Source organism: Nyctibius grandis, chromosome 22 (genome assembly GCF_013368605.1).
Source record: "Nyctibius grandis isolate bNycGra1 chromosome 22, bNycGra1.pri, whole genome shotgun sequence".
In the NCBI taxonomy this organism is placed as follows: domain Eukaryota; kingdom Metazoa; phylum Chordata; class Aves; order Nyctibiiformes; family Nyctibiidae; genus Nyctibius; species Nyctibius grandis.
Window position 1 is genome coordinate 6,210,662 of NC_090679.1, and position 275,428 is coordinate 6,486,089.

Sequence of the window (275,428 nt, forward strand, 5' to 3'; positions counted from 1 at the left end):
GCAGCCTGGTCTGAAAACCTCGCCGGGAAGCAGGAGGCTGGAGGGGAGCTTTGAGAGGCCAAAAGCCCCAACTCGCCCATCTCTTTGTTATCCAAAAATTCCTCCTCCGAGCACTGTGTTTGGGTTTGGAGAGGAGAGACGCGTGGAGGTAACTCATTAATGGCTGTAACTTATTTAAGTGCTCTGTTGAGAAGTGCATGGGCAGCGGCTGGAGGGAGAGCAAAACCCTCCCAGAGCAGAGGGAGGATTTAGTGTTGTATTAAAGCCGAGTTTCGGTGCCTGTGCTGCGGCACGCGGAGCTGGGTACGTGGTTACCCCTGCTGCTCACCAGGACGGGCCTTGTCAGCACAGACTCACAGAATCCCAGCCTGGCTGGGGCTGGAAGGGGCCTCTGGAGATCATCCAGCCCAACCCCTGCCCAAGCAGGGTCACCCAGAGCACGTTGCACAGGGTCGTGTCCAGGTGGGTTTGAATATCTCCAGAGAAGGAGACTCCCCCCCTCCCTGGGCAGCCTGTGCCCCGGCTCTGGCACCCTCACAGCAAAGAAGTTTTCCCTCATATTCAGATGGAACTTCCCGTGTTTCAGTTTGTGCCCATTGCCCCTTGTCCTGTCACTGGGCACCAGTGAGGAGGGTCTGGCCCCATCCCCTTGACAACCCCCCTGAGGTATTTGTGAGCATTGATAAGATCCCCCCTCAGTCTGCTCTTCTGGCAGGCGGGTGCTGGCGCCCTGGGCTGGGCCAGGCCCTGCTCTCGAGCCCAGGGTGAGGCCCTGCGTCGCCTCTTTGTAACCGGGCTGGCCTGAGGGGGTGGCCTCTGCGCCACGGTTTGAACTGGGCACGTTGGTTGGTGCTTCTTACATTTGCGTGTGAGTTGTGTGCGCAGATGAAAGCCTGACCATGCGGGCCCAGAGGAGGGTGGGTGAGTGGCAATTCCAGAGCGAACCCAAAGCCCCGGTAGCCCCGAAGGAGCCCAGCACAGGGGCAGCACCAGCTCTCACTCGTGTCACCCTGAGTGAAGCATCAACGGGGCCACCGGCTCGTTGAGCGCCGCACCCCGAGGTGCTGCGAGCGGGGGGCTCGGGGGGGGGTCACACCAACTGTAACGCGCTGATCCCGACGGGTCAGGGAATTTCAGCCTTAACCAAAACCTCCCGTGTGAAACCGGCAGCGACGCTTCAGGGCCCCGGTGCTGCGCTGCACAGCGAGGGGGGTCCAGACGCCAGCGAAGCTGGAACTTTATTAAAGAGCCAATTGAAAAGAATTACAGTAATTACCGCTTGATGTAATTAAGCGCTGGGGAAGGGCTCATGCAGTTGGGATCCTCTGCGGCTGCTGGAGGGGAACGTTCTCGACCAGGAGGGAATGAGCGTGATGCTGCCAGGTTGTAAAAGTTCCCCTGCGCCCAGCCTGGCCATCCCTTCCCCTGCGCCCAGCCTCGCTCTGCAATGAACAGGAGAAGAAACCACGACAGTCTGGGGGCTGGGGACGGAGGGACCCGCAGCGGCTTTGGGCAGGGAAGGGCTGTGGGACATCCCTGCCCACAGAGCCCATGGCTGCTGAACAGGAGGAATTGGGGTTTTTCTTGCACTGCTGTGGGGTGGCAGCGCCCGGTGAGGCTGTGCCCGAGCCCAGCAGCCCTCCTGCCTGCCCAGGAGTGGGGACCTGGCTGCACAGGGATGCTCAGGACAATAAACCCGCATTATCTTCTAAAAAGTGTATTAATGAAACCACATTAAATCCCCAGGAGCCAGTCTCATTCCAAATTTCAAGTGCTCTTAATTCAGCTCAGCCGTGAATCAAGCCACACTGAATTTATGCCGCTTTAATTGCATGTGAAGGCTTCGCGCCGACGTTTAACGCCATTCAATGAATGTCTCTTCCACTCAGTGCTCCCCCTTCACCCCGACCAGCTTTGCTGCTGCTCGGCTCGGAGACCAGCCCCGGGCAGGGGCGGCTGCGGGCTGGGGGCTCTCCTGGCTGGCAGGGGGGGATTGGGGGAGGACAGGATGGGTGCAGGGAGGGGAGCAAAGCACCCTCAGCTGCATTTCCTAACAGCAGGACAGGCAGGAGCACAGGGTTCAAAACAAACCTCAAATACAGAGTGGGTGGGGAGCATTTCAAAATCCCCAACAACTGGGTGGGGAAGGAAGGAAAAAATCCATTAAGGGGCATCAGCTGCTCCAACGCTGAAGGCTCAGGACTGCCCTGTGCTGTGGATTGCGGAGGCTGGGGAGCATCCCAGGGAAGCACAGCCGGCGGCCTCTGCTCCGAGCCCCCTCCCTGCCTGCTGCTGGCTGGGATTTGGGGTTGGGGAGGCTCAGGCTCAGCCAGCATGATCCCCCTACCCTGATGCTTGCATGGGTGCAAGGGGAAATAACGCTGTTGCTTGTCCAGGTACGTGTGCAATGCTGGCCCAGACAGACTTAATGCCTTACCCTACCCTGGGAGGTGTGTGGGGGGTTGGTGGGACCCTGTTTTCTCCAAAATCAAGGAGGAAAGTCTGTATTCCACCTCCTCTCCCCCCCCGGATCATGGAGGTCCATGGGCCAGTGAACCCTGGCCAGGGTCTCCTCCAGCCCCAGGACCCCTCCAGTCCCTGCTTGCTCCATGCCAGGACCGTGGGCTGGGTGCCGACGAGCTGCGGCGGGGGGCATGGCGGCGGGCGGAGGTGCTGTGCCACCCCACGGGAGGCTGCAGGAATTGGGGTCAGCAGGACGTGAGGCAGCACGACGTGCCTGCGACGCCCCAGGCCTCTGCTCCCAGCACAACCCACAGGGGCCCCAGTGCCAGGGCTGGGCTGAGGCAGGACGGGCTTGTCCCCGTCCCTGTCATTGTGCTGCCCACAGCCGCCAAGGGAGAGGCGGGCAGCAGCGCCCCAACCCTGTCATTACCCAGGGCTGCGGGCCAGCCACGCCAGGTCAGGAACAAACCCGTCATTAGTGGGGACATCAGCCTGGGCCAACATTTACAGACAGAGAAATCAGCCCAGTGCTCACTGGCACTTCGCTGTCACCCTCCAGGAACACATGGGGACACGCGCACCAGGACAGGACAGGCTGCCCCCAGTTTGGGCTGCAGCCCCCAAGGCTGAACCTTGGCCGTGGCTGCCTTATGGCACAGCCCTTGGTGCCCTCCGAGACCCCATGGCTGCCACCACCTCCCCCTGCCACCGCTCCAACAGCACTCCCATCGCTCCCTGTGGGGACAGAGCCCAACAGCCTCACCTGGGGGGGCCCGAGACCCGCAGCAGCTCCAGCCGTGGGGGCAGTGGGGAGGGGGGGGGCCCCCCATGGCCACCCCTACATGGAGCGGGGCCACTCATACTGCCTGTTGCCTCCAGCTCCGCTGCTCCCGCCAGCATGGTGCCCATCCCCGTGGCATCCAGGCGCTGGAGGGAGGAAGGACTCTCTCTGCCTTGACTTTGCTAAAGGGGGAAATACTTTGGTAAAGGAGAGGAGAGCGTCTGGCTACCTGTGCTGCTACAGAGGGAGTGAGGGGGGGGGGGGGCCTGCCACAACTTCAAACCACCTGGGTCATGGCCTGGGCTTTATTTAACACACCCAGCGCTCGCTCTTGCCAGGTGATTTGTGTTACTCTGTTGTATTCACCCACGGAGGGGAGTTGCAGCGGGAGCCTCAGCTCCTGGCAGCTGGGGCTGGGGGCTGCAGCAGCACAGCACGGCCCTGGGCAGCACCCACAGCATTGGTGCTGCCAAAGGCCCTCAGAAAGCCTCTGCACCAGCAGGCTGCCAGGTGGCTTGTGCTAAGCAATGCCAGGAATTCGCAAATTTTACTTTTTTTTTTTTTTTTTTTTTTTTTTTTTTTTTTGCTTCCTTTTAATATTATTACGCGCTTCCCCGGCTGCATTACTCCACCAGAGTGAGGGACCCCACCGGTGGGTGTGATGGCTCCTCAGCCGCTCCGGCACAGCAGCACACCCCCCATCACCCTGCTCCGCTGCGGCCGGGCCCGCGCTGGAAAGCTGCGCACAGGGCGGGGGACAGGCCCAGCAAACACCAGGAGCCATCGCAGGTTATTTCCCTGCAGCAGCAGCCCTCGCTGCCAGCCCCTGTGGCGGGTGGTAACAAGCCGGGGTGCTGCATGTGGTGGCCCCAGGCCCTTGCCGAGGGCACTGGCCCCATCGGCCAGCGCAGGCAGCCCAGCACCCACCGAGCTGCTGCTCAAACCCTTGGCACTGTTTAGACTTTGGCGTGAACAGGGAGGGCTGGTCTGGCTGGGTCGCTGCTGCTGCTGCTGGTTTTCTCCCTGCTCAGCCCTTAAATAGGTGTTAAACCTTCCCTGGCTCGTTAAATCCTGCTGTGAATCAGCGACAAGGCTGGGCAGGGCTGAAGAAACCCCTGCTCCGATGCCCCCTGCACCAGCTCTGCTCCCCGGCTCGAGTCCTGCTTCCCCACAGCATCAACTGGGTGTTCAGGTTTGCACAGAAAAGCCCCTTCCCAAGCTTGCCCTGGCTGTTGACAACAGGTATAGATATATAGAGAGGTATATTTCTTTTTAACCTGGCAGGACTGGCTGAGCAATGCATTGCAGAGAGAGAAAAAAAAAAAAAAAAAAAGGAACGAAGAATCATTTTTAATCCCAGCAAAACAGCCTGAATCAAAACCCCAAAAGAGGACCCCAAAAAAAAAAAAATCAATATTTATAATTAGCCCCACTACTTAACAGTGACAACGATAATCAGAAATATTTTAGCATCAAGAAGGGCCAGCAGCACTGCAATGGCCCGATCGCTCCCTGCTGCCCACGGTAGCAGAGGGGACGCATCGCACAGCCCCGCTCAGAGCCCCGGAGGCATTCGCTGCGCGGGGCAACGTCCCGTGAGGCTGCGCCAGCCCCGGCTCCGGGCTGGGGGACGGTGCGGACCAGCCTGGCTTTGGGTTTTAAATGTATTTCTCTGCACTCGTGTTGGTGACGCCAGTGCTGCAGCCCCCGGTCGCACTAAGCCGGCAGTGAGCAGCGGTGATTGAAATCCCCGTTACTGCCAGACAGCAATTCCGACACCAACACAGCACTGCCGTAACGGCTCCTCGCTGGCTGTGGGGTGTGCTGGGCCTGACCCCAGGCAGCCCTCAAAGAGGGGTCAGCAGAGAACCGCTGGAAGCCACCCAAGGCAGTGGCCAGCACCCGGCTGCCACCGCCCTTCAGAGCTGTGTCGGTGTCCCAGTGTGGGAAAACAACGGCTGCGCGGAGGGGGAGCGGCAGGCTCGGCCCCACAGTGCCGTGCTGCTCGCTGGGGTTTTGCAGCCCCCGGTTCCATGGCTGTCCCTCACCAGGGCTCAGCGAGGTGTTGGAGCCCCACACCCCCGGGACGTGGCTGGCCTCCACGGGGCTGCAGGAGAGCTGCCACGGCGGAGCTACGGGACCTACACAGAGCGGGTGGTGGAGCTGGGCTTCGGAGGTGGTCATGACCACACTGACCTGACCGAGGGATAGTCCTGCTCCGAGCGAAGGCTGGGTTAGAGCCCTCCAAAGAGCCCCTCTGAGCAGCGTGTCAAGGAGGCAACACTCTGCCCCCCGTACAAGCACACACTGATCCAAAGGCAAACGGTGCGGGCTGAGCGCCAAGATGGATGATACAGAAGCAAACAAAAGATCCCAGACAGAGCAGGTCATCGCCAGGCACGGACACAGGCAGGTCAGAGCTGCGGGAACAACCGCTTCCCTTTGTGCAGCACAGCCCAACAAGGACAGTCCCACACCCCTCGGTCCTTCCCACACCCCAAATAATCCTGCAGACGGACCGAGAACACTCATAAGGTACCACAGTTGGAGGCAACATAAGATGAGACTCTACCTCATTCCCTCTAAGGTACCTACCTCTTTTTCCAGCAGTGCCCCACGCAGAAGAAGACACACCCCCAAACCCACACACGTTAACAATGAAGCTGGTGGCACACATCCCGTGGTGGGATCTCATTTAGTCCAGCAGTTTATTCAACAGTGCATTTACATTGGTGCCATCAAAACTCACTCTGTTGCCCTGAATTATCTCTAACAGAACTCGATCTACAGCCACTTTCATCTCAATTCCTGAATGATGGTATTTACAGAGCCAAGGAGCTCCTTGAAGTAGCCGTCTTTGTCGCCTTCCCTCTGCTCCTCCGCCGCCAGCTCCTCGTACTCGCTGCGCAGGAGGCTGAGGGTGGTGCTGAGGGCCTGGTCCCCCCGGTAGCGCTCCTTGCAGAAGGCCATCAGCACACTGACCGTCTTGAGGACCTTCTCCCGAGTGTCGTGCTCCGGCACGGCCAGCAGGTTGGAAACGACCACGCACCAGTCCTGCTCCACCACCGCCGGGACCAGCTTGACTTGCCGGTACTGCTGGATTTTCTCTTCCATGTGATCTCCGTGCTGTGAGTCCTCAAGCAGCATCTGTGGGAAGTGGTGGAACATGGATTAATATCCCTATCAGGGAGCAACCGCTCCCAGGAGGTGACACATCGGGGGAGAGTAGGATGCACGCCCCATAACACCTGCCTTGGAAGGTGACTTGCAATGGAAACCCAAGACGAGGTTGTGTCCTGGTTCCCTGTTGCCCATGCATGAAGGTGGCCACAGGGGCTGGTTGCCCACCCTGAAAAACTTGGTGACTGGAAGGTTCAGTATCACACAGCCCTGAAAGGGGACTCGAGGGGAAGGAAGTTCAGCAGAAGAGCTGTAAAGTCTCTGGGTCTGCTGCTTTGGGCTGCTGGACAGGTTCCTTCAGCACCTAACGAACATCACCGCTTGCCTTCGTGCTGCTCTCCAGAAGAGATGGAGATCTTGGTCTCCTTCAGCCACGGCCAGACCTTCCCCTCCCAGCCTGGTCCAGAAAATCCCAAATACTGAAATTCTGCTGAGAGCAGAAAGGTGCCCACGGGAAAGAGGGCAGGCAGGGCTGCCGGCTGAAGGGGAATCTCCTGCCACCACCCCGACACCTCCCAAAGCTGGGTGGTGGAGTGGCTCCGCTCCCCAACGGTGCACTCCTCCCGGCTTGGCTGGTGGCCCCCTGTGATAATTACCATGTCCGTGCTTCACTAATTAGTTCTGAGTAGGCTGCTCGCCTCGGACTGCTGAAGGCAGGCGAGGGCTTCTGCGAGGTTGGTGAGCAGAAATGCAGCCCTGGGGAAGGGAGAACGTGCCCAGAAGCTGCTATGAGAAGCGATGGGACAACCCCGTCCCCAGGGCCCGCTTGGGTCCCCAAGGGCACCCGTAACATTTTCGCTGACCTGTCCATCAGCTGGGCCAGGGACTCCCCTGGGCGCTGCTGCGGGGAGCTCGGTCGTGCCGTTTTATTCCACTGATTTATAGGACATGGCGGGGACCAGGAGGGACATCGCCGAGGAGACCTCCCCTCTCCTGGTCCCCCGAGAGGGCTGCCTGCTAAACCCCCGCTGGCCACGCAGGATCTGGGGTGAAAAGGGAAGAAAGTGGCAGAAAAAGCTGCTCAGAGCCCCGGTGATTTGTGCTGCAGCGCGGAGACCGGCCGATGGTCGCCTACAACTTTCAAACCAACGTCTTGGACTGTCCCCAGCCCACCCCACATCTGTCACCCCCGCGCCCCGCCGGGCACCGAGGGCTCTCCCATCTCCTCCACGGAGGGGCTGCGATCGATGCACGGCGTTCCCAGCCTGAAGGGCAGCGAAAAGAGGTGTGATGAGGAGCGGCTGAGGGACCTGGGGGGGTTTAGCCTGGAGAAAAGGAGGCTGAGGGGAGACCTTATTGCAGTCTACAACTGCCTGAAAGGAAGGTGTAGTGGGGTGGGGGTTGGCCTCTTCTTCCAAGTAACAAGTGACAGGATGAGAGGAAACGGCCTGAAGTTGTGCCAGGGGAGGTTTAGATTGGAGATCAGGGAAAATGTCTTCATGAAAGGGTTGTCAAGCAGAGGAACAGGCTGCCCAGGGCAGTGGTGGAGTCCCCATCTCTGGAGGGATTTAAAAGCCGTGTAGATGTGGTGCTGAGGGACATGGGTTAGTGGTGGCCTTGGCAGTGCTGGGGTAACGGTTGGAGTTGGTGATCTTAAAGGTCCTTTCCAACCAAAACAAATAAAAACAACCAACCAACCTACCAAAAAAAAAAAAACACCTCATAGTTTTAGCACAAACCCAAGAACCTGGTGGGCCTGCAGACTGGCCCCGGCCCCAGCAGAGCTGGGAACAGACGGGGCTGCCGGAGGGGCGGCCGTAAACCGCGCAGCAGGAGTGTGTGGGACCGCTGGGGTCCGGAGCCCCTGTCTGCTCCCCCTCGGCGCGCGCAGGCAGGGAGGGTCGCTGCGCGGCAGAGCCAGCGCCTCGTAAAATCCCAGCCTGGCTAAAATAATTTGCACCTTTACAAAAGTGTCTCGGAAAACAACTGTTTTAAAACGCAGACGTGGCTCTGCAGTGCCTGAAACCCAAGTGTTACAGCAGAACAACCTGCAGGGCAGACGGGCTACAAACGGAGCGAGAACGGAGTTAATTTCCATCCTCTGGAGGAAGAGGAACGCACAGACTGAGCAGCGAGTGGTGGTGAGGATGCCTGACAGCCCCTTCAGCTTGGAGAGGGGGTGAAGGTGGGGAGAGCCCGGCCAGGTCATCCTCTCCCTCCCGGCTCCTCACCTTCTCCACGATGAGGTCGTAGAGGAGCGTCACCACGCGGACGTGGAGGGTCTCCATCCCCTTCTGCCTGAAGAGGCTCCTGAGGACCTGGAGGCCGCCCAGCTTGAGGAACTGCTGCTGGGCATATGGGAAGTGTCTCAGCATGGAGGACAGCGCGAAGAGAGCCTGGTGGGGAGAGAGGTCCATCAGCATGGTGGCCACAGCTGCCACCTCTCTTTGTGGCATCCCGTGGGGTCAAGAGAAATGCTCCAAGACATCTGTGTGGAGCTCTGCAGCATAAGCACTCAAACCTCTCCTCCGAGAGCCCCCTTTTCTCCTGACCCCAACCCTCCCCGGCGCTGCTAGGCTGCCCAAACTTGGGTGACTTCCACCCAAACTCCAACCTGGACTGTCACCATGTTCACTAGAACAACAACCCAGAGGGACCTGTGGCCAGCACCTGAACGGACCCAACGCCATCACTTCTCCTCACAGCTCACACCCACCGCTCCCCGGTACAGAGCCCGGCTATGGGCTAAGGACGGGACAAAGCGGGGTCCAGCGCCACTCCGCAGAGCCCGACCCCCTCACGATGATTTGGAACACTTGCACCCAACGTGGCTGAGGACAAGACCAGGCTGTTTCCCAGGACATGGCCCCAAAACAGGGTCTGTCGTGGTGCAGCATCACACAGCGCCAGCGAGACACCAGCACGCCTGCACTCGCCTCCGAGGCCCCGAGTGGCATGGCGTGAGTCACCATCTCTGGATGTGTTTAAGAAAAGACAGGACATGGCACTTAGTGCCATGGTCTAGTTGACAGGGTGGTGTAGGGGCAGCGGTTGGACTCGATGATCCCTGAGGTCTCTTCCAACCTGGCTGATTCTGTGATTCTGTGTGATTCTGTGTTAGCCCCAAGGAGGCAATTAGGGGCCAACCGCTGAGTTTTACACCGGTCTGCTGCTGACGACCGCCGTTCGCAGAGGGGACGGGCTGGGGCCGCCTGGGGCAGGGCTGCTGCCGAGCGGGGAGCGGGGTGCTCAGCCGGGTGCCTGCCAGCGAGCCCAGACGGCTCCTCCGCACGCCCAGGTGGAGCACACGGCCCCCGCTCCCCACGGACACATCTGGGCTGACAGCTGTGGCTTCCCCAGTCCCAGTGGTGTCTATTTTCCAGTTGCCACCAGTGAATGGGAGGATGTTTCCTTCTCCTTTTTTAATCCTAGGCCAAAGGATGGGGGAGGGAAGAAATGCACTTGTGGCCTCGCTGCCGTGCATCGGGGCGGAAAACCCACCCGAGCGGGAGCCGTGGGCTGCTGCCCCACTCTGGGACACCGACCTGTCCTTGGGATCCCGGCCTGGAGAGAGACAGGAGACCATACACAGCATGGGAACTGGAATTAAAAGCCTCTGTCTTCCTAGAAAAGGGGGTTCAGCCCTTGGAGGCTCCCCTAAGGCTGTGTGTACATGCAGACAACACTGAGCTCACCCCCCTCGCTCTGCTCCAGGAGCTGCCAGCGGCAAGTGTTCAGGCTCGCTGGAAAGAAGCGTCCCACACCCACCACCCAGGGGTTCAAGCGATGCTGGTGAGGGCCTCTGCATGTCCAGCCGTCCCTTCCCACCCCAAACCAAGCTCCGGACCGAGCCACAGGCACTCCCAGGAGGAATTTCTGAGCACAGAGCATCCCATGGTGCAGCTCTCCAGCCGGGACCTCCTCCCACCCGTGGCCAAAACCAAAGGGGCTCCCCAGCCTCTCCCGTGTCCTTCCCCTGCTGGAGGACTCTTACCATGGGTTCCCCAGCCTCTCCCGTGTCCTTCCCCTGCTGGAGGACTCTTACCATGGGTTCCCCAGCCTCTCCCGTGTCCTTCCCCCGCTGGAGGACCCTTGCCATGGACTAAAGGGGAAGGTGTTTGTGGGAGCTCGTTCAAACACTGCAGCACGTCGCTGTTTGTGCAACAGCAAGTGCATTAAAGATGAGTGGAAGGGCTGGTGGTCCCCTCGCCCCGATGAACCCCCTCTCGCAGGAGGTCACCGTGTTAAATGGCGAGGCTGAGTTTTTGGGAGCAGACAGATAATTTTACAGGCCATATACAGAGGCGGCATCCCACGGTAAAGCGAGGGCAATGAGATCTCACGCTCCAGGGAGCGCGGCAAGGAGGGAGGGAGGGAGGGAGGGAGGGGGCGAGGAAGCCCCCACCCCGACCGACAGCGCTGCACATTTGGCTGGGGGCTCCCGGCGCTTGCTCTGAAGCCGCCGCCAAAGGCAGGACACGGGGCCGGCTCCGGCAATTAGCTCCTTCCAGACGTCAGCTCCCATGTTCGTTAGCCTCTGATCGCTGCGCCTGCCACGGGGACCCCCGCCGCTCCTCCCCGAGGAGCCGCAGCACCGGGCCCTGTGCCCCGCGGGGCTGGTGGAGCTGCCGTGCGAGCTGGTGCTGGCACTGGGGGGGAGACCTGGGGGCCAGGGCTGCGGGGGTGCGCCAGCACCCTGGGGTGCACCGGAGCCCTCCCAACACGGGGAGCAGCGCAGTGTCCTGCGCTCTCACGATGTCCCGAGGAGCACTTACATCGAGTTCAACACGAAAATGGTTTTACCCAGAGGTGCATCCCCGCTTGCTCACCTTCTTCTTGACAGGTAGGGGTTGTTCCGTAGCCAGAATAACCAGGAGCTTCTGCAGCGCGCCCCCCTCGATCGCTTCGATCTGCACTTTGGGGTTACTGCGGGGAGAAAGCAGAAGGCAGGTCAGCAACGGGGCGGGGTACGGCAGGGTGGGACAGAGCCCGGGTCCCTCTGGGGCAGCACCCCGCAGTGGACATGAACGAGGGTCAATCCAGCCTGATCCCAGAGCAAACCTCCCAGTGGGTCAGTTATGGAGAAGCTGTGAAGTTCCTCAGGCCACCCCAGACATAGCATGTGAGCAATGCAACCCGAAGCGATGGCAACAGGGCTGGGGAAGGGCACACCGGGCCATCCGCGCCACGTGCCCACTCCATCTTCCCCTGGCAAGGAGCCCTCCCCTGGGCTTCCCTCGCAGCTATTAATCCTCTCACTCTGCACCGCATCTATTCCTTAACAGCCTTTTATTTCGGCTCTCACCTTCCCCCTCTCTCCCGCTCCTCGCTCGCTGTGAACATGCTGATCTATTTAAACGCTCCCCTGCCGCAGCGCCGGCCTCCAGCTCACCCGGAGGAAGGTCCTGCTTGTCCCCAAAGCCTCTGAATCACACATTACACCTGCTCTCACCACCCACGCAGCTCTTGCTTCAAGTTCTCCAAGGACTATAAATGGCTAAACCCACCCTTCTGTTGGCAAGAACCAGGATAAAATTTCAGGTGTGGGTGTGCGCAGCCGCCCCAGGCACAGGCGGACGGGGACAAGCCGTGCCCACCATCCACGCTGCCCCCGGACACCACGCAGGTGCTTCACAAACCCACTTCTACTCCATCTCTGAAGGCGGCAGAGAGGTCAGGTGCTCCAGGCTCCCACTTTGGCAGGGCTTTCCCCGTCGGAGCACAACGTACCAGCTGTCTGTACCCCTGATCCCACGTACTGGCTGTCTGTATCCCTGATCCCAGGTCTCTCACGCTCCAAGGAAGAGCTCCAGCACTTCAGCCTTTGCTCAACTCTGAAGCAGCAATCGCGCTGCAGCCAGACAAAGGTCGTGAAGAACCAAACCAGAAGACAAATGGACTTGGGCAGGGAGCAGCTTTGAATTTGGAGCAGCTTTGAATTTGAAGCAGCCTCTTCTCCCAGGCAACTAGCGATAGGACAAGAGGAAACAGCCTCAAGCTTCACCAGGGGAGGGTCAGGTTGGACATTAGGAAGCATTTCTTCTCAGAAAGGGTCATTAGACATTGGAAGGGGCTGCCCAGGGAGGTGGTGGAGTCACCATCTCTGGAGGGGTTTAAGAAAAGACTGGACATGGCACTTAGTGCCGTGGTCTAGTTGCCATGGTGGTGTCAGGGCAATGGTTGGACTCGATGATCCCAGAGGGCTCTTCCAACCTGATTGATTCTGTGATTCTGTGAATTAAACCCATCGCTCCCAGAAACACAGCAGAACACTACGCTCATCTACATCAGCCAAGGTGCCGGGCAATCGCTCCAACCCTCCCTGCTCCACCCAGGCTTTGCTTCTCGCACCGTTAGGAGTTATCTGTGGCTCAGAGGCGGCAGATCTGGTGTGTGGGTTCCCGACTGCAATTACCTCAAGGCAGGGAAAGGGGGGTTGCTCAAAGCCACCTTTGATTTCTCCTTCCTCACCCGCTTGCTGCGGCAGGCACCCAGGCAGTGCCATGGGGCACGCAACCCTTCTGAGGAGGGGGACACCTGCAACCTGCCCGGACAGGGCAGGAAGGAGAAAGAACAGACCCAGGGGCTTCAGGATCCTCCTGCAGAAGAGATTTTAGCAGCGTGGTCCACACATGTGCCCACAGACCCCGTGTGCTGGCACTGCGGCAGCCCCAGCATCCCTGGGAGCAAACCAGCTCCTGGTGGTGCCTGGGTCCAGGTGGGACCTTACACACGTACCAAGATGTGTTCATCCCCCATCCTCACCATGTCAACAGGCACATCTCTGATAGCCTGGCCTGGCATGGGCTCTGATTTTGGAAAGTCAGGAGTCAACGTAGGCCAACAGCATCAGCCCCAAAACCTTCAGCTGCCCCCAAGCAACCCCTGGACGCAAGGCAATTTCCCCTCAGATGACAACCACTGCTCTCACCTCCAGCCATACCTGCAGTCACACAGACAGCCCCCCTCCAGCATGGGGACAGCACAGGGAAGGTGCTGCAGCCCCGCAGCATCACGGCACCCTGTCCAGCCTCAGCAGCTTCTCCCAGGGCAAAGACGGGAAGAGTATAATGGTGGGATGGAGCACAAACAGCTCCCAGAGCACCCAGGGGTTGAAGGACCATCTAACACTCCAGCAGGCAGAAAGGTGCTCAGTGTGACCCTCGCCTCAAAAGAGCCAGAGATAAGTACTGTCTGCCCGATAGAAGTGAATGAATCCTGCATCTCCTTTCAGTCCAGATGGATTTATAAGCCAGGCTTGTGATCAGACTCCTTTGGGAGTCCAGAGACACAACACCCAGAAGGCAGCAAGGAAAGGCAGCAGTGAGAAGCAATACAGGTACCAAAGTCGTTGAAGGTGCCCTCAGCAGCGAGCTGGGCACAGCCAGTGCTCGAGCTGGGACGGCTGAACACAGCCGTGCTCACCACAACAGCATGAAACCTTCTCTGCAGAGGCTGGGCAACACGAGCAGAGCCGCTGGGGCCGTGCCCAGAGCCCTGCACACCTCCAAAACCCCCCCAGCCGCTCCAGGAGATGCGCAGACAGCCCTCCTGCTGTGACAGCTCCGCTGCAAACCGGGCACGAGAGGGAAGAGGAGGGTTTTTCCAGCCCTGTCTTCCCAGTGATGACAGCTCTGGTCTTCACCTTTGTGTACGGTTGGGTTGTGCTTGTTTCTGCTTTGAGATTTTCTAGGAGAAGGCACGGCGCAGAGCTTCGGCTCTGCCTGGCACATCATCAGCCGTGCTGCCAGGCATGTTTTCAACGCCGGGGCTCCGTGATCAGTGTGAATGAGAGGCAAAGAAACCCCACCTGCATTTCCACACCCCAAGGAGAAGCTGGCAACTCTGACACTCAGAAAATACCACTTCTGATCTGAAAACCTGACCAAATTTCACATGGAAGTCAGTCTGGGCAAGGGAGACCAGAGTAAGAGCAGGACGAGTTTGCAGGCAGGCACTTTTCTCAGTATAACTGCACTGAAAGGAGACTCTTCTACGCTGGAGACCTCTTAGTACTGTTCAAGGAAAATGTTAAGTTCCAAGTTCTTTTGTCACATCTCTGTAAAATAAATAATAAAAACTCTTACAGCAAGAGATGCAACCGAAGAATTGGTATGCACTAAAGTGCTTGGTTGGTGACCTGGAGGATTTGATCTAATTAAAATCTCTGAACCATGGAGTTTTTTTCCAGGGAGCACCTCTAGAGGTTAGGAAGCCTTCCTGGGTGGTAGGCGTGCTGCTCACTTCTCTGTGGTTCTGTTGTTTAATGTCTCTACTATCAACAGTCCGGGCTTCACACTAACAAAAAAAAGCTCGTTTGAGGGTCTGGAAAACTCAGCACAGATCTGTACAAATTACACTGCCCAGCCCAGGGAAAAGCAGCCTGAACAAAATAAATACAATGAGAAAGACTGTGGAGTGCTCGCATGGGGAATTCAACCTGCGCTGATCTGCTAGTGGGTAAGAGGATGGTGGCACCAGCAAGGAAATCCGCTGAAATGAAACTCTGAGGTTGGGACAGAACGTACGACAACATCCCTTGATGCTACAGTGATGGCAGAGATCTGGGTGCGCTCAACTGACTAGATTAACCAGCCTCAAACCTGGGTGGGGAACAGTCACAAGGCTACGGGGAGTCGGCACAAGCGCCGTGCTCAGGTTCAAGCAGCTTCCCAAGAGGCTCCTGTGTGCTAAACGCAGCCCCAGTTCATCCTGGCAGGACCCACATTGCATCCCCTCACCACACTCTGAGGTTCTTGATGTGACCCTCACCACACGCCTGAGGTTCTTGTGCCTTCAAGCCATGTGCCCCATGTCCATCACATCCATCTCTCATTCTGTTCCTGGAGAGCAGAAAACAAGTCTGGGTACAGGCTCATCGTGATTGATCCATGCAAGAAACTGCCTGGGACAGGCTGGGGTTAACAGGCGTGCTGCTGGCGTTCACGCTGGCCAAGATGCGTTGAGCAGGGGTGAAGAGCTCAGGGAGACTGGCAGGAATCCCTACTGCCCGCAGGTGCTCACGCCATCATCTCTCAGAAGCTCCTGAGAAAGTTCTGTCCCTTGCAAGGTGGGCTTTGTTCTTTGGCAGAAGTTTCTGAACTTCTCGAGACATGGGCCATCCATCCCAGATCGTGAGAGGACCTCTGAACAGCTCTGGGCACGGGCCACCAGACCCTCTCGATACGGATCCTGGTGACAATACCCTCTTTCCCAGGCTTTAGTCTAAGGTCTACTCTCTGTCCTTTCAAATCCCAACCCAGGCTGATCCTCCACCCAACTCAAGATGTTCCTGCTGCCTGCAGACCGCCCTGCTTCTCCCCACCTCTCCCATGGACCTCCGCAGATGGCCTAACCCAGCAGTGACAGGGTTGCCACCCACACCATCACGAGCACACAGCAGCACTTAAGAGCCACCGTTCTGACCACAAGACAAAAAACATTCACGTTTCCCACTGCCGCCTCCTTCCGAAGCTCCCAGAGTTGTGACTCTGCCAAGCACAAATTTAATGTGCCAATTCATCAGCCCAGCACGTTTCTCTCTCGGTGGCTGGAGGAGGGTGACCGTGCCCTTCGGCGGAGAGGGGAACAAACAAAAGCAGGGGTGGGAAAGCCAACAGAAAACCTCCACCTGAGCCTGCCTGCTGCAGCTCGCAACGGCAGAAGGAAACACTCCATTTTCTGCCAGTTTATATTTCACTGCGTTGGAGTTACAACTTCCCACGAGGGGCCAGAAATTATTACAGTCAAGGCTTGTTTGCCAGAACCCTGCAAGGCTCAACAGCGCGCGGAGAGGGGAGCAGAAGTAATAAAAACAAGGGCTGAAGCACTGTGATCAGCGCTATCGGAATAAAATGGAAATGAAGTTGCCGCAGAGCCCCAGTGACCGGTGGCAGGTCCTGCCTTGGGCAGGTGGCGAAGACAGAGATGGGACCCAGCATCTTCCACAAGCTGCCAGGTCAGGACGTTTCACAGAATCATGGAATGGTTTGGGCTGGAAGGGACCTTAAAGACCATCTAGTTCCAACCCCCTGCCATGGGCAGGGACACCTTCCACCAGACCAGGTTGCTCCAAGCCCCATCCAGCCTGGCCTTGAACACTGCCAGGGAGGGGGCAGCCACAGCTTCTCTGGGCAACCTGGGCCAGGGTCTCACCACCCTCACAGCAAACAATTTCCTCCTAAGATCTCATCTCAGTCTCCCCTCTTTCAGTTTAAAACCGTTCCCCCTCGTCCCATCACTCCATGTCCTTGTAAAAAGTCCCTCTCCAGCTTTCCTGTAGCCCCTTCAGGCACTGGAAGGTGCTAGAAGGTCTTCCCAGAGCCTTCTCTTCTCCAGGCTGAACAGCCCCAACTCTCTCAGCCTGTCTCCAGAGCAGAGGTGCTCCAGCCCTCTGAGCATCTTCGTGGCCTCCTCTGGACTCGCTCCAACAGCTCTGTGTCCTTCTTCTGTTGGGGCCCCAGAGCTGGACGCAGCACTGCAGGGGAAGTCTCAGGAGAGCGGAGCAGAGGGGCAGAATCCCCTCCCTCACCCTGCTGGCCACGCTACTGGGGATGCAGCCCAGGACACGGTTGGCTTTGTGGGCTGCAAGCGCACGTTGCCGCCTTGTGTTGAGCTTCTCCCTTGTTGTTTGCTCCCTTCTTTTTTAATTCCATTAAAGCTCTTTGTTGAAGAGACCTTAATGACGGGGATGACCAGCCAGAGGACCCACCAGCATGATGGAGGCTTCCTGGAGAAGATGTGGTCTCACAAGCTACATGCTGTAGCCTGTAATCCCCCACAGGCTGCAATTCCCCCGCACCTTGCCGTTGGGCTGTAAGGGACCTGCCCGTGGGACGGCTGCCAGGTCCCCCTGGCCATCGTTTTGGTCATGCTAAGGAGCATCACTGGCACGGGGACGCAGCTCTTGCTCCTGAAAATCCAGTATGGGCTTCTCTGCCATTTTCACCAGCAAACTCATCGTATGGAAGCAGCTCCCGTTTTGCTGAGGAAGGGAATTTTTAAGAGTACTATCTGTTAATAGATGCCCTTACCCTGTTCCTCCTGGGATGACCCCAAGCACACATGCACAAATTTTGGAGAGGCTTTTCAAAGTTTTTCCAGACCGCACATGCGAGGGGTGTGGGAAGACTGAAAAGCAGCAACACAGCCCTGGGGCAACAGCGGCTCTTGAGTTAGACGAAACTTGCAATACGGCAGCAAAATTAGATTTAAATTAAAAAAAAAAAGGAACGCCAAGCGGTGTGGAGGGACCCGGGGACTCAGAAGCACAGAGCAGGGCAGGCAGCAAACGCCCTTGTCTCTACTGCTCCGGCAAGGACACACAGAATATTTATTTCTCAGCCTGCTTGTTGTACAAACCGCACGAGACCCTAGAAAAAAAAAGGGTCACCTCCTTACTCTGAGTATCCTGCTGAAGGCAGGCAGAGAAGGACCATAAGGAGGTGAGGATGGGGAGTGCAACGGAGGGGCTGCTCCTGCCTGGGTGCTGAGCACAGCGCTTCTCCTGCCCCCGCCGGAGCACATCCCGCTGCGGCGGTGGCCCCACACTTGCTCTTGTGGCCAGAGGCTGCTGAGCTACACCAGCAGCCTCCCCAGGGAGCGGGGAGGTAAGTCTGGAGAGCTCGTGCTTTGATGAAAGCCTGGCGTGACGGTGGAAAGGCATGATAATCACCGGGCTAGACAGGACTTAATGGGTCTCTTCTCTCATCAGAACCAGCGGTCTGCGATGCCGCGTGGGAAATCAAAGCCGGGGATCAAAGTCTGCAAGTCTGTGAAACAGCCTAAAAAATTTAGTATAGTCTATTTAGCTTGGGCTATAACCTGAGGATCAGAAACAGGCGGCAAGGCAGCACGGCTTACCTTGCCCTCCCCCTCCCTCCGTCCCCCTCCCCAGTTTTCACTCCAAAATCCGTTAACGAAGCAAGCGAGAGCGCACCAACACTTTGCTGACAGAAGAGTGAAGTGGCTCGGGCCCAAATTGTGCCTACGATGGCTTTACACCTCCAAGCCTGGCCTGACTCCTCGTGCCTCTCAAACCGTCACACCTGGGTAAGAATTTGAAAGGCAATGGAAAAGGTCATTTCTGTGAGCCCTGGAAAGCAAAAGCAATGCGAGCAGGGTCACACGTGAAAAGGCCAACAACTTCTTCAGAGGCCTCTGTATTTGGAGGGTTTCTGACAGCTCTTGTAAGTCTATTCACGTTAAAATTACCTGACAAATAATAGATAAGAGAGATCAAACTGATCATTACGATGTCAACGTTGAAAGGTTTGCCTGGAACTCAATAATTCCAGCCCGAGCTATAGCTGTAAATCTGAGACTCTGAATAAGGGCAGAAAAAAAGAGGCAGGATGATCAGCAGCTCGTTAATACTTTCATGATTGAATTTTAGATTGCAGGTTTAAGAAAAAAAAAAAGCATTAAAATAGTCCAAGGAAGAAGTGACACATGGGGGGAGCACCCTTTCCGATTGCATTCAAAGTGCTGGCCATGGCATGAACTGTCCCCATTGGAAATGATGATGGAGAGGCTCCATCTCCTTCCAAACTTGGTTCTTAAGAGGAGGGTAACTGAGACAACTCAACGTGAACAATTCTGCACCCCCCTCGTCCTCTGAAACAACCCCCCCTGGCTCTGCTGTTGGATGCCAGCGAACGATGCTTAAGTGCAGGGTTGGTGAAGCTCTTACACAGAGGCTTTCCATTATTGCAGAGTCCCGTGCTATCGAGAAGGCCGGCTGCACACACAATATGAGATGCTCAAGGTAATAATAAAATAATCCCAACCCCAACAAGGCTGCCTGGGACTATGCGGAGTTAGACGGAGGAGGGATGAAGCACAGACACCCCCAAAGCCCCCACCGAGGTCTGCGTGCAGCAGAACCGGCCTAGAAAGCCTCTTCTCTGAGCATCGGCTCAAACTGAGTTTATCACAAAGACCTTCAGAGCTACGACTTCAGGAGATTAAAAACCACCCAGAAAAACGGAGCCCTAAGTAGTTTTGCCGATCAAAATACAGCCAAGAAGAAAGCGAGGGTGAGGGGGGAAAACCTGACAAAAGGAAAACTAGGTTTCAATAGGCAACACAATACAACAATTTCATCTGAAAGACGTGAAGCATAAAAGATACGTTAGATGTTCAAAAGCACGGAATATAGGAGAGAGGGAAAAAAAACCCTGAGAAGATGAAAATCTCCACTTCAATGCAACGCTGCCTCCTCACTTTGTACCGAGTCAGGCGCTCACCGCAGCAGCGGGGGGAGCAGCAGTGTCCCCGCGAGAGCAACGCGCCTCAACGTGACATAACGGGTTACAGGGATGCGAGTGTGGTTTTTAACGAGCAATTAGGTTATTGAGTATTTGTTGCTAAGAGGAGAACAGAACTGCAGAGAAGACGTTGGAGCTGAGTACGTGAGTCTGTGATTTGGATGGGCTAATGTGAGACTTAAACGGAGGGAGCGTGAGTCACCCCAGAGACACAGAAACAGCGTGGAAGACGGTCTGGGAAAAGCTCAGGGGACCTCGCCTTGCCGTCGACCACGTATCTGCGTCCCAGGCACCAGCAAGAGATAGCTGAGCTTCTCATGAGCCCTGCAAGGTCCCTGCTGAAAGCCAGCAGGGCTATAACATCCCGTTACGGCCAAGCCCCGAGCTCCCTGGGGACACAGTGACATCAGGTTTAACCAGCAAAAACTCTGCTCTCAGATACACGATGTGAGTGGGAATTACCCAGCGTGAGCATCTGGCCCTTTGCAGTCATGATTTTGAGCTTGAAGCGCAGAGCGGAGCTACTTAGAATCATGGAATCAATTTGGTTGGGAAGGACCTTTAAGATCATCAAGTCCAACCGTTAACCCAGCACTGCCAAGGCCACCACTAACCCATGTCCCTCAGCACCACATCTACACGGCTTTTAAATCCCTCCAGGGATGGGGACTCCACCACTGCCCTGGGCAGCCTGTTCCAGTGCTTGACAGCCCTTTAGGTGAAGACATTGTCCCTGATCTCCAATCTAAACCTCCCCTGGTGCAACTTGAGGCCGTTTCCTCTCGTCCTGTCACTTCTCATGGTGTGGCCAAGGTCGAGAGCCATCAGGAGCCCCGCGGGGAGGAGACCTGGCTCACCTGAGCCCAGACAGGGCAAGGCTAAGGCAGCTAATATTTTGGAACAGGAAAAAAAAATCAGATGAGCTGCAGTGCTGTAATGTAACATAACAGATGGATAATTAGATTTACACAAAGAGCCATGAAAGTAAGGAATTAAATAAAAGTACAGAATAGCGAATGTGCCACAGGAAGACACCTTGCAGGGGTGCAGAAAGCCCCCGCAGCCAGGACCCAGCACCCCAGCCGCGGGGGACTGGGCGGCGGAGCTGGGGCTCTCGTTCAGGTCAACCAAAACAAGGAGCTGCCCAAAGCACAATGGCTCCGGAGAGGAGCGATGTGAGCGGAGGGGCTGAGTCAAGCTGCAGCAAAACCCCTCCCCTTCCTCACCTCTCCGCAGAGCAGAGTAGAAGAGTGATCACCAGCTCTGGACAATAATCTTGGGTGCCATAACAAAATCAACCACGCCAGACTGCTCTGCTGAACGCGCACAAACACCACACCAACGGGCAGTATTTATATCCGTAGGAAAAAAGGTACTGTGAAAACGGGCTGGAGATCGCACGCAGGGACAAAGCGAGCGCAGGCAGGAACCCCACTGACCCGAGGACACCCCCAGAGCTCCTCGGCTTTGCAGCTCTGAGCTTTATTTTGGTGCCAGCATGTACCCCCCAGCTACAAAAACGTCACTGCTGATGGCTGGGTGACTCGCTGCTCTGCTTTGGGGGGGTTGTGCACCTGAAGCTCCCACCAACGCCAGGGCAAGCGGAGGGGTGCAGCTCTCAAGAGCCCCAGATACCAGCTCAGCTTCCACCAGGTTAATCAAAGACCCACAAACCATTTTATGACTAAAAAGCAAAGGTGTTTGGATTCTCGGGGCTATTGCCATCACCTTGTCAGCACGGAGCTGGAGGAGCCAGCAGAGGAAAGGGTATGAAAGAGCCTCGTCAAGGCTGGCCCATCTTCTCCCTTCTCCTGATGGTGAGGGATGGGCCTGGGCAGTCCACGCTGGAGGGTCTGTCAACCCGCTGTGATTTAAGGGCTGGGACTGGGCGACTGCCCCAGCCGCAACGACCAAGGGAACTGCGTGAGCTCTCTTCCAGCGCACCGCGTTGAGTGACTGATCTTTCCAGGTAGGTATGAGCAAGTGCTCCATGGAGCATGGAGAAGGCCACCACAGGAACTCCCCGCAGCGCTCAATCACCCAAACCGATGCTTTACTTGAGGCATAAATCAACCTTAAGGCTACATGTGCCATGCTTACAAAACACTCCCTGTGCGCTTCTGAAAACCTGTTATTTTACCGTGGGTCAAACGCGTGTCGGTGCCTAAGGATGGGGTTCGTTTCATCAGAAGCTGCGTTAATAAAAAGCGAGCGATGCTGTACGAGCGCAAGCAGAACTCATTTATTTCCACGCCATCTTAGCCATTGCCCACAAAAATTGCCTTGATTTCTTTTCAAAAACCACACCACAGCAAGGAACAAGAACAATAATGCAGGATTAATACCATGACCTTGAGATCATCCAGTGGTTTTCACCACAGAGACTTCAAAGCCCCCCCTGGTTTACGGACGGATAAACCGAAGGGCTCCCAGAGCAGTGGCAGCCGCACCGGGGTGCAAGCGTGAGCGCTGGGCACCTGCCTCCCCGCTCCTCCCCTTCTCCACGCTCCTTTTCTCTGCACGCCTCCAGCCTCCTGGTTCCAACACTGAACTGGCCAAGGATGGTGGCAAACGCAGGAACACCCAAGGTCCTACCCAGCTCTTGGCTGCTGCTGCAGGACCCCCGAACGAGCCCCTTCTGCGACGGTAACTCGCAGCGGGGCAGCTTTGCACCCATGCATCCAGGTCTGCCATGTCACGCTGAGCACAATTCAAGGCATGCAAAGTTACTCAAATATTCCGACAAAACCTATTCACACGCCTTAGGTAACACAAAAACACTGCAAAAAGCTGTCTGAAAGCGCCGCGAGAAGAAAGCCCTAGTGCTAACCGCCGGGCTCCTGACACTTCAGCTTGTATTCTCCAGCGGCAGCGAGCGCCTAACGCAGCCCACTAATGATCTTGAGATGTTAAAAGGTGGCCTGAGGCTAAGACCTTCGATTGTTATTCGCTTTATTTGTTTGCTTGCTCACTTGAGCTGATTTTTCTTTAAGAAAAGTCATAATAATAATTAAAAAAAATATATGCAAGCCACTGCCTGGCGTGTCCCTGTTGGGAACGCCAGCTGAGCGCAGGCTCTCTCCAGTTCTTCCACGAGACACAAAGCGAAGTGTGAGAACAGGCGCTTCGCTCCTCTCCCTTCCAGCAGCATCTCCGCGATGCTCTGTCCTATTTTAACCCTGCCATCTGTTCCGCAGCTCTCTGCCTTCCTCCCGTCACCAAGGAAGGTAGCGTGTTACATCAAGCAAATCTTTCGAGCATCTCCCACCCGTTCTGCTTACGGACGCGCCCCAGAGCACCCCCGGGCACCACGATGGAAGATATTGCTCTGAAACACCCGCTCTGCTCATCGCTTACGAGCCTGATCTCAATCCACCGCGCTCTCCAGGGCAGGGAAGATGCTGGATCACAGGGAGCATCACACCCACTGCAGTGTCATGTTTTAAACTCCGTCTGCTCCCAGTCCCGCCGGGGTTAACAGTGCTATTAGAATCATTTTACACCAGAAAAGTAGGTTTGTTTCACTGAGTCATGATTCAAAAACGAGACTTTGCTCCATTTACAAAAGCAAATCACCGCCTCGCAAATGCCAAGCACAGATCTGAGCTCCAAAAGCCAAGCCTGGGGAACGCTTCCAGCCGGACACAGAATGGAAGAGCTGCACCTGCAAAAGCTGGGAAACCTTTTTTTTATTTATCTGATTTCATAAACAGAAAGCATGAACCTGTGGAACACCAGCTCCTGGAGAAACCCAACGACCTCATTCTACATCAAGCGACTTAATCAGGCATTAATAGCGGGGGGGAGCGACAGGAGGGGTGCCGCCACGGGACCAGGGCCGGCGATGCTGCCACGCAACCCACGGACAATTTGAGCCGGTTCCTGGGTGGGGAGCCCTCGAGGAAAACTTGGGAGCCACAGAAAACACCAGCACTTCTTTCTGCTTTCTGATTCATCGCTACCCAAACACCCACATGCCACAGCAGAGGAGTGGAACTGCCACATTTAGGATGACATTTAAAAATCAAGGTTGTGCTGCTGACGGTCATCAAAAATCCAACAGCATTTTTCAGAAGCAAGTGGGTACTCGCGTCGGTGTCCCTGCCAACTATCAGCACAGCAGTGATTTTTCTAGCAGCTTCAGTTAAACGATAAAGGAAAATCGCACCCACCTATAATTACTGCTATTACTGTTGTTGTTGTTGTTTAAACATTCACTCTATACCTTTATATTTTCTAAATACAAAATAAGATGGAAACATTTCCCCAAACCTTCCTAAGTGTCAGATTCATCTCGCTTAACTTCAGACACCTAAAATGAAGACATCTAGCTCAGACAAGCTGCCTGGGCTCCCTCGGTAACACGTTGCAACCTGTGCTCTGCACATCCCTGGAGACAGGCCCAAGCACTGTTTCTGTTGCCACGGGACTTGCCCAGGCTAATCCAGCAAGGCAAGCCTAGGTCCAAGGCTTTGGATTTGCTCTAAAGGTGGCTGCATCTACTTTGAAAAGCGTCTGAGGAATTCATGGTCATCAGCAGCAAGGAGAAATGATGATTTGCCCCAGGGCAGATGGAGCTGTCTTTGATTCTTGTCTTACGATGGGATGATTTGCCTTTTGGAGGCAGCTCTCTCCTCTGGTTGGAGATGGAGCCTGGATAGTTAGCTCAGGTGGACAGTCCTGAAGGAAGCCTGAAGGTAGGTGATGTGGATCCCATCTTCAGCGAGAGGTTGAAGGAAACACCTACGAATGCCTGAATCAAGCTCTCAAGGAGTTAAAACGACCAAGCTAGCTAAAAAACCATGTTACTAATGCAATGAATTCATGTGCGTATATAAGAAACAAAGCCGTGGCAGGTACCACAGCTAAACTGGATGCTCGGAAAGGGCTGGGGCGAGGAGAGCAAGCATGCTCAGAAGGGAAGGGTTTGCAAAAAAGATGCAGTGGAGTAAGATAATTATGCAAGGAGAGGGGAATTTCAGCAGCGTGTCCTACATCACTGACGGGTGGAGAGAACAGATACCTCGACAAAGAAAGCCGACATGCCAATTAAGTTTTAATGACCCTAAAGGCAAAGAGAAAAAGACCTTGTCTGCTACGGTGGAGGAGGGAGCCAACAGACACACTTAGCCTGGCAATGAAATCACAGAATCACAGACTGGTTTGGGTTGGAAAGGACCTTAAAGACCATCCAGTTCCAACCCCCTGCCACGGGCAGGGACACCTTCCACTAGAACAGGTTGCTCCAAGCCCCATCCAACCTGGCCTTGAACACTGCCAGGGAGGGGGCAGCCACAGCTTCTCTGGGCAACCTGGGCCAGGGTCTCACCACCCTCACAGCAAAGAATTTCTTCCTAACATCTCATCTCAATCTCCCCTCTTTCAGTTTAAACCCGTTCCCCCTCATCCTATCCCTCCATGCCCTTGTAAAAAGCTCCTCTCCTGCTTTCCTGTAGCCCCTTCAGGTACTGGAAGGTGCTAGAAGGTCTCCCCGGAGCCTTCTCTTCTCCAGGCTGAACAGCCCCAGCTCTCTCAGCCTGTCTCCAGAGCAGAGGGGCTCCAGCCCTCTGAGCATCTTCGTGGCCTCCTCTGGGCTCACTCCAACAGCTCCATGTCCCTCTTATGTTGGGGGCCCCAGAGCTGGACACAGCACTGCAGGGGGGGTCTCAGGAGAGCGGAGCACAGGGGCAGAATCCCCTCCCTCGCCCTGCTGGCCACGCTGCTGGGGATGTAGCCCAGGACACGGTTGGCTTTGTGGGCTGCGAGCGCACATTGCCAGCTCGTGGTGATCTTCTCGTCAACCATCACCCCCAATTCCTTCTCCTCAGGGCTGCTCTCCATCCATTCTTCGCCCAGCCTGTGTTTGTGCTTGGGATTGCCCCGACCCACGTGCAGGACCTTGCACTTGGCTTTGTTGAACTTCATGCAGTTCGCACAGGCTCTCAAGCCTGTCAAGGCCCCTCTGGATGCCATCCCTTCCCTCCAGCGTGGCGACCACACCACACGGCTTGGTGTTGTCGGCAAACTTGCTGAGGGCGTACTCAATCCCACTGTCCGTGTCACCATGGTTGGGAAAAGCCAGACAGATCTTGAGATGAACTGTCTCTGTAATGGAGAGCAGTGATACAGGCACCAGAGGTAGGTTCTGCAAGGCAGGACATAAGGGCTTAATCACCAAGGCAGAAGAAAACTCTGAGAGCTGAGAGTGGTTGCGGAAGATGAGATGCCTGGATTCAGAAACAGCTTGAATGTGAAGGGTGAAGGAGGAAGCGGGGTTCAATTTATTCAACGCTCTGGAACTGTGGAAAGACATACGCTACGCAAATGTTAGTTGTGATGATCACTTCCCACTGCTAGACTTCGTTAAGAGAGGACGGGAAGGTGACACAACCAGAAGTTCACACATGTGCTGCGAAGGCGCAGGAGGAGAGAAGACTTGCCAGTAACTGCCGGGATGCAAAACCCCAGTCAATTGCAGCCTAGTAAACAAATCTGGGTCCGCGTTCCCATCTGCCTTGTACCGAGGAGCGAGGGAAGTCACAGCCCAACGGGTCTGCTGAGGGCACGGTGCACGCCGCCGGGTGGTCTGCCTGTCCTGGGGCTGATGGGGTGCTCTGTCTGCCTTCGGAAGCTGTAGGAGCTTAAGGAAATCACTTCAGAAACCAATGGTCCTAAACTGATGCTTCCTGCCCAGGCGGACGTTCGTGAACCCACGTGGGAGCACCCTGCGCTGAGCTGGTGTAGAGCATCTCCTTGCCAACTTCCACCAGCTCTGCACACAGAAGTCAGCCTGATTTCGGGCCGTTTACACAAAGGAGGTTGCCATGGCCTCCAGCTGAGTACACAAACCATACGAGATGAGAAGCTGCCTGCTCTGTGCTAATGACTAACGACACGAGTGCATCGTCCTCCATCCCCTGGAGTGTCAAACGCTGGCCTCCTTCCCAAGCAGAGCTGCTACTACCTCCCACAGACAATATCCACTACTGATTTGTGACGATCACATCAGCATCCACAAACGTCCTGCCTTCTTCTGTCCTTACTACTCACGTCCTTCCCTTTCTGCTCCTCCCAGCAGTGAGGACACCAGCTTGCCACCAGTCCCAGGAGGATCAGTCCAGCTCTTCATCCTCCCCCACCGTATGGGCTGGCTCTTTGCCTTAGCCCAGAGCTGATGGTATCGAGTGGTACCAGCACAGCAAAGTGAGACATTCCCCAGCCTGGGCAACACAGAGTCCAGGTCAACAGGTATCGTGGCTGATGTGATCTGTCTGAGCAGCTGTCTGGAAATCATCACCCCGTAGAGAACCAGTCAACCCACTGACCTCCTCCTTCCCACTCTTCTTCTGCCTATTGTGCAAAAGCCAGAAAAAATTCTCAGTTTGATCTCAATTGATCAATTTGAAACTCAGTGATGGACATCATCTATTCTTCTCCCCCAGGAGGGCTCACTGGACAGTAAGAGTCAGAGAGAAACCAATTATCACGTTGGGAAATAGGACTTGGACAGGCTTTGTTTAAGTCCATCTTGCAGAACCATTATCTTTAGTTCAAATTCTCCACCTTTTGTGTGCGTTCTCTGTAAATTCCCCCAGTGCAGCACGAATCTTCTCGCATGCCTGCCATGGGATGAGTCTGGGCAAGCTCCCCATCCTCAAATGCTCATCCATGTTTATGTCCTTCACGCTGCGCTGTGACAGCACGTGTCACATAATGCCTCGGACAATCTGGGTCCACATATTTATGGCAATGAACCTTCATGTTTGACGGCACAAATCCGGGGACCTACAGCTGACTGTGGACTCATTACTTGCACTTGGAATGTAGGCCACAAAGCTACTTTAGCTCTGCTTTTGCTTGTAAATCAGAGGCTTACATATGTAATTGGCCTAAACCGTAAGAGCAAACAACAGCAGCGGCAGCACGGTGCCAGCAATTATTCATGCCTATAATAAATGCCTGTAAAACTGAAAGCCAGACTTTAAAAATCTGGCTCCTGACTGCACAGAAGGAAAAAACAAAAACTCATTTGCAGGGCTTGGCCATTGGAGTTTTTGATTTTGGGGGAGAGGTTGAGGAGGGTAAGGAATTTTTTTTTTTCTTTTTTTCATTCTGTAAAAACACCGCCCATGCCCACGTTTAGGTCAGGGATTATTTTGGCTACATTTCGGCATTTTGGAATAACCCCAGTGACAGGCACGGAGGACGAATCTGCGTATTGATAGAGTAGGTCTTTGGGAACAGGCAGAGCTGACCCTCATCCCGCGGCGTGCGGGAAACGGAGTAAATAATTTACAGGCAGCCCTTGTCCCCTGCCCCTGCTGAGCCAGCAGCAAGCCTGCAGCTGAGCTGTCCTCCCTGGAGATGACATACAACCACCGGCCCTACCAGCTCCGGGCAGACGAGAGCAGAGATGCTGACCCAGTGTCTTGGCCAGGTCCAACCAGTTAACGATGGCACCCTCACTGATAAATCACTACTCTGGGTCAAGCTGCAAAGAGTGATCTGCCTCTCTTTGCCCTCTTCAACCAACTGTGGCTACAGCCCGCTGCAACAGGGCAACACAGCCGCTCTAGGACCTGCAGGATGAAAGGTGGGATGAGATCATTCTTTTTGCTACACACATTTCTCACCCACACCACCAGAGCAACCCCTATAAAACTCTTCTAGCACATTGCTGAAAATCAACATGGCCTTCCTTGATGGTAAAGACCCCACTGGCAACAGAAGTCCACCCACTGGGTGGTCCTCACAAGCCCAACAGACAACACCCTGCTGAGATACTATCGATTTTAGTCTTTGAATTGCTTTAACGATTAGCAAGGTTGAAAGTTGTTAACGTAGTAAACGGAGTGAGGATGGAGTGGCTGTCAAGGAGCAGACCTGCAGTCTGATGTGCTGGAAGGCACCACACAGATGTGGGCGACTGCCAGCACCCCTTCACACAGCAAACAGGCATGTCACCACACCACTGCCACAGCACTCATCCCAGGGCCCTGAAAAGCAATGCATCAAGTCTTCTCCTTGGTCCCTGCTGAGTGAAACACACGGTCACCTATCACAAGACCCTACAGATGCCCTTCCACGCACACCTCCTCATGCACCCATTGGCCAAGGGCTTCAGGGTCCATGGTCCAGCAGCTTTGCTGGCCTCACACTCCTCCAGCATCACGTCAGCCCTTTGCTTCCTCAACGTTCACCAGGTAGCAGCAGATTTCTGCCGTTCCAGCAGCAACTTGGAGCACGACAGTAGCAAGGACCTTCGACATGCTTTGGACTGCCAAGGTTAGAAGGTGTGAGCTCCTGACTGACTTCCTTCACCACGCATCAACCGTTTTACATTCTCCTTTGGCATTTTTCATTGTTTTTCTCCTGCTTTAAGCAGTGGCTGAGCATGAATGGGAAGAGCTCTGTAAGGACTGCTGTCCCTCTCTTCACTACGTAAAGCTTCCCTCTTCAGAAATTTTCCATAACTACCCAGTTTTAGTATCTTCTGAAGGAAACCGCATTCATCACAGTTCAGAAAGGACCTTTTGGCCTAATCCCCACTAGAAAAACTGCCAAACTGATTCTTCCGCCTCACAATTAACAGTGACAGAGACTTCACCATACCGGGCAATGCGGTGCTGCTATGACAACAGGAACGGGAGACTCGTTAAGGGTCTCATCGAGAGGGATAACGAGCAATCACGGCTCACAGAGAAGGCAGAAATCAATGAGAGCCGTTGATATAACAACGGTTTGCCGGATCGGGCCGGGTATTGGGTGAGCTCTGAAAGGTTGACTCGCGTTGTTACAGCACGGCGGCCCGTGAGTACAACTTCTGAGGACAGGCAGATTCCTGGGGAGTAGAGATGAATATTCATGAAGGCACTCAGTTTGGGAGAGGAAATGAATCAAGTGTGACAAATGCCGCCTATTAGGAAAAGAGGGTGTCGTCTATTTTTAGTGGAGTTAAGCAAACATTAAAGCTCACTCTCTAAGAACTCCAAATAATACCGCTCGCTGGCTCTGCCTCTCCATCGCCACATAAGGATTTAGCAGCACGTTGCCACCAGCCAAAACCCGCTCGCCTGAACAGAAGTTTTCCGATTTAGCCCCCGTATGTGTTTTATAAAAATAAAAGTCTTAATCTCTAATCCGCATAGGAAGATGTGACAGTTTCCACCAGGATTTGGTTCCCTCCCCCCGCCCTCCAGAAACATTTGAAGGAACCTTTTTAAGACGGAAGAAAACGCTGCATTCGAATGTCCTAAAAGAGCACTCACGTGGAGCTGTAATCACTTCAGATGCACAGAATTATCAGGAGGAGAAACTGCATCTCACTTAGAATCAAGACCCAATTTGAAGCAGAAAGGAAGAGGCTTGGTTTGCCGCCGTGCCAAGTACTCAGACTTCTCACTGAAGGCAAAGAAGCTACAGCTGCTCCAAGCCATTGAAAATCATGCCCAGAATCTCTAGTGAAACTTGTTTGCCGAGATGGCAGCAGGCTGAGAAGGATGTTCACTATTCCAAATAGGCCCACGGTATTTTATATTTTTAGAGATACTTAACCGGCCTATTATTATTATTAAGCAGAGGTGGAGTATTTACTGCCTCCTTCTCAGAAATCTGTAAAAATGCTGCCTTTCAGCAGGCTCTTCTTTTGGTGAACATTAAAGAGTTTCCTTCTCTTACTTTTCAGGCTTATAAAACGTTCAATTAAATAAGACAACAGAGAGAGAATATTGCTTGATAAAAATAACACAATCTCCACAAAGCTATTTGAGAGGTCTTGATCTCATAACCTAAGGTGTTCCCAACCTGAGATTTAGACCAGAGCAGAGAGGTCTTTCCAGGGTTGTCCTAACAGTGAGCACTCAGAATAATCATACAATCATTTGGGTTGGAAAGGACCTTTAAGATCATTGAGTCCAACCCATAACCCAGCACTGCCAAGCCCACCACTAATCCATGTCCCTCAGCACCACATCTACTCATCTTTTAAATCCCTCCAGGGATGGGGACTCCACCACTGCCCTGGGCAGCCTGTTCCAGTGCTTGACTGCCCTTTTGGTGAAGAAATTTTTCTAATATCCAATCTAAACCTCCCCTGGCACAACTTGAGGCCGTTTCCTCTCGTCCTATCACTTGTTACCTGGGAGAAGAGACTAACACCCTCCTCGCTACACCCTCCTTTCAGGTACTTGTAGACAGCAAGACTCCCGCGCAAGGGGAGAGCATGAGCCAGGGATGAAGGACCCTCACAGCAACTCTCTCCAGGCTCAGTCCAGTGCCGCTGGCTCAGCTGATTCCTGCACTCTCCCCTGCCGTGCACCAAGGGCCAACTCTTCAAGTCAAAATGCCCCATTTCTTACCAACTCCTCCACATCCAACACCACGTGGCTTCTGTCACCTCTCCTGTAGAGCTTCAAACATGGTCTTAAAGATGGCTTACAAAGAAGTATCTCTGAAATTAGACATATCAAGCATTTATTATCAATACCTGTCTGTGGCACCAGCCGGGCTGGGTGAAGATCACCAGCGGAAAGACACAGTCTTTGCCAGAGCAAACAAACCCTGGGAGACCATCTGGGACTTTGGAATCAGAGGAGGTGTCTCCTCCTGAGGTTCCCACCTGGCCTTTCCCTCCCCATTGAGTGTCCCCATGATTCCCCCTCGGCTTTCAGGTTACAAGCTCCCCTGTCATCTAGAGGGGAAGATGCCCACCATTAATGAAGCGTGACTCATTACTGGGCGCACTGGGGCGTCCCCAGCACAGCACACGTGGCTGGGTCCCCACCAGGACAACAGCCAGCACATGGAGCTCACCATACATCACCTCCTTGGTGCTTTACAGTGTCATTTGTTAGTAAAGTTGGGCCCGTTGTCCTTTAGAGAGCACATCTCCATCCCTCATTGCGCTGGCCCTCAGCAACTGTTGCCATGGTTATCACATTTGAGTGCTTTTCATCAAGAAGATGCTGCAACTGCTGAATTGTCTCTTGTAAGAGTTATTTAGGAATAACTAGTTAGTAAGTAGGAATAACAGGTTCAGGCTGCCCACAGAAGGCAGTGATCCCAATTATTTTTGCTTTGATCCTGTCTTCTTTCTGGTCTCTGCCAGGTTCAGGTTTAAAGGGGGGGTTAGAGATAAGCAGAGGAGAAGGAACGCTTCTGAAGGGAAACGCACTCGGCTCTGCCAGGAGATTAAAGGTCTCTCTTCATACCAAGCCTCTGCTTTTCAATCAATCATAAATAGGCTATAACAAGGCACAGCAATCAGGCAGGAAACATATATCCTCACCTGTCAGGTTCAGAGGGAGAAATGTGATGTATTTTCCAGTTCCATCATGTTAATTGTTAATCAAGATATTACGGGCACAGCCCAAAATCCATTCATCAGTCAAGGGGAGCAACTGCTGTCCCCGCGCTCTCCTCCTGCGAGGCACGGGCTGTGCCTGTCCCGGCAGGCGAGAGCAGCGATCCCGGCAGGCACCAGCCCACGGCTCTGCCGGGGGTGCCGGTGCTTCGCGTCGGAAGGCGGCCGCGTTTCAGACCTACTTTCAGCATCACAAAGTGAATGAATAAAGCCTGCTCTGGAAAGCCAAGGCCGTTTTGTTTAGCTCTCATTTAAAGCTCTTCAGAGTGACTGGGTAATGATGGAGCCGGTTTCCCCCCGCAGATGGGGTCCCACAGCGCAGTCCGTTAGGCTTTTAACGACACAAATGCCTTTTTCTGCTCTGTGCTATCCCTGGCACAGGCTTGGGGCAGGGAGGCGCATACCGCAAGACCCGAAGAACACTGCGGCTAAAGCAGAGGCACGTGGAGCCCGCTGCGGCCTGAGCACCCACTGGCACCAGCACTCCCCAAATCCCAGCCCATTACGGAAGCGGGGGCTGCCCAGGGCACCAGTACCCCCCCCACAGAGGAAGACCTCAGCTTCAGTCACAGGAACGAGCCCAGGGGCAAGAAAAACGTGTTAGACAGAAGCCAAGAAGGTCTCACAGCCGGAGCCGAGCAAACGCACCGCGCTGTGCCATGGAGACACTCAGCAGAGCCCCAGCATCGGGTTTTAAAAGGGTGTCTGCCCAGTAGCAACTGGTAGGGACACCTGAGCTGGCTCAGGCTCCTAGATCAGAGCCACCAGCCTGGTACAACGCCTGCTCCCCTGGGCTCCAGCTCACCTCCTTGTACTGGTAAGGCAACACGTGGCCAGCAGAGAGCTGCAGCCCCCGGCACGGCACCCGACGGGCACGGCACCGCCCTGCTCCACAAACACCCCCGTGTCAGGAGCTCTTTCTCGCAAATAGACGGAACTTTCATACCAGCCACACGCTAGAGACAACAAACTGATTAAGGGGGTGGAACATCTCCCTTCTGAGGAGAGGCTGAGGGAGCTGGGTCTCTTTAGCTTGGAGAAGAGGAGACTGAGGGGTGACCTCATTAATGTTTATAAATATGTAAAGGGCAAGTGTCATGAGGATGGAGCCAGGCTCTTCTCAGTGACATCCACTGACAGGACAAGGGGCAATGGGTGCAAGCTGGAACACAGGAGGTTCCACATAAATATGAGAAAAAACTTCTTTACGGTGAGGGTGACCGAACACTGGAACAGGCTGCCCAGAGAGGTTGTGGAGTCTCCTTCTCTGGAGACATTCAAAACCCGCCTGGACGCGTTCCTGTGTGATATGGTCTAGGCAATCCTGCCCCGGCAGGGGATTGGACTGGACAACCTTTTGAGGTCCCTTCCAATCCCTGACATTCTGTGAATCTGGATGATGCGACGCCCAGAGAGATGGCGGTTCAGCCTTTCCCGAGTTACCAAAGGAGACAGAAGACGACCTCACTTATTCTAGCTGAAGTAGCTGGATTTAAAGAAATTAAATTTGTCAGTTCATTAGTGTGTAACATAAGAATGAAAAATGCATTTCTAACTCCTGATCCACTAATCCACAATCCGCTGATCTGCAATCCCCCGAGTCCCCAGGGAAAGAAAAGCAAATCCACAGCAGCCTTATAGTATTTCTCCAAGATTTCCTGGGCAGGTCCTGCAGAAAGAGCTCACACTGCGGAGCCTTCCTCCCTTCACAAAACACACCTCGGCACATTTGCTGCCGTGCTAGTGGGCATTAGAAATAATAAAAACCAAATTGCACTTGTCAGAACATGCGAACAATGGATGTTTTGCAAGGTGCCAGGTGTGACGCTTCACACGTTTGCTCAGCTGCCCATTGATCTGCACTATCAGCTCATTTGCAGCAGCCCTCCCACTCGTTAGGGCAATTAGCAAGGTCCGAGTCACATTCTTAACAGAAGCGCTGCTACTGCACTGTGGGAATCATAGAACCACAGACTGGTTTGGGTTGGAAGGGACCTTAAAGATCATCTAGTTCCAACCCCCCTGCCAAGGGCAGGGACACCTTCCACCAGACCAGGTTGCTCCAAGCCCCATCCAACCTGGCCTTGAACACTGCCAGGGAGGGGGCAGCCACAGCTTCTCTGGGCAACCTGGGACAGGGTCTCACCACCCTCACAGCAAAGAATTTCTTCCTAACATCTCATCTCAATCTCCCCTCTTTCAGTTTAAAAGCATTCCCCCTCGTCCTGTCACTCCAGGCCCTTGTAAAAAGCCCCTCTCCAGCTTTCCTGTAGCCCCTTCAGGTACTGGAAGGTGCTAGAAGGTCTCCCAAGAACCTTCTCTTCTCCAGGCTGAACAGCCCCAACTCTTTCAGCCTGTCTCCAGAGCAGAGGGGCTCCAGCCCTCTGAGCATCTTCGTGGCCTCCTCTGGGCTCGCTCCAACAGCTCCACGTCCCTCTTATGCTGGGGGCCCCAGAGCTGGATGCAGCACTGCAGGGGGGGGCTTGTGTCTGTGAAGAGACTGTCCTGGCTGGACCTAAGAGATGTGTCCCTCTGGACCTTCTTCCTAGCTGATGTGTACCAGTGAAAGCTGCTCCTCATCCATTTTGCCCCAGGAAGATCGGTTCAACGTACCCCTGCTCTCAGGGTACGGCACGGGTGCAGGGAGTGCAGACCTGCCAAGCACGCTCACAGTCATGGGCCCCTTGGCCAGTTTGCATACCTTAAACTGTGATCTCTGTGGGCAACATCAGCTTTCTACACCAAATCCTTCTTTAAATTATCCCAGACCTCTCTGCCTCCTTCAGCTAGCTAAGGTGGAGGCATCCACCATCCTCTCTTTGGTAAGTGAGCTCCATGCCAGCACACCCCTGTGCACAGAGGGAAGATCAGCTGTGAGCACTGAGCCATGAGGTAGGAAATTGGGTCGTCTCCTGGGGATGCCACCATGGCACTTAACCGCCCCCTTCGGACCCCCTGCAGACAGACGTGCTGACATAACCCCATAACTGATCTGGTTTTGCCTTTGCAAAGCACCTCTGCCTTCACTTGCTGCTTCTCCCCAACTCTGTAGCTGCTCAGAACTTGCTGCCTATGCAAGCATGGTCATGGTGTGACCTCTAAGGCCAGCTTGCACAGGGAGGACTTGCTCCCAAAATGTGACGGAGAGATCTCCTTTCTGCAACATCTTTTCTTTCTCCTTTCCAGCAGGTATGTTAGAAATGCTGTAAAGGTCTGTAGCTCCAGAAACATCCCCTAATGCCAAAGATAGTGGCAGCTAAGACCTCCTGGTATTTCTCCAGTACTCCCTTTCAAGGGGCAGATCCACCCTCCATGTTTCACAAGGATGTGAAACCACAGCCCCCGAGGGAACTGCTCAGGACACATGTGGAGCAGGAGCCTGGAGCAGAGCCTGAACTCGCTGTCCCCCCACACCACATTCCTGTTCCCAAGCTTTTCGGAGCATGACTCAAAATATTCCTCTCCTCCCAGCTCTGCTCTCCACCGCGGCAGTCACACAAGAGCCATCGCGCACAGCTGTGGGAAGCTCAAGGCCAGAAATAGCAGCTCATTACTAAAGCACGTCAGCAGAGGCCAAGGACCCCAATATGCCCTTCAATCCCCTCCCCGTCACCCCGACCCGCACACCGCTGTCACCGCTCCACCAGCTGGTCCTCCCCGTGCCCTCCTCCAGCAGCAGGTCCCACTCAGAAGAGGACAACCCAGGGCTGACTCTACCAAGTGACATCTGCATTTCTATCGCCTGCACTCGTGGAGATCCACAGCAGCTCAATTGATCTCCAGATGCTGACAGGGTAAGACCAAGCCCTGACTCCATTCCGCTCTTGAAGGTTTCAATTAATCATAGAGCCAATTCCATTTTGGGCTCCATCTGTCTTTATTCCTTCAGGGACTAATAACGCCTCACCGTGTGTTTTCACACACTAGCTGAACTGAAATTAAGACAGATTTCAATACAAAGTGCCCAAGAAGAAAATGCATTTTTTTAAAAGAAAATTTCAGAGTCGTCACCACTCTCTGCTTGGAAAAAGGTCTTGTTAAGTAAAAGCAGCAGGGTGTTAACTTGGAAAACAACTACGGTGAATTCCTGCTTGTTGCAAGACATGCAAACACACCAAAATCAGATTTATGGGCTTTTCTGACAGAGTATGCATGGAAATGTAACCCAATCTGCTTCCACAGGGAGGTGAGGAACCCGCAGAGGGGGATCAGAAACACGCGCGTGTGCAGCCGCCAACCGAAGGGATTCTGGCAGCAGACACCCTGCTGCACCAGGCGTGGACCAGAATCCAGAAACCCTTTTCAACCCTCCCATTGCACTGACAGAAGCAGCTAAGAAAACCAAGGACCCTCGCGGTTCCTCACGTGTGGCAGGTTTTAGCAACTTAAGGCTTAGGGAAACCTCATTTGCCTGTTACCGTCCCGTTACCACCCCGGGTTTTTTGTTCCTACCTCTGCAAAATCCAGCCCCAGGGGCTCTCCGACCAGCCGGGCCCGCACGTCTGCTTTAATAAGGCAATTCCTATGTTGATCTGGTGGTTTATACAAAGCAACAGCCCTAATTATTGAACTTGGCAGATGGAGCTAAGGATTAATGACCTGTCCCTCGACACAGCCACCGCAGGGCTGCGCCCGTCGTCTCCCGGCTGTTGGTCCAGCAGCACCGTGTTCACTCACTCCTCACCCACGCAAAGATGGGGTCCCGCTCGGGTGACAGCCGAGCCTGATGCAGGCAAGGATGCTCAGAGCACAGGCCAGCTCTGGAATCACTAACAGAAGGAACAGGTACAGCTGGGCAAGAGAGAATAACTGAGAAAGAGTCACGAACGCGAAGAGAAGCAGCGTGGCAGGACACTGACCACAGCCCACATATCGCCTGGGCTCCAGCTAACACCATCCGACTGCAGGAAGAGCCCTTTCTCTGTCCCATCCCCTATTTTCAGGGCATTTAGGAAAAAAAAAAAAGGAGAGACAGTCTGGAAAGGATGGTTGCAAGAAATTATACGATGCACTCCACATTAAATTCATAAGAGACAAAACCAGAGAGAATCTGTGAGAACTGAAGCGCGCTGGAGGGACAGCTAGACACTTCTGATGGAAGCGAAGACGCAATCCTTTGATGGTTGCTTTCTGGAAGTGGCTACAGTGCCTTGGAAACTCATTAATGCAGCAGAAAGGACAAGTGACGTACATCTGTTGATGCTCTGAGCAGCAAATTACTTTTCAAATCTATTCAGGTCTTACGCAGTGGCGTCACGGGGCCAAGACTTGGTGGGAAGGGGCTGCGATAGCATTTCTCCAGCTTGCGTGATGACTCCAAGCCGCCCCGCAGGGAAGGGGTTGCCCACCAGTCCAGCTCCCCAGACATGTCTCGTGGCCACAGACAGCTGCCCTGACTGGCAGGGCTCAGAGGTCTGTGCAGCTTCTCAGAAGCCAAGCCAGTGAGCCATCGCCTTCCAAAACACGCCAGGCAGCTCTGAAGGCCTCTGATGGACATCTCATTTTAAGCAGAAATAGGATAGTCTAAAACAAAGAGAGATCAAAATCCAGCTCACAAGAAGACACAGAATCATAGAATCATAGAATTGTTTTGGTTGGAAAGGACCTTTAAGATCATCTAGTCCAACCGTTACCCCAGCACTGCCAAGGCCACCACTAACCCATGTCCCTCAGCACCACATCTACACGGCTTTTAAATCCCCCCAGGGATGGGGACTCCACCACTGCCCTGGGCAGCCTGTTCCAATGCTTGTCATTGAATGTCAGCACCTGAGGGAAGAGCTAGTAGTGAACAGTGATGAGGAGTTTCTTCAGCAAGAGATCATTTCCAGTAAGCTGTTGTGTTCTCTCTCCGCAGAACATCACCCCGTTCAAACACCTGGAGAGCCTTAAAGCGGCTGAGGTTGGCAGCAATGTAGTGGAAGACCTGAGGAACTGTGTTCATGGATGAATGATCAACTGTTTCAACGAATCTTAAAGCACATGAATAGACAGATGAGGAACAACTAACCAAAGCACTGTATCAGGAGAACTGGTAGGCTGGAAGATGCCAACCTGGGAAGAAGGTCACTTGTTGAGACTTCATCTCTCTTCAATCAGGACAGGCAAGGGCCAGTCTTCGATGCCGTGAAAGCCTATGGCTGCTGGCTCGTGTTATTTTGCCTCCTACACAAGCTCTGGGCCCAGCAGCTCTGCCTTCCTCTCCATAGCACAAGGGGAAGAGCAGGGGAACAACAGAGAGTTGGTGAGCTAAATCCAGAAGACAGCTCACGAGAGCTAAGGGCAGCCCCCCAAGACCCCTCCGAAAGCCCGATTTTGCCACTACCACTCACACCCCAAACCTGGCTGGATCTGCCTTTGCACGCTCGCTGCGTGCAGCCTGCCAGCAATTAAATCCAACAAAAGCCGCAATCAGGGAAGGGGTAGGAGGGTGCACACAGCAGGACCTACAAAGGAAGAGACAGGATCTGGATCCTCCTATAGAAGCCCAGACAATAGCTGTAAATCGTAATCACTGGGTCAGTTCTGTCCACCCCAAACCCCGCTGGGAGCAGCACGTAATTGAGGCTGGATCCCGCATTTCCTGCTCTCATTGTTCCCTTTTCCTCCCATTCTTCGCCGCTTTGTTCTGTTCAAGGCACTTTTTCAACCTCCCTTCTGAAACACATTGACAACGGGCTGCTACAGCCTCCTGCACGCCGGGATTAAAGAGTAGAGGCAGATGCCTCTTCTCTGCGGAGCGTTTCGCACCTATTACTTGGAGGGAGCGCGGAGAGAACACGCGACATGGGGAAGTCACAGCAGGTCAGGAAAATAATGTAGGTGTTAGGCAGGAGAAATCTTTGAAGCTTGAGAAGCCATTAGCCGAGTGCACAGGCTGTGGTAAAAAGGATAAACAGAGAACATTGATGATGAATAAATAGCGGCTGAAGAGACAGAGGAATACATGTGCACAGCGATGAAACTGGGTCTACACGGAGAAACAGCGAGTTTGGGCTGGGATTTTTAGCAGAAAGTGATTAGGTCACCAGTCTGAATGCATATTTTAAATGGAAACCACCACAATAACTCAAATCATAGAATCACAGACTGGTTTGGGTTGGAAGGGACCTTAAAGATCATCTAGTTCCAACCCCCTGCCATGAGCAGGGACACCTTCCACTAGACCAGGTTGCTCCAAGCCCCATCCAACCTGGCCTTGAACACTGCCAGGGAGGGGGCAGCCACAGCTTCTCTGGGCAACCCGGGCCAGGGTCTCACCGCCCTCACAGCAAACAATTTCTTCCTCATATCTCATCTCAATCTCCCCTCTTTCAGTTTAAAACCATTCCCCCTTGTCCCATCACTCCATGCCCTTGTAAAAAGTCCCTCTCCAGCTTTCCTGTAGCCCCTTCAGGTACTGGAAGGTGCTAGAAGGTCTCCCCGGAGCCTTCTCTTCTCCAGGCTGAACAGCCCCAGCTCTCTCAGCCTGTCTCCAGAGCAGAGGGGCTCCAGCCCTCTGAGCATCTTCGTGGCCTCCTCTGGACTCGCTCCAACAGCTCCCTGTCCTTCTTCTGTTGGTGCCCCCAGAGCTGGACGCAGCACTGCAGGGGGGTCTCCCGAGAGCGGAGCAGAGGGGCAGAATCCCCTCCCTCGCCCTGCTGGCCATGCTGCTGGGGATGCAGCCCAGGACACGGTTGGCTTTGTGGGCTGCAAGCGCCCATTGCCGGCTCATGGTGAGCTTCTCGTCAACCATCACCCCAAGTCCTTCTCCTCAGGCCTGCTCTCCATCCATTCTCCAAATGTCCATCCCACCTTGTCAACTCTCCTGCAGCTGCAGGCACCTGGGGAAAATATACCCGGCACGGGACGAGCACCCGACCCTGCGCTGCCGCACCCTGCCCACCTACAGACACACAGCATCTCTCCAGCATTTAAATTACCAAAGCGTTTATGAAAACAAAACCAGGAGCAAACCTTGGATTCTAGATTTTTCTCGCAGGTTCTGCTCTCCCTGTCTTCCTTCTTGAGAGCATGAGGACGGCAGTTTACTATTTAATTGTTAATTACGCTTCCTTGTTAGATTTCAGATGCTGAAAAATGTTTAGGGATTTATTCTTCTGTGCAATTAACCATAACAATGAAGCAGAGTTTTACACCACGCTGCAGTTTTTGTTAAGGTTATTCATAATGGGGAAAGGCTAAATAGGTTGAGTTCATTATCGTTACAGAAAAAAATTGCGGCGACGCAATCAAATTAATGTGAAATTAAGTGCAGTGAGGCTGATAACTCCACGCAAGTCAGGAGTTCATATAAAAACAGAAGAGACAATCTACAAAGCAAGAAATTACAAGCGGGCAGGGAGGCGAGCTAGAATTGCTGCGTCTGGGAGGTGGCAAACACACGGCGTTGGCAACCAGGGCCACTGAAAAACCAGTGAAAACAGATAAAGAGATGGGCAAAGACTGTAGGATGTAACAGAAGAAGCTGGAGGAGGAAGGGATGAACATGAAGACGGATTTGAAACAAATGGGTAGAGACAGCGCTTGTTAAGCTAACTAGATTTATTTCTCTGCCCAGAAATTCTTATGCCCTTAAAAGACAGCATCGAAGCAAGGTCTTTAATTTTACTTTTCCTGGGTTTATTGCTTGGGCCTTAATGTTGTTTAACAGCAGTGAGCATCAACCAGCTTCACTGCGAAGATGGACTTAATTCAAAATGGTGAAATCTGGTGGAAGCTTCTTCCTCTTGACAAAAACATCCTGAAGAAGCTGGTGCTTCTCTGACAAAACAGGGAATTCATGAACCCGAGGAGAAGAGACACCACCGAAATACTGACGGATAGAGCGGGGACGAGGAGACAGCATTCCCCCACTCATTACGGTGACTGGGATGTTTGTGATGCACACCATCGTAGTTGAAGGGATTTAAGCTCATAGGAAATGGTTAAAACAAGCAATACCCTGATGTGAGCCATCTCCAGGAAACTCGAGTGCTTCCACAAGACGATGCTCGAGTTATTACCTGTGATGAGTTTACTCTCAAGTCTTTACCAAGTCCTGTAACGCCTGTTTTATCACTCAGGGCCAAAGCAGGGAACAGCGAGATCCCAGGAGCGCTTGTTGGAAGAGGCTGTGCTGGGGAGTGCCCTGGGTCCTGCTGGGATATACGGCAAACGCAAGCTCGGACCATCACTTTGAGATCCTGTCCCTGGCTACCCAGTTCAAACAGCACTTGGGTTTTTAAAGGACTGGCCAAAACGCCACAAATCTCTCAATGCAGCTGCACAAGTGACTTTTCTCCTGGGTCCCCACCTCATCCATGCCAAAATCTCACCTCGTGTACTTTCTGCCCTCTGCCCATAAAACGCAAACCGCTCCTCTTTGCCTCGAAGGTCCCATGGCTTAGCTTCTCTCCATCCTCACCTCTAATTCACCCCCAAGCGTACGGGGAGCATTTGGGATAAAGCTTCAAGAATGCATTTGACATAAATTATTATTCCCCTTCCGAACGGATTACAAAAATCCTTTTATTACAAAATATTAAAATATTCAAATTATTGGTGTGGAAAAACATTTCCTGGAGGTAAAGTTTTTAAAAGTTGAGGTTTTAAGCACAAGCATAATCCTTCTGGCTAACGTTTCCAGTCTTGTGAGACATCGAGATACCAATTGCGCAGAGGCCTGGCTGTGCTACCAACAAAGGAAGATGCTGCCTGTAAATAGCTTAGAGGACATCAGAAGACACTTCTCTCATCAGCAATCTTTTTTTAGCTTAATATAGCTCCTCTTTGCATAAAACATGGACATTTTTGCAATGTTTGGACCCAGCGGCGCGAATGCTGATTGTCATCCGAAGATACTAGAGTGTGCCTTCAAAAATATGCCAGAGCATTTTACAGACAGTCGTTTTCCTTGCCTCCAAAATGTTGTATCTTAATATTTCATACTTATATATATTTAAATGTTAGTACCATCGGATAAATGCTAACATGCTTTTATGCTAATGCAATCACTGAAAACCCAGATAATGTTGTGTATTGGCATATACTGTTAGTGAATTATGGATACCTAAATGTACAATCCCACATGCCTAGCAATTATTTTTGTTAGTGCATTTAACTTTTATTTGCAATCAGAGCACTTGAGGATTGTTCAAATGAAGTTTACTTTTTGCAAACTGCTGAACGGAAAACATTTTGTGAAAGGTTTAAAAACAGTAGGACGGTGATGAGGTTGCAGAGTTGCAATAAGGGCACTGCTCAGAAAACGCTACCAGATGGAACGATGTTTGATTTGGTCACAGACTCAGTGATTAAACCCCAAATGGCTAAAATGGAGGACATGTAAGAAAAACAAGAGATGAAATCTTGATTTCCTGCATACCAGATCACCCTCTTCCACGGCAGAGGCAGATGGATACCGGGAGGACAGCGTCCGTGCGGGCAGCACCCTGGCAGCTAGACCCTGGGACCCTTTGCCTTGAGGACCAAACTCTCCTGTGCTAAGGCTGCTTTTCCAGTCCAGTTTAAGCCAAATAAATAGGGAGAAAATCCCTAACTTCCCCTTGCTGTGCCTTCTCCTCCTCCTGCCTTTGCTGATCCCAACGTCTTGGCCAGCCCCCTGGCCGCTTGGCTCAAGGAGCTGATCCACTTGAAAACCCTTTTATCCCAAGTCGGTTTCAGCACCGCCAGACCTCTGAGCCAGGTCCCAGCCCGACTGCGGGCAGGCAAGACCTGGGCGATGCAGCTGGTTGCTCCATCCCTTACCTGCTTCACTACCTGGTCAGAGTTAAAGACAATGCAAACCTGGAGAAGACCTGGATATTTTTAAGAGTTGAAAAGTTCCGTGAGTGACCCAAGCACGTCTCAGACTGCTCAGCGTCCAGTGGTTTTCTCTGGCATGGAACAACCTGCCTACAGACACCGCCAAACTCCCTCTTCCAGATTCAGCTACGCCAGGAGTTAATGACCTCCTGGGCTGGGCTGAGGAGCTGCTATGATCATGCTCCGATTTTCCTCTCGGAAGGTTTGCCTGGCTTGAAACCACTGGCCTGAGCCAACCTGGCTGAAGAGACCTGGGAGGTGGCCACAGACCCATTTGGTGAGCAGCAGACCATCACCTCTTGCCCAGGCACGGCTCAGCATCCAGCGTAGGACCTGATACCAGCCCCAGGCACACGATCGTGCTCCTACAGCCCAGTGAGCTGTGGCACCTGTGGCCATTTACTGGAAAGTTCTACCACCTAACTGAGGCCCCTAGGAACAGCCAGGAGTGAAGGAAATAAACAACCCCTCAGAAAAACACAAGACATCAGAAAACGCTTAGCGTGAAGTACTTGAAATGCCTGTGGCAGTTTAAATGGAGCACAGAGTAAGCTGAGAAAATGTCTGAACAAACAAATTAAGCAGATAGCACAAAGCAGACGAGCTGGCATGTAGGTGTCTATTGAGAAAGCTTAAGCACAGCAAGGGGGAAAAAAGCAAACCCAAAAACCGAGCATAATATTCCTCACATTTTGGAACTGAGCTCTCAGACAATACATCATCCAAACCACTCAAAATTACCATCTGTCAGAATGTCCTTTAAAGAAAAAAAGGTCTAAAAGTTTCCAAAGCCGTATTTTAATATTGTCATATTAGAAAAGAGATTATTTCTGTCCAAAGAAAAGCATTTGCAATTAATTGAGGAATACTCTACAAAACCACTCGTTTCGTGGCCATTGCTACGTGCTCATATCATGAGACAATGAATTCGAGTCTTGATCACGTAACATTAGCTAAATCAAGGCAGAAGTGATTTAATAGCCCTTGTCATTTCACAAGTTACCTGCCAATGCTTCCAGAGCCTCTACATTATTTTCTCTTTATGAAACATATCATTAAGAGTCTACATGCTATTAAAGAACCTAAGGAAACAATTACAATATTGCTTCTAACATTAAGATACGCCAGAATATGAAGAGCAGGTCTGTGTTTCTGATGTGAAAGAGCACATCTTCTTGGGATCAATAAGTCAAACTCAGTTTCAAGATACAAGCTGGATCCTTTCCTGGTGTAAATCTGGGTACCTGCTGCTGCCCATGAGGCCCTGTTACTTCACACGTGCCGAGGGCCAACTGCATCGCATACAAGATTGCAAAAGGAATGCAGGTTTGTAGGCTATACATTAGACTAAGTGATAAATAATTCATAATGGTGGAGAAGGTGACCGTATTTTTAGGCATAGAAATATGCAGATATAATGGTCATGACTTTCAATCTTCACTCTGCACTCTGACCTCGAAGTTTAGGTCTATCCAATGCATTTCTAAGGTCTCTGCACACCTGAATGTGCAACACACACCCCCTAAAGCCCCAAAACCCGTAAAACAAAAAGGGCACCAACAAAACCCATCGAGCCCACACGGTACTTCCTGTAGAACTACACTTTACGCCCCAGCACGAGGCCAACTGGGCTCCTTTGGGCAACTGCCACCTTCTAGTGAACCACAAACATCCTTCAGACCAGTCTCTTTTCGATTCAGCCTGCTGACCCCATTCCTAACCCCATGCCTAATCGACACCCCTTTGGTTATGCTTGTGGGTCAGAGGCACATGTTCATGGGGCTAAAAACCCCCTCCAAAGACCACAAGAGCTGTTATATTTCCAAAATCAGCATCTCGCGTTCCTAAAGCAGCCTGGGAGCAAGGAGCAGAAGGGAGGAAGGTGCTCCCTGGGGCGCTCATAACCACACCACCCTCAAGATCTCCCCCTGAGAGGGCTGCCAAGGGGAGAGGAGGAGGAGGCAGAATTATTTCCCTCGGACCTTCTGACAACAAGGAGTCCAGGGCAATCAAGAAACAATCATAGCCTCCATGCTGAATTACTGCTGGCTAAGTCTAACGAGCAGGGTGAGGACACACTGACAAGAAGACCAGGGTAAGTGGTGCTGCAAGGAAAGGGCTAGGCAGGGGAGACCATTTGGTGTGTGCCGGATGAGAGAAGCTTTCAGCTCCTGCTATTAGAAATGAATCACGAGAGCTGAAGAGAAGCACAGAGCCTGTCCGTCTCCCGAGGTTTTCACCCTCCCGGGCTGGGTGGGATAGAGCTCACCTGGACAGTGCGGCTCCCAGGACGAAGGCAGCATGCTCCTTCAGCGCGGCCTCGGTGCTGTTCAGCCCGTCGATCACAAGCTGGAGCCCACCCATGGAGAGGAAGTCCTTAGCATTGTCCACCTGGGAGAGAGCAGGTCCCCATCAGTACGAACCCCCCAGCCAGATTCCACTCAACAATCCTTTGAGAACGCCTTGCTTCAGGAAGCACAGCATCTCTTCCCTCCCAGTCCAACCAGCGCCGAGTTTTAAAAGCAATTAAAAATTAAGAGGGGACGACTGTGGCTTGAATTTCATACAATGCTGCCTGCGAGCAGGGGATGTCATGGTTGCAGAAGCACCGTCTACTGACAGGTGGTTATTATCGCAGGCAGAAGGCTTCGCTGAAAACTCAAACACTTTGATTAGCCATCAAAACTATTCCTGACACCTACTGCGGTAATTCAGGTGACGTCAAAAATTCGGTAAATCTGATGATCACAGAATCACAGAATCAACCAGGTTGGAAGAGACCTCTGGGATCATCAAGTCCAACCATTGCCCTGACACCACCATGGCAACTAGACCATGGCACTAAGTGCCATGTCCAGGCTTTTCTTAAACACATCCAGAGATGATGTCAAAAAACCTCAGTTCTTTGCTCTCTCACCTGAGCAGGCCGTTACTGGGAACCCAGGGAATGGTGTGTTTTGCAAATGCAATTAATTAATTGATGCCCTAATTGTAGCACCAGGAGTTAGGGATGTTTAAGAGCCTGACAGCAGCAACGGCGCACGGGCAGCATCACCCCTGCTCGCAGCAAGGCACACGGGCAGTTCTGGGGGTTGTTCATGAGCACCGTCAACAGCCTCACGCAGACGTGAAAAGACAAAGCCGGTCCCTGCTCGAAGGGCTGAGCCAGGAGCTTCCCCTCGGGCCAGCCTGAGCAAGGGTTTTTCTAAAGCAGACGATATTGGACTAACTAAGGAAAAGTTTAAACGTTAGTAGGGATTCATCAGTCTTTGACTTGAACCCCACCACAGTGGGCATCTGTTCTCGGAGAGGAGATTAGAAAAGGGGTCCGAGTGGCTCGCAAACAAAATTTAGAGGAACAGCACAAAGTGCTTCAAGTACAAAATTCGGTCCAAAGTCAAATCGATGCGTTTTGGTTTTCAATTTTTTTTTTCTATTGCAGTTTAAAGGGGAGTCTGAGGAACGCTCAGAATCACATGAGCAAAAAATGCGGTTTTAGAATTTCCACGTTTCTCCTCCCTGAAAGACAAGGAGACAACAGCATATAGAATCATAGAATCCTTTTGGTTGGAAAGGACCTTTAAGATCATCAAGTCCAACCGTTAACCCAGCACTGCCAAGCCCACCACTAACCCATGGCCCTCAGCACCACATCTACACGGCTTTTAAATCCCTCCAGGGATGGGGACTCAGTTGGTAGATGGAAACAGAACCTAAAAATGAGTTACCAGCCGGGCAAACCGACCTCCTTGGCTTCAGCGAGCAGACCGCACCGACGGGGTGGGACAGGACAAACACCACAAGGCATGCAGGGTATGTCGGGCTCAGGCACCGCGCTCCAGCTTGAATGCTCTTTTAGGCGACAGTGACTTCATGCTCAGTGTTATTTTTATCCCAACCATCTGCCTTCACCAAAATTGGCCATTAGTCGGATATTTTAGGTACCCAAGAGAATGAAGAAGCTACTTAGCTTTATGTCCTATGGGTACGTCTTTAACCAAAGCAGGACCTGGGGAGCTACAGCTCGTCTCTTCTCCCTGATGGGACAATACCCACCTCTTGCTGTCCCTCTGCAAAGCCAGCGACAGAAAGCCGGTCTCTGCAGGTCTGCTGGGGCTCATTCAGGATTTGCAACAGCTTTTGTACCCTTTCAGATCCTGTTCTTTTAACTGTCCCTATAAACCAGACCTGCCAGACCTCTTACTTTTCTGCAGGCCCATCTTTGTCTACAAAGGAATCTATGCAGCAACCCAATTTCAGCTACCAGTGGGTGCTTTTATTGCTCAGCCTCTGTAAAATCACCGAGGCTGTTTTAACGCTGGAATTGGACGTTGACTTCTGCTCAAGAGGGAATGCACAGACAGGCAGAAGTTTGTATCCAGCATCAGGTGTGGTAAAACCAACCATCGCTGTATCCTCATCAGCACCAGAGTCCTTCAGGCCAGCCCCAGCGTCAGGAAGACACCTCAACCACAGAATACAGTGTGCTGTAAAGCTTATTTTGAAATGTTTGGTTTGTTTTTTTTTTTTTTTTAAAATGGAGTCTGTTGTGAGAGCTCCTTCCCTCACTCACCACCTTAAAACCAACAAAACCTCCCAAACTCAACAACTTGAAGGTATCAGCCTCTCTGGGGAGGGTGGATGCTGCGAGGCAGCAGCTCGTGCCTCGCTTCAGTCCACTGAAAACAGCGTGGAAGAAAGCCAGAGATCAAAAGAGCTCTTGAGTAAAGTACGCAGGGAAGGTGGGCGAGGAGAGGGATGGGAGAAGAGCAAATATGACAGCAGTTATTCAAGGAGCAGCTTTGAGTCGGAGGAGAAAGGAAACGGGGAGGGAAGGCGAGAGAGAAAATGTTAGGAAACGAGAGCGAGGAAAAGCAGCATGTCAGCCGCACTCAACGGAGAGGAAATTAGCAGTGAGAAATGGTGTAGCATGTCAGAGGAGGGGAGAGAGAAAGATAAGGAGAGTAAATAATTGAGAGAAAGAGCCTGCAACGCGTGAGAACGGGTCTTGGCTCCGCACACTGCTGTGCAAGCACCGTGAATTTTGTTTATAAATGAGTTATGCTCTGGCCTCTTCACATTTGCATTTGGTTTTTGTGCGTTACAGATAACCCAGCAAGCCAAACCCTCCTGCTCTTTCTCCAAGATGGGCTCCCGAACATGCCAAGTTGAATCCTGACTGATGAGAAGGAAAGCAGAGCTGGCAACCAAAAGCTGAGCAAACAGAGAGCCCTTGGGCTGACTCTTCAAGAGCAGGAGAGAGCATCTCTCCCCCGGCTCGGCACCGGTCACGGCTTCCCCTCCGCTCCCTCGCAGCGAGCTCGGAGGCACGTGCTGCTTCATGTCCCAGCGCTCCGGGATGCTCATGACCACGCCACGGAGCAGAGAGCATCCTTTGCTTGCAAACCCTGCAGGGCACGGCCTTTTCCACTCGACAGGGCACTTTGTGCCCCAGAGGCAGCAGCAGGACAGCCGGGAGCCGAAGGGTTATCAAAAGCCGTCGCAAGTGACCATTCAGATGGAGCAGCAGAGCTGTCGCCGGTCCCACACGTGGCTGCGTGCTGCTCTGGGCCACCCACACCTGCAAGGATCCCCATCCTCCAGCGGCACGGCCGTGGCTCGCCGCAGAGGACTCCTGACAAGTTGAGCCCTTCCAGGGTTATGCGGCACAAGCGTATTTGGCTGCTGTTCAGTAATTACATTAAGCCAGTGCTGCTAAAGTCAGTACCAAGCAGAGATAATGCTCTGGATGCATTCAAGGGGCTGGAAGAAGAAAGAGGAGGAAAAGCCATGCTGGCTTAGAGACAAGTCATATTTCTTATCAGCTTCCTGCCTGATGAGAAGGTGCTGCCCAGCCATCTGCCCCGACAGCGCGGGCACAGAGCGACGTTGTGATCGATGCACAAAGGAGTCCTCTGTGCTCCCTGCCAGCCTCCCTGCCATTTCCCCCTCCCGACCCCTTTGATGCTGGATGTGGTTCCCTTTGATGCCCCAGTCCCCGCACAGGGAGCAGGGATTGCTTCCCTGCTCCTCTCGCCTTTCTGAAACTGTTTGCCCCGTCCCGTGCTGCGAGCAGGCGAGGTTTTAAGCTGGAATAGTCCAAACTGTGATGCTGGAATCTAAAGCATCCCAGGGTGTTTGGGAGTTGCTTTTTAGCATGCTGGCCTGATGTTCTGGCACCCTTAACCAGACAGAATTAGCCCTGAGTATAAATACGAAGCTCTTTGGGCGCCCATTGTTCACACTTATTCTCTGAGTCAGACAGATGCCGTCAGTGAAACAAAAGCGTTGAGAACAAACAGCAAGGAAGCCTCTGCATGCGTATGGCAGAGATTTAGTGTGGCAATTCAAGACAAAGAGCCCTGAAAATAACACTCCTATTAGCTGGTGCCTGGACTCCCTCTCTCAGCAGCACATTCCTTCAGCTACCTTCCCCCAAAACACCATGTTTGGTTTTAAGAAGTGCCGTTCCAGTGAAAGGTCTTGCACTGGCCTCTCCCAAGACTTGTCCCATTCGCCCTCTGAAATGACAAAGTCACTGAGAGCGACACTGGAAACTCTCCCAGTCCGCTCCAGACTCTCTCGGTCACTGGGGAGGGAAAAGCCTGGTCCTTTCCCATGAGGCAGAACACACCCTTGATGCCCAGACACCCAGCCAAGCCGCTGCAGTGTGGGAAGGCACCAAGCACAAGGGAGGAGAGCGGCGTGCCCACAGCCTGCAACCAACTGGAGGCAAAAACGTGCGAGCTGAACACAGCAAGAGAGATCAGAGGAGGGGGAAAAAGCGTGAGCATGAACTCAAGGAAGCGAGATTTCAGAAAATACATTCACCCTCTCTCAGAGCTGATCAGCACAGCTCAGCTGATGCTCAGCAACTTGCCATTCGCCTCAGCCTTGTCAGTCATTTCTGCCACCGGCCCACCTGCGAGAGAGGCTCTACGTGCCGTTTCTTACTTGTGCCAAGACAAAATACAGGTTTTTGGGTGGCTGTTGTCTTCCCTGGTACGAAGACATTCGCTGTGAACTGGTGTAAGGGGACCTACCTGCAACCGCAGCTGCTTTCCACAGAAGCAGCGAGAAAATCTTTATTTTTTTAGCAGCCATCACTATACTTACCCCAAAATGGCAGATAAAACCCAATTTTTGTAGTATTTAGCACATAAAAGAAGAAAAACAGAGGGCAAGAAAAAACGCCTGAGAACAGACAACAAATCAGGCACCACTAACCCCTAGGAAACTGCTCGCTACTGGTACGAGCCATGATTTATTCAAAGTTGGATATAAAATAAGCCTGCAGTAGCCCTCTGCTCTCTGTTATTGTCCCAGGATTATGATAATTAAGCAATTTGTATTACCTGATACCGATAAGAAAAATAAACCCACATTTCTGACACTGTATCCCCTGGATTTTACACGGCAGTTACTAATGCATTTTTGTTACCTGGTGAACATAATATTCAAGATCATAAAGCGCCGCTACTTTTTCATCCAGCGTGGAGGCAGAGCTGTTGAATTTGCCGATTAATTTAACCATAATTTCATAATCCGTTTCCATCTTCACGTTCAGCTTTTCAAACTCTTCCTTCAGCTGCTCTATGGGCCGGAACTTCTTCCTCACCTCTTCCTCATGGGCCTTGAAAGCAGAAGGAGGAAATCAGATATGAAGGCAGGCGATAAAGAGAGCTAAGACAGACACAGAAGGAAACCCCAGCCCCAGATTTACAAGGGGAACCTGGCTGTCTGTGCAAAGGGATTTACAGCTGCGCATCAGAGATGCAGGGGCAGAGTTGGAGGGTCCTTCTGAGAAGCCCGGGAACCCCGTTATCTGTAAGATACCTTGGGTACCAGTAAGCACTCCCCGAGGAGCTGAGCCTGCACCTAGGGCTTTGTACACCATCTCTATGTGCCCTCCAAACCACCGTCAAGCCCAGAGGTGGGTGGCACTACTGTTCTCCTGCAAGTGGAGACTACTGGTAGTAGTGGAACACTACTATTGCCTGCAAGTGGATGTTCTCAAGATGTGACTGCAAAAAGCCCTGAGTAACCTCCTCAATCTCAGAGCTGACCCTGCTTGGAGTCGGAGATGGGGCTGGAGACCTCCGGAGGTGCTGTCCAGCCTCAACTGCCCAGTGACACCAAGGAGATCTCCTCGGATGTGTACGAAGACGCTTTCATCATCTCAACCACTTAATACGTTTCAGGATGGCTCTGTCAGGGAAATGGATGCACTCGCTGTAGGGGACAGAAGCTGTCAGAAAGTGAAGCAGGAGGACCAGCTGTGAGATGGGGGCAGCTGAAGCGCCGTGCCATGGGGCTTGGCCAGGACAGAGCTCGTCCTGCAGCGCGGCTCGCCTCCCTCCTAGAAACAGCACCCCAAGGGCTGCGATGAACCGAGAGCTGTGCAAAGACGTGTGGTGAGAAGGAAAAGGCTCTGTCAGAGATCCAAGAGAGCCCCAGCGCTGGCAGGGACCAATGCTCCAGCATCAGCACTGGTGGCACTGGGGCAGGCAGTGACAGTTGAGCAGCCCTGAGGAGAAGGACTTGGGGGTGATGGGTGACGAGGAGATCACCATGAGCCGGCAACGTGCGCTTGCAGCCCACAAAGCCAACTGTGTCCTGGGCTGCATCCCCAGCAGCGTGGCCAGCAGGGCGAGGGAGGGGATTCTGCCCCTCTGCTCCGCTCTCCTGAGACCCCCCCTGCAGTGCTGCGTCCAGCTCTGGGGGCACCAACAGAAGAAGGACACGGAGCTGTTGGAGCGAGTCCAGAGGAGGCCACGAAGATGCTCAGAGGGCTGGAGCACCTCTGCTATGGAGACAGGCTGAGAGAGCTGGGGCTGTTCAGCCTGGAGAAGAGAAGGCTCCAGGGAGACCTTCTAGCACCTTCCAGTACCTGAAGGGGCTACAGGAAAGCTGGAGAGGGGCTTTTTACAAGGGCCTGGAGTGACAGGATGAGGGGGAACGGTTTTAAACTGAAAGAGGGGAGATTGAGATGAGCTATTTGGAAGAAATTCTTTGCTGTGAGGGTGGTGGGACACTGGCCCAGGTTGCCCAGAGAAGCTGTGGCTGCCCCCTCCCTGGCAGTGTTCAAGGCCAGGTTGGATGGGGCTTGGAGCAACCTGGTCTAGTGGAAGGTGTCCCTGCCTGTGGCAGGGGGGTTGGACTAGATGGTCTTTAAGGTCCCTTCCAACCCAAACCAGTCTGTGATTCTATGACAGAGCCTGCTGCTGCAGGGGACGGAGGAAGCAGAGAGGCCAGACTGAAGATGGGCTGCCCCAAGAGCATGAGAAAGCAAGACAGCCCCTTTGGAGAGCGATTCTGCCACAAACAAAAATACCAAAATATGTTTTTATAGAGCAGTGACCCCCAAGCAGAGGGTCTGCACGTGCAGCACTCCCCCCTGCAAGCACTGCCCTGCTCCCCAGTGTGTGAGCAGAAGCCGAGTGCTGGAGCTGTCAGAGAAAACAAAATGGAGCGATGGAGGTGAAAGCACTGTCAATCTAATGGCAGCCCTACAACGGCGCTAATGACCACGGCCTAATTACTCCAGGTCCCACACAGCAATGCGGAACGCCGTCCCCACCCCAGCCGCACAGAATTGCTTTTGCAGGCGCATAGATGGGAACACGCTTGGTGTAACTCAATTTACTTTGACACAGTCACTTCAAGGATGAATTCGCTCCCTGCAGGAGTGATTTTAAATGGAGTATTTTAGGTCCATTAGATGTAGCTGGTTTTAGCCCAGTTGCTGGGACAATAGCTGTTCTAACAGGGTTTTTTTAAAAAATATGGCTTATTTTCACATAATAGGCTATCACTAATTTTTGCATTTAAATTACACTCATTTCAAAAAGTCCTGCTATTGGTAATGGTGGCTGCTACATAAATAATCTTGCAGAAAATGAAATAATGCCCTGGTGCCAGATAGGGAGAAAAAAGACTTTCTGCGACTCCAAGACTTTGTAGCCTTGACTCCTGCCCCAGTTTTCCTTCCACTGAGACAACGTCAAGGCAGCAGGAGGAGGTAGGGCCTAAGGAAATACTGCGGGTGGAAGGGGGAGAAAGGCTGTGATCCACCTGATGATGCGCATCATCCCACCAGTGTCACGCCCGCGGCTGGGGACCAGCTCCAAGCCTGGAGGGGGCTGAAAGCAGCACTTATATCCTGTTTTACTTTGAATTGTGGATTATTTGTAACTCAATGGGAAACTTACAGCTTATATAAGGAAACTTCATCCTACGCTTCACCACAGCCATTTGGTTTTCACTAGACAGGGCACCAGCTGGTGTCTCCGTTTAGCCCGCACCCAGGGCTAAACAATAACCCGTTGTTCTATCACCCAATTTCCCCTTTCCAACTGACAAAGGGAATTGGGAAAAGGAGGGAGACTCGTGGGTTGAAATTTAATAAAATAAGGAAACCAATATCAATACTAATACAAAGACACAAAATTATACTTAGCTCATAGAGTGGTGGCAACTCCCTCCATGGATCACAACCATTAAGAGAGAAGAGAGAAGAAGGAAAAGGGAAGAGAGAAGAGAGAAGAGAGAAGAGAAGAGAGAAGAGAGCAGAGAGAAGAGAGAAGAGAGAAGAAAAAAAAAGAGGAGAAGAGAGAAGAGAGAAGAAGAAGAGAGAAGAGAGAAGAGAGAAGAGAGAAGAGAGAAGAGAGAAGAGAGAAGAGAGAAGAGAGAAGAGAGAAGAGAGAAGAGAGAAGAGAGAAGAGAGAAGAGAGAAGAGAGAAGAGAGAAGAGAGAAGAGAGAAGAGAGAAGAGAGAAGAGAGAAGAGAAGAGACCCCCACCCCCAGCAGCTTTCCCTTTTATAGGGAACCTGACGTTAGTGTTACAGAACACACCTGTGGGCCAGCCTGGGGCAGCTGCCCTGGCTCTCACTGCTAATGGCCTTGATCACCATGGCTGGCCACACACTGAAACAAAATCTAACAGAAAAGTGATTCTATAATTTTACCCCCATGAAATCAGGAACAGCTGGAAACCTAAACCAAGGAGGACAGCGAATGGCAAAGTAACTTCCGTTACAAACATCTGGTCCACTTTGGGGGTCTACAGACATTCTTGTGAACCAAGCGGCAGTTGAATAAATAAATCAAACCAATGGATAAAAATATGCCCAAACAATGGAAAGGAAATCAGCCCGTGGGCTTTAAAAACAGGGACCTCCCCTTACCTTTCTTTCTGCCTTCTCATTTTCCTTCATTTTAGCCAACGCCTTTTTGAGCTCCTGGGATGTGAATGAATTTGAGTCAACATCCACCTTGCCCAGCCTTGCAGAGGAAACAAACCAAAACATGTTATGAGTGAACAGTTGTACCGATAATATCTTTGTTGTGACATACTAGCAATGGATAACGTCAGGAGGAAAGGAACTAAGAGTGCTAGATCTCCATGCACCTCACTTGAAACACACAAACCCCCTCCACATTCAATAAGAGATTAGTCTGAGTGCTGCGTTTTGTGTGTGGCTTGGAGACACCTCACCCTGACAATCAAAAAAGGCTCCGTAATCTGCACGCTGACTCAAAATCTTAAGTCCTAACGCAACAAAAATAGCTAATTGATGCCTCTCAATTTCATGTAGCACTACAGAAAAGCAGGAAACGTGTCAGAGGAAAAACACAAAAGCACCACTGTGCCACTGAATCATTGCCAAGGACTTGCAAGCTCTAGCAGGGAGATCTACAGCTGAAGTTCTGGTGATGGTCATACACAAAGTTAGGGCAAGGGTAAATCCAAGCAGCAATTACACAGAAATGCTAAAAACCCACGTTGTGTTGCTCTTTACACCCCTCTCCCTCGCTCTTTACACCAGAGCATTTATCTGGGCCACACAGACTCTTGCACAGAAAAAAAGAAAGCCAGCCTGTGAGACATCACAAAATTAAAGAGCTTCTCCATGCTCTGACCAGGAGCAACTGGGGAAGCAGTGGTAAATCCCACGCACGTTAGGAAAGAAAGTTTCCCTTAGTAACTAAACCTGTCTTTGTAAGGAAGGTGCCAAGGGGAAAGTCAGCACCAGTGAAACTTTTAAAACAAATTTTAAAATGTGGGTAGAGGGCAAGCTGTGTGACCTACGGAGAACGTCGGCAATAACGGATGTGTCAATGAATGCTGCAAGCCTGCTGACTGCACCGAGTTAAAAACAACGTTATCTGGCTCAGGTCAACACAAACAAAGCCCCTCACAACTGCTCTGATGGTTTAAGCTCTGAAAGTAGTTTCAGACCGATTGCTGCAGATGTTTCCAAGGACTAAATGTCATTCAAAGAAGCCACATTGCAAATTTAGATTCAGTGCCATGGCATGAGCAGCCTGAGTACGACTGGCCTATGCAGACACACTCAGGGCACTCCCACCGCCACCCCAAAGGGGTCGCCAAGGACGGGGCTCAGTTCTCACTGCTGAACCCTTAAACCAGCAATTAAGTCTCAGGAAGAGACAGCACTTGAGTGCACCAGGGAACCTGGCCCCTACTGAAAGACCACCCACCCCAATGCTTTGCATCACTGTACCTTTTCCTTCTTCTCTCTTCTCTCGGGTCACTTTTTCCATTGTCGCTCTCCGGGAGCTTGGCTTCTCTGTCTCCCGTCTGCAGGTTTAACCGTACATGTGACCCTGCGGGGACGGCTTGACCTACAAAACAAAGGTCAGACCATTTCAGAGCACGTGCATTATTTCAGCTTTGCGCAGGCAGGGCGAGCTGAAGGCGCACGCCCCTACCCGAGAGAAAGCTATGAAAGCCTCATCCCGCACAGCGAGCAGGAGCAAGCGAATTCCCCCTTGATCCACGTGCCATTTTAACCTGGCAGAGATGCCACCCCGACCCACTGAACGCGTCCCCACGCAGCCGGGCTGGCTCCGTGCCGCAGGGGAGGAGGGACCCCGAGCAGAGCACCAGCTCCCTCCTCCCTCCCGGGCCAACTCCTAAGAGAGCACTAAAAGTCCACATCAGGAGTGGATTTGGAGACTATTTTGAGCAAGGGGAATTGGTTGCTGATTGGGGTAGACACCATAAAACACAGCTGTCAAAGTGAAATCAAAGCATACTGCAGAGTACAGCCAGGTACGCTGAACATCAAGCGTACCGAGGCGAGGCTGTGTTGGCTTGGAAATATTGTATTAAAAGGAATATATGATCACTACTACCTGCCAACAAAAATACACAGAATACATCAAGCTTTGGTTTTAAAGGCAGAAAACACGTGAAATTCAGAGTGTTTTTTCTTGGTCACAATTCACCACAAGCACGTCACAATGGCCAGCTGTTGCAGAGGGATGGAGAGGTGGCAACACGTGGTTGCTTCTTCTTGCTGTCGCTTCCTCTTCTTTTAATGCTAGAAATCTGCCTGCTTAGGAGAGAGGGGTCACAGCTGAATGAATACAGAGATCCTGGCTGCACACGGATGGACAGACAGACACACAGCTGCTCATGCTCCTCTCTCTCGGTAAGGTTTCCCTATTCAGCCTTCCCTTTACCTGTTTCCTTTTACTTAAAAAGACTCCTAGCACAAAATATCACAGCACGCAGGAGACAGGTAGCATCTCCTACCAAACAGAAGCGAAGACAAGGATAATTATTTCATACAATACATCCATGTTCTCAAAGACAAAATCCTCTAGTCTAGGGAACAACTGGAGTGATCCTCTCTCTTCAAGACCAAAGAGACATTTCACTGATCAAAGGACCTGGTGCTTCCTATGAAAGACTGGGATGTTTGTCACAATTCAGACAAAAACATTTCAAAGCCTAAAGCCATCCAGCAGGTATAAATGCATTTAGAAAAAACAGGAAAATCCATTTTAGAGGATTTCCTATTAAAGCAGGGTGCATTTCTGATAGCTCCTCTTTCTGTCCACCACATCCTGCCCGTAGGAAGTTCCGTTGGTCGGATTTCATAGAATCACAGACTGGTTTGGGTTGGAAGGGACCCTAAAGACCATCTAGTTGCAACCCCTCTGCCACAGGCAGGGACACCTTCCACCAGACCAGGTTGCTCCAAGCCCCATCCAATCTGGCCTTGAACACTGCCAGGGAGGGGGCAGCCACAGCTTCTCTGGGCAACCTGGGCCAGGGTCTCACCACCCTCACAGCAAAGAATTTCTTCCTAACATCTCATCTCAATCTCCCCTCTTTCACTTAAGACCATTCCCCCTCGTCCTGTCACTCCATGCCCTTGTAAAAAGCCCCTCTCCAGCTTTCCTGCAACCCCTTCAGGCACTGGAAGGTGCTAGAAGGTCTCCCTGGAGTCTTCTCTTCTCCAGGTTGAACAGCCCAACTCTCTCAGCCTGTCTCCATAGCAGAGGGGCTCCAGCCCTCTGAGCATCTTTGTGGCCTCCTCTGGACTCGCTCCAACAGCTCTGTGTCCTTCTTCTGTTGGTGGCCCCAGAGCTGGACGCAGCACTGCAGAGGGGGTCTTATGAGAGCGGAACAGGGGGGCAGAATCCCCTCCCTGGCCCTGCTGGCCACGCTGCCGGGGATGCAGCCCAGGACACGGGTGGCTTTGTGGGCTGCAGGCGCACATTGCCGGCTCATGGTGAGCTTCTCATCAACCATCACCCCAAGACCTTCTCCTCAGGGCTGCTCTCCATCCATTCTCCGCCAGCCTGTATTTGTGCTGGGGATTGCCCCGACCCACGTGCAGGACCTTGCACTTGGCCTTGTTGAACTTCATGCTGTTCACACAGGCCCAGCTCTCCAGCCTCTGGATATGCGAGGGGATAGACCGGATTATTTTCCCATCTTAAACTATGCAAGGACAGGCTAGATGTGCCTCCTCCGCACTCGGCACGCTTTCCACTGACAGACCCGACCCTCTTCCTGCTCCTTTACTTGTGATACGCAGGAGTTTTAATCTGTATGTTTATCTAGAGAAGCATCTTCCCACTTCCAAAAGGCGAGCTTTGCAGGAATGCGCTGTGATAGCAGAGCTGTCCCCCTCGCAGGCGATGCAGCCGGGACATGCTGAGCGAAAAGGAGTTTGTAGGATCTCCATGAAAAGGACAACACTGCATCTCCTCTCCCTGTTTCAGGCGGCTGCCAGCAAGGAAAAAAAATAAATTCTAACATGGTGTTGTGTGCTGAACATACAGATGCATGAGGATGTCCTCCTCCTTCACGGGCACAAACACCACTTAGGGGAGAAGGCGTGGGGCGAGCTGGGTCCTCCCCCTCCCAAAGCCAGCGGCTTTCCTCGCCGGGTCACGAGCACTGGGACAGCCCAGGTTACCACCACAGCAGTTGCTGAAGCGAGTCCTGAATTATCAAGTGCAGCCAGAACTCAACGTCCTCGTTAGAAGAGTACAGGGTATTCTGGCCGTCGTGCTCCTGGTACATCTGGCCACATTAGTTCGCTGGGTTGCCAAGGGGAGAGGAATGAGGCTGATGGGCTCTGCTTAAAAGACACATCAAAAGGGAAAGGAAGGCAGCAGCCTCCAGAAGGGCTGAGTGACTCCCCTGGGACCGGTCCTCCCCGTTTCTATTTTCAGCGAGCGGTAAATAAAAGAAAACACGAACCCCGGCGTGCACGCGAATTACGGAGGCTGCCATCAGAGGAGACACAAACCTTCCCTGCTTCTGCTTCTTCACACTTTCCTAACCGAGATTTGACTGAGACCATCTGAACCCCAGAGCAGAAATCTCAGCCCTGATGTATTTAAGCAGCTTTCGCTGCTACAGGGATTTCTTCTCTCACAGGTTCATGCCACAGCAGGACAAACATGCTGCTTTATTAATAAAGCAAGAAAAACGTCTCTGTTTTCAGCAAAAAGACTGGCGCAGTCCCTTAAAATACTCCAGATGTTTGAGACAGGATGAGGTGTCCAGTCTTGTTTAGTTTGGGGTATTTTGAAATACTATTCACAAAGTGTGTTTGAAGGTGGATTGAATTGAATAATGTGATTAAAATTGCTGATTTAAATGAGCAAGCTGGAAATCCTGAATTTTATTCATGTTTCAATATGTAGCTTCTAGACATTTCCCTTTGAATCCTATAATTTGATACTATTCAACAACTGGGAGCACGCACCGGAGCGATATATATGTAAGCAATTACACAGCTTCACGTGCCGTTGATACAGAATCACACTCTTAAGAGCTTTTTTTTCCTAGAGGAATTCATTTTTTACTTATTGTTTGTATTAAGTTGCATTTGGGAAAGGAAACTCAATTAAAAAAACTGAAAAACAAGTTTATATTTAAGCCATTTTCTGACCTTTTTTCTCTCTTTAACACCTTAGAAAAATAAAAGCTGCCCATCCAAAGAGGTATGCACTGCACATCTGCGTTACTGAATGGGCTCACGTTCCAGAGATCTCCAAATCCTACCGCTGCTAGATCACCCTGTCCTACTCCCTCACTCCTCATAAAGGGAAAGAAGAGTTTCCACTCTAATTAATTTCCCAACTCCGAATCACTACCCAGTGAGCAGAAATAGCTGCGAAAACCCCTCCGCGAACCCGCAGACAAGGCTATAGCTGTCGGAGGAGAAAGCTGGCCAACTCCTTCCCCCACAACCCGTTTGTATTCTTTACCACTTCAAAAATATCCCACACTTGGAATTTTTTTAAACCACAACTGAAATTATTTGAATACACACGACTGCACGAACTTGGGTTGGTGTATCTAAGAGAAAGTCATGGGGTTTAAGCAGAGCACCCAGCGTCCCCGACGGGGACGTGCTGCCTGCCCGCCCCTCAATCCCTCAGCCCTTCGCCCCGCAGCCAAAGAGATAGTGTCCAACAGGTAAAATACTCCCAGAGGATAACAAATCCTCGCCACTGCACAAGTGACAAGGTATTTATTGGGAATAAATGTCAAAGCAAAGCGACAGCATTTATTTTCCAAGCTGATCCTGCGGCAACGCGCCGCTATGATGATGTTATTCCGATTTTTGATTTAATCCCTTTATCTATTGGCGCCCGCTGCGGCTGCAGAAGCGTCGGGACAGGCTTTGGTTTCCTGCACGAGCTGGAGCAGGACCACTGTCCGACTGAGACCGCTCTCCAGCCAAAGAGCCGCTGCGCCTGGGGGCTGCCATGCGCCCGAGCACCCGCAGCCCAGACGCAGGGTCTTTCGGAGCTCTTCCCGCTGCATTAGCATTCCTCTTATTTGTATGTGTTCAGTCCGTCCTGAAAAGTTGCTTAAAGTGACACCGAGGAAGAATTTAATTTATAGCCCTATTCTTTTAATCTTGGTCAGCCAGATTTTTTCAGACATCCGTTTATTTCTTCTTATAATATATTAGATGGAGTAACAGCACCCGAGTTGGCTTCAAGGCAGCAACTCACTCGCAGGGGTTCTGCTGACATTTATAAACCGATCCTATTTCTCTCTTGTGTTTTATGTTATCAGCAAAACCTGTCGAGTTAAATTATTGCCTTGTAACCAAATCACAGTTATCTGTTATTCTGTTATGTGTACGTTTCTGGAGCTCTATACCCATATCAGGCTTCGCAGAGGTTGAAAACAAGGCGATAAATAAATAAACAAATGGAAAACAGACCACGCTTCCACCACGCTCACAGCCAAGGCAAGGATCAGGCACGTTATATACAGGATAACTAAAAGCAGAGGGCTGCTGTGCTGAATATGCATCATGCAGTAAAATCCAGGTAACCCCATCTCACCTTTTCTAGACCAACCAACCAACCAACCGTGTTTCCTCACTAAATGAGAAAGGTCTCATCCTGCCCAGCTCCTTTCCAGCACATTATTCCACTTAGCGCTGACCACAAGTGGTTTTGCAACTCTGCACAGGGACAAGGCTGAGCCCCAACTCACTACACAGCAACTGGCAGATGTTAAAAATAACCGGGGACGTTTTACATCATACATAGACCTGCAGATGTCATACCGAGATCGTGCAATAACCCACTGTGCTCCGGCCAGCAGCCTCCCCATCCCCTACCCACTCCTTGGACCTCCGAGCTGCCACCCATCGACCTGCTCAGCAAGAGAAGCCCAAGAGGGACAGGAGACTCTCCCCCTCCAGAAGCACCTTCTGGCACCACTTTGTTCCCTAGGGCAGAGAAGTGTTCCCCTGGGAAGGCTTCTGCAAGCAGAAAAAAGGGTGATCCGCTCGCCGAGGCAGACCCCAAGTGAGCGTCCTCATCTGCCATTGCCAAGAAAATAAATAAATCTATTAACAGTGTGAACACAACCCCCAGTTACGAGTCAGTAAATGGCTTTGTAGTTCTCAGAAATCACCTTGGCATCTGGGCGAGCGTCAGATAGCATCTACCTTTCTTTACTCTTTGTTTTTCTCAGCACAGGGGAGCGAGCGGAAAGGGACCTTCTTTCTAAGACACCAACAAAAGAATCTGCAAATCAATGTGTGACAGTTCCCAGCAAACCAACCCGGCAGTGCTGCAATATTAAAAATAATAAGGCTGCACAAGACTGACAGAGCATCCACAAACAGTTATCTGATGGCACCATACCTACTCCTTTAATAAAATAATGATTAAAAAAAAAGCACAAGGAGACAAATCCCAGGGAGGAGCAGAGCTCCCCTCTGGCACCACTGGCTCCAGGAGCCACCAGTGCCAAGGGTGGGTAAACAGGAGAGGCTGGGGCATCACGTGCTGGTCATGCCGAGTGCTGGGCTCAGAGGAAAACACATGAACCAGCCCTAGTTCGATGGGGCTCGGTGCGTGCTCTGACTCCGGCCTCTCCAGTTAGCGCTGTCAAGCAAGGAAGCAGCAAAGCCTGGCTGCTTTTTTTCTTTCCTTTCCCTGTAAGAGTGAGTCACAGCACTCCTCAGATTGCTTCTTATTTCAAAATGGAACATTTTTACATACAAAAGGAAGGGAAGATGCGTAGAAGACGCAGGTCAAGAAGAGATGGATTACTGATGGGAAGAGGAAGCCCAGAGCCTGAATCTCATTTTGCTGCTTCCTGCCCCTTCTTCACTCACCCACAGCCTTTTGTATTAGTTCGCTTTCTGGCGCTCACAGCTCCTCCCAATTAAGTGCCACAGGAAAAGGTCATTAATAAGCTATATATTACCTCTTCCAGATAGCTGGCAGAGAGGTTTAGCAGCAGCAGCAGGCCTGGAAGCTCCCTCCAGAAGCCAGCCCAGTATCCCCCAGCAGTTCCCACCATACCTCGCCCGCAGCGCACGCGGTGAGAGCCCAGACACCTGCGTCCACGTTTCCAGTGGGAACTCCCAGGACGCGGGATGAAATGCTTTACAAAGCCACTTCGTGGGCGTCCTCTTGCTTCCATAACTTCTGTACTTCTGCTGGGAAGCCCCAGCTGCCTGTTGAGCACAGCACGTCCCCGGGGGAGCACCGTCCTGGTCACTGCCTGGCGCTCTCCGATCTCTCAGGTCCCCACCATCAATGACAGCAGAGGCTCTAATTACCTACTGTAATTAATCATAGAGAAAACTTTTATAATCGCTGCATTTTTACTGTGTTTATGAGCTGTTTCTTACGCACATGCTTGCAGTATCTGCAGGGGACGGGATGCTGGATGAAGCCTGCCATGACCCGCCGTGGCCATGCCCATCATGCCTGCCTCAGGGCTGAAGGCAGCCGCGCTGCTTCTGCCTCCAAATCAAACGTCCCCGTGGTGTCAGGCTGGTTTTATCACCATTACTTTGTCTTATCATCGCCCCTCGACACGGACAAAGATCCTGCTGCGCAGACGGACGACAAGGATAAAGAGATGTCCTTCCCTTCCTGGGACTACAGAGGAAACCACGAGGGAGGATTTTTGTCCTTGCAGCATGAGCAAACAACTCCAAGTGCCGTTTTCTTCTGCCTCCCAGAGCACGCAGAGAAATACTGAGCAGGCAGGGCTGGTCCCCAAGGCACAGACACTCAGCTCCCAGCAGCACCTCGCACCAGAAATGCCTGAACGTGATGAATTGTTGAAAGACTGAATGAACAGCTAAAAAAACTTCAGCAAAACCAAGGATGCTTCACGTAAGACACTTTGGGTGGTTGGTTTATCTGACAAATCTTTTATATAATGCTCCAAGCAATGCTAATAAACATCCTGCAATTCAAACTGTCAAAACGGTGATGTCTAAACACGACATCTTCTCCAACACCGATTTTGCTCCACACTGCAGCAGAGCAGGGACAGAAGCCACCTGAAATGCTTTCAAGATCACCAAGGGCGAATTTGTTCCCAGTTCAACACCCAATGCTGCTGCTGGCAGCAAAACCACCCCTGGGAAAGCGCCCACATCGCCGCAGTGATACATCCCACCCCAACGTGCCACCGTCTCTGCTCCTGCCCAGGCTCCTCATGTGTCCCAACGAAGCAGCACTGCTTTCTGCTGGACTTGAACCCTACTCGAACAGGGTGCAGAGAAAAGGCCATTTGTTGGAGCAAGTCCAGAGGAGGCCACAAAGATGCTCAGAGGGCTGGAGCCCCTCTGCTGTGGAGACAGGCTGAGAGAGTTGGGGCTGTTCAGCCTGGAGAAGAGAAGGCTCTGAGGAGACCTTCTAGCACCTTCCAGTACCTGAAGGGCCTACAGGAAAGCTGGAGAGGGGCTTTTGACAAGGGCATGGAGTGACAGGACAAGGGGGAACCGTTTTAAATTGAAAGAGGGAAGATTGAGATGAGATATTGGGAAGAAATTCTTTGCTGTGAGGGTGGTGAAACACCACCCAGGTTGCCCAGAGAAGCTGTGGCTGCCCCCTCCCTGGCAGTGTTCAAGGCCAGGCTGGATGGGGCTTGGAGCAACCTGGTCTGGTGGAAGGTGTCCCTGCCCGTGGCAGGGGGGGTGGAACTAGATGATCTTTAAGGTCCCTCCCAACCCAAACCAGTCTGTGATTCCGGTTTCTTATTTAGCAAGACACAAGCTACTTACTGGTGCTTGCTGGGCTACTGTTCTCCTACAGCCAACGCCACAGAGATCACTGCGTGGACTCGGGGTGCTGAGGGCTCCTCACAACCAGGATTACAGGGAGACACATGCCCACAGTAAACCTTGGGAGAACTTTCTTTCTTGCGTCCTACGATTTTTAATGCAGACCGCCTGCTTGCTGCAGTAATAACCGTGTCTTTGAACCCCATCCATCAGGCCTACAGCTCAAACATTTGTTTATCTGAAAAGGGTTTTAGAGCCACTCTTTTGTCCTAGTGCTGAGAGGTCTTCTCTGTAATTTGTTTCCCTCAGCAGATATAATGAAAACGTTGTTAAAATGATGCCAGAATCAAATCCCTCCCGCGATCCGACCCGCAGCTAGGGCAGAACACAGTGTCGCAAGGAAAGGGCTTTCCAGTCAGTAATGCTTGGTTAGGCACGCGAAAGCACCGGTTACATTTGGACACGCGGCTGGACAACCACTTACGGCCAACCTAACCCAGCCCAGCGCTCTCCCACGGCACTGGTATTTGTGCTCTCTCAGTCGATCAGCAAGCGCCGGGGGCCACCAGCCCGGTTATTCAAACCGGCAGCACCCTGCGAGCGCTGGGCTCCGGCTCCTGACGCCTCTTGCCAAATCCACCCACTGCCAGCGCTTGGCTTCGCCTCCGGGAGAGCGGAGGGGGAGGGAGAGGCAGGTGAACCCGGCGGCGACAGGCAACGGGCCCTGGCTGACGCTGTCAGAGCGGGTCCATCTAACTCCCACCTACCATCGCCAGTGGCCAAAAAAGATTATTCTGCACGTTGCCCAGCATCGTGCAGGGCACGCAGAGAGCCGGGCTGGCTGCCTGCATAAAAACCCACCAAACCTCGACCCTCTCGTGTCCCCTCTGCTCCGCCCTCCTGAGGCCCCCCCTGCAGTGCTGCGTCCAGCTCTGGGGCCCCCAACAGAAGCAGGACACGGAGCTGTTGGAGCGAGTCCAGAGGAGGCCACGCAGATGCTCAGAGGGCTGGAGCCCCTCTGCTCTGGAGACAGGCTGAGAGAGCTGGGGCTGTTCAGCCTGGAGAAGAGAAGGCTCCGGGGAGACCTTCTAGCACCTTCCAGCACCTGAAGGGGCTACAGGAAAGCTGGAGAGGGACTTTTTACAAGGGCATGGAGTGATGGGACGAGGGGGAACGGTTTTAAACTGAAAGAGGGGAGATTGAGATGAGATATTAGGAAGAAATTCTTTGCTGTGAGGGTGGTGAGACCCTGGCCCAGGTTGCCCAGAGCAGCTGTGGCTGCCCTCTCCCCGGCAGTGTTCAAGGCCAGGTTGGATGGGGCTTGGAGCAACCTGGTCTGGTGGAAGGTGTCCCTGCCTGTGGCAGGGGGGTTGGAACTAGATGGTCTTTAAGGTCCCTTCCAACCCAGAGCATTCTATGATAAGAAAGCCACCAAGGATGAGAGTGCCAGCTGTCACATGCAGGGCAGAGCATGTACCTCCCGTGAGGTGTCTGCCGCTCTCCGGGATGCTCCGAGACAGTAAGCAATGGAAGTGAAGGCGGATGCTAGCGAGGTGCCTGCGGAGGAAGACTCTTAGGGAAGGAGCGACGGGAGGGCTCAGGAGAGGACATATGGTACCTCTCTGACGGGAGTCGCTGCTGTAGCATCTGTTGATATATCTTCTGCTGCTGCCAATATAGAAAAGCTTCGTATGGCAAAGAGCTCCTCACAACAAGTGCTTCTGCCCTTCCACCCCCCTCCCTGCAGAGGCTTCTCTATCACTTGCACTGCAACAGCAGAAAATACACCAGGAAAAAAGTAATAGCAGAGAAGGAGGAGGAAGGGTCACCCTTTTGTAAAACTGGCAAAAACATGTTTTCACTTTATAAGCAAACCCTTATCTCCAGTTTCAAGCCAGTAATTTCTTCTGCATTACCACGCACCCTTGGTAACAAAATGATGCCTGTGCTTAGTGACTCAATACCAAGAACTTCATTTATTTTCTCTTTTGATATTGGGCTCAATTCTGTGAACTGTAGCAGTTTAGAGAGTTTAATCCCATAAAGGCCTGGGCAGCAGAAGAAAAGTAGAGCTCGAAGGTGTCCAGCCACGCTGATTATTTCAGCTATCAGACGGCATGCCGGGCTGCACGGACGCTGCAGTGACCTTTGTCTCACCATGTCGCCAAGTCAACATTCAACAGAAACATTATTTACAAGAGCCAGTTTTAATCCCTCTCCAACTCACTAAGATATTTATCCCCAAGCCTACACTACTTCATAATGTCACCGCAACCTATTCAATAATTGTCATCCCACAGGTGTATTTGTTACACTAGAAAGCCCATCTGGGATGCTGAAGGCTTATCTACGTTCAGAGAAGATCAATGCAGAACGTAGGCAGAGAAGGACGAAGGGGATGACCAGGACAACTGAGAACCTGACAAAAGAAACGAGGATGATATTTATCCTGCTGAATTTTAGGCATCTAATACCTTTTTGAGCCAGGCACCATTGGCTTTTTTTACTATAACAGAGATTAGCACCTCCAGAACATCATCAATCACAGCTGCCTTCCACGTGTGTCAGTCCCAGAGAGCCTCTCTTCCTCCCTCCAGTGACTGTTGAGATAGCCACCACAGATGAACACCAGGGCAGAGAAAACCACCCCCAAAGAACCTGGCAATGTGGAGGCACGGAAAGGACACAACAGCTCTCTAGGGACAGATAATCCGTCAGAACCAACACCAGTGTCAGACCAGGAAGTCTAAGCTGGCCATGGTTAATCTGTGGTTGGAAACGAGGAGCTGAAACCCAAGATTGTGAAACAGGAGGAAAAAGGGACAACAAACTATTTTCAAAGGGAAGGCTGGGAAGCTCAAGAATGGGTCTTCATGACCAGGTCTCAGTGATCTCTGCTCCTGTTCTCAGCTTCTGTTTATAACCCAACCAAGGCTGAAACTGAAAAGATAAGACATGTAAACCAGAGGAAACCCAAACTCCCTTCTCCCAGCTCCAGCCATCACCGGGAGCGTTTCAGGACACGCCGCACTGCCGGCAAGGTGTGCAGCTTATCGACTCGGATTGCGTCTCTGCTCGATGCGCGTCAGCTGGCTCATCTCACGCTTTCACGCCAGCGGCCACAGTAACATCGCGGCACCAACATTTCCCCAAGCCCAGAGCATCCCCCAGAGCCAAGAGAGCCCAGGTCCGCAGACGGTTGGACAACATTTCCCTGGTTCAAGGCTGAAACCTTGAACCGAAGCGCCTGGCTGCGAGACTAGCAGAAGGTATCGGAGAAACTCGTCTGCCAGCTACGCTGCCAAGCTGTAATGAGAACGAATTTGAATAATAAAAGCTGGAATCAGAAGATGCCTTGGAGAGAGTGCTGCTGTAGTGCTGTCCTAAGCTACAATTTAAAGCCTCGTTCCTACAACGAAGGCAGTCGTAGGGGACATTAGCCTAAGTTTTGTCAAGAGAATTTGTCAACACAGCAGTATTTAAGACAGACACTAAGGACTTGTTGTATCTCGCAGAGAGATCACTAAGAAAGAAAGGAGTTCTGCCACACTTGGTTCATCGGAAAATAAACTGACATTCTCGCCAGGCCTGACCAGGGGATGCTGTTTTATAACACCACGCACGCAAGCAGCCTCGCGCTCTATCAGTGCACACACTGCAGCTGAGGTTGGATCCAAATCCAACGTGGGGTTAGACACGGGAACCCACGGGAAGGTGCTTTAGACAGGCCATCCCTGGAGATGGGCACCCAGGGACACAGAGCCTGTCATTTCCCTTCCAGAGATACCTGCTAAAACATGTGGCCCAACTCCTGGAGGGCCAGGTCCTTCTACGCATGGTGCTCACCAGCTGAGCCACAGGCAGTGGACTGTGATTTCAGGGCTAAGGGGAGAAAACTGGTGGTAGAAATAGAGAATTGGCTTTGCCTCCTCAGGAGTACAAGCAGGAGACTGAAACTGAACTTGCCTGGCCTGATTTTTTAGACATGCTCCACAGGCGAGTCATAGAATCACAGAATCATTTTGGTTGGAAAGGACCTTTAAGATCACCAAGTCCAACCGTTAACCCAGCACTGCCAAGGCCACCACTAACCCATGTCCCTCAGCACCACATCTACACGGCTTTTAAATCCCTCCAGGGATGGGGACTCCACCACTGCCCTGGGCAGCCTGTTCCAATGCTTGACAACCCTTCCATGAAGACATTTTCCCCGATCTCCAACCTAAACCTCCCCCGGCACAACTTGAGGCCGTTTCCTCTTGTCCTATCACTTGTTACCTGGGAGAAGAGACCAACCCCTCCCTCGCTACACCCTCCTTTCACGCAGTTGTAGAGAGCGAGAAGGTCTCCCCTCAGCCTCCTTTTCTCCACACTAAACACCCCCAGGTCCCTCAGCCGCTCCTCATCACACTTGTGCTCCAGACCCTTCACCACCTTTGTTGCCCTCCTCTGGAGTCGCTCCAGCACCTCAAGGTCTTTCTTGGAGTGAGGGGCCCAAAACTGCACCCAGGATTTGAGGTGCGGCCTCACCAGTGCCGAGTCCAGGGGGACGATCTCTGCCCTAGTCCTGCTGGCCACTGATACAAGCCAGGATGCTGGTGGCCTTCTTGGCCACCTGGGCACACTGCTGGCTCATATTCAGCCGCCATCGACCAACACCCCCAGGTCCTTTCCCACCAGGCACTTTCCAGCCACTCTTCCCCCAGCCTGTAGCGGTGCCTGGGGTTGTTGTGCCCCACATGCAGGGCCCAGCACTGAGCCTTGTTGAACCTAAAGGTCAGTTGAGTCAGCAGAAAGTGAAGAAAAGAGAGGCTGTCCCCTGCATCTGCAGGACAAAAAAAAGTTTGCTCGACCCTGCTCCCATCATACCCGGCTTTATAGAATTAAAATGTCCCCAGGAGCCCAGGTGCATCAACGCTGACACGGCTTCACACTTCCCACGTGCAGCCTCTGAGCTGCGATTGCAACAAGCCCAGGATAACAACGCTGGTGCCACAGCATAAAGGCTAGTCCAAGGCTTGCAGCTTCCTCACTGCAAAGTTGAAAATGCCCTTTTATTTGCAGTTGTCACTCAGAAGTAACAGCAATGTAACCTTGGCTTTGGAATAGAAATCAGCTGCAGAGGAAGGCGGTGGGAGCACGACCCTGGGCTGCAGACTCGTGGGCAGGAGGGTGGCTCCGCTCTGCTACGGATTCTGCACTCGCAGAAGAACTAAATCATTACAACAGCCAGAAGTGTCCCCTGGGAAGGAAATCCTCTCAAAGATAAATCAATAACTCAGTGTAATTTTAGCATGCAGCCAGGAGAATTTACATTGCCAGGAAGGCTGAGTGCTCCGCCACGGAGACAGAGCCCCATCAAACTGCCCTGCAGCGGTCCCCCAGGCAAGAGCTCAGGCTCTGGGTATCTACTGCAACGCCAGGAGCTTGGGCTCCGCCGTGCCGGGCGCCCTGCAGACCCAGAGCAAACCCACAGCAGCAGGGATGCGGCCGGGCAAGGATCCCTCACGCTGTGGCCTTCACCCCCCGGCCAGGGCTACAGGGGCTCCCACCAGCCAAACTACCCGCAAAATAAGGTGAGACAGTGACACGCCGCAGCACGCTGTGATTAATGAGACTGCAATTGAGGTAATTATATTAATGCAAAGTACACTTGGACCAATAAGTTCAAGGAAACTAATGACACTTCACAGCGCAGTTCAATGCTGAGCAGTAACTCTGGCAAAGGGGGAAAAAAAAGGACCCTAATTATTCAGTAGTTGTTCTCCTCCCACATTCTCAGGGTCAGCGTGGAGGAGAAGGTGGCCTGAATTATATTTTCGTTTCCAGCACATCAACAGAATCGCTAACTAAGTTCCAGCAGCAAGGTCGAAGCCTACCCAGAGTTATTCATGCCACCCCCCTCCCGACTGCCGGCTCCAGCGAGCAGGGGCACCGCTGCGCCCAGGAGGATCTCAGGCTGCCCACATCCTCTGCGAGCGTGTTTAAAACACCCGTGCTCTGTGCTGCTCCTCCACAGACGTGGTACCAGCGCCTCTGCCAGCTTTTTGCTCTCGTCATGGATGGATAAACTACAACAGCTAATGCCTTAGAAGCTAAAACTGGCCTCCACGAAGCGCAGCGTGTTCTAAGTGTCTAGGAGTTGAACCTTACTGAAGACAAACCTGAAGATAACTGGCAGGAGTGGCCGATCCCCCAGCAGGCCGTGCTGCCCTTCAGTGAGACCTGGACAGGCTGGAGAGCTGGGCAGAGAGGAACCTCATGAAGTTCAACAAAGGCAAGTGCAGGGTCCTGCACCGCGGGAGGAATAACCCCACACACCAGGACAGGCTGGGGGTGACCTGCTGGAAAGCAGCTCTGCAGAGAAGGACCTGGGACTTCTGGTGCACAACAAGTTCCCTATGAGCCAGCAACGTGCCCTTGGGGCCAGGAAGGCCAATGGTACTTGGGGTGCATTAGGAAGAGTGTGGCCAGCAGGTCCAGGGAGGTTCTCCTCCTCCTCTACACTGCCCTGGTGAGGCCACACCTGGAGTAACTGTGTGCAGTTCTGGGCCCCCCAGTTCAAGAAAGACAAGGAACTACTGGAGAGAGTCCAGCAGAGGGGTACGGAGATGGTCAGAGGGCTGGAGCATCTCTGCTACGAGGAGAGGCTGAGGGAGCTGGGGCTGTTCAGCTGGAGAAGAGCAGACTGAGGGGGGATCTGATCAGTGCTTACAAATACCTTAGGGGTGGGTGTCAAGGGGATGGGGCCAGACTCTCCTCAGTGGTGCCCAGTGACAGGACAAGGGGCAACTGGCACAAACTGAAACATGGGAAGTTCCATCTCAATGAGGGAAAACTTCTTTGCTGTGAGGGTGCCAGAGCCCTGGCACAGGCTGCCCAGGGAGGGGGGGAGTCTCCTTCTCTGGAGATATTCAAACCCGCCTGGACGCGGCCCTGTGCAACGTGCTCTGGGTGACCCTGCTTTGGCAGGGGGTTGGACTGGATGATCTCCAGAGGTCCCTTCCAAACCTAACCTGTCTGTGATTCTGTGTGATTCTGTGATAAAAACCTGACAAGCAAACACCCCAATCCAGCCGGCAGCAATTTACTGTACACCCAGAGCACCCATATATTGCACATCCTCGCAACCAAAGCACCCGGCAGACGTGGAGCCCGTGCTGCCAAGGCATGGAGGGTTTGGAAGCAGCCTGCCTGCAGGCAGGTCAAGCATGAAACATGTCCATACCTGCCTGGAGAGCCCTGGAGCAGGACTGCTCACCATCCTGCTTCACAAGAGCTTGAGGCATGTGCAAACCCTCCCTACACAGAATACCTCTTGCTCTTTCTCCCTCGTGCTTTTAGGACTTGCAGTGTGCACACACGTGCAGTCCTCTGCCCTCCTCAGCACGCGCTCTTCCTCTGCTCCAACCCACCTGGAGTAACGGGTGCATTTTGGAGCTCCTGTGCTGGCCACGGTCGTGTCACTCCTCACACCCTCCTTTGGTCCCAACAAGCTCTCAATACACTCATGCTCCATCAACGCTGACATGCTCCAAGTGCCTAGATCTGCAAATCCAACCTCACAGCAGCCACAGACGTGTCCTGTGTTTCCACAGTATTTCATCAAGACTTGGACTTTGCACCTCTGAAATACCCAGATCTGTTAGCACAACTGATCCAAGGGGCAACGTCAGAGCTCATGCCAGCACTGATCCAAAGAGCCAATGATGCATTATGACCACCCCAAACAAAACCAGGACAACCTGTTAAGCTCCTACGATGCAGAACACGAAGGTGCCCGAGAAGTCAGGGCAGAACAACTCTGTAAAGACTACACAGAAGAGGAGACCTGACAAGCGTACCTCCGCGTCCGACATAAAACCAAAATCAAAACCACAATTAAATCAATGGTCCCAAGTTCAGTGTCTCAAGATTGCACTCGTGGGCTACAAGCCCATAAAGCTCTCCTGGTAGCCTCCAGGCTCAGCAGGAGCATCCTGCAAGAGGGAACATGCAAAAAGACAGCTCAGTGATGACTGGGAAGACACGTATAAAGTAATCCATCACGTTGCAATCTGCGTGCGCCCAAATGTCCTGCAACACAATTAGAAATCAATAGTAAGACACAGAAAAGCTCAACCACTCTGTAAAATATAAAGAACACTTCTAATATTGATTTTAAAAGTGCCTCAGAGAAGACAGTTGCGAAGGAGCCAGAGAAAGCAAAGCAAAATGCTGGAATTTAAGCTTTTTTTTTTTTCCCCTCAAAAAGAGATTAATAATGGATTTTCAATGCAAGAAGAAAAACTGAAACCCACACCAGATTCTCCTGGTAATAACAGCTTTCTGCAAAGCCCAACTATTAACGTAACAGGGACATCCATCAATCAAGCACACAGAAAGTACTTTGAGAGCTAAAAAAGGAGCAAGCAAACATCTGCTTTTGGCAACTTAAATTTTGCCCTTAAGTACAAGCAACATAATAAATTATCGGAAGATTGGGCTTGAACTCATTTTCTTCCATCCTGGAGTGCTAAATGCTGAGCTCAGGGGTAAAGGTACACAAACACGCCGCTGCTGTGATTTGTGCGTGACAAAAAATGGGAGAAATGGACACAATTTGCTTTGTAGACTGAGGAACTCTTGAAAAACGCCGGTGCCGTTCTCAGCACCAAAAGGCAACAAGCTCCCAACAGCAACCAGGCAGCAACACCCGCAGAAAAGGGACAGTGACCTATTCTTTGAGCCCGCGGCTTCAGCAACCACCTCTTTGTCACTAAGGCAGCTCTTGTGAACCCTTCTCCATCCTCAGCCTGTCCCAGACTATCCACACACTGGGGTGGTACCAGGGTGGGATGACAAGGCATGTAAACGTGCTCCGAGATGACAGTCGCATCCCTTCTCTTCCCATTGCCACATGCTCCCCCCAGGAGGCTGCGGTGATTAAGGCAGGTCTTTGGTGCCTGCGATTCTCAGTGCTCTCATCAAGCAACGCTTCACATTTCAGGTCCATCCAGCCAGACAAGCACTGACTGAGGTGTTAGCAGCAAACCTGAGAAAAGCTGGATTTACACCAAAAAATCCAGCTGCCAAAGCAAGCAACTGGGGGGCCCCTATGCCTCCAGTATTTCCTTTTTTATAAAACACAGTAGGTCAAAACAAGTGCTGGAGATAATGAACGGAATTTACTGATTCAAGCAGAAGAAGCTGCAGGCATCGCTGCAACTAAGTCTTAATAAATTCTGAAGAGTGACACTATAAAATGACACTATGGAAGTCTGTATTTATGGTCTCGCCATGCCTTCTGTATCCAAGGTGCCCTGTTACACTTAATAACAGTTTTTCTCCCTAGCTGCCAGCGTTGCAAATCCTGCCTGACACCTGACAAGCTGGCAGTTGGGGTTCACCCCTCCACATACACACACCTCCACCCAGTGTAAAGCTTTGGTGGCATGAACCAAAGGGATAAAGGATTAAACCAGTGCTGCCCAGGCGATGCACAGGACAGCACAGACTGTCTCCTCGTCTCTCAGGTGTGTGGCTCCACAGGGCTCACTGCGAGGCAGCAGGAGGGTATTTTTGCCCCTGATCCACTGATGGAAGCGATGCAGACCAGGAGCAGCCGTTGCAGGGAGGTACCTTCGTGCACAGCCACGTTTCAGAGCAGAAGCACGCCGAGAACAGCCAAGCATCAGTGCCGCGCCGTCCCCGGGAGTGCTGCCGGGCTGCACCACAGCCTGGGCTGGCAAAGCAGGCTCAGCAGCGAGCTCTGTGCAAGGCATGGGGAGGTCCTTATGGAGAACTGCGGAGATCCAGAGGTCCTCCGATTCCTCATGCCTGAACTGCAGGAAATATCCCCTCCCAGGGGTCCCAGCTCCACTACTGCTGTGACATGCACTTCAGTGACCCCATATCTGGCTTTTAGACCATGGATACAATCTTTCTCGAGCACGGTCTTCATCGAGTGTCTTGTTTTACCTGTTTCTGTACTATTCCTAAGTCTGCAAGAAAATCACCTTCGCACTCACGCTGTACATTGGGCAGTGCCTTGGGTTGTGGATAGATACCTGACAAGTATAGAGGTGTTACTGTCCCACCCCTGTCTGCATCATCTGCGCTGCAGAGGAGACAAAAGAAATCACATGAACCATCTCTAGTCCACTTCAGAAAAAAAACAACCCAAACAACCAAACCTACCAAACCGCCCTCCCAAATCAGTTTATCAAGTACAGCAGAGAGCAAACAGTAGAAATAGCCAGTGTAGGTGGTTTCACCTAACCCAGGGATCTTTGTTGGAGTGGATGAAGGAGAGTGTATACATTTACTCCTCATAAAGTGGTTGCATTAACACCTCTGACCGACACAGCTTGATTTGGAAGCTCTTCCTCCTCTCCTGCTTGCCAGCAAGGCCAGGCTTTCCCCGCAGGCAGCAGGGTGAGGTACAAGCTCTCCTCTGTTGGCAGCCTCGCTCTGCTCCTCCTTCAGGACATGTCCTTTCCACTTCAGGATGTCATCCAAAGGTTTGGAGAGCATCTGAAGAGATCAAAGTGAGTGGAAGGATGATAAAACAAGGCTCAAGTGAAAAGCCTCTTGGCTTATTTTCCAGCAAAGGCTCTGGTCCTGCAAGGCGCCTTCACTCCAGCCTCTGTCTCCTGGCTCCAGCCCTGCTGGACCCACAACTCCCCAGTAGCTGGTCTCAGTCATCACTTTCTGCTGCCTGTCTTCTCAGAAGTCTCCAGCTACTCTTCCCATGTTTGCTCCATTCAGATTTCAGCTGATGTTAGCAAGGGGGAACAGTCAGCATCACCACCAGGATTTGCAGCTCTCTGTGGAGCCCACCATGAGATCCTCTCTCTTAACAAAGGTACTGCCATACAGTGTCACAGATCAGCTGAGGTTGGAAGACACCTCTGGAGATCATCCCATCCAACCCCTGTTCAAGCAGGGTCACCTCGAGCAGGCTGCCCCAGACTGCGTCCCGCTGGGTTACGTCTCCTAGGATGGAGACTCCACAACCTCTCTGGTGGAGTTGACCTCCTCCAGTGTTCAATCACCCTATAGTAAGACAGTTTTTTCTATGTTTAAATAAAGTTCCTTCTATTTCAGTTTTCGCTGTCGCGGTCCCCCTGAGCAGCAGCCACTGCTCCCAGCTTCATACTGTACAGTCTGTAAATACCAAGCCTCCACGATCTGCCACCTCGTTACAGCCCTAGTTAATCAAGATACAGAGAGGTCTGGTCATTTCTGCATGTTATCAAGTGCACAACAGTGAGAGAGCTGTAATTAGTAGCAACCTGGACAGCAGGTTAAATGATAGTATAATTAACAAAGAACAGATGGGCTTTGTTTCCAACAAGAAAAGCAGCAGATTAGATCAAAATGTAAATGCATCTTAAAATACAGTCTCCGTGAGAACTTCAAGGTGCTTTTAGAAACACCACCAGACAGAAAGGGAAAGGTTTCACTTGGGCTGAATGACAATTCCTAAAAATAAAACCTGGTCTGGGGTTAAAATATAAATTGTTGATTAGATCTATTTATTCACATCCTGCAGCGATGGGAGAGACATGCAGCCTGATGCTTTTCCCTTTTCCTTTGCAGGCTCATAGGCACGTTCCTGTTACTGCCATGGCCGCTTGCAAGGTCTTTGCAACCCTGGGAGATCTCCAGCAGAAGAACAGAAGAAATGCCAAGTGACAGTCTGCATACATTAATTCAGTATTCACGAACATCCTGTTGCAAGTGAACAACCCAAGCAAAACTTCCTGCAGTCTTAAGGAGCAGGCAGAAAAGCAGGAGAGAGGAAAAAGAATCTCTGGACTGAAGAAAGATCTTCTGAATCAGAAATGTTACCCTTAATTAGAATTTCCGACATCACCACGCATATTCCTTCCAAAATGTAAACGCATAATAAAAAATTAAACTTGAATATAGTGTTGTAAAAGTTCTTGCAATAAATGGGAATTAGTTCTACAAAACAGTCCCGAGGAGACTACATTTCTTTCCCAAGCTTATGCTGGTAAAGCAGAGCTGGAAAAACAGAGATATATTTATTTTTTAACTCAGAAGCTTCCTTGAGATGCTAAAGGAAGCTGTTTCAGTAAAGCAGAAACATTTGTTTCATTGTGCGTTCGAGTAAGAACAAATGCAAAACAAGCTTCTAGACCTGAAGAAACATCAAACAGCTTTTTAAATTTACATCCCAAATTGATTACAGATTCTAAAACGAATGGAGGGCAGAGATCAGAGAAAATGTCTCAGTAAATCAAGGCAGTATGATGGATATTTAGTTTTCCGCAGAAGAGCAAGGTGCTTTTAAGCCAGAATGGAGGAGGCAGAGCACAGGGTTCTGAAAAGGGTTTGTGAAAAAAGAAGATCTGTTGCTAGTGTGGAAAAATTAAGGGGAAAAAAAAAAGCTGCAGCCCCATCTGAGTAAAAGCACTAATTTGCAGGCATGACCTGTGAAGGACCAGGATGAAATATTCCTCGCAGGAGCCGTTTCACTGTGTGCTGACTGCCTGAAAAAAAAAAATCTGACTTTGTGCTCGCCCACCTAGAATCAGTTTTGTAGAAATTTTAGCAAGTGGGGTCTTAGCTAAGATTGCAGGAAGGAATGGCCAGAGTAGGACCGTGGGGAAGAATACTTTCTTCCTAATTACGAAAAAGATAACGCTGTGAAACTGTTTTAGTGATGTACACGATCTAGCCTGGACTCCAAAGAAGGGTTTAGCTCCCAGAGCCAGGTGTTTTGTAACAGCTTCAAACCCACCCCAGGGACCAACCCCGCAAGCTCTCAGAGCGTGTGGCCACATACGTGTCTCAGGAAAAGGGTTCAGAAAGGGCCGTCCTGGCCACAGGCTGTTCGGTACCGCTGTGCTGCCTGGCCCAAACAGCACTTCTGCTCCGAGAAACGGTCAGTGAAGGCAGCGCTCCGGATGCAGAGCCAGTGACGCTGAAGGGACAGATGTGGAAGGAACCGGAGAGATGGGGCATCCCCTCGGGGACAAGGCAGACCACCTGCCTCCATCACGGCCAACCGCGGCCAGCAAACGAGATAAAATACAGGAGAGTGGTCTGCAAACACAACGGCGGCATTATATCGATAGGTCAGGGATTAATTAATGAAATTATATAATAAAATCACAAATGTAGAAAAGAATCACAGACTGGCTGGGGTTGGAAGAGATCGCTGGAGATCATTCAGTCCAACCCCTGCCAAAGCAGGGTCACCCAGAGCACGTTGCACAGGGTCGCGTCCAGGTGGGTTTTGAATATCTCCAGAGAAGGAGACTCCCCCCCTCCCTGGGCAGCCTGTGCCAGGGCTCTGGCACCCTCACAGCAAAGAAGTTTTCCCTCATATTCAGATGAAACTTCCCGTGTCTCAGTTTGTGCCCGTTGCCCCATGTCCTGTCACTGGGCACCACTGAGAAGAGTCTGGCCTCATCCCCTTGACACCCCCCTAAGGTATTTGTGAGCATTGATGAGATCCCCCCTCAGTCTGCTCTTCTCCAGACAGAACAACTCCGCAGGAAGGCCTGACCTCTAGAGCTGACTGCCAACCTCTCCATGAGCGTGTGGTCAAACATGTCCCACAGCCCCACGCCCCAGGAGCAGTGCTGCTCTGCCGTCACGCCGCAGCCTGGGAAAATAATTCCCAAACAGGGAAAATAATTGCTCTGGGAGCCTTCTGTTACCAAAGGAGAGAGGAGGACAACTTCAGGAGGTGATCAGGAGGTGCTGAGCTCTCTGGCACAAGGAGGCTTCCCCCGCAGCTCAGAGCTCACGGCGTGCAGCAGCAGCCTCTCCACTGAACGGCTGCAGCAGGTGCTGGATGATTTGTCTGATCCCCAGCATCCATGATGGTGTTTTGGGGGGAATTCAACGCTTTCCTGGCCATGGAAGCAACCTCCAGGCTTTCACGGGGATGGAGGCCTCACCCGCAGCTAAGTAAGCACGCACTGCAGTGCCTGGAAGGGTTGTCCCACAAAACAAGATCATGCGTTTGAAGTGTGAGGGAGTCACTCTGATTACATTTGGTCAAACCTTCAGGACTATTTAAGTGACTCTGGAACCCAAGTCACATTTTTTGAAAAATACTTTCCCGTAATACCTGATAAAAATGCTGGAGTCAAGGTCCTGGTACGGCTTGCTTGCTCTGGAAGGAAGAGGGAAGATGCTCAGACTGGAAATTCAAGATAACCAAGGCTGGATGCACTCCCAAAATGTTTTCCAGGAGGAAAAACATTTTTCTTCCAAAGCACTGTTACAAGCTTGAAATAAATGCGCAGACTGTTAGATAAAGACAGAGATAAAAACAGGCCCGTTATTAAATACCTCTTCTTTAATGAGGTTCATCCTTCTAAACAGTCACACGAAGGTTATTAACATTATTGTAGAAAATAGAGTATACTTGCACATAAAACCCATAGCAAGATATTCCTCATCACCCAGCACACGCTTAAGCATCTCTCAGCAGCTTGCATGCTCACAGCATCCTTGGCTTGGCAGAAAGAAGATAAAAGAGAGGAATGAGAGATGTCTTCTCTGGGAAACAGTCTCTCTTCTTTCAAAGCACTTTTTCCCTTCCAAACAATGTAAATTTAACCATGTGAATGATTCCCACTGCTTACGTCTACTGCCATAGAGCTGACATACTACTTCTCTTCGCTAATGCTACACGTACATTGTAACACCACCAGCCAGAGCATCATTAAAGCTAAGTTTGAAAAGATTTTGAAAAACGCGGCCTAACTTCCTCCTGATGCACAAAAAAAAGCCACTTGACTCTCAAACACCTCCATCACCTGGTTCATAACCAGTTTATAACCAACCTGTAGCACACCGTGGGGCATGGAGCCACGTGTGCAGCTAGCAGGAGTCGCAGCTTGTCTCACAGAATCAATGAGGTTGGAAGAGCCCTCAGGGATCATCGAGTCCAACCGTTGCCCTGACACCACCCTGTCAACTAGACCAAGGCACTAAGTGCCATGTCCAGTCTCTTCTTAAACCCCTCCAGAGACGGTGACTCCACCACCTCCCTGGGCAGCCCCTTCCAATGGCTAATGACCCTTGCTGAGAAGAAATTCTTCCTAATGTCCAACCTGTGAAGATACATCATTACACCCTTGGTTCGGTTATGCCCAACATCCAAGCCCATGGCTGTGTGTTAGACAAGCTGCAAACTTTTATCTCGGCTGCTCAGAAGCATAATGAGGTTTAGACGGTACGTGCATCACCACAAAAGACTTTTATACCCAGCTTGTTTAATGAAACCAGTAACATCACAGACAGTAAGGGACAGCGTTCGTCCCAACACGCTGAAAACCCACCTCAGCCCCACTCTGCTCCTAAACCCGAGCAAAGCAGTAAATGTAGAGTTTTTTTCTCACCAACACTGCTGCTGCCAGGGTACCGACAGTTGTTAAGTGACAGAAAACAATGCAAGTTTTATCTGGGTTTGGGGGGAAAAAGGAACCCCAGCTCCCAGTTCATTTCACAAATGCTCAACGCAACAGTGTCATGGACGTGCTGGAAAAACGACGACTGCAAAACTTCCCAGGTCACGGAGAAGCAGATGGGGAACACGAGGAACAACCCTGCGAGTCAGAGCGGTGCCCGGCCGAGCTGAACACGTCCCACCGAGCCGCTGCGCTGAGCGGTGCCGCGCTGGGGCTGGGCACAGCCACCAACCCCTGTGACCCCACTTAATTAAAACCTGCAAGTTAAGTGTACTAACACACAACAGTCCATTCCTGCCCCGCTCCAGGAATGGTTTAGTACCAGGAGCCATACAGTTCTGAGGTCTCACATTATTAAAATTTAAAAATATATATATATACACTGCATTTACAACATGCTATGAAATATATAATCAAAACTGCGTTACTACACTTGTCAAATTAGAGCAGGCGACTTTTTTTATAATGTAGGAGTCTTTTTTTTGTTTCTGTTTTTTTTAACATGCATGTTCAGTTACTGGCCTATAAATTCCTGTTATTTGCTACGGTTTCCCATTTCTGAGCGTGAATGACAAAGGCTCTGCGGCTCTGTCTTCTCCTGGAAAAGGTGAGCTTTGTGCCCAAGAGCCCAGCCCACTAACATCCATGACTCTTTCATGAGTGTTTCAACTATATGGGTCCAAGGCTACGATGCTCCCAGCATCACCTACACCGGCATCTCGTCGGGATGCTGGCAGCAGCTCCCAGCAGCTCCCCGCGCCGGGGCTGGCCAGCCCCCGTCCCCTCGCAGCCGTCCTGCTCACCGCGCAGCACTGCGTTGCCTTGTCTGCACAAGGAAGAGACGGCTTGGCAAGGACCAGGTGCACATCCCCGGCGGGCACCCTCTGACTTCCCAGCTCAGGGAACCTGCTGGTAAAGAAAATCCGAGCAGATAACGCAGAGCAAGGCTGGAGACAGCTAACAGCACTGCCCTCATCTGCAAGCTGAGCCAGAGGGAGAGATGCTCATACAGATAGTATCTCCACAGCCAAAAGCTGGCATCCTTCAAACACAGTCCTGCCCTCTTACCAACAACAGGCAGGGAAACACAGTTATCCTTCTTACACACATCAGGTGTAAGGCACAGGGAATTAACTTTATTTTACATCTGCCCTCCAGTGCCCCACATCAGAGCCAGAAGCAGCACGTGAAGCTTCGGCCCTGACCCTTTGGCCGGAGAAGACTTTCAGTGTAAGGAGGAATTAAGCACAAACCAGAGTTATGAAGACCGTGCATCCTGTGATGTGAAGGTGAGAAGCCAAGGAAAGCCCACACGCATGGGGGAGCCGAGATAGGAGGGCATAAAGGCACAAGGTAACAAACAAGAGGACAGGCACGAGATACATTGAAGACACCAAAAGCCTTGTATGCGAGAGGTCAGATGGAAAACAAGCAGAGAGAGAGATACCAGCGGCCATAACTCTACCCACAAGCACTGAACGTTTGCAATTGCTCTCCAGACTGCCTGGGCTTTCCTACCTCCTGTAATCACCAGCATAATAATTCCACAGTCGAGATTTTTCCCCTCTGCACATCAGTAACAAGTTATGCTATAAAAAAAAAAAAAACTGGAAAAGAAGCATTTCATCTGGTATAAATGAGGTTTTTAAAATCCCATTTCCCTTCCCTCTTCATGCAGATCTGTGCCGATCTGACGAGGCTCCTATTTTGTGGATTACACACCTCAAGCTTTGCAAAAACGAGCGTAGTCTGGTGGTTTAACGCTGTATTTCACAGCCCTCTCTTGCCCGTGCTGACATAAATATTTCAGAGACCTACACACAACTGTTTGAGTTAGGTCTAGGTCACCCAGAAGGCAACGGTTCGGACAGATTTATTGATTCAGCAAAGCAACCAGCAGCTGCCGGTGCAGCTCAGGACATCCCGGTGAGCGGCAGGAACAAGATACCCACCGACAAGGTTTAAGGGAATCCTCGCCAGCCGCCACGTCACCCACGTGGGCTGGGGGACAGGCCCTGGCACAGGACTCCTGAGCCAAATGGACCCCTCCTGCCATCACCTTCTCCTCCCAGCTTTAAAAACCCCTTCTCAGCTTAGAGCAGTGCTGGCTCATTCGGCCACAGGAATCTCTTAAAAGACCAAGACTGGCAACGAAACTGGACTGAGTTGTTCCCCATCCTGAATCGTGCTCCTCCCAGCGACACCACAGCGAGTCCTTCAAAGCAGCTTCTGAAATGACCTCCCTGAAATGAACGCTTTCTTTGAGAACTGTGTTTCCATATGTGCAAAACCTTGTTTGTGCAGCAAACGAGACAGGGGAAGACCCGAGACAAGTATGAACAGCAAAGACAGCTACCGACAGAGAAAGCTGCCCGAGGATCCTTGGAAGCTGCAGCCGGGGATATTTAAATGCTAAGCAATGTATCATCAGCTCCCCGCTGAACATAAGATGGTTTCGTCTTCGCAGAAGCAGCAACAACAGCATGCTCACATCAACTTCGCTCTGGCAGTTTGATCAACAGCAGCAGTCACGGCTTCTTATTTTTTAACTGCAATATAATTAGGCACTTCAGAGAATGACTCTGAACAGTACAAATGCTTTCGAGGAACTGCAGGTATCAGCACGGAGCTCTGCAAGCCACAAGTTTAACCACAGCTAAAGGTACAGGCCAGCCGAGCTCCTGTAACGCGTGTTCTGCCTGGCTAGATACTGAGACGTGCTATGCAAACCTGAGAGAGATCCAATGCTGCAACATTTCAATCACCAATGCAAGAGTTTGCTCCATTTCCCCAGCCTGCAAGGAGTTGCTCTGGCCCAAGGAAGCCTTTCTGTGCCCCAGCGTTGGCTCCTCTCAGATGGAAAGCATGCAGAGTAGATTGTAAATATTTTGGTATTTGGGGAGATGAGGCTCTCGCTTGGTCCATCTGGATTTGGAAACTGGACACGTTAATTCCCAACTTCAAACTGTCAGCTGAGAAACCTGCCAGCAAGTTTCTGCCACATCAGGGAGCAGGGAAGTGCTGCTGCCACGGAGGTGGATAGAGCCTGCCTGTAAAGGCACTGCCCAGCCCGGGCTCCCTGCAGTGCTGGTCGCTGCTGAAGAGATGATGATTAAGCCCCTTTTTCTTTCCCAGTTAAACCCTTGCCTCTTACAGCCTTTTTCTTGATCTTCACAGCAATGTCTTCCCAGAGGAGCCACTTCTGTCCCCAATGTCAGGCGGCAAATCCGCTGCTCAGTGATGTGATTAAATGGTCAAGCACCATCAGGAATGCTGACTGAACAGAGGGAAACATGGCACCCAAGTAACAAAAGTAGGTAATTCCCAGGAAATGAAGCATTCCTGTGCTCTAGGATGTTGCGGGGCAGATTTGAGGTCACCCGGTGTGCTGGTTTTGGCTGGGGTAGAGTTAATTTTCTTCACAGTAGCTAGTATGGGGCTGTGTTTTGGGTTTGTGCTGGAAGCAGTGCTGATAACACAGGGAAGTTTTTGCTACTGCTGAGCAGTGCTTACACAGCGCCAAGGGCTTTTTTGCTTCTCGCACCACCCCACCAGTGAGGGGGCTGGGGGTGCACAAGAGTTGGGAGGGGACACAGCTGGGACAGCTGAGCCCAGCTGACCCAAGGGATATTCCAAACCATATGGCGTCATGCCCAGCATATAAAGCTGGGGGAAGAAGGAGGAAGGTGGGGACGTTCGGAGTGATGGCGTTTGTCTTCCCAAGTCACCGTTACTCATGATGGAGCCCTGCTGTCCTGGGGATGGCTGAACACCTGCCTGCCCATGGGAAGTGATGAATTAATTCCTTTGCTTGTGTGTGCAGCTTTTGCTTTACCTATTACACTGTTTTTATCTCAACCCACGAGTTTTCTCAGTTTTACTCTTCCGATTCTCTCCCCCGTCCCACCAGAGAGGGGTGAGCGAGCAGCTGGGTGGGGCTGAGTTGCCAGCTGGGATTAAACCACAACACCTGGAAACATGGAAGAAATGTGTTTATATAATACAGAACCCCCAAGAAAACCGTCAAATTGATGGAGAAGACCATCAACACCATCCAATCCTTCCATTCATCCCTGACATCCCAAAGACTAAGGATCAGCCTTTGGTTGCCACAACCATCAGGCAAGATCACCTTGAAAAGCGGTAGGGTGTTTCTGCGTACTGACAGACTCACCTCCACACACTTGGAAGAGCTTAACACAAGCAGCAACAAAAGCAAGTCACCTCTGCTATGTTTCTCCAGAGAGCTTCCAACTCACAAGGGTATTAGCACCTGGTAAAAGTGCATTCAGAAAGGAAAAAGACATCATCGGAAGCACAACTTCAAAAAAAATCCTGCGTCTGTGGAGGAACAGATACCTGACCACGAAAAGGGATCTGACCATGGGCATGAGCATCCATTCAAAGGACGTTGCAATCGCACTCGTTAAAACCCAAGCAGCCTGCAAGTTCCTAAGGACTCCAACCGAGAACACAGTGAAAAGCCCTGAAGATGTCTTGTTTCCTCAGATAATACTAAAAAAAGGAAAATAATGGAGGCATTGTGAGACTTTCCAGGGCGCACGTATCCTTTCTCTCCAACCCAGCCGCGCCTGGTGCATTATTTAGTGCTAAGTGAGAAAGAAGCGATGCCTAACAAAGTGTTAAAGGACTTTGTGAAGTTTCACCAACCTCTCCGCAGCCTGTCAGCTTTCCAGCCGGCTGGCAGGAGACAACTGATCTCCTTGCTGCCAGATTACAGGCGGCAGAGCTCTTAGGGTAACTGTCTCTCTCTGTTTGCATCCAGCCACCTCCAGCAGCTTGAAGCACGCTCAAAGGGCGAGAAAGCACTTAATCAAAATCCAGCTCACACTGGAGGCAGCGAGGGAACAACCACACAAGGCAGCACTAGATATACAGTAACAATCGCATTTGTTGGCAGGATTTGACAGGTTACAGGTTGATGACACTGCTGCAGTCTCAGTGGAAATGCAGTTTGATGCAATTAGCAACAAGGAACTAGAAAAACAGCAGAGTAAAACTGGAAATACATGTACAAAAGATGAGCAACTGTGGGACCGGACAGAAGCATAACAATCCTGTGTTGAGCTCAGAACAGGAACGAGATGAAACAGGAGTGTGACGGGGGGAAACGCAACTCTGAGCTCCCTTCCACTATTCAGAATTGAAGATCCAGATTCTAAATCAAAACGTTTGCTTCCTGAGGAGAGACTGGCCCCGTTTGCTGCAGGGATACAATCGAAGATGGTGTGGGGGCCTCCCGGAGAGGCAGGCAGCAGAAACCCAACTTCTGAGCCTCGCGCTGCGGTTCGCTTTGGCCTGTGCTGAGCACACACCAGCCAGGACTCTGCTCGGCTACGAGCGAGTGAAGCCACGTCAGAAAACATGGGAAGACGCAGAATCACCAGGTTAGACATGCTGCCAACGCGTGCGCCTCTGCTAAAGGACTGAAAGGCACATCCCTCGCGCAGCCACGCTGGCTGCTTCCCTCGTCCTGCAGGTCAACTCCCTCCCCAGCAGAGACCTGTGCTAGCAAGGGCGAAACCCTCAAGGCCAGAGGGATGGGCTCGTGAAGGCAGCAGGTTCTCCAGCCTTGCCTCGAGTAATACACGTGCTAAAAGCGTGAGTCACAGCCCACGCACAGGACTTCGCTCCAGAGAAACCCGCAGGAGACAAAAACCCAGGCTGGCGGGGGCAGACCAAGGAAGACTCCTCTTTCTGACATGTTTCTACCCAAATGTGCAGGCACACCCGAAATGAGGGTCCGGAGCGACCAGCGACGAGACAGGCCACCGTTAAAGCCTTTTACAAGAGTAATTGAAATTCTTCTCCTCTGTGAATGCTGACAAGCTCCCCACTTCCACAAACCCTTCACTGCACATGGAATTGCTACAAAAATAAAGCAGAAGAAGACACTCGAGCAGTGGAGAAGGGGCTTCTGAACAAAACCAACAACGACTTTTATAATGACTGCAAGTATATACGTACTCTGCTTCAACAGGGGTGGTGGGGATCTGCCAGTCTGAACACTGAGCAGGGACACCACACGCCTTCCATACATAATGGTACAAAAATGGAATATAAGTATATACTCCAGCTTGGTGAAATTTAGGGGCTTTTGCCAGACATTTATGTTATACAAAGATTTACATTTGGAGAAGTCATTCTGCTCTATCGCGCAGAAATTTCAAGACAAATGGATCCCATATTTATTCATTCCAAGATACTACTGAGCACAGGATAAAGCTCTTCTAAATTCAGAGCACTTTATAAAAATTAATTACTGCTTAGTTCACCCTTCTGAGGTGGGAAGGTATTACACCTGCATATACATGAGGACACCAAAGCACAAGTGGATTAAATAACGTTGTCCAAGACCCCAGGAGGCAGGCTTACTGATCACCCTAATTGCTCAAATATGTGCACACACATGCATCTGTGTGTTTAAACGGGCTCATCCTCTCCAGAGCCTTTCCCAGCACACAGGTTTTTGCAGCGAAGCCAGCCTGCTCAGTTGGTGTTTTCTCACCACACGTGTCCCATACAAGTCTAATAAAACACACCAACCCAAAAAAAAAAAAGGGAAGAGATTTTTTTTTTTTGTGGGATAGGGATAAAAGCTGGATTTCAAACAGCCAAGGATCAGGAAATTCATTGTTAAAAAGCTGTGCACTGTTACGCTGACGATCCTTAATCAGATTGCCACCGAGCAGCATTTCACCAGCCCACACTGGAGCACAGCAGACCTGGGATACCGTGTGCCAATAAAAATCATAAAATCTGTCCCTTGATAAGCATACAAAGAGAGAAAGGACTTCTGAGCTAGTGACAGAGACACATCACCACCTGCAACGGGACCGGCAGCCCACTCGACCCGCCCCAGTGAACTCCAGCACTTTAGCAACCCCTCCCATTGCCAGCCAGTTTGGTGATGGTCTCCTGTCCCTGTACTGGGTCATCGGGTCCGTACCTCTTTGCCTGAACACCAGCAAAAGAACACATTGTCATGGGAACACACGGGTATTCTGAGTTTCTGCACGGCTTCTGTCGGTGCCGTCAGGCGGGGCTGCAGAGGGATGCTATAATTAGTCACCAGCACGTTACCTGGACGGATGGTTTGCCACTGATGTGTGGGGTAAAACACTTCCAGGTCTTCAGGATCAGCGTCATCTTCTGTTATCGGCTCTTTCCCGCTGTCATCTTTTGTGTCGCTCTCTTCTATTTTTGTAAGGGCAAACTCCTTTCGGATAGAAGAGATTCAGCTCATTAACAATTGCATCTGGGTAATTTAGTGCTGGCTGAGAATACAAAATTTTTTCCCTCGCCAGCAGATTTTTTTTTTTTTTGACATCCGAGATTCTTTCCACATGGTTAAATTTAGATTTAAAGTATATTAAAGGTTAAACACGCATAACTAGCATGGCATTTGTGCTGAACAAAGCAGTGCAGCTTATTTCCTATTCCAGTGCAGGCTGCAGGTTTAGAACAAGCTTCCACAGAGCCTCACCTGTATTACACTCGGAGCCAGGAGTCCTGGCTATTATTAGGGTTGTGTAACGTTGTAAGACCCTCTTTTCCCTTGCCTAAAAATACGTCAAACTTTTAACTTCTTCAGCTGAAATTTTCCACACGAGTGGAACGCCTCAAGCATTTTGGCGTTTTTTTCTTCCCTTAAATGCACTTATTTCAGGCTTGGAGAAGATTTCAGCTAAAATAGTTCAGCTATTTCCAAAATAGGACACAGGGAAAACACACCGAATTGCCCACACAAAAATGTGAGCATCCTTTTCTCCACCTGTTCCCGCTGTCCTCCAAGGCTCTTAAAACAATGAGGCAGCGATTTCACCACCACCTACGCTGCAGGCGCAGCACGCGAACGGCAGAGGTGTGGTAGATCAGCTAGCACGAGCGGTACGACACTATGCAAAGGAAAAAATGAGGATGAAAAGCAGGAAAAAAAAATCCTTGCTGTGAGGGAAACCTCGCTGTTCACCGGAAAGTCTCCCGAGGGAGCCGCTGGGAGTCATGTAAAACTGCAACGGATAAAATTATGGAGTGTACAGTAAGTAACGACCTCAAACTATCTCACACCAGGCTATTAACTGCTCGGGAAGCAGGTCTTTGCTATTCTGGTTTTCACAGGAATAGATAAGCTGGTCCAGGCTAATCGTGCAGACAGCTCAGTTTCTGTTGCAGGGAGTATTATCAGCTTCTGCTATCGCCAAGGACGACACCACTGAATAATTTCCAATAACCAGCCTACAGGGAAAGATTATTCCTAGTTGCTGGCAATTAGAATAGGAGTTACTGCTCAGTTCCTGAAGTGTTTTGATATCAATCCTTAGAACGTTTTCATAGGGGAAAAAAAGAAGTCAATTAAGAGGTTAACTGGAAATTTTAGGCCATGTTCTGCCTCCACTTCTTTCACTTCTTAGAAAAAAAGTGTGCATATTTTCCAGCAGAATCTGGGTGCTTTGCATATAAACATCCATTATCCAGCCTAGGAGAGCGTTTCTGAGCAGGAGAAATGTCAGCCTGAGCAAAACACACACAGTTAGAAACGACAGCGGTAACGCATGAGGATGGGTGACAAACCTATAGAACGTTTTTATCTGTCAAAAGGGATTGAAATTTCGGAAACAGGCTGGAAAACAGCTCAGCTCCTGCTTTCGCTTAGTGCATCAGAAGCTTGGAACTGTTAAAATGATGACAAATGGTTAAAGCTCAGTAACAATCATAAACACAAAAAGCCAGGTTCTGCTGATGAAAATCAATGTTAACATTTTCTGAGCCAAGACACAACAGGACTAAAATAAACGAGTCAGAGCAGTTATTACTGAGCTTATTTACGCTGCTACATTATTATCCAAGAGGGACTTAACGATACAGGCCATTGTAAATTTACCAACAGGCCGCCAAGTGTTGTATCTCTTGAAACACATAATGGAGATGGCTGATGTTTACCAGCTCTGCTCGTGCCGTGGTCAGAACACTCAGTAAGGATAAAGGACGTGACTTGGTTTGTTTAAATGTCACTGCCACTGCTTGACCCACCCCTGCTCTGCAACACCCCGTTTTCAGTAGTATTTCTGGCAAAAATGGGCAACAACACACAAGCAATCGTTTTATGCAGAAATTAAGTAGAATCTTTTTTAGCTTGCTTTCATAATTAAACTAGTAGAAAGGAAGATGTTTTCTAAAGAACAATGGAAATTTCCTTAAAGGCAAAAACCCTTCTTGCTCTGTCAGTCTGAAATCAACCGCAATAAGCTGAACAGTCTCAGCAGGGAGGGTTTGAGACAACCTGCAGTTTGTTTGCACTAAAGGAGGGACGTGGCCACCGTGGAGCCGCTGCAGAGGGAGTGCAAGAACAGGCAATGGGAGAGTCAACCACCCATGGCATTAATCCTGGCTGACCCTCGGCATCAGGCTGCCTGCCCATTCGGGGTGGCTGTCCCAGGGCTTGTTCTCCAGCTGGGATGACTGTGCTCTATCTCCAGCCTCCTCCCCTCCCACCCTGAAATAAAGATAAACCATCTCATCATTACATGACTCCAGGCGGGCCTGAGGCACTGGTCTGCAGCACTTATACTGTCATCTGTCCCTTGGATTCGCCCTGGGTAACAGCACAGCCCCCAAACTGCTGCATCACACCCCAACAGAGCAGCGAGCTGCAAGGCAAAGGCAGGAGTGAGCAGCCAGGGACACGGGGTCCAGTGATCCCCTATGTCAGCGTTGTTGGGGGACCCCCTGTTTTAAGCCACAGCATTAATTAAACTAAAAACCCCCCACTCTCTACTGCCCGAGCGTCCTCAAGGAAGCTTTCCAGATCTGCTAATCCAGCAGGGCCTGGTACCTGGGGCTCAGCAGCAGAATCCAAACCAGGGGAGTTCTGCACACCCCCACAAGTGCAAAGGGGCAGACAGCACCCACTCACCTCAGCTGTGGCTTCAAAATAACACTGCAAGGAGCAAAATCCATGCACATGGGGTACAAGGGCCTGAGAGGATGCTCTTCTAAGGCTGACTCACTTGCAGTGACTCAACACATGCACAGCTAGGAACCTAATGGAGGCCACCTCTTCCCCCCTTCTTACCACTAGACCACATAATTAGCTTTGCCTCTTGCCACAGGGGGAACATGGGACAACTCCAAACAGAAAAAGTGACATCTAGCAAACAAGAGAGCTGCCCAAATTGCACTGTTCCTGTTGCAAACCCCCTGGATTGAGCATATTCTGGATTTCCTGGGGTGAGGCAAGCAGTCTTAAGAAAGAAGCCCTTCTGAAATGTTGTTATTGAAGACCCACTGATGAGACGTGATTAACCAATGGCTGAAACACCCTACTTGGCCCTACAGAGGGATCATAGAATCACAGACTGGTTTGGGATGGAAGGGACCTTAAAGCCCATCTAGTTCCAACCCCCCTGTCACAGGCAGGGACACCTTCCACCAGAACAGGTTGCTCCAAGCCCCATCCAACCTGGCCTTGAACACTGCCAGGGAGGGGGCAGCCACAGCTGCTCTGGGCAACCTGGGCCAGGGTCTCACCACCCTCACAGCAAAGAATTTCTTCCTCAAATCTCATCTCAATCTCCCCTCTTTCAGTTTAAAACCATTCCCCCTCATCCTATCACTCCATGCCCTTGTAAAAAGCCCCTCTCCAGCTTTCCTGCAACCCCTTCAGTCACTGGAAGGTGCTAGAAGGTCTCCCCAGAGCCTTCTCTTCTCCAGGCTGAACAGCCCCAACTCTCTCAGCCTGTCTCCAGAGCAGAGGGGCTCCAGCCCTCTGATCATCTCCATGGCCTCCTCTGGACTCGCTCCAACAGCTCCGTGTCCTTTTTCTGTTGGGGGCCCCAGAGCTGGACGCAGCACTGCAGGGGGGGTCTCCCGAGAGCGGAGCAGAGGGGCAGAATCCCCTCCCTGGCCCTGCTGGCCACGCTGCTGGGGATGCAGCCCAGGACACGGTTGGCTTTGTGGGCTGCGAGCACACATTGCCAGCTCGTGGTGAGCTTCTTGTCACCCATCACCCCCAGGTTACCCATCAGGTAAGGCTGTTGCCCCATCAGACACTCAGGTGGCCAGACAGCCCTTTGGGAACACGGCTCTCAGCCAGAGCAGCCAACACTTACGGGAGCTCTGTCGCTTAGGCTTAACTGGGAAAACACCGCAGAAACCACCAGGACCAGCAGGTTGACTTTGGCAGCAGTGGAGAGACCAGTCCAGCGAGACATGGCCACCAGCCTGAAATGCAAAGGAAAACAAAACCAACAATATTTTAGTCCATGTTTTCACAGGTTTCAGCATTCTTTACGTGACGGTTTGCAACGCAGTGTGGGTTCAGGGGTGCGACACCGCAGGAAACAGAACACCTCGAGGTGTAAGTGCACGGGTCTCATCAGGGGCAGCCGACAGCAAGGGGTGCCGATTTTACTGCTAATGGAGTTTATGACAGGTAACAACAAAGCAGCTTATATTGACCCCGCAGGGGCTTACAGCTCTCCTGGAAAACATGAAGAGACCTGCAAGTCTTGTTTAAAATCACTGTGTTAGTGCCACGGATGACAACTGCAGGGAAAAATAAAAATCAGTGTGATCCTGCGAAGGCTTTTTATGCCTGTGCCTCATTTAAAGCACAGAAGTAGCTGTTTTAATTCAAATTAAACAAAACTACCAACCATCAAAGGATCAGCGGTTTATCTAAATCCATATCTAGGTTTTGCCTGAGGAAAACAACATTTTACAGAGACCAACAAGGTTTACTTGGTGGTTCCTCCAGCACAAGGCTTCCCCCGCTGCTCAGAGCACTGGCTCACCTGAACCACGAGCCCAGGAGCTGGCTCTGCCTGCGCTTGCAGGGGACCACGAAGCAGCTCTGTGGCACACAGCCACCCCGACCCACCACAGACCACCTAGGGAACAAGAGAGGGGGAAAAAAGAAGGGTCCTGCTCATGTGGCTGCCAGTCACCCTGGTACGGAGCTCGTATCCCCTCCACTACATGTAACCACGCTCACGCACACGCGTGCCTCCACTGCCTCACAGCACGAGGCTTTAAATCCACCTCCAGCGTTCAGCTCGCTGCTTCTCACGCTGGGGTAGGGAACGGAGCAGCCTGCCAGCACGCAGGCTGGAGAAGTATTTCCTTTGATTGGCTCTAAATTTACACGCTGCTAAATTAAACTAAATGAGGTCTTTTGAAAGAAGATGGGACTGATTAGTTCCGTTCAAACACTCCTTCATTACTCATCCCTCCATCAAGTCTGCTCCTACTCCTATCCAGGTTTTAAAGAATTTCCTCCCATACATGCAGTCCTAAATATCTTCCTTTCTGTCTCTGTTGTCCATCAGGACGGCACATCACATTGCAGATTTCTTCCTTCCTTGAAGTAACACCTTCTATTCCACAAAGCAGAAAATACGCTCACAGGCGCACCCAGCGCCAGCTCCTGCTTCGGGGACACGGAGGGAGGGGAGTCCTCTCCTTCCACTCCTTTACTGCTGTCTTGTCTCCCCATGCCGTTACCTTACTTCTTCCTCTTTCTGCCTGGTTTTTAATTTAGCCAAACAAAGAAAATAAAAGGCAAAACACCACATCACGTTGGGCAGTGGTGGACATCCAGGAAGAGCAGCAGAGCAGGGAGCACAGAGTGATACATCTGATGTGCTTCTGCATCTTCCAAACCCTCCTGACCCAGGCTCTTCCTGAGCAGCAGCCTCTATCTTTGAACACAAAGACAGATCAACCAGTTTTTTGTTTTTCCCATTAATCGCTTTTGGGGCGGATCTGGATTCCTGACACCCACAGCAACGAGTTCCACTGCTTAACGCACACTAGGCACGTAAGTAGCACCTTGCGTTTCTGACCTGGTACTTGACATCCTCCTCCCATGTCCGTCTCTTTTCTAAAGGGTCAAAGAACCACCTCAAGGACCCTCAAGCCCTTATTAAACTCCAACTGGAGTAGAAGAAAAGCTCTCCATTTTCATAAGACGGGCAAAGACAACCTGTGGCCAAAGCCCCCATCTCTCTCTCGAGGCACTGCGAAGTGCAACCAGGCTACAACTAACACCCGGGTTCCTGAGCTGGAAAACCCAGAGCAGAGTTCATGAGCTCAAACTCCATCTGCTCCCAGAAGATCGACATATCCTTCTGGCCAATGCCACAGGCAGGACCTCAGTCTCAGACTGACCAAGACATACAGTCCTCCCCTCAACTCACCTCAGAACAAAGTGCTGCTTTTTGCCCAGGTAACAGTTTTTTGGGTGGTTTTTTTTTTTTTTTAAGTTATAAAACAAGCGGCAAAACTGGGATAATGAAAAATAGATGTACCCCTAAAACTTTACCTGCAAGCCTGGAAATAAAAAGAGAAAAGAAGAAAAAGAAACTCAACAAAGCAGCGACTGAAAGAAAACACACACTCCCACAAAAATAGAGCTCACGTGTACCCAGAAGGCTGGTAGCAAATGACAGCACAGCCTTTTTAAAGCCTACAACCTCATGCCTGCCTGGAAGATGACATCTGCACAACAATTAGCAGTTTGCTTAGGTCCCAGGTAGGCAGGAGGAGCTAACATGTGAAACACAAGGGTTTGAAGCTCCTGGAGAGAAGCCTGCACAGGCTGACATCTCGTTATAAGACAGACGTACGCAGCGGGCGTGAGAGGATTTCCAAACCGAATGCTATGTGGGTACAACGCATTTATAGAACAGAACCTTGCAGCTCGCAAAGCAGAAAGGGGGGCAGCCATGACCCCACCTGCACGGGGAGCGTTTGCTCTGATTTAAGGACATTATTTTGGATCCAGCAGCACCCACGTACAGCTGCAGCTGGGCAGCACCAGAATCGCTACAGGAGGACCACAAATTCCCCTTGTGCGGTGTGGGGTGTGGGTGTTGGGTTTTTTCCCCAATAATGCTCTTCTGTCAAAGAAAATGAGGTACCAGGGAAAGAGGAAAGGGTCATGCTCAGAGAAGCCTCCATTCCTGGCAGCAGCCCTCCCGTCAGAGCAGGTGGTGTTGGCTTCGCAGCGCAGGGAGGTTCTGTCCCACGGCTCCAGAACACCCTCTGCACCGGCGGCCGCAGGAACAACAGCACTGCCATTATATCCTCTATTAGCAGGGACATTTTTCCTGATTTTACTCACTGCACACCAGTAAGTGCTGCACAGCCCCACGAATGTTGTTTTCATAGTCATAGGTGACAGTTCAAAGCAAGTCAGTAAGAGGAACACATTTCATTAATGCCTTCTGCTGCTGGGAACGCACCACTCTCTCGTGTCCTGACTCAAAGCCCACGCTGCGTACACTGTGCCACCCCAATAAATCCATCTGAAGCCTCATCTGAATTCTGATCCACTGCTCCGGGAGAGCACAGGGACATCCCGGAGACATCCCCCCTCGCTAGACTCTGGTTTTATGGCAACTGGAAGCAATAACAATAAACTAATCCTTGTTCTCATCTAGGGATTGAGGGAGCAACACAGGAACTACAAGCCTTGCAAAATTGTCTGTGAATTTCCTAGTTCAGGCAGGGTATGTGTCCAGCCACCCTTCGCCGAGACAGCCAGCGGTAACGGAAGCACCAACGGCACTTTGTGTGTCTACGAGCACAAATAATTCACAGAGCTCCCCTTGCCGAGCGCAGGGCAGCACTGGAGAACAATCAAACGATGAAAGACATCGAGGAACACAGCCCAAACACCCTTCAGCTGAACTGGTGACATGAAAACCTCCAAGCACTTCTTAGGCTGAAGCTAAAGTTTGATTGGCAATAACAGTTACGGAAACTGTTTTAAAGACAGATGTGTAAATTGGGATGTCTGATTGAAGAGGTGCAACTCAGGACACACACTACAATCAGCGTCGAGTCAAGATCCCCGTTCAAACACAACGTCATTTTAATGACACTGGCACCTATGGCTGAGACCAGCAGGACGTGCTAAGTGATGTGCAACTCAGTGGATAAAGAAAAGAAAATTTAGCTGACCCGAAATTTTCTTCCTCTGAGCAACAGGGTCCCCAGGTCTGTAATGAGTGCTTGTTTGTGCTGACTTGCTCCTGAAGAGCAGAGCAGTGTCAGTGAGACACCTTGGGAACGTCCCATGGCCGGCAGTCCCTCCTCCGATGACTGTGCAGCTACACTGACAGGAGGAAGAGGAGGTTTTAATCTGAAATTCAGCCTGTGCCTAAGAGAGGAAACAGCTGGTGGACAAACAGAGGATTACGACGAGGCCACAGGACACTCTACCCTTCCCCGGTCATTACAGTCGGGTCTGCACAACCCTCTGCTTTCAAACAGACAAGCAGGACCAACTTGCAACTGTGATCATCCTCTCTTCTTCCCAGAGGCACAGAGACCCAAAGGCTCCTGCTAAGTACAAACCAAGCTAAGAAAAGCCATCCTGGACATACTCACGTTTTGGTGGACACAGGCCCAGATGACCACGTGTCTGCTTAGCAGATCTCAATCCTGAAGACCTGCCTCAGCTCTCCCGGCCCTGACAGTACTTGGACATTGCACTGCAGCTTCTGGCACGAAGCACAGGATTTCTTGGATTTCCTCTGGAAATGGAAGCCACGAGATGATAACTTGCCCATATCAAAACCCAATGGCTCTCATAACACAGAGCACAGGTCCTGTCCTTCCAAACATGTCTACCTGGAGATGGTTACCTGCAGCACGTTAACGTGGAGGATCCAGCAGGAAGACGCAAGCCAAGGGGCAAGATGCTCCAAGAACCACAACAAGCTACCAAATCATGCACAGTGTGAGCATTCCCCACTGCCTTCACTAAGAATAGGACTTGTGAGTCTCTGATGCCGCTTTTCCCCCCTTAAAAGCCATCTTCATCTTTTTTTCATGCTTTTTCCTCCCCAGAACGAGGCCTAGAAATTAACTGCGCTTGCCCTAGGTGCAGTGCCCAGGTGAGCTGCTGGGGCTCTGTATGGCTGATCGACAGACACCGGGACGCACCAGGGACCTCCTGCTCGTGCCTCTGTCTGAGCTCCCTCCTGCCACAGACAGCTCCTGATCAGCAACGTTTCCAACAGGAGGCAAGACTGAAATTTCCTCTTCTTTAAAGCAAATATTAAAACTACAAAGATCCTGGAAGAGACCTGAATGCACTTGACTGATCAAAGAACTGGATCTGAATAAAAATTAATAAAAAAAACAGAATAAAGTAATAATAACAAACTTAGCACCTTATGCAAAGCAAGAGAAGAGCCCTGAGCAGCAAAACCAAATGTAACGAGGAGCTTCCTTCAGGGATCCGTGCAGTGCTCCCGATGGAGCCCCAGTTTGTTTGTCCTTGGTTCTCCTGGGACAAACCGGGCAGGAACAGGCTTCTCTGGGTACAGACCCACCACACCGGGCTGGCACAGGCTCTGCGCAGCTTCGTCCGAGGTCTGATGTCACATCCACCTCTGCCGTGCTCGGGATGCTCCCAGCAGTCTGCTCCTCCCGGCGTCCTGCTGCTGGGAAAGCAGCTCGTGCCTCCAGCAAACATCCCCAGCTCCATGCAGGAGCCCACCGCACTGAGACCCCCCCAATGCCTGCCGGAGGGTCCCACCTGGGCACGAAGCCCCCCACACATGGGTGAAAGACAGGATCGTGAGCACCACTTGCTTGCAAGGACCCTCACACTACCAAGATCTCGGCGGAGAGGGCGCAGCTGCAACACAGACCGTCCCGTTGACGCCTCTTATGAAATTGCTTAAAAAAACGTTTATTCTTGCTTGCACCTCATCTTTTACTCCTACCAAGACTCTGCTCTGGCATGCTAAAACACTCCTACACAAGGGAAAAGTTGTGGGAACACCTTCCCTTATCCAGCTGCCTACGGAGAGCCCACGCAGCGAGGAGGCCACGCTTTCAGGTTTACAGGAACAAATCGTGGCTCGAGCTGCGCTGGTTCGGCTCAGCCTGCGCCCAAGGAGCAGCTCCTGCTCTGATACGGAGCAGAAGCATCGCTCTGAACTGGGACCAGTGCACAGGGAGAAATTTTGACACGGGGTGGTGGGAATGGGGAGGGAGAAGGACAACCATGGTAGAAACATGTGCTTACAGAGCCTGGCATCTATCGTGCAACTTTTATAATCGCCACTAACAAATAATAACAATAAATATTAACAACCCCTCCCCACTGCCTGCTCAGCCTTCAGCCCTGCTAACAGCGGCTCAGCCACGATAGCACCTAACGTTGGTCTCTCCTACAAGCGCTGCCGGGTGCCGACACAAGCGAGAGCAGAGCTCGGATGTACCCAGCGACAGCAGCCAGCACAGCAGCGCCCGGGCACGGCGAGGGCAGCTCTCGGCACCGGGGCAGAGGAGCGGGCTGGTGCGGGTCAGTTACGGGTAAAGCCGCCATCACCCCTTCTCCCCGACCACAGCAACTCCGACCCTGGTGTTTACACAAACAACCTCACGCAGTTTAACACTAAACATCGTTTAGTCTATCAATTAAATTTACTTAATGAATTCCTTCAGAAACCAGCTTTCTCAGAAAACGCTGCTCTCCAGAGGGCATGAGCACAGCTTTATACTCCAGCGGTTTGAAGCCCAAGCAAGGCTGCCATGGTCGTCTCCACCCGCTCGCTAGCAGCGGTGGCAGAAGGGGCCACTCTCCGCCGAGGCTCAGCAAGATCCCCAATCCCAGGGGCTGCAGCCGGCGTGTCTCCGGCAGTCCTCACACCCTCCACACCGGAGGGCCCCGGGTCCAGCACGGGGGGACCTGCTGCTCCGCTCAGGATGGAGTGTGCAAAAGCAGAGCATGCCTCAAAGATCAGAGGACTGAATTTATCATTTATTATTTATTAAAAGATGCATCTATCTGAATTTCTGGCAGCAGCTCTCGCAGGGCTCTGCGGCCGACTGCACACGCACACGACACCCTCGCTCTGCAGAGCTTCGGGGCTGGCAAGCACGTTCCAAGTCCGCACCGGAGCACGCGGGCTGACCTGCACCAGTTTAGGACTTGCCTGGAGATAAGGCACGTGCAGGGACCTTCGGGACAAACATCTTTCTGACAGCTGCCACGCTGCCTGACCCCAACCACACAACACAGCTTTCCGCTTCCTCATTGCCTCCCCATCGCCCCAAGCCCCAGCTGAAACCGCCTCTCCTCCTGCTGTACTATTCCCTTCTGCTCCTTGCTGCGATTTCCCACACACAGCACATACAATTGAGTGATATTTTTCCCCCCACATGTATCTATCATTTCCATCAGCCCCTCTTTGCAAGGTGATGCCTTGGCTCGGACTAACCTGCGAGTCTGCCAGCGTTCAGCATATTTTTTTTTTTTTTACCCCCTCTGCTTTCCCAAGCTTGGAGAATCTAACAGGAAAGAAAGCACACACCGCACCAGCCAGGGCACCCTGACGTCCCGCTGCAGTCAGGCCCACAAAGAGCCACAGATTTCATTGGCGGGCTCCCAGCCTCCCTGGAAACAGCTTTTTGTATTTTCCAAGTTCCTGCTGTTCACTTGTGGCTCTCACATCGAGCAACAACCTCCTTCCCCTGCCAGGTGCCAGCTTCCCTATAAAGAGACTCAATTAAGAGGTTAAAAAACCATGCAAAATTCAGGCTCAGTACTACAGAGAGCTGATGCTGATGTATCAGGCACAGCAGCACCTGCACCACGCCGCTGCCCCACCACAAGCATCTATCCCTCAGCCTGTCCTCGCCCAGACCCTCGCTGCCGGCTCCGGCTCAGCCCGGAGGTTGCCCGTTGCAACTGCCACCTCTCCGGAGCTGAGGGCACCCGCTGTCCCCGCAGCCCTGCAGGGCACCCGGCGCGGCAGGGCCCCGACCGCAGACGAGCGAAGGGCCTCTCCGGCAGCTCTATCGATCCGTCAGAACGGCGAGCTGCGAGGGTTATGAAAAATGCATCTCCTCACCTCTCCCCCGCGCACCGGGCAGCGGTGACAGCTCTTACTTGGCTGACGACGCACAGGCACAGGGCGCAGCAGGGAGCAGCACGGCAGGCAGCGAACGTGGGGCTCGCTCGCCGCGTGCTCTGGCTACGCAGCCAGGATCAACACGGCATCGCAACCCACGGGATTAATTGTGCGGGACGCCCAGCTCAGGACCTCCCTTGCAAGCGAACTGGGCTACCCCACGCTTCCAGTTCCGGGGCAAGTTCCCAGTTGAAAAGCCACTGGGATCCACCACATGAGCCAAATCCACTGAGGAGGTGTCAGATCGGCCACTGGCAGCAAAACCCGGAATAAAGCCCTACCAAGACACCCTCAAACCCTCCCCTGAAGGGGAAGAAGGAGGTCTGCGGGGATGAACGTAACCTACTGCCAAGCAGGTTCCCTCGGGACTGCTCCTGGCTTTACCCCAACTCTCCGTGGGAACCCAGGCAAGTCGTTCCCACGCCGGGCTCCGGTGCTCCACTAACACAGACGCCACGGTTATAACAGAGGGAATCGCAGGGCTCCTTCCACTGAGGTCTGCGGTGATATCTTCACGTGCTCAGATAAAAGGTATTATTCAAGTTTGCTTAAATTTTTCACTACATTAGTACTTTTAAAGCGCTCTCAGAGGATGCCTTTCATAGGCAATTAAAAAGGCCCTGAGACAGTACTGAGTATGAAGAGAGAACGGAGAGACTATCAGTACAACCATCTACAAGCGACTCTCACCATGATTCCCATTCTTCTACCCAGGCATTTCCCACCACCATTAAAAAGCGAGTCTTGCTGTCCACGTGCAAGAGCCTCCCCGCTCCGACACCAAAGCAGAACAGCCAGCCAGCAGCAGGCAGCATTTGTTCAGCAGGTTTTTTTCCCCCAAGGAAATTTAAAATAGCCCAGAGCTCCAAGGGCTGCAAAAGCAGAAGTAAATGCACGGTCACAGGAAGCTGAAAGAGCATAATTCCTTCTCTCTCCTGTTCTTCATCATCTGCCACCTCTGCTCTGGGGAATGGTTTTTTTGCCTTTCTGCTTGTGAGATGGCTACAGACTGACACGTGCTCGCGCTGTACCTAGGATCAAGATGCTCCAGGCTTCACTGGTCCTTGGGCACTGTTTTAAGCTTAATAAAAATCAGGGAAGAAGCAAGGAAACTGCCTGCACACAAAGCACCATCAAATGCAAGAGTCCACAGCTGAAAAATATGTTTCGTCTCTCATCTCTTGTCAGATAGGCAGAGCTATTTTAGATGTTACTTGTAGCAACGTATGGAAAAAATAGTTGAAAATGTGTCAGTGCAGCATCCTTTTAATTAAACAATCCCTCAGGCACTGCAGAATTGCTCGGGCCAAGCGTAGGTGCTGGACATTGCACGTCCACCTCCTCAAGGATAGACACAGGCCTGAGTCCTCCAGCAAAGGAAAAGGTTTCACAGACCACTCTGGAGACCTGACTGCCGTTATTAGATGGCCCCAATCATCCACACGGGCTGTGACCTTCCTGCTGTCGTCCTGCTTTTTACCTCATCAGTCTCTGCTAAGCAGAGCTTTGATCCCCCAAGCGACTCCCGGTTCAGAGATCTTTTTTCCTTTTGCTGCCTAGACATGAAGGACGCTGAGCTGGCGTTCCTGAGCATCTTGGCTTCTGACGGGCAAACTTTGATGCTGCACAGAGCGCCCATCTCCACAATTTGTCTGGTCTCTTCAAACAGCAGCAGAGCCACGGCTTGTGATCTGTGCAAAAGCATTTTCCTTGGGGAAGAAAAGTCACGCTGTCACTCATCACCTCATCATGGCAGAACAGGCTGTACTGGTGCTTCAAAGAGCTTCGCAACCTTACATCCTTATGACACGGTGACAAATCGGGGAACCTGCCTCTGTACGTCTCACGAATCCCAGCAGAGGTTATGGAACAGCAGTTCTGAGAATGCCTTTGCCACCATGGGAGCCTGCGTGTGCCATTGGAGCTGCATGGGCCACTGTGCTCCAAGGCTGCGAGGTCCACGTGGCTCCTCTCCACAGCGAAGGCTCCGGCAACCACTTTGCTACGGCCATTTGGAGTGCGAGTCTGGGCCTTATAGGTGTGCACAATGAAGGGTCACGGAAAGAGACTCAAAGAAGTAGTAAACCTTCCAAGCAGTACGACTGCTCCAGCCCACAGGTCCCTCCTGAGGTCCATGACCATGCTCACTGCTCTCCAGAGCTGTGGGGTTCACTCAGGAGCAGGACCTTAGCCCCGGCTCCATCCCACTGCCCCTCAGCCACAGCAAAGGCGGGCTCCAGCAGCCCAAAACCTGGACTGGGGAAGAAGGGAAACAGAGATGCGACCAGAAGCGAGTGGTTTTCCTCTGTGACTTTCTCTTCCAAGGGACAATGATTGTGTTTGTAACCTCAGCACCCTTCAGTCCAGAAAGACAAGACCCACTGAGCCTCTTCTCCCAGGCAACTAGTGATAGGACAAGAGGACACAGCCTCAAGCTTCGCCAGGGGAGGTTCAGGTTGGAAATTAGGAAGAATTTCTTCTCAGCAAGGGTCATCAGCCATTGGAAGGGGCTGCCCAGAGAGGTGGTAGAGTCACCATCTCTGGAGGTGTTTAAGAAAAGACTGGACATGGCACTTAGTGCCATGGTCTAGTTGACACGGTGGTGTCAGGGCAATGGTTGGACTCAATGATCCCAGAGGTCTCTTCCAACCTGGTTGATTCTGTGATTCTCCTGTGGAGTTCGGACCAACAGCAGGAGACCCAGGCACTTAAAAGGAACACATTTTGGTAGAAAATACCCTATAAAGAGCTATTTCATGGACTGGTATATCTCAGTAGCTGAGCAGTACCAGTCCACGAAGGGTCCTTTCTTTGGCAGTCCTGGCTGTCACAGCACCTGCTGCCTCTGCAAACACTGCACCCAAGCAGGGGGAAGCAGCAGCCAAAGGACACAGTGATTTTCGCTCTCCATTTCTTGGCCTTTGCTGTACAGCTACTCGCAAAGCCAAGGAGGACTCTCGAAATCTCCCTGCCTGCTGTGGGAGCTAACAGCAGGCTGTTAGCCACTCACACTCTTCAAGCTCTGATGAAAGATGCTTCTGCAGCACCTTCCTCTCCGCTCAGAGAGCGGAACATCCCGAGCAGCTTCCTCCACATCCTGGTGGTGCCACATCAGGTGGGGAGATGGCAAGTCCATCACAGGACTGCCAGGCCACATTTGTACAGAGGGGACTTCTCCCACAAAGACCACAGACTTCAGCCATCCCCTCCTGCACGCAGATTCTATCACACGACCGACAAACTACTCTGCAGAGCTCCTCCATCAGCTGCCATCTAACACAGCTGCCACGCCAGTCGAGGCTGCTCCAACAACAGCCTCCACAGTGACTTCCAGTGACCACAGGTGTCACATATCAAGACAAGTGTTGGCACCAACCTCAATCCAGGGAGTAAGAAATCTCGGTGCCCCCAGAACCAGGCAGGGACGGTTACTTACATGCAGAAGGGTTTACAGCATCAGGGTCAAACCGCTTATTTTTTCCAAGGCAAGGACCCTGCCATTTATGCATTAAATGGCACATTTATTCTGCTATTCAGGGAGAAATAATAATTACAGTGGCCTCCAGTCTACAGCTCTTTCAGTCTGTACTTAAAAGAAATAGCAAAAAAGGACCAAAGCAAACAGCACTTCTACAAAAATCTCTGAACTTGCTTTTAGTTGCTGGACAAAAGTGGGCCAGCTGATGAACGGCTTCTCTTATTGTCCTGTCTAATTTCTGTTCCAAAACAGCAGCACGGCACTGCAGGCAAAGCACTTCAGGAGGCAAAGCACCACTCGGGTGGTTGAGCAGACCTGACCTTCAGCCTCCTGCCTCACCACAGCGCTCCAGGTGTGCCAAGACTGCCCAGAAACGTGCTGCCTGCCGCGCTCTCGTCTTTAATCACAGGGTAAGGAGCGCTGAGCCAGCCCAGGCTCTGGCAGGCTCTGTGGGGCCAAGTGCTTCCGAACGGCGCCGGAGGAGCCAGCACGCGCCGGTGGGTCCGTCCAGGCACACGGCTACAAGATGCTCTCTCACAAACACATTTCTAGTGCACATAACTCTCCTTCTAATCAAGCAGTCAGTCCTGTTTCGCTGGAGATTTACAGAGAGGGTTTTTTTCCTCTCAGAAGCAGTAATAGATGGACAGCAGGAAAGAGAAGAAATTAATGAACATAGTAATTATTCCCAACGTTGCAAATAGGAGCGATTCCTCACCCTGAGACAACTGGAAAACAAGATTAAAATGCTTAGGGGACATATTCTCGAAAGTGCAGGTAATAGAACAGATAAAATGTATTTACAGTATCTCACAGGGGACGTGTACTTTTTATTCTGCTGAGGAATGCAATATCCCACTCCTCGTTACAGAGTTAAAAGGGTGCCCTAAAAAGAGCAACTTAACAAAGCGTCTGTAATGGCCACTGGGTCCAGTTACAGAAAGGCAGGTTCTCCTCTTCTGCCCTGCCCACCGAAGCACAATAAGAAACACAACGAACATCTGCGGGAACACCCAGCACATAAGCAACATGAATAATCTATGCAAATAGCACAATGTAACAACCAGCAAAAAGGAGGCTGGAATGGGAGGCGGGCTAAAACAACGCTCCCTCCGCTGACGCTTTCCAAGAGGAGGAGGAGGAGGGCAGGCTCGCCTTCCCCAACCTCCCCGGTGCCCGCAAAGCCACGGCTGCCAGCTAACAGACTGCACCTCAAGCACCCGCCAGCAGAAACAATTTGTCATGTGTCAGATCAAATAAACTCTTATGAGACCACTGTACTCCCTGAAGCAGACGGCTGCCAAACTCCGAAGGAGAAATCCAAGAACCCTGGCTGGCTGGTGTCAGACCCGAGCGCTTCCGAAGACCAGCACACCTTTCATTTTTAAAACACATCAGTACAACACAATCTGTTCCCGTGCAGCGCTCCCACGCGAGGCAGACATCAACAATATCCATTATTAAAAAGAATTCGGTGTTTCAATTATGACTCTGGGCTGAAGTTCTTCATAGTCCAGAACCTTCATGTTCCTCATCCAGAGGCGCAGCATCTTGCTCGTGCTAGGGAGGCATTGGGAAGGGTAATGGTTGTCGGAGCCTTGGCGATGTCAAGTGCTGCACGGCACTATCATCCGTCTGAGCAAGTGGCTCCTCCTCTCCCTGTCAGCCACGTGCTCTCTCCCTAGAAGTGAATTCCCCAAAAACTTAATTACAGATTACTTTTTTTCTTTTAAATAGTCCTGGAGCCTTTTTTTTGCTTCATTCCTGAGCACTGTCACAGCTTCCCATGCCCTGGGCTCATGTCATTCCAGACCTTCTGTTGAGGCCCTTCTTCCCTGCGTGGTCCTGCAAGAACCATTAAAGCACAGGCCCTGGACTCTCCAGTGCTGGCTCTGCTGCAGGACACATCGTTCTCTCTCTGTTATCCTGCTGGGCAGGAGAACAAGCCCCTAAACCTGCTCTGGGCACATCTGCAACATTTAATCACGCCAGCCAGTACCGTAGGGAACCCAAATCACTCACCTGCTCCTGCAAAGACCAGGCTCAGGCGCTTACCGGTCTGAAAACCCCTCAGCCCAGGGTGCAGCTGCTGGCTCCAGATGTTCCAGATGCCAGTGCCTTACATCTGGGGTCAGTCAGCTGAGCCCCACCACAGCCAGGAAAACCACTCCGTCCACAGAAGATTAATAATGGCCCCAGAAAAGTTCTTCTGCCCGAGACCAGCCCACGGAGGAGGTTAGCTTATCGCAAAGTGAGAGCAAATGGGAGAAGGGCAGGAGACCCCCAGGAACGATAAGAGAAGTTGGAGACACTGCCTCAAGTCACCAAAAAGCAACTGCCTGCCCCAAAACCCAGCAACAGAGCCTCGAGTGACACTACATAGCAACAAAAAGAAGTGAGACAAGGGAAAAATCTTGCAGCGTAAAGCAAGGAAGAAGGGAAGAACAGGGCAGCAGGCACAGGGCATTCCCCTTGGTGTTGGCAGCACCAGCACAAACCTCAGCTGCATGTTTTTCTTCCAGAATTTATTTAAGGAGCATCTGATGCCTTATGACAAGTTATATTTAGACACCATTTTATCTGTACCAGGACTCCTCTCCAGCCACAGGGACTGGCATCAAGCACAGGACACCGTCTTGCCAGCCCTGCTTGGACAGGATTGTTGTTTCCTACAAGCATCTCATCCAATGCAGAAAACACCCTCAGCCAGGACGTGCACCGGGAGAGCTGTAAAGCACTCGTGGAGCTGCTTTCCAGCAAGGAGCAAAACGCAGGCTGTTACCGTAACGCGGGAAGTGTTAAACCGAGATCTCGTGGAGGAGGAGGTTAGCAGACACAAGTCTATCGTTTACAGCAATGCCTTACAGCTGCAGAGATGCAAGTCAAGAGCCAGGCTCCCACAGCCTCTCCCAGGCTTTACGTGCTCCAATTCCCACCCAACAGCTCCCTGGACAGTGACCCACCGCGGGTCAGCCGGCGGTGAGCAGAGCCAGCCCCAGGCACAGCCAGCCCTCACCCCCCAGCCACCCCGCTGCCCCAGCCCCAGATCCATTTGCAGGCAGGTTAAGCAGGCAAAGCTTTAGGCATCAATCCAGGCCACAGCTTGAACTCTCATCTCTGAACAGAGGATGGGGGGGTCCCTCCTCTGAAAAATGGACCTTCTTTTCAGCTCTTTGACTTGGAGAGATTTCAGAGAGAAATCAAAGGGCTGTAGTGCTGCAGGAGTCCAGGGCACCCACACCAATTTCCTCAGCAAGTTCTGGTTATGTTTCTAAACGATGGAAAGTTTCCCAAACACTGTGAGAGAAGAAAACCCACACTAGCCACCAGAAACCAGTCAGAACTCAGCAATACTCCAGCCAGCAATCTCGCTCTGCTCCTCAAGCAATGCTCCACACAAATCCAGACAAAGGAACTCATTTACATCATCACCAATTAATTTCTTTACCCCTAGAAAACTTGTACAAGTGCCACACTTGCGAGCGCCATTATGATCTCCAACAGCCTCCCACTGACGTTGAACAGACTTTCCAAGCTTCTCCGCATACATTTTGTACTCGATTACCCCACGCTTGCTGGAAGAAAAGGAATGAAATACACACAAGAGCCACTTGCTTATTCACGATTCGGCTATAACAACGTCGAATGTAACAACATCATTTTTACCTCCCAGCAACCAGCCACTGGAGACAGGCGGTTCCCACCGAAGGAACGAGAACCTCGTGCCCAGCCCCTTCGGTTTTGTAACCCCCACGAGGACCCGTCTCTACAAGCCGTCACGCATCAAGCAACACAATATTCAAAACTTAAGTCCAGAGCTTGCAGCAGAACCCAGCTCACCCAAGGCTCCAGCTGGAAACTTCCCATAGCGTAAGTTTATTTTGTGGGCAGGAAGAGAGCAAGAAAATTAATTAAGTCAGAGTAAAAAGAAGAAAAACCTCACCTTAAAGTGAGTAACTGCACTAAAGCTGCAATTGTGAGCAGGCCAAGTACATTTTAAGGGCTATACATTGTCACTTCCAGTGTCTCGGAGAAGAAAATGGAGTGACTTTGTTCTGCATGCATATTGTCTGCCATTTGTTATTGTCTGTCTATTGATGCTTACTTGAAAAACAAAATTTAATTAAACCCCACAGTACTGCATCGCCTGCCTTTGAAATATGCCCGCATTAGTGGATCATTACAGTAAATGAAATACAGCTTCATATCATATTTTTCAAAGAACGTCCTAAAACATTTACAAATTAAATAATGCTCCTGCAGAGAGAAATTAAGAGACACAGTGTTTAGCAAGGGCAAAGAGACGTTTACAGATGAAGTCTGAAATGAGACGTGGAGGCAATGAGGCAGAGAGGTGCTGGAGGGCTCTTGTAGACCTTGTCGAGATGGTTCTCCGTGTACCAGAAACTAGACGAAGAGCGAGCACACCCGTGCCAGGGCCAGGCGAGCAGAAAGGGCAGTGTTCCCAACCCCCATGGATGGCAGCACGAGCTCGTTCAGGGTCTGGTGTGCGCTGGCATGGCCTGCCAAGCTGGGGAGGTGCCCACACTCCTCTGCATACAGGAGTTCAATGCATCTACGCACCCTTTGCGTCCTTTGGAAACCCGGCCAGAGCCGTACTGGTCATAGGGAAGTGAACCCTTGCAGCTGACTCAGAGCAGTGAAAGTCCGGACTCTCAACGGGCTGAGAAAAGGGATGCTCGTGGCAGGATGAGAAATACACTACTAATATTTACAGGGAGGAGAAAAACAAAGGGAGCTTTGGTTTCTCAGGGTAAGTAAAAGCACAAGCAGGTTAGTCACTCAGCGTTGGTCACAGCAGTAACGCCTGATGTTGAGCAGAGCAAAGCAGCATGTTAAAAAGCAAGTGAATATTACATGAGCCTTACAGCTCAGGCTTGAAGAGATCCAAGATTTGTCTTTTCCTTAATAGCTTCTGGGGCAAAGCCAAGTGTCCTTTGACAAATTATTTACTCTGAGAAATCATTTTCCCTAAACAAGGGTAGCCCATTACCACATCCCTCTTCGTGTGAGCCTGGAAAAGGCTGGGCCCTGCAGCTCCTGCGGCCCCATCTCCACAGCAATGCACTAAGAGAGGTACCGACTCCAGCAAGGAGGGAAACCTCCCCCAAGAAAAGGCTGAAGATGGCAGAGCTCTCGTCGGTGTGAGCCCAGAACGGTGGGCTGCAGGCGCTGAGCGTGAGCGGCGCTGGCAGGCAGGGCTTTTGGGAGAAGTGGAGCACGCTGGCCTACAAGCAGGCTGGGAATGAAGGAGAAAACCTTGCGAGGGCACCTCTGGATCCATTTTACAGGAAGATGGTAAAAGATTCACAGCTGCTGCCCATGCCAGGGATCAGCAACCGACAGCCCAATTCCCATAGGTCCTGCTGAGTTCCCACCAGCACGTGCATCTATTATTTAGAGGAAAAACGTTCAGCCTGGCAAATAATCATTGAAAACTGTCAACTTCCAGTCTATGCAGGGCTTCCTCTGCGGAGAGGATCCTTCTCTGTGAGTCAGGGACTCCTCACCAACTTCACATCACAAAATTAAAATGAACATCTGCAGCAAGGGGCGATCCATTATGCATCACCTTATCAGTCCTCCAAAAGCACTGGGACCCCAAGACACGACACAGCACATGGCAAGGTTGGGCAAAACCCACTGGAATACAGGAAATGCAGCCCAGGATCCTTCCTAAAGGAAAAATACGGTGGTAGAGGGGCATCAGGAGTGACATAACAGAGGTGGCACACAGAGCATCCTTTCTGCACTGGGGAAGGAGACTCTGACAAGGCTGTGCAGGTCCAAACTGTCGAAGGCAAAGCAAGCGCGGCACTCGTGCACCAGCAAGGTGGGGGGCTCCTACCTGCTGACATGCTCCCTCACCTCCCCCACCAAAGCCTCCATTGGGATCTACAGCTCACGTCCGCTCACCTGCACGCCCGCTCTGCCATCAGCGGACAGCGTGAAAGCTGCCCGGCAGCACTCAGGCAGACTCGCGCTGGCTTTGTGCTTTCCAGGCTGTGGCAAAGCCTTCCTGACACTTAAAAGCAGCACAAACAGCTTGCATAAAGGATGAAGATTGCTGAGCCTCCTGCAGCCTTCCTGAGGTGAGAGCAATCTGTGCTCGCTGTAATCACCAGGCAGCAGGAGCGTGCTGAAACCGGGGCGGCCAGACTGCAGCGCGAGGTTAAAAATGACCTGGCTTCACATCCACAGAGATTTCAAGAAACGTGCTCATCTACAGCTCGCCAGCACCCTTCTCCACCTCTGAATGTATCGAGAATGAGGTCTGAGCATTTAAAACAGACCAGACTGCTACTCCCAGTCTGCTGGAGGAAATAAAGGGAATGGGATGTCTGATAGGGAGGAGGGGGCACAGCCCAGGCACCTCTGGAAGTGCCTTGCTTCTGCAGTTCAAGGTTAAACATCTCCTTTGCACTCAGTTCTGAGCCTGCCTCTCTCAAAAGCCGCGCCAGGTAATTAGAATCATTATAACTATTATTAGACCATAATATTATTATAGCGGTTTTGCTACACTTGACATCTGTTGGCTGATAGATTTAACTGGTACATAAGGAATAATTGTGCACAGATTTCTTGCAAATGAGCACCAGCGTGGAAGACATTAGTGTTCTGCGCTGAAAAAGTTAATTTGATGGAAACATGCTTGAAATAAAAGTTCTAAAATTAACAGTTAAGCCTTTAAAAACTTTTATTAAAGAAACTATTTGAGTTTAAAGTAGGCAGCCGGTTAAAAAATCCTGAATTTTCTTTAGATACTTAAAAGCATATACCTGGCTTGGTACCTCCTTCACATCAACATACGCATCTTCCTCCCACCTATTCCAATGACCCAGAGGTTTCTAAATCATCCTTCCACCCTCCTCTTCCTCCCTCTGCAGCAGCTTTTGAATTATTTGGGCACGGATTCTGACTGTGCAGAGAACCAGTATAATCAAGACTCTTACAACCTGCTCACTGAAAATCCTATAGAATTATCAGCAAACACACATCTAGAATAAAACACAGCTTCTTGCATCCCACGAAGCCCAAAGGACTTTGCAAACTGGATGCAATTTTACTACCACCGAGACTCAGCCGTAATCCAGAGCAGAACACAACCAGTATTTAACCACACCACGCAGCCCTCCAGAGGAGGAACCCAACAGAAACCACAGGAATGCTTTAGGGAGGCTCAGTTTCCTCCCCTGGAACTGAAATTTGGTCAGGGCACCCCCCATCAGCCATGGACCAACAGAGAGCAGACAGGGCACAGCTTCTTCATCCTGTTGATGATGTCCTCGAAGCACAGCCTGGGTGACCAACTATGGCCGGGTACCTCAAGTTACCAGCCCTGAGAGGTGGAAGAGACGAAAACCACAGAGGAACCCTGTGTTGTCCTTGAATTCAGCGGGGCCCAAATTTCACCCCCCAGTTACACCGATGTGCAAAGAAAGATGGTATAGTGGGTGGAAGCACACTTCAGAAAAGGCCCAACCTCTTAAAATTCAAAAAGCTGAACACAGCAGCTCGGTACTTACAGAGTCAGGGGCAGTCGGAGCTGGTCCTGTTTGGACAGTGACGTTTTCTCCAGTTAGATGTATTTCAGTTAAAGCAACTCCTCTTCCTTAACCTTAGTGTGCGCTGAGAAGGTGACCGGCAGAGCCCTGCTGGAGTGAGGTATCCTGCAACCGCTCCCACAGCGACACACTATTTGGGGATAAAAATGAGTGTAATTAATTTTCCCAGAGCAAGTAAATTTTTTTTTCCCCGAGCAGAGCAACCACACAAGGAACTTCAAATTGCTTGAGGAGAAAAATGTATTTTTACTCCCTTAGTCACATACGGACAAGCCTAACTCTCACTGAGAACAGACCTACGGAGAAACAAAGGGGGGCAGGACACGACAGACACAAACTCCCCCCATGCACACCCCTCTGCTACCAAAGCACAGACACCTGGGGAGCTCTGGGTGGAAAGTGGGGCTGAACGACCAGAGGATTGCCCCAGAGCGATGGTAGTCCTAGCGAGCGCATGAAGCCCCGGTTAAATGAGGTTCATGAAAGCTCTTAAAAATCACCTGAGTCGTCAGAAATGGGGCACAAATTCCCCCTCTACAGAGATCATCACACCTCCAACCAGCACAACAGCGTTAAAGCAGGCTTTACACTCTATCCATCCGACAGACAAACCAGAGGAACTCAGACTAGGCGAGCGCACCTTAACGAGGCACAGTGCTCATTACTAAGGAAAAAAAACCCAAAGCAACTCACACACACACTTTAGGCGTGGCTATCAACGATTCCCTGTCACAACGGGAGAAAACCTCACGCGTAGGCCCTCAGAGCTCAGTCCAGGCCTGCTTTTATTCATCCTTTTCATTAATGGTCTGAACAATGGAAGAGAAAGTACTTTTATAAAACCTGAAAGAATGCCCAGCAGTTAAGAGCTGGAAGCACTCTGGAGGTCATGATCAGAATTGATACACTGAAAAAAACCTCCAAAAACACCCACAAATCAATAAAAGGAAAAGCAAGGAGAACAATGTAAAGAACTGCACTTAGCAAGAGCAAAACCAAAGATCAAGCACACAAATACAGCACGAGGGAGAGCTCTCTGGAGAGAGGCAACACTGAAGAACATCAGGGACTGGACTAAAAATGCGACGTCTCAGCGTTGTGACGCCACAGCTCCAGCTGCAAAGAGCTGAACATCATTCTGGGCTTTAATAACAGAAAATTCCTAGTTCTGGGCTGGAAGGCCACACTCAGCGCTGGATACGGCCCCCAGGAAACCTGCAGCCAAACCGGAGTCTGGGGAACAAGCAGAGCAGGCAGCGGTGTAAAACACGCAGCCCCTTAGCAGCTGTTGAAGGGTTTCTCCGTCCTCGATCCCCTCCAGGGTCATTATCAGCTCTCAGTCGCCATTTAACAGCTGTTTAAAAGGAGGAAAAGCATCCACAGGGCTCCCGTTCTCCGGAGGCAAGAGACACAGCAGCCTGCTTAATTTGCTGCCCAGGCGAGTTAGACGAGGTATCAGGATTTCATCAAGTCCCAACAGGAACTTGCCCCCAGACAAGATCTGTACTAACATCCACCGCTGTCCAGTCTGGAGCTGAGCGTCTCTCACCTGGCCTCAGGACAGGGGCACAGACAAGGAGGCTGTTCCAGCCCTGCATTTCATTTTAGCATCCTCCATCTGGCCACTCCTACACGGCCACAGCAGTGACATCTCTTCAAGCTAAATTAACAGCCTTCTCTTCCCCAAAATACAACTGAGCTGCTCATCCTGCCGAAAGGGCACCCCCACAGCAACGCAGAACACGCACAGCCGCAACAGTTCAACTCACACCTTCATTACCTTTCACAAACAATGCTTTTCAGCTCAATTTGCCACCAAGCTACTTTGGCAGCAAAGATGGCCTTCCCACACGCTGCAAGGTGAGGGGTGCTGGCCTGGGCTGCCGTGGGGAAGGGCAAAGCTTCCCTCCTCCCCCCGTGCTCCCAAACAGCCCCACCGACCATCGCAACAGGCTGTAGCCCACGAGGGTCACCACCCAGCTGAGTGGGCAAGCCCTCCCTACCCCAGACACAATAATTCGAGGCAGTGATTGCTGAAAGGAATTGAAATCACTGAAACAAGGTGTTTCAAAGCCGGCGAGAGCAGCTGTGCCTGCGCAGCTGATGCCACACGCACACAGCTGCACCAAACTCCAACTGAAGGCTGTGCAAGAAATCCAGCAAGGTGGCAAGATCTACAAATCTTATGCAAAAGCAGGGCTGAACTTCCAGGAACATTTAAGGTTTCCCAGTGACTCGAGAGGATTTTATTTGAGTCAGAGCTTTAGGAGCGAGCTGCCTCACAAACCACAGCCAGAAGAGGTCTGACAAAGCCTCTGTTAGCACGCGCCATCTCCTTTCACAGGGCTGTTTCCCAGAAGATCCCCAGTGTTTGTGTCATTTTTCACTTCAGGCGCTAAGAATATCTGCGTGTTGATAAAAAATAACAACTAGCTTTATAGGGAAGTTATCAACAAAGCTCTCGACAAACCTTAAAGCTGATTCACCTACTTCACGAGTGCAAGTTGAACATTACTTCTCAGAGGGGAAAGCTGAGCGGTAAGAGAGCTGAGGTGGGTTACAAAAGCCGCAGAGGGAGTCAGTAGCAGAGAGGATAAGCACATAGAAAGGCTGATATTATCCCTCAATTTATCCCAGTAATCCACTGCCTTGCAAATTCTCAGGGTATAGCTGATGTGCTTTCAAGCACACCTGCCCAGCTCGACCACACCTGTATTTAGTCCTCCATTTCCTTGCCAGGTAAGAGCAGACAGAGGGTTTCCGGGTGCTGGAGAGTTTTTCAGGTGTTTTATTGCTCAGGCTAAAGAAATTCTCCACTGTAAAAAAGGAGAAGGTGGCGGTGGTAGCACCAGCACCGGTCTTGTGCCTCTTTAAGGCATGAGGACGGCACTGCGGGTTCAAGGGCTGTTCTGACAGCTCATTAGGAATTGCCAGTTTCCAGCTTATTTCTTTTAAATAATCGTATTTGTATCCCTTCAAATCTAGTAAATACGTGGCCACGCAGATGGCAGATCCCAGGACACTGCTCTCACCTCCGTTAGCTGCACTTCTACATTAAAGTTCCTGGGGCAATATTTTGGATGCTTCCACCACAGGAACACCTCAGAGACTGCTGAAAAATACCAACACGGTCCAGGCTGGTCATTTTAAAGCAGGGTTGGGGGAAAGAAAAGAGAGGGGAAAAAAAAGTCCATCCCTTATTAATGCTACTGCCAGAGCACAAATGAATTCCAAAGGATGACACAGGGCAGAAACACTGCGGTAGCACATTCGGTAAACGACAGGGTGTGTCAGGGGCTTCTGACACCGTAGAGACTTATCTGCACTTAAAAGGTTTTCTACTACTGCTGTACGCAGGAGCAGCCTCCTCACGCAGAGAGCTCCACCAACAGAAACGCCTGTGCAGGTTATACTACTTTGGGAAGCAAATTAAACAGTATCAGTGAAGTCATGCTTCGTGCCTCTAAGCCATATTTGCACTAGGTTAGTTCTATCAGCAAAATACTGTAAAATGAATAACTTGCTCCTAAGAAATTGCATGTACAGAACTTCTTAGTGTAAACCCAGGCTATCCTGAGAGGCGGGTAGTGTTGATTGTTTGTCACAGATTACTTCTAATGCGAGTGTTACTCAACCACTGAAGTTAAAACATTTTAAGGCAATATTCCAAATAGTGGTTATATACAAAATCCCATTTGCTCAGTTTTCACTCCCTGGCTTTGTGCAACATGTAATTTCACTACATCTCCGGCAAGAGAGCCATACCCAAGCTTGTACCAAAATAATTAAAGTTTTAAAATTCAGGCCTCATGTTACCAAGCACATACCCTGAAGAACAATCCATTTCAGTGGTGTAGAGCTACACCACAGGTACCTGGGCACTTTTATTTCACAGCCACCCCGGTGCAGAGGGGGCCTGAGGTCACCCAGCCCATCCTCACACTCAAGGCAGAATCCAGCCTGCTCCTGTTTCACTGAACTTGTATTTGACACCCCTCAGTGTACGGGATCCGTGTCGGCCCAGGCACCCTGCCCCGCACCCGGCGCGCAGCAGCCTGCCACAGGGCCCCCGTTTCCAGTCACTTCTAGAAGACGACAGCCCAGCCAGCAGCCTTTACTCCCCGGCAGGCTGCCACCCCCCGGGTTCGGGCCCACGCCGTCACCCCCTCCCCCCCCCAGGTGGGCCCTCCAGGCCCCGCGCCCTCAGAGCCCGCTCTGGGGGAAAGCAGGGCGGCGGGCAGCCCCCCGCCCCGGCAAGGCCTCACCGCCGGCTCCCCTCGAACGAGGGCACCGGCAGGACACGCTCCTCCGCGGGAGGCGGCAGCCCAGACCCGCAGAGCCCGTGTGCGGCCCGGTCCCAGAGCCGCGGCCCAACCCTGGGGGGTGTCATGGCAGCGCCCTGCCGCCCCGGCTCCGCCGCCCCCCCACTCACCGCTCCGCGCTGCGCACGCTCCGCCCGGCCCCCGCCCCGGCCAATCAGCTCTGTTCGATGCCGCGGCCCCGCCCTTGGCCCCGCCCCCGGCCAATCAGCTCTGTCCGATGCCGCGGCCCCGCCCTTGGCCCCGCCCCCGGGGCCCCGCGCTCCCCGTGAGGCGGCGCCGGCAGCTCCGCGGCGATCGGGGCCGGTCGGTTCCCGGGCCGGGGCCGCGCGCTCCGGGAGCGGCCCGAGCGGGCCTCAGCGGGCGCTTGGGGGACGCCCGAGCTGTGGGCAAAAACAGCCTGTCCCGGAGAGCGGACACCAGCTCCGCCCGGCAGCGCCGGGCCCTGGAGAAATCCCGTCACCCCGAGGGAGGGACGGGCTGACGTGAAGGGCAACGGGGCTGGTGAAGGGTCTGGAGCACAAGTGTGATGAGGAGCGGCTGAGGGACCTGGGGGTGTTTAGTCTGGAGAAAAGGAGGCTGAGGGGAGACCTCCTCGCTCTCTACAACTGCCTGAAAGGAGGGTGTAGTGAGGGGGGGGTCGGTCTCTTCTCCCAGGTAACAAGCGACAGGACAAGAGGAAACGGCCTCAAGTTGTGCCGGGGAGGTTTAGATTGGAGATCAGGGACAGTTTCTTCCCCCAAAGGGTTGTCAAGCACTGGAACAGGCTGCCCAGGGCAGTGGTGGAGTCCCCATCCCTGGGGGGATTTAAAAGCCGTGTAGATGTGGTGCTGAGGGACATGGGTTAGTGGTGGCCTTGGCAGTGCTGGGTTAACGGTTGGACTCGGTGATCTTAAAGGTCCTTTCCAACCAAAACGATTCTGTGATTCTGTGACCGACTGACTGACTGGCAGTCGCCTTTCCATGTTGGTTTTAGGGTAAAAAGGGTAAAATAAACGACTTTTCCCAATAACTGCTGTTTGCTTTCAGGGTGGCCGTACGCCGCAGCTGTCTGCGTGCGGACTCCGAGCACTGGGACCTTCGCTCGTCGTCCCTCGTCCCATGGGGATCGCCATCCCCTCGGTCGCCCTCCAGACAGCCCCGGGGTCTGGGCTCTGCTCAGGGAAACTGAGGTAGCCGTAGAAGGGCTACAGAGACAGCCCTGAGCCCCCAGACATTGGTGATGCAGTGATGAAGGGTGCCTGCTCCCATGGGCCTTCCCTGCTCCAGCCTCCACCTGCCCGTGCCGGGGCGTCCCGAGCTCCCCCTGTCCCCCGCGCCAGGTGGGTGGTGGGGAAAAAAGGAGGTGACATTTGCAAGGTTCCTGAGATGCAGTTGGCCTTACACATCACGTCTTCCCTGCCGCTGGCTGCTTCAGCACCCTTTTTATTTTTCACACCTTCTGAGGGAGGTAGTGAAGTTTCAGGTGAATACACGGGTGTTAATTCGCAGCCTTGGCACCTGACGTCCCCTGGACCATGCCGAAGAAAAGGTGAGAAAGGCAGTCTGGAAGGCACAGGGGCTGCCGCCGGCGTGAGCCCGTGGGTCCCCTCTGCCTTGTTAGCTCACAGCACAGTGCTGATTAAAATCAGGTGCCAAAGCATTTCCCACCTGTCTCCCGGCCAGTGACTGAGTGATGGCACTGCAGAAATGACGGAAAAGCCACAGCCACGAGCTGTGCAACCCTCCTCCCCGGCAAGGGCTCCACCAGGCAGCGGCCTAAAACACCCTGCCAGCCCCAAAATTAAACCTGCAATGCTTAATTATCCAGCAAAGCACGCTCAGTGAAAGCAAGCGACAACTGATGGGACAGCATGGTGTAAGGAGACCGGTGGGAAGCTGTGTGCCCACTCTGTCCCCTGGGCCAGTGTCCCCATTGCTCCGCTCACTCATGCATCGAGCTTTGCTGCCACTGTGCTTTGCTGCCAGCACCCACAAAGATCCTGGAGACAGGAGACTGATTGTAAGCGAATCTCAGCTGCCATTTCCAGTAAATGAAGTGTTTTCAGTCTTCCCAGGTTGGATGCAAACACCTCAAAATCGGAATCCGGAATCAAACCCCAGAAAGCCTATCAGGAGTGCTCCATGATTTAATGGGGTTTGATGGCATGATTTTTCAGGCAGCTACATGATTTCTGGCAAGACATAACTCCTGGCCCTTGGATGTGTGAAAGCACTGCCATACTCCAGCCTCCTCCTCCTCCTCCTTTTGGGGCTCTGGGCTCTCTCGGCTCCTGGAGCAGCATTACCACCAGCTCAGGATGAGGCTCATCCATCCACCTCTGCCCAAACCCCACCATGAGTTCTCCGGTGGGGCAGGTGAGCTCTTCCCCTTGTTTCTGCCAGGTGGAACAGCACTAAATGGGCTCATCAGCCGTCTCTCGGAAGCCACGGTGAGCCTCTCTCTTTCCAGCACAGCAGAAGGAGCAATAAAACCCCTCCACGCACCAAACCCACGGCCAGCAGCCGGGCAGGGCTGGCCTTTCCTCTGCTAGCAACCCCGAGAGCCAAACCTCTGCTGGGGCACAGGGAAGAGGAGCTTCTCCCCGGTCACAGCCTGACGACAGCGCAGCAGGGTGCCGGCACACCGGCCTCGCGCCCGCCACAGCCCCGGGCAGTTGGGGAAGTCGTGCTGAGATGCTCGGTCCCGAGCGCTGCTGCATCCTCGAGCGATACCAGCCTAATCCCGCTGTCTGGAACTGGTGGCACATCAAAGAGATTAGAAAACATGCTCTGCATGTATTATCGTTTGCATTTCGAGTTCTGTTTGATCCGATGGGGTGGAGGTTTTTTTCCAAAGGTATTGGTGAAGATGGGTGCGAGAGAGTAATTTAGGGCTGGGAGTAATTTTTCATCAATGTACTTAAAGACAATCACCGCACTAGGAGGGAGGCCTAATTGTGGAGTTGTGTAATTAGTTTTTATGTCACTGCAATTATTCCGTTGGCTACATATAAAGAACATGGCGAAATGCAGCACTTAATTTTAAATCAAGACTTGATTCTCTTTTAGTAGGTAATTGATGTTGATCACATCACTTAGCAGCGCCTATAAAATGTGCTATTTAGATTGTAAGAGGATGGAGAAAAGGACTAAGCAGATAGGTAATTGATGGATCGCGGGCTGCATTGGCGGGAGGCAGCGTTAATCCATCAGACTTCAGTTGTCTTTGTTTCCAAAGACTTCTGGGCATCGTTAGTGGCCCAGAGCGTTAATGAGAGCAGAGCCGCTGATCCCCGCAGCATCGCGAGCCGCAGCAAACGGCCGCTCTGCCCCCGGACAGCGGCATCAACAGATGAATTTCCTCTTAATGCAATTGATTCCTTGTGTTTAAATACCTGCTTTTAAGGGCAAGCTTTGCTCAAAGCGGCTCGGCTTTGAGCGCGGGGTGGGATTCAGGGCTGATCTCCCTGGGCAGAGCATCCCGCCTGGGCGTGCTCCATGTCCTGCCCACTCCCTTCTCCCGGGCAGAGACCTCCGGGCACTGCTGCCCAGCTCCCGGGGGCTGCCTGCAAGCCCAGAGCTGCTGGCATCCCCAAGTAGAATCACAGAATCATCTTGGTTGGAAAGGACCTTTAAGATCACCAAGTCTAACCGTCAACCCAGCACTGCCAAGCCCACCACTAACCTATGTCCCTCAGCACCACATCTACATGGCTTTTAAATCTCCCCAGGGATGGTGACTCCACCACTGCCCTGGGCAGCCTGTTCCAATGCTTGACAATCCTTTTGGTGAAGAAGTTGTTCCTGATCTCCAATCTAAACCTCCCCTGGCACAACTTGAGGCCGTTTCCACTTGTCCTATCACTTGTTACCTGGGAGAAGAGACCGACCCCCCCTCACTACACCCCCCTTTCAGGCAGTTGTAGAGAGCGAGAAGGTCTCCCCTGAGCCTCCTTTTCTCCAGACTAAACACCCCCAGGTCCCTCAGCCGCTCCTCATCACACTTGTGCTCCAGACCCTTCACCAGCTCCGTTGCCCTTCTCTGGACTTGCTCCAGCACCTCAAGGTCTGTCTTGTAGTGAGTGGCCCAAAACTGCACCCAGGATTCGAGGTGCGGCCTCCCCAGTGCTGAGTCCAGGGGGACGATCCCTGCCTTAGTCCTGCTGGCCACACTAGTGCTGATACAAGCCAGGATGCTGGTGGCCTTCTATGGCCACCTGGGCACACTGCTGGCTCATATTCAGCCGGCCATCAACCAACAGCCCCAGGTCCTTTTCCACCAGGCACTTTCCAGCCACTCTTCCCCCAGCCTGTAGCGGTGCCTGGGGTTGTTGTGCCCCAAGGGCAGGACCCGGCACTTGGCCTTGCTGACCCTCACACAGTGGCCTCGGCCCATTGCTCCAGCCTGTCCAGATCCCTCTGCAGAGCCTCCTGCCCTCCAGCACATCAACACTCCCACCCAACTTGGTGTTGTCTGCAAACTGACTGAACTGAAAATACCCGCCACGAGGACCTCGGTCTTCCCTTAATAGCACTGGGCTGCTTGAAAGAAGAAATCAGAAAGGCTGAGGGTGCAGAAGTGGGTTATTCCCTGCGAAACGGCACTGACAGCTTCTCGGTCAACACCTTCGCAAGTTGAACAGTGAACAAGAGCTGGGTGATCCCTACACCTAAGCAGCAGCGAAGCAGCAGGGAGAGATTGGTTCCCCCTGGGCAGGATGATACAAAACTTGCCCTTGCTCATCCCAAGCCCAGATCAATAGCTGGACACCGCAGTGTGATTCACTGTCATGATAAAGTCGATAAAACTTTTCCTTGCCTTTGTGACCGACCCTAATGACTTGATTTCAAGGAATATTTGCTGCTTCCCAGGCAGGAGCTGGAGGTGAGACGGTGCAATTGCTGCAGGGACAGTGCTGAGGTCATCTGAATTTTTTATTTTCTCCAGGGCACATTGGTTTGTGCCTGGGACCACTGCGTGCTCGGAGGGAGGATGACCACGAGGGATGAAGAGTGGTGTCCTTCCAGATAATAAACAAACTCCATAGGCTGCAGGAGATTCATTAGGTCAAGTTCCCAGGTGGCAGGTCCGGGCTTTGTGTTCCATGCTCGCACCCAAATAGATGGAGTTGTGGCCAGACAGCGACTGGGGAGAGGACTGGTGTCTGAAATACCTTTCCTCCCTTCCTTCCACCCAGCCTTTTGTGTCGTGCTGTAGCTCCAAAAAATTAGATGAAATTCGGACTTCAGCGGGTGTAATTATGACCTGCAGCTCCGGCACCGTGCTGCATTGCCTCCCAGCCCACCAGACCGGCCTCGCCACTGCCAGAGAGCTGGTGGCAGCCACTTCCCACACTGAGATGTTGAAGTGTGTCTTTACAACTCAAGAAGCGAGTTGCAACCCAGCCTGAGTTCAGAGCAGGTGATTCCTGCAGTGCAGGTGCATACAGAGAGGAGAGAGGTGAACCCCAGGCTGGAGATGGGCTGGCAGCACAGCTGCAGGGTCACCCCACTTGCTTTTAAGAATGCTTTTTCTCACCCGTTTTGTGTGTTGGGACCTGGGGACTTTCGCAGGACCAGTTCTACCACGTCAGCATCAACCTCTCCAAATTGCCCTGGGGATCAGACGGGTCCCACTTGCGGCCTCTCATCACCACCAGCTCAAATGCTATTTTATTTGCTGCCCAAAAAAAAAAAACCCTCATCTGAGGGCTTTTGCCGTCAATCCCTCGGAGGCTCCGGAGCGGGAAATGGGATGCGATGAGCCGAGAGGCCGTCCCTGCTTGCGGGGAGGCTCTGCCAGCGGGGCCGGGGCGAAGCACGAGGGTTTCCGGGTGAGCTGCTGCCCGCGCAGCGCCGGCACCGCTCGGGGTGGGGATCCCGGCGGGTGTCACTCTGCGGTGACTCTTCTCCCTCTCGATGCATCCGCAGGACGGCTCGGCTCTCGTGGGAGCCTGGCGGCTTCAGCCGGGGGAGCGAGGGCAGGCTCTGCCTTATTTCAAGAGCCTGGCAATGCCAGATGACTCCAGCATTTCATTATGGGTTATTAACGAGGCTGTTCATCACAGCCAAGTGGTTTGCCGCACGCAGGCTTCCCACCGGGCTTCCCTCGTGCCCATTTGATATCGGGTTTGGATTAAATTAGATAAGGTGGCAATGGTGATCAATTCAAAGCTGCTTTCCTAGGAAGCCATGTATGAATTATTTACAAGCAGGGAGGAGAATAAAGCCTGTAGCAAAAGCAGAGGGACCTGGTGGGTCCATAACCGGTGTGAAGGGAACATCAAGTTTTTAGTGCAACCAGCTCATCTGTCACCAGGCTGGGACCGCGAGGGCAGCAGCATCCCCAGGGACCCTTTCTAGAAGCAGTTGCCTCTAATGACCCAAGCAGGAGCCCTTCCAGGTGTCCAAGGAGGGGTTTAGGTAAGAATAAAGTCACTGGTGTGGGGTGCCAGAGGGGGACAGTGCAGGCAGCAACAGGGCAGCTCCATCCCCACCCTCCTCCCCAGGGACACAGAGCACAGTCCCAGTTACACCCCAGCAGAGAAGCCCAGGCTGAGCCCAGCTCCCTTGGCCCGCAGGCACACTGTCCATCCCAGGGCTGGAGATTTCAGATCCTTGGAGAGCTCCTGGGAAGCTCCCACCCCTGCCACTCCGGCTGCTGCCCCCGGGAGCTGCATCCCGCACTGCCACATCCCCTTCACTGCCTTTGAAGCATCCCTGTGCTGCAGCACACGCAGGTTCAGGAGTGAGCGCAGGGATGATTAATAAAACACTTCCCATAAGGTGGAAACAAGGAGACCATAAATCTCAGTGGTGTCGCACACTTAGAGGATAGGGGACGGTTATGAGCAGTTATTCCCTGAAAAAATGGGCTTTAAATCATCATCTATCACCAACGCCCGGCGCTGGATGCTCTGAAGTTGTCCCACAAAGCCTTTGCAACTCCTTGCTGCCACGGTGCCAGCGAGTGACACCGCTGCTCATTACCTGGAGATATTTATTGCATCCAGCTGCTGCTCAGGGTACCTGCCAGCATCCAGGAGGAAAACAGCCCTGTAAAACACCACCAAGACCAAATGTGCTTTTCTTTTGTAGGGTCTCAGCTCTGTATCCCCATAACAACCAGGCTGGGGGTTTGGGGAAAACAGCTGAGGTCACACGACGTCAGGGCACAGAGTGCTCCGCAGCGAGGACCCGCTGTCCCATCCATCCCGGCAGCGCGGCTGGGGAAATGAAGATGTTATCGAGCCGCGGCACAGCACGGTAATTGAAAGCCTTTTTGCTGCTGGGAGCCCTTGAGGCTGCCAGTCTCTCGGCTGAGCCGCCGCTTACCGACACTTTTTCATTTCCTTTCTGTTTCGCCTAAACTTTCCATCGGGTTCCTCACCCGTCTGAGCCGCAATGATAAATATGGAAATAAAGAGGCACTTACAGCCCCTCTCCTGGGTTGCTTTTGTATATAAATAAGCTCGCAGCACCCTCCTCTCTGCAACTGCTGGCCCAGGAGCTCAGGAAGGTGAAGCTTTTGGGGAAACTGAGCGGCAAAGGGCAGCGGGTGCTGCCACCCACGTCTCCGGGTCACCGTGGGGAAAAAACATCTGCAACAGGAATGGGGAGAACGAGGCCCAGGGGGATTTATGTGCTCAAGTAGAAGGGAAAAAGCAACAGCTGAAAATGTGAAGTACAAAGAAAGGCTTTAATTTTCACAAAATCTCTTAATTCATTAATCCCGGGGAGATTCTTCTGTATGGAAACCTCCCTCTCATTTAATACTGTCTCAAGAAGGTAATAAACTGTTTGGTGGGGGAATAGGAGGAGCAAGGTGGGACAGGCTGAAGCTATGGGTTTGTCTCCAGAGAGAAGAGATCAGCCCTTGATAGCAACAAGCCAACACAGGGATGAGCAGCGATGAAGAGCGCTGGACCTGGCAGCAGGAGAACCGTTGTGGGCACTGGGGATGTTGGTTTTGGCAAAGGGTGCCCTAGTGCCTCTTGGCTCTCTGGAGGTTGCCTGGGGAGTCTGGACAAATCTGCCTGGGCATGAGAACCAGAGGCACTAAGAGCAGACTTGAACGTCCTCTCTCCCCTCCACCACCATGCCCTTCCTCCCCCTGTTCCCTCCCTTGCCCCTGAGGAACTGGGGTGTGTGAAAATCATCTCGGACATGAAGGGAAGCGCTGCTGGGATAGTGGCTGAGCCCCTGGCCCCACACCATGGGGAAGAGGGCCCTGGACACCTTCAGGATGCCATCTGAGAAGGCTTTGACCTGAGAAGCCCTGAAAAGCCACTGGGATTCTCTGCAGGTCCTTTCTGCCGGGCACCGGGGCCCTCCAGGGTGGTCGCCAGCCCGGGAACCCTCCAGCTAATGGATGGGTTTTGCTGCAGAGGCATCAAGGCAGTGGACACAGCAGCTCAGGCCAACAGATTCAGAGCTGCCCAGAACAAGCCCTTGCCCTGGGGGTCCTGAGCTGCTGCCTACAGCCAACATCACCCTGTGCACAAGCGATGGTTCCCCTCTGTCTCATGGTGGGTCTGCTTTAAGCAGGATGCCCTCCCTGGCCTTTTTCTTGGCTGGATCATGGACTGATCCATCCCCTGATCCATACCTAATGCTTTTCTCAGGATTAGCCCATTCTGCTTTAATCCCATGTGCTTCCCCTTACCAGCAAGGCTAGCTTCATCCTCAGCTGTTGCATCAGACAGCCAAGGTCTCCTTCTTTCCCATGATGATAAGGAACTACCGATTAGGAAGATAAGGAACTACTGGAGAGAGTCCAGCGGAGGGATACGGAGATGGTCAGAGGGCTGGAGCATCTCTGCTATGAGGAGAGGCTGAGGGAGCTGGGGCTGTTCAGCTGGAGAAGAGCAGACTGAGGGGGGATCTTATCAATGCTCACAGATACCTTAGGGGGGTGTCAAGGGGATGGGGCCAGACTCTTCCCAGTGGTGCCCAGCGACAGGACAAGGGGCAATGGGCACAAACTGAAACATGGGAAGTTCCATCTGAAAATGAGAAAAAACTTCTTTGTTGTGAGGGTGCCAGAGCCCTGGCACAGGCTGCCCAGAGAGGGGGGGAGTCTCCTTCTCTGGAGATATTCAAACCCACCCGGACACGACCCTGTGCAACGTGCTCTGGGTGACCCTGCTTTGGCAAGGGGTTGGACTGGATGATCTCCAGAGGTCCCTTCCAACCCCAGGCAGGCTGGGATTCTGTGATGGTCCTGCAGACCTCAGACTTTCCTGTCATCCAGTGGGTGAACATATCTACAAACCCAGCTGCCTTCCTGAAGCTGTTACCCACTTTCCTCGTGGGGAAAAAATAGGAAAAATTAGTATGCGGCTTCTTCCTCGAGAAATCAATGCGATCTCAACTCACCGTGAAGTTCTCTGACTGTTAGAGATGCTGCACTGGTAAAAACTAATCCCCAGAGGAGAAAGAGTGGGGGGAAAAAAAAAAAAGAAAGAAAAATAAAATCCAGTGACTAGACAAAGCCAAAATGTTGCAGAGGGCTAAACTCCTGCTAGTGCTGGAGCTTGTTTGGAAGTCCCAGAGCAGAGAGGGCTGTGGAGTGGATTCAGTCCAGCTGTTTATCACCCAGCTAAGAATCAGCTCTAATTGTGAATTCTAATTAAAGCTGTTGGGGAAAAAAAAACGTAATCAAGAGTTTCCTTTCAAAAAAAGACATTTCAGCTAAATCAAAAATTTGGGGTTTAGAAAAAGAGGGGCAAAATGTTGAAAATTTTGAAACAACCCATTTCAGCATTTTCAGGATGAAGAGGGATATATTTTTGTTGTGAAATGCATCATCAATTCAAATGTGGTTTATCTTACAGTCTGAAGAGCAAAAATAGTTTTCAAATCAAGGCAAAAATGATATTTTTAGGGTTTTTTTCTTTTAAGAAGCCTATGTGGGGGTTTCTGTCCTAATTAAGAATGATTTTTTTTTTCCCTTTTTTTTTTTAATGGAATAAGCTGTTTCTAGTTAGCTCTACTCTAAAATGCTGGGCTGGTACTTTTCTTGGTGTGTTCATTCCACCTCTACCCACCCCACGACCCCAGGATACACAGGCAATGCTTACCCCACCCTGCCCCAAGTGCCAGCACTGGCTAAACCCCCCGGGGCTCAAGCTGGGGTTTACAAGACCTCCCAGAATTAAACCAGCACCACCAAGATGGCACTCAGAGTAACCAGATTTCATTATCACAGTATGATTTAGAGTAATTAGAGATCCAGAACAGCCCCCTCGCATGCTCAGGTCAGTGCCGCACAAACCCACCTCCAGCTCTCCTCCATGCACTTAATCCACTTGCCCCACACAGCTTCTTCCTTGATGAAAAGGGACCTCCTGGCCCACTGGAAGGAGGAAGGTGGGCTTTGCTCAGCCTCACTGCACGTGTGAATTCCCAAGATGAACCCAGGGTGGAGATGGAGGGGCTGGGGAGCGGAGCAAGTCGTGCTGCCCACGCTCAGGGGCAAGGCAGCTGCTTTACCACCTGTACACGTGCGACCGAGACAGACCCTGCGGCATGATGCCATGAGATCTGCCACAGATCCCAGAGGTGGCTTGTGTCCTGGGGGATGCCCCTCCACAGGATTAGCACATCACATTCCTCACGCTGAGAAAGTGGTTCAGGGTCTGTTAGATGAAAGGTGCTGAGTAAGAGAGAGAGCAGTTCACAGTCTGGCTTCTGGATGGGAGCGGAGAGGAAAAATGGGGTTGGATAGGAGCTGGAAGGGGAGGGGGACACCGGGGAAGGGGACACCGGGGAAGGGGACACCGGGGAAGGGGACACCGGGGAAGGGGACACTCAGCAGGAGGACAGGAGGGATGGGAGGGGAAGGGAGCAGAGCTCCAGGGCTCTGCCAGAGAAAAAAAAGAGGAAAAAGAAATTGCTCTGCAGCAGTTTCAGCCGAGAACAGAGGGAATTGCACAGGCTCCTCGTGCTGCCCGAGCACATTTTGAACAAAAAAGAAGTGGGCTCTGGCAGCGAGATGAAGCCCAGGCAGGCCTGGAGGGAGGGCAGCTGGGGAGCAGGAGGCAGGGCACGCTGCTGCCCAGGCAGAGGCAGCCTGGCACTGCGCTCCAGGCCGGTCTGTCCGCCCCTCCGGCGGGTTGATTGGGGTTTATATAACCTTTTCTGATGGCTCTGTCCTCTGGGCCAAGGCAGGCTGCTCTCTAGCTCCACGGTGAAGGGAAGAGCCTGACCGGCATTTCCCTGCGCTGCCCAGAGGGACGCATCCAGCTACAGCCTCGGAGACAGCAACAGACCTTGCCCCACTGCCATCCCCAGGGCAGCTATGCCCAGGAGAGCTGTCACCCCGGGAGACAGCACAGCCACCCATCTATCCAGACAGACAGATACTGAGCCCCAGTGAGAGGCTGCAGGGCCCTTGGCCAGGGAAGGAGATGCAGTTAGATCACAGCTGCTTCTTGCAGGAGGCAACTGGTGGATGAAGCCTGGAGCATTCAACAGCAAGCCTGACATTAACCCAGCCCTGCACCTTCCTCTCCTGACAGATCCACTGAATACCAGGGCAAAACAAGTTCCATCAGGTCCCAGGAAGGTCCATGGGGAGCAGGATCACTGTAGAGACTAACAGGTTTTGTACTTACTCTCTTGCAACAAGGTGATGTGCCCAGGAGGGAGGAGGAAGGGCCAGGTGCTCCCTAAGGGAAGCAAAACCAGGATGACCCCAGCAGAGCTATCACCATCACCAGCAGGCACAGTCCCACTAGGTCTGAGCACAGCCCAGTGCTGGTTACAGGGTCCACCAGCAGTCCCAGGTCCAGCCTGCAATAACCCAGGTCCAGAGCCCACCCAGCAGCAAGAGGAGATGAGCCAAGGACAAGGCTGGAGTCACAGCTACAACACAGGTCCAAAGTTCCTCTAGAAAATAGGGCCAGAGACACAGCTCCAACATACATGCAAGGGTCCTTCCAGGAGCCAAGCCACCAGCAGTGCAGAGCCAAGGAGTCCACCCAGGAGCAGGGCTGGAGCCAGGCCCTCCTGCAGCATCACTCATAAGAGGTGTGGAGCTCCAGGGCTGAGCTTAAATGGGGCTCCTGACCTATGGGTGTAGGGGTGTCAGGTGGGGCTGGTCAGGGCCATTAAGAGCTGTTGGTCCCTTGGGGCTGATCCAAGCTCCCTATAACGCTCGGCAAAGAGAAACTGCCCAGCAAGCGAGCACAGCTACGGTAGCCTGACCCGGGCAAGGTGCTGCTGCTTTGAAGACAGCAACAAGGGCTGAAGGGCAGCACAGCCCCATGTGAGCCAAGGCCATTGCTGGTGCCTTCTCCTGAGCTGATGGGGCAGCGTGTGGGGCTGGAGCTGCCTTACCAGGGGGGCCAAGCCGAGCTGTGGCTGTGGGTCACGCCATGGGCAGGCTGCATCCCCGAGAGAGCAGAGGTAGCAGGGGGGTTACAGAGGGGATAACGCACTGCACTGGGGCTGTGTGCACCTAACTCAAAATAAACTTTATTTTTTTAAAAAACATATCTAAGAAGAGTGGTTTTTCTCTTTTTCCTATTATTTTAAAGCTGTAAATTATTGAAAGACTTATCGTTCTCCCAGGTCACTCTCAGGCAACAACAGACAGTTCTAAATTTGACAGCGCTCCGCGACAGAACAAGTCGGGTGCGTTTTGCTCATGATTTGCTCTTGGCTCCCTTCAGCCACATCTTAACCCGCTTCACCGCTTGGCCTGATTAGCAGCGTCTCCTCGGGGGCAGAGGGGGCCCTGGAAGAGCTGGAGGTGTTGCAGGTCAAGATTAAAGCGCTCTGCGTGCCATTAACTGTCAAAACTATCACTAGCTTAAATCCCTGCGACTGGATGGCTCGCAGGTCACAGGGACAACGGCCGCAGCTTTTCATTCCGCACGCCCAGCCTTGACATTAAAGGGACGTGATTAAAAGCAATTGTCGGGGGCTGAGACCTGGTGGAGGAGCTCAGCGGGCAAGGTTAAGTCCACAGCTTCTTCTGGGGTTGGACAGCCCAGGATCTGGGAAAGATCCCCATGCGTTAGCTGAGCCAGCTCAGCTTTTAAGTGTGTAATGCCATCTTGTGATGCTAGCTGGGAAGTGGAAACTGCGGGGGCCCCTCTGGAGTCAGACGGCATGCACGGCTCTTGTTCAGATGGGTAGAAAGCCCAGAAGAACCCCAGTTAAACAAATCACGGGCTAAGAGGAAATTTGACTCTGATAGAAAAGTCCCTGTTCTTGCTTTGAGAGAGTGAAAATCATCCACTCCATCAATATTTCTCTCTCTAGCTCAATTATCTGGCTAAGAAAGCAATTTCTTCCAGGTTAAAGAATCTGACTTGGGTCCCTCCTTGAGTGCTGAGGGCTAATTTTCCTTCTCAGCATGGAAGGACGCAGTGCCACCCGTGTGATGAGCTGCGGTGGAAGGACCTCTGCTTCAAAGTGCTATAACCAAGCAGGAAAGGGACTTTTCTTCCTGGATTGAAGCTGGAGAGTTCAGCAAGATGAACTTTGCTGTAAGCATCCACACTGACCTCGATGCTGAGATGCACACGTAGGGGCATGGAGAACCAGCACAGGAAACACAGGACCTGTGAAGCTGGAGAGAATGAAATCAAGCACCAGCTAAGGGGAATCTCTGCTTAACCCTTATACTGCACTTCAGACACATGAGGTCGGAAGAGCCAGCTCAGAAATGGCTGTGGGCTGCCAACAGCAAAAAGCCTGCCCTGAAACAAGCAGACTAAAGGTGCAGTCCTGCCAAATCCCTCCCTGGGAGAGAGACGCAGCTACACCTTCCCCAGCCTCCATGGGACGCCTAAACGCCGTCTCAGTGCTCTGTGTATCCGTGGACAGGCACGGCTGTGTAGCTATAACCTCTCTCACTTGGATCCATTCAAAGGAATTATTTCACCGGGGCTTTGTGCTCCAGTGAGACATTTCAAGGCCTCTGGGGAAAGGCTGGGATCCCTCCCCCATGCTCCTCCTGTAGCTTAGGCTCTCAGAGCTGGGGGATGCCACCCACGCTCAGCTGGAGCTGTCTGTTCCCTCAGGCAACATCCGCTCCCATCCTTGTCTTCTTCAAATGCTTCTTGGTCTTTTTTCAGCCCAAGCTGGGCAGCTATTCTTCCTGGATGTGGGGATGCTCATGACGCGTGGGGTGCTCGTCGCCGACACAACCTGCCCCTGCATCGTCCCGGGAAGTGCTGGGCTTGTCCTGCCCAGGACAGCCACGGCTGCGTGCGGGGAGAGTGGCTGGTGCTGAGCGGTGGGAAGTGCTAGGTGCCTTCCCATCTAGTGATGAACCTAGTGAAGGACAACAGTTTCCTGGGGATGCTGCAGTGCAGAATATCCAGGGCTGATGACAAGCTGCTATGGTAGAGGGAAAGGTAACAGCAAACACAGAGGGCACTTCGTGATTCTGTTACTGGAGGTCTTACTGCCTGTGGCTGAGGCCACGTGCCCACAGACAGGGGTGGATGATGAGCTCTGCCAAGACCAGGAGCAGGCTGCCTAAGCAACAGTTCCAGTTTGGAAGGTGTGTAACTCATTAGCACAGCATGGGGCCCAAATTAATGTGCCTTGCCTCTTATAATAAGATGTTTTCAGCAGGACCAGGGAGATAGTTCAAAAGCTTTCTGAACGCCAAATATCAGAACTCAGTGACTCTCGCTGCCAGGAGCAGCCTCTCGCTTCACGGCATAGATTTCCCTGTGCTCCTGCACAGCTTTCCTCTCTACAGTTTGGAGCATCAGTTTATCTCAGACAAATGCTTGCATGTTATTTGTGAGCTTTGGATAAAAGGTGTCACACCAGGTGAAACACAATTGCTCGGCCATGAGTATCAAGTAAAGCCCTCTTTTGCCCCAGCTTCCTGGTGAGCGTGCTCTCTGCATCAGCCTTATTCCTTCGAGGGGAGAAGAAAAGGCTCCTGAAATGGGCTGAGCCCAGCAATGCTGTGCTTGGAGTCCGTGCTGCAGCAGCTGGGCCAGACACCGGGCTGCAGAGCTAAGCACAACTGCATGGAGGCAGGGAACAGCACCTGGCTGGGCAACACGTCCTCCTGCCTGACCTCCCGCCCGCTTGCAGGCCTGGGGACGGGAGGTCCAGGCAGCTGCCTGCAGCAATACCCCTGAGGCATCTACAGCACTGGCTGGACTATCTGAGAGCTGGTTTCATTGCAGTTTCATCTGCTTCATCCCTCTCTCCCAGGCTGGTGTCAGCAAACATCACGTTGTTCTTTGATACCGAGATCCCTGCTTGGCCTGTTATTCATCTTAGCTTGGTGGAAGCTAAATCCATCCTCCTTTTCTCCTCCAAGTGCCATGCTGGGGCCTGGAGGGACTGAGACGCTTTGTTTCAAGCCAGATTAGAGACAGAAGTTACCACGAAACAAAAGCTGAGCCAGCCTTCAGAAGAGCTCCTCTAGTCTAGACACAGCCTCCCTTGAACTCCCTGCATCCCAAGGCAGCCCCGCAGTTTGTGTTCAAAGCAACTCAACAGGCTCTAGAAGCCTGTTTAACCCCCGTCGAGTAAACGCTCAGTTACACAATAAAGGAGGGATCACAGCTGAGAGATTTTGCTCCCATAAATTAGCAGGACGGGTTAAATCAGGAGATGAACCACTGTCTGCTGGCACCGCTCACCCGCTCGAGGGACTTGCACTAGCACGGAGCTGTAATGCTTCAAAAATATGTGTGTTACAAGCCTGGGCTGGGACACACCATGGGGTGACCGGTGTCTGGAGCTCCTGCAACGGCAAGAGCGATGCTTTACTGTTCTCCTCAGCTCGGAAACCGCCGGTTCCCTGGGGACTCGCTGCCTGCCCCGAGTCATCTGCTCCTTTCTGGCTCTGGCCCTGCAGGATCGGTACCGTGATCCCTCCGTACCTATCGGAACGTGGCTCGACAGCATTTGTGCTGCACAGCCAGTCCTGGGAGCAAAAGAAAGAGCAATACTGTGGGAGGGGGAAGAAAATTCAGGGAATCGCTGCAAGAAAAGTTGTGCAAACGTGCTGTGTCACAATGTGCTGTGGCTGTAACGCCCGGCCCGGCTGCGGAGCCACGTTGGGCATTAGCTGGGCCCTGCTGAAAAGCACTTTATAACCTCAACGGCCTGTCACGGCTGGGGGCTGCGGGCGGCCACACGCCGTACCCGTTCCTACAAGCGCTGCCTGAGGGGACACGAGCTCCACACCAGCACTAATCGGCCCCGAGCCGAGGAGGTGCAGCGGGACCCACGCCGGCCCCAGCGTGTTTATTTTCACCCGGGTCGCCCCGAGGGAGCCCGAGCCTGCCCCGGGCCTGCCTGGCCCCGCCGACCCCAGCCGCGCCGCGCCGCGCCGGGCCGGGCCCGCCCCGAGGGGAGCGACCGAGGCGAGCGGGGCGGCGCCTGCGGAACCACCTCGGCGGCGCGGCGGGGCCCGGCCTCTTTCGGCGCCGGCAGCCGCGGGGGGAGTGAGGCGGAGCTGGACGGCGACGGCTGCCGTGAGGGGGGTGAAGGCGCCGGGGCTCCCCCCCACATCCTCCCCTGCCGCCATGAGGTGGGGTGAAGGGGCTGGGCCACGTCCCGCCCTGCTCTCCCCTGCCGCCATGAGGTGAGGTGGAGGCGCCGGGGCTCCCCTCTTCCCCTGCCGCCATGAGGCGCCGGGGCTCCCCCACTTCCCTTCCCCTGCCGCCATGAGGTGGGGTGAAGGTGCCGGGGCTCCCCCCCTTCCCTTCCCCTGCCGCCGTGAGGTGGGGTGAAGGTGCCGGGGCTCTCCTCTTCCCCTCCCCTTCCCCTCCCCTGCCGCCATGAGGCGCCGGGGATCCTTCCCTTCCCTTCCCTTCCCTTCCCTTCCCTTCCCTTCCCTTCCCTTCCCTTCCCTTCCCTTCCCTTCCCTTCCCTTCCCTTCCCTTCCCTTCCCTTCCCTTCCCTTCCCCCATGAGGTGATGTGGAGGTGCCGGGGCTCTCCCCGGCCGCAGTGAGGTGAGGGGCTCCAGGGCTGGAGGCCTGGGGGGGCCTCACCCCTCCCTGGGGCTCTAGAAACGGAAAACACCACGTGAAATATTCCCCCTTTTTTTTTTTTTTAAATTGTTATTAATGTCCTAAAGGCGGCCGTGCCCCGCGGCCCGCGCTGGCTGATGGCCTCTGAGGCCCTGGGACCGGAGGGTAATTTGTTCAGGCCGTGCAGTTTAGTAGTAATCAATTCGGTTTGATTTCCCCCCTGCCTCCTTCCGCAAGCCAGATCCCAGCTGTTTAGCTCTATTAATACAGATTTAATTAATTAAATATTTGAAGTGATGTTTCATTTGTGCTCTCTTCAGGGCTTCCAGCTGATGTGCGGCGTAACCGTGTGTGAAGGGATCGCTGTAACTTGGCGGTCTGGGGTGGCGAAGAGCGTCTGGAAGATCGAGCCCTCAGGTAACGGGTCCTCACCAGTGGCCTTTGTGTATGAAACCCCCCGAGTTCTGCCATAGTGTGACCTGTGCCTGTGGAGAGGAGATGTGAAGGCATGACCTGCACGTGGGGCAGAGGGAGAGCTAAGGAGCCTTTCAAGCTACATGAGCGAGGTCTCTTCACGAGACAAAGGAAGAGGAGCAAAGACTGCTCATTCTGCCAGACTGAGTAAACTAAATGGTTCATTGCTGGCTTGTGAACGGGCTATTGTGCCAGCCTCTGGTCTCTGGGGTGGGAAATAATCTGGTTTATCTAGCGAAGCAGGCAGTGCTTCCTGTTGCTGGAGGAAGCCCTGACGAGAGGGGGTGTTAGAAGTGAGGCCTATGTCACAGAAGGATGTACTTCGGGGCCTCTTCTTCCTTCTGTCCTTTAAAAATTCAGTTTTGAGCTCTGTTTCATCCAGCGCTAGTCGGCTACACATTGCTGCGCAGTGCCTGTGATAGTGTTATGCCGCTGGGAGAGAAAGGTGCTGCCGAGTCGCTCCTGGCACCGTCGGTGCTGTTCTGGTGCCAGATGGTGCTGGGGTTTGGCAGTGCTCTGCATGCTTGAGAGTGGAGGAACTCCTTCTTGGTGGAGTTAATCCTAGATTGGATGCAGACAGCACACAATCAGAAAATTTAAAAAAAAATTCTGTTACAGACATTTTGTTTAACATAGCATCTTTTGTGTAAAAATGAAGGTCAGCTAATTAACTGGTCAGTGTTAAGGGTTGAATTTGGGGTCTCTGGAGAGACTCCTGTTAACTGTCTTTGTATGTATTTTAATTACAGGCAAATGGTTTGCCTGTTTTGCTGCAGGTGGGGGCTCGCTGGAGCAGCAGTAGTTGTCAGAAGAAAAGAAGCTGTTGGTGCTGCTTTGAAGATCCCCACTTGGAAGAGATTGAGAGGATGAAAACTTAGAGCCCACAATTTAAATGGCACTACTGGAGAAGTACTTTTTTTCAGCTTATGGGTGTAGTAACTTGAAACATCAAAGGTGGTCGGGGGCAAGGTATAACAAGAATTACATATACAGTTGAACTGTTAATCCTCTTTCACTACTTGTTTAAAACTGTATTTTTTCTGTGACTCCTATTTATTAAAATTATTTATATTTAAACTTGCTCATTTTGGGTTTCATTATATCATAAGGCTGTGGGGTACAGCAGGATTTGAAAGTCGCGTTGAATTCTTGTCTGTGGGAGACCCTGGAGAGGCAGAAATGTGGCATGGGGCACCTGGTGCTCTTCCTGCCCCACACACATGCTCTCCTCCGTAGCCTCTGGTGCAGGGACAGGTTTTTAACCAGGCTTCCTTTCCTCCAGCACTGAAGGAGATCAGATGCTTAAAGTTTTCCATAAAGGAAATAAGGTGTGGAATTGCTCTTTCTGCTGCGTACACAGCCAGTATGAGTTCACAAGGTGCCCTTCCTGAGTTTCAGTTCCTGACATGAGACCTTTCTGGTGATCTCCCTTCCCTGGGCCTGGGGGAGGCAAGGCCCACAAAGATGGGGGAGTTGGGAAAGGCTGCCGACACGTAAAATGCATTGAAACTGGTGGGCCATCATGGATTCAGGCAAAAACAGTTTAATCTTTTAACTCAAAAGTGACTCTTTGTTAGAGCAAAGGAGTATATTGCTCTCACCAAGATGCCTGACCCATTTGGATTCAGTGCAGTCTTCCAGAGAACCCCGTGCTTGTGAAATAATCCAAATTAGGAGGTTTTTAGGCTAAACATCGTGTTTTCAGTTTTTAAAAAATGGTTCAATGGTCTTCAGTGACATTACGTTACAATTATCCTGTTGTAGATGCCACTTAGCTGCAGTGCCATCTATACACAAATTAAACTGGGAAGCACGGATGAGAGCCTGCCGTTGTGTGCTATCTGCAGGAGTGTAACAGCGTCAACGTATTTAGGTTGTGAGTGGCTGGAGTTGATAAATGTGAGGCTTTTGATAAAAAATACCAGGTTAGTTCCCGGGTTACTGATGGTTTTTGTCAAATAGGTGCTGCTGGCAGGCAGGCAGTTCTGTAGAAATTAATTACTGTGCTGAGTTTTTTCAGGGCTCTCCTGATTTTTAAATGTCCCTGGCACTGCTCACTTTCCTGTTAGCCCTTCTGCCATCTGAATACCTCTTCTCTTTGAATACGCATTTCTGACACTCTATACAGAAATATTTGTTGAAGTATTCAACAAATTTTATTGGGAAAAAGTTTTTTCTCAGTTGAAGTCGATGACATACACAAATATCGTTTTACTGGTTCTATATGAACAAGTTCTACCTGCAAAACTTATGACCAGGCTTCCTATGGATGTCCGTTGTGCTCAGCAATCCACCCCTTTCCCAGGAGGGCAGTGATGGGTGCCCATACTGGAAAAGAGAACATCAGGAATGTCATAAACATTCTCCAGTGATCGGCACAAGTGCCAGCTTGGGGAAGTGGAGCTCTGTATCTTACAGCAGCAGCTGCCTTAGCCAGGTAAGCGATGGCCAGAGCTGTACGGCTCCTTCTGCAGCCCACATGCAAGCGATAAAGGTCAAAGCGATTCACTTCGCTGCCGCTTTGGTGCCTCAACCGAAGGACAACAAAGGAAATTGAGAGAGAACCCGTGTGGTCTAAGAGGAAGAAAACACCAGCATTAAAATCAAGCTAGGGAAATGGAGCAAGGCCCGCTTTTGTAGGCAGGAAATGCTGGCGTGATTTATGATTCTGTTTATTAGCGCTGCACGTTTTGCAATCTATATATGACTTACTGGGCAGAAGTAGCTGGATTGCTTTACATTTCATCAAGGCGCTTTACTCTGCTTTTACTGCGCTGCAGTACTGGAGCACAGAAGCATCGTTAACTTAGATTTATGTGTTTGGTTTTGAGCACTTAATTGTTTTTTATCCTGAGCTTGTGAAGAGAGCTGCGTTTCTTGTGATTGTTCTCTGAGCACTTCCATATTATTTCAACACGTATTTTGTATCAATTCCCCATTTTTTTTCAAGCACCTTCTGTGTTATTGTTTCATTGTGCTCTCCAGCCACATATAGAGAAGAAAAATCAGCCTGTGATGAATTCAAAAGGCAGATTTTTCCTTTCCCCTGGAGACTGAATTCAGCTACACACCCTTACCTTAGTAAAGCTGCCAGAACATAGCAGCTTCCAAGATGATGGAGAGACTGAGCCTTTAGCCCCAAATCAAATTGGAAAGATTTAAAATATGAAAGGATTTTAAATGATAAATATTACTCGCCCGATTCTACAAGTACTATTTTGATCATAAAAATCAATAAATTCAGGGAGAGCAGAGGAAAAGTGAACTTCCCTCATAGCAGCACAAGGTGGCAATATTGGCTTAGAGGAAAAGCAAAGCCTGGCACAGAAGCTGTGGGGCTTTTTTTGCCAGAATCTTCTAATGAACCTAATAGGCATCGAGAGCCCATTGTCTTAAATATTTTAGAGCTGGTAACATCTTCATTGCGCTGAGGAGAGCAGTCCTTAGGCCCGAGCTGGCAGAGCATGGCCGCGCTGCTGGCCGGGAGCCCGGCCTAGGGACCGCAGGGACTGTCTGCCCCATGACAAAGGTAACGGCGCTCTGGGGGTGAGGGGAGCCAGGTGGCACCGAGGCATCCTTGTGGTCTCGGGCAAACATACGCTAAAGGGCCTGGCTAGCGTTACCCTCCCTCTGCTTCCAGCCACGGAGAGCTGGAGCGGCGGCGGCGGGCGCGGGCCCTGCCTCTGCCTGAGGAGGGTTTGCCTCCCCCGGCGCTGGAGACGCCTTTCTTCCTGGGGGAGCCTGCGGTTCAGAGGGCACCGACCCCGGGACTGTCCCTCCCGTTGTCACCCCGCGCCGCTCCGGCGGTGGCGGGCGGGGAGGCGGGGCCGCGCGGGCGGGAGGCGCCGAGGAGGCTGAGGGCGGCCGCGAACCCGTGGCCCCGCCCTCCCCTCCCAGCCCGGGCCGGGGGCGGGGCCAGGCTCGCGGCACCGAGCCCCGCCCCCGCCCGCCTTCCCATCCGCCCCCGCGGGAGCGCGCGGACAATGAGCGGGGGGCGAGCGGCGGGCTGGCGCCGAGCGGCTCGGCGGGGCTCTCGCGAGAGCAGGGTGAGCGGCTCCCACCTCTCGCGAGACATGGCGCGGCGGCGCCTCCTCCCTCTCCCCTTCTCCTCCCCCGGCCACATCCCCGCACGGAGGGCGGGGCGGGCGGCTGTCGGCAGCGAGCGCGGCGGAGGCGGGCGGAACGGAACGGAGCGGAGCGGGGCGGCCGCCGCCGGGCACGTGAGCGAGCGGGCGGGCAGCGGGCGGGCGTGCTCTCGCGAGCGCGGCGAGACGTGCGCGGGGCTCGCGCAGCCGCCTCGGTCCCTCCGTCCCTCCCTCCCTCCCCTCCCCCGCCGCTGGTGCGACAGCGAACGGGAGGCGCCGCCGCCGCGCTCCCTTACCGCCGTCCCCGGCCCGCAGGTAGGAGCGGCGCTGCGGCCGCCCCCGGCCCGCCGCCATCTTGGGAACCGGCAGCCGCCGCTCCGCCATGGCGGGGGGGGGGTGGGGTGGGTGAGCGCCCGTTAGGGCCGGGGAGGGGAGCGAGGAGCGGGCCTGGCGCGCGGCGGCGGCAGCAGCGCGCATGCGGGAGCGCCGGGCCCGGCCCGGCCGGTGCGGCGGCCCCGCCGGCAGCCCCGCGGGCCCCCCGCCGGCGCCCCCGCCCGCCGCCTGGCGGTACTGCGGCCGGGCCGCGCGGCCTCGGCGGGCCCGAACAAAGCCCAGCGGCTCCCCTTGCTGCGCCGCGGCCCTCGGGAAGGGCCGGCTCCGGCGGCGGTGCGCGGCCTGCCCGGCCTGCGCCGTCCTCCCTCCCCGCGCTGCAGGGTGCCCCCTGCCCCGGCCGCCCCGTGGGCACTGCCCGGCGCTTGCCGAGGGCAGGGAGAGGGGTTTCTCCTCGGCTGCTCAGTGTTTCGGCACGTAAAACGTGTTCTTGGGGGTGGCCCCGGGTAAAACGGCGCTTCGCCCGCCGACCAAAGCTTCACCGGAGCGCCCTGCTGGCGCTTCTGCTTCCAGCTGAGGCCTCAGAGTCGGCATCCGTCCTCCCCAGCCCCCAAAAACGGCCATTCGGAAGCTAAGCAGCATGTCGGTTACGTGCGTGCCTTCTTAACGTCTCTGAAGGCCGTTGGTCTCAAAATGCTGGTTTTGATGCTTATCTGGCATTAAGAATTAATGGATTGAGCATTAAGAATACTGACAGTGGAAGCATTCTCTTGACTCCTCTTTCTACTCAGTTTCACTTTCATATCATTTAGGCTGTGGTTACAAATCGTGCTGCAGGGATTCTTTTCTTTCCCCCCACTCCTGTGGTGGATTAATAATGTTCTGTGGTTTTTATGTACGTATTTTGTTTCCAGAGCCAAAGCAATGAGATAAAGTTCACCTCTGCTGAAAATAAGCAAAAATTAAAAAGAACTTTCTGGGAGCCTGAAGAACTGCTTTGTTCTGATAAATGAAGCATTTATGCTGTAGAAAGAAAGCTGAAAAATCCCTCTGTTAAATGTATGGCTTTTTTCCTTTCCATGAAGCATACCTTTGGGAAAAAAGTATCTGATACTGTTTTAAACAGTTGAATAGTCTTTATTCTTTTTTACTCAGCCTTAAATTCTTCAGTTTTTTTTTGAACTATCGGTGGAGTAGGTGGTCCTGACTCCCGACAGTAAGATATGTAGGGAGCAACTCTTGTTGAGAACGTCTCTTAAAGCAGTCAGTGTAGTTTTCGTGCCTCAGAAGAGGAAAATGGAGCGTTTTCTGGTACTTCTTTATAAAGAATCTGTTGATCCAGTGGCTTAATCTTCCTGAATTTAGAAACATGTTAATACATTGAAAACTTTAATATATTAAAATTATATATTATTTTTCCAAAATGTAGTGAAACATATATTAATGTTTTTAATGTATTACTGAGAAATTAGTGAATTTCTGTCTTGAATTTTATCAAAAAATACACAAAATGGTTCATTACTCAATTACGTGGAATCATTAGATTTGAGTGAGGATACTGGCACTCGAGCCTTGTACTTATGTTTGTTCAGTGGTAACCCAATATCTCTACTGGTACGTTGTGCACTAGGTAAGGAGATGAAATCTGAACAACAAATTCAAGTGTTTTGATTGCTTCCTGATGATTCTTCCTGATGATTCTGGTGAGACCTGCAAAGTCATGAGCCTTTTTTGTGTGTTTGCTTTAGAGAAGCTATCTGAAGTCACTGTGTGTTGAAAACTTCAGTTTCCAGTGTTTTGCATGTATCTAGGTGTGACGTACATCCCAGCACTAAATGATGGGAAGAATAACCAAGAGAAATTCCTAAATGCATTCTTAAAATGTGAACATCCATGTTCCTAAAGTAAAAACTAAAAACCTAGTAAGAAGGAGGGAAGAGTCAGCCTTTGAGGCTCCAAACTAAATTAGGGATCCATGGTATTATGATCCATGCAACTGAAATATGATTGCTACCTCATTTATTCGGTCTACACTTAAATAAAAATGCTCATTAATTTGAGAAATAAAGAAGTAAATATTGTCTGCTGCCCTTCTCTGTGACTTGCAAGCATCTCTGCTGAGAGTTTTGGTGAATGCGCAGACTATTTTGTAATCCAATACTTGACAGCGTTCTGGGCGGCTCAGCAAATCTGAGGGAGAAGCTGTTGTAGGCAAAGCTGCAAAGAAATGATTTCCATTCAGTTTATTTGTTAATTTATGATTGTGTAGCCTCTATGCTGCTTGCATTCTTCCTCAGTGCTCTAAGTCAGCAATTCTCGAGAACAAAAACAAATACCTCCCCATATTTCTGAACTCATTTAGCTTGCAAGTGTTTAAGTACCGTATTGTGTAGTCGTAACTTAAGAAAGTTTTCATTTTGAGCAGTAAAACAGTCCAACAATCCCTTGGTTCTTTTCTGCAGCTAGAATACATCTCAACACCTTCGTGCAAGATTGCAGAGATTTCAGCTGGGAAAGAATGTGATTGTATCCTAGCTCTGGGAATGCCTGGAGGCAGATTTACCTTCCCTGATTAGTCAGAAGGCTTTTTAGTCACTTACCATATCAGAATACAGAAGTGTTCTGTTTTGGGTTGTTTTTTTTTAAAAAAAAAAAGGTAAAATTGTTTCTCTCTTACAATGATTAACGCTCTGATTTTGTCTGTCTTTAGATCACTTGATGTGTGACCCCTTTATGTTTACAAAATAATTACGGTATGTTCTGTGATTTTGGTCAAAGTTTTGGTGCCTGCGAGGCTATTCATCTCCCAGCTGATGGGAATGAATAGTTACTGTCTCCTCGCTTTCCCAAGGGCATGAACATATGGTCGTTACTACGAGAGCTTCCAGGTTAAGATCCTCCATCATTCTGCAGTGACGCTGTTTTTGGCAGACCCCTTCTGTTGAACCAAGTCGTAATGGCTTTGCAGAGGTTTTCGTGGGTGCCAGAACCTGTGTGCACCCATCTTATTGTAGAGTTGGAGCTCTGAAGGTAGTCGCAAAGAGTGGGGTTACAAGTAGTAGGAAGGAGCGCACGGAAGCTGTAGAGGTAATGATGTGTTTATGGAGCGGTTGGTGCACGTGACGGCAGTTGTTCTGTATGTTCTGAGCCGTTTCTATTTTCCCTTCCTAAAAATACACGTTTTTTGCCTCCTCTGCTCTTTCTGTAGTGTTCCTTGGACCCTTTTTTCAATTCTGTTGTTTCTGTAAAGGAATAAATGCACTTTTTTCCATGCATTTTTTACAAAAAGAGGAATGCTTGAATTTATTAAATTCTGTAATGAGCAGAAATAGGAAGTCAGCATCTTATTTTACAGTGTTCTTTCCTGCATTCAAATATTGAAAACTGTGTGAGTTCTTTTAAGATTCTTAATTGCTAAACTAGTCCCTTTAATTTCCCTTTTATAAATAAGTCTTTTTCTATGTAATACTTCTCTGTTCTGAAGCAATCCTCTGTTACAGTAACTTCAGATCTCAGATTACGATGTGGTGCTCTGATCAGGTGACTCACTGCGACAAAGCTGAACATAATCCTAAGAAATGAAACTCTTCCAGTTGTTCTGCAAGGCCTGAAACAAATTGTCTGATCTGCACACAAAAAAAGCGCACGCATCCAGTGTGCCAGGTGGTGCTTAAATTTTTGAGGTCGTGACCTTTGGGGATCAGTTGGACAAGATGAGTTGTTTTCTTGCCTGTCAAATGGCAATATTAAATAACCACTCTGAATCCTGCTACCTGACATGGGTGATAATCTGCATTTTCTCTAAGCCTGCTGGACAATTCTTCCTTTGCCTTTGGAAAGACAGTGGCCTTTTCTGTATTGTCAGAGTTAAAAGTAATCCTGTAGGCTTCAAATCCATTACCCTTGGTCATTCAGCGGCTAGATAACATCTGCTTCTAATTTTCCTTGCAAGTTCTTGTTTTTACTGCCATTATTTCTTACAGCAACATGGGGAGCTGTCTGTCTGAATTTGTCACTTGGATTTTCAGGTTTCTTCTGTCGATAACCTTTTTTGCTGTGATGCATTGGAGATGGTTTGGCCAAGAAGCGTATGAATTCTTCCATAGCAGAGTAGATTACTGCAAAAGGGATTGCTGCACTGAGTGTAACACATAAGGGAAGAGGAGAAAAATGTAGATTTTCATCCAGAAAGCTGGGATTGTGGGTGTGAAGCTTCTTTGAGACTTTTTTCCCAGGCGTGTGCTCTCTTGGAAAGTCTTGTGTTGTTACAAACTGAGGGTGTGTTTTTCAGCTTGCAGATTGTTTCATGGTTTTACCATAACTGAGTTTATTTGATAAAATTCAATGGGGTTTGAGTCATTTTGATGTGAAAGTGAAACTGACTAGAAAGTAAAACCAGGTATTTTTCATTTTTGAGACTAAATAGTGGAAGAGGACTGATGAGTTGTTCTAAGAACAAGATTAATATTAAAGCTATAATACAGGTTAAAAACCCTGAGAGTGGTAGAAGGAATAGGGAGCTAAATTATTTTCAGCCTGCTGGTGTTCCATAAAAGGTGGTAATCTAAGGTTATTGTGCTCAGCACGATCAATGTATCCCAAGAATTCACTGAATTATACTGCTTTCAAGAACAAAATTAGTATTTATGTGCAGCGAGGGTTCTATAAGTTTTATTGAAAAGAGTTTCTATTTTACACAAAAAGAAAATCCTCCTATAGTGTTTGAAAATCAGCCTCATTTTGGCCTTTATGTGGTAGCAATGTATTCTGTAGGATTCAAATTTCTTATTTTTGTTGTCTGCCTTTACAGAAAACTCTTGTGCAACACGTAGATGTAAAGTGGTTTTTTCATTGTCTGCATTTGTCTGGAAATCTAGTAACATTTTGGCTTTCAACTTATTACAAGATTGCTTTATGTGATATATTTTCAAATCTCAATATGGCCAAATTTCTGTCCACAGATCTTAAAAATTTATATCTGAAAGCCTGTCTGTTCCCAGTATAGCTGAAATTACACGAAGAACAATTAGCATAACACTTTCAACTCGGCTAAATCACGTCTGGATCTTTAGACAGCTTTGTTCAGGCGTACTCATCTTGTTGCTGTGACTCAGTTGATGGCACACTCGCTTAGAGGCTGGCACTGCTCCGTGGGAACCTGTCTCTATCAGATACTGACAGGAGATCGTTCAGGAGCGCTCGACACAAGAAATGCGATCTCAGAATCACGTGTTAAACCTGACCATGTGGAAGTTAAACATTCTTTGGTGTGATTTTTTTAGAGCTCTGCCCCCACCTTGTTTTGTTGTTGTCTTTATCGGTTCTTAAAGATGGGGATGGTTAGGAGCAGAGTACAACAGCAATTGCAAGGTGACCGTGATGTGATAAATAGTGATTTTTGAGAATAGTACTTGAATACCTGATCAGGTGTAGGGCAGGTTACTGGCTCGCACACCAGCCGCCAGCGTTATAGTCTGTCCTCATCGTACAAGTGTCTTACTGTCCCACTTCATGCTTTTTCATAAGATTGTCCCTCTTTGTTTCTTTGTCTCGTTTTTTCCCTCCACTTTTTCTGGTTTTATTTTTCTCTTTGCTTCTTTCTTCTATGGGTGTTTGCAGCAGCAGCATGGCATGGTTATGTAAACCCTCCGTGTGTATGGGGAGTCAAAGCCTGGCATGTAATCGGGTTCTGTGCAGCCCAGGTCTGTGCCAGACTGGGATGTGACGGGTTTTGTTCTCTGCTAATCTCTCCAGAGCAGCAGACAATGAGCTGCCAATTGAAAACTGTGACAAGAGGATTAGCGAGCATCTGTTCAGAGAGAGGGGGTATTTTTGAAGAGTGGAGAACTTTCCTGATTTAGTGAAAACTTGAATAGTGCGGGTCCTTGCATTAACAGCAGGACACACGGTGCCTTTCCTGACCACATGGCTGTCTGCTGAATCACTGCTGGGGTCAGGTTTGTAAAGCCCTCTGGAATATCGGATTTTATGAAGAACCCAGTAAGTTCAGTTTCAAACCATTCTGTAAGGGTGTGAATGAACTAGAAGGAAATTTGTATGTAAAAATGGAAGGAGTAAGGATTAACTTGTAAAATACTCAAAGTAATTTAAAGATTACTGAATGTACGTAAGATAAAACATGGTACCCAGGTGAATATTAGTGTTTCTCTCATGTTTGAACTTGAAAGAGTTCTTGATTTTTACAATATAGTTCCTAAATGCTTTCTATTTAGGTGTTCTTCAGTGTGGTCAGCTTGTCCTGGATACCTCACTTAGAAATTTGCCTCATCTGCTCGCCCTATGTTCTTGTTTTACTCTGAAGCTTTCTGCAGTGCTTTTCTGTCTTCTGCTTCAGATACTTTTAAACTTATTTTCATCCCCATGTTTCTCAGTCTCTTAACCAAATGTTACACAATGAAGCTTACTTTAAGGGGTTCCAACATATGTGGATCTTAAAAGCACAGCTGAAATCTGAGTTTGGAGGTACTGATAACAGAGTATGTAGCAAACTGTATAAAGCAGTTACTTCTCGAAGATGGAGTTGTGTGGGTTTTGTGTGTATCATAGAATTCCTTATTTTTCTACATGAATGCATAATTTTGTAACATGCTGCTACCCAGAAAGAAAACCTAAGGGCTTTTCAACTTAAAGTAGAAAAAACTTGATGTGCTATTGAAACAGGGCTCTGGATTGAGTAGGCAGTTGGGGTAGAGACATGCTTATAACCTTGACCTTTTTTCTTCTGTTTCCAGTACAAGAGAAACTGCCTTCTGCAGAACCGATCTCTTCAAGGAAAAATCCTTGGTTTCATTTGTCCTTTCCATTCCTCCCCAGATATACCTGTTCTCTTAGAAGCTGATTTCACTTTGCAGCTTTACCATTTGTACCTGTTTCTTTTTCAAGTGATTATGTGGTTTATGTGCATCTGAGTGGCAGCGCTGAAGAAGCGAAACTGCTCTGCAGAGACTTGAAAGGGCTTTACCACTTCGGGGACCCAAGAACAACATATTCCTGGTGGAATGTTTTCATGCGTGTTGAGTTGCTTTAAATTTTGTGTATCTATCCCAAGGCTGAAGGAGTATGGGGAGAAGTGTTACAGTTTATTTCTGTTCTGCACTATATAAAAAAAAGGATGTTTTATGAAATATATCCATTGCACCATAACATATACTGTGGATATTGATACACTGTCCAATTAAAACTAAACGTAAATGCAGTTGAATCAAATATTTAAATAGGAGGTTAGTATTTTAGTGGGACACAGGGCAGATATCTATCTCTTGTGAGTGTTGTTTTAGGATCTTTAACTCCCATATGTGGTCATGGTGTCAAAGTGTCAGACCTGAACCAAGGAAGAAGCGCTTTGCTGGTAAGAGACATGGACACCACTGTCCCGCAGGGCTGGCCGGGGGCGTAGTGCCATCTCCTGACTCACCTAGTGTCTCTTTCTGCAGGGCCAGGGTTTTCCTTGGATCTCCCATCCCAATACTAAGCCTGACCTTGTTTAGCTTGAGGTCTGCGACTACAGGCTGATGTCACTGTTTCAATGTAATAAAGAATCACTTCCTAAGTGCTGTTATCCTATAACTGCAATTTGAGCAAGAGGTCTTGTTTACTTCCTGCAAAATTTAAAACTTATTTTTCTTGTTCACATCTGTCTTCACATCGGTAATTTGAATTTTACTGCATAAAGATTGACTGTTATGTTTGGTCTTATTTACCAGATCTTACAGCAGAAACTTTTTGCCCAAACTTCAGTTACTTTAACTTCCTTTCGTCCTATTCTGTGGTGGTATAGGTTTCGTGTTTCAAATATGTATTATATGCCAAATTCATCTTGGATTCTATGGGCTTAAGTTTGTTTGTGGTCTTCTCATAGACACAGTACAGTAATGTAGGGTATAAACAAACCCATGAACCAGAGATCAAGTAAACTTTAGATGCTTTCAGACATCCCAAACTTCTGAAATTCACTTGTCTTCGGTATGAAAGTAGCTTTTTGTAGAAGAGTAGTATGTATAGGCAACACCACTGTGTATTTATCTGAAATAATATATGTAGGTTCTGGGTACCTCTTGAATCTGTTATGTAATAAAAGCCTTGTAAGATTGAGATCTTGAATGTTTTTAGATCAACATGATGCATAAGTTTAAAACTGCATCTGTTTAAAGGGATTTATGACTAAAACTGCTTGTTTTTCTACAGAATTGTCTGGTGTTTCTCAGCTTGAAGAAGATCTGCAGTCATTATTGATCCTCTTTCTTGGCGTTACCATTTTTGAAGTGAAGTTTGCCTAGCTTTCTAGTGTGAGCTCTCTTTTCAGCCATCTTATAAAAAAAGAAAAATTTTTTTTTGATCCATACAGTAGACAAGCTATAGTTCTACAATGTCCAAGTCATTCCAGCAGTCATCTCTGAGTAGGGATTCACAAGGTCATGGGCGTGACCTCTCTGCAGGAATAGGCCTTCTTGCTGCTGCTACCCAGTCTTTAAATATGCCAGCATCTCTTGGAAGGATGAACCAGGGTACTGCACGCCTTGCTAGCTTAATGAATCTTGGAATGAGTTCTTCATTGAACCAACAAGGATCTCATAGTGCACTGTCTTCTGGTAGTACCTCTTCCCATAATTTGCAGTCTATATTTAACATTGGAAGTAGAGGTCCGCTCCCTTTGTCTTCTCAGCACCGTGGAGATGCAGACCAGGCCACTAACATTTTGGCCAGCTTTGGTCTGTCTGCTAGAGACTTAGATGAACTGAGTCGCTATCCCGAGGACAAGATCACTCCTGAAAACTTGCCTCAGATCCTTCTACAACTTAAAAGGAGGAGAGCTGAAGAAGGTTATGGTAGAGATGGGAGATCATCCACACGGGAACCACCGTACAGAGTACCTAGGGATGATTGGGAAGAAAAAAGGCATTTTAGAAGAGATAGCTTTGATGATCGTGGTCCTAGTCTCAACCCAGTGGTTGACTATGACCATGGAAGTCGTTCTCAAGAATCTGGTTATTATGACAGAATGGATTATGAAGATGACAGATTAAGAGATGGAGAAAGGTGTAGGGATGAATCTTTTTATGGTGAGACTTCGCATAACTATCATAAATTTGACAGTGAGTATGACAGAATGGGTCGTGGTCCTGGTCCTGAGAGATCTCTCTTTGAGAAAAAGAGAGGTGCTCCTCCAAATAGCAATATTGAAGACTTCCATGGATTCTTACCGAAGGGTTATCCCCATCTGTGCTCTATATGTGATATGCCAGTTCATTCTAATAAGGTGAGTTATGCACCAGATGCTTCTATTTTCCTTTACGTTGTAGTATCTGTTCTGTTTTTGCTTATTTCTTTAATTATTTCTATAGCCTGGTTGCTTTTGAAATGATCTGAAAGTTGGTTTGAGAGTGAAAAAGGCACTTGGTTTATTTACAAGGTGTAATTGTTAACAAACGCTGTGAACCAGGGCTTTACATTAATGTATTTTGTTTGCCCAGATTGCTTAACTTCAAGTCAAACAGCTATCATCTACTGGGATATCTTATTTATATTTTACATCTACATGTTCTCTTAACCACAAACATCTGGCATTCAAGCAGTTTTGGGGTGGGTTTTTTTTCATTTTTTGTTGGTTTGGGGGTTTTTTGCAGTGTATCTACTGTGCTATTCAGGAAGCTAGTTTCAGCTCTCCTCCACATCTGTCTTGATTGCTGATTTATATGTAGTTAAGATGCATTCTTGCACAGTTCTGCTTTTTCCCTGTCCAAAGGGAAAGAGTTAATGTAGAGCCCTGGAACTTATTTGCAAAAATAAAAACCACGTTTTAGATTAGCTCATTCTTGCCTTTTTAATTTCACTTTAACACTCTATCTCATACTATGGCTGAAATTTGTCGTCATTTTTCTCCTTTTTCACAACTTTATCTTAGACACTTCAGACTCACTTTTTATTGTCACATGTTGCATCTATCCCTGTAGACTCTCCGAGCAATCAGTCTGCTGTTGCAGTATCCTGCTCTGTGTTCCTAGTAGCGTTCTTTACTTGGCTCGCAAGTAGAGTGGATCTTCGGGTGTATTCGGTTATGCTGAGACTTCCCTCTTAGTTTATCCGTGAGAGTTCAACTCTGCAAAGGCAGCAGGTTACTCCAAATGGCCTGTTTATTCAGACGTTATTTTCAGAGCCTTCTCACTTTCAGCTTTTCCAATTTTACTCATCTTGCTGATTTTCAGTATACTAGGCAATTTAATTGGCTAATACAGTGCCCCTCTTGTCACAATTAGTGGCTGATTAGCTTGAAGGCCTTCAATTGAAAATTTAATACATGCTATTACTGTAAAATTGATACAATGTGGAATTGCTGTTACTAACCATTTCTTTACAGTTACCTCTCAAAAAGTGCTGCTTCTGTACATCTGATCTTTTTGAAACACGAGGATTGATTCTGTCCCTGCAAGGAAATGATCAAACCAGTTTTAGAGCACAACTGTATGACTCCAGCTGATCTGACAGTTTATGAACTTGTGTTGCTTTAATTACTTTTTATATAAAATAATCACAGTAATCCGGGTTTCTTGTCTCCTATATTTGACGTTTATTTTCATAAAAGGTTTTAGGTGTTAACAGTTTAGATGGCATGCTCAGTTCTGTAAAAGGACTTCATTTTGTTAGATTGAAAACATAAACTTCTGAGGCCCTTGAAGATGGCAACCAGTAATGCTGTAAGTAGGGTTCTTTTTAGCACTTTATTTTAAACCCTCGTGGTTCTTAGTTGGCTTTGGTGTGAAGATCTGTTGAAAGGATATCCAACACGAAGTATCTTCCCAGGTATGAGAAGTACCAAATTCTTTTGACAGCATAACTGAAGTCGTTGACTTTCTCTGTAACGTGTAAAACCATCGGGGTTTTTTAGGAGTGGGCTTTGACTTAAACTGCTGGTACACCATAAAATATTTGAGATTGGATCATCTGTTTCTTATGACCCAAGTTTGGGCTTTGTTTCTAATTTCAGAAATCATGTCACCACAAGAATTTTTCTCTTCCTCTCCTTTTTTCCTCTGCTTTGCATACCTAACAGTTACAGAATTTCTTATTTTGTGTCTCCCACAAAATTGAATCAAATAGAACTTAACTTTTAAAGTAATCTGATCTGAACCAAAATCTATGGAAAGCAGAAAGGGAATGCTTTTCTTAGCTGGGACAGCATAAACTTATTACTGCAGTATCAAAAATCTCATTTTCCCCACCTCCAAATAAAAATATCATAGAAGATTTTTTTTAAAGAGTATGATAAAACAATGTGTATTTTAAGCCCAAGCAAGGGGTTTAACACCCTTAGTGTAACTTAAGCTGGCAGACTAGCCCTCCGTGTTTTCTTTTTTAGCGATGTTCTTAACTGCTGCTTTAATCTCATGCCCATGTATATTCAGACCCATTTTATTTTCTGTCTAATTGTGAAGCAAATCGTGCCCCAGTTTTTTTTAGGCATTTTGTTAATCCTGATCCCTTTATCAAGGAATGAGGTGTTAGGTGTGGAGGGATTGTTTTCCCTGCCAAAGAAAAAGGCTGATGCAACATGAGCAGCTGAATTTGGAGGTTAAACACTTGAAATGGTGATACATCTCAAAGGAAAAACATAGCCGTGTCCCTGATAGAGGGCTATCTAAAATTAGATGCTTAAGTTTGACCTAATTTTCTGAAGAACAGAGCGTCCTCTTGCTTGCATCAACTGAGGCAAAAGGCAGTCTGAGTTTTAAGAAACTCAGTTCAGATTTTCTCCACCTTAACTTTGGGCATTCATGTTCGTTAGTGTTTGCAAATATCTAGTGCCCTGAAACCTGAGGAGTGACGCTGCAGGCTGAGTAGAGGCAGGGAGTAAAGGGAAGTCCAGATGAGGAGTTGTATTTAATAAAAAGTTAATAATGTAGATGAGCCATTGTTCTGAAAACTTCCCTTGGGGAAAAAAATCCTAAGTTATATGTCACATCTCCCTTTTTTGCCAATTTAAAAGCATTTGAAATATGATGAGAGTTGGATTTCCTGAACTTTGGCTCTAGTTTGCAGATAACTTCTATTTCATTTATAATAATTTTAAATTACGTGTTAAGGCAGCTTCAAAGCATGGTACATCTAGCTGAATCAGCCACCGAGGCTGTACAGATTGTGCACCCAAATTTAGAGGGGTTTTTAGTGTTTAAAGGACTGTTTTCTGTAGGGTAGTACTAAAACTTGTTAGCAAGTTTAAACTGAAGAAGCTTTGGTTTTAAGTATGGAAAGCTTCATAGGTAGGTTTGCTTAGGGGGTTTGGTGGTTTTTTTCATCCTAATTGCCATCATATTTATTACTTTATAGTTGCAGAGCCTACATCTTGTGCAGTTAAGAAAAAGTGGTGCGCTCATTTAACATCTTTTTGATAAAATAAATGAAGGTTTCATCTTTCTCCACATGATATTCTGTGTATCTTGGAGTAATAGTGTAACGTAGCTTAACGGCAGTACTTTATGGGAGACTAAATTCAGGTTTTTCTCCTTTGAGGAAAGTGCAAGGTAGGCATTTGCCATATGGGAACACTACAGTAAGCCTCAGGAGTGTCCCATTGTATCCAGAAGGATGGCTGTAATGTGGTGGAGACTAAAAATCAGGAAAGATGAGGAATTAGGAAAAAATCATTTGTGGGTGCTGGGCAGAAATAAGCACGAAAGAAGAGACAGATAAAACCGTCGGCCAATGCACTGTACGTGTTCACAGCTGAAAATGTAGCTGATAAGATAAAACCTTCAGTTGTTAAACTGCCCCCAGAAGATGTGTAATTACTCTCCCCTAATTTGTGAACCTAAAGCTAATTTGCCCTGTGTCTCTGCTGGTCCCTTTGCTTACTGAAGAGCAGCAGAGTGGAAATCAGACTGTGGCTCACAGATGGGCAGCAGTGAAACTTCAGAAGTTCTGTCGCTTTACAGATGCAAACATAGCACAAAGAGTATACATAGCTTATACATAGCTTGTAAGAGTGTAAGGATATGGAGATCGGGCACTCCGTACTTCGATAAAGGAGGAGTCCCTGTGCCTGCTCTCCTCTTGAAATAAATAGCTCCCTTTGTAATCTAAATAATCTGCAGAGAAAAAGTAGAAATCCCTCATTCCTTTCTAGCACTAAAGCCAGAACTAGAAAGAATTTTACTGGGCTGATTTGGTTTAATTCCATTATTCCTCCTTCATACTATCTTCATTTAGATCTCCTTTGTTTCTTGATTATTCCCCTCAAATGGTCATATATTTTAATATGTCACCTGTATACTTGTAGTTTGTCCTAGCTATGCACTTCCATTTCTTTTAGTCTTGCCTTTCTGAATTCCTTGCAATTTCTTGGCTTCTTTATGGTTCTGAAAACTTGAGTGTGTAGTTCACATTAATCTTTAAAAAGTCTGAGGAATGAAGCAGAGAGAGTGGAGGAAATTCTAAAATTACTGAAGAAAAAAAAAAAATCTCAGCATCCAGTTCTAAAAGTTGAAATCATAATGATAAGCATGTCTGCTGCAGCAGTTAGCCCCTGGTAAGCTTTCCACCTCTGAGGCAGCATCAGGCCCGTAGATTGCAAGACATTTTTCATCAGACACCTTCTCACCCAGGTTAGGAGTTAAGAGGTAGGTCCAATTTCAGTGTCTGATCAAAGCACTGCAAGGAGATTTCATTATCTATGTATGTATCTTCGATACTGCAGCTTAGAAGAGAAGATACTGCGCTCTACAACGTTATTTTGTTAAAAATGGCTTGCCATATGTGGCTGTTAATTTTTAATTATTTACTTTGCTGCAGGAGTGGAACCATCATATCAATGGAGCGACTCACAGCCGACGTTGTCAGCTGCTGCTTGAAATGTATGAATTTGAAGTACAGTAAACATTCTTGTGGCGTGAGGGCGTGTACAGCGAAATAACGGTCAATTATGTTGCAGAAAGCAGGTTTAGAAAACATGCTGTGCCTTGTAGGGAATAAAACCATGCAACTTAAAAGAGCATCTTCAGGACAAAAAGGGATCTGGGCTCGTAACTTCAATCCTGCTGATCTATGTGTAATGTTTTAAAGAGTTGGATCTTAAGAGTTGAGAATCCATTGAAATTTTTTACTAGTCACTTAATACCAACTTGTAAATTTTTGTTGTAAAACTGTGCAATTTGTATTATAAATTGGCAGACACGTTACATGCAGTGTAGGAAGTTTCTCGTTGAGAATAGCACTGCTATTCTGTCAATAGATGCTGGCTGTGGTGGTCCTGTAGTAGGCAGTGTTACAATGTGTTTTATCTGTGTTAACGTGTAAAGGTATTGCTGCTTGTAGGTAAATTATTACATAGGTAGCAGAGATTGAATTTTTCTTACTTTTGTTTCTTTCTTTTAAGATACCCAGAATGGAATCCTGACAGTGATTCAGGACACGGAATGTAAGTAGGAATGAATTTTAATGTCTATCATTTTTTTATTTGAAGCAAAGGATGGTCTTAACAGTTCACGTAAAACAACACACCTCCTTTTCTTCAAGTGGGTTCCTCCCTTTGTTTTCTACTAGCTGAAGAGCAGCGGTAGAAGTAGCTAAAGTTAACTTCTGCTTGGATGCTCTGCAGAAATTAGTTTGGAGTTTTTTGAGAATGAAAGCTTCGCGGATTTTTGGTTTAAAATTAAGTTGTGTTTTCCCCCTTCTTTCTAGGGGTGATCCCTTTATGTTGCAGCAATCCACAAACCCTGCACCAGGAATTCTGGGACCACCACCACCTCCATTTCACCTTGGAGGACCTCCTGTTGGGCCAAGAGGTAACATCAACAGGCACCTACCTACTTTTATAAGGCTTAAGTTCTTGGTTTTTTTTTTCTTGTTTTAATTTGTTACCAGTGTTTTAGAATGACAAAACACTCATTTTTCTCAGCAGTGGAACTGAAATACTTTAGTCCCTCCCTGGCCAAAGACTGGTATGCAGGTCCCACACTTCCACCTTTCTACCATGCTGGTAACTACTAGCCATGTTATTATGGCTGGTTTTTTAACTGTTTCATTAAGCCACAGATGTCTTGGACTTGTATTTTTTCCTGTTTAGAAGCTCTTTTGTATCTATCTTCTGATGAGCTATGTGTTGGTGGGTTTTTTTTATGTGAAACTTGCAAGAATTCAATGTCCTAAGTGGTTTTCCCTCTTAATTTCAAATGAATTTGACAGATAGATTCGAGCAACTGAGAAATGGGAAGATAGATGAAGCAAGCCTCTTCTTCACAGGAAGGCAGGCTAAGAATCAGGTTCTTGCCTGAAGTTGTTACTTCCTACCTTTTAGTTCAAGTGACTAAAAGAGCCCAACTAACTAATTTACCTGTGTATCCTGACAGAGTACGAGTATTTCAGACACTTCAAAGGATTTTTTTAGATGATACATGTGTTCATACTTAATTTCATTAAAATAATACTGTTAATTTTTGAAAACATCTCAAACTTGACTTTGAGCCAAACTATCTGAAAGGCTTTTTTCAGGTGTTTCCTAGTAAAATGGCCATTATGATAGAATTGGTGGTGTGTTAGAACCAAAACTAGGAGTTTCGTTTTTTGGTTGTTTTTTTTTTTCTTTTTTAACCCAAAACCTCAATTATAAGAAGTGTATCTTAGTTAGAGATCTTGCATCTGTTGTGTATGGAGACGTTTTGTTGTGGCAGATCTTACTCTGAAACAGGAGAGGGTTTTTTTCAATGGGCTTTACTTATTCTCTGTTATTTCTGCACATCTGTAAATGCAGCTCTTTCTCTAATGTTGAACTGAAAAGAACGATCAGAAAGGAGGACCTCAAGTTACCAGAGCTCTGAAATAAATTAACAGCCTTTCACACTGTAATGAAATAATTAGTTTTTAAAACTTGATGTCATTCAGGTTTAGTATTACAAGAGATCTCTTAAGAATTTGTGAAGAGACATGTTAATACCAGTCTTACAGGTTGAACTAAGCTTGCTCATTCTTTTAATTTCTTAAAGGAGCTGGAAATGGAAATATGCAAGGACCGAGACACATGCAGAAGGGCCGAGTGGTTAGTATTAAAAATTTGGTTGTTTTTAAAAAAAAACCACAATTTTGTTATATGCTTTTTGTTTGCTTTCATAAGATTTTTTTTTTTTTTTTTTTTGAATGAATGGATTGTCTTTAAAAGTGAGATTTTAGGATTTATTTGTGTGGAAATACTGAAGCTTTGGAATAACGTTGGGGTTTCGTTGTGCCAAGTATTCTACAAAATATTTGTTCCAAAACTGTACAGACTCTATTTAAACATTCTGTTATGATGAAGCTGTGGGACATGAATGTACAGGAAGGCAGCTTTGGCACGGCAGGCATCTTCCTCTGTGCAAATCCCTGGAGGCTCTGTGCCTTTCCTGTATGCATCTCATCTTAGTTACTAGGGAAGATTTATCATTTTAAAAAAAAAATTTAAAGTAGAGCAGAGCCTTTACAGACTTCCTTTTTTAGGTTAGCTGATACACATTTTCTTTCATGTTGTGTACACATGCTTTGTCTTCCACAGGAAACAAGCAGAGTTGTTCACATCATGGATTTCCAGAGGGGAAAGAACTTGAGATACCAGCTGCTTCAGCTTGTTGAACCATTTGGAATAATTACAAATCACCTGATTCTAAACAAAATCAATGAGGTAAGGGTAGGCCCTTCAGTGCTGCTTCTGGCACTGCTTCGTGTCGTTAGTATGCTTAATTTTTGTAAAAGGACTTACTCAGCTGCCAAGCAAGGTGACATATGTGTCACCAAGGTCACATGTGTGAAAGGAAGAGTGACTAGCACATTTCTTTCCAGAAATGCTGTAGACTGCATTTTATCTTAAATAGTGTTTAAAATCCTTCTTGTTGGTTGTTCGTAGCTTTCTCAAAAATACATTGTGCTTACAAATTCTGTTGTTCTTCCAATATTTGCTGAAAACTTATTTGGTCCTAGTTTGTATTATACAGTGTCAGATTTTGAAGTGTGGAAAGCCAATGTCATAGAAGAGAAAGATCAGGAAACAATTGAATGTTTTGAATCCAAATCTAGGTGGAATGTAAACCAAATAGTTCTGTTTGTGCACCTAAATAAAGGATGTGAAATTCATGTCAAGTTCTCCAGGTCAGTTAATAGTGTAACCAAAAGGCAGTTTTCACTTTTGATGCAGCTCTTTTTACAGGAAAGCAAGGAAGAGCTTAAGATTTTAAACAGAAATATTAATTCTTGAAGGAGTAGCGCTTAATTTGGTTTTATATGATTTCAGGCATTTATTGAGATGTCGACCACTGAAGATGCCCAGGCTGCAGTAGAATACTATTCAACAACACCTGCGCTGGTATTTGGTAAACCAGTCAGAGTCCACCTGTCACAGAAATACAAAAGAATAAAGGTAAAACACTTCTGCTTTTTTAACATTGCCTTATTTTAATTTGGGGCAGTCACTGTTACGAGGCTGTTGCATTTAAGTTATTCTTAATTTATGTACTTCTCAGCTGTATCAACTTATACATGGGTGACTGTTGCTTGATTATTTTATGCAGTATATACTTCAAAAATTTTATTCCCTCTTTATTTTAGAAACCTGAGGGTAAACCTGACCAAAAAACTGAGCCGCCAAAACCAGAACTTGGTCGTGTGATTCACCTCAGCAATTTACCTCACTCGGGGTACTCTGACAACGCAGTACTGAAACTGGCCGAACCGTATGGAAAAATTAAGAACTACATCCTCATGAGAATGAAAAGCCAGGTAACTGAGCGTAGGAACATACACGTGTGGAGATTTGAAATGAAGGTTTTTCACTGCAAAGAAATGCCGTGCCTTTAATTGGTGCATGTGTAGACTTTCTGCTCTAGCATTGATAGGGAAATTTGTCAGAGGACTATGTAGGTGGTGTTTATCTAGTGCATTGCAAAATGTTACTGTAATGTGAGCTGCATTTAAAGAAAAAAAAAGAACAGGCCTCAGCTGTGAAGAAGGTATATTTAGCATTGAGGCTTAATTTTTGTTATGCAGATTTCTAGGGAGCCTTGGAACTTGTTTTTAAGGCTGAAAAAAACATTACCTATGAAACATTAACAAATATATTCTTCTATTACACATTTCTTTACCCTTTATTTTTCATTCTTTAAACAAAAGCAGTCCTGTGGCTTTGTAACTTTAAAAAAAAGTTAGTGCATTGCAAGTGTATAGTAAAATGCTTTGGATGTGCATGTACATGATTTCTATAAATACACAGGAGTGTAAAGTATTTAGTTCTAATTTTTTTTTTGCAGCTTTGCTGACCCAGTTTGTTGCTCCCTTGAGTTAAATAGGAAATTCCAGAGAATTTCTGGAATCCATCTCTTTTTCAGGGAGATGAGTGCCTGAATCCCCTAATGCCACATTTGTGGAATGAAAAATTACTAGAACCTCTTGTTTGACCCCTAGGAAGTCCTTCCTGACCTTACTTCACTGGGAAAAATAAATCCCTTGCTGTCTAAGTTGGATGCAGAAACACCTTTCTTCTGTCTGCCAATGATACCGTAGCCCAGATGCGTTTTTAAAAGCTTGTTCTGCAACCTTAGTGTGTCATAGGCTTGTTTCTTGGAGGAACACCTCCCAAAGCAGGGTTTATAGACCAGCAGCTGCTGCCTGTTTCAGGCCTCTTGAGAAATAAAAATAAAATACTGGGGTAGTTTCTCAGCTACCCTGGAATTCCCAGATACTTAAGCACCAAATAAATGAGTTTCATTGTCCAGATGCTTTTTGTTTGGGATAATATTTTACTTTATGGTGACTTTTTTTTTTTTTAGATTATTTAAATGCCTGTTGTTTCATTGCAGAACTTGTCTATGGGACAGATACAACTGAATAGAAAAGCTGGGTATATAGAGCACTTTGGTAAATTTTTAAATTTGTGGCTAGTTTGGAGAGGATGGGTGTAGCTGAATCTCATAATTTTGTTTCAGCATTTGGAAACGCTGTGTTTTAAGTGAAATAGCTTTGCCTGCAGGAGTGTCGTCTATTTCATAGTTGGGTTTAATGTGTGTTTTACTCTTTTCAGGCTTTCATTGAGATGGAGACCAGAGAAGATGCTTTAGCTATGGTTGAGCATTGTGCTAACAAAGCGCTTTGGTTCCAAGGCAGATGTGTGAAAGTGGATTTATCTGAAAAATACAAGAAACTGGTGTTAAGGGTAAGTAGTGTTTTTAGGTTTTTAATTGTAGTTAAAGGTGTAAAGTGAAGTAGAAGACTGTTATCGCTTATTGATAATTCAGTGCCACTTGTAAAGTGGAACGATTTGCTTTAGTATTTTCTGGCTACTTCAGTGCAGTTACTTGGCATGAGTGTGGTGTTATGAGGCCTAGAACAAAGAAAAAGTATTTTCCTTTCAGATAGAACAAAAAGCAAACAACTACTAGAATTCAGATTTTAGAGTAATTGGTGTACATTAAAATACATAAGCTTTCTGTTGTGGAGTATGAAGAAATTGGACATGATCACGCACCAAAAATGAATGCTTTGTGGCAAATTCGAATACTTAACCAAAGCACTGAATAGTTTTCTGTGTTACTGCCTTGCAAGTGGAATTTCCTATTCAGTAACTCCTAAAGAAGCATTTTGAGTCTTCAAAATCTTTCCATGCAGCCCACTGCTAATGACAGGGAGGAGAGTATAGATTAAGGCTGATTTGTGCCATTGCCTGCACCATGCTGTATCAGTTCATGAGCAAAAGAGGAGTTGTATCTGATTTTTCTGGAGCAGGATATCCTATCTGTTTTGTATTGAATAACTGATAATTCCTGTGAATAAAGACATGGGATTTCTAGGTTGGTAAGGTCCTGTCTAACATAATAGCATTTTATTAATTGGTTGTTAGGTGGGCATGGTAAAAGAGTACCTGTGGAGTAACATAATTGGAAGCGCTTGGCTAGATTGTGCTGTCTGGTCTGAATTAATGCTGCAACAGTAGTGTAAGTAATAACCTACTGTGACTTACAAATTTTTTTTTTTAATTTTATTTTAGATTCCAAACAAAGGAGTTGAACTGCTGAAAAAGGATAAAACTAGGTAATGTCCTATTGCGAAAGCATAATGTTGTTTAGAAGAAATATGAAAATATCTTTTCCAGAGTATAGAAATTATATAAAAGAAGTAAGGCAGGCTCTGAGATCAAATTGTTGTTGTTGTGCCCTGAGATTAACTGTTTCTAATGTGCTACCTACCCTCTTCCTCTAATGGTGGAGATTTCACAGCCTCTTCAGGCTCCTCAGGAAATCTTTTCTAGTCCTTAATTAGCCTGCCTTCCTGCAATTTAAACCCATGAGCAGTTGTCCTGTCGTGTAAGGACGGTTCCTCCTTCCAGCAGCCTCTGGCATATTTGAAGAATGGTATCCTTCAAGGTTTCCCTCAACCTTGCATTTTCTGAACTAAAACACAATTTTTTCAGGCTTGTCTAGAAAAATATAACCTACCTTTTTTTTTTTTTCAGTCATTTCTGGGCTATCTTCAGGTTTACAAGCAAGTATTCTTTGTTCTTTACAGAAAGAGAACATATTCTCCAGACAACAAAGATTCTCCAAGTGATAAGAAACCTAAACCAGATGCTACTCAGAAACCTGAAAGTGGCAATGTAGAAGATAAAGTGAAAGAGGAGAAACCAGATGATGCTGCTGAGCCATCATCAGGTGCTAAAAGCAGTGAACAGGCAGACCCAGATGAGCCTAGCTTACTCCTTGAATCTGAAGACGAGCTGCTGGTGGATGAGGAGGAAGCAGCAGCGCTGTTAGAAAGTGGCAGCTCAGCAGGAGATGATGCAGATGTTGCCAATTTAGCTGATGTGACTACTGAAGAAAAAAAGGAGACAACTGATGAGGTGACCGTAAAAACTGAGGGGAATGTTGTGGCCAATCCAGCAACAAAGAAAAAGCTTAAAAAGGTAATTCTATAGCAAGGTACCTGAGTGGGGAGAACCCTGTCTAACTTACACAGCACACCACAGTACATTCTATTTCAGATCTTTTTCTGGGTGTCTTTAAAACACATGTGTGGCACGCCTGTCTGAAGGGAAATGGGTGGTAAAGCTTCTGTGAAGAAAATGGAAGGTCCCATTGGATGTAATTTGTAAATGGAATCGCTTATAAATCCCTCTTTCTGTTAAATCCCTCTTTCTGTTTTGACAGAAACTCTTAACTTGTGTGATTCGACCCAAGTATCTTCCTGGGGTTTTTCTTGCTGTTCTCTTCACCCCTTTTTTGAGTAATACTGAGCAGCCAGGAACTGTTTTCTCCTGAGCAGTTTCTCAAGAGACTGTAGTTAGTTTTTTGAGCACAGAGTAGAGCAACGACATTCAAAAAATTATTTATTTAGGACTTGAGGCTGATCTAGACTTGGACAAAACTGTGTGTTCATCTGCTCTTTATGCTTAGGCAGAAGGTAGGCACGTCCCTTGGCAGTTAGCCAAGGCCCATTTCCGATTGGAGGAGAGAAAAAAATACTAGTTTCAAGGTGTCTTCAGTTGTAAGCTGTTCCTGTGAGCTTCCTTCTTCTCACCAGATGATCCCACACTCTCATGGTTGTTTATGTCCTACCATCTGCTTTTTTCCTGTTTAAATTGTACTTGGTTATGTGGAGTAGCATGCAAAGTTCCAGTAACTTTATTGACTTAGAAAGTTGTTTTGCAAAAAAGACAGACATGTTCCGTATTAATGAATGAAGTGTGCATGGTTTTCAGCATTGTGGGATCCTTCTGTCAGGAAGCTAGTTCCAGGGGTTGGGATTAGTATTGCCAGTGCAAATGGCAGTGATTATTTCTTATTATGAGGGTATCTGTGATGAGAAACTGCCTCAAAACCCAAACTCGCTTCCTTGAAGACCTACATTCTTAGAGCACAGGTGTAAAGCAAACGCTGTTTCAGTACTACTCATGAATTCTGTTAAGCATGTGAAATACTGATGTCTCCATAGCAGCAGGAATGTTTCAATAAAAATAAATCAGAATTCAGACAGATTGACTGGCTTTTAATGAAGCTGGATTTTAAGAGACCTCCACAGTTTTGGTGGTTGGTGTTTTTTGGTTTGGTTTTTTTTTTTTTTAAATGCAGAAGCTCCAAGCTTTCCACTGGTTCAAAGAGAGCTCTTAATTTTTTTTAATGTGCTTTCATACTATTAGTGGGCACAAAAGTGCTCTGGTAAGGTTTTACCTTTTATGCAGGCATGAATTTGAGGATCTTGTGGGACTGTCTCAAACAGAAACAAAACTTGTGCATTCCAAAATGATTTCCACTTAAAATACTCACCTTAGAAGGACTTTCAACGTAAGAATAGAGCAAAAAGATACTGAAATTCTCAAGTTGAAGATCACGTGTTGATATGATAAAACAGTGGACCCTCATGATGCAAAAAAAATTTACTCTGAAATTGAACACTTGATTCTGAGACAGTGGAGTACATGTAAAGGGAGCTTGTTCCACTTCTGCATGCTTGAGTAACGTTTTGAATGAGTGAGGTAGGTCTTGAAGGAAGAATTTGAGCAATTTTCCAGGGAATTTGGAGAAGATATTTCTTTTCTGAGACATAAGACAGTTTGAGGGAAACGTTTAAGAATAAGCTGACATAAGGAAAACATTTTCTTAACAGCGATACGTGGGTGGCTTTCCACGGAGCATGGAGGGGTTTGTCACCCTCGATGAGGTTGGTGACGAAGAAGACTCGGATCACCAGAAACTCCGCAAGTCGGCTTTGGCAGTAAAAGCTGCTAGCAAAAACGATGATAGTTTGGCAGAAATCAAGGTAGACAAGATTGAGGAGCCAGAGCCGGAGAATGAAACGTTAGAAAATGGAACCAAAACTGAAGAAAATCCGAAGGCTGAAACTGTTGAAGCTTCTGAGACCACAGCAGCGCCGGATACAGAGAAGAATGCCCATGAAAATACGGACACCAAGGATGAACAGGAAACCAAGAACGTCCAAGAGAAAGCTCTTGTTCCAGATGAATTTAGGATTGGGCCGTACCAACCAAACGTTCCTGTTGGTAAGGCTGCTTCCCTTTCTTTTCCAATACGTCTCTCTGCATTGCAGTAGCATTTCTCATTTCATTTGACTTTTATTTCTGGCAACACATTGCCTCTGAGCCTTTCATTTTAGGGCTTCCCACTCTTCTCCCCTTCTTCACTCCTCCCCTAACCCTAGTATTTTCTTTCTTTTTTCCTTTATTTTCATACAGTTCTCCATAACACTTTCCTTAGGCAGAAATTAAATGGCAAGCAGCACAAATTCAATTAATAGCACAGATTGCAGTAGTGGTATTAGTTTAGATTCATCCTAAATACTCAGAACTCAAACTGATCACAGAACATTGTTAGTTCTTCTGAAGGAACCGATAAAATGGATCCTTAATCTTAAAGGTTGATTTTAAATTTAAAAAAAGAAAAAGCAAAGCCTGCACATATTTAGTTATTATTAGGCCCCGGCTTGAATAAACTAAAACAAGGACTTTTAAAGATAAAGCAGCTTTTAATGTAAAGTGAATTATGGTTTTAAGATTTAGCTGAAATGACATATGACATTAAAAGAAATGCTGCAGAGTAGATCTTTTAGTTTATTTTGTGGTGTTTACTTCTCTAGGTGTGAATTATGTGGTACCCAAAACAGGGTTTTATTGCAAATTGTGTTCCCTGTTCTACACAAATGAAGATGTTGCAAAAAAGACCCATTGCAGCAGCCTTCCTCATTATCAAAAGTTGAAGGTAAGGCAAAAACTTGTTCATTTTAAATGGCGTGATTCTTTCCTGGGGAATAGATCTGAACGAGACTGGACTTGAGGGGGAAAAACCAAAAGCTTTCAGGCAGTGGAAATTGGCTTATTCTATCACTTTTAACTCAAGCTAGACCTCTCCAAAGCTTCATCCTGTGAAAATAATTCACAGGATGCACATTTTAAAGATGGGCTCCAGCATTTTTTTGATAAATTTGGATTAAAGAGGGCATTCAGATTGGCACCAAGGCCAGGCTTAGAAGTAGTGGTGCAGAATAAATACAGGTGACTCGGAGCCCTTCCAGTTGTCCCTTTGAGAGTATTTTTAACTGCTCAACAGAGCTTAAACTGAAATTTTTATATATTTAAAAAAAAAAAACCCAAACATATTTGCAACTTCTGATTTTGTGAGCATGTTTTACTATTTCTAATTGGATTAGGTATCACATGATTGCATGGCATGAATGGTAATGCTGCTGCTGTATCTTTGTGTACTGTGAGCTGCTTTTAAATACCACCTCCGAGAAAGGGAAATCCTAAATGGAATTCTAATAATGCAGTGTTCACATAGACTGATTTTATACCAGTCCATTATTGAGCTGAAAACAAACCCCAGGGGTTCCATAGAAAGGAAGAAGGGGGCATCTCAGACCCAAAACATTTGCTTTCTCCCTTGTAATAATAGGGAACCCTAAACAAATATAGGGCCCTGGAAGGCAGATGGCACAACTCAATGTCGCAAAGCAAACAACATTATCAAGGACAACATCAGAAAATCAATTACTGTGCAGAATCTTGTAGTAAGAAAAACCCACTTCATCCATCACCCATAGCTTTTTTTTTTTTTTTTCATTGAGGTATTTTATTATGGGACTTTAAAGACTTGATATAAAAGGGGATGTGGGGGAAATAATCCCAATTTATTAACTGTATCACTTAAATGAAGCATGATTTGATTTGCTTTTTCCATGGCACAGATGACTAGCGAGCTGCTCTTCAGTGACTTTGAAACATTGATGTGGTTTTAGAGTCTGGGAAGGAAGGTGGGGGGGGGAATTGCAGCTGCTGTTTCACAATGGAAGGGCACTTCTCCAGCTGGAAGTCTTGTTCACTGCGAGAGCAATGAGAGTTAATAGATTAATTGATATCGCTACCAAATGTCACCGAACTGATAACAAATTCTTCAGCCTTCCAAAATAGCCCTTCTCTAGGGAGGCGAGATGTTTTGTCCCTGGCTTTTATAGATGGCAAATTCTGACCAGGTAAGTGGCACAATCGCTGTCACAAGTCCATGAAAAAATGGAGAGTCATTTTCTTGCCTTGCCTTTCCTCTAGGAAGGCATTAACGGCAGGGCCAGGTAAATGCTTGCAGAGGCTGCCAGTTGGTGTTCCCTGGCAGTGAGCTGTATGTTCGGTGACACAGTGCTGATGTGGTGCTTCAGAGGAGCTCCACTTCACTTCAGTACGTGGAGAAGTGCCAGTCTGGTTAGTTATGACCTTTGCAGTTAATATTCACAGATTTTACAGCTGGAAAATTGGATTTATGTTTGTTATTCATGTTGTGACTGTGACTCTTAAATATATCCAAAATATGGTTGCTTTCTTTTAACAGAAAATTCTGGATAAAATGGCAGAAGACCACAGGCAAAAGAAAGAAGCTTAAAAGGAAGGAAGGATGTAAGGAAAACAGTGGCTTTGTTTTTAATGTTAATCTTTTTTAAAAGCAGTACAAGTAGTAGATGGAAATACTGTATTCTTTTTTGTTTTAGTGAAATACAGTAGGCATTATAGGTCTGTTCATGTGTTAAATGTTGTAGCAAAAAGCATATGCAGTTAAGTTAATGACAAAGATTTGTTCTTAATGTGAGAATGGCAACAAGTTTTCGTTTTGACACTTCAAGCTTATTAAAGAAAAAAATCTTGCACCCTTGTGGAAAGCTCATCTATGGGAAGAAAACTTCATTTAAGTGAAATTTCCTAGTTTTCAAGCTTCAGAAATTGTCTTTCAATTCCATTCTCAATAAAAAATAAAACGTAGCGCTGTATTTTTATTTTATCTAGAACATTCCATATTTCAGTCTGAGCCTAGCAGATATTTAATTTGGAGTGTAAGGCTGTCATTGCATTTCACTTTTGCAAGTCTTTAAATGTAAGTTGCATTTTTAAATGTTGAATTGCAGTTTCTTTTAATGTCATTGCTGTTATATAGCAAATAGGAAAATTAGTGATTAGTCAGCTTTACAACTTTGTGATTTTTTTTTTTCCTAAGCTCTTGATAGACTTTCCTATACAGCTATTCCGTGTATTTTTAGTGAAAAGTAAATGCCCATTCTCCTCTGATCAGTATTATTTCCTTGAGCTCTTCCTGCTTTTACTTGAATCTTGTAGCTGTCGTACATCTCTAGTATATTCAAAAGCAGCAGTTGAGTCCTGAAATGTAAAAAGGTACCTTTATATTCTTCACTTGTAATTTTTCATACCTGCATTTTAAAACAGTTTTTGTTAAAATCTAGTTTCGTCAAGAATCTTTAGAACTGTGCTCTTTATGTACCTGCACATGATATGTGAACAGGAATTTGCATGTGTAACCTGTGTTTATCTGTAGTTTTTGTTATTTACTGCTTATTTGTGAATTCAGGTTACTAAAGTGATTTACCAATAAACAAAGCTAGGCAGCAGTAATTTGTTATAGATGTTTGGCATGTTAACCAATGTGTCTACTGAACTCTTTACTCCTGTGTTCATGATACCACACTGAAACTTTAGCTTTCTTTTTAAAATCTGCATGTTTTAACACCTGTGATTAGCAGCTTACTACATAACTTTTCTTGCTCTTCCCTAAAACCTCTTTCGTTTCCAAACAAATTAAAATATCACTTGTTAAAACACTGGTAGGTATGTTCTGCTGACAGTTTTATTTCTTGAGTTTTCATCGAAGCTGAAGTTCAAGCCACATCACGTTCATGTGGATAAAAATGACTAGGGACAATTCTTTCAGCCTGAGCCTCTTGGCCAGCAGGCTCCAATGCTAAGAAGGGTTTTCAAATGCAGGAGCCTGAATCTTGACAAAGTTAATTTACTAAAGCAAATACATCCAGCAGACACAAGATGGTGTGTTTTTTGGAAGTAAAGGCTTGATAACTTGTCTTTCCAGTTGTAGCTTTCTGCTGTTGCGTCCTCACAAAAAGGGGAGGTGTGCAATCCCTTTTGTGCAAGAATTAAGTGTAACTTCAACTATCTCCTACTGTGATGGCAGCAGTTTCCCTGGGGACTCTGTATTGAGTGGTGAAATGGTAATAAGCAGCTAGTGGTGCAGATCTTATTTAAATAGCAGATCCAAATTATAAAATCTTATCATGCAGTGACTCATTCTTGAGCTTTTACAGAGATAAGTTACTGCTTTGTACATGGCACTCATTAATATGCAAAGTTTTGTTTGTGTTTGAATGAAATCAATTAAATGTAATGCAGTGATTTAGTCTTAAAACTCCTCTCCAGCTTTCCCAGGCCCCTGAAAGAAAGTGCAAGCACGAGCAGCCCTGCAGTCAGTTCTATTTTGACTAAGTCACAAGGATGTACTTGGACCCCCACTTGCTTATGATGACATTTGTCACTCATCTGTCTCCGAGAGGCTGCTGAGTTCATCAGAGGACCTGACTTCAAAGCAGTCAGTCGATGTTTGGCAGCCATCCCCCTGCTCTCTAAAGATGGCCGAGAAGAATTTATGTTGAAGGTTTTCTCCCCCACGCATTTTAACAGTTCCCTTACAACATGCAGTTAACATTAATGTATTGAAATACTACAGCTCTCTTATGTTTTTGTTTTTGAAGTAGCCTTTCCTTAGCTCTTACCTGCACCTTAAATAGCTGTGCAGTTCGGTGATCTTGCACCTAATGTCCTCAGCCTGTCGTAAATGCTAACCTGTGTAACTGCTGGAGATTAAACTGTGGGAGGAGGTTACATCATGTTTAGTGTCTAAACATAAAGAATGCCCAGGTGTAAAGTAATTGCGGCATAGTCCAACTTCAGAGTCAAAAAATCCCTTCCTCCCATCAGCTCTCAGTTTCTGGTGTTGGTGGATGCTGGATGCCTAACGCTTGTACTTCCAAAACCCCCATCAGCTGTATGTAAGGCTTTGCACCTCTACATCTGCAACACGATGCTTTTATACATCAGAAAATATGTCAAACCTCATCTGCTTCAGTAAAACTACTTCTATTTACATGCAGAGGACAGGGAGAGAGAATACATGACTTACACTAGTTTCTGAGGAAAAGAAGGCATCAGAATAACTTCATCTTGAGGACAGGTGCCAGGAACACACTTTGGTGGCAGGCTGATCTATGGCCTTGCCATGGGCTGCTCACTCTGGGGAAATAATTTGTCTGCGCTGTAGAGGGGTGAGGGGAAATCACGCAGAGCATGAGACTGGAGGGTGAAATGTTAGATGTAGGCTCTGTGATTTACATGCCAGCTTTCGTACATGAATTTCAGCTCAAAAGAAGAGCCCTAGAGGCTGTTGCCCCTTTGCTGCGTGTGTAGTTCAGCAGAGGTGCAACAAGGCCCTGGGCTTGCTGAACACTGGGAAGTAAGTAGAGTAGAAAGAGAAGCAGTTATAGATGCGAAAGCCATGTGTTGTGCTGGATTTATTAAAATAGAGTTGGAAATAGTTGTGGAAGTGAGAGCAGTGAGTTGATTTTTTTAAGGATGATCCTTGCAGGGGTATTTTAAGGTTGTACTTGGCTAGAAGGCAAGCATTCAGTGAGCATACAGCAGGCCATGGAGAAAGCTCTTAGGCCCTGGAAACAAGTCAGTAATGGTGACCAATAAAATCTCTATGAACAGCTTGATTCAAGGGACAACACACCCCCAGAAAATCAACACCCTGACTTTCTGTAGAGTTGGTTACCCCTTACTAAAATTTAGGAGGGAGGAAGGAAGGAAGTGAAGGGCTGAGCAATGTTAATGGAATTGTTCTCCTCAGATAGCCCCCTTCCTGCTTACAGGGCAGCCTACGCGAGTGTTTTCATAGCACAGGAGACTTTCCAGCCTAACAGGTGCTGGCATGTGAAGAGCTAAGCTGAGTAAGTTGGTCTGTACCTTGTTGGCTCGTTAACTGTTCCCAAACCTGAAAAAATCTGCTCGTGTTTGGTACCTCTTCAACCACGAAGGGATATTTTGGCATTACTTATTTTTGTGCGACTTGGTCTTTAGTATACACAGTTGGGCTTTGCAGTTGCACATGGAAATGTTTTCTGCTGTATATTTCCCAGCTTGCTGCTGGGGCAGATTTACTGCTTTTAGTGGTGGTTAGCTTACGTGGCCGTTGTACCGAGGCAGGAGTTGAGGTGGGTTTGACTCCAGATCAAGTCAGATTGTGTTTGTCAGTGGCTTGGATGGAAGAAACCGCTTTTAACTCTGTCTCTAGTTTGTTTGCTTGTTAAGAAATTGTGACAATCAGAGGACTGGAAATGCCTGGACCGAGGGAGAGTGTTTGGGAGGATGGGTAAACACAGGGAGGAGCACAGTACGGCTCTGATCTTTGCTAAAACCTCTGCGCACTAGTTTGGGCAGGTAGTGTCTGAAGGAGAGAGTTATTTCCACTTTACCTTTAAGAGAAAAGGGGGGAGAATCAAAGGAGAGAATAAAAAATTGCCTTTTCACCCTGTTTTATAAACAGTTGAAGTCCAGGCACTTAATGTAGGTCCCAGAAAAGAGCATTCATTATGTCCTGTTTCCTAATAGAGAGCATTAAAAAATGTATGAGGCTAGCACAGAAACATGTGCTTTGTAAACAGGCGGGTTTTTTCAGAAAGCATTAAATTTATTTTTGCTCCGCGAAGCCCAGAGCTCAGTGCTTTCCCTAGGCCGGCCGGTGTCCCCGGAGGGAGGCTGGGAAAGCTTCGGTAGCCCCTGAAGCAGCACAAGGCCGCCTTCCCCCTGTGGGGACGCTCCCGAGGCCTCTGCCCTCCCCGCGCTGCCCGCTGCCGTGCCCGGAGGGGGCGAGGCTGCAGCCGCCCGGGGCTGCACACAGGGTGCGGTGCCCTCCCGGCACTAGTGCCGCTGCAAGCGGGGCTGCTTTGCCCTGGACGCGGGAGGGTGTCTGGGGGCTCCCAGCACAACCTGCCGCCCGGGCCGCCGCCGCCCTCATGGCAGCCGGCGCCACAAGATGGCGGCTCGCCTGCCCCGGCGGGCCGCGCCTCCCGGCATGCCCCGCGCCGCCCGCCGCGCGAAATGGCAGCGCGGCCGCCAGGCGGCACTACAGCTCCCGGCACGCACCGCGCCGCCCCCGCCATGGCGGCCGGCCGGGCGCGCCGCGCCTGCCGCCGCCGCTCCCAGGAGAACGGGGGGCGGTGCCTGTGAGGTCACGCAGGTACCGGAAGTGATTTCACGTCCGGCGGGCTGCGGTGCGGGGAGGGGAGCGCAGCGGCGGGCGCGGAGCGGAGCCGGCAGCGAGCGGGGGACGAGGCGGCGGCGGCGGAGCAGCTCGGAGGCGGCGTGCGCACCCGCGGCCCTTCCCTCTGCACGCAGGTGAGGCGGCGCGGGGAGGGGGGTGCGCAGCCCCGGGGCCGCCGCTGCCGCCGGGCGGGGGGTGGTGCGGGACAGAGCCGCCGCCCCCTCCCCTGAGGCGGCGCCGAGAGCGGCCCCCCCCCGCCCTTCCCCGCGGCGGCGGGGCCTGCGCGGCGGGGCCGCCCCTGCCGCCGCCTGCATTGTCTCCGGCTCCATCCGGGTCCTGGGGAGGGGGGGGGGGGGGCGGGCGGCGCGGGGCCTGCCGGGCCGGAACCCCCGCCGCGGGGGCGGCCCTTGTGAGCGAACAAAGCGGGCGGCGGCGGCGGGGGGGGACGGGGCTGCCATTGCCGTTCCGCGGTGTGTGTCGCCAAGGCGAGGAGGTGGCCGCCCCCCGCCTCGGCCCGTCTGCGTAACCGCGATGGGAGCGAGCGGCGGAGCGGAGCGTCACGCCCGCGGCTTCGCCCCGTTCCCGCTGCTCGCAGCGGCTCCGTGGGCCTCCGTTACCGAGGACATCGGCACCGAGGAAGGGTGTCTCGGCCCCCTCCGCGGGGGCTGGCCAGCAGGCCCCGCGGCCGGCAGTGCCGGGGCTCGGCGCTTCGCACCCGACTGGTTTGCTCAGGCTGGTAAACGAGCCGGTTGTTTTCAAGTGAACCCCGGTGCGACGCTTTGAAGTGTTCCTGTCAGATAGCGCTGGCATCCACATGCTTTTGATTGAGAAATCCGTTTATTATATGCACTGTAATCAGTTTATTTGATAACTGCCACTTGCTAATCCAATTAGAGAACACGAAACTCGGCCAGCGCTCCTGACTCACCGGAGCACCGGTGATAAACACACCACCAGCTCCTGCAGAAGTTCAGAGCACTCCCTGCTGCACCAAACCACCTTCGCTTAAGCTGCTGCTAAAACCCCAAGGTGCCGCTTGCTCTGCTGTGTTGCTTTTGCATGCTCGAAGCGAATATCTTAATTATTTTCCTCTTATTTTTTGTTTAAATCAGGAGTGAGGACTTGGGTGTTGCTGTATGGAACTAGAGCTGTAAACCTTATCTTCTGAAGTAGGCGTTAAATAATCGTCTTTCGTGATTGGGGTTTAAATGCAAAACCTTCAATCCCAAAGCTTTGAATTTTAATGGTGGTTGGTCTAAGGCTCTTCATTGCTATAAATGCAGCAAAATTCAGAGAAATAGGTAAATTAATGTACCTTAATGATGTTCTGGAGTGATGAGTTCCACATTTTGGACAGAAAACGCTTGAGTTAAGTGAAAGTCCTGTTGTTACAGGATTTTTAATTTCTGTCTTCATTCTTAATATAAAAATCCTATTTTTTAATGTCTTTCCTTATGCACTTACACTGTTCTTCCTGCATCCCCCCACCAAAATCCTGGAATAATTTGGGGCTGGATCTCTTAGTCATGTCACTGTGGCAGAATTCTCCATATTTTTCAGTTCCTTAGCACTACTCATGTTGTATTTCATACAATCATATAGAATGGTTTGGGTTGGAAGGGACCTTAAAGCCCATCTAGTTCCAACCCCCTGCCACGGGCAGGGACACCTTCCACCAGACCAGGTTGCTCCAAGCCCCATCCAACCTGCCCTTGAACACTGCCAGGGAGGGGGCAGCCACAGCTGCTCTGGGCAACCTGGGCCAGGGTCTCACCACCCTCACAGGGAAGAATTTCTTCCTCATATCTAATCCCAACCTCCCCTCTTTTAGTTTAAAACCGTTCCCCCTTGTCCTGTCACTACTTGCTTGTTCTAGTGTAAGGAGCTTGGAGATCCTCTGCTTTCCACCTACTCCCAGATGGAAAATGTATTATTTTTATTCACGATGATAGTGTAGCCTGTCACTGTGGCTTGTTTTCTGCAGCAGCCTTCTTAGATTGTGAGTTTTTGCAAGACTAAAGTGACGTTTGGCTCTCCCTCTCAGAATTGCCTGTAGCTCATGACTAAATACCAGTGAAACGAGACTGATCTTGTCCTGGCAAACGAGCGCAGAAGGCCGACTGGTTTGTATCTTGAAACGGTGAACGGGAAAGCTCCCTGTACGGTGTATTTTATTACAAGTTGCAGAAAATCCAGTTACAAGGAGTGCTGTGAGTAAGGGACTGGCCTGGGGCTTCTTACCCGTTCATGCAGGATAAGTGTTCACTGACAGTGTTTTCCTGTGGGAAAACCTTAGCGGACTGAGGGCTTCGTCAGATAAACTTCAGATATTCAGGGTTGAGCCTCGGACCTCAAAGATAACCATCCACATCGTCCTTGGGCAGGAATGGAGAACATTGTTTCAGTCCAGACGTGAAACACTGCGCTTCTCTTCCCTCCCTCCTAAAGCAAATAGCTTGTGTTCTGTGGGAACGTTTAAGAAATTGGAAAAGAAATTAAGCCTTCAAGCTTTTACACGAACAAGCAGGGGTGTTTGAGTTGTTATTTTTAACTTTATGGACTTGTTTTCTTTGTACAGAAGTTGCCTGGGATTTGGCCTGAGTACCTTACGCTGCTAATGCAGAGTTACTCACCTGTAGTGCAAACTGTTGGTGTGCAGAAAGCCCAGTGGGATATTAATGTCAAGATTCACTCCATAAAAAATAATGGTGAAAATGCTTGCCAGTAAAAAAAAAAATAAGCAAAATTAGGCTTTTTAGACTCAGAGATCTTTTATTTCTTTTAGTCTCTCCTGTGTGTTAGCTTGTGAACAGCTGAAGTTGCTTAAAGCAATTTCAAGCTTCAATTGGGGCGTTAAATGCAATGTCTTTTCCTGTTTTACGTTAAATGCTGCCAGTAATCCTCGGCGAGTTTGTTTTGAAAGAACATCAAAAAGAACCTGTTTTCTCTTGCTAGAATACCCGGGTTCTGCTCTCATTTGTTGTACTTCCTAGGGAGCTAAAGTGACTTCCGTACTTGGGCTTGCCTTTGATTTGAAAACTTGAGTAGAGCAAACCAGGCAAGTTCCTTTTTCTTTCTGTTTTTCTTGGCTGATCATTTGGATGTGACAAGCCTTTAACCTGGTATTATCAAGAATATGTTTTGAACCAAAACTTGCATTAATTCCATAGATAATAGGACCGACTGAAATGTAAAGAGAAAATACGAGCTGCTACGTGATAAGCCCTTGTACTCTGATAACAACGGAGGCAATATTTTGTTATCCTGTTCTCCGAATAAGTCATTTTTTGATATGCGGATGAGCTAAAACGTTGATTTGAGAATAAAATAAAAATATTTTCACTTGCTGCTGCATGGTTTCATTGCGAATTTTTAGCACTAGGAAAACATTTAAGTTTGATTATTTTTTTTGAGCTCCTTGCCTCACAGGCTTTGTATACTGTTAGTATCTAAAAATACTCAGCTTTTGCAGTATTGATATCTGTACTTAAGCGTGGTGTAGGAAAACAGCAGCATTGTCTCATTTACTTTCCAACACAAATCAGATTTTCAGTTAGAACTGGGGCTCTGAACTCGGAGTTACAGGCTTCACACAGGCTTACGGCTGACAGAAGGGCTGCGGTGCTGTTCTTATGGCAAGGATTCGGCCCAGATGTAGGGTTTGTCCCGCTTTTGGTTGTGGTTGGGTGGAACAAAACACGCTCGCCAACTGCACCTTCGTTCCTTGAGTTGGGGCGTTGCGATATCCCGTACCGCGGACGCGCAGCGATGTCGCGCTCCCCAGACGTGACTCCATCCATGTTAATGAAGCGGGATGAGAGGCAAGCGCGTCCTGTCTTCCAGTGCCTTATGATATTGTCTTTGCCTGAAGCTGCTCAATCAGTGGGCTTTTGCTAACGAGGTAGCTGTAAGAGCTGTTGTGCCAGCTTGGCTCTGCGAGGAATCGGTGCGGAATGGTTTGTGCCTTGCTTGCAAGGCTTCCCAGTGGTGAAGCGGCCATGAATTTCATGTCATCAGAGAGAACGTCCCATAACTGAATTGGGGTAGGCTAAAAGTCACTCTGATTTTCCCCTGCTCTGAGTACCCTTGGGGATTCCTCTGACGTGTTGCCCACCGCCTCCGGCACAGTATGGACACCGGGCAGATCATTTCCAGGGGAGTTTGTTGAAACTCAGGTGGGAGCTTCAGGAGCATTTTGGAAAACAAATTTTCCTTTCGTTTCTTGAGCGTTGCCTTAAATATTTTCCTACTGGCAAGTACATGTGCTTTATGTTTTTTTCTGCCACTTTTCATTGGTCTTGGCGCTTGGCATTTACCGATTTGGTGAGTTTTAATTTAGGAAATTAATTTGTCACCCAAATCCACATACAATGGAAACGGTGTTTGATACTCTCTTGTTGGGATTAGCAGAGCTGCTCTGCTGCAGTCACAGTAAGGCTACCTGGGGCCTTCAGGTGCAGCCTTCCCTTGGGCCGGGCTTATGCAGAGCAGGGTGATGAGCGAATCTTTAATTACTGCATTTCTTAATTGCAGACTTTGAATCAAAGGCACAGCCATGAAAGATCCAAGTCGCAGCAGTACCAGCCCAAGCATCATCAGCGAAGATGTGATCATAAATGGCCATTCTCACGAAGATGACAATCCCTTTGCGGAGTACATGTGGATGGAAAACGAAGAGGAATTCAACAGACAGGCAAGTAATTTCCCTCGATGAATGTCTTGTGATGTGCCTTGCCGGTCTCTAGCTGAAGGGAGAGGCGCTGTGCCTTAGCAACTGGGGTATGAGGCTGGGAATCCTTTAGAGACGGGGTTTTTAGATAGGCTTGCTAGAATAATGGGGGGAACAGAGAGATCTCCCCTTCTCCGGCAATGAATGCCTATTTTCTGTAATCTTGGTGGAAAATACGGGAAATGTGGCATGTGCTGATGCATCCATTGATTCCTGCTTCTGTGAGAGGGAAAAAAAGAAAATAGTGGACAGCCTTTATGTGGCACTTTGGATGGGACAGATCTTGCTCGGCCGCTGAGCTGCAGAGGTTTTACACGTGCGAACGTGCTGGCTGTGGTAGTTCTGAGCTGGGTATGTCCCGGTGCCTACCTGCCTTGTCAGCAGGACTGTTGTTCCTCAGGGAGTTGGTGGATGAAGCTGTTGGGTGACAAGCTGTTGTTGCTTGATAGTTAAGTGTCTTACAGCTGACCTTCGCAATCGCGTTGGAAGGAAGCTTTAACTTCATCTTTCCCTTGCATCTGGACACTGTTTTCTCTCCTGTGGAGGCTGGGAGCAGCCTACCTCTTTCCTCCGCCCCTTTCTTAATCAAAACTTGATCTTTGTACTCAGGTAGCTGCTTTCTCTGCACAGTGTGGCTGTGCTGAAGGCTGAGCTTCTGAAACAGGATATGTCTGCTGCTCTCTCTCCAGGGTGCCAGCAGGGCACAAAGCTAATCTGAAATTCAGGTTGCTCGCAAAATCTAAATTCTCTTGTGCCTACGCCAGGATGGTCTTGGTGCTGTTTCCTGTTTGGTGGGTTTTTCCTTCTGGGAACTGCTCTGTACTTAGCATATGGGATGTGTAGTTCTTCGGGAAGGAGCTGAGAGTTGTGCCATGAATAAACTATTTGTCAGGTACAGGCTTTGTTATTGGAGAAGAGGAAAGATTGGGAGCATGAGGGGAGAATAGTGTTATTCAGGCAGGCCAGCACCGTGTCTCCACACATTTCTCTGTGGGAACCTGATCAAGTTAAACTTGGGCTGGAAAATGTAAACAGCCAGTATTAATTTCAAGACATTTGGGGAATTAAACATTATTTAGTACTTCTGGAGATGCTGTTACAACCATGTAACAAAAAACGTGGAGCCGGGCAACCCTGACTGATCAGAGGCTGCTGTCCTTGCTGGGGTGCTTTACTGGGGAAATGACTACGTTGGTGTTTTGTGCGGGGTTTGAATTGTCTGGACAGTGGCTTAGAGCACACGGTGGTGAGTCCCTGTTCCCCAAAGCTGTGCAGCTTGAGCACCAAGTGAGCTGGTGACCATGTTTGCCCCAAGCACAGGCAGCCTAGATTGTACAGGAATCCTGAACTCTGACGTGAACTTTTCTGGTTTGGTGTTTGTGGTATGTAACTGAATTTCCACTTCAGGATCAAGTGTGTGTTTGATTTCAGAGTGAAGGTTAGATAGGAAAACTTGTTCACACTTCCACTGAGTGAACTTTTAAGTCTGTCCTGAATCATTTTTCCACTCCCTTACGTCTGGCAAGTCATTCACACCAGCTTCTATTTCCCTGCTTTCCACTCTCAAGTGCTGTGATGCAGGACGTGGAAAATCTGTCAGGATGAGCTCCCTCCAAAGCTAGTTTACTGAACAACCAAGCCAGACTTGCCTTTAATCTTTGCAATGCGTGTCAGTTCTGCCTCAGTTGGTTTGTCCTGCCTGTAGTACAGCAGGTCAGCGTTGTTAATGCCTGCTGAGGCTGTGTGGAGTTCCTTAGGAGAACTGCATAGGGTGATGCATAATCTACAGCCAAGGAGATGCTGCTTGTTCCCCGTTCCAAGTGACAGGCTGTGGGTATTTTTTTCCCCAAGAGTCTTGCAGGACACTTTCCAAGGGAGTGTGCCTGGGTGTGTGCGTTGTCCCTGGTTCCCTTCCTCGTATTTGCAGTGAGTTCAGTCCAGACTAATCGGTACAACTGACATTTTCACTTGGAACCAACATTTTCCTTCTCCTTGAGCTCATAACAAGCTGCAAATGAAACAGCTAGGGCTGAGGGGTTGTCCTGCCATTCCCTTTTAACTGCAGCCCGAGTTCCTGGGACAAAGCCCCTTTCTACATTAAAAAAAGTCAAAGCTGCTTGCCATCCTGCAGCACGAGCATGGTGTTCTGCTGGAGGTCCTATTGCAGAGCTAGAAAGAAGGTCATCTAGGTGCACAAACCTTGGAATGAAGACACAAGCTCTTAATAAGTTTGTTGATGAAGCAGTTTCTTCTCGTATAGATTGAAGAGGAGTTGTGGGAAGAAGAATTTATTGAGCGCTGTTTCCAGGAGATGCTGGAAGAAGAAGAGGAGCACGAATGGTTTATTCCAGCCCGTGATCTCCCACAAACAATGGATCAAATCCAGGACCAGTTCAATGACCTTGTTATCAGTGACAGCTCATCACTGGAGGATCTGGTGGTAAATACAGTTTCTCATCATATTTCTAAAGCTTGACACCTCTCTTTGTCCAAGGCTGATTTTTGTTGCTGATAATGGCAAGAGAAAATCCTTTACATATAGGTCAGAGGCTCTTAAACCATGCCTGGCTGTGGTGGAGGGGGGAATGTGGAACGGTTGGGTGAGGGATGTTTCCTCCAGTGACGTGACCTATTTGGTGGTTTTCTTCATAACCACATGGTGCCCATGGCATAAATTCAAGTGGCTTTGGATAGGCATGCTGTATTATGAAAGGCAGTGAGCGAAGCACGCTGACTGTGTGAAGGGCCGTTGGGTGACAGGACTGCAAGTGTTTAATTCAGCAGCTGTCAACACTTGTGTTGGGTAGGTACGAGCCGTGGTCTCAGGTCTGGTTTGGATGGTGCAAACCACAGCAGATCTCTTTGTAGGGAATCCTCAGGACAAGGAAAGCGGCTAAACTATGATTATTTCCCTGTTTCTTGCTGGATGACATCTGCCCAGAGCTTAACTAAAAGGAAAGGGCACTGTGGGCTTAGTTTCCCCTAACAAAACACGAAGTTACTGATACAGAGTGCAAAAACCACATCGTCATGTCACGTAACTGCTGTGAAATTCAGCTGCAAGCCCCTACTTTTCCAAGCTTAAGCAGCTGCAGGCAGCAGTTTTAGACTCAATTAAGAACACAAAAGCCTAATCCTTCGTTTCTTTCTGATAAAGAGCTCAGTTTGGAGGTGCTGGCTTCCCACCTATAACTGCAGGACCTTGTGGAGCAGCAGCTTGCCAAGTGGGAGGACAGGGTAGTCGCAGACATAGAAACATCGAGGTGGTGCTGAGGAAGGATGGCTAACTCAGGTAGTAGCACAGAGGAGCGGGCTTTTGTAGTGATTATAGAGACTTTTGGTATACGCAAAAACCCCTGCTGTGTGCCTGACTTGCTCTGAGTCCGTAAACGGTTCCTCATGCTGTCCACCTCGAATTGTATTCAGCTTGAAAATGTGAGATGAAAATAATGCTCTAATGCACCTTCTGGTTTTCCCTTCCTCAGGTCAAGAGTAATCTGAATCCAAACGCAAAGGAGTTTGTCCCTGGGGTGAAGTACTTAAATATTTGAGTAGACTGGGCCCTCTCTTGGTGGATGTAGCACAATTTCCACACTGTGAAGCCAGTATTAGAAGATTTAATTGTAAAAGCGCTCTCTTCTTGTCACTGTGTTACACTTATGCATTGCCAAAGTTTTGTTAGTCTTGCATGCTCAATAAAAGTGCTGAGACTGTTATTAAGTAAATCCGTCAAAAGTTGAGTGGGAACATAATTGGGCCCTGGCTCTCTGCAAAGGAGACAGTGAGGTAAGAAGCACCAGTCAAGTTGAGACCAAGTACCACGTTTATAAAACCTTCTGCAGACTCTGTCTTTTTAAATAGGACTTGGAATTTGCTACGGATGGTCTGTTTTTAACTCGAGATGTGTTCACTGGTGCTACTTTGCACCTGATAATGCCTTAACTTAAAAGTGAAAGCAAGGATATCTGATTGTTATGCAAATTAGCTAACTTTCCTTTGAAATATCAGCGTTGTTACTAATGTTAATTTTTCCCCTTTAAAAACTTCATGCTCCTCGTAAGCAGCATGAGCTTTAACAGAAATTTTACAGACCTGCACAGAGTCATAGCTCTCAGCCACTGAACTAACACCCCAAGGGATCGGACGGAAGGAATTCCCTGTCCTCCGCAGTGTGTGATCATGTTAGACACGTTTCGCTTCCTAATGACGTTACAGGAGATGTGAGTTTCATCACAATTTCTTCCAAGATGCCCAGACACGTACATAGCGCTGCCTATGTAACTCCTAGCGTACAACTTTATCCTAGCTGGATTTAACCAAGAAAACCCGAGCATTAGTGATTTGAGTGGTGCTTTCCCCTTGCTTTGTTTAATCATCACTACACGATAGTCTACAGCACAACGACTTTTTTTTTTTTTTCTTTTAATAAAGCTAGAACAGTTTTGGCTTCTTAAACTTCATATTCGGGTAGGTTAAGCTGCCATACGTGTTCAGTGTGAATAGTGTTTAAGTTGAAAATATTGTAAAAAAATTATATTTTTTCAAAAATATTTAAAAAAATAAATAATAGTAGAACTGATGTGGTGGCTGTCTCGTGAAAACACACCTCGGGGAAACTCCTTTGACAACGTGCAGGGGAAAGGAGTGACATTACGGGTACGGTGCCTGGGAGGCTGTTGGTAACACGATAGCCCAAAATATTCATCTGGGATTCGACTCCAGCTGCTCTTTTCTTTCCTCCTGCTTTATGCGTTTGCCTGGGCATATTTTCCTTCGTTCTCACCGCTGCTAATCCCAGCTCAGCGCCGGTGCTGCTGGCAGCACGGGCAGTCCTGCTTAACAGCTGAGGGCACTATATAAAGCCGTTGGAGCTGGGTGCTCTTGGTACTGTAGGCCTGAGAGCTGCAGGAGGGTGTGGGGGAGTCCTCAGATACGAGTCTGATCCACTTTTCACAGAATCACAGACTGGTTTGGGTTGGGAGGGACCTTAAAGACCATCCAGTTCCAACCCCCCTGCCATGGGCAGGGACACCTTCCACCAGACCAGGTTGCTCCAAGCCCCATCCAACCTGGCCTTGAACACTGCCAGGGAGGGGGCAGCCACAGCTTCTCTGGGCAACCTGGGCCAGGGTCTTACCACCCTCACAGCAAAGAATTTCTTCCTAATATCTCAGTCTCCCCTCTTTCAGTTTAAAACCGTTCCCCCTCATCCTGTCACTCCGTGCACTTGTCAAAAGCCCCTCTCCAGCTTTCCTGTAGCCCCTTCAGGCACTGGAAGGTGCTAGAAGGTCTCCCCGGAGCCTTCTCTTCTCCAGGCTGAACAGCCCCAGCTCTCTCAGCCTGTCTCCACAGCAGAGGGGCTCCAGCCCTCTGAGCATCTTCGTGGCCTCCTCTGGACTCGCTCCAACAGCTCCGTGTCCTTCTTCTGTTGGGGCCCCAGAGCTGGACGCAGCACTGCAGGGGGGGTCTCAGGAGAGCGGAGCAGAGGGGCAGAATCCCCTCCCTGGCTCTGCTGGCCACGCTGCTGGGGATGCAGCCCAGGACACGGGTGGCTTTGTGGGCTGCAAGCGCACGTTGCCGGCTCATGGTGAGCTTCTCGTCACCCATCACCCCCAAGTCCTTCTCCTCAGGGCTGCTCTCCATCCATTCTCCGCCCAGCCTGTGTTTGTGCTTGGGGTTGCCCCGACCCACGTGCAGGACCTTGCACTTGGCCTTGTTGACCTTTATGCGGTTCGCACAGGCCCAGCTCTCCAGCCTGTCCAGGTCCCTCTGGATGCCATCCCTCCCCTCCGGCGTGTCCACACACGGCTCGGTGTCATAGGCAAACTTGCTGAGGGCGCACTCAATCCCACTGTCCATGTGCTTGCTGCTTAACTTTGCTCAGCCTTGCTGTTAATATTTTTTTTTTTAAAAGCTCTGATGAAACCAAATGGAACCACTTCAGAAATTACGCAGTGCCGCAGAACGGGAAGGGTGAGACGCAGCCTTGGCACAGGTGTCAGCCTACAGCGTAACCACATCGCTGCGTTGGTCTTACTCCAGGTGGCAGAACCCCTCGGAGGAGTTCAGTCAGACCAACTCATTCTGCTGTTGCTCTGCAAAATGCTAATCGCAATTATCCCAGGCTCGTTACTGAGCGTTGCCTTCCCCCTTCCCAGCCTTCTGAGATCTGCTGGCCTTCCTGGGAGCAGCAAAACCAGTCTGGCGTTTCCACTGACTTGGAAATAGTTTAGACTCGAGCACCTGAAGACAGAAGGTCAGGAAGTATCATGCTACCGTGCCCCAGCTTATTTTTAGCTGGAGTGGGAGTTCCCCTGGAGAACCCCTGCACAGCTGGCAGCAGCTGCCTGTCGCTGAGCTTCCTCCTGGGGTTTCAGCCGGGGTGTGATCAGCTCGGGGTGACGGCAGCTGGGTGCTGCTGCTAGGAGCCAGCGTGTGACCCAGCCAGCCTTGCCACTTTGGGTTTGTCATATCCCAGCCAACTACACAGCGTGGGGAGGTTACTGACAGGGTGAACTTCCCCAGTCACCAGTGGTGTTCCTCAGGGCTCAGCGTTGGGGCCAGTTCTGTGTAGAAGGAAATAAATGATTTGCTTTATGTTTAGATCCAAGGATTTAGGCCTAGATAAAAATTAATGAGGAAACAACAGCCACAGGTGCTCAGAAAGTCTGAGAACCACATTGCAACCGTAATGCTGCTCATTGAGCCCTTGTACAGCCCCCTCCAGGGCTGGCTTAAAACCCAGTCAACTTAATGAGTAGTTTCTTAGAAATTTAGACATAACAAAAGAGAATTGTCTGGAAAATAAGCATTTATCAAAAGAGCATGAGACTACAGAGGTAGAAAACTGCTCAGCTTAGATCTACATTGTGGTATATAGTTAATAAAACATCCTGAAGCCCTCTTAAAATTCAAGGGTAAAAACATCTGTGTGTACACAAGACGATGGAGGAGGAGATAAGTGACCAAGACGACCCTGAAGACTTCAAAGCCAGAACAAAGAAGTGGAACAGAATGAAAAGAACCAGATGAGACAGGAGATTGTGGTGGGTTTTTAACAAATGAGAAGATTCAGGAACCAGCATTCATGGAAAAGTACTAAAGACTTTGTATCTTACATAACGCGTTCTGAAAGGTATATAAGGTGTAGAGTTTGTGTTGCTTACCATTCACTGCGGTGGGGGGCCAGCTCTGAGCTGCTTCGATAAAGAATCAGCAAACCTAGAGACCTGGACTCTGCCAGATTTACTTTAACAGGACCTGGGGGTGTTGGTCGATGGTGGCTGAATATGAGCCAGCAGTGTGCCCAGGTGGCCAAGAAGGCCACCAGCATCCTGGCTTGTGTCAGCACTAGTGTGGCCAGCAGGACTAGGGCAGGGATCATCCCTCTGGACTCGGCACTGGTGAGGCCGCACCTCGAATCCTGGGTGCAGTTTTGGGCCCCTCACTCCAAGAAAGACCTTGAGGTGCTGGAGCGAGTCCAGAGAAGGGCAACGAAGGTGGTGAAGGGTCTGGAGCACAAGTGTGATGAGGAGCGGCTGAGGGACCTGGGGGTGTTTAGTGTGGAGAAAAGGAGGCTGAGGGGAGACCTTCTTGCTCTCTACAACTGCCTGAAAGGAGGGTATCAAGGGACAGGAGGAGAGGAAACAGCCTCAAGTTGTGCCAGGGGAGGTTTAGATTGGACATCAGGGAAAATGTCTTCCCCAAAGGGTTGTCAAGCACTGGCACAGGCTGCCCAGGGCAGTGGTGGAGTCACCATCCCTGGAGGGATTTAAAAGCCGTGTAGATGTGGTGCTGAGGGACATGGGTTAGTGGTGGCCTTGGCAGTGCTGGGGTAACGGTTGGACTTGACGATCTTAAAGGTCCTTCCCAACCTAAACGATTCCATGATTCTATGGTCTCTGCTAGGATGGAGCTGCCGTTCTCCGTCGCAGCCCCTGCCCCGCTGTGTTTGGGTTTGTGACCACAGCAGTTGGCAGCACGCCGGAGCTTTGGCTGTCGTTGAACAGCACTTGCACAGTGGCAGGGCTTTCTCCTTCTCTTGCTGGGGGTGGCCAAGAAGCTGGGAGGGGACGCAGCTGACCAGAAGGGCATTGCACGCCCTGCAACGTCACGCTCAGCAACAGAATTGAGACAGCAGCAGAAGAGATGGGGCTCTTCCACCGCCCAGAGCCTGGCTGGGCATCGCTGTGCTTGTGGGGGGTAACAAGTGATTGCATTTGCATCATTTGGGGTTTTATGGTGGGTTTTTCCCCAACTCCACTTATCAAAGTGTCCTTCTCTCAGCCCACGGGGTTTCTCACTTCTGCTCTCCTGCTCGGGCCGGGGAGCGAGTGCGTGGCCATGGCACCATGCTGGTGCGGACAGGCTGTGACAGGGTCACACCGTGCTGGCTTCAACTTTGGGTTTTTGGCGCTAAACCCAAGCCCAGCGATGGGCTTGGCTCTGCCGGCCGTTGCGGTGAGGCCATCGGCTGCCTTCTGCGCCTGCTGCCCAAAACCACCGGGCTGCTGCAGGCTGCGCTTCCCCGGAGCGGCCGGGACGGAGCCAGGGCTCCCCGAAGCAGGAGGGGTTGGCTGAGGGCTTGTGCTGAACCTCCTCTTCCTGCTGCACCCGGGGTCGGGCAGAAGCCGCTGAACGCCCAGGGGCTGGGGCTGGACAACATCCAGCTCTCTCCGTGCTGGGCAGCCCGGGAGGGAGCACGGAAACCTGCTGGAGCCTTCGAAACGCAGAAGGGACGAGGGAGCGGTGCAGGACGCAGCAAAGACACCGGTAGGGCAAGTGGGCTTCAATTTTTAATTCTTTTTTTAATGTATGATCTTAAAATAGGCATCCTAACACTGGGCTGGACACTGTACCCCGCACAGAGCCCGCTGCAGGTGCCGGGTAGCCCTGCCAAAGCTGAGGGCACAGCGTGGGAATTCGTGGCCCCGGGTGGGAGTTTGCGGCTCCGGGGGGGCTCTGGCTGGCTCCGATGGTGGCTGCTGAGCTTCAGCGAGTGCCAAATGAGTCTCCACCAGCTACAGCTTGAGGTGGAGCCATGACATGGGGAGGGGTGGTCCCCAGGCCGGTACCTGGGCAGCTGGAGATGCCCCCGAACAGCACCTTTGGGTTTCCGTAGCCCTGTGTTCGAGACGAGCACCAGCAGCCTTGCCTTTGGACTCAGCGGGTGCTAACGAGCTCCGCCAGCACCCGTGGGAGCTGGGCTTGGCTCCTCCGGCGCCGGGGCGCGAGCCCTCCCCTCGCTCACACCTTCGTGCACACAGAGAGCCCGTCCGCCGCCTCCTGCACCTCCGCGGGTGCCGCCGCCGCGCCGCCGCCCCTCGCCCGGCCCTTAAACCCCGTGAACACCGGGCAGATGGGCACGTGCCTCAGCCACCGGCTCCTCCTCACCGCGCCCATCCCGAAGGGGAAGTCGTAGCTCCTCAGGTTGGCCCTCGCCGCGCTGTCCGCATGCGCGCCTGCCTTCCACTGCACCAGCCCGCGCTCCTCCTGCGTCCCTGCGGCAGCCGGCACCGTGTCACCGAGGCCCCGGCCCCTGCCCAGCATCACCCCCCCTCGCCCTGCCATCCCCTCTTGCAGCTCTAAACCAAAACGAAGCTGCCTCCAACCCCCCCCGGCTCCACATGCTTTAATTACCCGGGATGGTGTTGTCCAGGACGAAGGCGATGATGCCCCCGACGAACATCTCCGTCGTTAACAGCACTGTCAGTATCTGGTCCAGCTCGGGGACACCTGCGAGAGCGTGGGGGCTGAGATAAGCTGGATTTCCCTAATTAATCGGTGCTTACCCAGGGGTGGGCGAGTGCCCGTGAGAGCTGCCCTCCTCTCTCCCTGAACACCCAAAATCGGGGCTGTCGGTGGCAGGCGGGTACCTGTGCTAATGGCCTTGGGGTGGGAATCCAGGTAGTTTGGCAGCGTCAGCCCGAAAAACATGGCGAAGCCCAGCACGAAGAGGTTGCGGGAGGAGTTCATGTCGACGAACTGCAGGTTGGAGAGGCCGACGGCCGTGATCATGCCTGCAGGCACAGAGACGGCAGCTGCTTCGCGGGCGGGCAGAGATGACCACGCTGCTGCCGCCCGGCAGCCAAGGGCAGTCAGACCCAGCTGGGCTCGGCCCAGCCCCTCAAAGGCCCCCCTGCACCCCTGGGGCTCTCCGGCCCCTGAATCCCTGGGGAAACGGCCCGGTGCGATGGTAAGGACACCCTGGGTTTGCCGTGCCAAGGTTACCAAACAAGGTGCAGAACATGCCGCCGAGGATGGGGTCGGGCAGGGAGGCGAACAGCGCTGTGAACTTGCCGACGGTCCCCAACACGAGCATGATGCCGGCCCCGTACTGTATCACCCGCCTGCTCCCCACCTGCGCGGAGACACCGGCAGCGGGTGACGGCACCCGTCCCCCCCCGACTGAGCTGGGACCTCTCCCTGGCCCCGGTACCTTCGTGATGCCCAGGACGCCAATGTTGGGGCTGGAGGAGGTGGAGCCGTTGCCGGTTCCCAGCAGCCCCGCGATGATGCAGGAGATGCCTTCGGTGAAAATGCCCCTGGGGAACAACAGGGCCAGGCTGGTCCGCACTGCTGCTCTGCCGCGACATCCCTGCCCGGTGCCCAGGGATGCCACGGCGCGGGCAGGGCGCCGGCAGGGCCAGCTGGCCGTACCTGTTAATGGCGTGCACGGGGGGAGCGGGGGCTCCTGCCAGCCGGGCGCAGGAGTAGTAGTCCCCGATGGACTCGATGATGCCCGCCAGCGTGGCACTGAACATGCCCAGCACGGCCGCCGAGGTCACCGTGGGCAGACCCCACTGGCCTGCCCGGGGGACAGAGTGGGGTGTCAGGGTAGGGGGCACCCCAGGACCCAGCCCCCCTGGTGCTCACTGGTGCTGATTTGGGGCCCCCCGCCAGGTGCTCCCCAGCCCTGGTGATCATAGAATCATGGAATCATTTTGGTTGGAAAGGACCTTTAAGATCATCGAGTCCAACCATTAACCCAGCACTGCCAAGGCCACCACTAACCCATGTCCCTCAGCACCACATCTACATGGCTTTTAAATCCCTCCAGGGATGGGGACTCCACCACTGCCCTGGGCAGCCTGTGCCAGTGCTTGACAACCCTTTTGGTGAAGACATTTTCCCTGATCTCCAATCTAAACCTCCCCTGGTGCAACTTGAGGCTGTTTCATCTCATCCTATCACTTGTTACACTGGAGAAGAGACTGACCCCCGCCTCGCTACACCCTCCTTTCAGGCAGTTGTAGAGAGCGATCAGGTCTCCCCTCAGCCTCCTTTTCTCCAGACTAAACCCCCCCAGGTCCCTCAGCCGCTCCTCATCACACTTGTGCTCCAGACCCTTCACCAGCTCCGTTGCCCTTCTCTGGACTCGCTCCAGCACCTCAAGGTCTTTCCTGTCGTGAGGGGCCCAAAACTGCACCCAGGATTCGAGGTGCGGCCTCACCAGTGCCGAGTCCAGGGGGACGATCCCTGCCCTAGTCCTGCTGGCCACACTAGTGCTGATACAAGCCAGGATGCTGCTGGCCTTCTTGGCCACCTGGGCACACTGCTGGCTCATATTCAGCCACCCATCAACCAACACCCCCATGCTGCGCCAGGTCCCCACATCCCCCGGGGTGACAGGGTGTCAGGGGGGTCCCGCATGCCACAGAGCTGCCTGGCACTCACAGGGGTAGGGGACCCGAAACCAGGGTGCCACGGAGAGGATCTCCCCCCGGGCGTCCGTCCTGGCCTTGTAGCCGTACTCCTCAGGCCGGCCGGGGAAGACGCCGGTGCACGTCAGCACGTAGCAGAGCAGCCACACCACCATGATGGCCAGGATGATCTGCGGGACACGGCCCACATCACTTGCAAACCCATGGCGGGGGGGACATCCCCACCCGGAGCCCGTCGGCTCTCGGCCAGCCCCTACCGGGAACATCTTGAAGATCTGGACACGGAGCAGGACGAAGCCGCTGCCCCGCCGGTAGCCGGGCAGGCAGACGGTGACGTGCCGCAGATACTGGGCAAACAGGACGATCAGGAAGATGGTCCTGGGGAGGGGAGAGAGAGAGACACGAGGTCCCTCATGCCCCCATGTGCTTCTGGCTCCATGGGGGACACCCCTACCCCCTTGTCCCCCCGTCCCCATGCCGTACAGCGCGGCGATGCCCCAGTGGGAGCCGGCTCGCTCGCCGGCCGCCTGGAAGACCGAGAGGCCGATGAGGGAGACGGTGGGGGTGACGGTCAGCGGCCCGATGTAGCTGAGCAGCGCCCCGGGGAGCCCCAGCAGCCCGATGGCCACCTCCACCAGGCTGGACACCACGATGGCCCCCTGGATCTGCAGGGCAGGGAGGGGGAGAGAGGGGGTCAGCACCTCGCCGGGGATGTTGGGGTCCTGCGGGGGCGATGGCGGGGGGTACCTCTCGCATGCGGGGCTGCCAGATGTGTGAGGTGTTGAGTGGCAGCGTCCAGTTGCCGTAGATCTGCTCTGGGGATGGAGGGGGGTGAGGGGGTCCCTGGGGATGGGGGAGCGGCTGGACACCCCCCTGCACCCCCTCTGCCCTCACCTTCGGGTGGGCATCGCCACTTCTCCAGGGCCAGGATAGACTTGGCGGGGACGAGGAAGGCCAGTGCGCTCGCCTGGAAGAGGGGCAGCCTGGGGGGGATGAGAGGGGATGCCTGCGCCCACGGCCCAGGGATGGGCAGGGGGGGCTCTGCTGGGGCCGCGGCTCTACCTGATGCCCACGGTGGTCTGGATGAGGGTGGTGATGCCGACGCAGGTGAAGATGGTGCCGATGAGGTAGCTGACGGTGAGCTGGTCCTTGCCCACGCACAGGCTCTCGGCCAGCAGGAAGGGGACGGCGATGGTGCCGCTGAAGCAGGTCAGGTAGTGCTGGGAGGTGAGGGGGGGGTCAGGGGGCTGGGGTGCCATAGGGTGCCCCATGCCGCGGGGAGTGGGGGCTCGGACTCTGCTGGTGGGGGGTACCCCCCTTCCAGGCCGTACCTGGAAGCCAAGGAGGATGCAGAGGTACCAGGGGGGCACGTCCTCCAGCGTGTAAAGCATGTCCACCGCCGGCCGGGGGGGTCCGGCACCCGCCCTGGGGTCCTGGCACGCAGGGGGCACAGCTCAGCCCTGGCTCACCCCAGGGGGCTGGGGACGGGGTGGGGGGACACCCCACAGTACCCCACGGGTGGCACAGACTGCGCCATGGGACCCCCTGCGCCCTCAGGGATGGGGAGGGGTCCCGGCAGGCCGGTCTCCATCGGATGGTGCGTCACGGCAGGATTTGGGGTGAGCTGTGTGGGGTGCCCCGTACTCACCCTGCCCACCGCAGGCAGCTCCTTCCCAGGGGGATGCAGGGGGCCGGCAGGGGCGAGGGCCGAGTTCCCGTTCTGGCAGCGAGGGTGAGGTGGGAGCCAGGTCAGTGTTGTCCCGGGTGTCCCACGGGAACGGGACGGGCTCTGCCCCAGGGACATGAGGGCCACCGGGCCACGGCTCGGCACGTGCAGCCGGTCAGCCCCACCCGGCACCGGCTCTGCCCCCCGAGAGGGGTCTGGGCTGTCCCAACCCACTGTCCCTACGCGATGGTTTGTCCCCAGAGGAGGGTGGAGGGGGTCCCTACTGGCCCTGGGGTGCCAGGACCACCCCGCAGGTGCCAGGAAGGATGGCACTGCCACTCCCAGCCAGAGCATCCCAGCATGTCCCCTTAGTCCCCGGCTTCACCGCAGCCCTTGCGCTCATCCCATCCTTTGCCAGCCCCGGCTGGGCATCACGGCCCCGAGCTGGCCATCATTTGGGATCGGGACCCCCGGCCACCCACTTCCCTCCCCACTGCCCCAGGACATGGCTGAGGAGGGGATGGGGACAGGGATGGGGATGGAGGCTGCGTTCACCTGGGGCTGAGCCAGGTCTCCCGAGCGGGTCCCCATCCTGCAGCGATGCGGCCCCGCTGGCGATGTCCCCGCACGGGGGTTTTATGGCCGTGGGAAGGACTTTAGTCCCCACCCGGGCTGCGGTGCGGGGCAGCAGGCTGGAGGGCGGCCATTGGCTGCGGGTTGTGAAACCGGGGAGCGCTGCCTTGGGGACGGATCAGCTATTAACTCCTTTAATTAGGGCTGGCACCAGCGGCCGGGCGCTCCCACCACGGGCACGCGTTGGTAAAACATTAGAGCCGGCGGGTTACAGAGTAATTCCCGGCTCGCAGGGGGTCCGGCGGCGCAGGGCACCCGCCGCCACCAGCATCACCCTGGCACGGCCGGGCTGGGCGTCGAGGGACGGTGGCGACACCGGTGATGGGCGACGCCGGGAAGGCGCCCACCTCCCGGCACGTGTCGGCTCTCGCTGGGGACGAAGTCGGCTCCGAAGGTCGCCGGGGCATTAAGCATTAACCGTGCCAGGGCTACAGCTCATTCGGCATCACCTTGGGTGGGGCCGGCCCCCCGGCCTTGCCGCCGGCGCAGGCCCCCTTGTCCCCGTGGCAGAGCAGCTCCCGCAGGGCGGCCGGGCCCCGCCGGTGCGCCCCGTAGATCTGCGCCTCGCCCCGCTCGCCCACGTAGCCGTGGCACATCTTGGACAGCCTGCCAGGAGCCAGAGGGTCACGCCATGTCCCCTTGCCACGGTGGCAAGGGGACGGTGCCCGGCACCCCCCCCATCGCCGATCCCCCTGACTCACCTGCCTGGCCAGGGTCCCCCTGTCACCATCACGCTCATGGGCTCCTGTCTCAGCAGCCCAGGCCCCGCCAGCCGCTTCTCCCCGCCCAGCTCCTGCACCCCGTAGCTGTGGGGAGAGGAGGGGTTGGGGACACCGCGGTCCCTGGGGACACCCCCATCCCCGGGGACACCCCGCTCACCTCTCCCAGCCCTGCGAGCAGCTCCTCTCCAGCACCTCCACATAGTCGGGCTCGCTCAGCGCCTTCCTGCCCACCTTCCCCTCCGCCCTGCGCAGCTGCTCCTCAATCTGGGGTGAAAAAGGGCAGAAACCGGACGGTGAGGGTGCCAGCCTCCCCAGGACCCTGCTCCCGAGGGGGGACAGGGCCCGCACCCCCTTCCTTGCAGCCCCAGCAGCTGAAGCACTTTTACATGGGATGGTGGGTCCATGAGCAGCTGCAAGGCGGCTCACTGGCCCCAGAGGGCTTTTTTGGGGTGCCGGCAGGGGCAGCCGCCAGTGGGGTGCCCCAGGGGAGCCGGCAGTTTCTCCCCAGGCCGGAGTACCCCTGCAAGGGTTCCCACCCCTGGTTTTGGGGTGCCGTCTCCCCGATCCCCACCTGGAAGGCGATGGCATGGCAGGCGTCGCAGCGCAGGGCTTCGGGCATGTGGGGCGAGAGCCGCTCCTCGGGGCTGAGCTGGGGCGCGGGGATGGAGCGGGCGGGGGGAGCCCCGCACATGTCCTCAGCCCCTGTCCCCGCCAGCAGGCTCAGGGCCAGCCACGCTGCCAGCGCCGGCTGCATCCTGCCGCGACACCGAAAGTGCTGGGGCGGAGGCGCGGGGCGGCTATAAACCCCCGGGGCCGGCTATAAACCCCCGGGGCCGGCAAGCGGGCGCTGATGCGCAGCCGACGCACCTGCATCCGGCTGACGCGGCCCCGTCCATCCCCAGGGCGTCGGGGCGGGGGGGGTCTGTGTGCGTGGGGTGTCCCTGCCTGACTGCCCCCCTCCCCGGGAGGTTTTTGGTGTAATTCAGTCCTGTGACACCTGACGCCTCCTCCTCGACCCAAATCCTTCCTGGATTGGGGTCTGGGGTTTGGGGCTGGGTTTTGGGGTTCTGGACTGGTGTTCAGGGCTGGGGTTTGGGGTTTGGGGCTCAGGGCCGGGGTTTGGGGTTCAAGCGCTGGGGTTCAGGGATCACCGTTGACCGCAGAGTCCCCTCCTGCCCCGAGGACCAGGGATTCATCCAGCGGGTGCTCCAGGACAGACAGACGGACTGCAGGGTCCCAGTGCCTCAGCTTCCCCAACAGGACCGCGGGAGCCCCTCGTGCCCCCCTTAACAGACGACACAAACACGGGATGAATATGCAGGATTTAATGCTGTCTCAGCGGTTTCATTACCATTTTAGGGAGCCTGTGCCTCTGCCGTGGCTGCGGGGGGCTGGCAGGGGCTGGGCCATCATACCCCCATGCCAACCAGCCCCAGTCACCCTCGGGATGGGACCAGCAGCACGGGGCAAAGCGGGGGCCATGCATCTGGTCCCTTTGCCAGTGGGGCCCATGACTTAGACCCCCCCCTCAGGGCTGCCAGGTGCTCACATTGGAATATACCCTTTATCTCCCTGTTCCCGTGAGGAGCTGGTGAGGTTCAGCCGGTGCCCATCACCCCTCGCCACTTCGCCAGCTCAGCCGCAGGCAGGGGGTCTCTCCCGTGCTGGGGGTGATGCTGATTTTGGGGTTAAACCCCGGTCACTTGGGAAGGGACGTGCTCCTGGCCGAGGATGGTCACATCTGCAGCAGCGGTCCCTTCTCGGGCCCGGCAGGGCTGGCGCGGGCAGGGGGCTGGCCGGGGCTGGGACTGGGGCTGGCCCGCATCCCTGTGGGGATGTAGTACAGGCTCTCCAGGTACCCGCAGTCAGGGCCCCCCGCAGCGGGCGGCCCCTCGCCCTTGGGAGCAGGGCTGAAGCTGGTGTTTTCAGTAGCCGGCAGGTCGGGGTGCGCCGGGGAGGGGGCAGCAGGCGGTGGGGGTGCTGGGAGCCCTGGAAAGCCGCCGTAGGGCACGTAGGGTGGAGCGTAGACCCCTGGGGCCATGACCAGGGGGTTGAAAGGAGCCTGGTAGAGCCCAGTGTGCGATGCCACCGGTGGGATGAGCACCTCCAGGTATTGCCCCGTCTCAGGGTCGTAGAGCGTTTTCAGCTGGGGCTGCCGCGGCGGCTCCATGTAGTAGCATTTCCCGCTGTCGGGATCGACGAGCATCCTCCGGTGCGTGGGCAGGTGGGGGGCAAAGGGCTTGTTGGGGCTCGGTGTGCTCTTACTGCTCAATGAGGCGCCATCAGTCCTCCTTAGGAGATGGGGAGCGTCCTCGAGGCGAGGCTGGGGCTGGGCGGGGGGCAGCGGCACCAGGTGCTCCCCAGTGGCCAGGCCCTCGGGGGGCTGGGGCAGGCGGGGGTCGGGGCTGTGTTTGCTCCAGGGCACCTCCCCACTGGCCAGGGGACACACACCGGTCCCCAGTGGAGCACCAGCAGGGTTAGGGGCCAACAGGGATCCAAAGGATGAGCTGGCCATGTTGGAGACCGGTGGGTGCCCAAGGGAAGCGGGGACTGGGTTGGTGACCAGGGGGGACCCAAAGGATGAGCTGGCTGGGTTGGGGACCAAGGGGAGCCCAAAGGACATGCTGGATGGATTGGGGACCAAGGGAGTCCCAAAGGATACACTGGATGGATTGGGGACTGAGGGGGTCCCAAAGGATACACTGGATGGATTGGGGACCGAGGAGGTCCCAAAGGATACACTGGATGGATTGGGGACCGAGGGGGTCCCAAAGGACATGCTGGATGGATTGGGGGCCAAGGAGGTCCCAAAGGATACACTGGATGGATTGGGGACCAAGGGGGTCCCAAAGGACATGCTGGATGGATTGGGGACCAAGGGAGTCCCAAAGGATACACTGGATGGATTGGGGACTGAGGGGGTCCCAAAGGATACACTGGATGGATTGGGGACCAAGGGTGTCCCAAAGGACATGCTGGATGGATTGGGGGCCAAGGGGTTCCCAAAGGATGCGTTGGCCGAGTTAGGGACCAAGGGGGTCCCAAAGGATGTGCCACACAGGTTGGGGACCAAGGGGGTCCCAAAGGATGCATTGGCTGGGTAGGGGATCAAGGGGGTTCCAAAAGGCTTGTTGGTGGGGTTGGAGACCACAGGAGTCCCAAATGATGTGCTGGCCAGGCTGGACGCTGATGGGTAGCCAAAAGATGAGTTGGTCATGTTGGGGACTGTGGGGGTCCCAAAGTACATGCTGGCTGGCTTGGGGACTGAAGGGTTCCCAAAGGATGTGCTGGCCAGGTTGGGGACCGTGGGGGTCCCGAAGGATGTGCTAGCTGGATTGGGGACTAAGGGGGTCCCAAAGGATGCGCTGATCGGGTTGGGGACTACGGGAGTCCCAAAGGATGCACTGGCGGGGTTGGGGACCGAGGGCAGCTTTGGCATTGGAGAGGATTTGGGGGTCTTCTCAGGAATTGCTAAGTAGTTGGAGTTCTCCGCCGGGGAAGCAGGAAGATACGGCTCGGTGGCTGCCGGCCACTTTGGCAAATGCTCCCAGGCCTCCCCCTGCTCCGGCAGCTGGCCAGAAGGACCTCTATTGGCCTCCTTGGCTTCAAATGGGGCGGCGGGGCCGGTGCTGCCCACAGAGCTGCTGCTCCCCGCCGACACCTGCTCGCTTGCGGGTGGCTTTGGGGTGCTTCTCTCTGCCAGTTTCCCAGGCTGTGGGTGCACGCTGCTGCCAGCTGGAGAGCCGACTCGGGGGTCTCTGCTGTCACTGCCACCACGCTGCTGCACCATTGACTCAGGCCCCTTGGCAGCGCGGAGCCCTCCGGTGCCACCGTAGCCGCGTGCGTCCTTCCCCTCCGTGGGACTCGGTGGCAGTGGTGGGAGGAGAACGGTCTTCTCCATCCGCAGCATGGCACCGGTCTGAGCCGCGGAGCCCTCCTCGGCCGCCGCTGGGGACCGCCGGCCCACCAGGACGTGGAGGTGGGTCTCCACGTGTGGCACCCCCTCAGCTGTGGGCACCCGCGGCGGCACCCTGAGCTCACTCCGCTCCCGGTGCGGGGGGGATGCTGCTGGTCCTTCCATGGCAGCCACCTCCCTCCGTGTGGCCTGGACCCTCGTGATGTGGACGGGGGAGCCCTGGGCAGGCGACAGCTGGCCACCAGTGAGCTTTGTGGGGCCCTCGGTGTGTGCCAGGGCTGGCTCTTGGCCAGCAGCTGCCAGCACTTCCCCGTCCCCCGGCTCGGCTGCCGCGTCCCGTCGGCACACTGAGGTGCAGTGGATGATGAGGGGGGCAGCCGGTGGTGGGTCCTCACCACTCGCCGGTGCCGTGGTGCCGTGGGATGCGCCGGCAGTCCCGAAGCAGAGGCTGTAGCTGCTCTTCACCAGCTTGCGCACGTCCCGGGGCTGGGGGACGCGCCCCTTCCCCTTATCTCCCGTCTCGTGGCAGGCGGCCGGTGGGGATCCCCGGGCCGGGGTGCCGGGGCTGGGCGGCTGGCGGGGCACTGCTGGCGGCTTCTCCTCCGGCTGGCTCTGCGGCACCAGCCTCACCTCCTGCGCCCGGGAGGTGAAGAGGCGCGGGGCTGGCGCGGCGGGGAGCGCCGGGCTGGCAGCCTCGAAGGGGACGGCTTGGGGGTGGCTGGGGCGGATGGCTCGCTGCTTCAAGCTGGGCCACGGCTTCGGCACTCTCTCAAATCTGGGGGCAACGTCCGGTGCCTTCCCCACCTCGGGGTGGGCTTCGAACAAGGCACGCGCTCGCCGGTAGCGGATCCTCTCCGGCGCCGGCTCCTCGGTGGCACTGGGCAGCCGGTGGCCCTCCAGCACCTCCTGGTACTTCATCCTCTCATTCAGTTCGTTGAAGGTCTTCTTCAGCTTGCAGACACTCTCCCTCGTCGCCTCGCTCAGCACTACCCCCTTGGTGGGACGGGTCGTGGTGGCATTCCCCACGGCCACCGCGGCCACCGGCAGCCCGCCGCCCCGCAGGTCCTCGGCTGAGAAGCTGCAGTCTGAGCGGGAGAGCGAGCTGGACTTGCCCTCCAGGCCATCCCCCAGCAGGTCAGTGCCAGCCGAGGACAGCCCGGAGGAGGTCGAGCTGCCCCGCAGCCCCTTCTGCTCCATCTTGATCCTCTGCTCATACTGCATTTTCTTGGCGAGGACGTTTTTCACCAGGCAAGAGGCCGCCCTGGTCTTGCTGGCGTCGGCGTCCAGGGAGGCCGTCTTCATGAACTGCTTGTAGTTGAGCCTGAAGTCCTCTCCGATGGCCCTGCCCTTGCTGGGGGGCTCCTTCCTGGCGGGGGGCAGAGGTTGGGGGGCCTGGCCGTCACCCCAGGGGCCAAAACCTGTCTCCTTCCTCTCCTTCCTCTTCAGCAGGATCTGGCGCTTGGGGACGGTCCTCTTCTTGCTGTGGCCCTTCCTGCCCTCCCCGCTCTCCAGCTCCACATCCACGCACTCAAACTGCTCCTTCCCCAGCAAGCCCAGCAGCTCCCCATCCACGCCAGCAGGGACGGGCCAGCCCACCCTGCCATGGAGGGCTGCCACTGTGCCCCGGGACTCGCCGCCGGCCGCCGGCCACCGCCACGGCCGCCTGCCGTCCTCTGACAGCGAGTTGGAGAGGCTGGAGGAGGTGTGGGAGCTGCACATGTCGAGGCGGGCGCCGGGGGGACCCGAGAGGCTGTGGAAAGCCCTGGCCGTCAGCGCACGCACCTCGCCGTCTGCCTCGTCCGAATCGCTGGGCGCCCCGAGCATCCCCCCGAGCTGCCGTGGCAGAGCCAGCTCCCTGCCGGCGGTGGTGGCAGCGGTGGCAGCCTGCCTGTCCCCGCCGAGGGGACCCATCCTGCCCCCCTGCCCCGGCGCTGGGCTATTCTTAGCCGCGATGGACAGCTGAGCCTGCCGCGGGCGGGCGAGGGGGCCGGGCGGCGGGGGGACGCCGGGGGCCCCCGCCGGAGCCCAGCGCCCGGGGGGAGCCCCTTCGGCACGGCCGCCCCGCCGCCCCACGTCCCGGGTGAGCGACCCCTCCTCATCCAGAAACTCCAGGCAGTCCTTGAAGGTCTCGGTCCCCTCCGAGCACAGGGCGGAGTGGTAAGAGGAGACGGAGGAGCCCGACATGCTCTTGGCCAGGTCGTCGCGGGGGAGGCCGAGGAGGTGGCCCTCCTCCTCCGACGTGGATCGCCGGCCCTCGCCGCTGCTGCGGGGACCCTCACCGTCGGTGCCGGGCAGCTCGACATGGGAGAGCAGGACAGGGTCCCTCTTCCCACGGGGCATCACGGCAGGGGGGATGCCAGCCGGTGCCGGGGGACCCTCCCGGGTGCCGGGGACGCTCCGCCGGGGACGCCGACTCGACCTTCTGGCTGCCTCGCCGTCACGGCGGCTGGACACGGCGGTGGCACGGAGCAGCCCCTCGATCACATGGATGTCAGCGAGCGCCAGCCCGGGGGAGGCGATGCCAAGCGCATTGCAGGGATGCCACCGCCGCCCCCAGCCGTAGGGGTCTGCCGGGGGGCTGCCAGCACCGTCCCCTGCCCCCTCACCCCACACCACTGCTCCCCAAACCTGCAGGTGAGGTGCCAGGGTGTCCCCACGCCTCACGGGGGCACCTGGGCCATGCCCCACCGGCACAGCGGGCTGGGCTGCCCCAGGGCTGGGGGACCCACAGACCTCTCCAGGGACATCCCATCCCCGGCACGGAGGGCACAGCTGGGCCCTGGGCACACCACAGCTCCTTCCCCAGCGCCTCTGTCCTCCTCGCTACAGGGACAGTGTGTCCCCATCCTGGGGGCTTCCCAAAACGCAGCTTCCCCAAAACGAACTGCAAGGCCCAGGAGAAAACTCAAGGCTTGAAATAAAACTGGGCACCGAGCACGAGCGCCAAACAATGGGCGGCTATTTGCCTTTTTCGAGGGACCCAAAGCAAGCAGCCGGGGTGCCCAGCACGGCACGAGGGTCTCCGCAGCTTGCCGGCCCTGACTGCCGCTGGCAGAGCTCAGCCTCGGCTTTTGGGGGGGATTTTTGCAGTGAAGCAGAGGTAGCAGGTGCTCCCCAGTGCTGCCAGCCCCGGAGCAACCCGATGCCCAAGTCTGGGTTCATGCAGGGACTAAATTTAAATCTTGGCAAGGAAAAGGAGAGGAAAGCTGCCCTGAGAGCTGGCCTGGCGCTTAACCCTTCGCTGCTGAGCGGGGCTGTGCTTGCAGGTGGCGTTTGTGGCCACGGGGATGGAGGAGACCTGCCGTGGGCAGCGCTCGCCGGCACGAGTGTGTGTGTGTGTATGGGGATTTCAAATCCCCAAACCCCCACAGCCCGGCATTGCAGGGAGCCAGAGGGATGCGGCTGCCAGCGGAGGAGCTCCCCATACTGCCTGGCTGGCATGCTGCACCCCAAAACCTGGGGCTGCTGCTTGGGTGCTGCCACCACCCTACGGCCCCCATGCGAGGAGGTCCGGCTCTCAGCCTGGGCTGGGCGGGAGTATCCCCGAGCCCCCCGGCCCAGCTCCCGGTGGTGTGGGCTCGTAGCCCGGCAGGCGCCTGCTGAGTCACTGCTGGCTCTGGCCCCAGCACGGTGCAGCCGGGAGCATCGCGACGAAGTACCCGCAGCTCCCGTCTGCTGCCGGATTTGCAGTGCCAGGGGGGGATGTACAGACCCACAATGGGGAGGGGGTGCAGTTCCCCCCAGGGCTGAGCTGGCTCCTCAGTCCCTGTCCAGTCCAGATCCCAGAGAGAGGCTGTTTCATCCCCTCTGCTCCGCCGAGGGTCGTGCCCAGTGTCCCAGGGCCACTGGTAGCTGGTGGGGAAGGGACGTTGGCCCAGCCCGGGGTCAGCGGTGTCCTGCCGAGCTGCCCCGGGGTGTCTTGCTGATACTGTTGGTGCACCCAGGGTACCACTACTGAGGGCAAGAAGGAAGGGCAGAGAAGGCACAAGGGGAACACGGGCTGCGGGATCTGGTGAAGCTCTGGATAAGGTAAAATAATCAAGCTGGTGGGAGCATCACTGCAGCTCTCCCTGGGCACGAAGGGAAAGGTCCTTGCACTCCTGCCTGCAGGTCCTGCTGTCCTGGCAGTGGGTGCGAGGTGGATTTAGGGCAATGACTCACATAACCGCTCTAAACCTTTCCTCTGCCAGCACTCGTGTCAGGCACAGCTCTTGCTGCTGCTGCATCTTTCACTCCCACACCCAAGTCCTGCCAAAACCGAAACAGTCAGAGTGGCAACAGCTGCGACGAGCAGTAACGGCAACACCGGAGGCTGCGAAGGCGGCTGCAAAGCACCGCAGCACGCCCGGCCGTCCATCCGCTTCCCCGGCACCCGCTCTCAGCGCTGCGGGAGGCGGGATGGCCCCGTACCCCCCTGCTCCATAGGACCAGCCGTATGGAAAAGCACGGCCGGGTTGCAGCAAGGACTGCCGGCTCGGCTGGTTTATCCCAACAGCCCTGAGGGTGCCACGAACAACCCAGCCGGGTGTGTTGGTGAAGCACAGAGGGAACCAGCTGGGCAGTCCCGTCTCACCACCCGGCTGCGGCCTGAGGCTGCCAGCAACCCACGGGGCAAGACCCATGCTCCAGCGCCTGCATCCTCTCCCTCCTGGTGTGGCTGATTTCTACACAGGACAGAGAGGAGGGCACGGCAGAGATCCCCGGGGTCCCCCCACCACCCCAAATACAACCATTTTAGGTTAAGAGGCCATAAACCCGTCTTCCAGCACCCGAAGCAGTTGGGGGTGTGTGGGGGAGCAGCCTGTTCGGCACGAGCACGTTACAGAACGACAGGTGGACCCATGCTGAGCCAGACTTGCTAATTAAATACTGAATAACTTTATGTTTAAGCCAGCACGATACTGCCTGTAAGCTTACATTGCATGTGCTTATTAACTTGTTTTTTTGTGCCAGCTCTGTGCGTGCTCGCCTCGTAATGCTGGCAAGCATAAAGAGAGGCAGCAAGGAGGAAGGATGGCTGCTAGTGGCTGCCGAAGCAGGACGTGCCTCTCCCACGCTGGAGCTCCTTTTTGTAACTCCAGAGCAGCAGGAACCACTGGTCCAGCTTGGCAAAGGCTTTCAAAGCTGCCTCTGGGGTGCGGAAGGGCACGGGGCAGCCGAAACACCCAGCAGCTCGGACAGGGCTCAAGAGCTTCCACACCCGAGGGGTGGACGCGTGAACCTGGGGCAGACAGACAGCTCGGCCGGCCCAACCCTGCAAACCGATCGCCCTCCCGTGCAGGGCCTCCACGCCGCCGCAGCCGCCGCCGCCGCCGCGCTCTCCGCGGCACCGACCGCGGCCACGGCGCAGGGGGTAACGCCCGAGCAGGCCCCCGGGGCCGCACGCCGGCGGCCGCCCAGACCCTCCGCCCTGCCCAGACGGCGGCTTCAGGCGCCAGCTCCCATCGCGCGGGCCCGGGCTCGGCCCTGGCGGAGCCGGGGGGACCCTGCTCATGGCGCGTCCAGTCCCGGTCCCGGTCCCGGCCCGCGGCTGGGGGCAGCCCAAGGCCGCAGCGCCCGCCGCCATCTTCCGCACCCCCGCGGCAAATGGCGGCCGCCGCCGCCGGGCCTTCCCCGTCTCCTGGCAACGCGCCCCCCCCATCTTAAAGGGGCCGCGGCCGGGAATCCCGCAGCGCCCCGTGCCCCGGAGCCGCCCCGGGGAGCGGCAGCGCCGCGGCTGCGCAGCCCGCGGGAAGGGCTCGGCCTCCCCCGAGGCCCGGGGACACCCGCGGCTGCCCCGTTAGTTGCTGGCCGCTGCCCGCGGGTGCGGCCGCGCCGCCATTTCGCGTGGAACAAACTCGCAGGCGGCACGAGCGCCTCTCGTTTATCAGGTACGGACGGGCACAGCCGAGCCTTTCACGTAAAAAAAGAAAAAAACAAAATATAAATCTAAAAGCCCCTTAGCAAGTCCCTGGTGTTCCCCAGGCAATGAGAGCATCCCTCCCCGCCGGCATCGCGCCCGCCCCAAGCGAGCCCGGCCTGCGCAGAGCACCTTCTCCCTTTGGAGACCCAGGAATTAGAAGTCAATCACGTTTTGGCAGGCAGCCCTCGGTTAACGACAGCAATGCAGTCCAACAGCCACGGGCAGAGACAGGATTTTCCCTTTTTTTCCCCCCTTACTGTGCGGGATGCCTGTGCTTTACAAAAATGTGCTCATGTTTATCACTGACGACATTTTAGCACCAAATGCCCTCCCTGCGCACAACACGGGCACGCAGAGTCATCCTCACCACCCTGACCACAACTATGAACAACAAACATCGTATTGCTTTCTGAAATCTTTTTACCTTCCAGTCTCATCTTCCCCGCTTCATCCTGGCCTCTTTCCTAGCTGCAGAGAAGACTTAAAATTATTGTGCTTCTCACAGGTGGTCTCCCACCTCCATAAAGCACTTCGAGATCTTTGGATGAAAGGTGCGATCTATTTTAAGTGCAAAATACTACATATGAATTCAAGCTCCGTCCAGGACATCACAGGTCCAATGGAATCGTCGTGTTTGGTCTCCCCACCTGTATCACTTTACAGCCATGGGAGTCAAATAGGAATGACAGGGAAGATACCAAACCTGGAACAAACTCCAACCACTTTAATATATTTCAAATACATTCTATGAACTATTTAATATATAAAAAGCAACATTAAAAGAGTTTTGCTTTTTATACACACTCATATGCACTCAAAAGTGGGAAATACCAGAACTAAGGCTGCCTGTCCTACTGCCAGCCACATTACCAAGCCAGAATAACCAAAGCAAACGTTTTTTTGCCCTTACACTCTCACACTAAATGTGTTTCACAACCACCCCCTGCAGTGCCTTCTTCACTGGCGCTCTTCCCACCCCAAGTGGCTGACAAACTGCCCAACTTCCCAAGCACTCCTACAAAGTTTCCCTACAGGGAAAAGATCTTAACATGAAAATGCTATTTTAAGGAGCCACTATGTTGGTTTTTAATGTTTTTTGACACATCACTATTTCACAGCAGCAATACTGCTGGAGTTGCAATGGTCTAATCATATAGGGGATGTGTAACTCTCATCTGCAGAAGCATCAAGTCTCAAAACCCAAGACAAACAGCCCCGCTCTGGTGTGGGCCACCAGAAAAACTTCTCCTCCTGCAGCTCCCAGCTTCGATGGACAGCACAGGGACACCAAGGGGACACTTTCTGGTACCTACGGACCCAGATCCCCGCTCTCGGTACCAGCCGTCTGGCGCACCGTGCCCACAGGGCACCCTCAGTGCACGGGCAGAGCACTAGTACGTCACTGCACTAACGCCCAGGCACGTGGAGACTTGAAGCCTAAGCTTTAAAGGCAATTTTAATTCTGGTATTTCGCAAACTTTTGAGCAGTTTGCTTCCCAGGTTTAAGCCAAGGCCATCTGGGGCGTCCTGCGCTGCTCGCAGCGCGTTTTAGGAACAGGGGCAACAACAGAGAGTTGTTCAGTTTTAACACACTTACTTCCACGTCAGAGAGGTGAGCAGTGCCTCTGCTGCGGCTGTGTCCCATCCCCACGTGAGGGAGGGAGGGCAGAAGCCTGCACCTCCAGTGCCTGTACTGCCTGGAGATGGCCTTTGTGAGAACAGTTCATTCCACGTGTGGTACACACCTGCGGCACGCCACCAGCGAAACTGGCTCGGGAGGTTAATGATGCTCAGCTGGAGTAACGCTCTGCTCTCTGCTGCTGACAAGCATAACCCATCCTCACCCTGCCTGGTTTCGTAAAGGATGATCAAGAAAAAACAGGACACTACCACATCGATCTTTTTCTTTGCAATACTAATCTCTACAGTGAAACATTCATAACTGCTCAACAGAGTAAAAATATGCTACATCAAAACTGTACCAGAAAAAGCAGGACCCCTGTAACAGCCCGAGAAGAGTTTGCAGATAAAAATAAAATTAAACAGCCAGCTTAAAAATATGCCACTGAAAACATATGAGAAAATAAATACAGTTAGTTGTCCTTTCCCTACAGTTTGGCAGACACTGGACTTGGTGCAATTCCCAGACACTCATCTTGTTTGATGTTGCTGTTGGCATCTCAGCGTGCTGTCTCACCGAGGAGCACAACGGGCACGACCCTCTGTCAGACAAGCGCAGGGTTCCGTCCCTTCGACAGCAGGGAGAGCTGGGAGTGAGCTGGAGCGTCCACCTGGAGCAGGTACTCGACTCTTCTGAGTTAAGCATTGCACATTACACTCAGACAGGAGACACGCTGCCTTCCAGCTACATCTGCATTACAGACCACTGCAAGGCCACCCGCTTGGTCCCAGATGAGAAGGCTAGCGCGCTTCATGCGGAGAACTGCGCTGCTCGTGTGAGCGAGTGAACGGCAGGTCCATATAAAATACAGAAAGAGAGGACATTTGTCTGCTCTCCTGGAAGTATATGCTGTTTGGATGGCAGACAAAGTACTGACGAAGACATATTTCAAACTAATCGCGTCTCCCAGGGAATTAATTTACAAAGTGCCACTGGTCCTTGGACCCAAATACAGCGTACAGTCCATGTTATAGCAAACACCAGCTCCACAGCCTGTGTTGGCCCATCTCTGCACTATATGCAGAAAGAATTGAATGTTCAGACTCTTTACAATAAACTCCTTCCCTTTTTATACAAAGGAAAACAAAAACATAAGTTAAACCAGCAATAAATAAAACTACAGAAGGTGTGTGTCCTGCTCAGCCCCCTTTGAGCATTCCAATCAGACTGGAGAGCTTCTCACAGTGCTCAAGTTTCAGCGATTCCGCTTTCTGCTTTAACCGCTCGTCTCTGTACAGCTTGGCCAGATTTGACAAATCAGACTCTGAAAGATGAAAAAAATATATATTAGGATGAAGCTGTGAGCCTACTTTACGTAACTGGTTCTGAGTGCTTTGTTATCCTTGTGGCATGTTTTTTTTTTAATTTACCTTGTTTCAGTGAAACTGGGCATGTGAACAACCTTCTTTAAAGAGAAGCCATCCAGTTTAACCAGGCTTGCTACTTAAGAAAACAGCAGTTTCATAATTGCTTGAAAACTCAAATGGTTATAGTAACCCAGTGCACTAGTAGGACAACAACCAAAGCAAAAAATAAGACTGATTATCACTGTCTACAAAGAAAACACAAACTATAAAAATACAGAAGTCATGTAAGATTTAAAATTATGTTAACGATCTAAAGAATAAGTGATTGTTTTAAAATATATGTATATATTTCAACTGACTGCACAAAGAGGGGCCATTTGATCTGCTACACAGCACCTCTCTTAGGTGACACCGCTCTTTACATTTGAACTACATCTCATCTCATCCTGCCTTGATCCACACTGCCGTGTCATCAGCCCGGACGGGTGGAGGGGGTTACCCTACACCTACCAGCGGTACGGAAGGGACAGACCAGAAGGAAAGAAGAGCCTCGTGACTACTCTTCCCATTGCTGCCTTGGGGCTGTGGAAGCTGCCTGTAGCCTCGTAAGATAAACAGGAATTACAGGACCACGTAACTGAGAATCGCAATTCTTTGGGCACATCCACTCTGCAAGTGCCCAGAGCACCCACCCAAATATATACTTTAAGGTCTAGATAATTGCCTTTTTTTTTTTTTGATGTTGCACTTCTCATGAGAATTAAAACTGTCTGGCAAGAGGTTTGCCCAGAAGGCATTATAAATCCTTTTAATTTTGTTTTAATTGATTACAGGAAGGGGAACAGCTAGCTGAGGGACTTGTCTGAAAGGCCTCTGTGCCCTTTCATTAACAATACAATCTCAAATGTACTTTGCATATTTTTCCCCTTCTTCTCAAAACTGAAATAATCCCATTGTTTAAATTATTGCCCCCCAGTAATTCAGAGAAGTTTCTTTTGCTGATTAGCTAAGGAAGTCTTAATACAGCTTTCTCCCTGAAGAATAATTTAGATCCAGGATTAGATGTACCTAAGAGAATAGCAGTCATTTGTTTCTGAAAAGGTCAAAATTTCCCTAAGCACAGGCTACCTGACGACACTCAATTTTTCAAAGAGCTTTTATGTATCTTACATTTTACAAAATCATCCAGAATGGAAAGAACTTCATTAGGTCCTTTCATGCCTTACGTCCTCTGTCCCTGTCCCACTGAAATTTAAAGCCATTTAACCCTCCACCTATTTATTGAAAAGCTTTACAAACTGACAGGTATAAACTTTTCTTTTTTTAGATCAGAAATCAATTTTCAGGTTTTATAACTAAAATGCCACTCCAGTCGTGCTGCGCACATAGTCTTGACAGGCCTTCAGCAAAACTAGACTCGGGTAATTGTCTCCGAGTTCAGAGTCCCTGGAGTTCTGCAGTGAAGAATCTCAGTTTACACTTACCCAACTGGGCAAAAATATTCAAAGTGCTTCCACTTTTGACAGCATCCATTGTGTCACGGTGGTTTCTTATGTTCAAGCTTTTACATAGAGTTGCTCCTTTGTGCTTTTTAAGGAACTCCTAAAATACCTAATTCCAACTACGTATCCTCCTCCTCTCTGTTTTCAGTTGCCTCTTTGTGATTTTCTACAACTCGGAGCTCTTTGCAGTCTTACTTTACGATTGTGCCATCACAGCTGTATAATCTCCTGTAAAAACCTGGGACATGTTTTTTGTACTCAACTGTACCGAAGATTTCAGAAGACCAAAAACCAGAGCCTAAGCAACTTTTACACGCTGTTCTGCTGCAAAGGGTGGAACGCTGTCTACTGCAGCAGTGTAAAAGTGACTGGCTGCACAAAATACCGATGTATCAGTTACTTTTGAAGTTTTCATTAAGGTAGCTGGACATCAGGTAACACTTTTCAAGTCATAAAATCAAGGACTTCAAAAATCAATCTGTTCCTTTACAACTATGTGCATTTTGCTGGTGCTAAAGAGAAACCCGCCCTCAGTAAACAAAACAAACTTTATTAATAGACATTCAACTGACAAAAAAAGAAAGCTTGACCACATGAAGTTAAACACTTACATAAGAATTAATGGACCAAAGTTATGAAACAACAGCTAAGAACCGTCTCAACATCTCCAGAGAACTTCTCCCCAGCACTCCATCTTGTATTCACAGTTTATTTTTACAAACTTGGCTGGACTAAGTTAGCACAGCCTCAGCTGTGCTCATTACCTGCTCGCTGGCCGAGATGGTAATAATTCTGAAAATGTTTTTTTTTAATTACAGTGGTCTCCTCAGGCTACTGCTAATTGTGGACCTTGTAAATATACATGCAGATGTGCAACTAATAAAGTTGTTAGGTGTAAAAGGCTCCAGAGGAGCGCTGTTTTGCAGGCATTACTTGCCATTCAATGCGGGATCATCTCCCCCTCTCTGACTACCAGCCTCTTTTACACTTGCAAACCCTGTGGCCCATTTTGGGACACTCCTTAGCTCAAGGTCTACGTGAAAGAGACGATATGGCGACTTGCAGTTGCACAAGGTCAATTAAAAGGATTTTTCTGTAAGAAATAAATTCTATCCCTACAGCAAGCCTACATACGAAGCCTACATTTATGGTTATTAACAGCCACATTATACCTAGAGGCTGCTACTGCCAGCCACAGATGCTCAGAGATCACAAGTCAAACTAAGGGATTGCTTGTGATTTTTATGATCTTATATTATGGGCTCTTTTCTAACTTCAGAGCCTACATCTGGATATTTCTCTTTAAAAGCTAGATTGGTAACTTTTATGTAAAATAAACCAAAACAGTCTCTGGATGAAAACAAAACAATCCTTCCCATCAAAAACCTGGGAGTTTGGAGTCAGCAACACTATTGTTACCTCTAGCAGAGGACTAAACAAGTCTTGTTTAGACAAAGTGTGTGCTTCCCTAACGATGCAATTGGTGAAGAAACTGTAAACTAAAGTGCAAAGTCAGTTTTTAGCAGGGTGCTGAGGACTGTCACACATGGAGCAATTTACAAAGCCCAACTAGCGTGTGAAAGCAGCTTGCCTGCTGTTAAACATTTACACAGAAACAACTTCCTTTGTGCACAGCCCCTGTTTGTGTTTACTCACTTTAAGGTGATGAGTTCTTTAGCTGAAAAAAAATCAGTCACAACATCCCAACTTCAGCTAGTCCTTGTAATTTGACTTCTGTTATTTTGTACAGTTACAATACTCTATTTTAAATGAACTAGAAGAGTAGTAATTAACAAATAATACAATATGGGGTTAAAAGACATGCCTTTATACGTGCCACTAATCGACTTAGGACTGACGTGAGAATAATGATTTTGAATGCTCACAGTTTTGTGTTCTCCCTTTTGCATTCAATTCTTGTTTTTAAAAGACAGTCTTGACTGTGGTGAAAAACATGATCTCAACCTCGTCTAAAGACAGAAAATGCAAATAAGTGCACAAAACAAGTATAGAAGCACACTCTGAAAACTGATACCAGTAACACAGTCCACTGCAAGGCCACCAAAAGCACCTGAATGGGCTCTCCTTCTGATGAAGTTTTGAAGAAAAAGTTAAATAATCTTCTCATGGAGCCAGTCAAAGCAAAAATGATTCTGCTCCAGCAAAGGAAATGTAGAATAGGTGATGTCTCAAGATCTTTTCTAGCCCTAACAATCTGTCAGAGCTAGATAAATGTGGTGGATTACACGTTTAAAACATCATCACTAAGAGTTATTCAAGCATAAAAACTGAGTGGAAAAAAAGGTCTCAAATGGTGAAATCGACTTTCCACTTGTCTCTCAGAATCACCTAAAATGAATTTTGACAGACCCTTAAGAATAGCAAATTCAGTGTTAAGAGCAGATGTGAGAAATACCAGTGCAAGGTTTGAGATGTTATAAGCATCGGAAAATGAGGCTAAAAACAGCAGTGCTTTGTGCAGCGCAGCCATCATACAACTACTGACGGGTTGTAGGCACACACTTGTAACAAAAATAACTTACTTTGCCGTTTCTCCTTCCAGCAGCTGGTCTGAATATAGTCTATGTAATCTTTTTCAATGGTTTTCTCTAGCTCTTGAAGTTCTGCTCCTTGATAATTCTTTTCAAAGTTTTTATCAACATAGTAAGGCACCTGCAAGTTCTCTGTTTCTCTACTAATAACATGGCCTATGGACCTGCAAAAACATCAGGGAGAAAACAGATTTTTTTAGCAGTTCAACTATAAAGAAATGAAGAGATGTTTCTCCATAGTAGCATTCCTAGAGGACAGTATTTACAACTTCTTTACAGTTACTTTCTGCAGAACTATAGCTCCCTCAACCATCCAATATGGAAATTACAGGTCTCAGGCACAAGCTGAACAGAATTCACACACCCTCCCTCCCCAAAACCACAGGAAAATATCTAATATTTGGAGATATCTACAAAGAACTGACTCACAGCTGACACTGTTCCTTCCAAATACTCTGTTTGTTCTCAACAGCTCAGTCAAGACACTTCCAAAACGTAAGAGCAAATTTTATCTGTGAAAGGAAGCTCCACACACTTTCTTCTGTTTGCTGGTAATTTCTGGCAAGCCAGGTCCAGAAATCCATGGGAATCAATGACATATGGAGATTATAGGAAAGGCATATGGCCCTACTACTGCAATTTGATCTGGATTTTCCTGGGTTGTGGATCCTTTAGCAGAAATAAGAATTTGCAGGGGAGATTCTAGTTACACTTTCCTTTAAGGTTTTATAATCGTCAGTACGCGAAGTGGGGCACGGAATATCCCAAAGAATATCTTGCAGGTAGAACTGGCCACTGACACAGCCACTGGATTAAACTATACTCTTGTACTGAATTTCCTTATTTGAGCACAGATACCCAGGCATTTTTTCAAATCACTGCCCAAAGAGGCAGGCAGCCAAAACACAAAGGTTACGCTCTACTCAACGGAATGCAGTTTGCCCCTTCTGTTTCCTGGACTCCTCTTTCCCTTCTCTCTCGCTGTCTCAGAGGTGTACGCTTTCTTTAGGTAAACAATTTCTTTTCGTTTTTAGGCTGTTAGGTTTTTTTAAGGATATGATTTAGAGAAACCGCATAACTGTGTACCAGGCTCAGGCCTGACTATCTCAGATCAACAGGAGAAGAGGAGGTAGTGAAGAAAAGCAGGAGAGATTAGCTGCTCTGGGGGCAGTGGGGGAGGTTTCACATGGGGCTGGCAGATAGCAAAAACACCCTCTGGAAAAAAAAAAGCCCAAACCCAAACCAAAAAAACAACCACCCTCTTGTTCTCGTGCCAGGTCTGCACACTGACATCTTGTGGTAAAAACGATAAAGGGTGTTGGGCTACTGCGACAGTGGAGAGCATATGGGCAGAAACCTGAGTAGTTTTACTCCTAGAAGGGAGCAAGCGGAGTGTTTGGAGCCCTCTGCTACTGCTGTGTGCAGCAGGTCCCCCAAAACCTGCTGACTCCCACTCCTGTCTCTGTAAGAGCCAGTGAAGGTGACTGAACTGGTCAGCTCTTTCCCACTAGAGAGCTTCCCTCCTCCCAATGCTGGATGCTGAGAGGAGCAAGTGGGTTTTCCTCTGCCCCACAAACTCAGATTACAGCATGTCTGGTGGCGTTCATAGAATCATAGAATCATTTTGGTTGGAAAGGACCTTTAAGATCATCGAGTCCAACCATTAACCCAGCACTGCCAAGCCCACCACTAACCCATGTCCCTCAGCACCACATCTGCACGGCTTTTAAATCCCTCCAGGGATGGGGACTCCACCACTGCCCTGGGCAGCCTGTGCCAGTGCTTGATAACTCTTTTGGGAAAGAAATTGTTCCTGATCTCCAATCTAAACCTCCCCTGGTGCAACTTGAGGCCATTCTCTCTCGTCCTGTCAGTTGTTAGCTGGGAGAAGAGACTGACCCCACCTCGCTACACCCTCCTTTCAGGCAGTTGTAGAGAGCGAGAAGGTCTCCCCTCAGCCTCCTTTTCTCCAGACTAAACACCCCCAGGTCCCTCAGCCGCTCCTCATCACACTTGTGCTCCAGACCCTTCACCAGCTCCGTTGCCCTTCTCTGGACTCGCTCCAGCACCTCAAGGTCTTTCTTGGAGTGAGGGGCCCAAAACACTGAACACAGGAATTGAGGTGCGGCCTCACCAGTGCCGAGTACAGGGGGACGATCCCTGCCCTAGTCCTGCTGGCCACACTAGTGCTGATTCAAGCCAGGATGTTGGTGGCCTTCTTGGCCATCTAGGCACACTGCTGGCTCATATTCAGCCACAATAGACAAACACCCCCAGGTTCTTTTCCACCAGGCACTTTCCAGCCACTTTCCCCAGCCTGTAGCGGTGCGGGGGGTTGTTGTGCCCCAAGTGCAGGACCCGACACTTGGCCTTGTTGAACCTCACACAGTGGCCTCGGCCCATGATCCAGATGGGATCCAGTTCCTTCTGCTGCCAGAGCTGACCAGCTCAGTTTGCCCTCTGCAACCCCAGGTTCCTGCTTCTTTACAGGTCTTAAACCAGGGATTTCAAGCCTTTAATGATTTGTGGAGCTTGACAATTCTTCCAGTGGAATTCAGGCTCCAGAGCAGATTTGGATTTATACTGTGAACAGCAGGCTTCATTTTTTAACTGCATTACATAGGAACCTCGGTGGCAGTCCACTGATCCCTGGGGGCTGGGCAGACCAGAGGCTGATCAGCTCTGTAGCTGAGCTACACTCACATTCCTGCTACTGTATCACTGTGCAAAAACATTTCACACCAGTTGAGAAAGCTTTCTGGCTCAGCGCCTCTATTTGTTCAGCACACAGTGCAATAAAGCACACCATAGTTAAAATCACAGGGATAATGCTGAGGAGAACTTGTCAACAGAGACCACTGGTATTTCCTTATTTACAAATTGGTAACACTTTCTAGAAAGAACACAACAGAACACTAACATGCACCTCATCGCAAACACCGAAGACCAGAAAAATGTGGTTTTAAATGACTTACGATTTGTAGAATAGGCTGTAGGGTGGGTTTGTGGCCATCAGTTGAATTATAACTGACACTATGATTATTATGAAAACTGGCATCAACTCAATAAATGCAGAATATGAATTCTGGAAAGAACAACAATAATTAGTAGTCAAGAAAAGATATAGATGGGAAAGGATGCATCTGTTCATAGAAACCAGTCTATCTGTCATAGATAACCTTTATTAATAATCTCAGAAAGCTTTATAAAGCCATTTTCTTTCAATTCTATTTTCATGACGTTTCTTTCATCTACAGCTGCCCTCACAAGGCGATAGATGCCCACAGCACTGTGCCTGTCAGTGAGAAGCTGACAATCCAAACTGAAGGGACACACTGCAGTTCCCATTTCTGCCTACAGCTTTCCGTGCATCTTCTGAGGTTTGCTACATGCATTCTAAAAAATCTCAGTCTCTGTTCAAACACTGGATAAAATGGCTGAAAAGGGAAGTAAGAGACCATACGTAGTGTAACTTGGAATGGGATGCAAGCACTTGTTTGTTTTGTTTGAATGAATTTAGTAGAACAGAAGAGTGGGGGGAAAAAAAAATCACAGGAGTTCTGATAGCCATAGAGAAAACACAGATAAAGATCTGTTTCTGCTCTTCATCTGATTTTTAAACTGCCCTTCTAAAATGCCTTTTCTAATCAGGAGCAAAATAAAATATGCAGCTATTTAGATTTTGCTCTCTGCCCTGGGATAGCTGCAAGAATACCTGGTGCAGTAGTAGGTGGGATTCATTTGCCCTAGGCTTAGCTGTCTATAGGCTGTATCAGGTTTTCTTCAGAGCCCGATTGTAAGAGACTCACAAGGAAAAATTCATCTTCCTTGGAGAACGACCTCAGGTTAACAGACTACCTCTGGAGGAAGAATTTTCCAAGGCACGTGGCATGTGTGTATGTGTGCTAGCAACAAATGACACCTTGTGTCTCATCTAGAGGTTTCAGTTCGTAGAAAAGTATCCCAGAGCCATCCTGCCCTGGGCTGGGAAAAGCCCGAGCAGCACCTGAGCAGAAATTGTGTGCTAATTTACAGAAGGATTAAATATGCCATGAGGACAAGCCAGTACTTCCGTATCTGTTATCAGCCCACATCTGGACTAATTGTTGTTGGATTAGCAAACCATTAGAGCCTGCAAAAAGCACACACCAGAAAACACGTGGTGACAGAAACTCCAGGGCCTGTAATCCTATCAATACAATGCATTTTTAAAGTAGTGATAGATAAAAGACAATCTAGTTACTTTTGAAAACATCCATTTTGGCTGCAGCCTTGAGGATAAACAGTGAGCATTTAAGAATGGGAAAGTCTGTCCTGGCTTCAGACGTGTAAGTGGACCCCTCACCCTGCTGAAATATTTAAGCCCAAGAGATCCCTCCTCCTGGCTACCTGTGGCCTGTTTTCTTCCTCCTCTTGCTCCTGCGTCCATGCCCTTTCGTTTCGGTGCCTCCGTGGATAATAGTGCGCGTCTCTGGCTACATTGGAGAACATATGGATATTTCCTGTTAAAAGAAACCAAGGGAGAGTCATGATTTTCATCCAGTTGCTGGGACTCACCTGTACTTCTGAATTTTTAGTTGATTATCCGGGCTTATACTACACGGCCTGAATTACAGTTGTAAGACCTCCGATTAAAAAGCACAAACACACCTCAGATTTAAAGGTCAAAGCAACATGTCATCCCAAAAAGCGTACCAGAGAAGTTGTAAAGTTTGCCCCAAGTCCATCTTAATTTAAATTAAACTGCAGAAACATGCTGTAATTTTTATTATTGTATCTCATATTTTAATATTGGTTTTGCCACGTTCACTTGTGAGGCCACAGCTTGTGTTGCATCCCCAGGCTCTAAGCAGGAAAATTAATTTGCTCCACCAGACTCAGGCCATGAATTATGGCTTCCCATTAATTACTGAATATGGTCTTCTACACTCATTTCTACTTCCTCTTCCTTCAAGCTATTAATAGTTTCACTTAATGATTTTATAATAAGGAAAGATTTAAAAAAGTAAGTTTAAAAAAAAGAGTACAACTTAGGATTTCCTTTCTTGCACACTGAATGTAGTTGATTTATTTTTAAAAATTCTAAAATGAGGAAAGAATTGCAGATGCTGTTTCGATTTGAAGCTTCAACTCCGATTTTATCACCATATGAGTATCTTAATAATAGCTGTGCTTTCCTCTTTTGAAACTCAGAATGTCTTCGTCTTAGAGAATTGAAATTTATGGCGTTATCATGAGAACAGAAATGCAAATCTATTTTTAAGCCCAGGGAAAGATGTCACATTATTTTACACTCTTATACTGTCCTTTCTCTGAATTTCCCAAAGAATTCTGCAAGAAACCTGGGCGGAAGTGACCTTTGCTATGGTATCAAAACATCTGTTCCATTGCTTGTTCACAGATCTTCCCAAGGGTCTAGGCACGTTTGCAGTCAGAGCTCCAACAGAGCCAAACGAGGCTGGCTTGAAAAAGGAAAGTTTCTGTCTTGAAAAATAAAGTTTGTTTCTATCATTCAGCACTACTCAGACAATATTTTATCAAGCCATGAAAAAACCGAAGTGTGGGAAGAAAAGAATGGCTTTTGCAGCGTCCCTAGAAAAAAGTTTTCCCAAATCCCAAGTTTCTCCTGCCAGCAGTTCCTTTACTTCCACGCGCATTTATTTTTCAAGTTCAACCTGCAGCCTCTACCCACTATAACTGCAACACCAAGCCACGTGGAGAGGCTCCTTTTAGACTTACGACATATAACATTTTAACTTCTAATATTTTTCCACTGAATTTCCAAAGAGGAAAAAAGCACGGTTAAAAAAAAAAAAAAGCCACAAACCTGCCCACAAAAGCTACACAAGAGTTCACCTTAACACCAACATTTCTTACCCAGGTTTCCAGAAAGCCTGGTGACAGCAAGGTGTCACAAAACAAAAACCAGCACAACGCCGCAGCTTGGCACAAACTTCAGCTTACACACACAAGTCCTCCTTAACATGACAACAGTTTAAAAAATGTTCTCTTTGTATCAACTATCTGGACGCCCTCTTACTAGTCATTCTCTTGCTAAGTCGACGCTGTGTCGACTTTGCCTACTTGGAAAACTACTGAACAAACTAGTTTCCATAATTTAAAACTCACTTTTAGATTAGGAAAATGTACAGAAATTCAGACCCAAACGCTTTTTTGGCAGGGGAACTATTGTTTACTACCAACACCTATTACTATGAAATTATCTTTTTATTTTCTTATCCTTTGCCACTTCGATAAAAATTGCCATTTACTTCTTCATGCCTGCTAAACCCGCCATGCCCAGTACCCAAATTCCTCCCGCAGCTCCTCAATTTCTTGTCCTCAACTCCAAGCATCCCTGTCGCCCGCAGCTACACGGCAGTCCTGTTACACGAGGGCAACGTTTCACTGGTGGCTGAGGCAAAAGCACACCCAGGTGCAATTTCTTGCAAAGGCAGAAATCTTGCAGACTCTGTGTAATTATGTCACCCTGTGTTTGGCTCACTTTGCACATCTACCGATGAAATTCTGAAAACGATTTGAGGTCCCCTGAGCTGCAAGATGGTACTACCCAGACCAAAGTTACAGGGAGCTTGTAAGTAATTACCCGTATCTGTGACTTTAGGCTGTAGTAATTGGTGTGTATGTTGCTTTATACCACGCCTTGGAGGTGAGAAAGTTTACACGACTGCTAAAGCAATTCGTTAGATACTGCCAGGAAGAGCCTTGAGCTCACCATACCTTTCACATTTACTTTTAATCCAAACCCGTACTCCACTGATCTTGCAGGATCTTTCTATCTTTACCATAAATACAAAAGCCAAGGCTGGACTGAGACATGCACGGAGCTGCTCCAGGTACGGTATATGCAGTAACAGCCAGCCTCTCCTGGCAGGCATCACTTTCTAAGTTAAGAAGTTTTAATTTCTTTACAGTGTGCAAGCTGCAGCAAGCTAAATGCGCTCCTATATTTCCCTAGTTATAGGGGCACTGAGACCACAACAGCAGGAGCTGCTGCCATGCTGTACTGGAACGCAGTAAGGTGTTTCAAGTACAGCACCATCAGCAGAGATACCTCTGATCCCTCCCTTCACACCTTGTTTTACCTCTCATACTATTTCTGGCCTCAGACAACGGAGGGAATAAAAGCAACGACAAAAAGAAGGGTCTTCAGCTGCAGCTGGTATTAAAATGCTGCCTACCCAAGAATCAAACAGCCTAATCCCTTGCTAGACTAAAATATTCTTACCCCTAACTACAACTGTCAGAAATGTTCAAGAGAGGCTGGGAGGTTCGGAATTTGCCCTGGCAGCAACAGCCATTACCCCACTGGCAGCTCTCTCTTCTAGGAGTGTTCGTGGACAGCAAGGCTGGGCTTTGACAACATTTTTTGGGGAACAGAGTAGCTAAAATCTGAAGTTTAAACCGTGCATTAAGGGAGCTTTTCCAGGCATAAAAAGCTAGGAAGGGGGAAAAGTGCAAATCCAAACAAGTTTTTGCTCTTTTCAGATGTATCATCAACTCCCTGAGCAGTACCAAGAGAAGCTGAACTTCCTTTATGGTCTAGTGTCAGTTCATTGCATTTCAAAAACACCGCAGACAGATACTGACCTGTAGGAAAGTGCCCACCAAAAAACATGTTGAATATTTCTTCTGGTGTAATGTCTGCTTCAAATTCTGTGTAGTAATTGTAGTGCCTGGCCTGGCCAGTGCTGACGTGCTTGTGGTCACTTCCGAATTCATCGTATCGTAATCGTTTTTCAGGGTTGCTCAGAACTGCAAAAGCATTGCCTATTGCTGGAGAGTGAATTAAAAGAAGTGTTACTCAGGCATATCACGCAGTATTTCCAGATCTAAGACTCTTCTAAGCAGTGTAGCAAAAAAGCCCAAACAGGCATAAAAAATTGGTGCTTGACCAAAGCTTGAGTTACTTTTGAAAGAACTGCCTTTGTGTTACAACACTGGCATTACCTGTGATGGAACAATTTCCTGCCATCACTGATAGCAGGAGAAAGACAACAGTGTTAAGGTCTATGGAGAGAGTTTAAATATTTGTAAAACTGAGGTGAGAGAGTCCACTTCAGTCAAGAGACCGAGTGAGAACGTAACATTTTATCAGATCAAACTAAGCACCGCTACAGAAGTGCACCTCCACATACCATACACAGTTAATACAAAATTAGTAACTGCAGGGACTAATTAATATGCAGAACCATATTCCAAGTTTTTCTGTTGGCAGAGATGCTTGTGAAGCTGTACAGCGTATCTGTTTCACACTTCATGTCAAACCACTCAGAAGTATTTGTTTGGTTCATCTTCTTCCTTGATCTTTGACAGAACACAGCTGTAAACAAGTTCATAGAGAAATACGACCCCAACACAAAAAAATAAAGAAAAGCCCTTCAAAACCTCCTTATTCTAACACACTATGAATGAGTATCTTACTTTCCTCACGCTGCCTTACAGAGCTGTTGCAGACAGCTGCAGCACAGCATGGAAAAGGCAAAAGATGTGAGAGTTTAGATGCCAACATTGTTGATACAGGTTGAGATTCCAACATTGCTGACAAGCCCAGACACACACTATTGGACTCAAATTTCATACGCTTGTATATATATACGTGCCAGGCTGGGCCCAAAGAGTTGTGCTGAATGGAGTTAAATCCAGTTAGCAGCTGGTTGCAAGTGGTGTTCCCCAGGGCTCAGTACTGGGATGAGTTCTCTTTAATATCTGTACCAACGAGGGGATCGAGTGCACCCTCAGTCAGCTCGCAGACAACACCAAGTTGGGTGGGAGCGTTGATGTGCTGGAGGGCAGGAGGCTCTGCAGAGGGATCTGGACAGGCTGGATCGATGGGCCGAGGCCACTGTGTGAGGGTCAACAAGGCCAAGTGCCGGGTCCTGCACTTGGGGCACAACAACCCCCCGCACCGCTACAGGCTGGGGGAAGAGCGGCTGGAAAGTGCCTGGTGGAAAAGGACCTGGGGGTGTTGGTAAATGGCGGCTGAATATGAGCCAGCAGCGTGCCCAGGTGGCCAAGAAGGCCACCAGCATCCTGGCTTGTATCAGCACTAGTGAGGCCAGCAGGACTAGGGCAGGGATCGTCCCCCTGTACTCGGCACTGGTGAGGCCGCACCTCGAATCCTGTGTTCAGTGTTGGGCCCCTCATGACAAGAAAGACCTTGAGGTGCTGGAGCGAGTCCAGAGAAGGGCAACGGGGCTGGTGAAGGGTCTGGAGCACAAGTGTGATGAGGAGCGGCTGAGGGACCTGGGGGTGTTTAGCCTGGAGAAAAGGAGGCTGAGGGGAGACCTGATCGCTCTCTACAACTGCCTGAAAGGAGGGTGTAGCGAGGTGGGGGCTGGTCTTTTCTTCAAAGGAACAAGTGACAGGATGAGAGGAACTGGCCTCAAGTTGTGCCAGGGGAGGTTTAGATTGGAGATCAGGGACAATTTCTTCCCCGAAAGGGCTGTCAAGCACTGGAACAGGCTGCCCAGGGCAGTGGTGGAGTCCCCATCCCTGGGGGGATTTAAAAGCCGTGTAGATGTGGTGCTGAGGGACATGGGTTAGTGGTGGCCTTGGCAGGGCTGGGTTAACGGTTGGACTCAATGATCTTAAAGGTCCTTTCCAACCAATATGATTCTGTGATTCTATTCGATGATTCTGTATATAAAAAGATTTATTCATGACCCAGAGCAGCTATTGATTACACAACACCACACTCCTGCACGGCCAATGTAATTTCCAAGCGTTGTTCTGAACCTTTACCAGTATCTACGAACGAGACTTGGGATACGTTTCCGTTTGCTTCTAACGGAAATCTGCATTCTGAAGACTAAAAGGCAAATCTTCCCGACCAGCTCCGGGATTTTGCGGAGATGCGTGTATCAGTCTATAAAAATGCCCAGCTTTATGGGCCCGCATGATGCCCTTACATAAGGCGCAGCACAGTTAGTCCGAGGCAGCCTGGGCTCGTTTAATCCTGCTTTATGACTTTCGAAACGGGGCCGGGCCCCACCTCACCTTTGAAAGCGTCCGTTGCCCCGGGAGCGCGGTTCTTGTCCGGGTGGAATTTCAGGGCCAGTTTGCGGTAGGCTTTCTTCAGCTCCTCCTCGCTGGCGTCCCTCCCCACCCCCAGGATTTCATAGTAGTTCCGGCACCTCTTTATTCTGCGAGCGCACACAAGGTTACCTCGTACCGGCCCGTCCCCCCTCACCCCGCCGCACACCCCACCGCAGACCCCCGGCCGCCTGTCTCGGAGCCGCAGCTCCCCGCCCACCGGCCCCGCGCCGCGCTCACCGCCGCACGCCGTCCAGCTGCTCCGCCGTGTAGGTCATGGCGGCCGCGGCCGCCGCCGGGGCAGCCCCGCCGCCCGCGCCCCTCACCGCCGCCGCCACGGCCGCCCGCGCGGACTGCAGTACCCGGCGGGCACCGCGCGGGGGCGGGGCTTAAGGGGGGCGGTGCGCCTGCAGGAGTGACGTCATAGCGAGGCTTGGTGACGTCACAGGCAGCTTCCGGGCGGCGGAGGCGGCAGGAGCCCCGCGGGTGGTGGCTCCTGTGTGCCCGGCCTCAGCGTGTCCCGGGCCGAAGGGGTGTGAGGCCAATGCCGTGACCGTGGCGATAGCTGTGGGAGCGGCGTCATGGTGTGAGGGAGTTGGTATTGATACCAGACGGTTTAGTAGAAGTAGGCCTCAAAGTAGGCCCTCAAAGGCCGACTCTGTGTACCCTTTAGACAGAATCAACTTTCCTGTCAGTAATTTTCCTTTCAGCTAAAATAACTGCGCTTTCTGAAGCTAACGGCGTGTTTTGCAGACAGCGTCTGCTTCTGGGACTGGTAACACTTAGAATTACAGTCGTCACTGATTCTTGCTTGCGCTTAGTCTTAGAGAATCCGAGGTCTCTGTTAAATTCCTCACTAATTACAAAGAAGGGCCAAAGATAAACAAGGCTGTGAACAATATCTTTGTAGTGTCTTAAATGACTTGATTCACAGCTCTGGGGTCAGGAGTAGAGATAAATCCTGTAAGAACCAGAACAGGATCTTCTCCTTGGAGCATATGTCAACAGAAAGGCCTCAACCACGCCTGCGCAGAAGCACGGTTATACAGCAGACAGCGTAACTATGGGGGGATTGCGACCCCCAGAGCCCACCCAAGACCCCTTCCCCAATTTAGTACGTGTGTGCAAAGGCACTATATAATATATTAGCATATGCATAAAGTTTCTTGGAATAGGCGGGCTTTTCTCAGGAATTGTATGAATATTCATTTTTCTATAATGTATATAATGAGTGTGCTTTTGTCCCTCGGTGAGCATGTTAGGTGGAGCAATCCCCCATGTCCCTTGGCTGAATAAAGTAATGCCTCCTCATTAATGCTAAAACCCAGGGTTAAGGAGTTTTATTCCCGATTTTGGGGACAGTATCTTCCACCAGTGTGCTTTGTAGGAGCACAGCAGCTTGGAGAAGTTCTGTCCTTTCACGTGGGCAGCAGCGACTGGAAGTTAGGGGTTATGTCACTTCTATTGCTTATTTTTTATTCATTCTTTGTTTGAACAAGTTCAAAGTTGGAATTTTTGCCTTTGGATGTGGGTCAGTTTTAGAGCGGAGCAGGTTCAGGTTATTTGTCAAGACCTTCAAGAGTCTATGGGAAGAAGGAGCACAAAGGAAGGAAAATTAACCATGGGACCATCTTTTGGAGGTCATTGTGGAGGGGAGGTTAGTTAAAGCTTGACAATTACTGAAGTGTCTGATATCACAGGTGCTGACCAGCTGCCTTTGTAGTGCCTTCCTGGGACTAAAAACCTGCTTCTGAGGCTCCATGCACCAAGTCTGAGATCTGGAGCTATCTGGATCCACCTACTTGGGAATCACCTGGGATCTCATGCTTAAGCAAACTCACCAGTCTGGTGGAGGGCGGATGAGTGAAGTGATGTCATTTTACTTTTCAGGAATTTTACCAGAACGGCTTCATTTCTTTAAAAGAGCAGCTTATCAAACTACCTGGTGTGTGTGTTAGAGATAGAAACTGTGCTGGATCTTAGCAGGAGCTGTGCAAACATTGCATTTATTTTGCTGAACACGTAATTGCCAGCTGCAAAGCACAGCTACCTCTAGCACTGCACATTCCAGTAAATACCTCTTACCCAACCTATAAAATTAAATTATTATGTTTCATCAAACTGTGCAGGGGAATGTGTGCAGTGGCACCTATTTTGAGTGCTTGGCCAAGTCTTTTTTTCCTTAACTTCACCTCCGGGGTTGATGGATGCTGATGCTCATGTTCGGAGAAGGCAGTATCTCAGTGTACTGCTGCTGGGTAGACGAGGTGCTCTGGACGGTGGAGCTGGTGAAGCTTGCAAGCAGGAGTCACAGAATCACAGAATCAACCAGGTTGGAAGAGACCTCTGGGATCATCGAGTCCAACCATTGCCCTGATACCACCATGGCAACTAGACCATGGCACTAAGTGCCATGTCCAGGCTTTTCTTAAACACCTCCAGAGATGGTGACTCTACCACCTCCCTGGGCAGCCCATTCCAATGTCTAATAACCCTTTCTGAAAAGAAACTCTTCCTAATGTCCAACCTGAACCTCTCCTGGTGAAGCTTGAGGCTGTGTCCTCTTGTCCTGTTGCTAGTTGCCTGGGAGAAGAGGCCGACTCCCACTTCACTACAACCTCCCTTCAGGTAGTTGTAGTCATGGTGAAGATGGGCAGAGGCAAAGGTGGTTGCAGAGTTAGTGCTTTAGTGTGTTATGCTACTGAGACCTCCAGAAATACCCAACAGTGCATCGTTTCTCTTATGGTCATTGGAGGCTGGGTATTGACGTCTCCATCATCCTTGGTTGCTCGGCTTATAAGGCTGTATTTTGCTGTAGGCAGTGGAAGTGACTGGCAGCTGGCTCTGAGCCAGCTCTGGTGGTGACCCAGCTGGCTCCAGATGTGAGCTGTTGCCCTGTGGAGCCTAATGGACTGTTCTCATTATTGTGGCAACTCGGGTATGCACCGGTGGTGCTTGGGGCTGCCGTAAGGTGGGTGCTCTGGCTGAACTGGAAGGGGCATCTGCTTTTCTGGTCTATCAGGAAACTCTGGGAAAGTGGTGGTACGGAAGATGGAAGCTCTCCCCGCAGACTCGGGCTACCAAACTTCAGGAGCTGAAGTAGCTCAGCATTTTGCTTGTGGCCACTCCTCTTTACACTGGGAGAAAACCCTGTCTATGCAGAGACCTTGTTCTTTATGCTTAAGATGAGGCTTCTTTGAGCATGTTGGACCTGTGGGAAGACAGCGACCTGCCTGCCTGAAGCTCAGTTATCAATAATAAAGTATTTAAGATGGCAATTTGCATTTCAGCAGCACCTTTAATTCATGGCTCTCCAAATGCTTTACAGACATTGATTAACATAGCCTCACAACAACCCTGTGAGTTAGGTGGATATGATCATCCCCACTGCTGCGGGGACGACGAGGGCACCAAGGATAAGGGGCTTGGAGCAATCGTGCTGGGATTTGACCTAGAACTTGGCCATTTACATCCCATTAGGCCTTCAGCTGCAGATCATGCTTTTCTAAGGCACGGGTTTGACTCAGTGTGGGGCTATATTGAGTAACGAGCCTGTGGCTGGCTGGCACAGGCTATAAAGGCCATTAATCTAAGGCAGCAGTTTATTAGCAAAGTAGATGGTTCCTTGGTACTTCTTGCTGCTGGAATAATCTGAGGATTTGAAGGCATACAAAAAAATAGAGTTAGATATCAACCCTTGAGCATGGCAGGCTGTAACTGGAGAAAGCCCTTAGACCCCAGGCGAGGAAGCTATGTGGGATGCTACTGTAAATGTATTGATTAGAAAGGACACAATAATTTATATATATAAAGTTCACCCTTGCTTTATTCCCAAGGGAAAAAAAAAAAAAGAGAACCTAGAATGTCACTGCTGGTTGTCACGAGTCAGCTTCCAGCTCCGGGTCCTTGGCTTCATAGCAGGAATGTGGTAAGCTTGGACTAGATGCTGTTGTCCTTCTGCCTTGTGCCTGCCGAGCAGGTGCCAAGAAGAGAAAGCAGTATTAACCACTCTGGAAAATGAGAGAAGGGAGTTTCTTTGCACACAAGTGGAGGCAAACAGGCACGGTTGCGGCTGGCTGGTACACGGGACCGGGGCTGATTTGCACTGCCCTGTGAGCTGCTGTCCTGATTCAGGCCCAGCCTGCCATACAAAGGGAGCCCTGGATGTTTTTACATCCAGTGCTTCTGCTCATGTATTACCAGCATCTCTCTTAAGAGTGAGAGTTACAAGTATTAGGAAGGTGGAATTGCCCTTTCTCCCTACTCTGAGGGCTGGGATATGCATTTGGTGCCAGTGGAGACTGGATGACTTTGAGGACTAAGGTGCCTTGGGGGCACAGTCCTCTATTCAGTGGCTGCAGATCACTTAGATCATGACCATTAAGGGTATTTGGGAACCATTGGTGCAAATTTGGCACCTAAATACTTAGGGACTTTGCTCCCTGTGTCCCTTGGCTCTTTCCAAAGCAGCATTTATTACTTTGGTAGGAAATGATCAGATGGAAAAGGAGGAGCAACATGTTTTGGTCCCTTCAGCTCTTGTTTCCTGCTGCTTTCCCACGTGCAGCCTCTCTTCTTGGGTAGCAGTGATGGACTGGGGGGTTCAGATGGACCATCCTGTGCTTGGTGCTTCTCTTCCAAAGGTCTCTGGATTGGGGCCTCCTTATCCTGCTCTTGCTAGATAACAGTAATAGGCGACTTGGAAGATATTTTTGGAGACCTGATCTCATCTCACTGAGGCTGCTTTGTGATCCAGAAACCCAAGTTTAGACCTCAACTCTGTATCTAGGCAAAGAAAGAGAAGCAAACTGCTTTTGGAAGGTGATGAGTCTTCACAGCTATCAGTGCAGCTTTGACATGAGGCCCCTAAATATTGAACTTCTACCTTTGACTCAATCAGGCAGAGGATGAGGTGCTATGAGAACTCATTTTGTTTTTTTACCTGTCTCAAAGATGTCTTGAAATGCTTCCACCTGAAATAACCAAAACAGCCTCTTTTCCTTGATAAAATTAGTTCTGGGATAAAATTGGCATTTGCAATAGGATGTGAACAGTGTGAGCAGCCTTACCTCTCTGACACCTTGGAGGTCTCCTTGGTTTCTATTTGTCTGGAGGGAGAAAGGCAGTTGGTGATGTACGGGTGAGAAAACATCACAGCTATAAGTCAGCTATATTCAGAATTACATTGTACAGGGTTATAAATGAAATCCAAATGAGATTAGAGACACCACGGGGGATACTTCAGGGCTGATTAGAGAAAATTCTCCAATGAATGTGACATACAGGCAGGACTGAATGCTGCCTCTTCAGCCACTGGCATCCTTGGGTCTTTTGGCAGTTACTGTCTTGCTGTAGAGCAGCCCTGCCCTCGAGTGGACACTGCTTTGTGGGAAGTGGAATTCTGAGGGAAAAGGAGTGTCAAACTCCAGGACTTTTGCTGGAAGAGCTGCCCACCTCTGGAAATCTGCACATTTAACTGCAGCAAACTTGGGAGTGTTTCCTTGTGCAGATGGGTCTGGGCTGGGGGGCTCTAAAGAGGTGGTCACACTACCTTCCTAACTGCTGAATCCAGTTGGGCTTCAAAACCTCCCCACCGTGTAAGCTTTTTAAAAGCATCTTTCAGGAATTGCCAGATCCATGTAGAAACTGATGGCTTTTTGATTAGGGAAAGACAGATCACCCCAGGCAAATACCTTCTGAGTCCTTTGAGCGGTTACACTTGGACCTCAGGTGGCCCACGCCGACCACAATGACCACAAGCAGTATCAGGATAACGCAGAAGATGCTGACACCTGGGGACGGAGGAAAGAACTGTCTGAGATTGATATAACAGTGTGCCTGTCCTCGGCTCGTGGGGTAGCAGAGAGACTTTGACTGTCATCAAAACTTGGGTCAGAAATCAATATTTTTATTAAAATGAGCATGATACATAATAGGCAGAGAAGTAAGTAGTCACTAGAGCAAATGGCTTTAGCCTCTTGTGTTTTAGCCTCAAAGGGCTTCTGATGACAGCAAGGTGTCACAAAACAAAAACCAGCACAACGCCGCAGCTTGGCACAAACTTCAGCTTACACACACAAGTCCTCCTTAACATGACAACAGTTTAAAAAATGTTCTCTTTGTATCAACTATCTGGACGCCCTCTTACTAGTCATTCTCTTGCTAAGTCGACGCTGTGTCGACTTTGCCTACTTGGAAAACTACTGAACAAACTAGTTTCCATAATTTAAAACTCACTTTTAGATTAGGAAAATGTACAGAAATTCAGACCCAAACGCTTTTTTGGCAGGGGAACTATTGTTTACTACCAACACCATAATTTCATAATATGAAATTATCTTTTTATTTTCTTATCCTTTGCCACTTCGATAAAAATTGCCATTTACTTCTTCATGCCTGCTAAACCTGCCATGCCCAGTACCCAAATTCCTCCCGCAGCTCCTCAATTTCTTGTCAACTCCAAGCATCCCTGTCGCCCGCAGCTACACAGCAGTCATGTTAGACGAGGGCAACGTTTCACTGGTGGCTGAGGCAAAAGCACACCCAGGTGCAATTTCTTGCAAAGGCAGAAATCTTGCAGACTCTGTGGAATTATGTCACACTGTGTTTGGCTCACTTTGCACATCTACCGATGAAATTCTGAAAACGATCTGAGGTCCCCTGAGCTGCAAGATGGTACTACCCAGACCAAAGTTACAGGGAGCTTGTAAGTAATTACCCGTATCTGTGACTTTAGGCTGTAGTAATTGGTGTGTATGTTGCTTTATACCACGCCTTGGAGGTGAGAAAGTTTACACGACTGCTAAAGCAATTCGTTAGATACTGCCAGGAAGAGCCTTGAGCTCACCATACCTTTCACATTTACTTTTAATCCAAACCCGTACTCCACTGATCTTGCAGGATCTTTCTATCTTTACTATAAATACAAAAGCCAAGGCTGGACTGAGACATGCACGGAGCTGCTCCAGGTACGGTATGTGCAGTAACAGCCAGACTCTCCTGGCAGGCATCACTTTCTAAGTTAAGAAGTTTTAATTTCTTTACAGTGTGCAAGCTGCAGCAAGCCAAATGCACTCCTATATTTCCCTAGTTATAGGGGCACTGAGACCACAACAGCAGGAGCTGCTGCCATGCTGTACTGGAACGCAGTAAGGTGTTTCAAGTACAGCACCATCAGCAGAGATACCTCTGATCCCTCCCTTCACACCTTGTTTTACCTCTCATACTATTTCTGGCCTCAGACAACGGAGGGAATAAAAGCAACGACAAAAAGAAGGGTCTTCAGCTGCAGCTGGTATTAAAATGCTGCCTACCCAAGAATCAAACAGCCTAATCCCTTGCTAGACTAAAATATTCTTACCCCTAACTACAACTGTCAGAAATGTTCAAGAGAGGCTGGGAGGTTCGGAATTTGCCCTGGCAGCAACAGCCATTACCCCACTGGGTGCTCTCTCTTCTAGGAGTGTTCCTGGACAGCAAGGCTGGGCTTTGACAACATTTTTTGGGGAACAGAGTAGCTAAAATCTGAAGTTTAAACCGTGCATTAAGGGAGCTTTTCCAGGCATAAAAAGCTAGGAAGGGGGAAAAGTGCAAATCCAAACAAGTTTTTGCTCTTTTCAGATGTATCATCAACTCCCTGAGCAGTACCAAGAGAAGCTGAACTTCCTTTATGGTCTAGTGTCAGTTCATTGCATTTCAAAAACACCGCAGACAGATACTGACCTGTAGGAAAGCGCCCACCAAAAAGCATGTTGAGTATTTCTTCTGGTATAATTTCTGTTTCAAAGTCTGTGTAGTAATCGTAGTGCCTGGCCTGGCCAGTGCTGACGTGCTTGTGGTCACTTCTGAATTCTTTGTATCGTAATCGTTTTTCAGGGTTGCTCAGAACTGCAAAAGCATTGCCTATTTCTGGAGAGTGAATTAAAAGAAGTGTTACTCAGGCATATCACGCAGTATTTCCAGATCTAAGACTCTTCTAAGCAGTGTAGCAAAAAAGCCCAAACAGGCATAAAAAATTGGTGCTTGACCAAAGCTTGAGTTACTTTTGAAAGAACTGCCTTTGTGTTACAACACTGGCATTACCTGTGATGGAACAATTTCCTGCCATCACTGATAGCAGGAGAAAGACAACAGTGTTAAGGTCTATGGAGAGAGTTTAAATATTTGTAAAACTGAGGTGAGAGAGTCCACTTCAGTCAAGAGACCGAGTGAGAACGTAACATTTTATCAGATCAAACTAAGCACCGATACAGAAGTGCACCTCCACATACCATACACAGTTAATACAAAATTAGTAACTGCAGGGACTAATTAATATGCAGAACCATATTCCAAGTTTTTCTGTTGGCAGAGATGCTTGTGAAGCTGTACAGCGTATCTGTTTCACACTTCACGTCAAACCACTCAGAAGTATTTGTTTGGTTCATCTTCTTCCTTGATCTTTGACAGAACACAGCTGTAAACAAGTTCATAGAGAAATACGACCCCAACACAAAAAAATAAAGAAAAGCCCTTCAAAACCTCCTTATTCTAACACACTATGAATGAGTATCTTACTTTCCTCACGCTGCCTTACAGAGCTGTTGCAGACAGCTGCAGCACAGCATGGAAAAGGCAAAAGATGTGAGAGTTTAGATGCCAACATTGTTGATACAGGTTGAGATTCCAACATTGCTGACAAGTCCAGACACACACTATTGGACTCAAATTTCATACGCTTGCATATATATACGTGCCAGGCTGGGCCCAAAGAGTTGTGCTGAATGGAGTTAAATCCAGTTAGCAGCTGGTCACAAGTGGTGTTCCCCAGGGCTCAGTACTGGGATGAGTTCTCTTTAATATCTGTACCAACGAGGGGATCGAGTGCACCCTCAGTCAGCTCGCAGACAACACCAAGTTGGGTGGGAGCGTTGATGTGCTGGAGGGCAGGAGGCTCTGCAGAGGGGTCTGGACAGGCTGGATCGATGAGCCAAGGCCACTGTGTGAGGGTCAACAAGGCCAAGTGTCGGGTCCTGCACTTGGGGCACAACAACACCCCGCACCGCTACAGGCTGGGGGAAGAGTGGCTGGAAAGTGCCTGGGGGAAAAGGACCTGGGGGTGTTGGTCAATGGTGGCTGAATATGAGTCAGCAGTGTGCCCAGGTGGCCAAGAAGGCCACCAGCATCCTGGCTTGTATCAGCACTAGTGAGGCCAGCAGGACTAGGGCAGGGATCTTCCCACTGTACTCGGCACTGGTGAGGCCGCACCTCGAATCCTGTGTTCAGTGTTGGGCCCCTCACTCCAAGAAAGACCTTGAGGTGCTGGAGCGAGTCCAGAGAAGGGCAACGGAGCTGGTGAAGGGTCTGGAGCACAAGTGTGATGAGGAGCGGCTGAGGGACCTGGGGGTGTTTAGCCTGGAGAAAAGGAGGCTGAGGGGAGACCTTCTCGCTCTCTACAACTGCCTGAAAGGAGGGTGTAGCGAGGTGGGGGCTGGTCTTTTCTTCAAAGGAACAAGTGACAGGATGAGAGGAACTGGCCTCAAGTTGTGCCAGGGGAGGTTTAGATTGGAGATCAGGGACAATTTCTTCCCCGAAAGGGCTGTCAAGCACTGGAACAGGCTGCCCAGGGCAGTGGTGGAGTCCCCATCCCTGGGGGGATTTAAAAGCCGTGTAGATGTGGTGCTGAGGGACATGGGTTAGTGGTGGGCTTGGCAGTTGCTGGGTTAACGGTTGGACTCAATGATCTTAAAGGTCCTTTCCAACCAATATGATTCTGTGATTCTATTTGATGATTCTGTATATAAAAAGATTTATTCATGACCCAGAGCAGCTATTGATTACACAACACCACACTCCTGCACGGCCAATGTAATTTCCAAGCGTTGTTCTGAACCTTTACCAGTATCTACGAACGAGACTTAGGATACGTTTCCGTTTGCTTCTAACGGAAATCTGCATTCTGAAGACTAAAAGGCAAATCTTCCCGACCAGCTCCGGGATTTTGCGGAGATGCGTGTATCAGTCTATCAAAATGCCCAGCTTTATGGGCCCGTATGATGCCCTTACATAAGGCGCAGCACAGTTAGTCTGAGGCAGCCTGGGCTCCTTTAATCCTGCTTTATGACTTTCGAAACGGGGCCGGGCCCCACCTCACCTTTGAAAGCGTCCGTTGCCCCGGGAGCGCGGTTCTTGTCCGGGTGGAATTTCAGAGCCTGTTTGCGGTAGGCTTTCTTCAGCTCCTCCTCGCTGGCGTCCCTCCCCACCCCCAGGATTTCATAGTAGTTCCGGCACCTCTTTATTCTGCGAGCGCACACAAGGTTACCTCGTACCGGCCCGTCCCCCCACACCCCGCCGCACACCCCACCGCAGACCCCCGGCCGCCTGTCTCGGAGCCGCAGCTCCCCGCCCGCCGGCCCCGCGCCGCGCTCACCGCCGCACGCCGTCCAGCTGCTCCGCCGTGTAGGTCATGGCGGCCGCGGCCGCCGCCGGGGCAGCCCCGCCGCCCGCGCCCCTCACCGCCGCCGCCACGGCCGCCCGCGCGGACTGCAGTACCCGGCGGGCACCGCGCGGGGGCGGGGCTTAAGGGGGGCGGTGCGCCTGCAGGAGTGACGTCATAGCGAGGCTTGGTGACGTCACAGGCAGCTTCCGGGCGGCGGGGAGGCGGCAGGAGCCCCGCGGGTGGTGGCTCCTGTGTGCCCGGCCTCAGCGTGTCCCGGGCCGAAGGGGTGTGAGGCCAATGCCGTGACCGTGGCGATAGCTGTGGGAGTGGCGTCATGGTGTGAGGGAGTTGGTATTGATACCAGACGGTTTAGTAGAAGTAGGCCTCAAAGTAGGCCCTCAAAGGCCGACTCTGTGTACCCTTTAGACAGAATCAACTTTCCTGTCAGTAATTTTCCTTTCAGCTAAAATAACTGCGCTTTCTGAAGCTAACGGCGTGTTTTGCAGACAGCGTCTGCTTCTGGGACTGGTAACGCTTAGAGTTACAGTCGTCACTGATTCTTGCTTGCGCTTAGTCTTAGAGAATCCGAGGTCTCTGTTAAATTCCTCACTAATTACAAAGAAGGGCCAAAGATAAACAAGGCTGTGAACAACATCTTTGTAGGGTCTTAAATGACTTGATTCACAGCTCTGGGGTCAGGAGTAGAGATAAATCCTGTAAGAACCAGAACAGGATCTTCTCCTTGGAGCCACCTGCATGTGTCAACAGAAAGACCTCAACCACGCCTGCGCAGAAGCACGGTTATACATCAGACAGCGTAACTATGGGGGGATTGCGACCCCCAGAGCCCACCCAAGACCCCTTCCCCAGTTTAGTACGTGTGTGCAAAGACATTACATAATATATTAGCATATGCATAAGGTTTCTTGGAATAGGCGGGCTTTTCTCAGGAATTGTATGAATATTCATTTTTCTATAATATATATAATGAGTGTGCTTTTGTCCCTCGGTGAGCATGTTAGGTGGAGCAATCCCCCGTGTCCCTCGGCTGAATAAAGTAATGCCTTCTCATTAATGCTAAAACCCAGGGTTAAGGAGTTTTATTCCCGATTTTGGGGACAGTATCTTCCACCAGTGTGCTTTGTAGGAGCACAGCAGCTTGGAGAAGTTCTGTCCTTTCACGTGGGCAGCAGCGACTGGAAGTTAGGGGTTATGTCACTTCTATTGCTTATTTTTTATTCATTCTTTGTTTGAACAAGTTCAAAGTTGGAATTTTTGCTTTTGGATGTGGGTCAGTTTTAGAGCGGAGCAGGTTCAGGTTATTTGTCAAGACCTTCAAGATTCTGTGGGAAGAAGGAGCACAAAGGAAGGAAAATTAACCATGGGACCATCTTTTGGAGATCATTGTGGAGGGGAGGTTAGTTAAAGCTTGACAATTACTGCAGTGTCTGATATCACAGGTGCTGACCAGCTGCCTTTGTAGTGCCTTCCTGCTTCTGAGGCTCCATGCACCGAGTCTGAGATCTGGAGCTATCTGGATCCACCTACTTGGGAATCACCTGGGATCTCGTGCTTAAGCAAACTCACCAGTCTGGTGGAGGGTGGATGAGTGAAGTGATGTCATTTTACTTTTCAGGAATTTTACCAGAACGGCTTCATTTCTTTAAAAGAACAGCTTATCAAACTACCTGGTGTGTGTGTTAGAGATAGAAACTGTGCTGGATCTTAGCAGGAGCTGTGCAAACATTGCATTTATTTTGCTGAACATGTAATTGCCAGCTGCAAAGCACAGCTACCTCTAGCACTGCACGTTCCAGTAAATACCTCTTACCCAACCTATAAAATTAAATTATTATGTTTCGTCAAACTGTGCAGGGGAATGTGTGCAGTGGCACCTATTTTGAGTGCTTGGCTAAGTCTTTTTTTCCTTAACTTCACCTCCGGGGTTGATGGATGCTGATGCTCATGTTCGGAGAAGGCAGTATCTCAGTGTACTGCTGCTGGGTAGACGAGGTGCTTTGGAGGTCTGTGTTGACGGTGGAGCTGGTGAAGCTTGCAAGCAGGAGTCACGGTGAAGATGGGCAGAGGCAAAGGTGGTTGCAGAGTTAGTGCTTTCGTGCGTTATGCTACTGAGACCTCCAGAAATACCCAACAGTGCATCGTTTCTCTTATGGTCATTGGAGGCTGGGTATTGACGTCTCCATCATCCTTGGTTGCTCGGCTTATAAGGCTGTATTTTGCTGTAGGCAGTGGAAGTGAGTGGCAGCTGGCTCTGAGCCAGCTCTGGTGGTGACCCAGCTGGCTCCAGACGTGAGCTGTTGCCCTGTGGAGCCTAATGGACTGTTCTCATTATTGTGGCAACTCGGGTATGCACCGGTGGTGCTTGGGGCTGCCGTAAGGTGGGTGCTCTGGCTGAACTGGAAGGGGCATCTGCTTTTCTGGTCTATCAGGAAACTCTGGGAAAGTGGTGGTACGGAAGATGGAAGCTCTCCCAGCAGACTCGGGCTACCAAACTTCAGGAGCTGAAGTAGCTCAGCATTTTGCTTGTGGCCACTCCTTTTTACACTGGGATAAAACCCTGTCTATGCAGAGACCTTGTTCTTTATGCTTAAGATGAGGCTTCTTTGAGCATGTTGGACCTGTGGGAAGACAGCGACCTGCCTGCCTGAAGCTCAGTTATTAATAATAAAGTATTTAAGATGGCAATTTGCATTTCAGCAGCACCTTTAATTCATGGCTCTCCAAATGCTTTACAGACATTGATTAACATAGCCTCACAACAACCCTGTGAGGTAGGTGGATATGATCATCCCCACTGCTGCGGGGACGACGAGGGCACCAAGGATAAGGGGCTTGGAGCAATCGTGCTGGGATTTGACCTAGAACTTGGCCATTTACATCCCATTAGGCCTTCAGCTGCAGATCATGCTTTTCTAAGGCACGGGTTTGACTCAGTGTGGGGCTATATTGAGTAACGAGCCTGTGGCTGGCTGGCACAGGCTATAAAGGCCATTAATCTAAGGCAGCAGTTTATTAGCAAAGTAGATGGTTCCTTGGTACTTCTTGCTGCTGGAATAATCTGAGGATTTGAAGGCATATGAAAAAATAGAGTTAGATATCAACCCTTGAGCATGGCAGGCTGTAACTGGAGAAAGCCCTTAGACCCCAGGCGAGGAAGCTATGTGGGATGCTACTGTAAATGTATTGATTAGAAAGGACACAATAATTTATATATATAAAGTCCACCCTTGCTTTATTCCCAAGGGAAAAAAAAAAAAAGAGAACCTAGAATGTCACTGCTGGTTGTCACGAGTCAGCTTCCAGCTCCGGGTCCTTGGCTTCATAGCAGGAATGTGGTAAGCTTGGACTAGATGCTGTTGTCCTTCTGCCTTGTGCCTGCCGAGCAGGTGCCAAGAAGAGAAAGCAGTATTAACCACTCTGGAAAATGAGAGAAGGGAGTTTCTTTGCACACAAGTGGAGGCAAACAGGCACGGCTGCGGCTGGCTGGTACACGGGACCGGGGCTGATTTGCACTGCCCTGTGAGCTGCTGTCCTGATTCAGGCCCAGCCTGCCATACAAAGGGAGCCCTGGATGTTTTTACATCCAATGCTGCTGCTCATGTATTGCCAGCATCTCTCTTAAGAGTGAGAGTTACAAGTATTAGGAAGGTGGAATTGCCCTTTCTCCCTACTCTGAGGGCTGGGATATGCATTTGGTGCCAGTGGAGACTGGATGACTTTGAGGACTAAGGTGCCTTGGGGCACAGTCCTCTATTCAGTGGCTGCAGATCACTTAGATCATGACCATTAAGGGTATTTGGGAACCATTGGTGCAAATTTGGCACCTAAATACTTAGGGACTTTGTTCCCTGTGTCCCTTGCCTCTTTCCAAAGCAGCATTTATTACTTTGGTAGGAAACTATCAGATGGAAAAGTAGGAGCAACATGTTTTGGTCCCTTCAGCTCTTGTTTCCTGCTGCTTTCCCACGTGCAGACTCTCTTCTTGGGTAGCAGTGATGGACTGGGGGGTTCAGATGGACCATCCTGTGCTTGGTGCTTCTCTTCCAAAGGTCTCTGGATTGGGGCCTCCTTATCCTGCTCTTGCTAGATAACAGTAATAGGCGTCTTGGAAGATATTTTTGGAGACCTGATCTCATCTCACTGAGGCTGCTTTGAGATCCAGAAACCCAAGTTTAGACCTCAACTCTGTATCTAGGCAAAGACAGACAAGCAAACTGCTTTTGGAAGGTGATGAGTCTTCACAGATATCAGTGCAGCTTTGACATGAGGCCCCTAAATATTGAACTTCTACCTTTGACTCAATCAGGCAGAGGATGAGGTGCTATGAGAACTCATTTTGTTTTTTTACCTGTCTCAAAGATGTCTTGAAATGGTTCCACCTGAAATAACCAAAACAGCCTCTTTTCCTTGATAAAATTAGTTCTGGGATAAAATTGGCATTTGCAATAGGATGTGAACAGTGTGAGCAGCCTTACCTCTCTGACACCTTGGAGGTCTCCTTGGTTTCTATTTGTCTGGAGGGAGAAAGGCAGTTGGTGATGTACGGGTGAGAAAACATCACAGCTATAAGTCAGCTATATTCAGAATTACATTGTACAGGGTTATAAATGAAATCCAAATGAGATTAGAGACACCACGGGGGATACTTCAGGGCTGATTAGAGAAAATTCTCCAATGAATGCGATGTACAGGCAGGACTGAATGCTGCCTCTTCAGCCACTGGCATCCTTGGGTCTTTTGGCAGTTACTGTCTTGCTGTAGAGCAGCCCTGCCCTCGAGTGGGCACTGCTTTGTGGGAAGTGGAATTCTGAGGGAAAAGGAGTGTCAAACTCCAGGACTTTTGCTGGAAGAGCTGCCCACCTCTGGAAATCTGCACATTTAACTGCAGCAAACTTGAGAGTGTTTCCTTGTGCAGGTGGGTCTGGGCTGGGGGCTCTAAAGAGGTGGTCACACTACCTTCCTAACTGCTGAATCCAGTTGGGCTTCAAAACCTCCCCACCGTGTAAGCTTTTTAAAAGCATCTTTCAGGAATTGCCAGATCCATGTAGAAACTGATGGCTTTTTGATTAGGGAAAGACAGATCACCCCAGGCAAATACCTTCTGAGTCCTTTGAGCAGTTACACTTGTTCCTCAGGTGGCCCACGCCGACCACAATGACCACAAGCAGTATCAGGATAACGCAGAAGATGCTGACACCTGGGGACGGAGGAAAGAACTGTCTGAGATTGATATAACAGTGTGCCTGTCCTCGGCTCGTGGGGTAGCAGAGAGACTTTGACTGTCATCAAAACTTGGGTCAGAAAACAATATTTTTATTAAAATGAGCATGATACATAACAGGCAGAGAAGTAAGTAGTCACTAGAGCGAATGGCTTTAGCCTCTTGTGTTTTAGCCTCAAAGGGCTTCTGATGACAGCAAGGTGTCACAAAACAAAAACCAGCACAACGCTGCAGCTTGGCACAAACTTCAGCTTACACACACAAGTCCTCCTTAACATGACAACAGTTTAAAAAATGTTCTCTTTGTATCAACTATCTGGACGCCCTCTTACTAGTCATTCTCTTGCTAAGTCGACGCTGTGTCGACTTTGCCTACTTGGAAAACTACTGAACAAACTAGTTTCCATAATTTAAAACTCACTTTTAGATTAGGAAAATGTACAGAAATTCAGACCCAAACGCTTTTTTGGCAGGGGAACTATTGTTTACTACCAACACCATAATTTCATAATATGAAATTATCTTTTTATTTTCTTATCCTTTGCCACTTCGATAAAAATTGCCATTTACTTCTTCATGCCTGCTAAACCTGCCATGCCCAGTACCCAAATTCCTCCCGCAGCTCCTCAATTTCTTGTCAACTCCAAGCATCCCTGTCGCCCGCAGCTACACAGCAGTCATGTTAGACGAGGGCAACGTTTCACTGGTGGCTGAGGCAAAAGCACACCCAGGTGCAATTTCTTGCAAAGGCAGAAATCTTGCAGACTCTGTGGAATTATGTCACCCTGTGTTTGGCTCACTTTGCACATCTACCGATGAAATTCTGAAAACGATCTGAGGTCCCCTGAGCTGCAAGATGGTACTACCCAGACTAAAGTTACAGGGAGCTTGTAAGTAATTACCCGTATCTGTGACTTTAGGCTGTAGTAATTGGTGTGTATGTTGCTTTATACCACGCCTTGGAGGTGAGAAAGTTTACACGACTGCTAAAGCAATTCGTTAGATACTGCCAGGAAGAGCCTTGAGCTCACCATACCTTTCACATTTACTTTTAACCCAAACCCGTACTCCACTGATCTTGCAGGATCTTTCTATCTTTACCATAAATACAAAAGCCAAGGCTGGACTGAGACATGCACGGAGCTGCTCCAGGTACGGTATACGCAGTAACAGCCAGCCTCTCCTGGCAGGCATCACTTTCTAAGTTAAGAAGTTTTAATTTCTTTACAGTGTGCAAGCTGCAGCAAGCCAAATGCACTCCTATATTTCCCTAGTTATAGGGGCACTGAGACCACAACAGCAGGAGCTGCTGCCATGCTGTACTGGAACGCAGTAAGGTGTTTCAAGTACAGCACCATCAGCAGAGATACCTCTGATCCCTCCCTTCACACCTTGTTTTACCTCTCATACTATTTCTGGCCTCAGACAACGGAGGGAATAAAAGCAACGACAAAAAGAAGGGTCTTCAGCTGCAGCTGGTATTAAAATGCTGCCTACCCAAGAATCAAACAGCCTAATCCCTTGCTAGACTAAAATATTCTTACCCCTAACTACAACTGTCAGAAATGTTCAAGAGAGGCTGGGAGGTTCGGAATTTGCCCTGGCAGCAACAGCCATTACCCCACTGGGTGCTCTCTCTTCTAGGAGTGTTCCTGGACAGCAAGGCTGGGCTTTGACAACATTTTTTGGGGAACAGAGTAGCTAAAATCTGAAGTTTAAACCGTGCATTAAGGGAGCTTTTCCAGGCATAAAAAGCTAGGAAGGGGGAAAAGTGCAAATCCAAACAAGTTTTTGCTCTTTTCAGATGTATCATCAACTCCCTGAGCAGTACCAAGAGAAGCTGAACTTCCTTTATGGTCTAGTGTCAGTTCATTGCATTTCAAAAACACCGCAGACAGATACTGACCTGTAGGAAAGCGCCCACCAAAAAGCATGTTGAGTATTTCTTCTGGTATAATTTCTGTTTCAAAGTCTGTGTAGTAATCGTAGTGCCTGGCCTGGCCAGTGCTGACGTGCTTGTGGTCACTTCTGAATTCTTTGTATCGTAATCGTTTTTCAGGGTTGCTCAGAACTGCAAAAGCATTGCCTATTTCTGGAGAGTGAATTAAAAGAAGTGTTACTCAGGCATATCACGCAGTATTTCCAGATCTAAGACTCTTCTAAGCAGTGTAGCAAAAAAGCCCAAACAGGCATAAAAAATTGGTGCTTGACCAAAGCTTGAGTTACTTTTGAAAGAACTGCCTTTGTGTTACAACACTGGCATTACCTGTGATGGAACAATTTCCTGCCATCACTGATACCAGGAGAAAGACAACAGTGTTAAGGTCTATGGAGAGAGCTTAAATATTTGTAAAACTGAGGTGAGAGAGTCCACTTCAGTCAAGAGACCGAGTGAGAACGTAACATTTTATCAGATCAAACTAAGCACCGATACAGAAGTGCACCTCCACATACCATACACAGTTAATACAAAATTAGTAACTGCAGGGACTAATTAATATGCAGAACCATATTCCAAGTTTTTCTGTTGGCAGAGATGCTTGTGAAGCTGTACAGCGTATCTGTTTCACACTTCACGTCAAACCACTCAGAAGTATTTCTTTGGTTCATGTTCTTCCTTGATCTTTGACAGAACACAGCTGTAAACAAGTTCATAGAGAAATACGACCCCAACACAAAAAAATAAAGAAAAGCCCTTCAAAACCTCCTTATTCTAACACACTATGAATGAGTATCTTACTTTCCTCACGCTGCCTTACAGAGCTGTTGCAGACAGCTGCAGCACAGCATGGAAAAGGCAAAAGATGTGAGAGTTTAGATGCCAACATTGTTGATACAGGTTGAGATTCCAACATTGCTGACAAGTCCAGACACACACTATTGGACTCAAATTTCATACGCTTGCATATATATACGTGCCAGGCTGGGCCCAAAGAGTTGTGCTGAATGGAGTTAAATCCAGTTAGCAGCTGGTCACAAGTGGTGTTCCCCAGGGCTCAGTACTGGGATGAGTTCTCTTTAATATCTGTACCAACGAGGGGATCGAGTGCACCCTCAGTCAGCTCGCAGACAACACCAAGTTGGGTGGGAGCGTTGATGTGCTGGAGGGCAGGAGGCTCTGCAGAGGGGTCTGGACAGGCTGGATCGATGAGCCAAGGCCACTGTGTGAGGGTCAACAAGGCCAAGTGTCGGGTCCTGCACTTGGGGCACAACAACACCCCGCACCGCTACAGGCTGGGGGAAGAGTGGCTGGAAAGTGCCTGGGGGAAAAGGACCTGGGGGTGTTGGTCAATGGTGGCTGAATATGAGTCAGCAGTGTGCCCAGGTGGCCAAGAAGGCCACCAGCATCCTGGCTTGTATCAGCACTAGTGAGGCCAGCAGGACTAGGGCAGGGATCTTCCCACTGTACTCGGCACTGGTGAGGCCGCACCTCGAATCCTGTGTTCAGTGTTGGGCCCCTCACTCCAAGAAAGACCTTGAGGTGCTGGAGCGAGTCCAGAGAAGGGCAACGGAGCTGGTGAAGGGTCTGGAGCACAAGTGTGATGAGGAGCGGCTGAGGGACCTGGGGGTGTTTAGCCTGGAGAAAAGGAGGCTGAGGGGAGACCTTCTCGCTCTCTACAACTGCCTGAAAGGAGGGTGTAGCGAGGTGGGGGCTGGTCTTTTCTTCAAAGGAACAAGTGACAGGATGAGAGGAACTGGCCTCAAGTTGTGCCAGGGGAGGTTTAGATTGGAGATCAGGGACAATTTCTTCCCCGAAAGGGCTGTCAAGCACTGGAACAGGCTGCCCAGGGCAGTGGTGGAGTCCCCATCCCTGGGGGGATTTAAAAGCCGTGTAGATGTGGTGCTGAGGGACATGGGTTAGTGGTGGGCTTGGCAGTTGCTGGGTTAACGGTTGGACTCAATGATCTTAAAGGTCCTTTCCAACCAATATGATTCTGTGATTCTATTTGATGATTCTGTATATAAAAGATTTATTCATGACCCAGAGCAGCTATTGATTACACAACACCACACTCCTGCACGGCCAATGTAATTTCCAAGCGTTGTTCTGAACCTTTACCAGTATCTACGAACGAGACTTGGGATACGTTTCCGTTTGCTTCTAACGGAAATCTGCATTCTGAAGACTAAAAGGCAAATCTTCCCGACCAGCTCCGGGATTTTGCGGAGATGCGTGTATCAGTCTATCAAAATGCCCAGCTTTATGGGCCCGTATGATGCCCTTACATAAGGCGCAGCACAGTTAGTCCGAGGCAGCCTGGGCTCCTTTAATCCTGCTTTATGACTTTCGAAACGGGGCCGGGCCCCACCTCACCTTTGAAAGCGTCCGTTGCCCCGGGAGCGCCGTTCTTGTCCGGGTGGAATTTCAGAGCCTGTTTGCGGTAGGCTTTCTTCAGCTCCTCCTCGCTGGCGTCCCTCCCCACCCCCAGGATTTCATAGTAGTTCCGGCACCTCTTTATTCTGCGAGCGCACACAAGGTTACCTCGTACCGGCCCGTCCCCCCTCACCCCGCCGCACACCCCACCGCAGACCCCCGGCCGCCTGTCTCGGAGCCGCAGCTCCCCGCCCGCCGGCCCCGCGCCGCGCTCACCGCCGCACGCCGTCCAGCTGCTCCGCCGTGTAGGTCATGGCGGCCGCGGCCGCCGCCGGGGCAGCCCCGCCGCCCGCGCCCCTCACCGCCGCCGCCACGGCCGCCCGCGCGGACTGCAGTACCCGGCGGGCACCGCGCGGGGGCGGGGCTTAAGGGGGGCGGTGCGCCTGCAGGAGTGACGTCATAGCGAGGCTTGGTGACGTCACAGGCAGCTTCCGGGCGGCGGGGAGGCGGCAGGAGCCCCGCGGGTGGTGGCTCCTGTGGGCCTGGCCTCAGCGTGTCCCGGGCCGAAGGGGTGTGAGGCCAATGCCGTGACCGTGGCGATAGCTGTGGGAGCGGCGTCATGGTGTGAGGGAGTTGGTATTGATACCAGACGGTTTAGTAGAAGTAGGCCTCAAAGTAGGCCCTCAAAGGCCGACTCTGTGTACCCTTTAGACAGAATCAACTTTCCTGTCAGTAATTTTCCTTTCAGCTAAAATAACTGCGCTTTCTGAAGCTAACGGCGTGTTTTGCAGACAGCGTCTGCTTCTGGGACTGGTAACACTTAGAATTACAGTCGTCACTGATTCTTGCTTGCGCTTAGTCTTAGAGAATCCGAGGTCTCTGTTAAATTCCTCACTAATTACAAAGAAGGGCCAAAGATAAACAAGGCTGTGAACAACATCTTTGTAGGGTCTTAAATGACTTGATTCACAGCTCTGGGGTCAGGAGTAGAGATAAATCCTGTAAGAACCAGAACAGGATCTTCTCCTTGGAGCCACCTGCATGTGTCAACAGAAAGACCTCAACCACGCCTGCGCAGAAGCACGGTTATACATCAGACAGCGTAACTATGGGGGGATTGCGACCCCCAGAGCCCACCCAAGACCCCTTCCCCAGTTTAGTACGTGTGTGCAAAGACATTACATAATATATTAGCATATGCATAAGGTTTCTTGGAATAGGCGGGCTTTTCTCAGGAATTGTATGAATATTCATTTTTCTATAATATATATAATGAGTGTGCTTTTGTCCCTCGGTGAGCATGTTAGGTGGAGCAATCCCCCGTGTCCCTCGGCTGAATAAAGTAATGCCTTCTCATTAATGCTAAAACCCAGGGTTAAGGAGTTTTATTCCCGATTTTGGGGACAGTATCTTCCACCAGTGTGCTTTGTAGGAGCACAGCAGCTTGGAGAAGTTCTGTCCTTTCACGTGGGCAGCAGCGACTGGAAGTTAGGGGTTATGTCACTTCTATGCTTATTTTTTATTCATTCTTTGTTTGAACAAGTTCAAAGTTGGAATTTTTGCCTTTGGATGTGGGTCAGTTTTAGAGCGGAGCAGGTTCAGGTTATTTGTCAAGACCTTCAAGATTCTGTGGGAAGAAGGAGCACAAAGGAAGGAAAATTAACCATGGGACCATCTTTTGGAGATCATTGTGGAGGGGAGGTTAGTTAAAGCTTGACAATTACTGCAGTGTCTGATATCACAGGTGCTGACCAGCTGCCTTTGTAGTGCCTTCCTGCTTCTGAGGCTCCATGCACCGAGTCTAAGATCTGGAGCTATCTGGATCCACCTACTTGGGAATCACCTGGGATCTCGTGCTTAAGCAAACTCACCAGTCTGGTGGAGGGCGGATGAGCGAAGTGATGTCATTTTACTTTTCAGGAATTTTACCAGAACGGCTTCATTTCTTTAAAAGAACAGCTTATCAAACTACCTGGTGTGTGTGTTAGAGATAGAAACTGTGCTGGATCTTAGCAGGAGCTGTGCAAACATTGCATTTATTTTGCTGAACATGTAATTGCCAGCTGCAAAGCACAGCTACCTCTAGCACTGCACGTTCCAGTAAATACCTCTTACCCAACCTATAAAATTAAATTATTATGTTTCGTCAAACTGTGCAGGGGAATGTGTGCAGTGGCACCTATTTTGAGTGCTTGGCTAAGTCTTTTTTTCCTTAACTTCACCTCCGGGGTTGATGGATGCTGATGCTCATGTTCGGAGAAGGCAGTATCTCAGTGTACTGCTGCTGGGTAGACGAGGTGCTTTGGAGGTCTGTGTTGACGGTGGAGCTGGTGAAGCTTGCAAGCAGGAGTCATGGTGAAGATGGGCAGAGGCAAAGGTGGTTGCAGAGTTAGTGCTTTAGTGTGTTATGCTACTGAGACCTCCAGAAATACCCAACAGTGCATCGTTTCTCTTATGGTCATTGGAGGCTGGGTATTGACATCTCCATCATCCTTGGTTGCTCGGCTTATAAGGCTGTATTTTGCTGTAGGCAGTGGAAGTGAGTGGCAGCTGGCTCTGAGCCAGCTCTGGTGGTGACCCAGCTGGCTCCAGACGTGAGCTGTTGCCCTGTGGAGCCTAATGGACTGTTCTCATTATTGTGGCAACTCGGGTATGCACCGGTGGTGCTTGGGGCTGCCGTAAGGTGGGTGCTCTGGCTGAACTGGAAGGGGCATCTGCTTTTCTGGCTATCAGGAAACTCTGGGAAAGTGGTGGTACGGAAGATGGAAGCTCTCCCAGCAGACTCGGGCTACCAAACTTCAGGAGCTGAAGTAGCTCAGCATTTTGCTTGTGGCCACTCCTTTTTACACTGGGATAAAACCCTGTCTATGCAGAGACCTTGTTCTTTATGCTTAAGATGAGGCTTCTTTGAGCATGTTGGACCTGTGGGAAGACAGCAACCTGCCTGCCTGAAGCTCAGTTATTAATAATAAAGTATTTAAGATGGCAATTTGCATTTCAGCAGCACCTTTAATTCATGGCTCTCCAAATGCTTTACAGACATTGATTAACATAGCCTCACAACAACCCTGTGAGGTAGGTGGATATGATCATCCCCACTGCTGCGGGGACGACGAGGGCACCAAGGATAAGGGGCTTGGAGCAATCGTGCTGGGATTTGACCTAGAACTTGGCCATTTACATCCCATTAGGCCTTCAGCTGCAGATCATGCTTTTCTAAGGCACGGGTTTGACTCAGTGTGGGGCTATATTGAGTAACGAGCCTGTGGCTGGCTGGCACAGGCTATAAAGGCCATTAATCTAAGGCAGCAGTTTATTAGCAAAGTAGATGGTTCCTTGGTACTTCTTGCTGCTGGAATAATCTGAGGATTTGAAGGCATATGAAAAAATAGAGTTAGATATCAACCCTTGAGCATGGCAGGCTGTAACTGGAGAAAGCCCTTAGACCCCAGGCGAGGAAGCTATGTGGGATGCTACTGTAAATGTATTGATTAGAAAGGACACAATAATTTATATATATAAAGTCCACCCTTGCTTTATTCCCAAGGGAAAAAAAAAAAAAAGAGAACCTAGAATGTCACTGCTGGTTGTCACGAGTCAGCTTCCAGCTCCGGGTCCTTGGCTTCATAGCAGGAATGTGGTAAGCTTGGACTAGATGCTGTTGTCCTTCTGCCTTGTGCCTGCCGAGCAGGTGCCAAGAAGAGAAAGCAGTATTAACCACTCTGGAAAATGAGAGAAGGGAGTTTCTTTGCACACAAGTGGAGGCAAACAGGCACGGCTGCGGCTGGCTGGTACACGGACCGGGGCTGATTTGCACTGCCCTGTGAGCTGCTGTCCTGATTCAGGCCCAGCCTGCCATACAAAGGGAGCCCTGGATGTTTTTACATCCAATGCTGCTGCTCATGTATGGCCCAGCATCTCTCTTAAGAGTGAGAGTTACAAGTATTAGGAAGGTGGAATTGCCCTTTCTCCCTACTCTGAGGGCTGGGATATGCATTTGGTGCCAGTGGAGACTGGATGACTTTGAGGACTAAGGTGCCTTGGGGGCACAGTCCTCTATTCAGTGGCTGCAGATCACTTAGATCATGACCATTAAGGGTATTTGGGAACCATTGTGCAAATTTGGCACCTAAATACTTAGGGACTTTGTTCCCTGTGTCCCTTGCCTCTTTCCAAAGCAGCATTTATTACTTTGGTAGGAAACTATCAGATGGAAAAGTAGGAGCAACATGTTTTGGTCCCTTCAGCTCTTGTTTCCTGCTGCTTTCCCACGTGCAGACTCTCTTCTTGGGTAGCAGTGATGGACTGGGGGGTTCAGATGGACCATCCTGTGCTTGGTGCTTCTCTTCCAAAGGTCTCTGGATTGGGGCCTCCTTATCCTGCTCTTGCTAGATAACAGTAATAGGCGTCTTGGAAGATATTTTTGGAGACCTGATCTCATCTCACTGAGGCTGCTTTGAGATCCAGAAACCCAAGTTTAGACCTCAACTCTGTATCTAGGCAAAGACAGACAAGCAAACTGCTTTTGGAAGGTGATGAGTCTTCACAGATATCAGTGCAGCTTTGACATGAGGCCCCTAAATATTGAACTTCTACCTTTGACTCAATCAGGCAGAGGATGAGGTGCTATGAGAACTCATTTTGTTTTTTTACCTGTCTCAAAGATGTCTTGAAATGCTTCCACCTGAAATAACCAAAACAGCCTCTTTTCCTTGATAAAATTAGTTCTGGGATAAAATTGGCATTTGCAATAGGATGTGAACAGTGTGAGCAGCCTTACCTCTCTGACACCTTGGAGGTCTCCTTGGTTTCTATTTGTCTGGAGGGAGAAAGGCAGTTGGTGATGTACGGGTGAGAAAACATCACAGCTATAAGTCAGCTATATTCAGAATTACATTGTACAGGGTTATAAATGAAATCCAAATGAGATTAGAGACACCACGGGGGATACTTCAGGGCTGATTAGAGAAAATTCTCCAATGAATGCGATGTACAGGCAGGACTGAATGCTGCCTCTTCAGCCACTGGCATCCTTGGGTCTTTTGGCAGTTACTGTCTTGCTGTAGAGCAGCCCTGCCCTCGAGTGGGCACTGCTTTGTGGGAAGTGGAATTCTGAGGGAAAAGGAGTGTCAAACTCCAGGACTTTTGCTGGAAGAGCTGCCCACCTCTGGAAATCTGCACATTTAACTGCAGCAAACTTGAGAGTGTTTCCTTGTGCAGGTGGGTCTGGGCTGGGGGCTCTAAAGAGGTGGTCACACTACCTTCCTAACTGCTGAATCCAGTTGGGCTTCAAAACCTCCCCACCGTGTAAGCTTTTTAAAAGCATCTTTCAGGAATTGCCAGATCCATGTAGAAACTGATGGCTTTTTGATTAGGGAAAGACAGATCACCCCAGGCAAATACCTTCTGAGTCCTTTGAGCGGTTACACTTGTTCCTCAGGTGGCCCACGCCGACCACAATGACCACAAGCAGTATCAGGATAACGCAGAAGATGCTGACACCTGGGGACGGAGGAAAGAACTGTCTGAGATTGATATAACAGTGTGCCTGTCCTCGGCTCGTGGGGTAGCAGAGAGACTTTGACTGTCATCAAAACTTGGGTCAGAAATCAATATTTTTATTAAAATGAGCATGATACATAACAGGCAGAGAAGTAAGTAGTCACTAGAGCGAATGGCTTTAGCCTCTTGTGTTTTAGCCTCAAAGGGCTTCTGATGACAGCAAGGTGTCACAAAACAAAAACCAGCACAACGCTGCAGCTTGGCACAAACTTCAGCTTACACACACAAGTCCTCCTTAACATGACAACAGTTTAAAAAATGTTCTCTTTGTATCAACTATCTGGACGCCCTCTTACTAGTCATTCTCTTGCTAAGTCGACGCTGTGTCGACTTTGCCTACTTGGAAAACTACTGAACAAACTAGTTTCCATAATTTAAAACTCACTTTTAGATTAGGAAAATGTACATAAATTCAGACCCAAACGCTTTTTTGGCAGGGGAACTATTGTTTACTACCAACACCATAATTTAATATGAAATTATCTTTTTATTTTCTTATCCTTTGCCACTTCGATAAAAATTGCCATTTACTTCTTCATGCCTGCTAAACCTGCCATGCCCAGTACCCAAATTCCTCCCGCAGCTCCTCAATTTCTTGTCAACTCCAAGCATCCCTGTCGCCCGCAGCTACACAGCAGTCATGTTAGACGAGGGCAACGTTTCACTGGTGGCTGAGGCAAAAGCACACCCAGGTGCAATTTCTTGCAAAGGCAGAATCTTGCAGACTCTGTGGAATTATGTCACACTGTGTTTGGCTCACTTTGCACATCTACCGATGAAATTCTGAAAACGATTCTGAGGTCCCCTGAGCTGCAAGATGGTACTACCCAGACTAAAGTTACAGGGAGCTTGTAAGTAATTACCCGTATCTGTGACTTTAGGCTGTAGTAATTGGTGTGTATGTTGCTTTATACCACGCCTTGGAGGTGAGAAAGTTTACACGACTGCTAAAGCAATTCGTTAGATACTGCCAGGAAGAGCCTTGAGCTCACCATACCTTTCACATTTACTTTTAACCAAACCCGTACTCCACTGATCTTGCAGGATCTTTCTATCTTTACCATAAATACAAAAGCCAAGGCTGGACTGAGACATGCACGGAGCTGCTCCAGGTACGGTATACGCAGTAACAGCCAGCCTCTCCTGGCAGGCATCACTTTCTAAGTTAAGAAGTTTTAATTTCTTTACAGTGTGCAAGCTGCCAGCAAGCCAAATGCACTCCTATATTTCCCTAGTTATAGGGGCACTGAGACCACAACAGCAGGAGCTGCTGCCATGCTGTACTGGAACGCAGTAAGGTGTTTCAAGTACAGCACCATCAGCAGAGATACCTCTGATCCCTCCCTTCACACCTTGTTTTACCTCTCATACTATTTCTGGCCTCAGACAACGGAGGGAATAAAAGCAACGACAAAAAGAAGGGTCTTCAGCTGCAGCTGGTATTAAAATGCTGCCTACCCAAGAATCAAACAGCCTAATCCCTTGCTAGACTAAAATATTCTTACCCCTAACTACAACTGTCAGAAATGTTCAAGAGAGGCTGGGAGGTTCGGAATTTGCCCTGCAGCAACAGCCATTACCCCACTGGGTGCTCTCTCTTCTAGGAGTGTTCCTGGACAGCAAGGCTGGGCTTTGACAACATTTTTTGGGGAACAGAGTAGCTAAAATCTGAAGTTTAAACCGTGCATTAAGGGAGCTTTTCCAGGCATAAAAAGCTAGGAAGGGGGAAAAGTGCAAATCCAAACAAGTTTTTGCTCTTTTCAGATGTATCATCAACTCCCTGAGCAGTACCAAGAGAAGCTGAACTTCCTTTATGGTCTAGTGTCAGTTCATTGCATTTCAAAAACACCGCAGACAGATACTGACCTGTAGGAAAGCGCCCACCAAAAAGCATGTGAGTATTTCTTCTGGTATAATTTCTGTTTCAAAGTCTGTGTAGTAATCGTAGTGCCTGGCCTGGCCAGTGCTGACGTGCTTGTGGTCACTTCTGAATTCTTTGTATCGTAATCGTTTTTCAGGGTTGCTCAGAACTGCAAAAGCATTGCCTATTTCTGGAGAGTGAATTAAAAGAAGTGTTACTCAGGCATATCACGCAGTATTTCCAGATCTAAGACTCTTCTAAGCAGTGTAGCAAAAAAGCCCAAACAGGCATAAAAAATTGGTGCTTGACCAAAGCTTGAGTTACTTTTGAAAGAACTGCCTTGTGTTACAACACTGGCATTACCTGTGATGGAACAATTTCCTGCCATCACTGATACCAGGAGAAAGACAACAGTGTTAAGGTCTATGGAGAGAGCTTAAATATTTGTAAAACTGAGGTGAGAGAGTCCACTTCAGTCAAGAGACCGAGTGAGAACGTAACATTTTATCAGATCAAACTAAGCACCGATACAGAAGTGCACCTCCACATACCATACACAGTTAATACAAAATTAGTAACTGCAGGGACTAATTAATATGCAGAACCATATTCCAAGTTTTTCTGTTGGCAGAGATGCTTGTGAAGCTGTACAGCGTATCTGTTTCACACTTCACGTCAAACCACTCAGAAGTATTTCTTTGGTTCATGTTCTTCCCTTGATCTTTGACAGAACACAGCTGGTAAACAAGTTCATAGAGAAATACGACCCCAACACAAAAAAATAAAGAAAAGCCCTTCAAAACCTCCTTATTCTAACACACTATGAATGAGTATCTTACTTTCCTCACGCTGCCTTACAGAGCTGTTGCAGACAGCTGCAGCACAGCATGGAAAAGGCAAAAGATGTGAGAGTTTAGATGCCAACATTGTTGATACAGGTTGAGATTCCAACATTGCTGACAAGTCCAGACACACACTATTGGACTCAAATTTCATACGCTTGCATATATATACGTGCCAGGCTGGGCCCAAAGAGTTGTGCTGAATGGAGTTAAATCCAGTTAGCAGCTGGTCACAAGTGGTGTTCCCCAGGGCTCAGTACTGGGATGAGTTCTCTTTAATATCTGTACCAACGAGGGGATCGAGTGCACCCTCAGTCAGCTCGCAGACAACACCAAGTTGGGTGGGAGCGTTGATGTGCTGGAGGGCAGGAGGCTCTGCAGAGGGGTCTGGACAGGCTGGATCGATGAGCCAAGGCCACTGTGTGAGGGTCAACAAGGCCAAGTGTCGGGTCCTGCACTTGGGGCACAACAACACCCCGCACCGCTACAGGCTGGGGGAAGAGTGGCTGGAAAGTGCCTGGGGGAAAAGGACCTGGGGGTGTTGGTCAATGGTGGCTGAATATGAGTCAGGCAGTGTGCCCAGGTGGCCAAGAAGGCCACCAGCATCCTGGCTTGTATCAGCACTAGTGAGGCCAGCAGGACTAGGGCAGGGATCTTCCCACTGTACTCGGCACTGGTGAGGCCGCACCTCGAATCCTGTGTTCAGTGTTGGGCCCCTCACTCCAAGAAAGACCTTGAGGTGCTGGAGCGAGTCCAGAGAAGGGCAACGGAGCTGGTGAAGGGTCTGGAGCACAAGTGTGATGAGGAGCGGCTGAGGGACCTGGGGGTGTTTAGCCTGGAGAAAAGGAGGCTGAGGGGAGACCTTCTCGCTCTCTACAACTGCCTGAAAGGAGGGTGTAGCGAGGTGGGGGCTGGTCTTTTCTTCAAAGGAACAAGTGACAGGATGAGAGGAACTGGCCTCAAGTTGTGCCAGGGGAGGTTTAGATTGGAGATCAGGGACAATTTCTTCCCCGAAAGGGCTGTCAAGCACTGGAACAGGCTGCCCAGGGCAGTGGTGGAGTCCCCATCCCTGGGGGGATTTAAAAGCCGTGTAGATGTGGTGCTGAGGGACATGGGTTAGTGGTGGGCTTGGCAGTTGCTGGGTTAACGGTTGGACTCAATGATCTTAAAGGTCCTTTCCAACCAATATGATTCTGTGATTCTATTTGATGATTCTGTATATAAAAAGATTTATTCATGACCCAGAGCAGCTATTGATTACACAACACCACACTCCTGCACGGCCAATGTAATTTCCAAGCGTTTACCAGTATCTACGAACGAGACTTGGGATACGTTTCCGTTTGCTTCTAACGGAAATCTGCATTCTGAAGACTAAAAGGCAAATCTTCCCGACCAGCTCCGGGATTTTGCGGAGATGCGTGTATCAGTCTATCAAAATGCCCAGCTTTATGGGCCCGTATGATGCCCTTACATAAGGCGCAGCACAGTTAGTCCGAGGCAGCCTGGGCTCCTTTAATCCTGCTTTATGACTTTCGAAACGGGGCCGGGCCCCACCTCACCTTTGAAAGCGTCCGTTGCCCCGGGAGCGCCGTTCTTGTCCGGGTGGAATTTCAGAGCCTGTTTGCGGTAGGCTTTCTTCAGCTCCTCCTCGCTGGCGTCCCTCCCCACCCCCAGGATTTCATAGTAGTTCCGGCACCTCTTTATTCTGCGAGCGCACACAAGGTTACCTCGTACCGGCCCGTCCCCCCCTCACCCCGCCGCACACCCCACCGCAGACCCCCGGCCGCCTGTCTCGGAGCCGCAGCTCCCCGCCCGCCGGCCCCGCGCCGCGCTCACCGCCGCACGCCGTCCAGCTGCTCCGCCGTGTAGGTCATGGCGGCCGCGGCCGCCGCCGGGGCAGCCCCGCCGCCCGCGCCCCTCACCGCCGCCGCCACGGCCGCCCGCGCGGACTGCAGTACCCGGCGGGCACCGCGCGGGGGCGGGGCTTAAGGGGGGCGGTGCGCCTGCAGGAGTGACGTCATAGCGAGGCTTGGTGACGTCACAGGCAGCTTCCGGGCGGCGGGGAGGCGGCAGGAGCCCCGCGGGTGGTGGCTCCTGTGGGCCTGGCCTCAGCGTGTCCCGGGCCGAAGGGGTGTGAGGCCAATGCCGTGACCGTGGCGATAGCTGTGGGAGCGGCGTCATGGTGTGAGGGAGTTGGTATTGATACCAGACGGTTTAGTAGAAGTAGGCCTCAAAGTAGGCCCTCAAAGGCCGACTCTGTGTACCCTTTAGACAGAATCAACTTTCCTGTCAGTAATTTCCTTTCAGCTAAAATAACTGCGCTTTCTGAAGCTAACGGCGTGTTTTGCAGACAGCGTCTGCTTCTGGGACTGGTAACACTTAGAATTACAGTCGTCACTGATTCTTGCTTGCGCTTAGTCTTAGAGAATCCGAGGTCTCTGTTAAATTCCTCACTAATTACAAAGAAGGGCCAAAGATAAACAAGGCTGTGAACAACATCTTTGTAGGTCTTAAATGACTTGATTCACAGCTCTGGGGTCAGGAGTAGAGATAAATCCTGTAAGAACCAGAACAGGATCTTCTCCTTGGAGCCACCTGCATGTGTCAACAGAAAGACCTCAACCACGCCTGCGCAGAAGCACGGTTATACATCAGACAGCGTAACTATGGGGGGATTGCGACCCCCAGAGCCCACCCAAGAACCCCTTCCCCAGTTTAGTACGTGTGTGCAAAGACATTACATAATATATTAGCATATGCATAAGGTTTCTTGGAATAGGCGGGCTTTTCTCAGGAATTGTATGAATATTCATTTTTCTATAATATATATAATGAGTGTGCTTTTGTCCCTCGGTGAGCATGTTAGGTGGAGCAATCCCCCGTGTCCCTCGGCTGAATAAAGTAATGCCTTCTCATTAATGCTAAAACCCAGGGTTAAGGAGTTTTATTCCCGATTTTGGGGACAGTATCTTCCACCAGTGTGCTTTGTAGGAGCACAGCAGCTTGGAGAAGTTCTGTCCTTTCACGTGGGCAGCAGCGACTGGAAGTTAGGGGTTATGTCACTTCTATTGCTTATTTTTTATTCATTCTTTGTTTGAACAAGTTCAAAGTTGGAATTTTTGCCTTTGGATGTGGGTCAGTTTTAGAGCGGAGCAGGTTCAGGTTATTTGTCAAGACCTTCAAGATTCTGTGGGAAGAAGGAGCACAAAGGAAGGAAAATTAACCATGGGACATCTTTTGGAGATCATTGTGGAGGGGAGGTTAGTTAAAGCTTGACAATTACTGCAGTGTCTGATATCACAGGTACTGACCAGCTGCCTTTGTAGTGCCTTCCTGCTTCTGAGGCTCCATGCACCGAGTCTGAGATCTGGAGCTATCTGGATCCACCTACTTGGGAATCACCTGGGATCTCGTGCTTAAGCAAACTCACCAGTCTGGTGGAGGGCTGGATGAGTGAAGTGATGTCATTTTACTTTTCAGGAATTTTACCAGAACGGCTTAATTTCTTTAAAAGAACAGCTTATCAAACTACCTGGTGTGTGTGTTAGAGATAGAAACTGTGCTGGATCTTAGCAGGAGCTGTGCAAACATTGCATTTATTTTGCTGAACATGTAATTGCCAGCTGCAAAGCACAGCTACCTCTAGCACTGCACGTTCCAGTAAATACCTCTTACCCAACCTATAAAATTAAATTATTATGTTTCGTCAAACTGTGCAGGGGAATGTGTGCAGTGGCACCTATTTTGAGTGCTTGGCTAAGTCTTTTTTTCCTTAACTTCACCTCCGGGGTTGATGGATGCTGATGCTCATGTTCGGAGAAGGCAGTATCTCAGTGTACTGCTGCTGGGTAGACGAGGTGCTTTGGAGGTCTGTGTTGACGGTGGAGCTGGTGAAGCTTGCAAGCAGGAGTCATGGTGAAGATGGGCAGAGGCAAAGGTGGTTGCAGAGTTAGTGCTTTCGTGCGTTATGCTACTGAGACCTCCAGAAATACCCAACAGTGCATCGTTTCTCTTATGGTCATTGGAGGCTGGGTATTGACATCTCCATCATCCTTGGTTGCTCGGCTTATAAGGCTGTATTTTGCTGTAGGCAGTGGAAGTGAGTGGCAGCTGGCTCTGAGCCAGCTCTGGTGGTGACCCAGCTGGCTCCAGACGTGAGCTGTTGCCCTGTGGAGCCTAATGGACTGTTCTCATTATTGTGGCAACTCGGGTATGCACCGGTGGTGCTTGGGGCTGCCGTAAGGTGGGTGCTCTGGCTGAACTGGAAGGGGCATCTGCTTTTCTGGTCTATCAGGAAACTCTGGGAAAGTGGTGGTACGGAAGATGGAAGCTCTCCCAGCAGACTCGGGCTACCAAACTTCAGGAGCTGAAGTAGCTCAGCATTTTGCTTGTGGCCACTCCTTTTTACACTGGGATAAAACCCTGTCTATGCAGAGACCTTGTTCTTTATGCTTAAGATGAGGCTTCTTTGAGCATGTTGGACCTGTGGGAAGACAGCAACCTGCCTGCCTGAAGCTCAGTTATTAATAATAAAGTATTTAAGATGGCAATTTGCATTTCAGCAGCACCTTTAATTCATGGCTCTCCAAATGCTTTACAGACATTGATTAACATAGCCTCACAACAACCCTGTGAGGTAGGTGGATATGATCATCCCCACTGCTGCGGGGACGACGAGGGCACCAAGGATAAGGGGCTTGGAGCAATCGTGCTGGGATTTGACCTAGAACTTGGCCATTTACATCCCATTAGGCCTTCAGCTGCAGATCATGCTTTTCTAAGGCACGGGTTTGACTCAGTGTGGGGCTATATTGAGTAACGAGCCTGTGGCTGGCTGGCACAGGCTATAAAGGCCATTAATCTAAGGCAGCAGTTTATTAGCAAAGTAGATGGTTCCTTGGTACTTCTTGCTGCTGGAATAATCTGAGGATTTGAAGGCATATGAAAAAATAGAGTTAGATATCAACCCTTGAGCATGGCAGGCTGTAACTGGAGAAAGCCCTTAGACCCCAGGCGAGGAAGCTATGTGGGATGCTACTGTAAATGTATTGATTAGAAAGGACACAATAATTTATATATATAAAGTCCACCCTTGCTTTATTCCCAAGGGAAAAAAAAAAAAGAGAACCTAGAATGTCACTGCTGGTTGTCACGAGTCAGCTTCCAGCTCCGGGTCCTTGGCTTCATAGCAGGAATGTGGTAAGCTTGGACTAGATGCTGTTGTCCTTCTGCCTTGTGCCTGCCGAGCAGGTGCCAAGAAGAGAAAGCAGTATTAACCACTCTGGAAAATGAGAGAAGGGAGTTTCTTTGCACACAAGTGGAGGCAAACAGGCACGGCTGCGGCTGGCTGGTACACGGGACCGGGGGCTGATTTGCACTGCCCTGTGAGCTGCTGTCCTGATTCAGGCCCAGGCCTGCCATACAAAGGGAGCCCTGGATGTTTTTACATCCAATGCTGCTGCTCATGTATTGCCAGCATCTCTCTTAAGAGTGAGAGTTACAAGTATTAGGAAGGTGGAATTGCCCTTTCTCCCTACTCTGAGGGCTGGGATATGCATTTGGTGCCAGTGGAGACTGGATGACTTTGAGGACTAAGGTGCCTTGGGGGCACAGTCCTCTATTCAGTGGCTGCAGATCACTTAGATCATGACCATTAAGGGTATTTGGGAACCATTGGTGCAAATTTGGCACCTAAATACTTAGGGACTTTGTTCCCTGTGTCCCTTGCCTCTTTCCAAAGCAGCATTTATTACTTTGGTAGGAAAACTATCAGATGGAAAAGTAGGAGCAACATGTTTTGGTCCCTTCAGCTCTTGTTTCCTGCTGCTTTCCCACGTGCAGACTCTCTTCTTGGGTAGCAGTGATGGACTGGGGGGTTCAGATGGACCATCCTGTGCTTGGTGCTTCTCTTCCAAAGGTCCTCTGGATTGGGGCCTCCTTATCCTGCTCTTGCTAGATAACAGTAATAGGCGTCTTGGAAGATATTTTTGGAGACCTGATCTCATCTCACTGAGGCTGCTTTGAGATCCAGAAACCCAAGTTTAGACCTCAACTCTGTATCTAGGCAAAGACAGACAAGCAAACTGCTTTTGGAAGGTGATGAGTCTTCACAGATATCAGTGCAGCTTTGACATGAGGCCCCTAAATATTGAACTTCTACCTTTGACTCAATCAGGCAGAGGATGAGGTGCTATGAGAACTCATTTTGTTTTTTTACCTGTCTCAAAGATGTCTTGAAATGGTTCCACCTGAAATAACCAAAACAGCCTCTTTTCCTTGATAAAATTAGTTCTGGGATAAAATTGGCATTTGCAATAGGATGTGAACAGTGTGAGCAGCCTTACCTCTCTGACACCTTGGAGGTCTCCTTGGTTTCTATTTGTCTGGAGGGAGAAAGGCAGTTGGTGATGTACGGGTGAGAAAACATCACAGCTATAAGTCAGCTATATTCAGAATTACATTGTACAGGGTTATAAATGAAATCCAAATGAGATTAGAGACACCACGGGGGATACTTCAGGGCTGATTAGAGAAAATTCTCCAATGAATGCGATGTACAGGCAGGACTGAATGCTGCCTCTTCAGCCACTGGCATCCTTGGGTCTTTTGGCAGTTACTGTCTTGCTGTAGAGCAGCCCTGCCCTCGAGTGGGCACTGCTTTGTGGGAAGTGGAATTCTGAGGGAAAAGGAGTGTCAAACTCCAGGACTTTTGCTGGAAGAGCTGCCCACCTCTGGAAATCTGCACATTTAACTGCAGCAAACTTGAGAGTGTTTCCTTGTGCAGGTGGGTCTGGGCTGGGGGCTCTAAAGAGGTGGTCACACTACCTTCCTAACTGCTGAATCCAGTTGGGCTTCAAACCTCCCCACCGTGTAAGCTTTTTAAAAGCATCTTTCAGGAATTGCCAGATCCATGTAGAAACTGATGGCTTTTTGATTAGGGAAAGACAGATCACCCCAGGCAAATACCTTCTGAGTCCTTTGAGCAGTTACACTTGTTCCTCAGGTGGCCCACGCCGACCACAATGACCACAAGCAGTATCAGGATAACGCAGAAGATGCTGACACCTGGGGACGGAGGAAAGAACTGTCTGAGATTGATATAACAGTGTGCCTGTCCTCGGCTCGTGGGGTAGCAGAGAGACTTTGACTGTCATCAAAACTTGGGTCAGAAAACAATATTTTTATTAAAATGAGCATGATACATAACAGGCAGAGAAGTAAGTAGTCACTAGAGCGAATGGCTTTAGCCTCTTGTGTTTTAGCCTCAAAGGGCTTCTGATGACAGCAAGGTGTCACAAAACAAAAACCAGCACAACGCTGCAGCTTGGCACAAACTTCAGCTTACACACACAAGTCCTCCTTAACATGACAACAGTTTAAAAAATGTTCTCTTTGTATCAACTATCTGGACGCCCTCTTACTAGTCATTCTCTTGCTAAGTCGACGCTGTGTCGACTTTGCCTACTTGGAAAACTACTGAACAAACTAGTTTCCATAATTTAAAACTCACTTTTAGATTAGGAAAATGTACAGAAATTCAGACCCAAACGCTTTTTTTGGCAGGGGAACTATTGTTTACTACCAACACCATAATTTCATAATGAAATTATCTTTTTATTTTCTTATCCTTTGCCACTTCGATAAAAATTGCCATTTACTTCTTCATGCCTGCTAAACCTGCCATGCCCAGTACCCAAATTCCTCCCGCAGCTCCTCAATTTCTTGTCAACTCCAAGCATCCCTGTCGCCCGCAGCTACACAGCAGTCATGTTAGACGAGGGCAACGTTTCACTGGTGGCTGAGGCAAAAGCACACCCAGGTGCAATTTCTTGCAAAGGCAGAAATCTTGCAGACTCTGTGGAATTATGTCACACTGTGTTTGGCTCACTTTGCACATCTACCGATGAAATTCTGAAAACGATCTGAGGTCCCCTGAGCTGCAAGATGGTACTACCCAGACTAAAGTTACAGGGAGCTTGTAAGTAATTACCCGTATCTGTGACTTTAGGCTGTAGTAATTGGTGTGTATGTTGCTTTATACCACGCCTTGGAGGTGAGAAAGTTTACACGACTGCTAAAGCAATTCGTTAGATACTGCCAGGAAGAGCCTTGAGCTCACCATACCTTTCACATTTACTTTTAACCCAAACCCGTACTCCACTGATCTTGCAGGATCTTTCTATCTTTACCATAAATACAAAAGCCAAGGCTGGACTGAGACATGCACGGAGCTGCTCCAGGTACGGTATACGCAGTAACAGCCAGCCTCTCCTGGCAGGCATCACTTTCTAAGTTAAGAAGTTTTAATTTCTTTACAGTGTGCAAGCTGCAGCAAGCCAAATGCACTCCTATATTTCCCTAGTTATAGGGGCACTGAGACCACAACAGCAGGAGCTGCTGCCATGCTGTACTGGAACGCAGTAAGGTGTTTCAAGTACAGCACCATCAGCAGAGATACCTCTGATCCCTCCCTTCACACCTTGTTTTACCTCTCATACTATTTCTGGCCTCAGACAACGGAGGGAATAAAAGCAACGACAAAAAGAAGGGTCTTCAGCTGCAGCTGGTATTAAAATGCTGCCTACCCAAGAATCAAACAGCCTAATCCCTTGCTAGACTAAAATATTCTTACCCCTAACTACAACTGTCAGAAATGTTCAAGAGAGGCTGGGAGGTTCGGAATTTGCCCTGGCAGCAACAGCCATTACCCCACTGGGTGCTCTCTCTTCTAGGAGTGTTCCTGGACAGCAAGGCTGGGCTTTGACAACATTTTTTGGGGAACAGAGTAGCTAAAATCTGAAGTTTAAACCGTGCATTAAGGGAGCTTTTCCAGGCATAAAAAGCTAGGAAGGGGGAAAAGTGCAAATCCAAACAAGTTTTTGCTCTTTTCAGATGTATCATCAACTCCCTGAGCAGTACCAAGAGAAGCTGAACTTCCTTTATGGTCTAGTGTCAGTTCATTGCATTTCAAAAACACCGCAGACAGATACTGACCTGTAGGAAAGCGCCCACCAAAAAGCATGTTGAGTATTTCTTCTGGTATAATTTCTGTTTCAAAGTCTGTGTAGTAATCGTAGTGCCTGGCCTGGCCAGTGCTGACGTGCTTGTGGTCACTTCTGAATTCTTTGTATCGTAATCGTTTTTCAGGGTTGCTCAGAACTGCAAAAGCATTGCCTATTTCTGGAGAGTGAATTAAAAGAAGTGTTACTCAGGCATATCACGCAGTATTTCCAGATCTAAGACTCTTCTAAGCAGTGTAGCAAAAAAGCCCAAACAGGCATAAAAAATTGGTGCTTGACCAAAGCTTGAGTTACTTTTGAAAGAACTGCCTTTGTGTTACAACACTGGCATTACCTGTGATGGAACAATTTCCTGCCATCACTGATACCAGGAGAAAGACAACAGTGTTAAGGTCTATGGAGAGAGCTTAAATATTTGTAAAACTGAGGTGAGAGAGTCCACTTCAGTCAAGAGACCGAGTGAGAACGTAACATTTTATCAGATCAAACTAAGCACCGATACAGAAGTGCACCTCCACATACCATACACAGTTAATACAAAATTAGTAACTGCAGGGACTAATTAATATGCAGAACCATATTCCAAGTTTTTCTGTTGGCAGAGATGCTTGTGAAGCTGTACAGCGTATCTGTTTCACACTTCACGTCAAACCACTCAGAAGTATTTCTTTGGTTCATGTTCTTCCTTGATCTTTGACAGAACACAGCTGTAAACAAGTTCATAGAGAAATACGACCCCAACACAAAAAAATAAAGAAAAGCCCTTCAAAACCTCCTTATTCTAACACACTATGAATGAGTATCTTACTTTCCTCACGCTGCCTTACAGAGCTGTTGCAGACAGCTGCAGCACAGCATGGAAAAGGCAAAAGATGTGAGAGTTTAGATGCCAACATTGTTGATACAGGTTGAGATTCCAACATTGCTGACAAGTCCAGACACACACTATTGGACTCAAATTTCATACGCTTGCATATATATACGTGCCAGGCTGGGCCCAAAGAGTTGTGCTGAATGGAGTTAAATCCAGTTAGCAGCTGGTCACAAGTGGTGTTCCCCAGGGCTCAGTACTGGGATGAGTTCTCTTTAATATCTGTACCAACGAGGGGATCGAGTGCACCCTCAGTCAGCTCGCAGACAACACCAAGTTGGGTGGGAGCGTTGATGTGCTGGAGGGCAGGAGGCTCTGCAGAGGGGTCTGGACAGGCTGGATCGATGAGCCAAGGCCACTGTGTGAGGGTCAACAAGGCCAAGTGTCGGGTCCTGCACTTGGGGCACAACAACACCCCGCACCGCTACAGGCTGGGGGAAGAGTGGCTGGAAAGTGCCTGGGGGAAAAGGACCTGGGGGTGTTGGTCAATGGTGGCTGAATATGAGTCAGCAGTGTGCCCAGGTGGCCAAGAAGGCCACCAGCATCCTGGCTTGTATCAGCACTAGTGAGGCCAGCAGGACTAGGGCAGGGATCTTCCCACTGTACTCGGCACTGGTGAGGCCGCACCTCGAATCCTGTGTTCAGTGTTGGGCCCCTCACGACAAGAAAGACCTTGAGGTGCTGGAGCGAGTCCAGAGAAGGGCAACGGAGCTGGTGAAGGGTCTGGAGCACAAGTGTGATGAGGAGCGGCTGAGGGACCTGGGGGTGTTTAGCCTGGAGAAAAGGAGGCTGAGGGGAGACCTTCTCGCTCTCTACAACTGCCTGAAAGGAGGGTGTAGCGAGGTGGGGGCTGGTCTTTTCTTCAAAGGAACAAGTGACAGGATGAGAGGAACTGGCCTCAAGTTGTGCCAGGGGAGGTTTAGATTGGAGATCAGGGACAATTTCTTCCCCGAAAGGGCTGTCAAGCACTGGAACAGGCTGCCCAGGGCAGTGGTGGAGTCCCCATCCCTGGGGGGATTTAAAAGCCGTGTAGATGTGGTGCTGAGGGACATGGGTTAGTGGTGGGCTTGGCAGTTGCTGGGTTAACGGTTGGACTCAATGATCTTAAAGGTCCTTTCCAACCAATATGATTCTGTGATTCTATTTGATGATTCTGTATATAAAAAGATTTATTCATGACCCAGAGCAGCTATTGATTACACAACACCACACTCCTGCACGGCCAATGTAATTTCCAAGCGTTGTTCTGAACCTTTACCAGTATCTACGAACGAGACTTGGGATACGTTTCCGTTTGCTTCTAACGGAAATCTGCATTCTGAAGACTAAAAGGCAAATCTTCCCGACCAGCTCCGGGATTTTGCGGAGATGCGTGTATCAGTCTATCAAAATGCCCAGCTTTATGGGCCCGTATGATGCCCTTACATAAGGCGCAGCACAGTTAGTCCGAGGCAGCCTGGGCTCCTTTAATCCTGCTTTATGACTTTCGAAACGGGGCCGGGCCCCACCTCACCTTTGAAAGCGTCCGTTGCCCCGGGAGCGCCGTTCTTGTCCGGGTGGAATTTCAGAGCCTGTTTGCGGTAGGCTTTCTTCAGCTCCTCCTCGCTGGCGTCCCTCCCCACCCCCAGGATTTCATAGTAGTTCCGGCACCTCTTTATTCTGCGAGCGCACACAAGGTTACCTCGTACCGGCCCGTCCCCCCTCACCCCGCCGCACACCCCACCGCAGACCCCCGGCCGCCTGTCTCGGAGCCGCAGCTCCCCGCCCGCCGGCCCCGCGCCGCGCTCACCGCCGCACGCCGTCCAGCTGCTCCGCCGTGTAGGTCATGGCGGCCGCGGCCGCCGCCGGGGCAGCCCCGCCGCCCGCGCCCCTCACCGCCGCCGCCACGGCCGCCCGCGCGGACTGCAGTACCCGGCGGGCACCGCGCGGGGGCGGGGCTTAAGGGGGGCGGTGCGCCTGCAGGAGTGACGTCATAGCGAGGCTTGGTGACGTCACAGGCAGCTTCCGGGCGGCGGGGAGGCGGCAGGAGCCCCGCGGGTGGTGGCTCCTGTGGGCCTGGCCTCAGCGTGTCCCGGGCCGAAGGGGTGTGAGGCCAATGCCGTGACCGTGGCGATAGCTGTGGGAGCGGCGTCATGGTGTGAGGGAGTTGGTATTGATACCAGACGGTTTAGTAGAAGTAGGCCTCAAAGTAGGCCCTCAAAGGCCGACTCTGTGTACCCTTTAGACAGAATCAACTTTCCTGTCAGTAATTTTCCTTTCAGCTAAAATAACTGCGCTTTCTGAAGCTAACGGCGTGTTTTGCAGACAGCGTCTGCTTCTGGGACTGGTAACACTTAGAATTACAGTCGTCACTGATTCTTGCTTGCGCTTAGTCTTAGAGAATCCGAGGTCTCTGTTAAATTCCTCACTAATTACAAAGAAGGGCCAAAGATAAACAAGACTGTGAACAACATCTTTGTAGGGTCTTAAATGACTTGATTCACAGCTCTGGGGTCAGGAGTAGAGATAAATCCTGTAAGAACCAGAACAGGATCTTCTCCTTGGAGCCACCTGCATGTGTCAACAGAAAGACCTCAACCACGCCTGCGCAGAAGCACGGTTATACATCAGACAGCGTAACTATGGGGGGATTGCGACCCCCAGAGCCCACCCAAGACCCCTTCCCCAGTTTAGTACGTGTGTGCAAAGACATTACATAATATATTAGCATATGCATAAGGTTTCTTGGAATAGGCGGGCTTTTCTCAGGAATTGTATGAATATTCATTTTTCTATAATATATATAATGAGTGTGCTTTTGTCCCTCGGTGAGCATGTTAGGTGGAGCAATCCCCGTGTCCCTCGGCTGAATAAAGTAATGCCTTCTCATTAATGCTAAAACCCAGGGTTAAGGAGTTTTATTCCCGATTTTGGGGACAGTATCTTCCACCAGTGTGCTTTGTAGGAGCACAGCAGCTTGGAGAAGTTCTGTCCTTTCACGTGGGCAGCAGCGACTGGAAGTTAGGGGTTATGTCACTTCTATTGCTTATTTTTTATTCATTCTTTGTTTGAACAAGTTCAAAGTTGGAATTTTTGCCTTTGGATGTGGGTCAGTTTTAGAGCGGAGCAGGTTCAGGTTATTTGTCAAGACCTTCAAGAGTCTATGGGAAGAAGGAGCACAAAGGAAGGAAAATTAACCATGGGACCATCTTTTGGAGGTCATTGTGGAGGGGAGGTTAGTTAAAGCTTGACAATTACTGCAGTGTCTGATATCACAGGTACTGACCAGCTGCCTTTGTAGTGCCTTCCTGCTTCTGAGGCTCCATGCACCGAGTCTGAGATCTGGAGCTATCTGGATCCACCTACTTGGGAATCACCTGGGATCTCGTGCTTAAGCAAACTCACCAGTCTGGTGGAGGGCGGATGAGCGAAGTGATGTCATTTTACTTTTCAGGAATTTTACCAGAACGGCTTAATTTCTTTAAAAGAACAGCTTATCAAAACTACCTGGTGTGTGTGTTAGAGATAGAAACTGTGCTGGATCTAGCAGGAGCTGTGCAAACATTGCATTTATTTTGCTGAACATGTAATTGCCAGCTGCAAAGCACAGCTACCTCTAGCACTGCACGTTCCAGTAAATACCTCTTACCCAACCTATAAAATTAAATTATTATGTTTCGTCAAACTGTGCAGGGGAATGTGTGCAGTGGCACCTATTTTGAGTGCTTGGCTAAGTCTTTTTTTTCCTTAAACTTCACCTCCGGGGTTGATGGATGCTGATGCTCATGTTCGGAGAAGGCAGTATCTCAGTGTACTGCTGCTGGGTAGACGAGGTGCTTTGGAGGTCTGTGTTGACGGTGGAGCTGGTGAAGCTTGCAAGCAGGAGTCACGGTGAAGATGGGCAGAGGCAAAGGTGGTTGCAGAGTTAGTGCTTTCGTGCGTTATGCTACTGAGACCTCCAGAAATACCCCAACAGTGCATCGTTTCTCTTATGGTCATTGGAGGCTGGGTATTGACGTCTCCATCATCCTTGGTTGCTCGGCTTATAAGGCTGTATTTTGCTGTAGGCAGTGGAAGTGAGTGGCAGCTGGCTCTGAGCCAGCTCTGGTGGTGACCCAGCTGGCTCCAGACGTGAGCTGTTGCCCTGTGGAGCCTAATGGACTGTTCTCATTATTGTGGCAACTCGGGTATGCACCGGTGGTGCTTGGGGCTGCCGTAAGGTGGGTGCTCTGGCTGAACTGAAGGGGCATCTGCTTTTCTGGTCTATCAGGAAACTCTGGGAAAGTGGTGGTACGGAAGATGGAAGCTCTCCCAGCAGACTCGGGCTACCAAACTTCAGGAGCTGAAGTAGCTCAGCATTTTGCTTGTGGCCACTCCTTTTTACACTGGGATAAAACCCTGTCTATGCAGAGACCTTGTTCTTTATGCTTAAGATGAGGCTTCTTTGAGCATGTTGGACCTGTGGGAAGACAGCGACCTGCCTGCCTGAAGCTCAGTTATTAATAATAAAGTATTTAAGATGGCAATTTGCATTTCAGCAGCACCTTTAATTCATGGCTCTCCAAATGCTTTACAGACATTGATTAACATAGCCTCACAACAACCCTGTGAGGTAGGTGGATATGATCATCCCCACTGCTGCGGGGACGACGAGGGCACCAAGGATAAGGGGCTTGGAGCAATCGTGCTGGGATTTGACCTAGAACTTGGCCATTTACATCCCATTAGGCCTTCAGCTGCAGATCATGCTTTTCTAAGGCACGGGTTTGACTCAGTGTGGGGCTATACTGAGTAACGAGCCTGTGGCTGGCTGGCACAGGCTATAAAGGCCATTAATCTAAGGCAGCAGTTTATTAGCAAAGTAGATGGTTCCTTGGTACTTCTTGCTGCTGGAATAATCTGAGGATTTGAAGGCATATAAAAAAATAAGAGTTAGATATCAACCCTTGAGCATGGCAGGCTGTAACTGGAGAAAGCCCTTAGACCCCAGGCGAGGAAGCTATGTGGGATGCTACTGTAAATGTATTGATTAGAAAGGACACAATAATTTATATATATAAAGTCCACCCTTGCTTTTTTCCCAAGGAAAAAAAAAAGAGAACCTAGAATGTCACTGCTGGTTGTCATGAGTCAGCTTCCAGCTCTGGGTCCTTGGCTTCATAGCACCTGCAAGAGGAACAAAACAGCCTATTAGGGCTGGCAAAAGAAGTTAAGCAATGTGTTCACTCCAACCCAGTCCCAGGGCTAGTTTAGCTTTAAAACAACTTGAAATTTTGTGAATTACTTGCATGGAATGGATCTGAGAGTACTGATGGGAATGTGCTCCAACATCACCTGTGGAGCAGGAGTGTGGTGAGCTTGGACTAGAGGGTGAGGCCTTGACGTCGCTAAGGCTAGCTTATCTACCTCTTCATTTAATGACTAACTGCTCAAGCTCTTATGGCTGGCCTTGGGTGATGGCACCTGTATATGTGAGGTGTGCTCGACACCTTGAGTTCAGGCAGCTTGGATAAACCTGAGACGGGGACCCAAATGTTCACCAGGCTCACTGGAACCAGTTTGGACCTTTAGGAGTTTGGTGGCAGCTGTTTTTTTATTACCTTTCTGAAGGAATAAGAGAGCAAAGAAATACCTCAAAGGCATGCTCTTATCCAACAAGAGAAATAATCCCCGTCTAACTCTCTAAAAAGCAAGTCTTAAAAGGGAAACCTTTTCTGATGGCGGGTAACTCATGCTGTTGTTCATGTTGATGTTCTTCATGGAGATCAGAGTGATGCTGTTGTCCTTGTGCCTTGTGCCTGCCGAGCTGTCAAGAAGAGAAAGCAGTATTAACCACTCTGGAAAATGAGAGAAGGGAGTTTCTTTGCACACAAGTGGAGGCAAACAGGCACGGCTGCGGCTGGCTGGTACACGGGACCGGGGCTGATTTGCACTGCCCTGTGAGCTGCTGTCCTGATTCAGGCCCAGCCTGCCATACAAAGGGAGCCCTGGATGTTTTTACATCCAATGCTGCTGCTCATGTATTGCCAGCATCTCTCTTAAGAGTGAGAGTTACAAGTATTAGGAAGGTGGAATTGCCCTTTCTCCCTACTCTGAGGGCTGGGATATGCATTTGGTGCCAGTGGAGACTGGATGACTTTGAGGACTAAGGTGCCTTGGGGGCACAGTCCTCTATTCAGTGGCTGCAGATCACTTAGATCATGACCATTAAGGGTATTTGGGAACCATTGGTGCAAATTTGGCACCTAAATACTTAGGGACTTTGTTCCCTGTGTCCCTTGCCTCTTTCCAAAGCAGCATTTATTACTTTGGTAGGAAATGATCAGATGGAAAAGTAGGAGCAACATGTTTTGGTCCCTTCAGCTCTTGTTTCCTGCTGCGTTCCCACGTGCAGCCTCTCTTCTTGGGTAGCAGTGATGGACTGGGGGGTTCAGATGGACCGTCTTGTGCTTGGTGCTTCTCTTCCAAAGGTCTCTGGATTGGGGCCTCCTTATCCTGCTCTTGCTAGATAACAGTAATAGGTGTCTTGGAAGATATTTTTGGAGACCTGATCTCATCTCACTGAGGCTGCTTTGAGATCCAGAAACCCAAGTTTAGACCTCAACTCTGTATCTAGGCAAAGACAGACAAGCAAACTGCTTTTGGAAGGTGATGAGTCTTCACAGATATCAGTGCAGCTTTGACATGAGGCCCCTAAATATTGAACTTCTACCTTTAACTCAATCAGGCAGAGGATGAGGTGCTATGAGAACTCATTTCGTTTTTTTACCTGTCTCAAAGATGTCTTGAAATGCTTCCACCTGAAATAACCAAAACAGCCTCTTTTCCTTGATAAAATTAGTTCTGGGATAAAATTGGCATTTGCAATAGGATGTGAGTAGTGTGAGCAGCCTTACCTCTCTGATACCATGGAGGTCCCTGGTTTCTGTTTGTCTGGAGGGAGAAAGGCAGTTGGTGATGTACGGGTGAGAAAACATCACAGCTATAAGTCAGCTATATTCAGAATTACATTGTACAGGGTTATAAATGAAATCCAAATGAGATTAGAGACACCACAGGGGATACTTCAGGGCTGATTAGAGAAAATTCTCCAATGAATGTGACGTACAGGCAGGACTGAATGCTGCCTCTTCAGCCACTGGCATCCTTGGGTCTTTTGGCAGTTACTGTCTTGCTGTAGAGCAGCCCTGCCCTCGAGTGGGCACTGCTTTGTGGGAAGTGGAATTCTGAGGGAAAAGGAGTGTCAAACTCCAGGACTTTTACTGGAAGAGCTGCCCACCTCTGGAAATCTGCACATTTAACTGCAGCAAACTTGGGAGTGTTTCCTTGTGCAGATGGGTCTGGGCTGGGGGGCTCTAAAGAGGTGGTCACACTACCTTCCTAACTGCTGAATCCAGTTGGGCTTCAAAACCTCCCCACCGTGTAAGCTTTTTAAAAGCATCTTTCAGGAATTGCCAGATCCATGTAGAAACTGATGGCTTTTTGATTAGGGAAAGACAGATCACCCCAGGCAAATACCTTCTGAGTCCTTTGAGCGGTTACACTTGAACCTCAGGCTGACCACGCTGACCAGAATGATCACAACCACTATCAGAATAACGATGAAGCTGATGACACCTGGGGATGGAGGAAAGAACTGTCTGCAATTGAGATAACAGTGTGCCTGTCCTCAGCTTCTGGGGTAGTGGAGGGACTTTGACTGTCATCAAAACTTGGGTCAGAAATCAATATTTTTATTATAATGATCATGATACATAATAGGCAGAGAAGTAAGTAGTCACTAGAGCGAATGGCTTTAGCCTCTTGTGTTTTAGCCTCAAAGGGCTTCTGATGAATACTTAATTGGTAAGGCAGTGTTGGGAGGGCAGAAGTCAGCTGATTACACTGTGGATTAATTGGAGTCAGTATGTCCCTACTGCAGTTGGTAAATCTTATCCTAAAGGAGTATAAAGTGAGATAAATACATAATGTAATGGGGAGAGACAAGCTAAAGACTGTGAACAATGTCATCTGTCTCATAAACCAGTGGCCAAATGCAGATTTGATTCTGTCATCGGGCCTCAATAAATCAAACTATTCTTTGCACAGGAATCTTGTCCTGTTAAAACTGCTTGAGGGCTTCTCGTGGTTTCCCTTGGAGGAGATAAGCAAATGATGCTTATGAAGTCAACACTTACAAAACCACTTCTGAAATAACACTTCTTCCTATAAAGTGATAGAAATGAGTAAATTGGGTTTTTTGCTCATCTTCATAGAAGAAGAGGACAGCGTAGCCCAAGGCAGAGTGGGTCTCTTAAATCTACCCCATGCCTATCTTCAAATCTATTGCCAGGTTAAGGTATGGCATCTCTTGCTCCATCCTTCCACAGTCTGAAGGATGTGGAGGACTTGTCTGCTTCCTGCCAAGCAGGATGCAAATGTACAGGGGAAGGCAATAAGGTGGGGTAGGAATGAAGTCCCAACAGGTTTGCAGGGAAAAAAGATTATGTAAGCTTCCAGGTGGGTAGCGTGTTTATTCTAGACCCTGTCAGGGAAACCAAGGCATAGCATGCAATCATTTGTGCCCAGCTCTTGTCCTAACAAGAGCTTTTGTCCTAACATGGAGCTGGGGCAAGCACTGGTGCTGGGAGCAAGATCCCAAGCTCAGGTGTAGCCATAATGGACTTTCAAATTGTCTGTCCCTTGTATACCTGGGCATGGCTGGGAGTATTTATTAGGTGCTTTATTGCCTGCTGGTGCCAAGTCTTTTTCTCAAGGGTTTTCCCTTGCACTCTGAAAACTCCAGAATCAGGCATGCTGAAGAATAAAACTGTGGTGCTGTCTCCAGGGAAGCATCTTTGAAGCTGGGTGTCCAAACCAGCATGGCCTGGCTAAACAGATCCCCCTCCTCTCCCCACATTGCACAAGACCTTACCAAAAGCTGCCACTGTCAGTGGTGATTTATCATCTGTCGGAGTGGGCACAGGCAAGTAGCCAGAGGACTTCGGTGTTGGGGTGACTGGATTGGAGGTGCCTACAAGAGGGGAAAAAGGTAGCTTTATATAAAAGTCTGTCTTCCAAGGTTGGGAAGGGGATTTCTAGCAATGCTACAGGACCTAACTCTCACTTTATTGAAGAGAATAACGTTGGATCATGGCCAACCCCATCAATGTTAACAGCAAAGTGACCAAGACCTATGTGGGAATCGGATTGCCTTGGTGTGGACCCATTTATGGACAATCTGAGAACACCCGCAGGGTTTTCTGCTGGGGCCCTAGTGAGGAAGCTGAGCGTGGCAGGTGAAGGACTGATCTGACAGTGTGTTTGAGGGGGAGGCTTGTCTTGTCTCCCTCATTTTACAACCTTTTGCCATAGTGGCACCTTTCCTGCTGTGGCTCACAACCACTGTTCCCAGGCTGAACAGGTTGCCCCAAAGTGCTGCTTCTCTGGAGCTTTACAGGCTTTTCAAGGACTAGATGAGATGGCCAGCATCCCTCAGGTACTCGTTGGCTGTTCACCATGCTGCCTTGAAGACAGCAGCATGATGGCCTTGCTGTTGGCTGTGAAAAGGGCTATAAAATATCTAGTGGTAATCACCTCTCTGCGAGAGAAAGGAGGAAGCACCTTGAGTTGCTGATGCTGTGGTTCTCTCGCTGCTCTTGGGCTCTTGACCTGAACAGAGAAACACAGGATGTGAGTCTTGTCCTTGAGTGTCTTCTAATAACCAAAAGAACTAATGGGCATGCTGGAGAGGAGAATGGATTCACAGTAATGCTGGTGATACCTGGGAAAACACGGAGTTCATACTCAAGCTAAAACCTTCCCAGCAAACATACTTTGTACTATTTTCCATGTCCAAATAGAAACTCAGGGAACCAAAATTCAAATACCTGGGAAGGTAATAGATTTGCTATTGCTTATAAATGTTGAGACTTTTAAAAAAAATCTGCTTAGGGGAAGAAATTCTGCAGGATATGGGTGTGGATTGACTGTTCGGCTTGTCCTTAGTGGGTATGCTGTCCTGGGTTATCTAGAAGTAATTAAGCTAGTTGGAGTTGGGCTAACTTGTACCACCATATGTGGCAATGTAGAGGTTTGTTCGAGCAAGGACTCCAGTTCTCAGTGGGATGAACTGGCTTATACAAGGCTGTTTGGTTTGTGACAGCTGCTTCCAATGCCTGTGCAAGCAAATTTAAAGCTAGCCTGTGTTTCAGCTTGTACAGAGAAAAAAACCCTTTGCGGCCTCCTGGATGTGTGTCGGACGGCCAGATTATCTGCATTGACATTAATGAAGAGCTACAGGCCCTGTCAGGAGACTAAAAATGACGTTTCAGAGCTTCAGAAGATCATCTGTAGGTCAAGTAGGATCTTCTTTCCTGCTTTCCCATCCCCACCTTCCCAATAGCAGCGTTGGCCAAAAGTATGTGCTGCCTGGAGAAGTGTGAAACAGCTCCTGGCACTCTGCAGTGGAGCGCAGGGCGTGCAGTTGAAACTGGGGTTCCTGTCTTGCAGAAAACATCGCTGCTTCAGGATGTAATTTTGCCAAAAGTCAGAAGAAAAAAGGAGAAACAGTATGAAAAGGGGAAAAGGTATGAAATAACCAACATAACCGGTTCATACAGAGCAGAACAGTCCTGAGAAGCAGGGACTACTGCTCTACAATTCTTTCACCAGTCATCAAACCCTTTGTTTCATTCTGAAACTGTTTTTCTAGCCATGGGAGGCAGGCAGAAGCTGCGGTTTGCTGAATCTGGCATGGATACCCCATCCCTGGGAAATGCTGGGTCTCACACGACAGGAGACCTCGCTTTTGGAAGCATCAGCAACATTTCTATAGTCAAAGATGTATGGAGCTTTTCAGATATAAAGCAAGGTTATAATTTATAGCAGTCTGCTCTGAGGCAAAGGGCTCTTGGCTTAGCTGGGCACAGGCATGCTGGTTGGACATCTGTGCAGGCAGAGCTGACCATGGGTTTTTAACTTTGCTGGTGTTAGAGAAGATCTGAGAGGTACTTGGAGAGGCAGGGCGCTTTGTCTTGACTATTGCAGGTTTTTGAGGCTGAATGTTTAACGGGGAATCAGCTGAGCTGTCAGATTCAGTCTTCCCACTCACTTGGATTCTGCCCTTATTCTGAGAAAGCTCTTACTGAATTCTCTAATTTTTGCTTACAGGCTGGGTTAAGCAAACTGTCAAAAGCAAAATGATATTTTTTTTTTAAAAAGGATGTTAAAAGGGCTGCCTTTCCCTAAACATAGATCAGTCTTTCAACTGTTCAAGTTCATCCCAGGCAGAGGATGTTAAGTGCATTCAGTCTCATGTTTTATCACGGCTTGTAAGGATACCAGACATGATTTTGGGTGTTACTGATGGCTCAACCCCAAGATGAAGACTAGTGCATAGATAACCTGCACCATGTGAACCAAGTAAGCTAATTGCCATGAAATTATCTAAGCTTATTGTTACTTTATAAAAGGACAAAGTACCTTGAGGTGGTGAAGCTGCTGTGCTTCTGCTTCCACTAGATTTTTCATCTGGATAAAGAAAACATGGGAAAGGAGAATTAACTCTTGAAACTGCTACGAAGTGTGTGATGGAGAGCTGTTGGGTTTCCATTGGGTAAAAAACATTGTTCTCATGAGAATTCCCCTCCAAACAAACATCAGGATGTCCAGCTAGCAAGCTGTGCAGTCAATTTAGAGAGTGTACATGAGTGATGAGTTTGGGAGACGTCTCCTGGGGTGCCATAGCTCCTCCACAAAACATTACCTGGTAAAGCATGATCTGGCTTTTCTGATACTGGCTTGCTGTGCAGCTGCCACATCTAGGTCATGGCTGTGTCCAGCCCTGTGCTTTTGGGGAGCTGAAATGAGCTGCTTTTTTAGCAAAGACTCAAAGAGATTCAAAAGTTGCTGCTACTGAATAAGTAGGATGGCTCGGGCTAGCCCAGTCTTTCTGATGCCCCCAGTTTTGCTTGGATAAGGAGGGATGCATAAACAGGTCCTGCCTGAGCAAAAAATTGAGTTTTCCATACTTACCTCGCGCAGTCAACGCCAGCAGTGTGGTAGCGACGGGAGAGGGTTTGGCTGTAGTAGTTTGACCCACAGAGGTGAGGTTCAAGTGGGTTGGTGGTGTTGATTTTACTGAAGGCTCTGTAGAGGAAGCATAGCGTTACTTCAGAGAGCTCTGCTCACCACAAGTCTGCTCAGAAACAGCTTGCAGGAGGGCATGGCTATCGCAAAGAGTCCTCCAGCTCCTTGGGAGTTGTGGATAATCTGCTAGGGAAAGCACGGGCATGAGTAGACAAGGGAATAGGCTTTGTCCTGCTCAGGGAGCTCATACTTCAGTGTTAGCTTTTGCTTTTTTTAATGTATGGAGGTGCTGAGCTGGCAGAGCTCAGGAGACACATGGAGAAAGTCTGCTTTTTGCCACCGCTTTTTTCCTCACTTTGAAAATGAAGGTATTTCTATCACTGGACACTTTAACTGGCTAGAGCTGCCTGGCATCCATGTGTGTGTTTGCTTGTTATCTGTAATGCTAACTTTCATGTTTCCCTTCACTGAGAGTCTCTAAGCACAAATAATTCAGTTCTTGCCATGGTCTGGAGGCTCTGTCATCTTCCTCAACCTGCTACTCAAAGCTGCACAGCAAGAACATGATCCAGAGCAAAATGTGGGGGAAAAAGCTTTCAGTCAGCATTCTGCAAGGAAGAGTGGATCACCAGCTTGGAATTTACAGGCAAGTTCTTTGTCTAGACTTCTCTTGGCTTTCCGATAAAAAATGAGAAGAGAGTGAAAATGGTTTTAAGGTTGTTTGTGGTTTTTTTTTCCTTTTATTCACATCCTTCACCACAATATTTGAATTTAGGAATAAGTTTCTTTTTTCTACAAGGCATGGAAGCACACTCTGAGATGTTTTTGAGATCTTTTTCCTTTATATTTTTGGGATCCCTTTGGAAGGGTAGCTACGCTTAGAAAGGATTCCCCCCCTACAACACGCCAAACATAGCAGGAAGAGATCTGTCTTCAAAGATCCAGGCGGACTAACAGATGTGGATCTGGAGTTGGAGAGACCCCTTCTTGTGTATTTGGTTTTGTGTATTTTCAGACTGAAACATGTAACTTTCTGCTAACACCTCCCTACGCTCACTTCAGGAGGCGAGGCCAGACCTGGCGAGCAAGGTGCTGTGCTCACACATGCTGCACACACCCGGCCGTCCTTGCACGGAAGAGCTGCTAAGCAAAGCGGGTGATGCCAGGGAGGAGGATGCAGCAACGCGGACACCGCCCAGCCTGGCTCCTTGCAGGGGCTCTGGGCAGTCACATCCTTCGTGCACACAAGATTCAAAGCTCAGGGTTTTCCCTGGGTTGTGACCTGCCGACCCTGCTTCTCCCTGTTCAATTTAGGGATTTTTTCCTGTTCTTGCTCACACCTGTGCCCTGATCCCTCTGGGGTGAGCTGACTGGATCAGAAGGCCTTACACCACAAAATTTCCTTCTTCCCCACCACTGTTCTTATCCAACCTGCTGCTGCGTAGCCCCATTTATTGCTGGATGGCCCAGCTGGACTGAAGGTCAGACCAGTTACAAGCCAGGATGCCCCCGAGCTGCACTCTTAGGTCTCCAGATGAGCATTACCTGAGGTCTGGTTCTTTACTTCAGGGCTGTGTGTTGTTGATTGGGATTGACCTGTAACACAAGCAGAGAGACACGGAGGTGACGTCTCCTACACGTGCTCCTTGTTGGCGGGATCCCCATAGGGAGGGTTGAAGGATGGGCTGGAAAGGGGCCATTATAGCCAATAAGAGCTGAAAGGGTGACAGGGGCAAGAGATGCTAAGGAGGGAGTTTGTCACTGGTATGGCTATAGGGACCCGTGGGCCAAGGGACCTTTGAGGATCCATGGAGAAGAGCATGCTAACTGCTAGGAAACAGCTGGGGGAAACGGGGAGCAAAGATGAGGCAGGATCCCTCTGCTCTCACAAGGCTTCCTGGAACACCACATCGCTCTCTTCCAGACAAAAAGAGGAGCCAGGCAAGGTCATTCTCTGGGGTGCAGTGCCCTCCATGGCCCCTGAAGATCTGGGGGTGAATAGATGGGGCAGGGAGAGGTGGGCAATGCAGGGTCCTGGGAGAAGGTGCTTCATCGGGTGGGAGTTTTTAATCTGGTTCTCATTTGTGGACTCTCCATTTGCATCCCCACATGGGCACATGCATCCACATCCAAACAGGCGTATAAAGCAGATCGCAGCCCAGGAGGTACCTGTTACAGCGTGGACGGAGGAGTCTGTGGAGGCTGTAGTACCTGAAATGAAAGAATAAAAGTATTAGCCATGCTAATCTGTTACTGTTGCTAATGCATTAGTGTTCGTGCTGGTTGTGTGGTTTGGGTTTTCCTCATCTTCTGTAGGAATGACTTTGAAATACATGATTTCCCCCCAAGGATTAGCAAAGAAGCAGTAGCAAACACTGAGTGCAAAACTATCAGGTTCTGACTAAATTAGTACTGGAGTTTATTCAGCCAGGATAAATGCCCCCCTCCCCAGAGGGAGACAAACCCTTCAGGGAGTTGTCTTCCTCTGTTACAGGGAAAATGCAGACCCATATGAATCAGTGGGGTCATTCCCTCCCCGTGAGCTGTTTGCCTCCAGCTCAGCCTTGGCAGAGGAAGGCTGACATGTACTCTGGAGCTGTTTAAAGAGTTCAGACACACATTTGAACGCTTTGTTCCCTTGAGACCTTAATGAGCGGATGGATGAGGTTCATAAAGGCTTCCAGGGCTGATGGGACTGTTTTCCTTCCTGGCTCCTACCTCTGATCCTTCTGTCCCATGTATTTGTGTCCCTGGAGGCTGGCTGAAGCCTTGTGGCCATGTAAGTCTGGACACAACGAGGGGGCTGCGTCTTGGGGACTGACTCAGAGCTGCCTTCCCTGGTAGTGGTGGGTTGTCCTCTAGGTCTCTCAACTGAAAGGTGTTTTTGTTTGTGTTTTTTTGGGTTTTGTTTTGTATTTCTGACAAAGCATCCCTGCACCAACCCTCCGTGTTGCCTACTCTCAGGACCTCTGGTGTTTTTCTTTAAGCCCCAGCTCCTGGAGTGCTATGATTGGATGAGATGCCAACTAAAAATGCTGCCATTTAAAATGGGAAAAAGAAATGTCCAGTTCCCATTCTTGGGGACAAGAACTGGAAAACGTAAATGCACTTTAAATGCTCAAATCAAACCCAACTGGTTTAACTTTGAAAAGGTGACTGACTTTGAGTCTGTTATTTTTGAAATGCATATCCTAATTGGTATTTTTAAATGGTTATTGCTGGTGATCCTGCTGCTGCCTCTAGTTGAGATTCATGAAAGAAACTATATTACAGTTACAGAAACCATTTGAATCTGATCCCACCAGTGATCCGTCTCACTGGAGTCCCACGAGAGCTAAAGGTTTTGGACAAAAATGTACAGCAGTCTCTGGAATGAGATCTTTAGCATCCAGTGTGTGTGGGTTACTGGGGCTTGGCTCAGAGCCCACCCCTCAGGACCATCTGGGTGTAGCGAGCTCCTGATTGATCTCATTTTTCTTATCTAATGGTGTTGGAGCCCTAATTGTTTTTTTTGTCTGAGGCTTTATGACAATGATCCCAGCCAAACAGGAACCAAAACAGCGTGTAAACCGTGGTGAATACACAATAAAACATGGTCTCTTTATAGATAGGATTTGGCTGTGAAAATCAGACTTGACTTTTCAGATCTTTTCCATGCTTTTCTAGCTTACGGGGCAGCAGGCTGGCAAAACTGTCATGTTTAAGTCCATAAAAGAGCAGACATGATCAGTTCTTTAATTACGTAGCGAGGAAGGGACTAATTGGTTTTCTAAATCCATTGGGAACAGGACCAGAAAACAAGGACTTTAACTGCAGCAAGGAAAGGGGACGCTGGGCAATAGGAAACTGTTGACATAAGGAAAGTGAATTTCTAGGAGTGATTGTGTAGGAGAATTATGGGTTATCCTTCTCTGCAGGTTTTGAAGAGCAGGTTAAATGAACATCAGTCTAGAAACGTAGACAGGATTATGGAGAGGTGTAACATCACTTACTAAATCAACTAATATAATGGGAAAAAAAAGATCTTTGGGGCACACGGTTGCCCTTCTTAAAGAGGTAGAGATGCTTCTTTAGTGGAAGGGGGGTGCACCCCTTTGCAGCCCTGTCTCCTGGGATACTGTGGGGCACTGCCTGCTGCCCAGGGGCCCAGCTGACTCCATGGAGAACATGTGGTGATTTGGGCTGTTTCCATGGATCCCAAGAGTTCGCCAAGTTTTCTCTTTGTCACTGGGCTTCTTAAACAGCTTAACAACACAATTTCTGGATGTTGGCTTGCAAATGCCTTAAGGTACTCTGTATACATTCAGCACAAAAAATAACATGCTGAGATCATCATGGCGGCCAATATCCTCTAGCAGCTGCCAAACTCAAACAGCTCCCCTTTCTCCAAAATTCCCTTGCAGGGGCCATTGTCTTGTTCCTCTGTAGGCAGAAGTAGCTGCTTGTAACACATTTTCTTTTTTAAATGATCAGAGGTGCTTTGTAGTGTACATGGCATGTGAAAGCATCAAGAATCACTGAAGAAAGATCTATTGTCTACACTTAGTCTTTGTCGAAGGAAAAGGGGAATACAGGTGCTGAGCTGGCCATTTATTCCAGCATTTTTAGTGCAGCTGAGGAGAAATTTAAGAGCTTGAACAGAGCCTCTAGGGATGGGAGGAAGCTGAGGGCAAGGGAGGTGACATTGCCCTGCACTGTCATCCCTGATGGGACCGTCCCATGGGCCAGCTCCAGCATCCCCAGCGCTAGGGCAAGAGGAAGAGGATCGTACTCAACGCTTTCTTCCACCACAGCTCAGCCCTTGGCTGAAGGTCACACCAGAGCACTGCCTCATAAGGAGCTCTCCGTTTGCGAAACTAACCCTTGGGGTTATTGTAAATAAGATGAATGAGCAGGGTTTTTTCCAGTGCTCAGTCCCTGCAGTTCACCTGGCCAACTAGATGCTCGCTTTGGTCTGCCGTGTTTGAGTTTTGCTGCGGAGAAGTGGCAGGTCTTGCTGTGAGGAGGCCAAGGGATGGAGATCCCCTTTTGGCACTTTACTCGTGAATAAATGGCGCTGGCTTCTCTAAACACAGCCACATGTTATTGCAGAGCGGAGCAGGTCTGGCTCTGACTTCTGGCCACTGCTGCTTGTTATGCCTTCCCTGCCAACTCAAACAATCAAAAGTCCTCTTATATTAGGTGTTTTCTTTTGGTGAAGGTGCTTAGCATCCCGGATGAATTACAGCAGAGAGGGATGGACGTGCGCAAAGCAGGAAGAGACCCAAGTCACGTCATGGGGCCGGGCAGCAGGATGGGTATGAACAAAAAAGTGCCACGCGTCGCGGCTCCCTGCAGACGTCCTCGGGGGACTGTCGTGCAAACGGTGCTGGAAACCGTTTCCTCCCGGTGCCGCTGCCAGCACGGCCCTGCTCCCCTCCATGAGGGCCCTGGCTGTATAAACAGCTAACAATAATAATCAGGACGCAGCCAGCGCAGCTGTAATTGCAATAAACATCAAAGCCATTCAAATGACTCGCCATTGAGCGTAAGCGCTGCCAAGATATTTGTTGCGTGTTTGGGTGCAAGTGATTTATAGCCAGATTGTGCAGCTCTAGGTGGAGACGGGGAGCTTGTTGAGGGATTTACGAGGGGAAATATGGCTTTCTGCTCTCGCTGTAATGGGAAGCTCCTGATTACCCACCAGAGCCATAGTGCTGCAGAGGAGCTGCAGGTGCATTCCGGCTCTGACTCAGCGCTAGCTGCTTTTCGGTTATTTTTTCCAGAGGATGAGCAGGGTAATTTGGGGTTTCTGTTATTTGCAGTAGTTCTTCTGTGAGGTTAGACGTGAGTGTTAGACTGAGAGCAGAGGGGTCTTTCTGTGCAGCCTTTTCTCATGGCAGACGAGATGTTCCCAGAGCCAGTGGCTCGCCCTGCTCACTCCTCAGCACAAAAAGAGAATGATGTAAACCAAAAAAAAAGGTGAATTTTAGGTATTTCTGCTTTGGTGTTATTTTTGGCAATTGTAGACATTTAAATAGTGGTTTCTGCAGCTGAAGAACTGGCATTTTTTAAACTGACATTTAAAAAACCCAAACTTTACATCAGAGTATAGCAGCACTGCTGTAGCAGAGAGCTGGGCCAGCTGTTGGAAACACGGCAGCAGGGTTTAGATGAGGCTCAGGAAGGGCTCGTGCTGCCCATCTGTGTTCATAGTGGGATGGAGTCACAGGGGGAGGATCTCTGGCACTAGTATGAAGGCACTGGGACTGGGACTGGGACTGGGACTGGTCCTGTCCACTGGTGATGGAAAGGAACCATCTATCCCCGATGACATGTAACCCTGGACTCGCTGGACTCTTCTGCTTCCCTGGCAGTTTTGGGGGGAGATGTGGTGATGTCCTACGTGTCCCCAGGTAGCGCATTGCGTGGCAGGGAGCTGCGGAGCCCGTGTGGCATTTGCTGTCCCAACCTCGCCATCACCCTCTGCTTGCAGGGTGCATAAACAAATGCTTTCAGAAAAGAGACCTGGCAACCTAAAATTAGACTTTTCAGTTCAAATATTGGTACTTCTGTCCAACAACAGCCCATGACAAAAATATACCGACCGCTTAATGCAAGTGCAGCTGTTTCCTGGGTGAAACACAGCGGCTGTTGAAGCAGCAGAGAGCAACAACACCCAATTCTTAGGACTTGACCATGGAAAAAAAATCCTGTATTAGGAAACCTGGAAAGCAGAGAGCTCTGCCAAAGCCTAGGTCCTATTTTATTAAGCGCCTAAAAAAGGTGCCTCTGCTTTGAGGGTCTCAGAGCAGAACAGGTAAGGTGGAAATTGTGCAGGAGAGAGAGGAAAAGTGTCGTTACACAGGCTGGATAACTGACAGCCTAAATCAGGTCCCAGATCCACAGAAGTATTTAAGCATCTCATTCCCAAATGAGAATGGGAATTCGGCTCACTGCCAAGTTGTTCTGAATTGTAATGACTTGGCCAAAGTGTTATGGAAAGTTTAGAGAGCCAGGAACTAACCCCGGACCTCATCAGCAATTAAAATTAATCTTAGCCTTCCTCTGCCCCTCCTCAAGGGCTGCACCCAGGCCTGGGCATCCTCTCTGAGCATCACGCTCTGCGCTCCTCTCTGGTGAGCTGTTCTGGAGGCAGATCCTAGCGGAAGTCGATTAAAAAACCACTTGACTGTAGAAAACAAGCTGGGAGACAAACAATGTGGGGAAACCGCGTGCGTGGAGCGGGCTCTGCCCCGTCACCGTGTGGGCTGAGGTCTGTTTTCTCAACAAAAAGTGGTTGCTCCTGCAAGAGGAAAGCAGCGTGGCTTTTCTCCTGGCTGCACCACCACTGCTCCATGGTGTTTGGGGAGTAACCACCTGCTCCATCAGGCTGCTGCGCCATCACCCTCCCAGCTGCTTACTGGTTCCAGTTTCCTCCACGAACCTCTGTGTTCACCCCTTGTCTTTGTAGTGCTGGTGAAGGGGGTCCTGCCCTTCTGGCTGTGCTGCTCCTAGGGTTTGACACTGGGTCTGGGGTTTTGGAGGAGGAAATCACTCCATGCCCAGTTCAAATGAAAGATGGGGGGACCACCTTTCCAGGCTTGATAGGAGCCAGAGCCCAGCGTGTTCTTTTTCCCTGCCTGCACTTTTTTTGATATAATATTATTCATCAGCAGATCTCAAAGCACTTTACAGAGGAGAGGGGTAGTGTTAGCTCTGCTTTGTTTTCTGTAGATGGGGAAACTGAGGCGCGGAGGAGGTGTGACAAGTTGCAGGCGAGTTCAGCAGCGCTGCTTTCACACCACGATGAGGCTCCCAGCCGAGGTCCTGCCATTGTACAGGCCCCCTCGCAGGTGGTCCTCTACAGGTTGTATGATTTTGTTCCAAACATTGTGTGCTCCAGCTGCTGTAGGAGATCAGCTCCTACTTACGAGATTTGCTCGTATGCAACACCTCCGGACAGGTGTCCGCAGAGCCCCAAGTTCATGGAGGGTCTTTGCTACCGTTTCCAAGTTTATTCATGAATTTATTGTTCTTTCCAGCAATTCCAAGATTCCCCAGGTTTATTTGGGCGGTGCTGGTAGCAGCCAGGCTGTGCAGTGTTCGTGAACCACCATGCAGGAACGTGATCTGCTGGGATCGGTTCAGCTCCCACCTAGTGACCCGGGCGACAAGGTGTGTACGGGGCTGGTGGCAAAGAGATTTCTCATAATTCCCGTTCTTTCCACTTTCTTTTCTTAATTCTCCTGGCCTGAGCCCCAGGGGAGCAGCTGAAGGATGTCCCTGCCTGGATGCAGGCATCTCAGTGCATCAGTGGTGGGGAGGCACCGCGCAGCTGCTGCCTGAAGTGCTAAGTCCTGCAGAAGCAGCAGCTAAATCACAGAATCAACCAGGTTGGAAGAGCCCTCTGGCATCATTGAGTTCAACCATTGCCCTGACACCACCATGGCAACTAGACCAGGGCACTAAGTGCCATGTCCAGTCTTTTCTTAAACACCTCCAGAGATGGTGACTCTACCACCTCCCTGGGCATCCCCTTCCAATGGCTAATGACCCTTGCTGAAAAGAAATTCTTCCTAATGTCCAACCTGAACCTCCCCTGGTGAAGCTTGAGGCTGTGTCCTCTTGTCCTGTCGCTAGTTGCCTGGGAGAAGAGGACAACTCCCACTCCACTACAACCTCCCTTCAGGTAGTTGTAGACTGCAAATGCTGTAAAGAGCAGGTAAAGCATCCTGGCCTGACAAGCTTCATCTGAGATTTTAGGTGAGTGACCCTGGTGATATCACCTAGGGTTTATTCCCAGATTTCAAAGCACTTTACAGAAGGGGTAATTGTATTATCCCTATTTCCTATCTGGGGAAAACAAGGCACAAGAGCGTTACGATAAGTGGCAGACACAGAACTCAGTGGTCGTGTATCTCCACCCGGTGCATCGTCCACTGTGACATGTTTCTCCCTCATTTCTAATCATGCTAATTTCAATGTGATTCCAAGATTTTTAGCAACTCCAGCACCACTTCTAGCTAACGTACGAGAGGAGCTTATTGAATCGAATGTCTGGAGCTGCTCGCTCAGAGCTGTGCTGCCCTTGGAAGCACGCAGAGTCTGCAGTTGTACCTGATGATGGTGGGACAGGTGGGGGACACCCACCTTGGGTCCCCTCTTTTGCCCAGAACCAGTGGTGGCTGTCCCCAGTGGTTGTCCCCAGTGCCAGAAGGGTTTGCCTGGCTCCGGAGGGTGGATAGATGTGCTCCACACCTCCACAGCTCCCTCTTCCACATTTCTGCAACAAACGGCTCCACGTGAGCTCTCTGCCTCCTCTTTCTGTAGCGTGGCGAGCCCAAGCCGCTAGCTTTCCTTCTATACTATGATGTCCCTGTCCCATCACTGTGTCCTGGATCAGCAACCTTGATCTCAGGGAACTGGGCCCAAAAAAACAGTGGTTTCTCACCAGCCAGTGGTGAGAAGATTCTCCCTAACCTGTGAAATCCAGCTGCTAGGAAGGCAGTGCCATTGAACTGCATCCCGGGTGTTTCACCACATTTGTAGGAAGTTTCACGAGCTACTGGTGTTAGGGGCAGAGTCTCCTTGAAACTTTTATATCTTCAGCCAGAGTTGCTAGAGAGGACTTTGCTCCTTTCTGCTGTGCTGGGATGATTCAGCTGAAAGGTGAAAACAGCCCCCCCCAGCCCATAAGTCTACAAAAAAATACCGAATGGGAGGTTCCTCCTCGTTACAGTGGTTGGGTCATGCTGAGTGGGCTCCTCAGGGCAGAGCAGTAATGAGACCTTCTAGCCAAGGCTTGGCACTGCTGCCTTTTGCTGGTGCCATGCAAGGCTCAGATCTCCCTTTTCCATCCCCGGGCTTAAGCCCATGGCTGGGCTTTCCCAGCAGGAGCGTTCCCGGCGCTGGGTTACCGGCACCGTCCCCTCCAAGGGACACCTGTTGTTGACTCACCTATTGTAAATGGGACATAATTCCTGGAAACCATCTCTGGCCTCTTTGGTCAGATTTGCAGAGTCATCTGCGGGGTTTCACGTTACTAGAAGGGAGCAGTTTGTTTTGTGAACAAACAATTCTCCTAACCACCACCTGCTTTCTCTTCCTTCTTCATCAGGTCAGGGTTGCGCTGGCCACTCCCCTTTAGCCAATGAATCAGTTTTAGGATGCACCAGATGCCCTGGTTTTAGGGTGCAAGCACTGTGTCTGGAAGGTCTCCTGGTAGCTCAATCTCTGTCCTCTAGCTGCACCCCATTTTTTTGATTATATCAAATATATATATCAAGATATTTATATCTTTTTAATATACTGTGCTTCTCGTGGCATTATCCATCCACTGGCTGTGGTGCAGATAAGGAGAGCAGTGGATGGAGAGCAGTGGGAAAATCCTGCTGGGTTCTCATCAGCTTTGAGGAGGAATTTTTCAGTGGAAATCTTTTGTCTGGAAAATGCCTGCCCATTGTAATGGAAACCATTCATAGGAAGAGGTTTGTTTGGACAAATTTGCTGTTAAGTGTTTCTAGGGGAGGAAAAATAGGTTGGAAATGCTCCAAACCTTCCCACTTCGGTGATTTCAAAATAACAGTATTTGAGCCTTCCTTTAGAAATAACTTTGAGAGCTTAGGAGTTTAAATTAAGAAATAATGAATTCATTAATAAATTAATGAACTTGCATGAAGTTTAAAAAATAAAAAACCTATGTGGAAACAGGCAGGTGTTAGTTTCCAGCCAAAGGAAATTCTGTCTCTCCTGCAAGGTTACTTCCACCTCCTCAGGTGCAGGGAGACCTCTGAGCTCTTCCGTCTCATTCAAGAGCCTCTAATTCCCTCTCCAGTGGCCTGTGTGTCCCTGCCCCGTGGTTTTAAGCAGACTGCAGAGGACAAAGTGATGTGCTCAGGACCAAAGGACGGAGGGTGGCATCCCTCCCACCTGATGCTGCAGCAGCTGGGTCCACCCGGGGGGTGACTCTCTGGGGGCAGTGCAGCCAGTGGTCCCGCACCTACCGTGATGCAGCTGAGCAGAGAGGGGCTGTGACAACCTCTGTGGTGTTCCTGGCCCGTGCAAACCACACCAAGTAGTTTTAAGGGAGGAACACCATTCTGGCCAGGCATTAAGGAGCACGGCAGTATGGCCAAGGGGCCTCAAAGCCCTTTGTATGATACTGGGCATAATTTGCCCCTCTGCTGAAGCCAGCAGTGTTGCCCTCTAATGAAGAGAGAAATTTTCCAATCCACGTGCTCTTACTTCCCAGAATTACACAGCTACTAATTGAACCGGTGTCTATATTCTCTGCCCTTTACAAATCCCATTATTGCCAGCACAGTGGCTGTAACCCACAGGCAACTTCTATGGTTTAATGATAAAAACTTTGGAGACACGTTATTTTTAGGTGGTTGTCTATTCGAAGCAGCAATGATGTTGCAGTCTATATTCCTTTGCTTTTCAGCTCCTAGCTACTACGGCTGTCAGCAACACCAAAGGTGCCTGACGATGCAGGAAAACACAACCTGTCACCCTTCAGAGCAGGAAACCTTCATCCCACACCGCGACTCACGTGGGAAAGAGAAGTTAAAGCAGAATTATCACAGAGGAGCTGAATTATTACAATAAGGATGAGCCATAGAATCATTTAGGTTGGAAAAGACCTCTAAGATCATCAAGTCCAACTGTAAACCCGACACTGCCAAGTCCACCATGAAACCATGTCCCCAAGCATGATCTGCATGAGTCTTGCACATGGTCTTTGTATTTATATCAATGAGAGGAAAAATTAAAAACAGCCAAGGAAAAAATACCTTTGAGGAAAATAGTGTCCTGGGCATTTAAATGTTTTACCTTTATGTTTATTCGACAAAAGTCACTACAAACCGCCTCAGCATCGCAGCCCTCAGCAGAAACACTCCTTTTGTTAACTGGGAAACAGGCTCTTTCATTCCAGCGCCATCAAATAAATCCTGTAAACCTGGTATGGCCACATTTTTCCCAGCAACCTGACTCCTGCCACCCCTGAATTTAAAGGCTGAGCTTTCTGATGGCAGCTACTACCTGTTTGAACACCTGGCTGGTTCCCTTTGGTGCCCCCCGTGAAGTCGGGCTCCCCAAATCCCCCCACGGAGCATCTCACCTCGGAAGAGCACGCAGCCGAACAGCCAGAGGAGCGGATGGACGGACGGAGCCAGCATCTTCTCGGTGGCTTGTGGCTCTGCAGCCCCGCTAAGGCTCTGTCCATCCCGGGAGGGACAAGAGGGTGAGGAGCGATTTGCCTGCCTGGGCTGACTCTCACAGAGCTTCCTGTTAAAGAATAGAAGGAAACGGGCTGAATCCACAGGGGAACTGTGTTTTTTAGCCCATTATGGTTGGAGAGGATGTGAGACATTGCTTACCGACGGCAAAGGAAACCTCGCCATCAGGCTGTTGGGGGATTGGGCTCTCACAGCGGGGGAGAGCGGCGGCACGGCGGGCCTGCCCTGCTTTGGGCCTCAGTAGCTTCTTTATGGTGCTGGAGTTTTTTGGGAGATGCTTTGTTTGCGGTGAGGTTGTGCACCCCAGGTCCAACCTGCTCCGCATCAGCCATGAGGGCTGCGTTGGTCCTTCCTGGGCGAGGAGCTGCTGGAGGAGCCCGTCCTCCCCTCCCACCTGAGAGGGGATTTCTTAACATCTCTGGGAGGGATTTGGAAATATTTGCTCCTTATGGGGCCGGGGTAACTCAGCAGCCGGTGCTGCCCTGTGCAGCTCCAGTGGGTCTGGGCACCAGGATGTGCTGGTTTTGGGATGCTGGCTTTGGGATGCTGTTTTTCAGGTAGCAGCAGCATCCTTCCCTGCAGGACACAGAGCACATGGCAGGCTTTGACTTACCCTAACCCCAGTTCCTGTCAAGGGGAGGAATTGGAAAATTGGGCTAGTTCTGCCCCTCATCCAACCCAAGGGATTCAGGGCGTCTGGTTTCCTGGCCCCGACCTTGTGATGTACTTGTCTGTGTGTGCCCTGTCTGTCTGTCCATCCCCTGCTGATGTAGTTTGAACTACAGAGGTACCAAATTGCCCTGTGTTGGATGTGAATGGGTGTTTGGAGGGAGGAGAAGGGTCCTAGTGTCCCCACATGTGAGGCTGCTGTGTCCGCCTATCTCAGAGGGTCTGTGTGGCCGTTCAGGATGCAAATCCCCAGGGTTGTGTCTCCTGACTTGAGGGTCTGATCCAGCCCCCTCCCGCAGATCCCTGGAGAGCCGCAGAGCCTTGGCTGAGGGCGACGGAGCTAGGGGGGGGCATCAAGGGGGTGTCTTAGGCTGCCAGCAAGGCTTTCCACGACCAGGAGACGGCGGCAGGAACGGAGGGAGAGATCTCCCGTGCACTGCGCAGCTCCTTGCATTTCAGGGGGTCTCTTCAGACACCTCGGAAAACCCAAGCAAACCAGAAGCAGCAGCATCCCACAGCAGCCTTAGCCTCTGGTAACAGCCTCCCCCATCATGTTTTCTCTCGCTCGCACAGATGTGATGCTCAGAGATTACTCCGTAGATTAAGGTTTTACTGAATCCTGAAATGA

The 275,428-nt window shown here is 50.2% G+C and overlaps 12 protein-coding genes, 2 long non-coding RNA genes and 1 other non-coding gene across 24 annotated transcripts; 4 read left to right on the forward strand and 11 right to left on the reverse strand.

The window, feature by feature from the left end:
• Positions 1-5,910: 5,910 nt before the first annotated feature.
• Positions 5,911-113,574, reverse strand: SIL1 (SIL1 nucleotide exchange factor). 2 transcript variants are annotated; one of them, XM_068417240.1, is made up of 11 exons: positions 113,535-113,574; positions 109,064-109,232; positions 90,212-90,323; positions 86,184-86,319; positions 55,327-55,447; positions 53,986-54,082; positions 50,241-50,432; positions 45,069-45,190; positions 11,194-11,290; positions 8,596-8,760; positions 5,911-6,391 (listed from the first exon to the last, which is right to left on the reverse strand). In XM_068417240.1, exons 3-11 carry the CDS (start codon positions 90,311-90,313, stop codon positions 6,041-6,043), a joined length of 1,383 nt encoding a protein of 460 aa, XP_068273341.1. In that variant the 5' UTR covers positions 90,314-90,323; positions 109,064-109,232; positions 113,535-113,574; the 3' UTR covers positions 5,911-6,040. The 2 variants fall into 2 exon arrangements, with proteins under 2 accessions (XP_068273341.1, XP_068273340.1); XM_068417239.1 differs by lacking the exon at positions 113,535-113,574 and adding an exon at positions 112,930-113,227.
• Positions 113,575-129,803: 16,229 nt separating this feature from the next.
• Positions 129,804-131,922, forward strand: LOC137672854 (uncharacterized). 2 transcript variants are annotated; one of them, XR_011049660.1, is made up of 3 exons: positions 129,804-129,982; positions 130,692-130,788; positions 131,595-131,922. It is a non-coding gene; the product is annotated as an uncharacterized lncRNA (long non-coding RNA). The 2 variants fall into 2 exon arrangements; XR_011049661.1 differs by having other exon boundaries at positions 131,622-131,922.
• On the forward strand, positions 131,223-131,426 carry LOC137672878 (small nucleolar RNA SNORA74). Its single transcript, XR_011049664.1, has one exon. It is a non-coding gene; the product is annotated as a small nucleolar RNA SNORA74 (small nucleolar RNA).
• A 2,894-nt stretch (positions 131,923-134,816) lies between the features above and the next one.
• Positions 134,817-161,888, forward strand: MATR3 (matrin 3). Of its 6 annotated transcripts, none has more exons than XM_068417293.1 (15): positions 134,988-135,061; positions 143,466-144,537; positions 149,064-149,125; positions 149,647-149,688; positions 149,952-150,055; positions 151,253-151,305; positions 151,795-151,920; positions 152,527-152,652; positions 152,841-153,011; positions 154,309-154,440; positions 155,272-155,315; positions 155,790-156,183; positions 157,884-158,277; positions 158,871-158,992; positions 160,613-161,888. In XM_068417293.1, the coding sequence occupies exons 2-15, from the start codon at positions 143,647-143,649 to the stop codon at positions 160,661-160,663; spliced, it is 2,712 nt and encodes a 903-aa protein (XP_068273394.1). In that variant the 5' UTR covers positions 134,988-135,061; positions 143,466-143,646; the 3' UTR covers positions 160,664-161,888. The 6 variants fall into 6 exon arrangements, with proteins under 6 accessions (XP_068273395.1, XP_068273397.1, XP_068273394.1 ...); XM_068417292.1 differs by having other exon boundaries at positions 134,992-135,065; XM_068417291.1 differs by lacking the exon at positions 134,988-135,061 and adding an exon at positions 135,156-135,245.
• Positions 161,889-165,318: 3,430 nt separating this feature from the next.
• On the forward strand, positions 165,319-174,705 carry PAIP2 (poly(A) binding protein interacting protein 2). Its single transcript, XM_068417219.1, has 4 exons — positions 165,319-165,531; positions 169,931-170,090; positions 172,387-172,566; positions 173,612-174,705. The coding sequence occupies exons 2-4, from the start codon at positions 169,953-169,955 to the stop codon at positions 173,675-173,677; spliced, it is 384 nt and encodes a 127-aa protein (XP_068273320.1). The 5' UTR covers positions 165,319-165,531; positions 169,931-169,952; the 3' UTR covers positions 173,678-174,705.
• A 4,667-nt stretch (positions 174,706-179,372) lies between these two features.
• Positions 179,373-184,046, reverse strand: SLC23A1 (solute carrier family 23 member 1). The gene is made up of 15 exons (XM_068417247.1): positions 184,011-184,046; positions 183,438-183,509; positions 183,121-183,222; positions 182,852-183,009; positions 182,684-182,772; positions 182,537-182,604; positions 182,273-182,454; positions 182,047-182,167; positions 181,803-181,959; positions 180,786-180,933; positions 180,565-180,670; positions 180,357-180,486; positions 180,002-180,145; positions 179,766-179,861; positions 179,373-179,626 (listed from the first exon to the last, which is right to left on the reverse strand). The coding sequence occupies exons 1-15, from the start codon at positions 184,044-184,046 to the stop codon at positions 179,373-179,375; spliced, it is 1,863 nt and encodes a 620-aa protein (XP_068273348.1).
• A 362-nt stretch (positions 184,047-184,408) lies between these two features.
• On the reverse strand, positions 184,409-185,564 carry MZB1 (marginal zone B and B1 cell specific protein). The gene is made up of 4 exons (XM_068417278.1): positions 185,382-185,564; positions 184,968-185,074; positions 184,790-184,894; positions 184,409-184,694 (listed from the first exon to the last, which is right to left on the reverse strand). Exons 1-4 carry the CDS (start codon positions 185,562-185,564, stop codon positions 184,517-184,519), a joined length of 573 nt encoding a protein of 190 aa, XP_068273379.1. The 3' UTR covers positions 184,409-184,516.
• A 556-nt stretch (positions 185,565-186,120) lies between these two features.
• PROB1 (proline rich basic protein 1) lies at positions 186,121-191,566 on the reverse strand. The gene has a single exon (XM_068417250.1). It carries the CDS (start codon positions 191,064-191,066, stop codon positions 186,546-186,548), a length of 4,521 nt encoding a protein of 1,506 aa, XP_068273351.1. The 5' UTR covers positions 191,067-191,566; the 3' UTR covers positions 186,121-186,545.
• A 4,949-nt stretch (positions 191,567-196,515) lies between these two features.
• On the reverse strand, positions 196,516-212,065 carry LOC137672804 (dnaJ homolog subfamily C member 18-like). The gene is made up of 7 exons (XM_068417220.1): positions 211,967-212,065; positions 211,691-211,836; positions 209,282-209,467; positions 206,060-206,172; positions 204,646-204,755; positions 201,662-201,834; positions 196,516-197,573 (listed from the first exon to the last, which is right to left on the reverse strand). The coding sequence occupies exons 1-7, from the start codon at positions 212,002-212,004 to the stop codon at positions 197,449-197,451; spliced, it is 891 nt and encodes a 296-aa protein (XP_068273321.1). The 5' UTR covers positions 212,005-212,065; the 3' UTR covers positions 196,516-197,448.
• A 2,939-nt stretch (positions 212,066-215,004) lies between these two features.
• Positions 215,005-222,235, reverse strand: LOC137672848 (dnaJ homolog subfamily C member 18-like). 2 transcript variants are annotated; one of them, XM_068417268.1, is made up of 6 exons: positions 222,135-222,235; positions 221,859-222,004; positions 219,449-219,634; positions 217,420-217,518; positions 216,796-216,834; positions 215,005-215,694 (listed from the first exon to the last, which is right to left on the reverse strand). In XM_068417268.1, exons 1-5 carry the CDS (start codon positions 222,170-222,172, stop codon positions 216,827-216,829), a joined length of 477 nt encoding a protein of 158 aa, XP_068273369.1. In that variant the 5' UTR covers positions 222,173-222,235; the 3' UTR covers positions 215,005-215,694; positions 216,796-216,826. The 2 variants fall into 2 exon arrangements, with proteins under 2 accessions (XP_068273369.1, XP_068273370.1); XM_068417269.1 differs by having other exon boundaries at positions 215,005-215,736.
• A 2,614-nt stretch (positions 222,236-224,849) lies between these two features.
• On the reverse strand, positions 224,850-232,077 carry LOC137672841 (dnaJ homolog subfamily C member 18-like). Of its 2 annotated transcripts, none has more exons than XM_068417262.1 (6): positions 231,977-232,077; positions 231,701-231,846; positions 229,292-229,477; positions 227,263-227,361; positions 226,640-226,678; positions 224,850-225,539 (listed from the first exon to the last, which is right to left on the reverse strand). In XM_068417262.1, exons 1-5 carry the CDS (start codon positions 232,012-232,014, stop codon positions 226,671-226,673), a joined length of 477 nt encoding a protein of 158 aa, XP_068273363.1. In that variant the 5' UTR covers positions 232,015-232,077; the 3' UTR covers positions 224,850-225,539; positions 226,640-226,670. The 2 variants fall into 2 exon arrangements, with proteins under 2 accessions (XP_068273363.1, XP_068273364.1); XM_068417263.1 differs by having other exon boundaries at positions 224,850-225,581.
• A 2,612-nt stretch (positions 232,078-234,689) lies between these two features.
• Positions 234,690-239,158, reverse strand: LOC137672850 (uncharacterized). The gene is made up of 4 exons (XR_011049659.1): positions 239,129-239,158; positions 237,104-237,202; positions 236,481-236,519; positions 234,690-235,380 (listed from the first exon to the last, which is right to left on the reverse strand). It is a non-coding gene; the product is annotated as an uncharacterized lncRNA (long non-coding RNA).
• A 3-nt stretch (positions 239,159-239,161) lies between these two features.
• LOC137672721 (dnaJ homolog subfamily C member 18-like) lies at positions 239,162-241,905 on the reverse strand (the record flags this gene model as incomplete). The annotated part of the gene is made up of 3 exons (XM_068417121.1): positions 241,805-241,905; positions 241,528-241,673; positions 239,162-239,313 (listed from the first exon to the last, which is right to left on the reverse strand). Coding segments are annotated over exons 1-3 (336 nt in total), but the record flags the coding sequence as incomplete, so codon positions are not given.
• Positions 241,906-244,518: 2,613 nt separating this feature from the next.
• LOC137672868 (dnaJ homolog subfamily C member 18-like) lies at positions 244,519-251,747 on the reverse strand. The gene is made up of 6 exons (XM_068417284.1): positions 251,649-251,747; positions 251,373-251,518; positions 248,963-249,148; positions 246,935-247,033; positions 246,313-246,351; positions 244,519-245,207 (listed from the first exon to the last, which is right to left on the reverse strand). The coding sequence occupies exons 1-5, from the start codon at positions 251,684-251,686 to the stop codon at positions 246,344-246,346; spliced, it is 477 nt and encodes a 158-aa protein (XP_068273385.1). The 5' UTR covers positions 251,687-251,747; the 3' UTR covers positions 244,519-245,207; positions 246,313-246,343.
• Positions 251,748-254,364: 2,617 nt separating this feature from the next.
• ECSCR (endothelial cell surface expressed chemotaxis and apoptosis regulator) lies at positions 254,365-274,148 on the reverse strand. Its single transcript, XM_068417283.1, has 11 exons — positions 274,014-274,148; positions 264,077-264,118; positions 263,453-263,503; positions 261,854-261,967; positions 261,302-261,349; positions 259,442-259,489; positions 258,753-258,851; positions 257,357-257,455; positions 256,735-256,771; positions 255,548-255,644; positions 254,365-255,004 (listed from the first exon to the last, which is right to left on the reverse strand). The coding sequence occupies exons 1-11, from the start codon at positions 274,069-274,071 to the stop codon at positions 254,996-254,998; spliced, it is 702 nt and encodes a 233-aa protein (XP_068273384.1). The 5' UTR covers positions 274,072-274,148; the 3' UTR covers positions 254,365-254,995.
• Between the last annotated feature and the right edge of the window lie 1,280 nt (positions 274,149-275,428).

What these genes read in the sequence shown, in the direction of transcription:
- SIL1 (XM_068417240.1), bottom strand. Translation starts at nt 90,313, where the DNA reads ATGTCTCGCTGGACTGGTCTCTCCACTGCTGCCAAAGTCAACCTGCTG. An exon ending in GTGGCAAACCATCCGTCCAG is followed by an intron (nt 55,448 to 86,183) that starts GTAACGTGCTGG and finishes TTTGTTTTGTAG; the next exon opens with GTCAAGCCGTCCCCGCAGGG. An exon ending in TTGAATATTATGTTCACCAG is followed by an intron (nt 45,191 to 50,240) that starts GTAACAAAAATG and finishes GCTCTCTCCCAG; the next exon opens with GTGGACAATGCTAAGGACTT.
- MATR3 (XM_068417293.1), top strand. Translation starts at nt 143,647, where the DNA reads ATGTCCAAGTCATTCCAGCAGTCATCTCTGAGTAGGGATTCACAAGGT. An exon ending in ACCTCCTGTTGGGCCAAGAG is followed by an intron (nt 150,056 to 151,252) that starts GTAACATCAACA and finishes AATTTCTTAAAG; the next exon opens with GAGCTGGAAATGGAAATATG. An exon ending in ACAAGAAACTGGTGTTAAGG is followed by an intron (nt 154,441 to 155,271) that starts GTAAGTAGTGTT and finishes ATTTTATTTTAG; the next exon opens with ATTCCAAACAAAGGAGTTGA.
- PAIP2 (XM_068417219.1), top strand. Translation starts at nt 169,953, where the DNA reads ATGAAAGATCCAAGTCGCAGCAGTACCAGCCCAAGCATCATCAGCGAA. An exon ending in AAGAGGAATTCAACAGACAG is followed by an intron (nt 170,091 to 172,386) that starts GCAAGTAATTTC and finishes CTTCTCGTATAG; the next exon opens with ATTGAAGAGGAGTTGTGGGA. An exon ending in CATCACTGGAGGATCTGGTG is followed by an intron (nt 172,567 to 173,611) that starts GTAAATACAGTT and finishes TCCCTTCCTCAG; the next exon opens with GTCAAGAGTAATCTGAATCC.
- SLC23A1 (XM_068417247.1), bottom strand. Translation starts at nt 184,046, where the DNA reads ATGGGGACCCGCTCGGGAGACCTGGCTCAGCCCCAG. An exon ending in GTTTCGGGTCCCCTACCCCT is followed by an intron (nt 180,934 to 181,802) that starts GTGAGTGCCAGG and finishes TCCCCCGGGCAG; the next exon opens with GCCAGTGGGGTCTGCCCACG. An exon ending in CATGTTCTGCACCTTGTTTG is followed by an intron (nt 180,146 to 180,356) that starts GTAACCTTGGCA and finishes CTGTGCCTGCAG; the next exon opens with GCATGATCACGGCCGTCGGC.
- MZB1 (XM_068417278.1), bottom strand. Translation starts at nt 185,564, where the DNA reads ATGCAGCCGGCGCTGGCAGCGTGGCTGGCCCTGAGCCTGCTGGCGGGG. An exon ending in TGCTCGCAGGGCTGGGAGAG is followed by an intron (nt 184,895 to 184,967) that starts GTGAGCGGGGTG and finishes CTCTCCCCACAG; the next exon opens with CTACGGGGTGCAGGAGCTGG. An exon ending in GGGGGACCCTGGCCAGGCAG is followed by an intron (nt 184,695 to 184,789) that starts GTGAGTCAGGGG and finishes GGCTCCTGGCAG; the next exon opens with GCTGTCCAAGATGTGCCACG.
- PROB1 (XM_068417250.1), bottom strand. Translation starts at nt 191,066, where the DNA reads ATGCCCCGTGGGAAGAGGGACCCTGTCCTGCTCTCCCATGTCGAGCTG.
- LOC137672804 (XM_068417220.1), bottom strand. Translation starts at nt 212,004, where the DNA reads ATGACCTACACGGCGGAGCAGCTGGACGGCGTGCGGCG. An exon ending in TGGTGGGCACTTTCCTACAG is followed by an intron (nt 206,173 to 209,281) that starts GTCAGTATCTGT and finishes TTCTTTTAACAG; the next exon opens with GAAATATCCATATGTTCTCC. An exon ending in AGGAAGAAAACAGGCCACAG is followed by an intron (nt 204,756 to 206,059) that starts GTAGCCAGGAGG and finishes TGTTCTTTCCAG; the next exon opens with AATTCATATTCTGCATTTAT.
- LOC137672848 (XM_068417268.1), bottom strand. Translation starts at nt 222,172, where the DNA reads ATGACCTACACGGCGGAGCAGCTGGACGGCGTGCGGCG. An exon ending in GGCAACGGACGCTTTCAAAG is followed by an intron (nt 219,635 to 221,858) that starts GTGAGGTGGGGC and finishes TTCACTCTCCAG; the next exon opens with AAATAGGCAATGCTTTTGCA. An exon ending in TGGTGGGCGCTTTCCTACAG is followed by an intron (nt 217,519 to 219,448) that starts GTCAGTATCTGT and finishes CTCCGTCCCCAG; the next exon opens with GTGTCAGCATCTTCTGCGTT.
- LOC137672841 (XM_068417262.1), bottom strand. Translation starts at nt 232,014, where the DNA reads ATGACCTACACGGCGGAGCAGCTGGACGGCGTGCGGCG. An exon ending in CAGCTGGACGGCGTGCGGCG is followed by an intron (nt 231,847 to 231,976) that starts GTGAGCGCGGCG and finishes GTGCGCTCGCAG; the next exon opens with AATAAAGAGGTGCCGGAACT. An exon ending in GGCAACGGACGCTTTCAAAG is followed by an intron (nt 229,478 to 231,700) that starts GTGAGGTGGGGC and finishes TTCACTCTCCAG; the next exon opens with AAATAGGCAATGCTTTTGCA.
- LOC137672868 (XM_068417284.1), bottom strand. Translation starts at nt 251,686, where the DNA reads ATGACCTACACGGCGGAGCAGCTGGACGGCGTGCGGCG. An exon ending in GGCAACGGACGCTTTCAAAG is followed by an intron (nt 249,149 to 251,372) that starts GTGAGGTGGGGC and finishes TTCACTCTCCAG; the next exon opens with AAATAGGCAATGCTTTTGCA. An exon ending in TGGTGGGCGCTTTCCTACAG is followed by an intron (nt 247,034 to 248,962) that starts GTCAGTATCTGT and finishes CTCCGTCCCCAG; the next exon opens with GTGTCAGCATCTTCTGCGTT.
- ECSCR (XM_068417283.1), bottom strand. Translation starts at nt 274,071, where the DNA reads ATGCTGGCTCCGTCCGTCCATCCGCTCCTCTGGCTGTTCGGCTGCGTG. An exon ending in CGGCTGCGTGCTCTTCCGAG is followed by an intron (nt 264,119 to 274,013) that starts GTGAGATGCTCC and finishes CTTTCATTTCAG; the next exon opens with GTACTACAGCCTCCACAGAC. An exon ending in ACTGACAGTGGCAGCTTTTG is followed by an intron (nt 257,456 to 258,752) that starts GTAAGGTCTTGT and finishes CTCCATCCCCAG; the next exon opens with GTGTCATCAGCTTCATCGTT.